The 288,358-nt window shown below is 42.7% G+C and overlaps 1 protein-coding gene across 1 annotated transcript; it reads right to left on the reverse strand.

Moving 5' to 3' along the window:
* Positions 1 to 4,080: 4,080 nt before the first annotated feature.
* On the reverse strand, positions 4,081 to 161,556 carry LOC126092835 (uncharacterized). The gene is made up of 8 exons (XM_049908565.1): positions 161,491 to 161,556; positions 160,497 to 160,632; positions 160,158 to 160,315; positions 159,912 to 160,070; positions 5,181 to 5,316; positions 4,842 to 4,999; positions 4,595 to 4,753; positions 4,081 to 4,233 (listed from the first exon to the last, which is right to left on the reverse strand). The coding sequence occupies exons 1-8, from the start codon at positions 161,554 to 161,556 to the stop codon at positions 4,081 to 4,083; spliced, it is 1,125 nt and encodes a 374-aa protein (XP_049764522.1).
* Positions 161,557 to 288,358: the final 126,802 nt, after the last annotated feature.

Raw genomic sequence — 288,358 nt, forward strand, 5'->3', positions numbered from 1 at the left:
ACTTACACAGAGAAATTATTATAATATAGAGGAAAATGTATGTTCGGCTGAGCGGCTAGTGCCCAGTTATTATTCAAATTTTAAATGTCTCTTCTTTATAAGTACCGTTTTCTAAGTCTTTTCGTAATATAGCACTGGGGACGCTATACGGCGTATGACCATGTGTTCAGGAATATTACTCATACTGCTGGTAAGGGCTACACTATGGTAACTGTTTGGGGCGCTATGGTCGTTTCCATGTTTCCAAAATGGAATTAATGCTGCGTCCTTCCAAGTCGTGGGGTAGTGTCCATCAAACCAGATCTCATTGATACAAGAGAGGAGCTGTCGTTTCGCTTCAGGGCACAGATGACAAAGCATGGCACAATGGATCTCATCAGGTCCTGGGGCAGTGTCTCTAGCCACAGACAGAGCTGATTCCATTTCCCATATTGAGAACGAAGGTTGTACTCATTATGTGATGAGAAATGGAGCTTCCTCATCTCGACAGTCCTATGGAACACCTGGAAACCAGCTACTTGTCTGGATGACGTAATGACAGTAAGAAAGCGTTCAGCTCAAAGCTGAGTCATGTCTTCTGGTGCGTCCACCAAGACCACATTACTTGAAAAGGTAGTAAGGAGATGTGTACGGCCCTTGCTTGAAATCAGCCTTATTAAATCCCAAATTTGTTCAGTGGATGTGGACCAGTGGATCAATTATTGGAAGTCATAAATTTCTTGCAGGAAGCCCTCTTCCGTTCTTTTATCACTCACCTCTCATGTGCTTTTGTAGATCGGAAGGCATAAAGGCTTTTTGTAGTTGTATGGTGTTTGAAGTTCTGTAAAACTGTTCGTCTGGCTCTGATTGCCAATCGACATTCGTCATTCCACCAATGTACAGGCCATAGTCTTGAATGGACTCTACAGCAGCCCATTGTATTTCGCAACTGATATGGGCCACCACCTCTTGTACACAACTCTTTTGCTCAAATGTAGACTGTTGACTATACTGCAACCAATTTACCATTTGTATCACCCATCTTGGTGGTATCCTGTCAGCCTCCATTCAAATCAGCAGACGGATCCACACAAGGAAGTGGTCATTAAAATATAAATCTGTAGTCACTTCCCACTGAACTAAGTCTGCAGTAGGGGCTGAACAAAACCAAGGTCAAGGGCTGAAACAGATCTTGTAGCTGTGGAAAAGTGTGTCATCTGACCCATGTTCAGAAGGCAGATATTCTCGGAATGGAAGAGTCGCTCAATCATCCGACCCCTGGAGCAAGTGATAGCCGAGCCCCACAACACATTGTTTGAACTGAAGGACCCCCCTCCCCCCCCCAATAAGGAGGAATGGGCGTGGGAGTGACCAGAAGAGTTCTGTCAGTGCGTCTGCATCAAGAGCTGGAAGATACAAAAGGACAGTGTGATGTTAAAAGGTGCTAGAACTTTCATGGCAGTTGCTTGTATGGTCATATTAACAGAGACAGGGGAGGAAAGGCATCTGTTATCAACGAAAATAGCCATTCCACCTTCAGCCCCGTCTCCAGTAGTATCGTCCTTCCTGTACGGGGTGGTAACCATGAAATTCAGGTGTGTCAGGGACTTAAAAACGATATTCTTGTAAACAGATGCATAGAGCCGCGCGTAGTGGCCGCATAGTTTGAGGCACCATGTCACGGACTGCACAGCCCTCCCGCCGGAGGTTCGATTCCTCCCTCGGGCCTGGGTGTGTGTGTTGTTCTTAGCGTAAGTTAGTTTAAGCAGTGTGTAAGTCTAGGGATCGATGACCTAAGCAGTTTGGTTCCTTAGGAATTCACACACATTCGAACACGTAGATTCAGAGCAGTTTCTACTTGACTAGGGGCTGTAGTTCTTCCAAATGTGATCGGTATCCATTTAAAATCCATCGCTACACAGAAGTCCATGTGGAAGTCATTGTTTAGCGAGGCTTGGTTGTTTCTATCTATCTCAGAGGCGGTGTTTTACTCGGGAGGACAGGGGGAACAGTAGTCGGTCCCCGGTTCTCCGTTCTCTCTGATTTAAGTCCATACCTTCAAGAGCATAGTCCAGGTCTGAGAGGGAGAGAGTCCTCCGATTCGAAGGATTAACTGCCAGTTTCTTTAACTTGGAACTACTTTTTGAAGGACGTTTTTCCTTACTTGTGGGAGGAGTTGGTTGCTTAAGTTGAGGGGATGGCTTAGTTGGCTTCTGATGGTCGGCAGTGGTGTGTTGTTTGATTTGTTTTAGGGCGCAAAAACTACTCGGGTCATACGCGCCTATGTCAAAACTGTAGAACACGAAGATAAATAGAGGAGTTAAATGCGACTACGTATTAATCCCAATAGACAAGAGAAGACAGTTTAAACAGGGACACGGAGAAAAGTCTATGAGATACCCCATAGAGAAACGAAGGTCCTCAAGTAAAAATTAAATGGCCTTCGTCATATTGCTGCGACAGATGGAAAGTAAAATGCGTTCGATAAAGCGACAGATAACTCAGGCGGCAACCACAAACGAAAGCGGTTAAAAAAAGGGCATTCCGTCAGGTAATGGCGGACAGCCAAAACTTGGGCACAATGTGCACAAATTATTAGGGGGGGGTGAGCACCACTTAACAGATGCCGATGGCTAAAGAGACAGTGTTCAACACTGTGGGAACAAGCTACCTGTTATTAGGCCTCTCCCAGCTGCTTGGACGGCCTTCTCTCGGCCCTCTCGCGGCAATCAGATCATCTTACTGAATTGCGTGTTGAACACTGTCTCTTTAGCCATCGGCATCTGTTACGTGGTTCCCCCCCCCCCCCCCCAATAATTTGTGCACATTGTGCCCAAGTTTTGACCGTCCGCCATTACCTGACGGAATGCCCAAAACGCTGTTACAAGAAGTTCCATTCTAGGTGGCCTTATATTCATATTCAGGTGCCAGAATTAAACATCACTTACTCACTCCCAGCATTACCACCTGTAGGCAAATTCCATATGCTTTCGCCAACAACTATCCCCGAAAATAATCCATCGCAGACCATTTCAAACGTATACTCCTCTTGTTTTTTAAGGGGGATCAAGCATAGTATGTCTTCTGCATTTGTGAATGTTCGCGGTCACGAGAACACCCAATTTTGTGAATTATGGTGTATAAACCTAAGAATATTGTCATAATTTGGCGCTCCACAACTTCAATACTTTTCACCAAAGATATAGTTATAGAATTACGTCATCAGCGGCTATAAAAAATTTGATTTACTACTACTTTCGGCCGGTACTTTTATGGCATTTCGCAGTTTCCTGACTTCTCATTAAGTTGTATAGAAAAGCTTCAGAGTAGTTATTACACGCCACTAAAACACATTTCCTATCTGGATACATAACTTTGAAAGTCTTTGACAGTAGCTGACGGCGAGTCTGCATTAATGTGTGTCACATAAACCCAATAAGTACAACACGCGTTAATAACGTAACATACTGGACTGTATGCTCCTCACTCCTTGACTTCTACAAGTACTGGAAATACTGAAAACGGTGAAGCAAGTACATTCTACTCTAGATAATATTTTTTCTTCTTTTTTTGCCTTTTATGTGAAGATGGAAACAGTATAAATTTCTTGTCAGAGTGCGTGTGTGCGTGTGAGTGTGTGTGTCTGTATGTGTGTGTTTGTTAGTGGGTGGGTGTATGTGTATGTGGGGTAGGGGGGTGGGGAGAGCGGCTGGATGCTAACTGTTTGGTCTTTATGTAACCATTGTTTTAAGAATGGAAGAAAATTGTGGGTACTATTCATGCTGGAAAAGAAGTAGTAAACTTGTCTCCGGAGTAAAATATACCTTGGAAAGCGTAAATTATTAACTGAATACGAGAATTACGTTTAACATCTTGTCAATTATAGATTGCGAACTGCTTCTATTTTCTACAATAAAACATTCCACTGTAGGTGCTTTAAATGGGTTTTATTGCCAAAATTTTTCAGAATAAACCATTTAGAGTTGTTCACTTGTACTTTAGTAAACTGGGCCCAACATGACAGGCTGTGATGTGGCGTTAACTCGGAAAATATCACTGCTACGAATTTCCAACTGAGCGTCCCAATGTGGTTTAGGACACCTACACCTCACTTGATGTCGCCAAAAAGTTGAAACATCCTTCAAACCAGCGATCTGCCGCAGAGCGCACTCGTGTTTCTGCGTCGCTTGAGAACTTCAGCATCAGTGAGAAGCAGCTTGATTTCAGGATATGTGAATTCACAGAGTTGTGAATCTATAAAAGAAGAAAATCAAGATTATAATAACCACATAATTTGATAAACGTATCATTTATGTGCTAACGAGATAAATTATTAGAACAAAATTGTAAAAATATTCTGCTGATCAGGTACATTGCCAATATGTCAGTTCATACAGAAACTACTCCAGATACGCAAGCATCCCTGCTCACAAATGGAAAGAAATACTCTTCCTTCTTTCAACTATCACAACTTAGCTGAGTGCACTTGAACTAAATTTGAATAGTTGTAACTTAACAATGCGGTTACGAGTGTCCCTTAGTAACGCTAAGAAGTATTGTATAGACTATAAGCACGTATCCAACACTAAGAGAAACAAATATTTAAGATACTTACATCATTAATGCTGTTGGCAATTAAGAACCGAACTTGCCAATATGAATCCTCTGCGTATTTATACAGAACTGGCAGAAGATGTCTGTATACATCATCAGATAGGTTCTTAGCTTTAAGCAAAGCGATTAAAGCCTGTGTCGCCTCCAAGTGAAGACCAATCTGTAAAAATAAACGAAAGTTGTAAAAACTGATTCGCTATGTGTACTAGTTAAAGAGCGCAAGTGGATAAGAAATTGTCTTAATGTACCTTATCTTCCAGGGCCTTCTCGAAAATGGGTACTACATGAGAAGCAAAAAACTGGACATCAGCTTCTTCAGCTATAGCAGGCAACATGGACAGTGCCATTCTTCGCACTAGCATATCTTCATCCTCACACAGACGATGAAACAGTTCACCTAGGTACTCTGCAATCAAACTAAATACGAAAATCAAATTCGTTTCAAAATGATAGTTGGCTACAGAGGTTTCTTTTCCAATAAGCTTCAAGTATACAGTTCATCAGATTTGGTTAATTACCTTTTACTGTGGGAGTAACTCGTCCATAAATAGCGCAAAGCTTTTTGCACGCCAATAGCCGAGACGTACTCCTTCCTTCTGCCACTAGCTTTTCTATATTCGCAACTGTGTCCCGATAGTTCGGATGTGTTACGTCAGCACCGTTACTGATGGTTGATTTGTGCTCGTATACTCCTCCAAGAGCACACTCATACCAAGTGGGAGCCTGAAAAAGAAACAGGACGTTAAGAAAAACGAACACTGAAAAGCAGAATGTTTGACAACATCTGTATATAATTTTGAAAATCCAGGTAACCTCATGCTCTAAAGCAAATGTTGACTGTCATTTACAATGAAAACCAAATTGGTCTTTAGAACACCAAATTCAGTACCCAGTTTAGTGATAATTTGTTCTAATTTTAGTTTTGGTCGCCCTTAACGTGTTCCGCAACGTGTTTATAGAACGTTTCCAAAAAACTCGGAAAGTTCATCTGCTAATAGCATGTTGGGCCTACTTCACTGTTGTTAATAGTTATGAGCTGTTTGTTACATATATGCACTATCATGATCCCAGATGCTGACTGAAATTATTTTAATTCCGCATATCTATTACTGTATTTATACAGTCAAGTTTCATTGTTACCCTTCGTAATGAATTGATGCATTATCTTATAAATTTCAAAGTATGTGATTCAGATTGCTCTGTAATTTCCATGAACTGTCTGATAAAATAACGATGTGAGAAAACCTGCCTGAAAGGAATCGTAGTGAAGAACTTTAATCATCGTGTATGACCTTTCTACGACAATTACCCCGGAAGATAGCCCTACCGTTTAACAGGTGCTCTAAAATGTGCGCCTATGTGGGGAGTGCACCATGGCCTACACTTTTGGAATATTCGAGTATGAGAGTGCAATGAGACTATCAAATATTTCCTTCGGAATTTAATTTTGATTTCTAATTTGAAAATATGAATAGGGGAGAGAATATACTGCGTCTTACAGCAAACGTGATCTTAATATAATGTGTAACTGGAGAAGGTAATCTCAGAATGACCGTTATTGTGCTAGTGGTGTGACATACCTCATCAGGTAGCGAGGCACCGCACCAATGCGACATGGCGATGTTCATGCCCGGGTCGCAGATCATCTCGTCATCGTCATCCTCATAGAAGGGCTGCCTACGCCTGAGGAACACCCAGAGGCAGCACCCTCCTTTCTTGCACAGCAAACTCCGGAACAAGCTCCGAAACATCTACGATATGCAAACGGCCGTATCAGTATCTGTTGAATGGCGCGTGACTCGTAGATATAAGTAAAAAAAAAAAATATTGCGATGCATCTTAGGAATTCGAATAATAATTGTAAATTTTCATATATTCAGAAAGGATCGTGATACGAGTCGGCGTTAATGTAGATAGTAACTCGTCTGAAGATGATAGCGAAACCAATAAACGTCTCCTTGAGTTTACCAAGAGGCGAAGAGTAAAACATATATGGCCCAAAGAATTTTTTTACCAGTATGCAGGGGTATATCGATTTCTAGGAAGGAAAATTTAGATTGTATCATCTAATTTGAAGACGTTATCATCTGCAGCAGACGTAATGTCCAGATTGATGTAATTAGGATCAAATCTGTACAATTTGTACAGAAACCAGATGGCAGTGATAAGAATCGAGGGGCATGAAAGGGAAGCAGTGGATGGGAACGAAGTGGGACAGGGTTGTAGCCTATCCCCGATGCTATTCAATCTGTATATTGAGCAAGCATTAAGGGAAACAAACGAAAAATTCGGAGTATGAATTAAAACCCATTGAGAAGAAAAAAAACTTTGGGGTTCGCCGCTGACATTGTAATTCTCTCAGAGACATCAAAGGACCTAGAAGAGTAGTTGAACGGAATGGACTGTGTCTTGAAAGGAGGATATAAGATGAATATCAACAATGAAAAATCGAGGATAATGGAATGTAGTCGAATTAGATCAGGTGATGCTGAGGGAATTAGATTAGGAAATGAGACACTTAAAGTAGAAAGGACTTTCGCTATTTGGGGAGCAAAATAACTGATGATGGTCGAAGTAGAGAGGATGTACAATGTAGACTGGCGATGGCAAGGAAAGCGTTTCTGAAGATGAGAAATTTGTTAACATGGGATATTGTTTTAAGTGTGTATAAGTCTTTTCTGAAAGAATTTTATGGAGTGTAGCAATGTATGGGAGTGAATCATGACGATAAATAATTTAGATGAGAAGAGAATAGAAGCTATCGAAATGTGATGCTACAGAAGAATCCTGGAGATTGGATGGGTAGATCACGTAACTAATATTGAGGTACTGAATAGAATTGGGAAGAAGAGAAATTTGTGGCACATATTATCTAGAAGAAGGGATCTGTTGGTAGGACACGTTCTGATGCATCAAGGGATCATCAGTTTAGTATTTGGAGGGAAGCAGGGAATGTAAAAATCGTAGAGAGAGACCAAGGCATGAATACACTAAACAAATTCAGAAGGATGTAGGTTGCAGTAGTTATTCGGAGATGAAGAAGCTTCCACAGGATAGAGTAGCTTGGAGAGGTGCATCAAACCAGTCTCTGGATTGAAGACCACAACAACAACAACTGTGACTGCGTGAGTTTTCATTTATGATCCGAGACACAGTCGTATTATTGTAGTATATCCGTAATCATACAAAATTTAAGTTTGTTCCTGGACGTGAGTTCGATTCATCAACAAAATAATTACTTCTTGAACACATCGTATCGACGTAATATACGGAAAGGCTTACAACATTTAAAAAATAAGCGCCTCACTTTGGACTGCAGTTTCGAGTGTTACTTTCTCTTTTTAACTTCCGCAAATGCCATTTTATTACAGTAGTGAGAGCTACGCATTTCATTAGTTTCCTTAAAATACTACAGCCTCCATTATACTACAGGAGTCAGAGTTAGATATATAAATTATTTTCTTTAGTTTACTTAAAATACTAGTACGCAACAGAGGAAATGCTCTGTAGCATTGTCTGCGATAACTTAGCGCACGGATACAGCTTTATGGTACTGAGTAACGTATATTGTTGTTCTACAACATAATTTTCATTTATTTTATTTAAGACTTATTGTAAGTTTACCATGCGATAAAATGCGAATTTTCACACTGAAGCAAACGTCTGATGAGAAAAAAAAAATTGTGCAGGAACGTGGGTAAATTGCTAAGACGTGGTGATGAAGAGAAACGAAATGACGTATCTAGATAACACGTAAAAATTAAGAAAATAAGGAGGGAGATGTAATACACTTGGACAAACTTTACAAAGCTGTATCTCATAGATTACATCATGACGGAAAGATAGCTTCTATCTACACCAGTAAGGCGTCTCTCGTGATCACGAAAACAGAGGAATCCTCCTACTTGCTGAGACCTGGTCTTTGGAACTGAAGATCATCTATCATTCTGCAATGTCCTTACAGTACCACGATGTACTTTAAACATGCACACTTAGAAAGGGAACCAAACACTACCTCAAAAACAGTCTTTGCTGCCACAAAGTACTACGACATTTTCACGTCGCGTTTCCGTACTCAACCTAGAATGCGACTGATACAGTTCAGTACTAGTTCGCACATTTTAAGATAGACGTGTTCGCATCTAAGTCAGAGAGGGTGTCGAGAGTGGCTATGTCTTGCACACCGCATCTCTTTACTCCATTGCTCAGTCCACAGATCAGATCACGTCAAGTGATGTCACTGAACCTAAAACGTATCGTAAGGCTTAACATATGGCGGGATATGTCACTGATAATTATTTTAAATAGTAGGTACACGATAGTAAAACTTTCGCTGATCCGTGTAAGCCTGCTTTGTATCTGTTTCCTCAGAATTATATCGTAAATTATCTAAATGCGATCTGAAGAAAAATATTCAGAACTGCGTTATCAATTTCGCCTGGTCGCCTGCTATCAAACCGTTCTATATTTCACATCTGACAATGAATACACTATCTACAGCTTAAACAGACAATGAAATACTGACGTTTACCTCGCACTAGAAGAGCCTTCACTGGCAGTTACCCTGTGTTCAGTGTGGGGTGGTGGAGGGATGAGTGGACTGCTGTAGCCTGTTGTGGGGTTGTGTACCACTGAGGCCACGGAGGGGACGAAGCCTCTACGTCGTTTCTAGGTCTCCAGTTCAATACAATACAATACAATATTGTGACTTATGTACTGACTAATTTCAGTTAAAGGCTTCTGGAGGTAGAGCACAACCTGATACATTTGCTCATGCAAATTAATACATCGTGTTTGGCTGATTGGCAACAATGGGGCCCTCAGAACGTTATAGCTTCTTCTCCTTCTGTTTGGGAACAATAAATTCAATAGCGCTGGTATCAGAAATTTTATCACTATAGTTAACAGTAATGTTCAAGGAATTAAGTATGTAGTCAGATTACAAGAAACACAGCGAAAACGCGAACACCAAAGAAAAGTAATGTACTGAGATGCGTTTTCAGTCATTGAAAAATTGAAATTAAAGTGTTTAAGATAAACACCATTGTGTATATTGGATGATTATCAAGCAGAAACAATATTCGGTGCTACGAATTCATATTAATGAGAGGTAGGTTCTGATGTCGGTCATAAGCCTTCCTCATGAATATGTTTTTTCCGTCGTAGATGTGCATTAAGTTTTACTGGTCTCATCGATAGGAATTTGGCGTTTCTGTCCTCTGCAAATTGTCATTTCTTATGTTAGATGAAAGTTGTCGGATCATCTCATCTGTTTGCATGCAATATATATGATCGCTCAGCTTCTTATAATCTGCAGTCTTGCTTTCATTTTGCAATTTTCTTATATTTTCTGACGATTTGTCGTAGCTGTACATAGTCCCATCATTTTCCAACAGGCATGGAGAAAGAAATTTTTAGAAGCATCATACTGCCATCTGTTAATTAGGAATTATTCGATTCACCCAAATATCACTATTGATATTTCATGGGCCGTCGTTCGATTCAGACGTACTTAGAATATATTCCTAAAGTGGAGATCTAGATCATCTATACGAACTCCGATATTTACAAGATTTAAATACTGTTATCTGACGGAGTAGACTTTGTTCACTGAAGCCAAAGTTGTCGACATCATCGAATTACATCCTACAGAAATGGAAGGAAATGTGTTAATGTGGCACTTATAGAGTCTAGGCCGTCTAGAAAATTTGTCTCCTTGGGTATTTGTATTGTTAGTTCTACATAAGAATATCGCTTTCTCGGAGACACAATATTTTGTATCCTACCTGTGAATAGGGTAATATTTCATTTCACTTCGGTTATTTCTTCCTTCAAACGAGTTCACTTCCAGGGCACAAAATTAGTTTTTGATATCAGACCGTTCTAAAATAAGAAAGTGCTTTCTGATTTTGAAAAACAGTTAGTTTACTTTTCAAAACTACATTCGGTATTACTTTCCTATTTAATATTCTGGAACTGACATAACAATGTAGCCGTGTGAGGTACATCCCTTCATTCCTCTTCATTAGCTTGCTCAAGATACTAGAACACTACAGAGGAAGAAACTTTAAGGAACTGCTCTTAAGAAGTAGCGCAAGTATAATATGACTCAACCACAGATACTACCTCACTGATATGATTGTCCTAAAATACAGTCTCATTTACTCCCTAAATTATTGTAATTTTATGATGTGGTGCAGTACAAATGTTTATAGTCACGCAGCTTGTCTGATGCAAAAATGGCGCAACTAGGTTTTGAAGTGGATAAAAACTTGTTATGAGATGATTAAAGTAAACGAAATAACTTACTTATATAACATATGGAAATACTAAGAAAACTAAGGCAGAAAATTTAATGTACTTGTGCGAAGTTATATAGCTATATCTCGGAGACCAGAGTCTAGTGGAAATACAGATTCTAAATGCGCCCATAAAGGAGGCTCTTGTCACGAACAGAACCCTGAAATCGCCCTCCTCCATGAGATCTGCTCGTAGCTTTTCAAGCTTATCTACCACACAGCAAAGTAGTAACAGCTCAAGATATTCGTTAAACATGTGCAATCGGAAAGGAAGCAATTACTCGGTCACCACCTGCCTCTGCTGCCGCAAAGCATGGCTGCATTTTTTCACAGCGTATCCGAAAAGAATCTACAATGCGACTAACGTAGTACGCTTAACGCTGCACGCAATCACAATGACGTGAGAGGGAATCTCGAGATTAGCTTCGTCTTAGCTGCCACATCTGTTTACTCCATTTCTTAGTCCGCAGTTAAATTAGTGCAAACTGGTGTCACTAATCACCCAATATGTTGCAATCCGTGACATGACGGACATGCGTGGTGTGCCCTATGAATATTATTCAACAATTAACTATAACATCGTACTAAATTGTATCCGAATAGTATTTTAAGAGGTGGGTAAGTAATAGTTATATTTTCACTGATCCATATACGCCTGCTTTGTAGCTGTGTCCTGGGAGTTGTATCGCAAATTAACTACATGCGATCTACAGAAGAATATAAAGTTCTGCGTATCGTGCTTCATCGAAGTCGGACTGATGTAACTTGTTATCAGACTGCGTTATACCTCAGATGCAACAGTGAAAATAGTTGTCGACAACTTAGGCAGACAATTAAACGAGAAGTATTTGATGCTTACCTTGCGCTACAAGAGTCTTCACCGGCGAGGCAAGAAGAAAACAGCTAAGAGCAAATCGCTTTCTTCGTTAGCAAGCCTCAGACTGTTTCTAGGCAACGTCACGGGTCACTTTCTGTCAATGCCTATTGTTGGCGCCTTTGCTAGTCTGATTGGGAACTGAGGGACCGTCTTTTTAATTCATACGTTATAGACGATTCATAGTCTTTGCTGTGTGTGACAGCAATGTAGACCGCAACAAGAAGTTAGATCATCAAAGACAATTTCCGCCACTTTCGTATTACCAAAACACTTTTGTAACTATTTGCACACATTACCGAGAAAGTAGTTCATGCGCCGCGTTAAGCTTCAATGTTTTCCCCATTGGTATGCAATACATTGGTTTCCAATATGAGGTTTAGCGTCCATTTCATCTATTTCGTTCGTATATTCATCTAATTACGTAGAATTTTGGTTCCTGAAACACAAGCGAATATGACCCAGAAAGTAATCGAACAAAATTTGTTAGAAAGCTGATAGTTGTATTTAACGAACGTCAGAATATGACATAACATAGTGCTCCGATATTTCAGTAACTGACGCTTGCAACAGATTTCACTCGGTGTTCTCAGCCTTGATAGACGCACATTTTACGTTGCTTTGCGGACAATGAATAAACAAAAATATGAACACTTTTAGCGGTAAGTAACTCTTACTTATCAGCTATCGCACAGATTCAACGACAATATACATTCGCACATGCGTATATTTTGTTTATGCGTTTCGCTGTACTATGTGAGCAACAGGGTAGAGGAAATGAATGTACAAACGAGCGTTTCCCACATATTAAAGCGTAATGTGTAGAAAGCAACTACAAATACACTTAAGGAATCTACGTGTCTGACCATGTGAACGAAGAAAATGAATCGGGGCAGGAGGACCCCTCGTGAAACACATATCCACGTAATGACTCTTTCTAAAGTTTAGGGAACTGAGCAGTAAGCTTAGTAACCAATGTGGATTTGATGCGGTGTGAGTGAGTGTAAGGTTCGCAGGAGAGCTTCTGTAAAGTTTGGAAGGTAGGAGACGAGATACTGGCAGAAGTAAAGCTGTTAGTACCGGGCGTGAGTCGTGCTTCGGTAGCTCAGATGGACAGCCGGCACGGTAGCTCAGCGTGTTCAGTCGGAGTGTTAACAGCCCTCTGTAATAAAAAAAACTGAGTTAATTGATCAACAACGAACTTAAACGGGTGTCTTACGACGTCCGCCCCGAGCAGATACAACGAACAAATGCGAATAAAATGAGATTAAAAAAAAAAAGATGGTAGAGCACTTGCCCGCGAAAGGCAAAGGTCCCGAGTTCGAGTCTCGGTCGGGCACACAGTTTTAATCTGGCAGGAAGTTTCATATCAGCGCACACTCTGCTGCAGAGTGAAAATGTCGTTCTGGAAACATCCCCCAGGCTGTGACTAAGCCATGTCTCCGCAGTATCCTTTCTTTCAGGAGTGCTAGTTCTGCAGGTTCGCAGGAGAGCTTCTGCAAAGTTTGGAAGGTAGGAGACGAGATACTGGCAGAGGTAAAGCTGTGAGTACCGGGCGTGAGTCGTGCTTCGGTAGCTCAGATAGTAGAGCACTTGCCCGCGAGAGGCAGAGGTCCAGAGTTCGAGTCTCGGTCGGGCACACAATTTTAATCTGGCAGGAAGTTTCATATCAGCGCACACTCCGCTGCAGAGTGAAAGTCTCATTCTGGAAATTTATAATTCCCCGTTATCGATTTTTCGAAAAGTGCTGCTGTGACATGAATAGCATTAAGCCTCAGTAAGATAAAAAATTATTTTCCTTTGCATAAAATGCTATCCACACTAAATACCACTGTTGATAACTTGATATAATTTCTTCCAAAACTGGGCAAAAAAATGACCGTAGCCCCAGCAGTCATCAACCTAAAAAAGCAAACTTTCCTTTAGTTAGCTACAGCAACTGTTTGTGAATGACAAATAGGGCACTATATCACAAACTATTTTCTCACAACTTCCGTGCACGCATCGAAGAACAAGAGGGTTCACTACCGCAAAGAGGCGATCATTATTAAGCTTGGTCACTCGATGTTGGGCAGCGCTGTTGACGATACGGAGGGAGCAAAAACAAATATCTAGCCAGGCCTTCTACGGGATGGACTCGGCAAATGGTCTCTGCACGTTCCACGATGGTCGCGGAAGAGAACTCACACCAGACGGCAGGCAGCTTTGTCTAGGAGGCTGTGGACATAGTTGGACTTCGAATGCATCGGAGACTACCCTATGCAAACTGCTGTCCTCACAATTCAGAATAAATAAAAAACAGTAATCCACATATTTTATTGATTTATTTATTCGGTAATGCTTTTCAAAGATCCAATAAATCAACTTCGATTTTGCTTCTTTATATTTAATTTTCGTTGCTCCCGGAGTTCCATTATCCTTTGAGAGCGTGGTTGCTTTTCTCCCTGGATCCACTTTCTTTCTTTTTCAGACCTCGTTCCATCCTGTAATCTTGCTTATGTGTTGCTTCTCCTAAAAATATTCTGTTATCTATTATTTCATTTCTAATTCATTCATATCTTTCTCAATTTCGGTGAACGATGTCGTTTTTGGATTTGTAGTTGTTTAGTAAGTTGAAAAACTGCTACGTTAATCTGTTACAATCCATTCTGTATACATAGTGGTCCATTGATCGTGACTGGGCCAAATATCTCACGAAAGAAGCGTCAAACGAAAAAAACTACAATGAACGATACCTGTCTAGCTTGAAGGGGGAAACCAGATGGCGCTATGGTTGGCCCACTAGATGGCACTGCCATAGGTCAAACGGATATCAACTGCGTTTTTTTTTAAATAGCAACCCATATTTTTATTACATATTCGTGTAGTACGTAAAGAAACATGAATGTTTTAGTTGGACCACTTCTTTCGCTTTGGGATAGATGGCGCTGTAATAGCCACAAACATATGGCTCACAATTTTAGACGAGCAGTTGGTAACAGGAAGGTTTTTTAAATCAAAATATGGAAAGTAGGTACGTTTGAACATTTTATTTCGGTTGTTCCATTGTGGTACATGTAACTTTGTGAACTTATCATTTCTGAGAACGCATGCTGTTACAGCGTGATTACCTGTAAATAACACATTAATGAAGTAAATGTTCAAAATGATGTCCGTCAACCTCAATGCATTTGGCAATAAGTGTAACGACATTCCTCTCAACAGCGAGTAGTTCGCCTTCCGTAATGTTCGCACATGCATTGACAAGGCGCTAGCGCATGTTGTCAGGCGTTGTCGGTGGATCACGATACCAAATATCCTTCAAGTTTACCCACAGAAAGAAATCCGGGGACGTCAGATCCGGTGAACGCGCGGGCCATGGTATGGTACATCGACGACCAATCGACCTGTCACGAAATATCCTACTCAATACCGCTTCAACCGCCCGCGAGCTATGTGCCGGACATCGATCATGTTGGAAGTACATCGCCATTCCGTCATGCAGTGAAACATCTTGTAGTAACATCGGTATAACATTACGTAGTAAACCAGCATACATTGCACCAATTAGATTGCCATCGATAAAATGGGGGCCAATTATCCTTCCTCCCATAATGCCGCACCATACATGAACCCGCCAAGGTCGCTGATGTTCCACTTGTCACAGCCATCGTGGATTTTCCGTTGCCCAATAGTGCATATTATGCCGGTTTACGTTAGCGCTGTTGGTGAATGACGCTTCGTCGCTAAATAGAACGCGTGCAAAAAATCTGTCATCGTCCCGTAATATCTCTTGTGCCCAGTGGCAGAACTGTACACGACGTTCAAAGTCCTCGCCATGCAATTCCTGGTGCATAGAAATATGTTGATGCAGCATTCTCAACACCGACGTTTTTGAGATTCCCGATTCTTGCGCAATTTGTCTGCTACTGATGTGCAGATTAGCCGCGACAGCAGCTAAAACACCTACTTGGGCATCATCATTTGTTGCAGGTCATGGCTGATGTTTCACATGAGGCTGAATACTTCCTGTTTCCTAAAATAACGTAACTATCCGGCGAACGGTCCGGACACTAGGACGATGTCGTCCAGGATACCGAGCAGCATTGCCCGTTGGAAATTTTGATCACAATAGCCATACATCAACACGATATCGACCATTTCCGCAATTGGTAAACGGTCCATTTTAACACGGTTAATGTATCACGAAGCAAATACCGCCCGCACTGGCGGAATGTTACGTGATACCACGTACTTATCCGTTTGTGAGTATTACAGCGCCATCTATCACAAAGCGAAAAAAGTGGTCCAACTAAAACATTCATATTTCTTTACGTACTACACGAATATGTAATAAAAATGGTGGTTTCTATTTACAAAAACGCAGTTGATATCCGTTTGACCTATGGCAGCACCAATTTTTCAAGTTCACCAAATCCTGTTAGTATAATCGTCTTGGCTACATACAGTGTTTGAAGCGTTACCATTGTTTGGCATTATCTTAGTTTTCCCTTCTTGGACGAAGTTCTTGTTTTGTTTTATGTATTTTATGAGCATTTGGAACGCCACTTCCATTTTATGTACTCGTTTTTCTATGGAAATTTTTTCCTTTGTGTTGCTTGTTATGTATTCACCTAGCTACTTAAAACAGTTTGTTTTAGATACTGAGCTGGTATAAATTTTAGGATTTTGGGGGGGGGGGGTTCATTGACATTTCTGAAGGAATGAGTTTTTTCAAATCATAATTTTTGTCCCATTTTGCCTCCTTGTTTCTGTAGTTGTGTGACATGTTCTTTGCCAGTATGCAGTGGTTCAGTAATTAGAGCTGTGACATTTCCAAAAAGTAGACAATCTGGGGAAATATTAATGGGGATTCTTCTTAGTAGGAACTCCCTTCGTAGTGATGGATTCCTCCTCTCTCAAACAACCTTCTCTAACGCTCATAAAAAATTAACAGTGCTTAACCATCTCCCTGTCTTAAACATGATTTTATTGCAAACGTATTTAAAAGTTCCTACATAGATTTTGCTTTTGATGTTTTTGTTTGTTATAGTTACTTTAATATTTTGTATTGTTTTACTGTTTAGTCGGAATTCCTTTATAACATTGACTATTGATTTTCTATCAATTCAGTCGTATGGAATTTTAAAATCTAAAAGAGTTATCACGTATGTCAAGTTTCTTATTTGCTTCATGTATATTAGATTCTGTAGATATAGTATTTGCTCTGCACTTCATCAACGATTTCTGTTAGGCATAAAGTAATGATGTCACTAGAGTATTTCCGTCGTTCAGCAACTATACTGTTTTCTCCGGATGTTTCATTATTTTTAACTTGTTTGTATTATTTCTCTGATTTCCTCTAATGTTCATAGCTTTGAGTCTGACTGTATTTGGATTACATTAGCAAAATCAAATTGTTCCTTGGTGGATCGCAGTAGTGTAGTTATTTGAAGTAGTCCACAATTATTCTGTAGTTCTTAATGTTATCACGTATGCAAATTTCTGTGTTTTTGGACCTACAAACTGTAAACTTGGTGGTGTGCACATTCTTAAATAATTTTTTAATGTTTTATAAAAGTTCGTTTTATTGTTTCGCGTAAAGTGTGTTTCAACTGGCTTTAGTTAATTTCTTGTACGTTATACCCTGATCTTTTCGGGACCCCATGATGGCTGTTTGCCTGCTTCTGTATAATTTTTCCGGATCTTATCTCTTCTATTTGCGTTCCAGACATTCTAAGCTCCGTGTCTGTTTATAATTAACTCAACACTATAATCACTTTATCACTCCACCATCATTACTCCACCATTTCTTTTAAAGAGGGGTAGTTTTTACTGCCGTCTCAGTAATGTCTTTTTGAAGTTGCTCCCAACATTTAGTTATCCTATTTTCCAAATGTATTTAGTAATAATCTTCTCTAGATAACGTGTGTATCCTCATATATAACATTCAAGTTCAAAACTTTAAAAACAATGCTATCAGTACTTAGACCTAACCTCAATGCTTCTTAGCCACTAAACGTGTAGATGGAATTCGTATTACCTCCGACAAGTTTACATTAAACATTGGAGTTAGGTGATAATACTCACTGAATTGCACTTCTTTCCGAGTACGTTTCAATCTGTGTCGTACCTGTACGGAATCGTAGAATCTGAGCACGCCCTAAAACCCTAGGCAAGAAGTTTACCATCATCACGTCGCTACCTCGTCTTACCGCGGCGGGATTGTTCACCCAATACCCTTTCCCTGCTTTCAGTGAGGATGGTCGGCTGCCAGCAATACAAAGCAGCTCCATCCTTTCATGAGCTACTTTTAAATTATTTCGGCTGCGCTTCTAGTGGGCACTGATCAGTGCAGAGTCCCTCTCACCCGCGAGCAGGCTGTTTAAAGACCATAAATTGGCTGGCGGGGGGGTTGCGTTTAAAGGTAAACACAAGACTACCGGGTATTGCCTTGTGGACCGCAGTATTAAGAGTAAAACCTAACCACAATAAGGGTTATCCCATTTAATATGGTCAGTATGACTGAACTCCCAAGCCCTGTTACCACGTTCCGCAAAGGAAGAATTCGGGTAATGTGGTGCAATAGTACTGTGGGCCACCGCAACTTAAAAACAGAAACTGCGAAAGGTTGCAGATGTAAACGTCGTTGCATTATGGGAAATGAAAGCTCGACAAGGCTGTAAGTCGCATCCCTTGTAAACACCTTATTCACCCTTGCGAGGTAATATTGCTAGTAGGCAACAACCAGCAGAAGCATGTACACGCGTATACGCACTCAAAAACGCACCAGTTACGCTCTCTAATGCGTGGGAATTGCTGCGCAGGCTCATTAAACGTATCAGACGACAGTCCCTCTGTAGTGTATGCAATGCAGGTTTGCTAATACGCAAATTCTAGACCGCAATGCCAGTGACTTAATTAGTTAATCTTTCCCCTTTCAAACGATTTCTCTCTAATCTTAATCCGCGTTTTGAACACGACCAGATGACTGACCACTGGTGTTTCATGATAGTACTTGAATACTAAGGAAACTAAATCAGCCGGCAGTTTGACCTCATACCCTTGTGTATCGCGGCCTGCACGACACAATGCGTTTCCCTTCAAACAACAGGCTTACTCCTTCCTTATCCTTTCCGCAATTGAACTTAGTTGAGGATCTACAGTCTGTTGCGCCGCCATATCTTAGAGAAGTGGAAAAACACTAAGAATAACACAGTTTCCATTACCTGGTGATTCTGGTGAGCTCCCTCTCAGCCGGCCGGGGTGGCCGAGCGGTTCTAGGCGCTACAGTCTGGAACCGCGTGACCGCTACAGTCGCAGGTTCGAGTCCTGCCTCGGGCATGGATGTGTGTGATGTCCTTAGGTTAGTTAGGTTTAAGTAGTTCTAAGTTCTAAGGGACTGATGACCTGAGAAGTTAAGTCCCATAGTGCTCAGAGCCATTTGGACCATTTTTGGAGCTACCTCTCAGAAAACTTTCACCAAGGTGTTCATCCGCATTTTCGTTAAACATGCGACTCAAGTCGTCGGCCGCGACATATTCAGTGTCACGGTTACTCGAAACGCTAAATGGGAGCTCTAACATTGCTTAGTCTCCACATGCAGATTCGCCCCCTACGCCACCAGTCCCCTGTCCCCGTAAGCTCTGAGCATACTTCAGCGACCACCGTGTGGCGCGGCGGTGGAATGTTGTGTGTCTCAGGGAATGGGGATCATGGCTTGACCGCCTGGGTCGCGAGGATGAAATAAACCTCTATAAACAACCCCTCAATCTCAAGGTGTGCTGCGTGCTGAAGAGATGCATGGCTGTAGAGGTGGAACAGTCGTTAGCGGGCAACCTCTGGGGAACCTGCCGCACCTCAGTTGTATAAGGCTTACCTAGGCACGCGGGGCTCTGTCTAGGTGGACTCCTAGTTCCCTAGCTGCTCGTGGGACCGAGATGGAATCCTCGAACTTCTCTTCTTCTCCTCCCAGCGGAAAGGGTGGGCCGCTGGTAGGTTCTAACACCCAATCTAACAAGAGGGCTCGTGTAGCCAGTTCTCCTGATTCAGGTAGTCGTAACAGAACGCATGCTGCTTCGCAGAACGTGTTTCTTATAATTAAAAGAAAAGATCGGAGTTTCGAAAAAGTTTCACCATTTTATATCCAGAAGGGCTTAGAAGGTATTGCTGGCACATTAAAATCTGTAAAGCGCTTGCGAAATGGCATCTTGTTGGTTGAAACATCTAGCTTCCAGCAAGTCCAGAACCTTCTGAAGGCACAATTTCTTGGGGAGGTTGCGATAGAGACTGAATTTCACAACGCCTTGAACTACAGCAAGGGTGTTGTGACTTACAGAGATCTCGTTGACATTCCCCAAGACGAACTGAAGGCTGAATGGTCCCGGGAAGGAACTGTCGACGTGCAACGCGTTATGAAACGGGTGGATGGTGCTCTCATGAAATCTGACTCGTTTATCCTTACGTTTAACAGCACCAAATTGCCAGAACATGTGAAGGCAGGTTTCCTACGTCTCAGTGTACTGCCTTATTACCCCAACCCCATGCGGCGTTTTAAATGCCAACACTTTGGACACACTACTCTCGGCTGTAAAGGGGAAGCCACTTGCGGGAAATGTGGTAAAGCCGCCCATGAGGGAGTTGGTTGCTCCACTCCTCTCAAGTGTGTCAACTGCTCTGGGGATCATCCCGTGTGGAGTAAGGAATGTAGAGGTTTTCTTGAGGAACGGAAGATCCAGGAACTTAAAACCACCAAACGCATCCCGTATGGTGAGGCAAAGAAAATTTACAAGTCCATGCAGCCGCCCACGTTCGCTGCTTCCTTTTCTTCCGTTCTGAAACAGTCAGTCTTGAAAACCGATGCCGCTACACAAACGGAGGTTGCTACTGTCAGCACTAGCACCTGCGTTTGTCCATGTACGCGTGCTGCTGCCGTTCCTATGAAGCCTGCTGCTCCCCCCCGGCCTTCTGACCAGACCGTGGTTGCTGACATAATGGAACTTCCTGCCCCTTCCCATGTCCAGTCTTGTGCACTGCCCAGCGCTGCTACAACCCATACTGCTTCTGAGGTTTTGGTTCCAATGCCACCTCAGGCCAGAAAATCGAAGCCAAAGCCAAAGACTCGCCCGCTAAAGGAGACTGAAGTTATACAGTCTGCTGATGTTGATGTCATTCTCTCTGACGTCTCTCTCGACTCCTCTTCAGAGGCGATGGAGTTTGATGTCAGACTGGAGCAATTATCTCACCCCAAAACTGAGCCTCCACCTGTTGTGGGCTCTCCTCCCCGACAGAAAGTGAGAATGAAGGTACTCCCACCCTGATAGATGGCTCCCATTATACAGTGGAACATGAATGGATTCTGGGCACATGTGGAGGAACTGAACCTACTAGCATGGCAACGCCCCCTGTGCTTGTGTTTACAGGAAACGAATTTAAAACCGTCTGATACTCCTGTACTAAGGGGCTATACGTTGTATCACAAAGATGACCTGACTGGAGAAAGGGCCAAAGACGGAGTCGCCGTGTTGTCAATAATGACCACCACTCCTCTGCTCTCCCCCTGGATACTGACCTGCAAGCAGTTGCAGTTGAAATTCATTCACGTCGGAGGCTTACCGTTTGCTCCCTTTATTTACCCCCTCTGGATGCAATGACCTTAGACGCTCTCACAGATCTTATCGACCAACTCCCCCGCCCATTTCTCCTCCTGGGAGACTTCAATGCCCATCATGTCCTGTGGGGCTCCACTTCTCTTTGCGCTCGAGGTCGAATTTTGGAGAGCCTCCTAACATCTCAAGTGTTGTGCATCATTAACACAGGTACTCCGACTCATTTCTCTACTGCTACAGGGTCATTCTCAGCCATTGACCTATCACTCTGCTCTCCAACCCTCAACGACTCTGTTCACTGGGAGGTCATTGACGACCTTCATTTCAGTGATCACTTCCCCAACCGCATTCATCTTCTGGATGGTGTATTGCTGGAGCAGAGGCCGCCATCGTGGATGATTGGCAGGGCTAACTGGCTACTGTTCACTCGGTTGGCTGTCTTTGAACGCCACAACAGCGTACAGGAATAGGTGGATCACGTCACACTTGTGATTCATCATGCTGCTGACCTGTCCATACCACACTCTTCTGACCCTCTTAAGCGGTGCCTTGTGCCTTGGTGGACAGGAGAGTGCCGTTCAGCGATCCGGGACAGGCGTGCGGCTCTTCGCCGATTTAAATTGCAACCCAACAGCGGTCAATCTTACAGCCTTTCGAATCGCGAGAGCCAGGGCACGCCGTGTCATTAAGGAGAGCAAGAAAAGGTCATGGCAGGAGTTCCTGGACTCCATCAACCGTTCCACTTGTTCCACAAAAGTATGGGAAGCCATCCGGAGGATTTCCGGTAAACGCTGACGTTTACCAATAGCTGCAGTCCTGAACCAGGGATGCCTCCAAACGACACCCAGAGCCACTGCTCAGACGCTGGCAGAGCATTTTCACGAAGTACTGCCACTGCAAATCAGGATCCAGCGATTCGTCACTACCGTGCAACTGTCGAGAGAGCAATCTTCGACTTTTGGTCAAACAGTTCTGAGGCCTACAACACCCCTTTCTCCCTGTGGGAACGTGAATCGGCACTTACTGAGACTTCTGATACTGCACCAGGTCACGACCGCATCCGGTACTCCATGCTTCGTCATCTGCCAGCGGCGTCGAAGGAAATCCTCCTCGAATGTTTTAATCTCGTATGGCAGACAGGAGTGTTCCCCACCTCGTGGAGGGAGGCAATCCTCATCCCTCTCCTCAAACCAGGAAAGGACCGCACATGTCCCAGTAGTTATCGTAGTATCGCCTTGACAAGTTGTATTGGAAAGACTCTGGAACGGATGGTTAACCAGCGTCTGTTCTGGCTGTTAGAGGCCAGACAGATCCTTAGCCGCTTTCAGTGTGGATTCCGAAAATTTCGGTCCACGGTCGACAACCTGACCCTCCTAGAGGCGGCTATTCAGCAGGCTTTCCTCCGTCAGCATCACTGTTTTGGTATCTTCTTTGATATCAGTAAGGCATATGATACTACTTGGAGACACTGTATTCTTGGACAACTGCATCAATGGGGCTTTCGTGGCCACCTCCCCATTTTCATTCGGTCTTTCCTGTCTCAGGGGTTTTTTCGGACCCGCGTTGGTAACACACTGTCTGATCGCTTTGAGCAAGAGAACGGTGTCCCCCAGGGCAGTGTTTTGAGCGTTACCCTCTTTGCCATAACCATCAACAGTATAACGTCTACAGTGAGGAGTCCAGTACAGTGCTCCTTATTTGTGGACGACTTTGCTGTTTTCTGTGCCTCCTCCAATGTTGCCACCGTGAGCCGTCAGTTGCAGCTCACAGTGCGGCGGTTAGAGGAGTGGGCTGCAAAGACGGGTTTTCGGTTTTCTGCCGATAAGTGTGTTTGTGTTCATTTTAATCGTTCTCGTCGTCTTTTTACTTTGCCTGCTTTGCATATGGGGGACACTGTCCTACATTTTAGAGACAAGGTGCGGTTTCTGGGCCTAATTTTTGTCTCCAGGTTGTCATGGCTGCCACACCTACGCGACTTGAAAGCCAGAACCCTGAAGGCACTGGGGAGCGGACTGGGCGCGTCTCTTTCAGTTTTATCGCGCTTTTGTGCGTTCACGGCTGGACTATGGGTGCACAGTGGATGGGTCAGCGAGGCCGTCTTATTTGCAGATCCTTGACGCTGCCCACCATGCTGGGATTCGACTGGCCACGGGCGCTTATCGGACCAGTCCCGTACCCGCAGCTCCCAGCTCGCCTGCTCATCATCTTGTTGCCCATCCACCTCTGGACCGTCTTGTTTCCCGCCGTCCCCGGGCTACGTTGCCGTTTGGGATCCGTGTGCAACGTGTGCTAGAGTCACTCAGTGTGGAGTCTGTACAACCCCAAATCCAGGGTTTTAACCGCCTGCCACCCTGGTTACTGAAGAGGCGCGGAGTGATTTTAGATTTATTGCAGTACAAGAGAGATTGCACTCCTGCCACCGTTTTTAATGCAGCATTTTCTGCCATTTTATCTGAGCACCACGACTATGTAGCTGTTTTTACGGATGGGTCGAAACAAGGGGATTCCGTTGGCTGCTCAGTTGTTTCTACGGATCGTGTCCTCAAGGTCCGACTGCCTCAGACTTTTACTGTCTTTGATGCAGAATTGTCTGCGATCTTGCGGGCACTGGAGCAGATGAGACTTCCTTCTTCTCCTAAATTTCTTGTCTGTTCTGATTCACTCAGTGCCCTTCACTCATTGCAACGTTTGTATCCGGCAGACAAAATAGTCCAGACCATCCAGGATGCCCTCCTCCGACTACAGCGACTGGGGAAGGTTGTAGCTTTCTGCTGGGTTCCGGGGCACGTCGGCATTGCTGGGAATGAAAGAGCAGATCTCGCAGCCAAGGAGGCGTGTCTCGATCCACAAGTATCTCAGTGTGCTATCCCCTAGCACGCACTCAACTCGCTGTGGAGCTCACGAGTCATGCTTCGGTGGGAGGATGAGTGGCTGGAAGTGACTGACAATAAGTTCCGTATAGTCAAGCCCACAACGCGTGTGTGGTGTACTTCCTTTCAGCCCCATCGACGGGACGGGGTTCTCCTCACTCGGCTTTGAATAGGCCACAGCCTTACGACGCATGTCTTCCCGCTCCTGCGAGATGACTCTCCAATGTGTAGTGGTTGCAGCGTCCAGGTCACTGTGCGCCACGTTTTATTGGATTGCGTTTTACACTCCTGGAAATGGAAAAAAGAACACATTGACACCGGTGTGTCAGACCCACCATACTTGCTCCGGACACTGCGAGAGGGCTGTACAAGCAATGATCACACGTACGGCACAGCGGACACACCAGGAACCGCGGTGTTGGCCGTCGAATGGCGCTAGCTGCGCAGCATTTGTGCACCGCCGCCGTCAGTGTCAGCCAGTTTGCCGTGGCATACGGAGCTCCATCGCAGTCTTTAACACTGGTAGCATGCCGCGACAGCGTGGACGTGAACCGTATGTGCAGTTGACGGACTTTGAGCGAGGGCGTATAGTGGGCATGCGGGAGGCCGGGTGGACGTACCGCCGAATTGCTCAACACGTGGGGCGTGAGGTCTCCACAGTACATCGATGTTGTCGCCAGTGGTCGGCGGAAGGTGCACGTGCCCGTCGACCTGGGACCGGACCGCAGCGACGCACGGATGCACGCCAAGACCGTAGGATCCTACGCAGTGCCGTAGGGGACCTCACCGCCACTTCCCAGCAAATTAGGGACACTGTTGCTCCTGGGGTATCGGCGAGGACCATTCGCAACCGTCTCCATGAAGCTGGGCTACGGTCCCTCACACCGTTAGGCCGTCTTCCGCTCACGCCCCAACATCGTGCAGCCCGCCTCCAGTGGTGTCGCGACAGGCGTGAATGGAGGGACGAATGGAGACGTGTCGTCTTCAGCGATGAGAGTCGCTTCTGCCTTGGTGCCAATGATGGTTGTATGCGTGTTTGGCGCCGTGCAGGTGAGCGCCACAATCAGGACTGTATACGACCGAGGCACACAGGGCCAACACCCGGCATCATGGTGTGGGGAGCGATCTCCCACACTGGCCGTACACCACTGGTGATCGTCGAGGGGACACTGAATATTGCACGGTACATCCAAACCGTCATCGAACCCATCGTTCTACCATTCCTAGACCGGCAAGGGAACTTGCTGTTCCAACAGGACAATGCACGTCCGCATGTATCCCGTGCCACCCAACGTGCTCTAGAAGGTGTAAGTCAACTACCCTGGCCAGCAAGATCTCCGGATGTGTCCCCCATTGAGCATGTTTGGGACTGGATGAAGCGTCGTCTCACGCGGTCTGCACGTCCAGCACGAACGCTGGTCCAACTGAGGCGCCAGGTGGAAATGGCATGGCAAGCCGTTCCACAGGACTACATCCAGCATCTCTACGATCGTCTCGATGGGAGAATAGCAGCCTGCATTGCTGCGAAAGGTGGATATACACTGTACTAGTGCCGACATTGTGCATGCTCTGTTGCCTGTGTCTATGTGCCTGTGGTTCTGTCAGTGTGATCATGTGATGTATCTGACCCCAGGAATGTGTCAATAAAGTTTCCCCTTCCTGGGACAATGAATTCACGGTGTTCTTATTTCAATTTCCAGGCTGACTTGCCGACTGACCTGCCATCTCCTTTAGGCAACACTCGGACGAATGTGGTTAAAGTTTTAAAGTTCTGTGCCATGTGAAATGATTTTACAAAGATTTTAGGGAGAGGATTTTAAGTTGCTCACTGTGTAACAAGCTCGCCCATATTTTATGTAAGTGGCCAGCGAATGACAATTTCCTGTGGCATTCTTGTTGCTATGTTTCCCTTTAATTAGGTTTTAATTTCTTATGTAGCATTTTCCTTCTTTTCCTGCTTTCTTTGAGTTTGTGCTTCAGTTTTATTAGGTCTGTCCACATTCGTTGCTTTTAATGTGTGTCAGGGCGCTGATGACCTCGATGTTGAGCGCCCATAAGCCCAACACACACACTCGCCCCCTACGCCTTGGCTTTGCCCATACCGAACTGCGTACCTGGTAGAGATGGTTGATGTTACAGATGTCGTTTAAACTACTTGAGAGCGAGCAAAATGCGGAATATTTTGCTTCAGGGGGAGAGATGCTACAGAAGACGTTCGAAAAATCACCAATTCTAATATTAAATTTCATATTTCATGATCTCCGCATTATCTCTCTGAATTGGCCAGCTTACAGAACTAAACTTTTGCTAACTTTCCGGGAATTTATACCGCTCACGACGAGCGGACTCCAAATCTTCATTCATCAATGTGCCAGAATTTCCGTTAACGAGGAAGGCTCTAACGTGCTCCCTATATGAAATCAAACTTGCTAATTGGATTCGGCCACTAGGAATAGCAGTAATCCAGCAGAATTCCCTTCGTGATACCTTCCTAATATACCTTCAGTTTTTCGCTAGAGCTTCCCTGTCTTTCACAGTTCCTTGCTATGTGTTTACTCACTTTACTCTTAAACACTTTATAATTGAAGCATGTGGCTGCCGGCTTGGGTTACTATCTGCAGATTTCTGCCAACGAGGAACATAACGTTCCCATTCTGGTCGGCATATTTTTGCAGCTTGCCCACAAACCACCAGATTTTCTAAGTGACGTAGGCTTTGTGGCTTGTCACAAAACAGCAATCCAAAGTGGTCACTAGGACACCCTCATTCAAACGTATTTGCTATTTTCCCCTTCGCTAGAACCCAAACACCTACTTCTAGCGCTATTTTTGCTTGTCTTAATATACTACTCTACCACTATGTCTGCATGGTCTCGCAGCAGTGTGATTTAATGAAATCCTCTTGGGCTTCCAGCTGTGTCAGGCAGTTAAAATGTTTTACCGTATTTGGACTGCAAGAGAACACATGTGACGCCACAGCCAATGGCGCAGCTATATAACTGCGAGGCCACAGCGACAGACAAGTCATTTGCAACTTGACAATGCCCGAAGAGAGCTACGACCAAAACTCGTAGGATTTTAGCGATTTTAGCTACGATGCTGGATGCCCCAGAAGAAAATATTAATGCTGTTCTATCTGTTCTCCATGTCGCTGCACCACAAAATAGCCTTTGTCGACTACCTTATTTCGAACATGTGGGTGTAGATTATTTCGTTGAATTAGCTCCCAAAATTTATTAAAAATACACTCCTGGAAATGGAAAAAAGAACACATTGACACCGGTGTGTCAGACCCACCATACTTGCTCCGGACACTGCGAGAGGGCTGTACAAGCAATGATCACACGCACGGCACAGCGGACACACCAGGAACCGCGGTGTTGGCCGTCGAATGGCGCTAGCTGCGCAGCATTTGTGCACCGCCGCCGTCAGTGTCAGCCAGTTTGCCGCGGCATACGGAGCTCCATCGCAGTCTTTAACACTGGTAGCATGCCGCGACAGCGTGGATGTGAACCGTATGTGCAGTTGACGGACTTTGAGCGAGGGCGTATAGTGGGCATGCGGGAGGCCGGGTGGACGTACCGCCGAATTGCTCAACACGTGGGGCGTGAGGTCTCCACAGTACATCGATGTTGTCGCCAGTGGTCGGCGGAAGGTACACGTGCCCGTCGACCTGGGACCGGACCGCAGCGACGCACGGATGCACGCCAAGACCGTAGGATCCTACGCAGTGCCGTAGGGGACCGCACCGCCACTTCACAGTAAATTAGGGACACTGTTGCTCCTGGGGTATCGGCGAGGACCATTCGCAACCGTCTCCATGAAGCTGGGCTACGGTCCCGCACACCGTTAGGCCGTCTTCCGCTCACGCCGCAACATCGTGCAGCCCGCCTCCAGTGGTGTCGCGACAGGCGTGAATGGAGGGACGAATGGAGACGTGTCGTCTTCAGCGATGAGAGTCGCTTCTGCCTTGGTGCCAATGATGGTCGTATGCGTGTTTGGCGCCGTGAAGGTGAGCGGCACAATCAGGACTGCATACGACCGAGGCACACAGGGCCAACACCCGGCATCATGGTGTGGGGAGCGATCTCCTACACTGGCCGTACACCACTGGTGATCGTCGAGGGGACACTGAATAGTGCACGGTACATCCAAACCGTCATCGAACCCATCGTTCTACCATTCCTAGACCGGCAAGGGAACTTGCTGTTCCAACAGGACAATGCACGTCCGCATGTATCCCGTGCCACCCAACGTGCTCTAGAAGGTGTAAGTCAACTACCCTGGCCAGCAAGATCTCCGGATCTGTCCCCCATTGAGCATGTTTGGGACTGGATGTAGCGTCGCCTCACGCGGTCTGCACGTCCAGCACGAACGCTGGTCCAACTGAGGCGCCAGGTGGAAATGGCATGGCAAGCCGTTCCACAGGACTACATCCAGCATCTCTACGATCGTCTCCATGGGAGAATAGCAGCCTGCATTGCTGCGAAAGGTGGATATACACTGTACTAGTGCCGACATTGTGCATGCTCTGTTGCCTGTGTCTATGTGCCTGTGGTTCTGTCAGTGTGATCATGTGATGTATCTGACCCCAGGAATGTGTCAATAAAGTTTCCCCTTCCTGGGACAATGAATTCACGGTGTTCTTATTTCAATTTCCAAGAGTGTAGTTTCCGCTGCATATCTACCTCTACAACCTCCGATCCTTTTAGGGACTCAGCAGCTGATAACAACGTTCAGTACTTGACTCAAATAATTATGCTACGTCCTGCAATTCCAAAATAATAATAATAATATTAATAATAGTAGACCCCGTGGAGGCCCGGGAAAAGAATAGACCTCCGGTGTGTTCTGCTAGTCGTAAAAGGCGACGAAAAGAACAAACCACTAATAGGGCTATCCCCCCTTTTAGTGTGATTAGTTGGTTCAGGATAGAACTAAAGAAGCCTCGGACAAGCACCGTCATGGTCGGGGACGACGCTTGAACCCTATGCCCGCCCAAAATGGTAACGACACAGCTAGCCGACTGGAAAATGATTTAAATCCAAATAGAGGTGTTTTGCAGGATATGCTTCCTGCAACCACGCTAGAAGGAAAACAAAGACAGAGGATGACATGGTCAGATGAAGTTAATCGACACCTCATGTTCTGTTATTACCAAGCAACAAACCTAGGAACCAACACAACTGGATACAGATCACAAGTATACACAACATTTATTAGCAGATACCCAGAAGTAAAATTTTTAATAGAACAACGACTAGCTGATCAGATCAGTGTAATAATCAAAAATAATAGGATACATAGTCAGAATTAGAAAACATCAAACAACATGTACAACAAATACTGGAACAAATTAAGGTGCAATCAGAAGAAGAAGAAAATACGGTAATGGACTCAAACATCCCAGGGCAAACAAACAAAGAACAACACGCATCAATTAAACAATCAGAGGAAAACGAAATCTTAATACAGCCACCAGAACAAGCACAAATAGAACACGAAGTGACACACATGTTAGATATAGAAGAAAAATTTCAGCTGACATATACAGAATACAAAGACACAAATAGAGACATTAGACCATTCTTGCATAGACCGCCAAATAACCCACAAGTCGAAACAACAATAAAAACTATCAACACAATCATACACAACAAAATAAATGAAAACACAACTATGGAAGAGTTACAAATACTGCTTTATATAGGAGCACTCACTACACTAAATATACACACTAGGCAGAGATCAGAACCAACCAACACACAGAAGAAACCCACAAAACCAGCATGGCAACACAGGCTACAGATCAGAATACAAAAACTGAGAAAAGACATCGGACAACTAACACGATTTATAAGAAATGAAATGCTAGAAAAAAAACGAAAAAGTTTGGGTAAAATCTCACAAGAAGAAGCGATAGAGGAATTAGATGAAAAGAAGCAGAAATTACAAGCATTGGCCAAACGACTTGGAAGATACAAAAAAGTGAAAATAGAAGGAAACAAAACCAAACATTCAACACAAACCAAAAGAAATTTTACCAGACAATAGATAACACACACATTAAAATAGACAATCCACCAAACATAACAGACATGGAACACTTCTGGAGCAACATATGGTCAAACCCGGTAAAACATAACAGGCATGCACGGTGGATACAAGCAGAAACAGACACATACAAGATGATACCACAAATACCTGAAGTGATAATTTTGCAACATGAAGTCACCCAAGCAATTAATTCTACTCACAATTCGAAAGCGCCTGGAAAAGATAAAATAGCAAATTTCTGGCTAAAGAAATTCACCTCAACACATTCACATCTAACTAAATTATTTAACAGTTACATTGCAGACCCATACATATTCTCTGATACACTTACGCATGGAATAACTTATCTGAAACCTAAAGATCAAGCAGACACAGCAAACCCAGCTAAATATCGCCCCATAACATGCCTACCAACAATATACTAAATATTATCTTCAGCTATTACACAGAAATTAATGACACATACAACACAGAACAAAATTATAACTGAAGAACAAAAAGGCTGTTGCAAAGGAGCACGAGGATGTAAAGAGCAACTGATAATAAATGCTGAGGTGACATATCAAGCTAAAACTAAACGAAGGTCGCTACACTACGCATACATTGATTACCAAAAAGCTTTTGATAATGTACCCCACTCATGGGTACTACAAATATTGTAAATATACAAAGTAGATCCTAAATTGATACAGTTCCTAAACATAGTAATGAAAAATTGGAAAACCACACTTAATATCCAAACAAATTCAATTAATATCACATTACAGCCAATACAGATTAAGTGTGGAATATACCAAGGAGACTGATTAAGTCCTTTCTGCTTCTGCCTTGCTCTGAACCCACTATCCAACATGCTAAATAATACAAATTATGGATACAATATTACTGGAACATACCCACACAAAATCACACACTTGCTATACATGGATGATCTAAAACTACTGGCAGCAACAAATCAACAACTCAACCAATTACTAAAGATAACAGAAGTATTCAGCAATGATATAAATATGGCTTTTTGAACAGACAAATGTAAGAAAAATAGCATAGTTAAGGGAAAACACACTAAACAAGAAGATTACATATTGGATAACCACAGCGACTGCATAGAAGCGATGGAAAAAACAGATGCCTATAAATATGTAGGATACAGACAGAAAATAGGAATAGATAATACAAATATTAAAGAATACCTAAAAGAAAAATATAGACAAAGACTAACAAAAATACTGAAAACAGAATTGACAGCAAGAAACAAAAGCTATAAATACTTATGCTATACCAATATTGACCTACTCATTTGGAGTAGTGAAATGGAGTAACACAGACCTAGAAGCACTCAATACACTTACACGATCACAATGCCACAAATATAGAATACATCACATACATTCAGGAACATAAATATTCACATTAAGCAGAAAGGAAGGAGAAAGGGGATTTATCGACATAAAAACGTACATTATCGACAGGTAGACAATTTAAAAAATTCTTTATAGAACGAGCAGAAACTAGCAAAATACACAAAGCAGTCACTCATATAAATACATCGGCTACACCACTGCAATTTCATAATCACTTCTACAAGTCTTCAGATCACATAACATCAACAGATACGAAGAAAGTAAATTGGAAAAAGAAAACACTACATGGCAAGCACCCGTATCATCTAACACAGCCACACATCGATCAAGACGCATCCAACACATGGCTAAGAAAAGGCAATATATACAGTGAGATGGAAGGATTCATGATTGCAATACAGGATCAAACAATAAACACCAGATATTACAGCAAACATATTATTAAAGATCCCAATACCACAATAGATAAATGCAGACTTTGCAAACAACAAATAGAAACAGTAGATCACATCACAAGTGAATGTACAATACTAGCAAATACAGAATACCCCAGAAGACATGACAATGTAGCAAAAATAGTACATCAACAGCTTGCCTTACAACACAAACTTATAAAACAACAAGTTCCCACATACTAGTTCGCACCACAAAATATACTGGAAAATGATGAATACAAATTATACTGGAACAGGACCATTATAACAGATAAAACCACACCACATAACAAACCTGACATCATACTCACCAATAAAAAGAAGAAATTAACACAACTAATCGAAATATCCTTAACCAATACAACAAATATACAAAAGAAAAAAGGAAAAAAATTGAAAAATACATTCAACTGGCTGAGGAAGTCAAGGACATGTGGCATCAGAATAAAGGTGACATTATACCAATTATACTATCAACTACAGGAGTCATACCACAAAATATCCACCAGTACTTCAATGCAATACAGCTACATCCAAACTTATGTATACAACTACAGAAATCCATAATTATTTATACATGTTGAATTACCCGAAAGTTCCTAAATGCAATATAACATATACCGTACTGTTAAACGGAAGTCACGCTTGATCAACGTCCGTGTCACTTTCCATTTTTACCAGACATAACGTCTCAGAAAAGAAAGAAAGAATAATAATAGTAATAATCCCACTTCCTCGGTAGCATCTTCTGCAATATGCCACCATCAAGTAACACGCCAACCACATCAGCTATATAAGTGGACACTCGACAAATTTGCTCTCGTATCTGTTGACTAGAGAGTGTGCTCAACATCACTTTGTGGACCTTCCCCACTTAGCTGACATACCCTGTGTACCTACTAGTGAATTACCCAGCCATGACAGAAATTTACACACACAACCAGACTGTCGGATAATGCACAAATCTGGAGCTATGATATCGTGACGAACAGTGCGGGCTCTAACAGCATTTACAGCGAGTAACGTAGAATCTATACCCTCCTCAAAGTTAGCGAACCAACTCTTCTACAGTCTTAGTGCCGGAGCTGGCAGCACTCACCTCTGATCCCTGCGAGTCTTGTAGGATCGTGGGAAGTAAAACAACATCGCAGAGACATCTGCAGTTTCAATCCCATGGCCCGACGTATCAGCATCATGGTTTATAACATCTAAACATGTCATGATACCCCGGTATCTCCCTGCCTGCGTGCTGAAACAGAGCAGTGGGAAGGAATTTACATTAAATTAAATACAAGACTAAATACATCAATGAGCAAAGTAACTATTACTTCCCCATGACGAGATATGTTTTTATATCTCACACACCTCGCCACACTGTAACCACGGTCTGATGGCATAATGTTATCAAATAAGTGAGTGGAAATGGTAAGCTGAGGTGGCGGTGATACTTTTCTTCAAAATCCGGCCGGAGTGGCCGAACGGTTCTAGGCGCTACAGTCTGGAACCGAGCGACCGCTACGGCGCAGGTTCGAATCCTGCCTCGGGCATGGATGTGTGTGATGTCCTTAGGTTAGTTAGGTTTAATTAGTTCTAAGTTCTAGGCTACTGATGACGTCAGAAGTTAAGTCGCATAGTGCTCAGAGCCATTTGAACCATTTTTTTCTTCAAAACACATTACACTTTTATTTCAAAAACTTCCATACTACAACTAAAGGAAAGCGACAATATTCAATTCCAAAACTTACTCAGCAACTACAAAATGCAGCTACAGTAATTTCTGAAAGTCACGATAATACGATAAATTTAAGAGAAAAATTTATTTTATGTGAATATCTAATTATACCTGCATCGAAAAAACATTTCAGTAACACGAATGACATTAAGCCTCAATAATACAAAAAATTCCCTTTCACATAAACAGCGATCCTAGTTTTTGAAAGCGGTATATAGAATGTTCTATAAATTTTTAAATGAAATTTCTGCCATTTGATTGTGTAGATAGCTTATGCTACTGTATAACCACGATTTTGGACTTTTCCATTTTCAAGTACCACAATGCTGCATATGATCAGACTTCTATAAATAAAAGTCATCTTCGAGATATTTTAAACTTTCTTGTATAGTCCAGGCGTCAAACTTAACAGGTCTAAAATACGTCGACAATGGCGTCGTCTATAGAAGTTCGATCATGCCCAATATTGTGGTACTTGAACATCGCCGAAGGCCGATATCATGACTGTACAGTAGCATAAACGATATATATAGTCAAATGGCGGAACTTTGATTTAGAATAACTGTGACCATATACCATGGCAATATTATAACATCCTGTCCCAAAACTGAGCAGCTATTAAATACAGCAACCAATATGACCGAAGACAGTGCGGTCATAATCTTAACACAGCAGACTCGCCATTGGCCAGCGACACAAACGGATTCCTGAGTCTCGCCCAGAGCTTTTCTGGATTCAAATAAGCCACCCAGTATTTCTCCAGATGCAACGAAGAACACCATGGCTCACAAGCCCATGCGGACGACCATTAGCACAATGGAACTCACAATGCAGGAGCTCCCCCTAATGACATTGAGCTAGCAAAACAATCATGTCCAGACAGGGATTCAGAGGGGTGGACTCTGCCGACGGTAGCTGCAAGTTCCTACCTGGTGATGGAAAGGAACTCTCGTTGTCAATCCACAGCAGACGGCAGACAGCTTCGATTAGTAGGCGCCTCAGTCGCACTGCCCACACCGACATTCAACATCGCCAGAGACAAGAGGCTGCGCAAGTGTTCTAATGCATTGGAAGATTGATGACTTCTGTGTCGACACAAAATTGACATTTAAAACACCAGGAAAGCATGCATTCACTGTTATTTGAGCGACAGTTTACGAAGTGCGTAGCACAAAATTGCAGTTGGCAAGTATGATAGGCCAACGCGATATGTTCGCATTCGGCTCTTGTCTATGGGTAAGACTTTCCAGTGTGACGTACTAATTAGAGTTTTGAGGTACATCATTTTCATACAAGTTATTAACCATTCCAATGAGGGCCACAATAGAGAGGGATTCTGCATTCAGGGTCTCACTGTAAAACCGTGGGGGCTTCCTGGTATTATGTTAGACTCTGTTTCTTGTTTCACCATTACAGTTGGTAACGTCACTTCTCGTTACTCTATACGAGGGCTTCTGTAAATAAACAAATACGTGATACAAGCAGAATATTTTCGTGATGGGTGCTGAATTCAAATGTAGTAACAGTTCACTCATATGCATTGGCAGATCTAAAGATGAAATGTGTTATGGAATCAAGTATTTTACTTTCATGGTTTCTTGATTGCTTGACATCTTCTTACGAAATCGGCCACTGAACCAAGTGTCGAAACGAGCAAAAAAGTGTGTACTACAGACACTGTTCTTATGTGAATGTCCGTCATCTTGGAAGACATCAGACGGTGACCCAATCAAACAATCGCAGATTCTACCGGAATGTTTGCTCACGCCGATACATCCGCAAGTATTGTGAATATTTGTCATTAAATTTAACGCACCTCTCCTCTGATTGCTTGCATCTATTGACAGTGAAAGATACTTAGATTTGTTATGTCAGATCCTTTTCTACCACTGCATATTATGAATATTGCACTGACCACTTTTTTTGGAAACGAAGGTGTATTATAAATGTGTCAGCAGCAGTTTACCATGTTATGTAATGATGCTTTACTAATATGTTTATTTGCTTCAGTTTTTGACGTACTTAAGTATTTTCAGGTTTCGTTGATGTGTTTGGGAGATATATCTTCTGTTTATTTTACGCTTTCAACAAACGGCAAATTTCTCCATTTTGAGACACGACATCGTTAACTGAATCTTTATGTTTCACTAATGTTTCTGACTCGTGAGAAGTGAAGGTCGGCAGAGCGCTGAGCTATATTGTAAGCAGGAATTAACTAATAAACAAGTATTGAGCTACATTCAATATAAACATTCAGTCCTTTCAGCTGTTAGAAACCACAAGACAACAGCTTCAATGTTTCGCTTTATGTGGAGGCAGTGTCAATGGACTATTTAACGACTCTTACTGCAGACAGCTCAAAGGATTCAAAGTCTACCGCCGTCTGGACTAAACTAATTATTGGTCGCACACCGAATCCGACTGACTACTAAATGACGGAATCTACATGTCATCTCTGTTGACACATAATAAACACATAAACTGATTTTCCATATCCCACAACTGGACAACTCCAAGGCCTCAACTCCGAATCGTAAGGGCTGTGAACATTGCGGCGCGATAATCAGCTCTGTTAAAGAGTAGTGCAAATTTGTATGGGCCATTGAAACAGCCGTAAAACATCCCTTGAATGGGGGTATCACTGATCCTGCAGAGGAATATTTAGAGTAATGTACTGAAAGTTTTCAATCAAATGATTAAAGTCACATGGTACAGCCTGATACTATTATTCTTGGACCGTAGTACACGATCTTTGTATACATGGACAATATCATGACCCTTAAAACGATACTGTTTCTACTCCGTCTATTTAGGAACAAATACTTCACACCACTGATATTCGATATGATATTAGGGTAGCTGAAAGAAGAGTTGAGAAAAATGTATGATGTAGTAAAACTGAGAAAAGTAAAAGAGAGAAATCTATTCTCGTCCTTCGTTAGATATGAGCCTGACAGCGTATTAGTCCGCTCCTATTTATTTATCAAGGCGTGTAAGCGTTTTCCTCGTTAAGGCACTGTGAGTTTGTCATTTGATAAGCCGACACGTAGTGTGCATTCCGGATACGTAGAAATCCACGCCTCGTTACTGGAAAATTTCGTGTTACTTCGAACCAAGTGCATATCGCATATTGTGACACAGATATATGTGTTATTTGCGAAATTCGTTGATTCCCTTCAACTTGACAAGTTCCTATTAAAGCATGGAATTTAGGTTCCCTTCTAGCATACAGATGGTTCGGTCAGTGTGGTGCTGCTTATGAATGCGAGCGTTGACTGTATCGGTGTTTGAATATTCTATCTTCTTCCGGAGGTGGAGGATATTTTCCTTAAGGAAGGTTTGACGCCATATGGTCACTTGGGAGACATTCGCCGTGAACTTCGGTCAAGTCAACACAAGCTATAATGTTTCAACGCCAAACTTTCTATGTAAATGCAAATTAAAACGTATATTCCGTGTCATCGGCAAATTTGTGGCTGTCATATTCATGTTTCGTAGAGCAGACAAGTGAGGAGATATTTTCTATGCAATGAACATGGCCACCTTCGATCCAACTGTCGGCGAAGAGTTTTTGTTTTACAGTCTTCTTTGTAACAGCACCCTAATTCGACGATTGCTGACGTTGTCTCCCTAGTAACGATCTTGGAGCTACATCTTCCGTCGTTTCTGGTGGTCATTCGACAGTTCCCACTATCCCTGGGGGTGACTTTCCGCCCTTATGAGCCAAGCCTGACCCCGCCGCTGCCACTGGTACAGGTTCTGCTATTGCTTCGATAGCGGCGCGAGCGATTCGTAATAGTAGTTGCTGCACTGAGGATGGTTATGAGTTAGTTGTGTCTTCCGCTGTCCCACCTTCTCCTGAGCCATATTTGTCTGTCACTCCTGCCAGTAGCGCTGTACGACATGTCCCTGGAGAGTTGGAGATAGGGGAGGCAGCCCCTGGCATTCCCACTGTTGTTGGGCTAGTTCCTGTGGGCCACCACAGAGCGAGTGTGTGCTCGAGTCGCCTCCTTCGTAGCTTCCAGCACAAGTACAATATGTAGTACCATAATGCCCTCCTGTTCCTCTGTCAGTTCTCTACAATGAGACTTGTGATTTTCCATCAGTTGCGAATCCCGTAGCGGAAATTTTTACCTCAGCGTTGGTTTCCGCTTTTTATCGGGTTCATTCTGAGCGCCTTCCATTAGAGAGACAGCACGCCTTGCAGACAGACCCTTCTGTGGTCCAGGCCTCTGTCCCTGGGAAATCACAGACTGGTAAGAAAATAGTAAAAGATCCGCCTACGCCACCGAATGCAGCAACTGTTATGCCTCGCAGTCTGATTAACAAAATATGCAACTGGAAGGTGCAGAGGCGGGAAAAACAACTAAGTGTAAAGTGTCAGTTGCAAACGGTACTGGCGCACCACTCTTGGATACGTTGTTAGTCTCCGTGATAGACTGTGTTTGGCAACTAGTGGAATAGTCATTCTGCTCTGTTGTTCTTTCTGTGTTTTCCTTCACCCTTGACTGATGGCTCAAGCATATACAGTGATCAGCCAGAACATTATGATCACTGACCTAATACTGATATAAACTCTTGCAGGCCATAGGAGCGTCATCTGGCGCGGAATGACTACTGGTCAGACAAAAGCAGAGGGCATGCAGTATCAGTGAGCGTGCTATCTGCGTGTAAAATGGGGAAGCGTGCGATCTGAATTTGACCGGTGGCAGATTCTGATGGCCCGGAAACTCGGCACCAGCATTTTGGAAACTGCGAGACCTGTCGAGTGTTCGAGGAGTACTTTGAGTGTCTTCAACAGGTGGTGAAACCACATCCAAACATCTTGAATTTGGGCGACCATCCCTCATTACAGATGTCGGACGTGGTAGTCTGGGCAGCTGGTACAACACAGGAGGCGAACTGTACAAACATCAAACTTTAATGCTGGGCAGAGTGCAAGTGTTCCTAGACGGGAAGTGCACCAATTACTCCAAACAATGGGCCTACGCAGACGACGACCCATGCATGTGCCAATCTTAACAACGCAACATCGGCAGCTACGACAGAAATGGGGACGTGACCATCGGCACTTGACGTTCGCGCATTGGCAGGGCGTTGAACGGGCCGACGGATCTCGATACCTTCTTCATCATGTCAATTGGAGGGCGCGAATAATCGCCTTCCCGTAGCACAGCTCCTGGAAAACCGATACCGCGGGACGGAGACAAGATGGTGGCGGCTCCATTGTGGTCTGTGGAACAATCACTTTGGCGTTGACGTTCGCTGCGTCATTTATTTAGGACTATTGTGTTCCTGGAAGAAGTTTTATTTACCACTTCCACTTTCCCCGGATTTCGAAACTTTTTTAGAGTTACAGCTGAACCTTAGACAGGAACTGTCTTAGAATATTCTTTGAAGGAAGCACTTCCATTGCTTAGGTAGTGGTTCATCAGGCTGATAGAGTGAGATGCTGTAGATTTCCTGAGCTTACCTTGGTTGTCCTATACGGTCTGTCTGGTGCTGGTCACACAGCCCCTAGTTGGTTCGCGTTTTCATAAACTGGAGACTATTTAGCTAAATGTCCAAGTCCTCGAAGTTTATTTTTGGGTGATGATTTTAGCTAAGTTCTGCGTCCTGTTAATCAGACTCCCCATTTTAATTATTTTCAGGATTTAAGAGTGTTGATACGCTCGAGGCGTTTGAAACGTGTGTAGGAGAACAAACACCAACGTTGGTCAAATTTACGAATTGTACTGCAACTTCTAGTAACAAGATTTACAGATCTTGCATGTCGGACAGGATGGGCTACCGCTTTCTCGCAGTCGACGTTAACCATGCTAGCTATTCTCAGCACTGTTCTTTGGCTGCCACTCTCCACCTACCTGAGGATGTTAAATGTCGCTCCATTGATAGAACCTTCTTTCGGTGATGTGACACACTATGTGTGGGAGCATAGTCTTCAACCCGATTGGAGGTACTCTGTAGCTCTGGAATGGCGGAATGCCGTGGCTAACCTGAAGATTCTCTAAACGCGGGTTTCTTATTGTGTTGACAGATCAATGAATTTTCGAGGAAGTCATGAACTTTATTATTCTCTCGTCTGCGACTTGTACAACGGTGCGAATCACGCCCCCCAGCGGATTACAGTTGAGCAATGTATTAAAACAAAGTTTTTTGGAGTTGGAGCGGCACGCGATAGAAGGGTTACGAGTGTGATTGAAACTTCGTTCACTAATGGCAGAGTCACTGACTTCGTTATACCATCTGCTTCGACATAAATTTCAGCGTCGCCGCTCTCGCGTTACTTGTCTAACAACAGCTTACTGACGTAGTTGATGCCTTACATCAGTACTAAGTGTCCCTTTACGAAGTGGATACACCTAGCACCTTTCCTTTCGACCCGGTTATTGGGACTATAGGTGGACCACTCAAGCGTGGACTGAACAATGAACCCTTTGCTGCCTCTCGAGGAGTTTACGTGTATGATTGCATTGTTACTTCTCTTTTTATGCCAGTTTTCGGCCGCTCGTAGCGTCACATTTACATTCGTGTTGAACGAGGTGATAATGGGACGAGTTGTTCCCGTGAGGAAAGTTGTGCTGATACGTAATATTCCTGGTCGCAATACCGTTGATAATTTTTGCCCTCCCACTTTACTGAATTCTGATTATGAGACAGTGGAGACGTCGGTAAACCGCAAAATGTCTGCCTTGCTGGCCACTGACGTCCGCGAGAGGCAGAGTTCCCTTCTTCGTCGCTTCTTTATTTCCCCTGTGGCCGAATACCACGATGGACTGTTGACTTACGGAGACACCTCTCTTGAAATGCGGTAATTGATGATTACCGCCGTGTTTCGAGAGAGTGACTTTCCTAGGGCAAAATTGAACTTCTTATTTTGGATTTTGGTGAAGCAGTAAACATGTGGGCGACTGCTGTGGATGGTCATACGTCACTCTGAGTTGTTATTGATCGTTGTCCGCGCCAAACCGCGACTTTCAATTGGAAATCGGTTACTGATAAGATACAGTACTGAAACATGAATGGCGCACCTTTACTTTATTCAGAAGTTGCGAATTATGGATACGTATGTGTAGTACAAGGCGTATTACTCAGTACAACTTTTTCCACTTAGAAACTGCAGCAGTTGTCCGGTCGTTATTTTGTGGAAGCGTCATATGTTAAGATGAATGTTGTAGGTGTGCGTCCGTAGATACGCTGCAGTTCCAGTTTAACAGGCGTGAACGCCTAGCGACCTGATCCTAGCTCAAGTAGCAACTGACTTTCCTCTCTCTCTGTTCAAGCTACGCATCCCATTGACATAATTCTGTGGCCGAAAACTTCTTTTTTTGAGACTTAAAAATCTCCATAACTACAAAGTGATCCGTACGCTTTGATGACAGTGACAAAGATGTCCAGCCGTAACTCCACTGGGGTGGACTCCAACTATGGTCACCGCAGGTCCCAAGCTGGTGACGGAAGACAACTCGTGTTTTCACTGTGGAGCAAATGGCAGGTAGCTACGTACTGGAGGCGCCATAGTCGCACTGACCGCCAAACAGTACTATCGAAGGAAGGGCACGTGACGGTTCGAATGCATTGGAACAGTGGCGGCTTTAATGACGGCACAAAAATGAGTTTAAACCCCAGAAAACATACATTCAAGTTTAGATGAGGGAATTTGTTACGACGTATTGCTTGTACTACATTCCAGACAGGATATTAAAGTAGTAGATAACCATTTATGAATTCAATACAAAATTTCCCAAAATGGTTTATCAGGTATTTTAAGAAAAAACTCGAAACAACACGAATGTCCTATGCGACTAGCTCCGACTAACACTTCGTGTTTGAAGGCTGTTATGTTCCGTCGTGCAGCCGGGATCACGTTGGAAATCTTTTCACGTGAATCATCTGAGTACAAACGACAGCTGTGCTAATGCACTGCACTTTTACAGGTTGCGTGCACGATACTAACGCCGTCTGTATATGTCCATATCGCTATCCCATGACATGCGCCATCTCATTGTATCTCTTTGCCGTGATGTTTAATGCACCTTGTCACTGACTAATTGTCTCTACTGACAGTGCCACATACGTAGAATTCCTAGGTCAAATTTTCTTCCAAAACTGCGTATTTTGTACACTGCAGTGACCACAGCAGTTAGAAAGTCTCGAGTGTTATGAATGTGTCAGTAACAGTTTACTGTAATATTTTATGATGTTTTATTTATGTGTTTTGTTGGATCAAACTACATCAATATTTTAAGGATTTGTAGATGTTTCTGAGATATACATCTTCTGTGTACCTTTCAGCAGCGAAAAAAAAACAAAGTTTATAATTCCGACACACGGCGTCGGCAACTGAATCTTTACCTTCTAGTAACGTTTGTGATTTGGAGTATTACACGAACTTAGCCAAATCCAATCCATACATTCAGTTCATACAGCTGTCAGATAAGGCAACAGTTCGAATGTTTTGTTTTATGGAGAAATAATACCGAGTGTCTGTTTAACGACTCATACTGCTGACAGCGTGAGTCTGCTGCCATTTGGTCAAAAAGGTACTACTAGTCTCACACAAGGTCCGAGTAACTACTAAATAGCAATATCTATGTGACGTCTCTGATGGTACGTAATCAGGACACAAACTGATTTTCCACATTCCAGAATTTAACATTTGTAAGAAATCAGGGCCGTTTGAGACAGCTGTGAACAATGCGGCGCGATAATTAGCATTGTTCACGAGTCATTCAAACTCGTTCAGGCAATCGATATCAGATGTAGAATGTGCGTGGTTGTTGAAGGCCTTTCCACTATTTCACTTCCCTGCAACGGCGGCATTCCGATCCTGGCGAAGGAATATTGTGAGTAACGTACTGAGCGTTTTCGGTAAATGGCTTCAGGTAGCGTAACCTGATACTTTTGTTCCTGCTTCGTAATAAATGACTGCCGGCCGGGGTGGCCAAGCGGTTAAAGGCGCTACAGTCTGGAACCGCAGGTTCGAATCCTACCTCGGGCATGGATGTGTGTGATGATGCCCTTAGGTTAGTTAGGTTTAAGTAGTTCTAAGTTCTAGGGGACTGATGACCTTAGAAGTTGAGTCCCATAGTGCTCAGAGCCATTTGAACCATTTTTGAATAAATGACTTTTCGCTAAATGTACAACGCAATGGCCCTTTAACTACCATACTGTTTCTACTCGGTGTGTTTAGGAACAAACATTTCACAGCACCGGAATCCGAAATTACGTTAGCGTAGTTAACAGAAGAGTTGACGAAAATACGTGATGTAGGTAGACTGTGAAAATAAAAAGCGAGAAACCAACATCTAACAAAACTTAACAAGTATTGTCTGTCACATAGATTATGAAAGAGATGAATTTGTTTACTTTATTGTAAACTTGATAAAATAAAACTCTGTTATGTATGTTGAAGGACCACCAATCAAAGAACTGTTCGTTGCATAATATTGATATCAATTCACGTCTGTATCCACATTCTGTAGAGCTGATGTGAGTTACCAAACTTGTCATTTGCCTTCATCATTGGTGAGTTTATGTTATCAACGCTCCACGTTAATTTCACTGGACCCATTCTTTGAAATAATTGACGTTTCTGCTTTCTGCAGATGGTCACCAAACATGCAGTTGTGTCGGTTCACTACATTTGATTACAAAAATTACTTTAGATTAGTGAACTTTTAGCCATTACATGACCTCCTGATCATCAGCAATCTTTCTGTCACTTTGAAAGAATTTTCTGTTTACTGACGACTTATCGCCCCCGTACACAATCACCTCATTTTTTGACAGTCTTAGGGAGCTAAAGTAATTAAACATCTTCTGTTAGGAATCATTCCATTTAGTAGAATACCAACACTAGTATTACCCTGATGAACCAAAACATTATGACCACCTGCTTAATAGCTTGTTTTTCCGTTTTTGGAACGAAATACATAACTGATTCTACATACAGCGATCCGACAGTTTATTGCTAGGTTTCTGGAGGCATGTGGCGTTTGATGTCTACAAACATATCATGTAATTCGCGTAAATAACAGTCCGCCGATCTGCGTACGCTGTGATGGTGGCCGATAGTGATCTAGATGGGTTCCAGGGGATTTAGATCAGGCGAATTTCGTCCCCAAGACATCAACGTGAGTTCACTGTAATGCTCCTCAAACCACTGCAGCCAGGTTCTGGATCAAAGACACGGACAATTATACTGTTGGATGATGTCGTCGCCGACGGGGAAGACTTCAAGAGTGATGAGAGCCAAGATCTTCGTAGCTCTCATCGTGTCTTCGACTACTACTACAAGTCCCAAGGAAGTGCAAGAGAAAGTCTCTCATGGCGTAATACTGTTCCCACCAGCGTGCGTCCGAGGTGCTCTTCACTTATCGAGCCGTTGTTTACCTTGATGACGGCGTTCGTGAAGACGCCCATCGACCTAGTGCAGCCAAAAGTGCGATTCACCCGAAGAGCCGACGGTCGAATCCCTACGGTCTCGTAACCACTGCAACATGTGAACAAGTAGGCGTGGTCTGCTGCGGAGCTGCATGTTCAACAATGTACGATACACGGTGTGCTCCGAAACGACTGTGCGTGCACCAGCACTACGTTCTTTCGGAAGATATGTCACAGATCACTGTCTGCCCTACTTTATAGAACGGACAAGCCTCCGAACGCCCACGTTCTGTGAAGAGTCGTGGACATCCGAACATTTAGCACCTAGTTGTAGTCTTGTCCCTTTCCGTAGATGCTCACGACACTAGCACACAAACATTTAACCAGCTTAGCCGTTTTCGAGACGCTCGTTCACAGGGCCTGCTTAAAACAAAATTAGAGATCGCAATAATATTTGTTTTTTATGGCCGTCTTTGGCTGATGTTAAAACCATCCTCAGACTTTTTGGGTCGCCTATGGTTGGTGCTGGCTGCTCCTCCATTTTTCACGTTGTAAGAGGTATGCGATGTATGCGCTGCCTGCAACATGCAAGACTTAGGAGAGTCTCTGACCAGAGAGCAGTATGTAGTTAGTTGTTGCTTGTCGCTAGTCGGCATCAGTCTGCACTAGTCTTGAGTAGTCTGCGTGAGTCGGCAGTAGTCGGCTGTAGTCTGCGCGTGTCTGCGTGTGTCGCCAGTCTGCTCTGGTGCCGAAAATTTTCTAGGTAAGAGCAGATATATTCGCAGTTTTTATTGAGGTAAGAATTTTTGCTTTTTTTTCATTCAGAATACAGGGCCGAGGCGCAGCGCTGCTGTCGTCATAAAATTTACCAGGTTACTGATTTTTTTTATTATTTTGGTGTTTAGGAATTTTTCTGTTTCGAACTTAACATTAAATAAGAAAAGAATTTTGTGCTTACATTGAGTGTGAAGGCATTTCTGCACGGAGACTATAAATGGGAACCAATTTTGTTCAGTGGTTACAATATTTAAAATTCATTTAATTCTTATTTCCGAGGGGAGGTTACACTTGGTTCAATTTTTTGATATTTTTGTAGGGACGTTACACAAGGTTCAAATTTTTTTAATATTTCTGTGGGGAGATTACAACGTGATACCACTGTCGTATGACGTGCTAAATCGTAAAGTTATCAGCGCCAGCCGTAGAGGCTCAAAAACTCTGAGGATGGCTTTAACATCAGTTTAAAGCGGTCATAATAAAGAAACGTTATTGTGATATCGACTGTTGTTTTAACCGAAAAATAGCACCAGATAGCTGCGTTTCAAGGACAATGCTGTCTGAATTTATCATCAGCGTAGTAATAATATGCCCTTTGTCAAAGCAGCGCACCTCCCACGGATTTCCCCGTTTACGGCCCATGTCTTCGCTAAAGTGATCCCCTGTCAGTGTCTGCTCCGCTTACATAGTTTTGTTACCGTGTCTCGTGCCCGCAACGCCACCTGGCGGCATCCAACGTCGGGGTGGGAACTGATCACAAGGTTTTGTTTTACCAGTGTACAATGTTCACTACTTCTCTTACTCTTCGTTGATTCCCGATTCCACTGAATATTGTTGCGAGAAATTGTATTTCGCCGTGCCGTGGTCTTCGTTCCCGCCATTCGGCTGTGGCAACTCGGCTCTGTGACTCTTAGTCTAGAGAGGGGTGCCGCTGGCAGCGTCTGGGCTGCAGGAACAGCGCTCCGAGTTTAGCTGGGGCGGCCCAAGGTGGTAGGAGTCAGTCGGCTGCCCTGAGAGGCTATGGCAGCATCGTCTGAAGGCCGTTGCCAACACTGCAGTCGAAGCGGCAGGCAAGCTTACAGCGTGTCGTCGGGGTCGAGGATTAGCATGGCTGGCGTGGTTTGGCATAATGCGGCTGCTACAACTTAAGCTACTGCCAGTGACTTTACGTATTCACGTATTGTACAATACGCTTACAGTGTCTTACTGTATGTCGCCTGTGGTACTCTTAGCATTTTTTTATGCTAATAGTGGGTGCCCTAACGTATTTACAGACTGTGAACACACAATACTGCAGTGTCGCTTCTCGACCGCTTGAACGTTTTCAACTATATTCGTTTTCTTGAAAGATGTGTAAGACACTGCTGTCTTATGAGGAATTAGAAAGCGTTCTTAAGCAAGTGATACTGAGTTCAAGGTATCTTTCTCTTAGTATGGAACTGAGGACACTTTGGTTCTTGGTAATTCTTTCCCCACGTGATGTCACTAGCGGGAATTTTTTTTCTTGTTGTGCATCATTGTCTTCCATAAGAAAGACCGACAGCATTAACGAGAATGAAGATGGCGTGCTTCCACTGAAGGGATCCCTGAGAGACTCCTCATGTAGTGCTGCAACGACACTTATGGTAGATACAATTGATGCACCCGACGAAATAACAGTCGTCGATACTGTGGTGGGGTCTTAATTTTACTTCCGGAGGAGGCCGAGTTGATGCTATAACACTGAGCCGAGACTTCCTGCGATGCTCTTGGCAGGATAGTTTCTCTGTCGAAGTTACTCATTTTGCGGCGTCCTAGTTGGCTAGCGCCCTCTATTTAGGACGGCCGCGGCTCGCGAGGTGAGAGACTCGGTCGGCGGCAGTGACAGAGGGAAGACAGCGCACGGAGCATCGCGAATAGTCAATCGGCGCTTGGTGTACTGCTAGGACGCACTGTGTTGACACTCCGGCGCGTCGGTCTGGCGGCGGGCGGAACTGCAGTGCGGAAACAGTCACCGGTCGACATGGGGTCTGTTTAAGAGTCGTGTCTATCTCGAATGCTCAGGAGAGCGCGGGTGTTTACGCTTGCGTGCATGTTAACAGAGTGCTCCTGGACTACCTTTAAATGGTGAGCCATTTTGTGTTGGAATTTTTGGATGTAACTGCTGCGTGTAGCCACTTTGGTTTTCGCTAGTCATTCCTTAAATCACTTGGACGTTGGTCCGGGACACTTCGTATTGCAAATCCATGTAACTGCGCTGTGCCCTGGTTCCATTGCATTTATCTCGTATTACAAGTATGGCCGATATTCGGCGATGAATTTTTTATTGTTATTGTTAATATTTTAAATGGTCAATATTCTGAATAAAAATTTATTCTCTGTATAAAAATTCAGCTACTAATTTAAATTGGAATTGCAAACTTCTTCCTTGTTGGCAACTATAATAGTAACAATTTTGCGCCGTCAAACGGTGCTTTGGTACCTACGGTTGTGTGCAGATTGTCCAGTCATTATCACGGTGAGCTAGTTGTCGTTTATAAATTTATCAAACGAAGTTTCACGTCAATGCATATTATTTGATGAAGTATTGCTTTAAAGGTAACTGCACTTGTTACACTACAATGTTTAACATCTCGTCCTGCATTTGGCGCTACCCAGTGCTTGGCTATTGGTTTTAGTGTCTTAATGAACTGTGTATTAATACTGGGTTTGTGTGTTCTATAAGTATTGGTGTGCGCAGGCCCTCCAGCCTGTTGTTGTCACTTGAGCTCTCGAACACGGAATTCAGACGCGCGGCCGAAGTAAACGCCAAACGTCGAGAATGTGGTGATTGCTGTGTAGATCTTTCAGAGCACCTTCATATCTGTAAGGTGTCAGGCAAATCCAACACCTTCCATGAAAACCCTGACATGATAAGCAAATCCAGTAGTATGTCACATAGCTCCGAATAAATCGTCACGTTAAATTAACCAAAGTAATACGAGTAACGAGTCAGCAAATGGAATACCACAGACTAACACAAGAATGCCTAAATGCATGTCATACCTTACCACAGTAAGACAGACGCAGTTCCGAGGGGAGAAACGAGAACAGAAGCCGAGAGCAGAACCGTGTTAAGCTAGAAGGCCCTACGATAAGGGACGGACTGGACACCCACGTCGCCAGCTAACCACTAGGACCATTCCAGCTGCAAGTTTTAGCGTGAGATTTTTTTGCGTCTCTGTTACGTTAGGACCACCCCCTAGCCCATGTTAAAAGATAGAGCCCTCCAGAAGAACAGTATAGATCTTACGATAACGCTAAAAGGACCACACCAGCTGCATGTTTTAGCGTGAGACTTTTTCGCGTCTCTGTTACGTTGCAAACTTTAAAAACATTGCGCCGCCACGAAAAGTATAACGTTTCTCATTGGATAGACAGAATTTTTGTAGGCAGAGCTTAAGATTAACATTGAAACCCTGATTGGTCAGATGAGAACACAGCCTGATAGTTTTTTTAAACCAACTTCGGTAAATTGTAGTAAGGAGAACTTAGGAGAGAGTTGCTTCCGAGACAGCGAGGTGAGCGGAGCGGTTCTGTCCGCCGCCCCCTGACGAACACCGACAAGGTAATGAACGGACGCGATGCCGCATAACAGCGCATAAAGCTTCACTCAGAACTGCAGAAGTCTCATCTGTTACACCCCCTTTTTGCGTAATACTAGTGTCGATCGTCAATTAAAGCTCATGGTGTTCACATTTGCCACTTGAAGTAAAAATCTGAAATGCGATGATTTTTCTGTTATATAGTTATTGAGAAGCCACATCAGCCACTGTAATTTACGACAAGTTAGATAAGTAATTAAAGACAATTGAGGGTCACTGTAGACCATTTTGATAGTTTTCTCTCTTGTGAAACTTAATTTAAACCTAGATTATAGATGTGATATGGCATAGATCATCCTTCGATCCATTGTAGAACTTGGAAACCCACTCAGGGAATATTCGTTCACAGTTTTGTTGAACGCAGTTGGTTTTTACCATCCTGTATTAAAACATTTCCTTTTATCAATAGTGCAATTTATAAACAATGTTTTGTGAGTAGAATAAAATTTCCAATGGTAAACTTAACTGCTTTTACGACGTTATTTTACCAGCTAACTAAAAATAGGAAAGCCTTGAACCCCTTCCTCTAAATTTAGTTAGTATTAAGATTCTTTTACAGGGAGTGCAGTGGAGCTGACGCTGAAATCATTAAGTATTTGGTTATATCTTCGCTAGCCTCACTGAACTCTTCTAAATTCTACATGTCATGTGTGGTCTGGCGTCTCCTTACCAGCAACAGGTCCCAGGTTCAAACTAGTCAATTCCCTAAAAAACACTCTCAGAGCGTCGTTGCGCGAAAGTGGTAGGGAGACACGATATATAACAAACAGACACCATGCAGAATGTTAGACATCATATTGCCGAATGTTTCCATAATAATTCACGTATTTATGAGATCTTACTGTTTGAGTATTTGTGAAACCTAATAGGTTTTACAAATTGCTATTTTTCTTAATCAGAAGGCCCGACGATTGACTTAATTTCAAAACTACTGAGCTCAGATCTGCAGTTATGTTAAAGTATATTTGAGTAACCTTTTATTAATTGAAACTTGGGGCTATAAGGCTGTTTTCCATTTAAGATTTTTGAATTATTCTCATTGCTTTTATACAATTGAGGAATCGGTGTAGATCACCCCAATTTGCAGACTCAAACTAATCATTGTGTTGTTACCAGTGCTCTGTGTTAATTAATGTTGTGGAAATAAATTTTTATATCCTGGAATGGGGTCAGCATTCCACTCCAGCAGCCCATGTGCCCTGCTTACCACGCCTATAATTTACCAAACACACAAAATATTAGATACATTGTTATAGAAATACTTATCTTTGTAATAATGCATGTCCACAGGAAATTCATTAGTATAATTTCTACTGTCGGTGGACATGAATATATGACTTGGTATAGAAAAGGTACTAGCCTTTTCTCACAGAGCACAACTATCGATAAACATTTATGTAGTATTCCGTCTAGTAGAACTACCAGTCTGCTGGCACTCTAGAAAGAAGATGCCAACGTCTTCGATTATGATTACCAACTGAAGCTGAGCGGCCGTGCGCTCAGACTTAAGTAAGCGAGCTAGTGCGGTGACTTACGGAAACCCCTTCTGGGCACCTCTACTCCGACTCCGCTCATTCGTCGCAGCGTCTGGCAACGACTGTGCTTTCTTGTGATTTAGGTGTTCGTTTTTCCCGCGCGCTGTTCGGCAGTGGAATGGTAGAGAGATAGTATGATTGTGGTTCGATGAACCCTCTGCCTAGCACTTAAATGTGAATTGCAGAGTAATCATGTAGATGTAGATGTCGTCGTGAGCTACCAGACTTCCTTTGGCACTTCGCTCTTCGGATGACACCAGAGAAATGAGTGGTAATTTCAGTTGATTTCAGCACAGTTTTTCAAATACAAAATATTAACTTTCATTTAACTGAAAATGTGCATGTGTTGAGAAGATGATAGGTTCCTCATACCAACTAAGGAGAAAATCATTTATTAAATTATTTGTTATATCTATTTCATGTAGTGGAATGTTGAGCTATTTATTAAGTATACTTTAAGAATTGTTTTAGTGTATCAGTGAGACCATGAACAGGTCACACCGCTCCTCTCCACAACAACAGCTCTTCAAAGAAGGCAAAAACACAAAAAGTAATATGGGTCTTTTGGTAAGACATTCGTGGTACCAGGTTCTACCTTCCGCTCCGGCATACAGTTTTATTTTATCAGGACGTCTCTAAACACCTATCTGCAAAGAGAAAGAGTCATCCTCAAGTATCTGCAGTGACGTAGTACATTATTCCACCCCCAAAGAGGTCGTGAGATGAAGCGAGTCTGTAGGACGATCAAAATGAAGGCGGTAAAAATATCAACAAGTAGCACAGAAACGGGAGCAATGCCTATTTTTACCAAGTTTGATCAATGGAAAGAATCAGCCGGTGTCACCACGTGACAGTCAGTCGAAGCCCTAGCTCACATAAATGACGGCTCACATAAATGACGTCACAGATGCCTCACCGGCGTCATCAGCGCACCCCTGGACCAACGGCAGTCTGGGCTACATTATTAGTGAGCCGCCAGCAAGAAAACTGGAAGTCGTGTCTACTGATGGGAGAAAGTAGTCAAGAATAGTTCAACAGCTAACTGGAATTTTTGGTGTTACAGGAAAAGTTTTATTTATTTTTCTACTTGAATCTTAGCCCCTTCAGAATAGTCTGCATTACATATTATACACTTTATCGCCTTTGTTCTGCGAGAATATTCTGCTCTTAATGTTTGAAATAGCACTTAGCTCACTGAGAGTCGCGTTTTTATACTGAACTTGCGAAACGACGGCCCTTTAATGTTTTGCTTTTGTTTTTCGAAACAGAAAGTTCACACTGGGTCGTGTCTAACGAATATGGAAGCTAGGGGGTCTTTAAAGTATTGCTTTTGGCACCAAAGTGACGAACAAAGAACGAAGTTTGAGCACATACATCCTCCTGATACAGAAGCCACGAATTCCTTCTCTATAAATACGAACGATTGTTTTCGGATTGCTTCACACATGGGACACTGAAGCTGTAAATTTTATTCTGTATCGAACGTTCGATCTTGTATCAAGAGTTCATGGTACACAATGCTGTTACAATCTACGAAAAGAGTGAGCCTAACCGTCACACTGCACCGCACCTGTCGAAGCCTTTTCAGTCACTGCGACCTGTGGTGCTTCCACTGGGATTTTTCAGCCAACGTTTCGACGTCGTATCGATGAACTCATATTTCCCCACCTGTTGTGACACATTTCAACAATTTTTCATCGTTATTGACGGCATCTAGTGACTCCCAAGCAGCATGAATTCATCGATGTCATTATACAAAGTTCAACACTTTTGGAACAGATTTCGCTCTCATACGTTTCACACCCAAAACGTCAAAAATATATTAATGTTATGAGCCGGTAATATGTTAAAATCTCCGGAAATTTCTCTCTCATTTCGCGATGGCTGAAGGTCACCTGCAAATCCCTGTTGTACTCAAGACAGATTCACCTAAAACAATTTTTAACATCCTTAAAACATTCCTAAACTTTATTCTGTTCTTGTAACAAAATTTAATTCGAATTATGTGAGGCATTTTTCTACAAAAATATCGCAGGTACCACTAAAACACATGTAACCATTTTCAGACTTGCCAGACTAAGTATCAGATATGGTTCAAAGTGAACAGATATTTTTCAGAGCAAATTTACTAACACCAAAATTACAGAATCATGTGAATCGGGCTAATACAACTTGCTAAATTCCTGAATCGCCGTCATTTTTCAATGCAAATCGTATATTATCATTTTTATAATATTAGTGGATATTTTTCTCATGGCAACTGTCTGTATAAAGGGTATTGCTGGAATGTTTTTCGAAAGCAGAGGACATCAGGACAAACATGTAAGTTATAATGCATTATTGAAGTTAAGAATGACTCTTTTATAGTAGCTATACGCCTGATATAAAAACATGTTCCATTTAACAGATTCGATCTTCCGTGCGAGTATCCAACCAGAGCTTCCTAACGAAAGCCAGCTCACACAAATTTTCTTGAAGAATTCAAGTGTTTCAAAACATCAAGGAATTTTGCGAAGGCAGTGTTCCGCTGTATCACGTCATGCTACGCCCAGCAGTGCAATGATTAGACGAAGACCTCATCATTTACCGATATTTCAAAATGCGCATGCAATGATGTGATTCATAATGCACCTGTACAATTAAATGATGTAGAATTGTTTCTCGGTACACCAGACCGACTACGAAAATAATCGTACAGTGTAAATTGTATAGTGTATCACAACACTGTTGTCTTTGAAGGTACAACCGGCACATTGGGACTATCACATTTTGTATCACATATGTAACTGTTTCTTGAAACCTCATCTGAATGAACTTCCATATAATTTACATCGCAGCGGTATTCGTTAACTTCGAATAGAAGCGTCACAGGGTTCACCATATTGCACTACACTGCACCCTTGAAAGACCATCGTTATCAGCCTGCGATCAGACAAGTACTAATTTTTGTCTTGCTTCCAAAAAAGCCGGAGTGTCCGAGCGGTTCTAGGCCCTAAAGTCTGGAACAGCACGACCGCTACGGTCGCAGGTTCGAATCCTGCCTCGGACTTGGATGTGTTTGATGTTCTTAGGTCAGTTATGTTTAAGTAGTTCTAAGTTATAGGGGACTGATGACCTTAGCAGTTAAGTCCCATAGTGCTCAGAGCCATTTGAACCAACACTTGTCGAAGGAAGTAATATTCACAACTTTGTTGTCAGTAAAAATTTGTCCTGATCATTCATCTTGCAAACGATAAAAAAAGTTTGATGTAACAGTGTGAAAGGTTACAGCTCGCATGGTAATATATTCTCCAGCTTGTCATGTCAAATAGTTTTATTAATAATTGTCTGCCGGTGCAGATTAAAATTTCTGTAAGTACTCACAATCTCGGTACTTTCTTGATTCAGCACTAAATAATGATTAATTGGAGTTTATTTAAGCCTTTATTTACTTTAATCTTGAATTAAGCCGCTTAACACAACAGGTAAAGCAAAGGGAGTGGATTACCAACTGGAGGTGATGATTGAATGCAAACGTCTGCACCACAGTCTGACATGACAATTATCCACAGAGGAATCTAATTTAATTAGTGAATCAATCAGTTTTATGTCAGGGGTAAATCTGTTCAGGATACAAGTGCGGTCAGGTAAATGAAACTAGTAGCGTGAACGAAGCGATGGTATTTATCGTTTAAAGATACAGTGTATTATTAAACTCTGCCCACATCTCAGAGGAAAAGAAAACATATGTAACGAATTGCATGTGCTGAGGGCACTTAATATTTACACTAAAGCGGTCTCGAAAATTGCTGACACACAAAATTTATGACACACGGTACATATAAATGAACAGTACATCCTAACTAATCTTCACATATTGATACGCTTAGTCTGCCCTGATATTCTTCACCGCTAAACATCATTGCTCAATGACTGTCCAGCCAGCACCATGCGTGTGATTGGAAGTCAACGGCCAAAGTTTGTAACTTACTCACCACTCTGAGTCATTCTAGGATTATTAGCAAACTTGCACAGAAATCACGCAGAAATACTAATCTTAATTAGTTTAGGATACGGATGGTCTCTTCTCCATGCAGTTATGCTCTCATGGGAGCACGGAGACATAAAACAACCAAAGTAAAAAAACAAACAGTTACAGTTGCTAGAATACTTAAATATTGCATACTGTTCACTCGATTACTAGTCTAAGCCTAAATCATGCATGAAATTGCCTCCTCTTCGTTACAACGGCAGTGGCAACATGGATACCTCTCAGACAATGATTAAGGACCATACCACAAAGAACAAACGTTAAAGAATGTGAAAAAAGTAAATGAAAACGAGTGGTACCTGATGATGGCGTAACAGCCGAAACCAGTTACTGTAACAAATAACAAATATTAACCAAGTCCTAACTATTCTGTTTCCGATATACCTCATACCCTGAATTTACCATTCACCCTGTCGGAGACGCACACACAGTCCATCCATCCTCTAAGCCAGTTGGAAATCGACTGCTGAAAATGGCGGGGAGCCGCCAAACGGTCACTCTCAGCTTTTCTTTGGGGTGGGGCGACTGCCTACACCACCCCCGAAGACTCCTCCACATCAGGTTCTAACAATACCACCACTTGCAAAGTAGGTTAGAAATCAGATTAATAATGTTGCCTACGCAGCATATGTTCGCTTTATCGGGCAACAACAAAGCTATTGACTGTGGATGGTATCGTCAGAATGGAAATAATGAAGTAACTGTAAAAATTCATTAATTTTGGCACTTATCTTGAATGGATTCCCACATAGATTTCGTCGACGTTGTTACGGCTCATCTTGTTGATTCTAGGGTGATTCCACTTTGAATGCTAGAAGATTCAGATCTGTATTTTAGAAATATTTGAAGACCTAAGAAATGCGTTTTTCAGGATATTCTTAATGATCAAACAATCCCAGATCAGAACAATGGTATGGTAGAAATAATTTTTGACTTGGTGTTCACGATCGACATTTTTATTAAACTGCTTGTAAATTCACATGTACTTCTTCTTAATTGTCATATCATCAAAGAACAGCTTTGTATCAATCTTCATATATTTAATATCCACTTTAACCAAACACAAGACATCACTGTACTTTTACAAAGCGAAATAACAACTTTACTTTGCAAAGTGAAACAAAGACTGCTCTGTGCGCATTCGCGCCAAAACGGTTACAAGTAAGTCAAAGATTATGACAGTCTCACAGAAATGAATACACACAAGAACCATATCACTGTAATATATCGATGCATCAGAGTACCTACATATTAATAGAACCAAATGTGAATATTGTCACAAAATATGTCTGTTACTTCGCAGAAAAACAGTACGATATTACTGGTATCGAGAACTGGGGTTGGGGTGCCGTAATGGTCACGTAAATAAAGAACCATTACAAGGTGGATCTTTGAACTTTCACCCTCGTATAAAGTCGGCAGCAAAGCTCAAATAGGACATACATCTCTACGTTACGGCTGGTCAATTATTGAAGCCGCCATGAAAAGACTCACTAATTTCATAATTGATAGCAACGTTTTAGAGATAGGAAAAATGGGTATGTACCATGGAACAAATAAACATATCAATGTCCATCCTTTCGCCAGAGGCTCTCGGTACCTGAGCAAAATATGTACATGACCAACGTATCACTGACACTAAAGTACACAGGGTACCTTGAGGACAAGTAATGGTACAATACTAATTACAAGCCTCAGACTGTTTCTACGTAAGAACAAATGTCGCTTCCTACCAATAGCAATTTTTGGCGTCTCTGTTTCTCGCCGATGATTTACAGTAGAGAGAAGCTCTTTTCAATTCAGACTTGGTTAGTCGATGTTGTTTGGGACAGTCAGGTAGATGGCAAAAACAAGTAGTCGAGGTGACAAATAGCTTTCATTTATATTAAATGGTAAGTAGCATTAGTCGTACCTAGACCATCATCAAAGCGGTAATTTCTCTGTTGGTGATGCGTGGAAATGATCCGCAAAGTCGTTGTAAGTGCAAGAAGCACCTGTCGACAACTGCATCATATAGTAGAGATATAAAAGTGCTAAAGAATTATGTTGGGAAACGTGAAATCGAATTTGTTTGGCAAGACAAGTTTCGGCTGCAAGAAGATTCCAGGTACCTTAGTCCGCACATGACGCCGCTAGAAAAGGAAGACAAGAGGCTGTGGCATATGGAATCGGCGTACACAGCGTCCAAGAGGAGCAGCAAGAATTAATAGTCTAAAATGACAGATGTTACTCGTAAACCAGCGAGATTCGTGGAATGAAAAACGGATTAACACTTTGACTGCCGGACCCGGATCACCCAGCGCTATGTACCAGCCCGAGGCCTTTTTCAGGTTGTATGATTGTTCTACACAAGGTTTGTGACGTTAATGTCTTCACTATCATGGAAGCTAGGTCACGTGTGTGGGAATTATGCACAATATTTAATAAAAAGCTAAACTCCTTTCCGCATTTCAGACGAATGACATTTCTTTCTTGGAAGACTAGAGAAAAACTACTAATATAAATACGGAATATTTAGCAACTTAACAGGTCGGTTTACAAATTCACAGAAAATGTGACAGCATATCTGAATTAATCAACAGGTTGTATGATGTACTTTACATGTGTGGATAATTAAAAAGCTGTCCAAGCGCATGACTTTTCATTCGGGGTACCTTACAGTTTGTGATGACTGGCTTTGATATACCTGGAGCACAAGGAACACCATGAACGACAAGTTTAGAACGATGGCTTGCAAGAAACTGGCATCAACAGAAAGACGTGCACATCATGGTCCCATGTTTCTGTTGATGCCAGTTTCTTGCAGACATGGTTCTAAACTTGTCGCTCATGGTGTTCCTTGTGCTCCAGGTATATCTTTCGGGTTTCTGATGTTTATCAGCGCAGGTGAAATTTTCTCTCGAAATTCAGTTACGTGCACATTTTCATCAATTACTTGCTGGTAGGCAGCATGAACAGTGACAGTTGCGGTATTTGTGAGGAGCACGATGCAGTCTTGCTGTACCACTTCACTCCTCTTCATAAAGTGGCCGCTTAAGATGCTGTTTCATCGGACATGCCGATGTATTTTGCGTAATGTATTTCATATTTGTGGATGGTTACTCCTTTCTGGAGGTGATTTCTACCATTTGTGAAAAGACTGTAGAGGTCAGAAACAAGACAAATCTCATGCTCTTCCTTTTTCCTATAACAACATTTGTTTTACTCCGCATACATAACATTTCACCTATCTTGATCCTTCCTTTCACTACTGTTGTTGGGTGGTACTTTCTGTTATTCCTCAATGTACCAACGAGGTGGATTGTTTGTGCAGCTTGTGGGCTTAGATGACTCTTACATAGTAACTGTCGACGTACTGAGTGCGTCCGGCGTTCAACAATGCACTCATCCGCCCCATCACCACATTGTAGAACATGTCATGGTCTGTGGGAACAAACTTCTTTCTAGCATACACTCTCATATGCCTCCAGTAAAACCCAATTTGAATCTCTTGAGACCTTATATATGACTTTCTCCGGAATATACTGGCGAAATCCCAGCCTTCCTCTAAACGGCATCATTGTTTCATCAATGCATAGTTTCTTACCAGGATAATACTCGTTGGTAACTTGTAGTTAGATTACATTTTGCTCAGTCTGTCGTTCTTTGTAACAAAATTGTCTGAAAAATGTAGGATTCTCAAAAGAGCCTCACACCTTTTGCGGGGTACATAGTCCTTGACCAGTATTTCAGGAGTTAGGTTTCTCATCCAGACCATTCCACAGAGCGAATCCAAAAAAATCAGGATTTCATCGTTATTTGTGTTTACCCACTGCTGTAGTCCGCTGCATTGTACACATTTTTGTTGACAATACTGTCAACAATTTGTTGCTCGGCGTAACGATTCGTCTCAGTGTGAATCATTTCCAAAATTTGTTCGTGAGGAAACAATCGGTAAAAATCCAGTTCCTCGCTTCTTCCAGTCATTTTTGAATTGAACTGAGCAGCAATTCCCTCATTATGGGTTGTCGAAAAATCATTCATATTTCCAGTTACGTCATGCCAAGTCACTTCGGGGACGTCTCTTTGAAGCACAGTTTTCTGTTCTCTAACAGTTATCCTTTTTCGCGGTCCAACTCTATCTGAAGGTTGGAATCACAATCGGAACTCTCAGGAGAGTATTCAGAATCATTGCCGTCAAATACGTCGTCAAACAAGTTCCCTCACGCTGAATGAATTCGCTTTCCTTGTCCCATCAACACGCAGTTGACTCCATGTCGGACACTGTCACAAACTCACAAGTAAATAATGTCAAACAGAAATAATCCCTAGCAACGTAGCCGGGCGAATTATCGCGAGTGTTACCAGATGTCGTACACGCATTGAAACAGTTGGCTGGAGGGCAAACTGCAAGAGATGATTGCCAAACTATCAGTCAACGGAATTCGGAACGCACGTGCACGGCCTCTCCAGGAGGCAACAATATATTCATCAGCTTTTTATACGATTTTTTAATAACGAACCAAAATTTTTGTATCAGTTTGACGCACATGGCCTGCCAGGAAACTCACCTTGTGTGTCAGCTTGTTACACAACGGAGCCAAAGTGTTAAGTAACACTTCATAAGAATGACATAAACACGGTGTTCAGATGCATTAAATAATGTTATTGTATTGTCTGTATAATTATTCAATTTTGTAAATAGTAAGCACTGAGGAGAACATTGCACGGAAAATATCTGTATCACTAACTCAAAGTAGTCTACAAGTTTCGCGTGGAAAACGTGCAAGTGGCGGCAGAATATTCGCATTCCGTATGGAATGTCGGAAAAGGCGAACACAAATCGATCTATCGTGGTTACCACTCCCTCTAGGTCTCCGATAAAATTCGGGAAGGTGAGAGTGATGCCACATTTTGGAAGCAGCCTGAAACAGGTGAAAGAAACTGAGACCCCCGTGAGGGTTCCTCTTCGTGGACTCAACGAGCAATCTGATACCAACTTGCGACAGTCCACAAAATATACACGAAATATATCGCAATGATAGTCCTACATAATCTATGGACTGTCTCACGTTGGTGTCAGATTTCTCGTTGCGTCCACCAAGAGGTACCACCACAACCAAATATAAGGAAGTGAATATCACTCAGCAAGAATATAGGTGGATGCGCATCTGGCATCCAGCGGCCTGTGTCAAAGAGAGCCATAGCACAGAATCCCTAATATGATTTAGTGAAAGGAACATATGGGGGTCTGATATCCAGATTTAGATGACAGTTTTCATTTATAATTACGTCTTTTGAGCGTTTACTACGATAACCAGTTCTTGTTACTAGAACTTATGTTACCTGAATTTGATATTTTTGCTTCCCTTTCGTCATTTGTATGATTCTAGTAGCAAAGTAAGGAGTGCTGCGTAGAGGATGAGTATATAGGAGAGATATACAAGGGAAATGAACTTGAAGACAAAATTATAAATGAGGATGCAGATGAAGATGAGATATGAGATTTCATTCTGCGAGAAAAATTTGACAGAGCAGTGAAAGAACTACGTCACAACAAGGACCCCGGAGTAGACAACATTTCCTGAGAGCTATTGATATCTTTGGGTGGAATAGATAGAAGTGTCCTATTCCACTTGGTACGCAAAATGTTTGAGACAGGCGAAGTAACGTCCCACTTCACAAATACAGTAATAAAGCATGTGGTGACAGGTGTGTATATTACCAAACTATCAGCTTTAATAAGTCATGGTTGGAAAATACTGACACGAATTACTTGCAGAAAAAGGGAAAAACTAGTAGAAAGCGACATCTAGGAAGATCACTTTGTATTAATGAAAAATGTAGGATTATCCAATGCAATACTGAACCTACGACTTCTCTTAGAAGATAAGTTAAGGAATGATTAACATACGTTAATAGCTTTTGTGGGTATGAAGAAATATTTTCACAATGTCGACTGTAATACTTTTTCTCAACATATGAAGCTACGTGCGGTAAACTACAGGGAAAGGAAGGTGACATTAAACTGTTAAATTAACAAGTCGGCAATAATAAGTCGAATGGCAACAAAGGGAGTCATTGGCTGAGAGTGGAGTGAGTCATGTCCGTAGCCTATCCCCAATGTTATTCAAACTGTACAGTGAGCAAGCTACAAAGCAAACCAAAGAAATATTTGGAGAAGGAATTAAATTTCAAGAAGGAGAGGTAAAAACTTTTAGATTTTCCGGTAACATTCTAGTTCTGTCAGACGCAGCAAACTATTTGGAAGAACAATTGAATGGACTGGACCGTTCCTTCAAAGGAAGATCTAAGATTAACATCAACAAAAGCAAAATAACTGTAATGGAACGTAGTCTAATTAAATCAGATGATGCTAAGGGAATCATATTAGGAAAATGGATACTAAATGTAGAAGATAAGTTTTGCTATTTGGACAGTTAAGTAACCGGTGATAGACGAGTAACAGAGGATATAAAATGCGAACTGGAGGTGGCAAGAAAAGCGTTACTGAACATGTGAAATTAAAGTTAGCATCGAATAAAGATTTAAGTGTTAGGTTATCTTGTATGAAGATATTGTTGTGGAGTGTAACCTTCTATGGAAGTGAAACGTGGGCCATATACAGTGCAGACAGGTATACAACAGATCCTTTGGACATGTAGTACAGCTAAATACTGCTGAAGCTTAGGTGACATAATCATATATCGATGAGGTACTGAAAGTAATTTGGGAGAAAATCATCTTGTGCGACAACTTGACTAAAGAACGAATCGATTGATAGGAGATATCAAGGGATGACCAGTTTAGTATTGGAGCGAAGTGTTGTGGATAGAAGATGTAGAGGGAGACGAAGAGATTCAGGTTCAAACTTATGCGGATTTCAGCATTTACTCAGTGATGGAGAGGCTTACACACAGTAGAGTAGCGTGGAGTGCTGCATCAAACCAGCCTTCGATATAAGGACAACAACGACATTGCTGCAGTTGCAAGCTTTGATTTTGCTTACAGGTAGCCAGACTGAGAGATGATAGCAGAGAGATAGGTATGTAAATATGTTATATCAAGTGAGTCATGGAGAAAATGAAAAATCTAATCAAGATAGCCTGACAAGGGATGTGAATCCCTTACTTATGAATACCATTTACTTTTGTGCCAACTGTGTTACTGCTAATCAACACTCAACCATAAATCTGTGTTTTATGGAGTATGGTACCAGAGTTTACTATAGAAAATAAATTTCTAGACATAGTGTAGAACTATTGAGTGTTTTGCCTTCTAGGGAATCAGTATCTTAAGTAGAGAGCAAGTCATTTACTTACATTTCTCTCTTATTTAACACTTTTAGTTTCGTAGAACGAAACTGAGGATCAATTCTCCAGGGATATGGAACTACTCAGTCCTTGAAAATTAACATCATAAAACTTAATTACAGAAAAGAGATTATTCAAATGCCTTGTGGACGACAGGCTGCTATATACTAGTATAATCCGGATGTCACACAGGAATTTATTTAATATTTTCCAGGAACTCTCCGACAAGGCAGAAGGAGTGAGCCATGAGTAGATACTACAGTTTAGACTTCCAAGCTGGCGGATTATTACTAATTTTTTTTTTTTTTAGTTGTAGTGCTAGCTTATCGAAAATGGATGCAGCAAAATAGCGCACGCCTTACTGCACAAGACTCGGTGAGGAGCGATCCAAATGCGGATAGATTTCTGCCTAATATGAACTAAGTGAAAGCTACTAATTCTTGGGAATAAGTTCATATTTTAAATGACATACTGTGAGATCAACGTCAGAATTCTCCGATTTCTGAGGATGCATCGACAGGAGGCTCGCGAACTTACACCGTATGTTGCTTTAACTCTCCGTTCCTGAGCCTGAGATACCTTTGTGGATGGGAAGAGTTATCCTAGAATATAATAACGTTTCTCATTATAGAGAGTAATAAAGTTGACTAATTTTCGTATTGGATTAGTACGTATTTTAGAAACTGCTCTAATGGTAAGTATAGCAGCTTTCAGTTTTTGAACAAGATTCTGGATAAGGGCTTTCCATGACAGGTTACCAGCTATCTGAACATCTAGGAATATGGTTGGTTCAGATTTGCTATTCGTATGCTCATTCAGTGTAATCAAAATGTCTATCTCAGATTAATTTTGTGGCAGGGAGTGGAAAAACAGAGTCTTACTGTGACATAGCATTAATTTATTTGTTAGACGCTACAATCTTTTGTCTTGAATTGCACTATGTGATACATTACTTACGCTGAACTCAACATACTTCATACAGAAATATTATAAAATCAGACAGTGGTCCCGTCAGCCACCACTGCAACAACTCCCTCCCCTCTGCTTACAGTTATCCCAGTGAGACTCCACGTCATAGCCGTTCTCATTAATGATGGAATGGTCTTACAGTGTTTGAGTAACTTTTTCTTGTAGGTAACGAGTGAGAACCTATAGATTGGGATGCAATGTTTGTGCTGCAAATGATAAAATGATGGACAAGGCTTAGTTCGAAACTGTGTGAGGTACGGGGAATTACCACAATACAAGGTGAGGGGAATTGTCAAAAACATTGTGTTGGATTTATTAATAACTGTCATTAGATAGCTGTTTTGTATTTGTACATGCCTTATCTATCAACTTTGAAGTCAAAATTATCTGTGAGCACAACCTTTCTGAGAAATATAGTGGTGTGTAATGTGCACTAACTAGTGCTGGTAATATCTATTTACCTGCTAAAACGAAAGCCGAAGAACTGTAGCTGAATCAAGCAAGAAGACGAGAAATTGTTACATTAAACAATACAGAAAAAAGCTTGCCTGAATCTAAATCAATCTCTGTAGAGTCAAATATGTACTCGTATGTGGGGAGCAATTTTTGGAGACACATCAGGCGTACTCACGGTTTGAGTGAGTAACAGCATACATTTTATTAGCATGTACCCAGATCTTTATTTTAGCCATTTCCTAACCTGGACATATCCATTATGGAGATAAGTTTTTCTAATGTGCAGCTTACCTCAACTCGATGTAGTGAGCAATGTACGATGCTTGTCATGGTGTGTCCGCAGCATGGGGTCCTGGGATGGATTCCCGGTGGGGTCAGGGATTGTCACCTACCTTGAGATGACTGGGTGTTTATGGTGTCCTCATCATTTCATCATCATTCATGAAAGTGGCGAGATTGGACTGTGTGAAGGGTGGGAATTTGTACGGGCGCTCATAACCGCGCAGTTGGGGACCCAACAGTCCAAACATTATCATCATCATTGTAATGGTGTACTTTTGTTTTCCTAGTGGTGTGATATGCCTCATCAAGTAGTGAGACACCACTTATCTGCCACCTCACGATGTTTACCTGCTGGTCGCAGAGCACCTAGTCGTTGCCATCCTCATAGAAGGGCTGCCTGCACTTGAGGAACAGCCAGAGGCAGCATCCTTCTTTCTTGGACAGTAATCTTCATAACAGGCTACGAAATGTCCTTGAAAGGCAAAAGCTATTGTTATGAGTTGTCTTATGGTACGCGAAACATAATTGCCCTAGCAGGCGCAAAGTAGTTTCCCTCGTGTCATCTCCAAACCATCAAATGAAATGGAACAACAGATAGGAGTGACTATATAATATTACTTCATTTTCTCTCGAGTTTTCGTAAAGGCCTTACACATACAGTAGCCACGTAAGCTGTGTCACACGGACGCTTTAAAAACGAAAATATTCAGTTTAAATAGAGCTTTCAAGTGAGGTGCCTTACATATAATGCAATAAGTGAGCTATTTTCGAGATGTAGACTCTGTCATCACTTTTGGAGGTGTCATGCCTCCTTCTTTTACCGTCTTTGGTCGTGTCATAAGTACACAGTGCTTATAAACATAGAATGTCGTTCTGCAGTTTAAGTGAAGAATTGTAATAAAATAACCTCTTTCTTCCTACAATTGAACCGCTCCTTCCTTTCTAAAATAACCACCATCTCCCTTCCTTCCTAATATGGTGTTTGTCTTTTGGCTAGGTTGTGTGTGTCACGTATTTTTATTATATGTTGGTGTTATTTAATAGGTGATTATAGTAAACACAAAGTATAAAGCTTTCAGGGAGTTTGGCACCAAAGGTCTGATCGCAAACTTCACTGGTATCCATTAATACATATAACCTCCAGTAGGTCTGTGTCATTTTTAATAACGTTTTTAATAACAGCAAAACTGTTAATACACTCCTGGAAATTGAAATAAGAACACCGTGAATTCATTGTCCCAGGAAGGGGAAACTTTATTGACACATTCCTGGGGTCAGATACATCACATGATCACACTGACAGAACCACAGGCACATAGACACAGGCAACAGAGCATGCACAATGTCGGCACTAGTACAGTGTATATCCACCTTTCGCAGCAATGCAGGCTGCTATTCTCCCATGGAGACGATCGTAGAGATGCTGGATGTAGTCCTGTGGAACGGCTTGCCATGCCATTTCCACCTGGCGCCTCAGTTGGACCAGCGTTCGTGCTGGACGTGCAGACCGCGTGAGACGACGCTTCATTCAGTCCCAAACATGCTCAATGGGGGACAGATCCGGAGATCTTGCTGGCCAGGGTAGTTGACTTACACCTTCTAGAGCACGTTGGGTGGCACGGGATACATGCGGACGTGCATTGTCCTGTTGGAACAGCAAGTTCCCTTGCCGGTCTAGGAATGGTAGAACGATGGGTTCGATGACGGTTTGGATGTACCGTGCACTATTCAGTGTCCCCTCGACGATCACCAGTGGTGTACGGCCAGTGTAGGAGATCGCTCCCCACACCATGATGCCGGGTGTTGGCCCTGTGTGCCTCGGTGGTATGCAGTCCTGATTGTGGCGCTCACCTGCACGGCGCCAAACACGCATACGACCATCATTGGCACCAAGGCAGAAGCGACTCTCATCGCTGAAGACGACACGTCTCCATTCGTCCCTCCATTCACGCCTGTCGCGACACCACTGGAGGCGGGCTGCACGATGTTGGGGCGTGAGCGGAAGACGGCCTAACGGTGTGCGGGACCGTAGCCCAGCTTCATGGAGACGGTTGCGAATGGTCCTCGCCGATACCCCAGGAGCAACAGTGCCCCTAATTTGCTGGGAAGTGGCGGTGCGGTCCCCTACGGCACTGCGTAGGATCCTACGGTCTTGGCGTGCATCCGTGCGTCGCTGCGGTCCGGTCCCAGGCCGACGGGCACGTGCACCTTCCGCCGACAACTGGCGACAACATCGATTTACTGTGGAGACCTCACGCCCCACGTGTTGAGCAATTCGGCGGTACGTCCACCCGGCCTCCCGCATGCCCACTATACGCCCTCGCTCAAAGTCCGTCAACTGCACATACGGTTCACGTCCACGCTGTCGCGGCATGCTACCAGTGTTAAAGACTGCGATGGAGCTCCGTAAGCCACGGCAAACGGGCTGACACTGACGGTGGCGGTGCACAAATGCTGCGCAGCTAGCGCCATTCGTCGGCCAACACCGCGGTTCCTGGTGTGTCCGCTGTGCCGTGCGTGTGATCATTGCTTGTACAGCCCTCTCGCAGTGTCCGGAGCAAGTATGGTGGGTCTGACACACCGGTGTCAATGTGTTCTTTTTTCCATTTCCAGGAGTGTATGTATTGTCAATTACAGCTTTCAATTGTGTTACAGGATGCATCATCTTTTCATGAAAGAGAATAATTTAACCTTGGAAATATTTAATTTGAGGGTGTACTGTGACTTGCATCAGGAGCAGACATATTTAATTACATTCAGACTGTGAATCGCTTTGCATGCTTGCCTGTTTAGCATAGTATTTTAGCAAATATGTATTTTCTGCATTTATAAGCCATATCAGGTTAGTTCTGTGGCACTGATTCCATAGGCCTAAAAACTAAATATGAGCTATTACTAGTCATGGAAACAGGACTGGTGAACTGAATTTAGTATTTTAGACACTAATTAGTCAAGTGTGTATGTATGTGGAAATTATCGCTATGATAATCGACATAAAAATTGCTCTTTCTTGCGCTGCAGACGTATTTTTGCAGGTATTTTATACTTTAAAATAACATTGTGACATTTGACGAGCATGACAGAAGTGGAAAGTAATTAATTTAAGGCACTACTGTGTCTTAAACCTTGCGTTTTACGTAAAACGAACATTTATCGTTTTCGTCACCACAGACACATGTTGCTGGTACGATGTAACTTGATAAAGAAAGATCGAACAAGGCATGTTGCCAACAGTGCAGGCATCCTTTGGCGACATTAAGTAGCTCGTGATACAAAGTACAAACAACTGCCGTTTTCAACAGTGCAACAATCTGTTGCCGTCAGTGAGCAACTGGGACATAAACTATACATTGATTTCATTTTACGTTTCACTGGGTTTTAGGAACGTTATTTGATGTAAAACCCTTGTTTGACGGCTACTTTATACTTCTAATTCATTAATTATATTATGCAAGCAAACACTGGTTTTGAATTATGTTTAGGGTGTATGTATATTACTCGATCTAATATTCCATAGTTAACTGCGTATAACTTCGAAAACATTCAACGATCTGGCTAGTGAGCTTGCCTCTAAACTATTTTTTGGAGGTTAGTAATGCAAATGCAGTTTGTCATTTCTTTTGGAAGTTTGATACATTATTAATATGTTTTGGGGAGAGGATCACCAACTATAGAAACAGGTGAACAACCCAAAGGCTTGATAGAATACAGCGGCCTTGCTATTAAATAATGACCTTCCCCATTTTTTAAAAAAAAATGTATTAGCGGCCGTCTGTGGATTGTTGGTGCTCTTTCTGTGGCTCACGCAGAAGCAAAGGTGAGTGATGCCGTCTCCAGCATTGAAACTGCCTTACCAGAAGTGGAAGCGCCAGCGACAGCGTAGGCAAGGTGCCACGCCTCCGAGGAATGAAGCCATTACTCCGGAGGTGCCGCAGGGTGCGAGAACAACTAAGGCCCAACCATACAATGCCACTGCTTTATGTGAGCCTGAGGCAGCGTGGTTCAACGACCACAATTATTTTAATCAGAAATGTACCACTCATTCTGAAGTATGACAGACTAATATTACGATTAGAGGTTTCAGCAGCTTCTCATGTAAGGTACAAACGCGAAATTTTAACGAGTAAATGAGCTGTTCTCTCCTCAGCTCTGTGACCTCGGGTACCTCCACGCCTACCATACTGAAAGAGAACAGTAACAAGTAATATATGCAAACGAAACGTAAGACGAAATATCTCAGTCAGTGATATAATTAAAAATTCCTCCAGACCAAAAAATGTTTAAATATCACACACACCTCACCACCCATGAACCGTGCTCAACTACCACATTGTCGCGACATAAGTGACTGGGAGATCTAGGTGATGTCAGTGCGATAATTTTCTTCAGAATCCACAACACTTTTATTTCAAAACCTACCATGAAAGGAAAAAACATTCAACTCAACAAATTTTCAGGAATTACAAACTACAACAACAATAATTTTAAAAGACCTGATAAAACAAGAAATTCAATAGAAGAAAATTATTAATCCTAAATTACGCGTGAATGGAAAAATACTGCTTTGACATGCGTAGCCATTCAAATTTATGAACACAATTAATAAAATTTACTATAACTCTTCAAATATAGTTTACGTCGTTTGATTACATTGATCGTTATTGTATTTTACAACCAAGTACGACAATATGGGTGTGATCAGACTTCTGTAAACGAAATTGTAGTCGCAATATATTAAACTGTTTTATATAAACAGGTGTCACAGTAACCAAGTTTAATATATTTCGGCGATGATGTCGTTGACAGAATTTTGATTGTGCCAACCACTGTGATACTTGAATATGGCAACATATAGTAGCATTAACGATTTATATATCCAAATGGCGGCACTTTCATTTAAAAAAGTATTACACGACTGTGGTCCCAAACAATGGTAAATAACGTGTTCCAAATCTGAGTTCCTATTAAGCACAACAAACAACATGACTGACTGGACATACGGCAGTTATAAGGTCAAGGGGGGGGGGGATGTGCTTATGCTCTCCCATGTCAAAATGATTGAATCTGATGAACATTTGCGGGAAAACTATCACTTTTATTAATTAGAAAATTTGTCACCATGTACAGTAGTTCAGTCTTGAAGTTAGGACGGAAAGATATTTTATTATCTTTTACGATTCCCTTTAATTTTTTATTATCAACTGTATTTTTTTTAAAAATGCTACATTTAACTAACTCTACTGAACATATTCTATGGCTGTATGAAAATGTACTTTTGGCCACAAACAGATGCATACATAAGTTTCGTCTGGCTATGTTGAATGGTTGTTGAGAAAATGCTCCTTAAATTCAAAAACATCTGATTTACAGGAATTGGCTCTCGAAGTTTCTCAGTACACTTCTGCAATATACGATGGATTGTCAGGGTCTTTTTCAAACTCCAAGCGCTTCCTTTCTATTCGTCTTTTCAGTCCTGTTGTTCCATCATATTTTATATCCCTTTCTCTTCTATCTGCTCCTCGCATACTTTTTCTGTGAATACTTCTTAGCACTCGCACAGTGTTCACTCCTAGTACCCTCGATACTTCGTACTTGACACTGTTCTCTTGGTCGTAGGTTGGTATTACATTGCAAATGCCAAAGTGGAGGGTTTCGATACCCAGAAATACTCTTTTAGAAGTCACTCACTAAATTAAATTGTTAATGGTCTTATAATGATTCTCGGTTTTCCCTGCTGATCTTTCTGTAACAGTTATGGCTGTGCAACATAACAAAAAATTGGTTTCATTGCGTCTATCACAGCTGTAGATAAAGAAACCTTGTCATCATTCTTATTTTTTGCTTTATATTTACCATAGAAATATTCAGGACGGTTCATGCTGAGGCATTCTTTGGAAGATGGAGTATGAAGAAAAGATACCCACATTGCATTTCTTATACCAAGAGCATTCGTAGTTCAAAAATGGTTGAAATGGCTCTGAGCACTACGCGACTTAACATCTATGCTCATCAGTCCCCTAGAACTTAGAATTACCTAAACCTAACTAACCTAAGGACATCACACAACACCCAGTCATCACGAGGCAGAGAAAATCCCTGACCCCGCCGGGAAACGAACCCGGGAACCCGGACGCGGGAAGCGGGAACGCTACCTCACGACCACGAGCTGCGGACAGCATTCGTAGTAACCTGTCTTATTGTGTACACGTAATATCTCTGTACACCTTCAATCGCCTCATCAGCAAGCCTGCCTCTCCCTAATGTTGACTTCCCGTCACTGAGCATACTTGAAACACAAGTTTGATTGATCCTTCGATGCCATGCTCCTATGCGCTTTCCAGGTGACCAATGCGTAACATTTCTTCAATTTTAATTTTTTTCCATATTATTTCAGGTCTTCTGTAGTCTAGAAGCTCTTGGAGTCACCACCGCCAAGACAGTATTTGTACCTAACATCGAATGTGAGCACTGGTCATTCCAAAAATTTAAAAAATCGTTTGACTTCCATTGCCCCACTTAATCCACAAAAATTTGCCTCCCAAGTATCGCTGTGGTTTATTCCTACAATGTTTTGAAACTATTGCAACGTCTATCACTTTCTCACTAGCACCACTAGTAGCAATTATAACCCAATTTAGATTCTTGTGGGCCCTCTTTTCCAAGAACCGTCTAATGCCACTACATTTCTACAGATACTTCCACTGCTACGTTCATGGTTTTCACAGCCATATCTCCAACAGAGTATTCTACCACTTCACAACAGTACCCAATTTTGCTTTTAGGTGATGGCAAGTTCACGATACCACAAGAGAGCAGCAGATCCTTTTAAAATGGATCGATGTCGATCATTCACATCTAACACTTAAGTTTGCCCTTCGTTACCACAAAGACAGCTGTGTGAATTATAGGAGGTCACTTCGTACTGACAAGTACAGATTAGCTTCATCTGCTAAACTGAAGTGCTTTGTAATTTCCATTTCCACTCTGACACTCGCATCCATATTCTGCAAAATAGTTTCCTTCAGCACAGAAGACTACAGTCCAACATTCGGTGCTTCGTTCACATTGTCATTGTCACTCAGATACTCACAAAATCTGTGCCTCCATCAATTAACTTCTTGCTAGACGATGTCTCTGGGCTATGATCATCCGTGTGTTGCGTAGGAGACGAACTTAGTGTTTCCATAATTATAGCATCACATCTTGCTATCAGTGTTTATTTTCTTTTCCCTATGTTCTTCCTCTTGTTGTACACATAGTTACTGAAATGGGCCATCGTAACCAAATGAACGCTTTACACTAGGTATATAATATTATCAAGAATAGATGAATCAATAAAGCACTTAAAATGTACAATAACAAACATAGAAAACTTAACTGTTTGGTGCCCTTAGCGCTTAATGTATTATAGGCAACAGTGTAGCCAACATTTTCACTTCCGATAGAAGGGTAACGTAAGAAAATATTCAACTTCAGGACGCAAAAATGCCAAATAATTCGTCAAGACCTCAAGAGAGTGAGTTAGTTACATTTACAGGGTCAGCCTACTTCCTGTGTAAGCACTTATGAACCGCAATAACCATACTTGAAGGGATAGTAAATGATAAATCGAAGTTTGCTTTCAACACGAATATTCAAATTAATTTTGACTAGAACAAAATATTTTTTTTTTTGACCACTTTCGGCTCCGCAGGACAACCAGATTCAGATGGCTCTGAGCACTATGGGACTTAACATCTGAGGTCATCAGTCCCATAGAACTTAGAACTAGTTAAACCTAAGGACATCACACACATCCATGCCCGAGGCAGGATTCGAACCTGCGACCGTAGCACTCGCGCGGTTCCGGACTGGATCGCCTACAACCGCTCGGCCACAACGACCGGCTACAACCAGATTGGCATTGGTCAGCCACACCAATGATTTCCTGAATCACGACCAGAGCCTTCGTGGAACACAAATCAGCCACCCAGTATTACTGCGCACACGACGAAGTACACCACGATTCACCACCCTAAGCGGGCCACCATTAACACGCTGAGTCACCCAATGGTAGACGCTGCCGTTAACGATAATGCGCCTGCAAAAGCAAACAAATCCAGCCACAGCTCCTGCAGGCTCGACTCCGCTGGTGATCGCCGCTCCTTCCAGGCTGGTGGCGGGAGAGAACTCACATCGTCACCCCGTAGCAGTTGGCAGAGAGCTTCGTTTAGGAGGCGCCACAGTCGCACTGCCCACATCCCCGTCCAACAACTATAGCGACAGATGCGTGGACAGGAGTCCGAATGCATCGGACCAGTGGAGAAAAAACTGACTTTGAAAACCTCATAGAAACATAATTTCACGTTTAGCTGAGCTACTTTATTGTGAGGTATCATTTGTACTAGCCTATAGTCAGGCTATTTAAGTAATAGATGGCAAAGTATAAAGTCAATGAAACATTTTCCGAAATGGTTTACCTAATTTTTAAGACACAGCACAAATTCAACTTGGAGTATGATGGGCCAAAGCGAAATATTCATATTTGGCACTTGCCTATTGTAATATATCTGGCTTTGCAGCCATCATATTCTGGTACAAGACTCTTTTTACAGCAGTTGAGAAGGCAGCAGTGGAAAGATGACGTAATAATGGCGTGAGGTACCAATGGCTGATGGTTTGTTCGGTTTGGGTATCGTGAGAAAAACAGCCTACATTGTAGTCCTCCGCGATTGGCTGCTGCATTCGGAAGTTGCGAGCCAAAATGGGAATCTTCTGTCATTAATATTAGAAAAACCAAATGGCATATTTACTTGCATTTCATATTAAAGTATTTGTTAATATGGTACTAACATTCCATAATTTCACAAGTATTAATAACAACCAGAATAATCAACAACTGCAGAACGAAAGTGGAGACGAAGCACTCAGAGATCTTCAGATGGCGCCTAACATGGACGGCGGGTGAAGTGGTTCCGCTTTTAGACAGAGCTGGTTCGGCGGCCTCGGAGGACGGGAATGTTGACTGCCGCGGTGTCAGTTCAGACTTAATTTGCAATGTCTAATTTGTGAATATGATAGCTGGTTCGACAGTGTCGGAGGACAGACATGTTGCCTGCCGCGGTCGGCATCAGGTAAAGACTTTATTAGCAGTGTATGATTATTTGCCATGTTCTTGAGAACAGTTTGGTAGTAACTACGAAAATACGCAGTTCATTATTTTGCACAAGAATGGAAACTGTTTGTGACTCTCAAGTGGAACGTAATTGTGCAGTTTCTCGTGTTATGCTAATAAAAGCCGGCAGGAGTGGCCGAGCGGTTCTAGGCGCTACAGTCTAGAACCGCGCGAACGCTACGGTCGCAGGTTCGAATCCTCCCTCGGGCATGGATGTGTGTGATTCCTTAGGTTAGTTAGGTGTAAGTAGTTCTAAGTTCTAGGGGACTGATGACCTAAGATGTTAAGTCCCATAGTGCTCAGAGCCATTGGAACCATTTTGCTAATAAAAAGCGAGTGGCATTCCATATAAACAAACTATTTGGAAGTTTCATTATTTCTAAAAAAAATCTGTGTTTGCTAAGAGTGTATTGCAGGCTTAAGATAACGAGTTCACTACGTACGTTCTCTTTCCTGTGCAGGGGCCAACAACTATAGAAGACTGCACGTTGGTGAACATTAATTAGACCTAGTGCATTCTACCCAGGGCGGTGAAAGCAAATAGTCACCTCGGGTGTCTTAGTACAAATGAAATCAGTGACACGTCATGTGTAGTAACACAGAGGAAGTATGAAGGAGAGAAGCTTTCGAGGGAAGGCGCTAATCACGTGCACGTATGTATTACTCTCTCTCGCTCTCTCTCTTTTTTAACTTGACGTACTAAGTGTTAAACTCCTCAGCATGAGGCATACACAGAGTTCAGAGGTATATCATTTTGATTTAGGTTACTGACCACTCCATTAAAGGCCAGAGTAGAGAAATAGTTTGTGATCACGGAAATATTGTAAATCTGTGATGCCTTCCACCTCTTATATTCGACTCTGTATCGCGTTCAGAATTTTTCGCCTTACTTCACCTTTATAGTTCGCAAAGTCACTCCTCGTTACTCTACTGGACGCCTTTATTAAATAAATTTTCATCTCATACAAGCGGCATACTTTCTTGACTGCCATTGTATTCAAATCTAGAAAGAAAAACATGACTCATTTCCCACATCTGCACTGACAGGTGAAATATGTTATCGAATCTAGTATTTTATTATTATATTCGCCCGATTTGCTTGGCAGCTTCTAACGACACCTCTATCTGCCACTGAAGGAAGTGTCACAACGTGCAAGAAACGGTGTACTACAAGTACTGTTTTTTAGGGCCACGTCCATCCTCTTGGAAGACATGAAATAGCGAACCAATAAGACGTTTGATGTAACTGCAGGAGTGTTTAAAAGCTGCTGCTATGTTCACAAGTCATGTGTCTGTTCAGCTTAAAGTTTAACGCACCTTGCGTCTGATTGGTTGTATGTAATTGACAGTGCCGGGCACGTAATGTTCTTACGTCAGATTCTCTTCCAGAATTGTCAATTGTGTATACTGCAGTAACGACGGTTGTTAAATGCCTGTCCAGCTAGCCGCACGGTCTAACGCGCTGCTTCCCGAGCGAGAAGGCGTGCCGGTCCCCGGCATGAATCCGCCCGGCGGATTAATGTCGAAATCCGGTGTGCCGGCCAGCCTGTGGATGGTTTTTAAGGCGGTTTTCCATCTACCTCGGCGAATGCTGGCTGGTTCCCCTTATTGCGCCTCAGTTACACTGTGTCGGCGATTGCTGCGCAAACAGTGTCACCACGTACGCGTACACCATAATTACTCTAAAACGCAAACATGGTGGTTACACTCTTCTGGTATGAGACGTTCCCGGCTGGGTCCACTGGGGCCGAACTGCACAATAACAGTGGGTTCGGTGTGGGGCGGCGGTGGGGTGGGTGGACTGCTGTGCCATGTTGTGCGGTTGTGAACCACTGAGGGCGACGTCGAGACGAAGCCTCGCCGTCGTTTCGAGGTACCCGATTTATACAATACGGTTGTTACAAACAGAGGTATGTTATAAATCAGTAAAAATTTACCATATTAAGTAACGATGTTTCACATGTGTGTTTAGTTGCTTTAGTTTTTAACTGACATTGGTATTTTTTACGGTTCGTAGATGTTTCTGGCAGATACATATGTTTTTTATTTTGCACCAGTGACGAAAGAGGAGAGTTCTTAATTCTGAGACGCGACGTCATCAGTTGAGTCTTTTTTGTTCCAATAATGTTTGTGACTCTATAAAAGAGGAGGTAACGAGAGCGCGTAAGTACATCGTATGAAGGCTGAAATGATCGAATCAGTACTGACGCCAAATCCAATCCATTCATACAATCATCCTAGCTGTTAGAACTCTCAGGGAAACAAATTGAATTGTTTCCTGTTTAACAATCCACACGGCAGAAAGTGTAATGATTCAAAATCTTCCGTCATCTGTATTAAATGATTTCTCAGGAGTCACTCAAAACCGATTGACTACTAAACGACAATATCTAATTAAAAGCCCTGATGGCACGTAATCAACAAGTAAATCGACTTTTTTTGTCACAGACATTGGCAATTCTAAGAACTCTGAGACTTCTGACAAGGGAACCTCCCCATCACAACCCCCCTCAGATTTAATTCTAAGTTGGCGCAGTCGATAGACCTTGAAAAACTGAACACAGATCAATCGAGAAAACAGGAAGAAGTTATGTGGAACTATGAAAAAATAAGCAAACTATACAAACTTAGTAATCCATGCGCATCATAAGCAAAATCAAGAAAAGTGTGAGCTCCGGAGCGCCGTGGTCCTGTGGTTAGCGCGAGCAAATGCGGTACGAGCGGTCCTTGGTTCAAGTCTTTCTTCCAGTGGAAATTTTAATTTTTTGTTTTCAGTTTATGTCACAAACTCTTATTTTTTCATCACTTTTTGGGAGTGATTATCACATCCACAAGAAAACCTAAATCGGGAAAGGTAGAAGAATCTTTTTACCCATTCGCCAAGTGTACAAGTTAGGTGGGTCCACAACATATTCCTGTCATGTGACGCACATGCCGTGACCAGTGTCGTATAAAATATATCAGACGTGTTTTCCTGTGGAGGAATCGGTTGACCTATGACCTTGCGATCAAATGTTTTCTGTTCCCATTGAAGAGGCACGTCCTTTCGTCGACTAATCGCACGGTTTGGCGGTGCGGACGCAAAACACAGACACTAAACTTACTTCAGTGAACAGAGACGTCAATGAACGAACGGACAGATCATAACTTTACGAAAACAAACATAGTAAACTTATCACTCGAGGGAAGACTTGAACCAAGGACCTCTCGCTCCGTAGTTGCTCACGCCAACCACGAGACCACAGAGCACCTATGCTTACATTATCATTGTGTTGCCTATCTTGCGCATGGACTACTCAGTTTGTATATTTTACGAATTTTTTTCATAGTTACACACAACTTCTTCCTGTTCACTCATTTGATCTGCGTTTAGTTATTCAAGGCCTATCCACTGTGCCAACTTATAACTAAATCTGAGGGGGGTGCGATGGGGAGGTTCCCTTGTGAGGCAGCTGTGAACATTTAAGCGCGATATTCGAAAATGTTCATGAGTTAAGCAAATTCGTTCATGTCACAGATGACAGATGTGAAAGGTGCATGCCCCTGTCTTGGACAAAGAGGGCGCAGCCAACCAGAGTGATGCTGAGTCGGAGCGGACTGGTTCTCCAATAAGGTAGCACACTGCCATGTCTTTTCCTCTATTCCTGCATCCATCCCCAGACTATACAATAGCGGTTTGACAATTGTTTGGTCCGGAGCACACAGGATTGTCTTGGATGTCACACTCGAAGTACTTCCTGCTGGAGGGACAGACGAACCATTATTCGAGTATGTCCATTTTCGTAATACATGAGGAGAACGTCAATCTGCACCGAGATGCCTCAGTGATACGACTAGGTGTAATATTACTTAAATAATAAGGGGCCATCTGCAGTGAACAAAATCTAACTCCACACGCGGAACCGTGATCGACGGTGTTTCCCGCAGCGCTCGGCGTGAGGTCACCGGAAAGTCTTTCAGCTGAAGAATTTCCTCAGAGTCTATGTAAAAACAGAAGTCCTCTGAACAACCAAACATGGTGTCAGAGCCGAGATATAGCAATGTCAGGAGGTCTGCATTCGACTGCTAGGCAGTAGGTCAATACGTCAGATTGTATTGATAATCGGAAAACAATAAGACCCACTGCTGTAAATTCTGTCCCGTCCGGAGTGTGACAGACTGACGGGAATTGAATAGCACTGTCAACGTCGTCTGTGCATGTACTGGTGGAAGTAAGTGTTCCTGTAAATGAGAGTAAATACCACTCTTACTAATTGGCCGTAGCTGCGTTTGCCCTTTTGAAAGTTTTGGATGCAAACATGTCGGCCTGTCAGTTGCGTTAACACGGCATGACAACATGACTCTGATGCCGCAGGGCGGTACATCCAATGCAAGAATGACAAGTTTCTTGCGGTCAAAGTGAAGCAGACAACGCTCACTCAGATGTCATTTTTAATAGCTGTAAGACGGTCTGGCACTCACAGGGCCACACGCAAGGAGTGCCATTGCGGTGAAATAATTCGAAGTAGTCGCGATCTCAGCTACGTTTCGTAGGAAACGAATGTATTCCGTCATCTTATCCACGAGAGCTTGCAGTTCTGACATACTTGTGGGGACAGGCAAGTCGCGAATGGAAGCTAAATGCGACTGTGATGGAGATAAGCTGTGCATAATTACGGTGGTGAAAAATAAACGCTTTGAATGGTTGCCTTTTAACAGTCGCTTAGAAATCTGTTCAAAGTCTCAACTCACCCGATGGCTTCGAAAAGACAACCAAGGGAATGCCCACTGGCTGGCAGACACTCTTTTAATTACTTCACAATCCTGCAACCGAGGTAGCTCTGTTGCCACCTGGTCCTGTAAGGTGGTTAACCCAACCATTCTAGAGTAGAAATGCCCCTGGCTCCGGGTCTCAGTCTAGCACTAACTTTCTCCATTGCATTGCCACAATGCCCTGTATGGCTGGAACTCATGAGTTTGCTATGCATCCTTTCCCTTTACTTCCCCTTTCTCTATTTCATAAAAATATCGATACCAGCTGTATCATCACAGGTAGTGTATGTTCTGTTAGACATATTCTGTAGAACAGACACGTGTTCTATGTATATACAATTACGTAATGCCAGCTGTGCATCAAAGTCAGTAATGATCTACGGAATAAAGGTGCAGAATGCAATGAAAACTTATGTATTGAAGACAGATAAGGTGCCTTACCAAGAAGATTTCGGATTAATCCTCTTTCAGGAGGTGACTGCCGACTAGGATAAGAGCAATCGGTCACTATGCTTACGAAATAACCTTCAAATGGTTTGGTGCCATATTAAAGATGACACAACTGCGCTTGTTGTAGTTCAGTGTCAGCAGCATCGGCATGTTCTTATCCTCAATACCATTCAAGGATCCCGCTAGTCTCATGCAGTTTCTCATCTCATATTTCGCTGACATCAGCATCAACTCTTCTTTATCTCTGAGGTCATCCCAGGTATTGCATCCAGATATGTCCGTCACGTACCCCTTGCCACACCCCTGCCTCCTACCATCGCAACTGTGCCTCGGCTTTGGAGCCAAATGCTTACAACGCAGTAGAAACACTGTTATCTGGTGACGTCAAATGACTGTCTTGAATACCTAGAATACCGAACATTTTTCGCCAATGTTTGTGTCCCTAACTTTCAAAACTTCGTTTAAGGGCGGGCTCGAAAGTCACCTTGGTAAAATTCATTTGAAGCTGTACACAGATCAGCCGAAATGTTATGATCACCTACGTATTAGCCGGTTCGTCCAACACTGACACAGGTAACTGCGGCGACGCGCCGTGGCATGGCAGCAGTGACGCCTAGGTACGTCTCTGGACTGAGTTGGTACCATATCAGTACACACAAGTCACCTAATTCCCGTAAATTTCGGGGAGAGGGGTATGAGCTTTGGCGCAACACTCAATCACATCATAGAATCAAAGATGCGTTCGATCGCGTTCAGATCTGGTAAGTTTGGGAGCCAGCACTTCAATCTGAACTCATCCATGTGTTTCTCAGACCATTCCATTACATTCCTGGCCTTGTGACGTGGGGCATTATATGATTGAAAAATGCCACTGCCGTCTAGAAACGAGATCGTCATACACGGGTATACGTGGTCTATATACAGTGTACGATATTCCTTGTCCATCTGGTGTCTTTCGCAGGCTCTACTGGACCCATGGAGGATCCTATGTTCCTGAGAGTATAACGGAGCTGTCGTCAGCTACCCTTCGTCCTGTAGTACAGTTGTCAAGGAGCTGTTTCCCTGGAAGATGACGGATTGGCGCACTCCCATCGGCATGATGAGGAAGATATCGAGCTCTATCAGTCCATGCAAAGGTCTGCAACTGCGCCAACGTCTAGTGCCGATGGTCACGTGCTAATTTCAGTCGTAGTCACCGATGTCATATAGTTAAATGTATATTCGTGGGTCGTCAGCTGCAGAGGCCCATAAGTGCACTGTACGTTCAGATACACTTGTACTCTGCCCAGCGTTAAAATGTGATGTCAGCTCCTCCGTAGTTCGCCACCTATCTTGTTTTATCATTCTGCCAAGCCTACGACCTCAGAAATCTATAATGAGAGTGGCCGCCCAGCCCCAAAACTTGTGGACGTGGTTTTACCTTGGTTTCGCCACGTGTTGAAGACACTCACCACAGAATTGCTCGAAAACCCAGTAAGTCGCGCAGTTTCCGAAACGCTCTTGCCGGACCACCGGGCCATCAAAATCTGCCCTCGGCAGAACTCGCATAATTCACGCACTTTCCGAATTCTACACGTGGACAGCATGAACCCTCATACTTTATGCAGCATGCGTATGTCTGACTAACAGTCATTCATCGCCAGGTGACGGTACTATTGCCTGGTCGGGTTTATGTTGATAGTAGGTCTGTGGTCATAATGTTCTGGCTCATCAGTGTATATAATTCGCTCTGATATATTGCATACTTCTCTTTAAATAGTTAAAAACAAACACTTTCGAGCTATTTTAGGCTTTTTTTATTCACTTATTTAACCTGATCTGGACCGTCAGGCTCACTTTTATATGTGACCAGGGTTTCACACATACAGTACCTTTCTTACACATAGTTTCCTAAGAAATAACACATTAAATAATACTATTAAACTGATCTGAGCATCTATAGCGGCAATGTGACTAAATAGTGCTGTCTATGAGCTAATGAAGTTAATACTGGCACTAACTGTACTACTGCTACTGCTGCCACCACTAATAGCGATAATACACTACTGGACAATAAAATTACTACACCAAGAAGAAATGCAGATTATAAACCGGTATTGATTGGACAAATATATTATACTATAACTGACATGTGATTACATTTTCACACAATTTGGGTGCATAGATCCTAAGAAATCAGTACCCAGAACAACCAGCTCTGGCCGTAATAACGGCCTTGATACGCCTGGGCATTGAGTCAAACAGAGCTGTACAGCTACAGCTGCCCATGCAGCTTCAACACGATACCACAGTTCATCAAGAGTAGTGACTGGCGTATTGTGACGAGCCCGTTGCTCAGCCACCATTGACGAGACGTTTTCAGTTGGTGAGAGATCTGGAGAAAGTGCTGGCCAGGGCAGCAGTCGAACATTTTTTGCATCCAGAAAGGCCCATACAGGACCTGCAACATGCCGTCGTGCATTATCCTGCTGAAATGTAGGGTTTCGCCGGGATCGAATGAAGGGTAGAGCCACGGGTCGTAACACATCTGAAATGTAACGTCCACTGTTCAAAGTTCCGTCAATGCGAACCTGAGGTGACCGAGACGAGTAACCAATGGCACCCCACACCATCCCGCCGGGTGATACGCCAGTATGGCGGTGACGAATACACGCTTCCAATGTGCGTTCATCGCGATGTCGCCAAACACGGATGTGACGATCATGATGCTGTAAACAGAACCTGGATTCATCCTAAAAATGACGTTTTACTATTCGTTTACCAGGTTCGTCGTTCAGTATACCATCGCAAGCGCTTCTGTCTGTGATGCAGCGTCATGGGTAGCCGCACCCATGGTCCCCGAGCTGATAGTCCATGCTGCTACAAACGTCGTTGAAATGTTCGTGCGGATGGTTGTTGTCTCGCAAACGTCCCCATCTATTGACTCAGGGATCGAGACGTTGCTGCACGATCCGTTACAGCCACGCATGTAAGATGCGTGTCATCTCGACTGCTAGTGATACGTGGCCGTTGGGATCCAGCACGGCCTTCCGTATTACCTTTTTGAACCCACCGATTCCATATTCTGCTAACAGTCATTGGATCTCGACCAATGCGAGCAGCAATGTCGCTCTAAGATAAACCGCAATCGCGATAGGCTACAATCCGACCTTTATCAAAGTCGGAAAGGTGATGGTACGCATTTCTCCCCCTTACACGAGGTATCACAACAACGTTTCACCAGGCAACGCCGGTCAACTGCTGCTTGTGTATGAGAAATCGATTGGAAACTTTCCTCATGTCAGCACGTTGTAGGTATCGCCACCGGCGCCAACCTTGTGTGAATGCTCTGAAAAGGTAATCATTTGCATATCACAGCATCTTCTTACTGTCGATTAAATTTCGAGTCTGTAGCATGTCATCATCGTGGTGTAGCAATTTTAATGGCAAGTAGTGTAGTAATAGTAATAATGAAAATAATGACGATAATAACAATAAGTCCAGTGACAGATATAAAAAGAATTTACAGATGTACAAAACAGATGTTTTCTGATATGGCTAGCTGTGGGAACTGCACCAACTAAGAATACTGGTGTATGAGGAAGATCAGGGTGAAAAGAGATATGTACAATGGTAACGAGTGTGTACTGGGACAATGGTAATAATTGCTTCAATAGTCGTGTCATTAGCTGAATCTCGTGACGTTATCGAGTTCGCTAATGTAATGAAGGAGGGTAATGCAGAATCATATTCCTGATACTAAGTAGGATTTAGAGGAAGTGGCTGAACGATGGACAGTGGTAGAATGGATTTTGCTGTGATTCAAATGGTTCAAATGGCTCTGAGCACTATGGGACTTAACATCTGAGGTCATCAGTCCCCTAGAACTTAGAACCACTTAAACTTAACTAACCCAAGGACATCACACACATCGATGCCCGTGGCAGGATTCGAACCTGCGACAATTGCGGTCACGCGGTTCCAGACTATAGCGCCTAGAACCGCTCGGCCACTCCTTTGCTCTGATGGGAAGGGGTTTCTTGCTATGTTGATCATACAAGAGCGTTAAGTTCGGGGATGGATATGAGTCTATCCCTACAAGCTGCAAACCATTTGAATCCAACAAATGTCATTTCCGTACACATGTTGACTCCAGCGTTCATTTATATAACCCACAGCAGTGTGTTACGATCGATTCACAAGTGCCACCTCCACATCTCACCTCCTCCACCGCACACATCTCTGCAACTGCAAGTCACGCCGCCGCACGAAGTAAACAGTGCAACGTACTGCCACTCAGGCATTGTCAGGGCGTACGGATCTCAACCGCCACTGGCTCTCAGCTCCACCTATGTAGAGAAACTTCAGTAGATTTGATGTGTGCTCAGCGTCAGGTCAATTCAGCTTGCATTATCCACATTTTTACTGCCAGAGTACTTGAATCACTGATCACCTAGTCAACTGTCTTTGCCAGCCACGCGCCACCCAGTGGAGTATTTAATCATCTGTTAGTTGTTTAGATAATTCAATCTACAAATTGTTTAGTGTAATTTATGTCTTGTTTAGCAAAATTAATGTTCATAGTATACTAAATTTAGCGGACATTCTCAATCAATTAAATAGTCCAAACAAGTTAGATTTCCCTGCTCTATTGCATTTAACTGATTACATGAATTATCTTCTATCATGTTACAAAAACTACTGCAATTTTCTACAATAAATCACAGCCCTGAAGGTGCTTAAAATCGATTTTATTGCCGAGAAGGTGCAGAATAAACTATGTACAATTATTTACTTGTACTTTAGTTAAGTCGGGACAGCACAAACTCTTTGGTTTGGCGCTATCTTGGCTATATGCCTGCTACGAACTTCCCACAGCATGTACCAATACGAAGTTTAGGACACCATCACCTCATGTGTTACGTCACCAAATAACTGAAATACCCTTGAAACTGGCGATCTACCGCCGATTTCACTCTTGTTTCTGTGTCTTTCAAGAAGTTCAGCATAAATTTGATGAAACTGGATTTCGAGCCTCGTGAACTCTGTGCTACGTGAACTTTCTGATTTGTGAACGTGTAGAAGAATAAAAACAAATTGTAATAATCATATACTTTGATCGAGATATCATTTAGATATTAATAAATTAACGGAAATTTTAAATGTTATCAACGGTGACAGATTGGTACTACTTAACATTAACGGCACAGATTTGTAACAGTGAAATCTATGATTATTTGGTTCTCAAAAGAGTCACTGTTGCATAAGACTATTAACGTTCTCCTGGCTTTTCTCTCAATTGGTGTGTACAGTAAGTTGTTCAAAGTGGCAAAATTCAGGAGTTAGTAATTTAATCATTTACTAACTAGATTGCACAGCATGCAAGGTAAAACTGGATATTAATGGTGACATTCCGGTTTCCAACGTTGACACGTCTTATTTAACCAGCCTGAGTAGCAGCGTCGTCTCTGTTCCCTGATCTCGTGTGGGAGCAGCCAAGACAAGATTATTAGCACAGCAGACGCTGTCTGTAAGTTGGCCGTAGTTATGACACTGTGGTGAATTAACTATCAAGGGTCTTCCCCGCCACCGTTTTCAGTAACGGAAATTTTTATATAAAGTTACAACTAGCTGTCGAAACCGTGTCACCGCGCCACATCTTGTGCCCATGACCACAACACAGGCGAAGATAAAGTTTAGGCGTTACAGTTATATTTACATTTCGTGAAAAGGATTCAACCAGTACTGTCCTTATTTTTGTCAAAGGGAAATTATTTCTGTTCGTGACCTATGTACTAATAATACAAGCTAAGCATCAGAATGTATTCGCTCATTGTACAACAACAGTGGCACAATGTCATAAGAGAGTTCGGGATTGCTAAAGAGTCAGTTCTGTTGCTGAACGGATGACAGGTGCAGGAATCACAGTGCGTCGTTCCAACTTGAACTGTGCTGCAAAGTTGAAATACACGAGGCAGTACGATAGTTTTGGGAAACATGTCTATATCGCACACAAATTCACCGTGATATTCCGACGGTTTATCGACCAGGTGCTATGTCACGAACGGACGCAATGAAATGTTGCCAGCAATTTGACCTAAGCCTCGCAGGAGTGTGTGATGTTGAAGCACATATTTGCTCAATCTGGATGACCATATGAGAGGACAGGAATGTTCCAACGTTGAGGACCATGAAACCTCAGTTCTCGAATTGCTCCGTGTCCAAACAGCGCAATTCTATCATCGAGGAACTGATTGATTGGTGTAATGCTCCTACAGCAGTTAACTGAAACTTGGGGACTATGTTGAGAAACAGTATCATGTGTTCGTGTCGCTTCGAAGTCTAGTGAAGCATTCAACATATGTTACTTGGCCTGTCTTGCCGGCGTATTATATTGCCGTAAATAACACAAAACAGGGAAATAACAAGAAGTCAGATATGGATTGAGAGACTAATGCGACAAAAACTGATGCCAGAGCGTCTTAGATCCCGTAGTAACTAACAGATTCACATTTTCAAATGTGGGGATTCATACACACATCAAAAAACAGTTTTGCATCACCCCTGTTCCCAGAACTCCTGACGATAGACGTTGACTGTGGATATTGCATCACAGAGATAGACCTTTTGACTGTTAAGAGATGTCACTGAACCCGCCAAAGATGTAAACAACCATGCATGAGCATCGCTTATTACACGGAGGGGGACCGACAGCCGATCGGTTAAAGTCATTCCACCAGGAACGAGGTACACGGCTCGTGTTGCCTGTAGTTCAAACATGCCTAGACGGTCAATACCGCGGTACGATCGCGTCCGCATTGTCACTTTCTGACAGGAAGGTCTCTTAACAAGGGAAGTATCCAGGCGTCTCGGAGTGAACCAAAAGCATAGAGGAGATACACAGAGACAAACTGTCGATGACATGCCTCGCATAGGCCGCCCAAGGGCTACTACTGCAGTGGATGACCGCTATCTACTGATTATGGCTCGGAGGAACACTGACAGCAACGCCACCATGTTGAATAATGTTTATCGTGGAGACACAGGACGTCGTGTTACGACTGAAACTGCGCGGAATAAGCTGCATGGTGCGCAACTTCACTCCCGACGTCCTTGGCGAGGTCCGTTTTTGCAACCACGACACCATACAGAGCGGTACAGATGGGCCCAACAACGTGCCGAATGAATGGACCGCTGAGGACTGGCGTCATGTTCTCTTCATCGATGAGTGTCGCATATGCCTTCAACCAGACAATCAGATACAATGTCCAGCGAGTGTAGCAAGGTGGAGGTTCCCTGATGTTTTGGGGTGGCATTATGTTAACCGACGTACTTCGCTCGTGGTTATGGAACGCGCCATAACGGCTGTACGATACGGGAATACAATCCTCCGAACGATAGTGCAACCATATAGGCAGCATATTGGCGAGGCATTCGTCTTCATGGACGACAATTCGTATCCCCATCACGCACAGCTTAAAGAATGACTTCCTTCAGGATAACGACATCGCTCGAATAGAGTGGCCAGCATGTTCTCCAGGCAAGAACCCAATCGAAGAAGCCTGGGATGGATTGAAGACGGCTGTTTATTTCTGACGTGACCCACCAACCACTCCGAGGAATCTACACCAAACGCCGTTGAGGAGTGGGAAAAACTGGACTAACAGCGCCTTGATGAACTTATGGATAGTATGCCACGACGAATACAGGCATGCATCAATGCAAGAGGACGTGCTGCTGGCCATTAAAGGTACCGTTGTGTACAGCAATCTGGACTACGACCTCTGAAGGTCTCGCTGTATGGTGGTTCAAATAGTTCAAATGGCTCTGAGCACTGAGGTAATTAGTCCCCTAGAACTTAGAACTACGTAAACCTAACTAATCCAAGGACATCACACACATCCATGCCCGAGGCAGGATTCGAACCTGCGACCGTAGCTGTTGCGCGGTTCCAGACTGGAGCGCCTAGAACCGCTCGGCCACAACGGCCTGCTCGCAGTATGGTGGTACAACAAGCAATGTGTGGTTTTCATGAGCAATAAAAAGGTCGGAAATGATGTTTATGTTGACCTGTATTCCAATTTTCTTTACAGGTTCCGGAACTGTCGGAACCGTGGTGATTCAAAACCTTTTTTGTTGTGTGTAGAAATGCATCAATCAACATAAAACTGTGAGAGCACGAAAGGCGACTTGTTACAAGGAATGTTAACGAGGATACAAAATTACCTGAGAAGTCAGCTTCAAATGTTCATTTATGAGAGTGAAGGCGTGTCAAAACAAAGGAAAAAAAAGACAGAGGGAGAGACAGAGAGAGAGAGAGAGAGAGAGAGTAAGAGTAAGAGTACTTAATATGCCGTAAGCAATACGCAATATGTGCAGAGCGTTGTGAGCGAAGAACCTGCATATTTCAAGTAATGAAAATAAAGCTACGATCCTCGACTTCAGCGAAGTCAAAGCTTAATTGGTAATTAGTACAATATGCAAAACATTCAGTGAATTCTATATCGAAATTTAGCCCAATTATTTGAATACAGATCATAACACGTCTCAGTATTGGGCAGAGTCAGTAAGTCGCTTATCTAATTTCTCAGAGACCCTACTGTCATGAAAACGGAAGATGGAAGTAAGAATGCCGGTACACTGTCTTCGGTCATCCGAAAATGTTTCAGATCCGAATATGGAAATAAAGTGTCTTTCTTCGACCATCACACCTTAATTCGTTGCACTATATTTCCATAAAGGCTTTCCCTGAAAATTTACAATTTAACAGTGTGGTAACTAGTATCTCTCAGTAATACTTCAAAAGCATTATATAGCCTTTAAGTAGTATCCAACAGTACGAGAAACAAGTGTTTGACATCCGTACATCATTAATGCTATTTGCAATGAAGAACCGATCTTGCCAATATGGATCCTCCGCGTACTTGTAGAGGAGTAAAAGAATATGTTTGCATATATAGATTTTCTTACATTTAAACAAGGCGATTAAAATCCATGTCGCCTCCAAGCGAAGCCCAGTCTGTAAACATGAACAGAAGTTGTAGAAAATAATTTAGTGTGCGTATTAGTTAAATACCACATTATGTACCTTAACTTCCAGTAACTTCTCCAAAATGGGTACAACATGAGAAGCATAAAATTTGACATCAGCTTCTTCAGCTATGGGAGTTAATTTGAGCTCAAATATTCCTCCAAGATCACTCGCATTCCAAATCGATTCCTGAAAAAGAAACGAGACATCGTGGAAAATAAAACATGTCTACTTTTATATGCTACTGACAAAAGCAGATAAATATGAAAATATCGAAAAATTGCAAACTATCATAGACAGTGCAAATCGCCTTGCTCATTAGCAACGAGTTTAGTGACAAGTGGTCATGTGTACAGTTTACACAGAACTTGGCCTAATTTCAGTTCTGGGAAGCCTTAACGTATAAAATAACGTGTCAACAGGACGTGTCCATAAAGCTTCGAAAGTTAATCTGCTGAAAGTTAATCTGCTGCTGTTATTAATACACTCATGGAAATTGAAATAAGAACACCGTGAATTCATTGTCCCAGGAAGGGGAAACTTTATTGACACATTCCTGGGGTCAGATACATCACATGATCAAACTGACAGAACCACAGGCACATAGACACAGGCAACAGAGCATGCACAATGTCGGCACTAGTACAGTGTATATCCACCTTTCGCAGCAATGCAGGCTGCTATTCTCCCATGGAGACGACCGTAGAGATGCTGGATGTAGTCCTGTGGAACGGCTTGCCATGCCATTTCCACCTGGCGCCTCAGTTGGACCAGCGTTCGTGCTGGACGTGCAGACCGCGTGAGACGACGCTTCATCCAGTCCCAAACATGCTCAATGGGGGACAGATCCGGAGATCTTGCTGGCCAGGGTAGTTGACTTACACCTTCTACAGCACGTTGGGTGGCACGGGATACATGCGGACGTGCATTGTCCTGTTGGAACAGCAAGTTCCCTTGCCGGTCTAAGAATGGTAGAACGATGGGTTCGATGACGGTTTGGATGTACCGTGCACTATTCAGTGTCCCCTCGACGATCACCAGTGGTGTACGGCCAGTGTAGGAGATCGCTCCCCACACCATGATGCCGGGTGTTGGCCCTGTGTGCCTCGGTCGTATGCAGTCCTGATTGTGGCGCTCACCTGCACGGCGCCAAACACGCATACGACCATCATTGGCACCAAGGCAGAAGCGACTCTCATCGCTGAAGACGACACGTCTCCATTCGTCCCTCCATTCACGCCTGTCGCGACACCACTGGAGGTGGGCTGCACGATGTTGGGGCGTGAGCGGAAGACGGCCTAACGGTGTGCGGGACCGTAGCACAGCTTCATGGAGACGGTTGCGAATGGTCCTCGCCGATACCCCAGGAGCAACAGTGTCCCTAATTTGCTGGGAAGTGGCGGTGCGGTCCCCTACGGCACTGCGTAGGATCCTACGGTCTTGGCGTGCATCCGTGCGTCGCTGCGGCCCGGTCCCAGGTCGACGGGCACATGCACCTTCCGCCGACCACTGGCGACAACATCGATGTCCTGTGGAGACCTCACGCCCCACGTGTTGAGCAATTCGGCGGTACGTCCACCCGGCCTCCCGCATGCCCACCATACGCCCTCGCTCAAAGTCCGTCAACTGCACATACGGTTCACGTCCACGCTGTCGCGGCATGCTACCAGTGTTAAAGACTGCGATGGAGCTGCGTATGCCACGGCAAACTGGCTGACACTGACGGTGGCGGTGCACAAATGCTGCGCAGCTAGCGCCATTCGACGGCCAACACCGCGGTTCCTGGTGTGTCCGCTGTGCCGTGCGTGTGATCATTGCTTGTACAGCCCTATCGCAGTGTCCGGAGCAAGTATGGTGGGTTTGACACACCGGTGTCAATGTGTTCTTGTTTCCATTTCCAGGAGTGAATTTGTAAGCTGTTTGGAACTGACATGTGTTATCGTGTATCTACTCTCAGAGGACAATTAAAGTTATTTTAACTATAATTCCCTATTACAGTATTCAGACAATCAAGATTCAGTATCATCTTTCGTAGCGTATTGCTGCATTATCTTATGAATTTCAAAATACATGAATCACTTGGCTCTGTAATTCTGATAGACTGTGTGTTAAAATAACCGAGAGAAATCAGCTTGTTTAGCCTTTTGAGACAGCCGAGTATGTCGATAGAAACCTTTAAACACCATGTAAGATATTTCTACGGCAGTTTTAGGAGAAGGTTGAGCTGCCATAAATTACGAGCTGTAGACATCACACTACGTGGAGAGTGCACGTGGTTTACATATTTGACGTTTTAAAGTATGAGAGTGCACCACGGGATTTGCATACTGCACTGAATGTAGTCATCAACGTGTGGCATTATCTACTCGTGGTGTTCATAGAAACGTGTCACATCCTTCTACCGGAGGTAATCAGAACTAGAAGAAATTCTTATAATAGTACCTATTCAAATATGTACTGATTTACTTGTGAGGAGGAATTTGTAGTATTTATATGTGAGGCATTTCCATAAGGTAAGACAAAGTAAGCCACTACGGTAGATGCACATACTCAACAATCATTGATGTGATGTATCAGGATAGCTTCAGCATCAATGAATGATTCGATATTTATTCACTGACCACTAGTTGTTAGACATCATCCGCATTAGCTACAGATGTATTACTTTTTAGTGAGATTTGAAAATGTGTGCCGGACTGGGACTCAAACCCGTATTTCCTACTTACTGGGTTTGCAGTAACCTTAAAAACTTGGGGTATACACGCCGACCCAGTCCTCTCTATGTGACGTTTCCACCTCATTATGCCATAGTTCACTATATTCATCGCCTAATGACCCCCAACTTGGGTTCCTGTGCCAAGGAAAATGAGACGCTCAGTAATTGAAACCCTGTTGTTATCGTTGTATGCCCTTCGAGGTTAGTAATACTTACTTGCATGTCTGGAAGTACAGACTCTATTGGTGATCCATATCTGTATTAAGTTCGTTCGCTGACTACGAATTCTCTGTCATCAGCAGTATTAGGTACGGATGTACAACTTATTAGTGACATATAGGCTTACGACGATACGAACATTGGGATCGATTCCTCATAGTCTCATTCTCCCAGGCGCGGGGATCCTATTACTAACGTTAGCGAACATTAGGTGGTGAATATGGTGGACTATGACATGAGGAAGTAGACAACGTGCCATGGTGAGGTTAGGGTCGGTCCGGAGAACGGGCACGGTTAATCAAAGTGGTTAACGCGACCGTTCGCGTTAAAAGGGATATTCGAATTCGAGTACTGTCACTTATAGGTAGTGAGCCTTGCTGTTCGTGGGTTTCTGTTGTAGACCAAAAGGTATGACTTCGTTGGCATGGTTGCGGTTGTTGGTCTCCTCGTGTTGACTGGCGCCACTCAGTTTCGCAAGCGTGGCCTGTCCGCTAGTGGCAGCAGCGGCGGTAATCGACATGTAGTAACTGTTGCCCTATCTTTGGGGCGACGTCTTTGTTTTCCGGGTCGTATGAGCGTGAGTTCGGTTGGGGACTCAGGAGGAGCCAGGCCCTTGTGGAGACACACCGGCACCGCTGCCGTGGCACATGGACTGCCGGATGAAAGGGCTGTGGTCACGTCGTAAACTAGACCTTGCAGGCCTTAAGGTAAGTGCATTTCAATCCAAGCAGAGGAACCTACACCATTGTGACATCTCGCGATTCTCCAGTGACTTGGGTTCGTGTTGCTGCTCATAGTGTCGCCGAGACGAAGAGCAGCGAGTGGAGTGCTTGAGGAAAGCGGATCTGATTAGCTTTCCTCGTCTTCTTATTACTATTTATTGCATTCAGCTTGTATCAATTTGTGAATTTCAACCAGCGGTATTTTTCCTGCCTGGTGGCCGCTAATACTCCAGTTACCTGGCCTGGGTGTTACTGTATGTAACGGCAGTGTACGTTTCCTCGCCTTACCACTGCTGTTCGGTAAGGCGTGTAGTTTTTGCAGCTTTCTTGATTGTAGGTCGTTTGTGATTCTTTTGCTCGTGTAGTAATGATTCCTTTCTCGTTCCGGGCACTCTAAGCACAATATTCTGGGAGCGTAGTGCAGTCCGCCTGGTCCTTGTGTTTTGTTATTGTATTATTTATTATCATACCTTGTAATGCCTACATTAAAGGTTATATATGTCTAGTTGATACTTCTGGTCGCCTTCTGGAATAAATCTAGCAGTGTAAGAGATGTGTTACAAGGTTACCATCATCTTATTTCACCCGTTTGGTCGTAACTTGCTTGTTTCTTTTAATTAACATATGCTTGTGTTTGCTGTTTACAGCAGGTTCCTTAATTCTTTATATAATTGCGTTCCTGACGTATAAGACGTTCAGCTGTGACTGTGGTCATTTGGTTTAAACAAATAATTCGATATCTGTATTTTAGCAGTAAGCCTTAAATCCTTATTTACTGTAATTCCTGTTGTCTGATACCTTTTGTTGTGTTTGTGGCCACTTACTTTACCTGTAAGATGCAATTGCTGCGAGTTCTTAAACATACTTAATTTATTGCCATTCTCGGCATGTAAGGCCTTCAGCTATGATCACAGTAGCTTGTTTTTTTTTTCCTTTTTAACTATGTCTGTATTTTATGGTGATTTGCTAAATTCTAATGCACTGAAAACACCATTATTTACACAGTTTTTTATTCCTTCATGAATAATATGTGGTATCTTTTTATTTACGGTAGAGTATGGAATTACTGTTTTCAAAATAAATGTGTGTAACTGTAAAAGGCAACCAATGGTAACTGATCACGGCCCCGTACCCAATCGTAACGGAATCCTGCCTTCCCTTGACTACCACCAGGTTTCAGGTAGCACATCTACAACTGATACAGCTGATGTAAGGGAATACGCAGTAAACGAAAAAATTTCGTATTTTTTCGTGCAGCTGTTAACAATCATAAAGTGTGTGTTTTGATACTTAGTTGTGTGTGCTTTGAAACACACAACTAAGTGTCAATGCATGGGGTGGAACTGTCGGTGGCAAACTAATAGGGCCATACACGTTACGAAACTTATTAGCAGGTACTGCGTATCACAATTACCAGTGTTGTTGGCGAACATTATCATTACAGGAAGACAACGACTGTGGTTTATGCAGCACGGAGTACTCTCTTACTTTCTATGCATCGTGCGATACTACATCATCCCAGTGTTTCGTGGGTAATAGTTGGATCGACGGGGTCTGTTAGAATGGCTTCCCTGTTGAATCCGTTTGAATTCTGGCTATGTGTACAATTGAGGGGGTAGACCAGAGCGATGCCGATATTCGTGATCTTTTTTCACTAAAATAACAAGAAAATACAAAACTGACTTGCGACTTTATTGAACACTCTTGAGATTGTATTATATATTTTTTATTTATAAGTAAAGAACTGGCACCCTGATGGAAGTAGATGACGTCGACGAAAGGCGTTCGCGGAGTGCGAGGGCGGTTGGTCGGAACTCTGATTGCCACAATTTTCAACCAAGAACAAAATTTCAAACCCTGCTTGAAAATTTTCTAACGTTGTACGTAGAAATATTTAAAAACAATGGTTTTGAACAAAATGGAGGCACTGTGCATTAAATTAAAAAAAAAAGTCTTATGAAAACGTGCAGAAAAATCGAAATAAAAATTTCCCCCAAAATGTCGACGTAATACAATATAAAAAATGCCGACTCACAAGTTACAATAAGGTGTAGTGTAACTGCATATATGTTTCATGAGTCATAGCTCCCGACGTAAAAAGTTGTTTTGAGAAAATGAGCGTTTTAAGTTTTTTGTGCGCCAATGTGGAAACACTCTGATTTTGACTAGTTTATATAAATTAACTGACGTAAGTTTACAAATCGAAGCGTTTTTTGCTCGTCTGGAATTACATTTCGAATATTTCTGTCCGTATAACTACAATGATTTTATCTTGGAACTCTTCCATTTGGTCCGTGTTTCCATAGAAAAACAGTAATATCAAATAATTGAGTCCGCCTTGATGAAAAACCCCTTGTTATTCATTTATTTCTTTATTCTCCCAAACTAGTTTCGGCGACAAATGTCACCATCATCAGTGGTTTTTTTTAATCTACCTCATTTATTGTATGTTACAGCATGTTTTAAACAATTATTGTCGCTCTCTGCGACATATTCTCTGTGCGATTTTTTCTGTTGCCGTTTTTTACTTAGTGAGCATCATGTCATCTGCAACCATGTGAGCGGCTGTTAGTAAACAAAATACTAAAAGGTGAACTTCGTACGTCAGCAATATATACTTAGGATTGTGGTAGCATTGTTAGTGAACAAAATACTAAAAGGTGAACTTCGTATGTCAGCAATATATGTTTGGGGTTGTGGTAGCGTTGTTAGTAAACAAAATACTAAAAGGTGAACTTCGTATGTCAGCAATATATACTAGGGGGTGTGGTAGCGTTGTTTACTAACAGCCGCTCACATGGTTGCACATGACATGATGTTCGTTAAGTAAAAAACGGCAACAGAAAAAAGTGCACAGAAAATATGTCAATATTTCAAAAAACGAATAGTAAAAATGTAATAATGGCCTTCTGTGTTTGTATAACCATGCTATTTTCTGCATGATTTAGATTAAAAAAAATCACTGATGATGGTGACACTTGTCGCCGAAACTAGTTTGGAAGAATAAGGAAATAAACGAATAACAAGGGGTTTTGCATCAAGGCGGACTCACTTTTCTGATATTACTGCCGTATAAATCAGTTTGTTTGTCATTTTCAAGCACTCACGTTTTACTTTGGATAAAAAACAAGCGACATTAAAAGTTAAGTAGACGTGAGACATGCGCGTTTTTCAGACATATTAAGAACATAAATGTTGTTGAGGATAGTATTTTAATTGATAGTAATGTCCTCTGTGATAGTATACGAAATCAACATGACCTCCATTCTTTAGGTAAGAGTTATCCTATTCCAATGGTTGCATTCAAGCACTCGGACGTGCCATGGAATAAATTTGCAGTTTGTACATATTTTAACGTTTATGGCTTACTTCACAGCAATTAATTTTAAAAATAGGCTGTTCAAGAAACATTTTAAGATTACAACAAAATTAGGCTCAGATATAAATTTCTACACTGGCCTACCCCCTTAGAGACATTCTGGTAAGTCCAACTTATAGATAATGTCCAGACGATACAGGAGTATGTTACCAATGTACTCGTATGTGACACAGTAGGAATGAAGCCTGGTGTATTCGACAGAATTGCATGATTGACAACTAAGGATGTGTCAGGATGCGTGGTAAATACATGCGGCATTGTCTATTGTACCTTTTCCTACGTAAAACAGATGGGAATGAGAAGACACATCGACCCATATGCAGACAACTGTTAGTTTACAGAAATATCGTTAGACGAACTTTTCTTTACTTTCGATCCATATTTTTTAAAAACCTGTATATGACACACCTGAAGGAATCAGTACACTCTCTTTTCCGCGCAAATGGAGGACGTTATCAAGTTTAACCTTTAACTACAAGGGGGGGTCTTAGCAGACCCCAAGCTACATTTTTGGTTTATAATTTCCATTGTTGGCGCACTACAGACTCGTCATTGTAGGTTTTCTCAGTGTGCAGCTGACGCTTGCAATAGGTGGACGTGCGCCGCGCTCTCGCAACTAAGTGCCTGTTTTTCATTGTTGGGGTACCTTGTAGACGCCACGCGTGCTTTTACGTAGTATTTATTTACAATATGCTAATACAGTAATTTCCTCTTATTTCAGTATATTTACAACAATTAGTCGCTTTCTTCGTGATGAGGATACTGCACGACTGTTGCAAGAAGGAACTGACACAGAAGATGAAGACACAGAACAAAATGACCCAGACGAAGATGTTGATGACATCAGTCATCATGATTCGATACACAGTGAACGCCTTCCTTGTTCAGAGATGTAGCTAAGTGATGGCTCTTCTTCTAGTGAAGAAGACGAAGAAAGCTCAGGGAACTATTTTTACGGTAAGAACAGATTCAAATGGAGTAAATCTGCCCCACATTCATCTCGTGTACGACAGCACAATATTGTACGAGAACGCGCGAGACTGAAAGGACACGCTACTTGTAAACATGAAATGTCGCCTGTAGATAGTTTGGAACTATTATTTACCGACGATGTGATTGAGACTACCGTGCACTGTACCAACAAAAAACATGAGGACAAATACTCACCTCCATTATTACAGCCGTATTATGCCAACAACATTGATTGCTGTGAGTTAGGAGCTTACCTCGGATAACTACCTTGGAATACTTATGTTTACGTCGATATTCATGTCAAATCATGAAAATATTAGATCACTATGGACGACTGATTTCACTGGTAGAGACATTTTTCTAGGTGTAATGGGGATCAACAGATTTTTATTCATTGATTTCAATGTAATCTTTGATGACATCAGCGCATGAGGAGAAAGAAAATCTGCAGATAAACTGGCTTTGATACTAGGAATTTTTGAGAAGTTTATCAGCAATTGTAGCGCCAACTATTCTTGTTCTGAATATTTATGTGTTGATGAAATGCTGGTAAAATTTCGAGTGGAGGTACTCATTCAGAATGTTTATCAAAAGTAAACCTGGAAAATATGGCCTGAAAATGCAGTGTATTTGCGATGCGAAAACTCATTACTTATGTAATGCGTTTATATACTCTGGAAAACAGCTTACCCACAGAATTATCCCTTTCGCAGTGCCAACACAGGATTTGCAGAGCAATTTTATGGAACTAATAGGATTATCACTGGAGACAGTTGGTTTACGTCTGTTGAGTTAGTAGAGAATTATTGTAACGAGAGCCGGCCGCGGTGGTCTAGTGGTTCTAGGCGCGCAGTCCGGAACCGCGGGACTGCTACGGCCACAGGTTCGAATCCTGCCTCGGGCATGATGTTTGTGATGTCCTTAGGTTAAGTAGTTCTAAGGTCTAGGGGACTGATGACCACAGAAGTTAAGTCCCATAGTGCTCAGAACCATTTTTTTTTTATTGAAACGAGAACTAACATACGTGGGTACTGTACGAAAAAACAAACGAGATATTCCTCGTCAGTTTTTACCTGATAAAAGAAGACCCACTGAATCATCATTATTTGGATTTGTTCGGGACAAGATCATGGTATCGTTCGTTCCAAAGAAGTATAAAAGTGTAGTTTTACTATCTTCCATGCATCACGAAGTGTATGTAAATCAACAATCGAAGAAACCTGCAATTGTAGACTTTTACAATGCGACTAAGGGAGGAGTTGATGCCTTGGATTTGAAATGCTCAAATTACTATTGCTCACGTAGAACAAGAAGATGGCCGAACGCAATCTTTGCTGCAATGCTGAATATTTCTCATGCTAACGGATATGTTCTTTGGGTCGGTTCTAATACAAATATAAAAGTCAGCAGAAGAGGATACATAAAGTCCACTGCAATGAGTCTTGTAAAGCCATACGTTCGCAGGAGATTAGAAAATAGCCCAAAGGTGGCAAAAGATGTACGGGAAATTACGTGCAAATTGGTTGGCAGAGGGCAAATGTTTTCAACGCCTAATGCGGATGAGCCAGGTCCTAGTGCTTCTAAACAGCGAAGGTGTTATATTTGCCCAAGGTCAAAAGACAAAAAGAGCTCTCTAACATGTAACACTTGCAAACAATGTACACTCCTGGAAATGGAAAAAAAGAACACATTGACACCGGTGTGTCACACCCACCATACTTGCTCCGGACACTGCGAGAGGGCTGTACAAGCAATGATCACACGCACGGCACAGCGGACACACCAGGAACCGCGGTGTTGGCCGTCGAATGCTGCGCAGCATTTGTGCACCGCCGCCGTCAGTGTCAGCCAGTTTGCCGTGGCATACGGAGCTCCATCGCAGTCTTTAACACTGGTAGCATGCCGCGACAGCGTGGACGTGAACCGTATGTGCAGTTGACGGACTTTGAGCGAGGGCGTATGGTGGGCATGCGGGAGGCCGGGTGGACGTACCGCCGAATTGCTCGACACGTGGGGCGTGAGGTCTCCACAGTACATCGATGTTGTCGCCAGTGGTCGGCGGAAGGTGCACGTGCCCGTCGACCTGGGACCGGACCGCAGCGACGCACGGATGCACGCCAAGACCGTAGGATCCTACGCAGTGCCGTAGGGGACCGCACCGCCACTTCCCAGCACATTAGGGACACTGTTGCTCCTGGGGTATCGGCGAGGACCATTCGCAACCGTCTCCATGAAGCTGTGCTACGGTCCCGCACACCGTTAGGCCGTCTTCCGCTCACGCCCCAACATCGTGCAGCCCACCTCCAGTGGTGTCGCGACAGGCGTGAATGGAGGGACGAATGGAGACGTGTCGTCTTCAGCGATGAGAGTCGCTTCTGCCTTGGTGCCAATGATGGTCGTATGCGTGTTTGGCGCCGTGCAGGTGAGCGCCACAATCAGGACTGCATACGACCGAGGCACACAGGGCCAACACCCGGCATCATGGTGTGGGGAGCGATCTCCTACACTGGCCGTACACCACTGGTGATCGTCGAGGGGACACTGAATAGTGCACGGTACATCCAAACCGTCATCGAACCCATCGTTCTACCATTCCTAGACCGCCAAGGGAACTTGCTGTTCCAACAGGACAATGCACGTCCGCATGTATCCCGTGCCACCCAACGTGCTGTAGAAGGTGTAAGTCAACTACCCTGGCCAGCAAGATCTCCGGATCTGTCCCCCACTGAGCATGTTTGGGACTGGATGAAGCGTCGTCTCACGCGGTCTGCACGTCCAGCACGAACGCTGGTCCAACTGAGGCGCCAGGTGGAAATGGCATGGCAAGCCGTTCCACAGGACTACATCCAGCATCTCTACGGTCGTCTCCATGGGAGAATAGCAGCCTGCATTGCTGCGAAAGGTGGATATACACTGTACTAGTGCCGACATTGTGCATGCTCTGTTGCCTGTGTCTATGTGCCTGTGGTTCTGTCAGTGTGATCATGTGATGTATCTGACCCCATGAATGTGTCAATGAAGTTTCCCCTTCCTGGGACAATGAATTCACGGTGTTCTTATTTCAATTTCCAGGAGTGTATTTGTAAGCCTCATTCAAAGGCAATCAATTTTGGTTTGTCCTGTGAAGCCAAAGTAAACGATTGGTTTTGTAGGCACATAATGTGGTTTCAATTTTGTCTTGTTAGTTTTTTCTGTTTTATAATTTTCATATGATTTTATGATCCAATTAAGCACAAATTAAAAAAAAAAGTTTGGTTAGAAGCTAGTATTTGTTGATTTTTATGTCATTTTAACTGAGCTATATAAACAGAAAACCAAAATGACATGTTTTTGTAAATGGCTTAATGTTTCTGATAGGCCTGATTAATATAAGCACAATAAACGACTGCAATAATAAATACGTTGTCTTCTATTATTTAAATATGAAAATATCCAAGTTATTTCCAGTAATTACTTGGAAGCACATCTAAACACTGTTGGTGTACTTCTAAACCCCACACGTGACTCTACGTTACCAGAAACAGCTCTTGTACTTAAAGGTTAAAGTCGGTGTTACACTGAATCAGCAAGATATTTTCTGAATTACCTGTCTTATCCAGTGTGCTTGTGTATGAACACTGCACGGCGGAAGACGGGAACCTTCGAAGGCTCGACATTAGCCGCTTTTGGTGTTGTCGTCATGCATCCATAGCGCGTGGAGACCTATAGGGACAGTATTTGGAAAGCTTCCAAGCACTACAGCCATAAAACGCGGACCCAGTCGTCCGGATACCCTGTAAGCTGCCAAAGCACCGCGCAGTCCGAGCCGCTTACTGCGGGGAATCTCGCTGTCTCTAATACCACACTAAACCACAAACACACATAGCGCAGAATTTTTAAACCAACTCCATCTGTAGAGGAGACAGGCTTTCAGCGCCACAAAGAAATATCAGTGATTTGCTTCCGAATAAAGATGCATTATGTTATTGATTTAAATTGTTAAGTTATTAGCTCATAATGGAGACGAATTCAACATTTAACGTAGACTTCTTGATTCGACATAATGGTATGAAAATATTTAGTACACGGATTTTCAGCATTTTTAGATTAATAAAAAGCTTTCAATAATGCAAACGGGAATCAGGCTTGCCTCTGAGCACTATGGGACTTAACATGTGGGGTCATCAGTCCCCTAGAACTTAGAACTACTTAAACCTAACTAACCTAAGGACATCACGCACATCCATGCCCGAGGCAGGATTTGAACCTGCGACTGCAGCGGTCACACGGTTCAAACTTTAGCGCCTAGAACCGCTCGGCCACCCCGGCCGGCTGGGAATCAGTTTTTTCGAATTTGGAAAACTAATAGGAATAAAATACTAGAAGCAAAAGTTTCTTTAAAACTTGTACAGAAATCAGTTTGCAGATAAAGGAGTAGGGCAAGTAAGGGGGAAAGCCTCTACGAGGGGCACCGCCTTGTAGAAGTACTGTTTGTACGGGTGGAGAGGCTTGCATTAGGAGCTGAGGATAAACTGGCGGTAGCACATGTACTGGCAGAATCTACGCACTGCATATGCCTCAGTGGATGAGAAAGAAGAAGATAATCCCACAAAGTCCAGTCTCTCCCCATTCACTCCCATAGTCCTTTCTCATTTTCTCAGACAATTAGCCAAAGGTGTGATGCGATACATGCCGAGGGGTGCATGGCATATGGGAAGACATGTCATAAAAGCAGCCTCAGGAATAACAGGCGATCTCCCTGTGTAACTAGTCCTAATGTTGAGAAGAGTTGGGATGTCCCTATTCTCTTGTGTGAAAACACATATCCTACACATAAGGACACAGTGTCAGTAAACATATTCCAGGAAATAAGGAGAATAATAAAATTCGATGGCAGGTGCCCTGTGGAGCTCAATCTGTAGACAAAAAACATGCAGCTGTTCGTTATGTATGGGAACTGTTTCTTGACAAATGCAGGAACACAATGATTCCTAATGTTTCGCTCACAATTGACCAGCAGTTACTTCCATTCCCTGGAAAATGAGGCTCTATCCAGTACATGCCTACTAAACCCGCTAAGTATGGCACAAAAAATCCTGATTATCGGATGCTGCGTCTGCTTTTTCTTTAGACGGAATCGTGTACTCAGGAAGGAAGGCACGTGAACCAATTCAAAAGAATTTGCATTGAATACGGTGGATATCTTCCTAAGAGCGTAGAAGAATCATACAGAAATATTACTGTTGACAGCTGCTTCACTAGTATCCAGCTGGTAGAAAGGTGTTTCAAAAGCAAATTTTCGTGGTGGGTACAATCAAACAAAATAAACCAGAAATTCCCAGTGAAATGAAGTCGTCCAGGGCAAGAGCAAGGTACTCCTCGTTATTTTTCTTCAGATATCAAATTACAGTGCTGAGTTATGTTCGCAAAAAGAAACAGAAGAAGAAAATAACAGAAACTGTGTTTTACATTAGCAAAATGCATCATAACAGAGACGTCGATCAAACTCATGCAAAGACAAACGCTATAAGAATGTGCTGTAACTCCATAAAGTCTCCATAGGTCAAGACAACATAAGATTCGATATTGTACCTGCAAGAAACAGACAAGTAGATTGCCATTCCCATTGTGAATGAATTCGGTGGACGTCGCAGCAATGAAAAGTGAAAATCTATTTTTTGTCCATCATTCGACATACAGTTTATTGCTAAGAGTTTTGGAGAGGAAACGCAACGTCACTAATGGTGCTCGAATTGGGATCCATAAACTCTCAAAGAAAACAGGTGATTCCATGTACAGATGTATGCAAGAAGGCGTCTTACCACTGAACCATTTAGTTGCATCAGGAAAGAGAAAAAGGTGCAGATATTGTTCACATAATGTAGAAAAATCAGCGTGATAGGTATGGAATGTGGAAATGAACTCTGTAATGAACATAATGGCATTCTTCGCGCTTCTCGTTTGAAAAATTTTGTGAACTAAGAGACATGCAGCTTCTACGATAAATGTATAATAATTATTTGTGAAAATATAGTTTATAATTCCCCCAAGAACACTGGAGCATGTCGTTGGTTGGGCGTCTTGCTTGCGTCAGGGATACCGATAGTCGTACGGTAGGTACAACAACAACGGAAGGGTGTCTCTTGAGAGGTTTCTTGAAGAGGCACCTTTCAGTAGTTGCAGGGGCAATAGCCTGGGTGATTGACAGATCTGTTCTTGTAACATCAACAAAAACGACCTTACTGTGCTGGTACTGCGAACGACTGGAAGCAAGGGCAAACTACAGCCATAATTTTTCCAGATGACACGCAGCTCTACAATATTGTTACCTGATGATGGTGTCCTCTTGGGTAAAATAGTCCCCAATTCGGAACTCTAGGCGGCGACTACTAAATAAGACTGGCATTCTATGGATCGGAGCACGTAGGTTAGAAAATTTATAAAGGGAAATGGATAGATTAAAGTTAGGTATAGAGGGAACAAGAGATGTTGAGCAGCAGGAGCTATAGGACTTCTGGTCAGGTGAAAACAGGTTTACAAATACAGGGTCAAATAGGGGCAATGCAGGAGTGGGTTTAATAATGAATAAGAAAACATGAATGCGGGTAAGCTACTATGAACAGCATAGTGAAACTTTATCATAGCCAATATAGACACAAAGGCCACGCTTACCACAGCAGTACAAGTTTACATGCCGACTAGCTCCGCAGGTGATGAAGAGATTGAAGAAATTTATGATGAGACAAAAGAAATTATTCAGATAGTTAAAGGGGACGAAAATTTAAATGTGATAGAGGACTGCAATTCGATACTAGGAAAACGAACAAAAGGAAAAGTAGGTGGTCAATATGGACTAGGGGAAAGGAATGAAAGGAGAAGCCGCCTGGTGGAATTTTGCACAGAGCATAATTTAATCATCGCTGATAGTTGGTTTAAGAAACATGAAAGAAGGATGTAAAAGTGGAAGAGACCTGGAGACATCAGGTTTCAGGTTGATTATGTAACAGTCATACAGAGATTTGGGAACCAGATTTTAAATTGTAAGACATTTCCAGGTGCATATGTGGACTCTCACCAAAATTTATTGGTCATGAACTTTACATTAAAACTGAAGAAATTGGAAAAACATAGAAAATTAAGGGGATGGGAGCTCTGCATAAGTAGAAGGAACCAAAAGTTCTTGAAAGTTTCAGAGGGAGCCTTAGGCAACGGTTAACTATAACAGCGGAAATTAATACCGGAGAAGACGAATGGGTAGCTTTAAGAGATAAAATAGTAAAGGAGGCAGAGAATAAAACAGTTTAAAACACAAGCCCTAGGAGAAATCCTTGGATAACACAACAGATATTGAATTTAACTGATGAATGGAGGAAATTTGCCGCGCCGGATTAGCCGAGCGGTCTTAGCCGCTGCAGTCATCGCCTGTGAGGCTGGTCCCGGGGCAGGTTCGAGTCCTCTCTCGGGCATGGGTGTGTGTGTTTCTCCTTAGGATAATTTAGGTTAAGTAGTGTGTAAGCTTAGGGACTGATTACCTTCGCGGTTAAGTCCCATAATATTTCACACACATTTTGAACATTTTTAGGAAATTTAAGAATGCTGTAAATGAAGCACACGAAAGGGAGTACAAACATTTAAAAACTGAGACTGATAGGACGTGCAGACTTGCTAAGCAGAAATGGTTAGGTGGACAAGATTTGGAAGCATATTTCACTTGGGGAAGGTAGAAAAAGCTACAGTAAAATTAAAGTGGACTTCGGCCAACGGAGATGCAGCTGAATGAACATCAAGAGCTCAGATTGTAAAGCAGTCCTTAGCAAATAAGGGAAGCTGAAAGGTGGAAGAAGTATAGAGAGTGCCTATATAAGGGAGAGAAACATGTACGCAATTTTATAGAAAGGCAAGTGGACATAGATGGAGATGAAATGGGAGATATGACACTGCAACAAGAATTTGACAGAGCTCTGACTGATCTAAGTCTTATCAAGGCCGAGGGGTTAGACGAGAGCCGGCCATGACAAAACTCTTCCATCTGGTGTGCAAGAAGTATGGGACACTACATGAATAATGCAGTAATTCAAATTCCAAAGAAATCGGTTGCTGACAGGCATGCAAATTACAGAACTATAAGTTTAATAAATCATGGTTGGAAAATACTAACACTAATTCATTACAGAAGAATGCATAAACTGTTAGAAGCTGACGTGGGGGAAGATCAGTTTGGATTCCGGACAAATGTAAGAACACGCGAGCCAATACTGACACTACAATTTATCTTCGAAGATAGGTTAAAGAAAGGTCAACTTACATTTATAGCACTTGTTGACTTAGAGAAAGCTTGTGACAGTGTAGACACGAATATACTCATTGAAATTGGGAAGGTAGCGGGGTTAAAACACAGGGAACGAAGAGCTATTCACAACTTATACAGAGACCAGTCGCAGTTATAAGGGTGGAGGCGCATGAAAAACAGGCAGTAGTTGAAAAAGAAAGTGAGGCAGGGGTGTAGCCTATCCCCGATGTTATTCGATATGTACATTGAACAAGCAGCTTAGGAAACCAAAGAAACATATGGAATAGTTCAGGGAAAAGAAATAAAAACGTTGAGGTTTGCCGATGATATTGTAATTCTGTCATAGGCAGCAAAGTATTTGGAAGATCAGTTGAACGGAATGGACAGTGTCTTGAATGAGTATATAAGATGAGCATCAACAAAAGCAAAGTACAAGAATAACGGAACGTTGTCGAACAGATGCTGGTTATGCTGAGGGAATCAGGTTAGGAAACGAGACACTGAAAGTAGTGTATGAGTTTTGCTATTTGGCCAGCAAAGTAACTGGTGATGCTCGAAGTAGAGAGGATATAAAATGTAGACTGGCATTAGCAAGAAAAGTCCTTCCGAAGAAGAGAAATTTGTTAACACCAAACATAAATTTAAGTGTTAGGAAGTCTGTCCTGAAGGTATCTGTCTGGAATGTAGTCAGTTGTGGAAGTGAAACATGGGCGATAAACAGTTTAGATAAAAAGATAAGAAGCTTTTGAAATATGGTGCTACAGAATAATTCTAGAGACCGGATGGGGCGATCATGTAACTAATGAGGAAGTACTGAACAGAATTGGTTAAACGAGAAATTTGTGACACACCTTGACCGAAAGCGGAATCTGTTGATAAGACACTTTCTGAGAATTCAAGAGATCATAAATTAAGTATTGGAGGAACGTGTGGGGCGCAAAAATCGTCGAGTGAGACCAGGACATGAGTACACTAAGTATATTCAGAAAGATGTGGGTTTGCAGATGAAGAGGCTCGCATAGGATGGTGTAGTATGGAGAGGAGCATCAACCAGTTTTTCGCACTGAAGACCACAACAACAGCAACAGCGGTTTATAATTCCTATTATTGATCAAATAAGGACGTTGTAGTGCAACGAATTGAACTTAATAACTATTATCGAATGAGGAACTTATTAGTTCATTAATATAATTATTTGTGTCAGTTGCATGTAAGTAGTTGCAACCGAAAGAATTAAATTCTCCGAACAATTTTAAAAAAAAATTAATGCAATGTTACTCGGGGTCACCAGATCCTCTTAATATTACATAGTAACATTTCAGTACGTAAATAAATTTGAAGCAAATAAATTCAAATCCGAAAAATGATTGTATGCAAAGACAACAATTTTAAATGAGGATATGGCCTCGCAGGCATCGCTTATAGATTCAGTTTGGGTTTCCTCACCATGCACCCTAGGGTCAAAGATGGGAAATAACTAGATTCCTTTAGGATGTTCAGAATCTCACATCAATAAAGTGAGTGTAGTAAATATGAGAATGGAAATACCGCCTGACCATACAATAACTCCCAGTTGCTTCATTAAACATGTAAATGTTGTGGTGTCACCGCCAGACACCACACTTGCTAGGTGGTAGCTTTTAAATCGGCCACGGTTCGCTAGTATACGACGGACCCGCGTGTCGCCACTGTCAGTGATGGCAGACCGAGCGCCGCCACACGGCAGGTCTAGAGACAGATCCTAGCATTCGCCCCAGTTGTACAGCCGACGTTGCTAGCCATTGTTCACTGAGAATTACGCTCTCATTTGCCGAGACGATAGTTAGCATAGCTTTCAGCTACAGGGTGTTTCAAAAATGACCGGTATATTTGAAATAGCAATAAAAACTAAACGAGCAGCGATAGAAATACACCGTTTGTTGCAATATGCTTGGGACAACAATACATTTTCAGGCAGACAAACTTTCGAAATTACAGTAGTTACAATTTTCAAGAACAGATGGCGCTGCGGTCTGGGAAACTCTATAGTACGATATTTTCCACATATCCACCATGCGTAGCAATAATATGGCGTAGTCTCTGAATGAAATTACCCGAAACCTTTGACAACGTGTCTGGCGGAATGGCTTCACATGCAGATGAGATGTACTGCTTCAGCTGTTCAATTGTTTCTGGATTCTGGCGGTACACCTGGTCTTTCAAGTGTCCCCACAGAAAGAAGTCACAGGGGTTCATATCTGGCGAATAGGGAGGCCAATCCACGCCGCCTCCTGTATGTTTCGGATAGTCCAAAGCAATCACATGATCATCGAAATATTCATTCAGGAAGTTAAAGACGTCGGCCATGCGATGTGGCCGTGCACCATCTTGCATAAACCACGAGGTGTTCGTAGTGTCGTCTAAGGCAGTTTGTACCGCCACAAATTCAATATGAATGTCCAGATAGCGTGATGCAGTAATCGTTTCGGATCTGAAAAATGGGCCAATGATTCCTTTGGAAGAAATGGCGGCCCAGACCAGTACTTTTTGAGGATGCAGGGACGATGGGACTGCAACATGGGGCTTTTCGGTTCCCCATATGCGCCAGTTCTGTTTATTGACGAAGCCGTCCAGGTAAAACTAAGCTTCGTCAGTAAACCAAATGCTGCCCACATGCATATCGCCGTCATCAATCCTGTGCACTATATCGTTAGCGAATGTCTCACGTGCAGCAATGGTAGCGGCGCTGAGGGGTTGCCGCGTTTGAATTTTGTATGGATAGAAGCGTAAACGCTGGCGCATGAGACGATACGTGGACGTTGGCGTCATTTGGACCGCAGCTGAAACACGGCGAATGGAAACCCGAGACCGCTGTTGGATCACCTGCTGCACTAGCTGCGCGTTGCCCTCTGTGGTTGCCGTACGCGGTCGCCCTACCTTTCCAGCACGTTCATCCGTCACGTTCCCAGTCCGTTGAAATTTTTCAAACAGATCCTTTATTGTATCGCTTTTCGGTCCTTTGGTTACATTAAACCTCCGTTGAAAACTTCATCTTGTTGCAACAACACTGTGTTCTAGGCGGTGGAATTCCAACACCAGAAAAATCCTCTGTTCTAAGGAATAAACCATGTTGTCTACAGCACACTTGCACGTTGTGAACAGCACACGCTTACAGCAGAAAGACGACGTACAGAATGGCGCACCCACAGACTGCGTTGTCTTCTATATCGTTCACATCACTTACAGCGCCATTTGTTGTTGAAAATTGTAACTACTGTAATTTCGAAAATTTGTCCGCCTGAAAATGTACTGTTGTCCCAAGCATATTGCAATAAACGGTGTATTTCTATCGCTGCTCGTTTAGTTTCTATTGCCGTTTCAAATATATCGGTCATTTTTGAAACACCCTGTACATTTGCTACAACCTAGCAAGGTGCCATTACCAGTATAGATATTGAGATTCTATTAATGTATCATCAAGAGCGATGTTCTACAAATGTGGATTAAAGTTAAGTATTCCGGAAGCTACGTACTTTTCTTTATAGCATTCAATACGTATCCTGTTTCAGACCTCACGCCAGCCTGCGTGAGTTTAAGCGCGTGCCTTTCGGCTCCCTCTCATTGTGTCTAGGCTGTCTTGTCTAGACACAACATATTTGGCGACGAGGATGGGATTCGAAACCACGCGTGCAGAGCACATTGGATTAGCAATATTTACAAACTGTTTGTGTGTCGGTCCCTACTGCAGCAAACTATCTGGACGATATTGTGATCTCCGGAAAGACGGAAGACGAACATTTAGACAATCTCCGAACATTATTTCAGGTCTTGCGACAAAATGGTCTTCGCTTGCGGAAGGACAAATGTGTGTTTTTTGCTCGTGATTTGCCATATCTGGGACATGTACTCAATGCCCAAGGCATACATCCCAGTCCAGAGCACCTTCGTGCTATACAAGACTTGCCTTCGCCGCAGAATTTGAAGCAGCTACAGAGTGTGCTGGGTAAAATAAATTATTACCATCGCTATATCCCCCATGCCTCTTCCATTTCAGCTCCGCTTCATCGCTCACGCCGTAAAGGTGTTCCGTTCGTCTGGTCGACGGAATGCGAACGCGCCTTTCGCCTGTTGATATCGGCGTTGCTTTCTAATACTTGCCTTACGCCATTCGATCCCCAGAAACCCCTTTTGTTGACGGTAGACGCATCGGATTTCGGGATCGGTGCTGTGCTTGCGCACAAAGATGGATGGCATGATCGCCCTATTGCCTTTGCGTCCAAATTGCTCTCGTCTGCGCAAAGAAATTATTCACAGATAGAGAAAGAAGCTTTGGCTCTCGTGTTTGGTGTTAAAAAGTTTCATGATTTCTTGTATGGTCGTCACTTTACCATCATCACAGACCACAAACCTTTGACATCGCTTTTTCATCCGAACAAGCCTGTACCTCCACGTACAGCGCAGAAATTCATTCGCTGGTCTATTTTCTTCTCGCAGTACCGCTACGGTATCTTGTATCGGTCCACTGCTAAGCAAGGAAACGCCGATGTGTTGTCCCGTTTGCCTGTTGCTGAGGATAGAGCATTCGATTCCTCCGAACTTGCTTGCATGTTCATTGATTCGGAAACCGATGACGTGGTCGAATCGTTTCCGATTGATTTTCGTCGTGTAGCTACAGCTCCAGCTGCTGACCCTGTCCTTGCTACCGTTTTGCGTTTTGTTACTACGCAATGGCCCATGTCAAAGTCACGGATCGTGGATCCGTTGGTTCGCCGATTTTTTCCTCACAAGGAGAGACTTTTTGTTCGACGTGGTGTTTTGCTGTTGCGTTCTGATAATGATCAGTCCAGGGTCGTGGTCCCAAGTTCATTACAGTCCTCTGCCTTCAAAGTTCTCCACCAAGGACATTGGGGTATAGTGAGAACGAAACGACTTGCTCGTCAGCACTGTACTTGGTTCGGAATCGATGCTGCGATTACGAATATGTGCTCTTCTTGCATGGCGTGTGCCGAACAACAATCCGCACCACCGCGGAAATTCTTTGCATGGCAGAAAGCCACTTCCCCTTGGCAACGCTTACACATCGATTTTGCTGGTCCATTCTGGAATGCTCGATGGTTGGTTGTGGTCGATTCCTTCAGTAATTTTCCTTTTGTTGTCAGGATGTCTTTCCACGAAGTCTTCTGCCACCACCCAAGCGTTGTCCGCTATCTTTTGCATTGAAGGTCTTCCGCAGACTATTGTTTCCGACAATGGCCCACAATTCATGTCCGCAGAATTTCAGTCATTCTGCAAGGCCAATGGTATTCAACATCTGACTTCCGCGCCGTTTTCACCTCAGTCCAACGGTGCTGCTAAACGATTGGTCCGGACTTTCAAGTCACAGATGTTGAAGTTGAAAGAGTCGCATTCTCGGGAGGACGCGTTGTTGCTCTTTTTGTCTTCGTATCGGTCTCAGCCCCGCGATGGTAGCTCTCCGGCTGAGTTGCTCCACGGTCGTCCTCATTGAACCTTGATGTCTTTGCTGCATCCGCCGCATCAGGTTCCTGTGCAGCGGCAGACTCCTGCTTTTGCTCCAGGCGACGTTGTATACTATCGCAACTATCGCGGTTCACGGCGTTGGCTCGCAGGGCGCATTCTTCGCTGCCTCGGCCGCGCTATGTATCTGGTTTTGGGGGCCTCTGGTGAGGTGCGTCGGCATCTCAATAAGCAGCGCCTCTGTCGTCGCACGGGTTCTGCCGCTCCCCGTCTGCTTTCAGCGACGGTGCCGTGCGGTCAGCGCCCTGGGGACCCATCTATTGGCTCGCCACATCCCCAGCTGTTACCGACGCTGCCTTCCATTTTGCCCCATGGCGACGCGCCGCCGCCGCCGCCGCCTGTTCTCCCGCCGGCGACGCCCGAAGTGGACGCGTCGCTGCAACCGCCGGGCGCCTCCCAGGGTCACGCGCCGCCGATCGCTTCCCGTGACCAGTTGTCCTCCGCCAGGGACTTCTTGCCCGCTCCGGACCTTCTTTCGTCTTCGCCAGTCGGGTGCTCCGACTCGATGGAGGTCGACCCTTCGGCCCCTCCTGTCTCTCTACGGGCGCATACACCGCATGTTGGCGTGCACCCTGGACTAGGTTTCCAGGCGTTTCCTAGCTCCCCTCGGACCGAATGGCCGGGTGCGGGTGGCACAGCCTCGCCTGTTGTTAGGCTCCCCACCTCATCGCATACGCCAACATGGGGTCCTCCCCACGGCAGGTGGAAGCCTTATAACACAACCGTTCGCCGATTTGCGGGGGAGGAATGTGGTGTCACCGCCAGACACCACACTTGCTAGGTGGTAGCATTTAAATCGGCCGCGGTCCTCTAGTATACGACGGACCCGCGTGTCGCCACTGTCAGTGATGGCAGACCGAGCGCCGCCACACGGCAGGTCTAGAGACAGATCCTAGCACTCGCCCCAGTTGTACAGCCGACGTTGCTAGCCATGGTTCACTGAGAATTACGCTCTCATTTGCCGAGACGATGGTTAGCATAGCCTTCAGCTACATTTGCTACGACCTAGCAAGGCGCCATTACCAGTATAGATATTGAGATTCTATTAATGTATCATCAAGAGCGATGTTCTACAAATGTGGATTAAAGTTAAGTATTCCAGAAGCTACGTACTTTTCTTTATAGCATTCATTACGTATCCTGTTTCAGACCTTACGCCAATCTGCGTGAGTTTTAGCGCGTGCCTTTCGGCTCCCTCTCATTGTGTCTAGGCTGCCTTGTCTAGACACAACAAATGTAACAATTGGAAGAAGGAAGCAGTGAAGAATGAACCGCTAGACAACAACAGGAGCCGTGGTCTGGTTTACCGACAGGCAGATAACATATACAGAGTGTTTCACTAAATGCGTTTGTCTCTGTAAGTTATGAAGCAATAGGCGACGGAAATATCCGTTGCGGTAGGTCACGATAAGAAACGTCACACTGTCTACGGAGCTATGAACATAGTTTATTGTGCTGTTATCCAAAGAGTTACAGCAAAATGGAACAATATTTGTTTCTATCATGCACTGGAATCAGTAACACCAGCTGTGTATACATCAGTTTAAATTACATTCCCATCAGTTTTAGTTTGGGAGCTACAGCCCTTCAGAGTTTCGGGGGCAGATACCACCTGCTGTATATAATAGATGGCTGGGTCGTGGGTGATGGATGTTCTGGCGGTGAGAAGTTGATTTAAATGAGATATTCCAAATGTGTGACCATGTTCCTGAATGCACAATGCAACGCGCCTTCTAAAGGATCTCCAGACGAGATGTAACATCGCCGGTGTTACGGAGCAACATGCGTCCTCGATGAGCCATTTGAGATCATCTGGGAATGTGGACTCACTGACATAAACACGATCCTTCAGATATCCCCACTCAAAGAAATCTAATGGTGTTAAATCGGGCGACCTCGCGGGCCATGAATGAGGACCGTGGCGCCCCAACCACCTTCCTGCAAACCTATTGTTTAGTACTTCCACAACAGCACGCGCAGAATGGGCTGAGTGACAATCGTGCTGCATCCGCATATGGACTCTCCTGTGTAGAGACACCTGTTCAAGGAGACCACGCAAAATGTCGACTATAAACGCGCGATATAACTCTCCTATCAGCGTACCTGGGAAGCAGTGTGGACTGATGATTTCTTCCCCAAGGATTCCACATCATAAATTAATAGACCACTTACGTTGACGGTCGACAGGTCCTACCCACCGAAGATTGTCTGCGGCCCTGTAGTGCACGTCATGGCGATTCACTGCACCATAATTTGTGAACGTGGACTCATAAGAGAACATAACACCTTGTAAAGGCTCCAGAGTGAAATTACGTTGGCCCATTCACAGAATGAAATCGTTTCCATGCTGCTCCTTGGTCAGTGACAGGTGGTACGGGTGAAACCTGTGGCCATGTACTATACGCCACACTCATGTGAAACTGACACCAGCGATTTCAGCAACGGCTCATAAGCTGACATGATCGTGGCGTACTGCAGCTAAATCAAACACATCCGTCTCCTCACTTCTTGCAGTTCTTCGTCTATTGCTGTTGCGCATTAGCAAACTGCCTGTTTCCCGAAGTCGTCATTCGGCACGTAAGAACGTAATGGCTGCCGGAGCTCTTCGCCTAGGATATCTCACGGCGTACGCCATGGCTGCTTCAGTGGCATCTTGTCGGCACTCACCAAGCATCGGCAACATGCCAACGTACTCGTTGTTCGAGTATGCCATCTTCATCCGATGTCAGTAATCGTAGTATATTGAGCCCCGTTTGTTTGTGCGGCTTGAACTGTCGGGTATACGGCCGTGTGCGGCGACAGTCGGCAGTCTAAAGAACAGCGCATCGAGGAAGCTTCTCGCTCCCTGACACCGGCGACGTTACAACTCCGCCGCACCACGTTTAGAAGGCGCATTGTGTTATGCGCAGCGTGTATGGTATCAGCCCCTGAACCTTTGAAGGGTTGTAGCTCCCAAACTAAAACTGATGGGAATGTAATTTAAACTGATGTACACACAGCTGGTATTACTGATACCAGTGCATGATAGAAACAACTATTCTTCCATTTAAAAAATTGTATCTTTTTACTGTAACTCTTTGGATAATAACACAATAAACTATGTTCAAATAAACTATGTTCATAGCTCCGCAGACAGTGTAACGTTTCTTATGGTGACCTACCGCAATAAATATTTCCGTCACCTATTACTTCATAACTTACAGAGGCAATCACATTTAGTGAAACACCCTGTATAATGGTGCTGGGGCTGGAGGGTATGAAGTACGTACTGGACTAGAGAGAGCAGTATCTCTAAGGAAGTTGGTCACAGTATTTTAGACGGAACTATGCGCTATCAGGGTGTGCGTGGAAATGAATTTGTGTAAATGCTGGAAGGGTTGTAGTACCTACATTTATTTTGACAGTGAAGCAGCTCGGAAATCTCTGTCAGCCCCTGCAGCGACATCAAAGGCTGTTACAGAATCCCAAAAGCCCTGGTTGGGGAAAACAAAAGGATAAACCTGCTGTGGGTTCCTGGTCACTCAGTGATTAGTGACAATGAACAAGCTGACAGATTGGGACAAGTGCGACGACTCTATTTGTTGGACTGGAACCTGTCTTAACTAAGGTGAATATAAAATCAAAAGTATGTAACACGATTTATAGGCAGCACATAAAATATGGGACTACTCTCCAAAAACGAAAACCATGGCAACCTAATGAAATTGAAGCCATGTTTCAAGAGAAGTTCTATAATCCTGAACTCGAACAGGAAACAGATTAAAACCATGGGAAGACTCGTTACTCGCCATGGTAACTTTCAGTAACAACTACAAACTATGGGTATATAGGAAGAAGACCATAAGCCTAGACAGTGTGGTGTGGAAGATGAAATTGCACCACATCTAATCTTCGAATGTGAAACTCCGAAGGGTGAAAGACAACCTGAATTAACTGTTTCTAATGAGGAACTAATAAAGGGTCTCCTTCTACTTACGAAGGGTACTGAATAGCTTTACTGGAATCACAGGGAGTGAAATTCTACAGTAAACTGAGCTTTGGTGCAGGCAAATAAGGGCAGTGAGCACGGTTGTTTATATATCTCTTCATAAATCAAGTCAAATCAAATCAAATCAAATCAATGGAGGAAGACTTGGGAAAGAAGTCAGACAGAGTTGTTTGTAGCCTGCCCTCCGCCTTACTCATTCTCTGCAGTAAGCAAGCGGTAAGGTAATTAAAAGAGAAATGCCGACTGGAAGTTCAAGTTCAGCAGTAATTAATGACACATTTAACTTTCTCCACTCACGTAATTTTTCCAGTGACATTAAAGAACTTGGAAGATCAATTTAATAATTGCATGAGCTATTTAAAAGAGGTTATCAGGTGAACATCAATAAAAATAAGAGAAGTGTAAAATAATTCATTAAAATTGGATATGGATTAAAAATAAGGGAACTGTAAACTAATTCATTAAAAATTGGATAAGGAAATGAATTGCTTACAGTAGTAGATGAGCTTTCACAAAATAAATGATGGTATCCTACAAGGTTCTGTTTTGGCCCAGCTTTTAGGGAAGCTGAAGCAACGCTAACATCTTGCCTGAAGAAGTTGGATGAATACTTCAAACATTACCCTCTCTATGCAAATCATCAAACGACCGTTGCATCAACTTTCCAACTAAGGAATAAACACACAAACTGCAAACGTACCATCATGTTTACAGATCAAACTCTCAAATGTTGTAAAGCTCCAAAATACCTACGTTTGACCATAGACAGATCTTCGACGTACAGAATCTATCTCCAGAGTATAGCAGCTAAAATCAAAACTCACAAAACCATGCTCCAGAAGTTAACAGGAACAACCTCGGGTGCCTCAGCAACAGTTCTCAGACCATTACCTCTAGTACCTCCACACTGTGTCGCAGAAAACTATTGTTCCTTTGGGCACAGTACTCACACTGAAATAAAAGACACACAGCTCAATCCCGCAGTGCACCTCATCACCATCAGAAGCACTCTTCGCTTTATAAAGTGAGTATCACTCTGTGAGGTGACAGTGATAGCAGCTTCTGATAACCGTGAAAGAGAACATCCAAACTAAGTCACACTTTGTTGTACGTTTATCCCCGGCTGAGAAAATAGATTCTTTAGGCAAATGGTAAAAGCTATTGTATTTGTTATTGAAACAATCTGTAACTTGAGATTCGCTCTACCAATATATTTGTCTGTAACCCAATATAATTTCATTAAGATTGGACAAGTGTTTTAAGACACATAGTTCTATAAGTGAGCAGTTCGTACCGAAGACGCCCGAGAATCGGACAAGCAATTCTTACTGTAACCATAAATAACTGTTATTGAACTTTAAATACAAATTGTCTCTTATAGTCTAACGCACAACCAAACAAGGAAAATTTTGGTAGAACTCAGCTTGCGGTAAACCTATTCGATACTTTTTTTTATTAAAGCCAAAATTCGATTCACTGACAAAAATTCGACAATAATATTGCACCTGCTTCCGGCTCGTTGTTTTCTGTTTCCGTTTGCCACGCTCGGCCCAATTTAGTATGTGGTTACCCATCGTCATTTTTGATGCAGGCTTTGGACTGCCTCTGAGTTAAAAATTTCCTATAAATTTTTTTCATTTTCTTTATTTTTTTTTTTACTTTTATTTTCTTGAAGCATACATACTTACTGAAACCACCTAATATTTCCTTAGTGTGTGATATTTTTTCAAAAAATGGCATAATTCAAAGGGCAACACTACACTTTTTGCGTCTTATGCTAGTTATTTTTCACTATGAATTAGCAGAATATACACAGCGTCTCCTGGGAATTTCCTTTCATTACTTTGGCTCAAGGATTCCTGAATAACGACCTTCTCTATTTTGCCCACGAAAAGGAGTTCCTAGCTTCGTTATCCGTGGTATCTCAGGTTTTTTTCGCGTTTGCCCACGAAATTGATCCAGCAACTGACGGATTTGTTCCAAATGGAATTTCGCCAGTGGTTTTTTCTCTTTCTTTTATATTTCTAATATTGTTATTGAATTCAGCAACGAAAGTCAGTCAGATGGAAGGATATTTTCTTGTACCACTTCATAGTCCTTCGAATGCACTGAACAGAACTTAACATCATGTCTGTCATATCAACAGCAGCCATTGACGTATTTAGCTCACTACACAAGACAGTTCCAGTTTATTTTGACCCGTTTCATGTTCCTTCTCCTCGGTTTCAACAAAATCTGGTCCATGTACCCTTTCAAACGTCCAGACTTCTTTGTTGTCCATCCATTTTAGAGCCAACAGTGTTATACAGGAGTTTTAATTTCCCCTTTTTTAAGTTTGTGAGGCAACTGTGGCAAATATTTACTGTTTTTCCCTACGGTTCCAATGGCACTGGTACATTTCTTATGGGGCTCGAATAGTCCTTGTATAAATAAATGGAGTCACCTTTGTTGAGGTATGGCAGTAAAGAAGTCACAACAACGTCCTCTGATTTTCCGTAGTCAGCATTTCCGCATTCGATTTCCGTGGCGGCACTAGTGCAGACATTGTAATGTGGAATGTAATTGTTTTGTACATCAAAAAGAACGAAACTTTTAATACCTAAAAGTCTACGCTTTTTTGATATATCCTGATTAAATCTAACGCTTCCTTTGAAAAAAAATCAGACTTTCATCTATTAGTAAATTTTTGAAAAGTGCTACTGCCTCAGAGAATTTTTTCTATGTGTACTCTACAGTGGCCAGAGGTCTTGCCGCCGTGGTAACAGCGGATCCAGTCAGACAACCGAAGTTAAGCGCTTTCGGACTTGGCCGGCACTTGATTGGGTCTCTGTCCCTGTCTGCCGAGTGCTGTTGGCAGGTGGAGAGCACTCAGCCCTGGCAGGGTCACCTGAGGAGCTACTTGACTGAGGCGTAGCGCCACCGGTCGCGAAAACTGAGAACTGCCGGGAGAGCGGTGTGCTGATCCCATGCCCCTCCACATCCGGCGACGCCCGAGGGCTGAGGATCACACGACGGCCGTTGGTACCATTGCGCCTTTAATATCAGTTCGGACGGTGCTTGTTTTGTGCTGTACAATGAGGCGTATTTCCACAAGAATATCCAGAGACACTGCCGAATCGTCACGAAAGTACTAATCAGGCAAAATTGGTTTGTACTGGACTCTCGACATTAAGTGTGAAAATGTTGGTGTTTGAAGCAAAGTATCTGACTGACGAATATTTATTCAGTTCTAACATTTTAGTTCTTGGCATAAGCGGGAAACATGCCATAAAGAAATAAAACTCTGCACGCTCTTTATTCTTCCATGGTGACAACCTGCTAGGTACTGTCGTCATTTTTTCGATAAGAAATGTGTACGAATTATTTATCGCCACACAAACGGCAGACACAAACTCAAACGACAGAAGTATAAAAACAGTCTAAATAATTCACTGAATCGCTGACTTGTATCGCTAAAGGTATTCACGAAATGATGGCGTTTCGTCACAGGATGATCATCCAACAAATCATACTTTTCTTTCGTCAGGAAGTTGGGTTTACCACTTCATCTCCGTTTTTGAATTTCAGAAGAAGAGTCTTCTGGCAAAGTTCCTCGTGATGCTGAAGAATCAGGAGTAAATTCTGACACTTCGCGATCTTCGTCCGAAGGAAAGTCCCAAGTAGCACTACCGTCATCGTCACTGCTATTCATGAAGATTTCCATGATTTATTTGTCCGGTAAATGACGCCCCGACATCGCAAAGGTAATATAGAGCCGGCCGCTGTGGCCGAGCGGTTCTAGGCGCTTCAGCCCGCAACCGCGCGACTGCTACAGTCGCAGGTCCGAATCCTGCCTCGGGCATGGATGTATGTGATGTCATTACGTTAGTTAGGTTTAAGTAGTTCTACGTTCTATGGGACTGATGACCTCAGATGTTAAGTCCCATAGTGCTCAGAGCCATTTGAACCAATTTTTGAGCAATATAGACAAACGCTGTCTCACCAACGTGAAAGAAGTGTGTCCTAGCTCACGTCTCATAAGCGGAAAGGATCGGGGACCAGGTAAAAACTGTAGCGGTACCTGACGTTACCAAGAAGAGAAGATAACGACAGCACTGATAGGAATGTTATATCCCGGCAAAAGCGAATCGCTGTGTTATTGTGCTTGTTTACCTGGCGTCCGAACAAGGACGTGTATCCGAACGTTGAGCGTTGAAAGTGTTTCTAACGTCATAGAGTGGAATAACACGTTGGCGAGTCTTTCCGAAATTGCAGAGCAATATCTAACACGTCAGATATTCTGAACGTGCGTTTGAGCGTTGACCAGTGAGTTGGCAGAACGCCACCTACATCAGATGCTTGCCATCTCTTATCTGTTGATATAACAGGTGCTAGGATGAGCCTATTGATCACCAGTGCTTCAGTACAAAAATAAAGCTGTACAGTTAACCTGTAAATTTAGTAAACAAGTTGGAAGTAACAATTCTAGTGTCAAATATAGACATTGTGTATACCGAGTGATTCAGGAAGTTAGGAAAGATTACAGCTTTCTGGCGGCCGTTCTGGCCGAACAGTTGTAGGCGCTTCAGTGTGGAACCGCGCTGTTGTTACGGTCGCAGGTTCGAATCCTGCCTCGGGCATGAATGTGTGTGCTGTCCTTAGTTTAATTAGGTTTAAGTAGTTCTAAGTCTAGGGGACTAATGACCTCAGATGTTAAGTCCCATAGTGCTTAGAGCCATTTGAAATTTTTTTATTGCGTACAAACTACAATAGATAGAAACACATGCGCATGTCACTGGAGTGAGGAAGGTTCAAAGTTTGGACACAGCTGCGCTCTTGTTTGTTTGTAGTAACATTTAAGCTACACCACAATACAAATTCTTTTGTGTCTGGAAATTATCGCGAAATCATTCCGTCGTTCAAGTGCAACGCTCATCGATTTCGTAAGAAGACAGCCCCGCACAAGCAGATATATGACTGGCATACAAAAGTCTTGGAAGCTGGTTGCATTTCCAGTGGTAAGAGCACTGATTGCCGATGCATGTTTTATGAAAACTTCGCAGGTAGCCGAGACGCGTCCGCACGGAGCATCGGAAGCCCACAAGACGGGCAAGAACTTCAACATCCTCAAACAATAGTGTGGTGTGTTCTGAAACGACGAAAGCATATGGAGCCACACAAGTTGCAGTTACTGCAGCAACTGCGCCCCGAGGGATATAATAGGAGGTACGAACTTTGCATTTCGTGTCTCCAGGATATGGGACAGAACACTTTTTCCGAACGACTTATCTCTTCGGACGAATAGACGTTTCATCTGTAGAGTCGCCACTGCGTCAGAATTTAGAGGTCATCAAATCCTGCTGTCATCAACGAATATGACAGACACACCAAATCTGTGTGCGTTTATGCCATCTCTGATCACAAAGTTTATGGACTTTTCTTTTTTAGGAGGGAGCTGTGATAGGAATGTCATGCGTGGGTACAGAGCACGAAGATTGCAATGACTTCATTTTTATCCATGACGGCACCCTCCCCCCTCCTCCTTCCCACCGCAAATCACTTTCACTTTTAAGTGCTGCGTTATCTTAGTAACACTATTCCACTGCGTTTGATTGGAAGAGGTGAAAAACAAAATCTAGTTAATCGTTTTTGTCTCCCAGGTCACTAAACCTTACACCTTCCAACTTTCTTCTGTGGGAGTACATAAAAGACAGAGTCTTTGTCCCACATGTAATAGCTACTCTTCAAGAGCTGAGAAATGGAATTGTTGAAGCTGTCGATTCAGTAAACTGGGACCTACTGATTCGTGTGTAGAATGGAACGGAACAGCGTTTCGTTGTTTCTCGAGAATTGTATGGTACTCGTGTTAAGCGTATGGTATAGTGTCTCTGTGAACATAGCACTTCGAACCCACCTCTATCTAGCGACATACACGCTGCGTTTAACTTTTTCTTATAGTTTGTAATAAACAACTGAATCTGTTTGTCTCTTTGTATTACCTTGTATTCGTGCAGCCATTCCAGATGGGAATTTCCACACTCTGTTGGAAATTAATAAGGCACGATTTACCTCCTATCTTTGGTCATGACTTATTTTCGTTGTCTTCTTGTCTGCAGTTGCTTAGCATGTAAACACCTTTGTACCAGCATTTAAAGAGTTGAATAATAATAAATGCAGTTTATACATTTCTCTACGATACAGTTTCAAAGCACTCTGCTAACCCTTCTCAGTAACGATAGCAAGACATATCTTTTTTCAGTGTCACTTAAGTTGAAAGGAGATCCATTTGGTAAGTGTCGATATGCCCGCCAACTACGCGCCACTTACGTGCAGATTTGCACACATTAGGAAAGTCGAATCTTTGCAGTGTAAATTTACTTTACCCATCCGATTTTTATTATTTCCCAATATTGAAAATTTTTGTTCCATCACGTTTAATACAAGTACAATCAAAAGATCTGAATTTTATCTGCTTGCCAAGAACTGTTTGTCACTTGATTACCAACACATCCCGTAAACGAGTCTCGCAAAGCCACTATCCGCAGTAGAAATTACAATGTATCAGCATTACTTGATTTAGCTCCGACTTATATACACTCCTGGAAATGGAAAAAAGAACACATTGACACCGGTGTGTCAGACCCACCATACTTGCTCCGGACACTGCGAGAGGGCTGTACAAGCAATGATCACACGCACGGCACAGCGGACACACCAGGAACCGCGGTGTTGGCCGTCGAATGGCGCTAGCTGCGCAGCATTTGTGCACCGCCGCCGTCAGTGTCAGCCAGTTTGCCGTGGCATACGGAGCTCCATCGCAGTCTTTAACACTGGTAGCATGCCGCGACAGCGTGGACGTGAACCGTATGTGCAGTTGACGGACTTTGAGCGAGGGCGTATAGTGGGCATGCGGGAGGCCGGGTGGACGTACCGCCGAATTGCTCATCACGTGGGGCGTGAGGTCTCCACAGTACATCGATGTTGTCGCCAGTGGTCTGATACTATCATAACACTAGCCTCCAACATTATCCGCCGAATTCTCGCTCCTAGTAACACTTGACACTTACCACTTTACTCATGAAAAATACTGTTTTGTGCATTTCCTTGTGTACTATTTAATCAATATTTACCTAGGAACCTTCGTAAGACTGTTAGGATTTTCCTGCTCCTATTCCCCAAGACGGATCACCCAATTCCCTATTCCGTTCTGCTAGTAACACAACCTCTCCTGTCGTCCCAGTTTTCTGGTAACACTTCGTTAAACTATTTTTTAAAAAGCTTTAGGATATAATTTTCCGTTTGCAGTGAAACCATTGAAAGCACATACCTTCAAGTAGTGGTCCTCATTGTGAAAATTTCTCCTATTTTTACTCACAATAATAGAATAATATTTTTTATTGCAATTCATTCTCTTGGCAAGGGCGTCAGTGCCTCTAGCAGTAACATCACTGACCTCCTGCTCAATAAGAGCTACTTTATCGGACTCAGGCACCTCTTTTATATTACTTCTTACAAAATTTTGAGCTGAACCCATACTGTTAGAAAAATTACTTCCATTTTCACATATTTTAGTTTAAATCTAGAGATTACGACATAGTGTCTCTCAATCTATTTACTAAAATTATTGTCTAAAGTTCTGATTCCGTCAGCGAGACTCTTCATACATTTGCTGTTTCCACTATTGTCACCTCATCAGCAGTGCTTCTACGATATAATTCTTTGGTTACTTTGTTCCATTCCTTCAGTTTCGCCTATTTTTCGTCTACGTCACTGAATTATTTGTTAGAATCTGTGATATGTGTTACTAATATATCATTTGTCTTTTTGTTATTTTGCTCAATGGTTTTCTTATTTCATCAAATTTTTTATTAATTTCGCTAAGAGATTTTTTGTTTGTTTCATTCATTCATTTTATTTTAGTTCATTAATCCTTAAAAGATTTCGTATTTACATCTCTCATTCCTCTCATATAATTCAGAAAATATTGCAAGAATGCCCTGGAAATCTATTTCCCATTTTATTTTTTTATTAATTTCTTTTCCTCTACTAACAATCTGAATGTTTCAATAGTATGTCTTGTAGCATCCACAATTTCTGTTAATTCGGATACATTCTCACTAATAATTTCCTGAGTAGCCCATTGCCCTCTGCTACATCATCCGGTAGGCTCACAGCCCAATGAGCCATTATCTGCTCCTTATTTACCGTTATATCATGAATTTTTATTTCCTATATTTACACTACATACCTTAGTGGAGTATAAGTCACTAATTCTTTCATCAGAGTCTTCATTTCCTTGACTGATACTCAGTTCCGCATGTTATACAGTGTTATTCATTCTGATTTCTTGCCTTATTCTTCCACTACTAGTTATTATACCCTCCTATACTACAAACTTATTCTATACACGCTCTTACAGCGGATGTGTAATTTGACTTACTTTAGATAACTTTCTGCATTCTGCACAAGTTTTAGCTGCTTGAATAAAGGGCATTTCTATACAAGAGAAGTCCTGTAGCATCAAATGTAGGCTTTAAAGTGAGGAATAAATTTCTGAGAATGTACGTTGGGGTCGCAGTATTCTATGTTAGTGATACAGGGACTGTGGGGAAAATTGAACAGAAGAGGACAGAAGCATTTGAGAAGTGATTCTACTGAAGAACTCTGAAAATTAAGTCGACTGTTAAGGTACGGAATGAAGAGGTTCTCCGCAGAATCGCCGAGGAAAGTAATATATATAAAACACTGACAAGTAGAATAAACAGGATGATATTACGTATGTAACATTTTCCATGCTATTTTGGGGATCTATATGGAGTAAAAATTCGAGGGATACACACACCAAGACGGAAAAAAAGTAGTCCCAGGATGCCAATAAAATGCCTTTTTGCCAACACTGTAACAATTCGGTGAAATGAAACAGTTTTTTTCTCGAAGTTAATAAGTTCCGAGAACATGGTAAAGTCTATTAATATAAATGAGCAGTATCTGAATACGTCCTATTGCCGAGTCTCACATACGGCTTGGTACGCAGATGAAGTCCCTTGCTTAAATCGTAACAGTTCGTAGCCCTTCGTACGTCTTACCAAGTTAACAATATTCATTTTGAAAGTCATTAAAAAGAGGATAGTTAAATTCCAGAAAATTTTACTGACGCTCGTATCATTCTTCCGAATCCTGTTTATATGGAAGTTCAGATGAGGCACAGGCTCCAGCTGTGGAATGAAGTACACTCCTGGAAATTGAAATAAGAACACCGTGAATTCACTGTCCCAGGAAGGGGAAACTTTATTGACACATTCCTGGGGTCAGATACATCACATGATCACACTGACAGAACCACAGGCACATAGACACAGGCAACAGAGCATGCACAATGTCGGCACTAGCACAGTGTATATCCACCTTTTGCAGCAATGCTGGCTGCTATTCTCCCATGGAGACGATCGTAGAGATGCTGGATGTAGTCCTGTGGAACGGCTTGCCATGCCATTTCCACCTGGCGCCTCAGTTGGACCAGCGTTCGTGCTGGACGTGCAGACCGCGTGAGACGACGCTTCATTCAGTCCCAAACATGCTCAATGGGGGACAGATCCGGAGATCTTGCTGGCCAGGGTAGTTGACTTACACCTTCTAGAGCACGTTGGGTGGCACGGGATACATGCGGACGTGCATTGTCCTGTTGGAACAGCAAGTTCCCTTGCCGGTCTAGGAATGGTAGAACGATGGGCTCGATGACGGTTTGGATGTACCGTGCACTATTCAGTGTCCCCTCGACGATCACCAGTGGTGTACGGCCAGTGTAGGAGATCGCTCCCCACACCATGATGCCGGGTGTTGGCCCTGTGTGCCTCGGTCGTATGCAGTCCTGATTGTGGCGCTCACCTGCACGGCGCCAAACACGCATACGACCATCATTGGCACCAAGGCAGAAGCTACTCTCATCGCTGAAGACGACACGTCTCCATTCGTCCATCCATTCACGCCTGTCGCGGCACCACTGGAGGCGAGCTGCACGATGTTGGGGCGTGAGCGGAAGACGGCCTAACGGTGTGCGGGACCGTAGCCCAGCTTCATGGAGACGGTTGCGAATGGTCCTCGCTGATACCCCAGGAGCAACAGTGTCCCTAATTTGCTGGGAAGTGGCGGTGCGGTCCCCTACGGCACTGCGTAGGATCCTACAGTCTTGGCGTGCATCCGTGCGTCGCTGCGGTCCGGTCCCAGGTCGACGGGCACGTGCACCTTCCGCCGACCACTGGCGACAACATCGATGTACTGTGGAGACCTCACGCCCCACGTGTTGAGCAATTCGGCGGTACGTCCACCCGGCCTCCCGCATGCCCACTATACGCCCTCGCTCAAAGTCCGTCAACTGCACATACGGTTCACGTCCACGCTGTCGCGGCATGCTACCAGTGTTAAAGACTGCGATGGAGCTCCGTATGCCACGGCAAACTGGCTGACACTGACGGCGGCGGTGCACAAATGCTGCGCAGCTAGCGCCATTCGACGGCCAACACCGCGGTTCCTGGTGTGTCCGCTGTGCCGTGCGTGTGATCAATGCTTGTACAGCCCTCTCGCAGTGTCCGGAGCAAGTATGGTGGGTCTGACACACCGGTGTCAATGTGTTCTTTTTTCCATTTCCAGGAGTGTAGTTCCCAACAAAATTACTGTGTGAGAGGAATTGAAAAACAAAACATGTTCGGTGTAGAAATGACAGATGACGAGTTCAGATGTAAAGTAGGTAACGTTGACGTAAAGGGTCAAGACAACAAAAGAGAGCCGGATAATCTGCTTACAAAGCGTAAAATAATGTTTTCTAGTAAACTTAGGTCAACGATTGTAGAAATTGAGACCGTATGTGACACCGTTAGCAAAAAGGAATGATCCAGAGAAACAATAAAAAAATGTTGATTTTCCAACTTCTAAAGAGGTCCATGAGTCAGTATTGTAAAGCTTTCGTGTTTATGAAGAAAAAGGACGGATCTATGATGGTGACGTTAGTTGCATCTGTATTAAGTAAATTAATTAAATCTTACAATGATAGGCTGAAAAAACTGGAAAACTACAACAAAAATTAGGAGGAGCTAGCAGACTGTCCACTCTGGATTTGACAGCTGGCAACTAGGACAGATTCAGTTGTCAGAAAAATACAGACAATACATGGGTTTGTGTACAAAGACAGATGTTACCAGTTCAGGGTTCTGTTGCTCGAACAGTATAATATTTCTGCAGCGTCATTTATATGAATGCTTACCACACAAGGGGAAGGACTATTGGCTAAAGTTACTATATATGTGGACTACGTAGTGATCACTGCCACTGATTGGCAAGAGCAAAAGATGATTTTCGCAGAGGAGAGGAAGCTGGCTCTAGACATTTTGACAGAGAAGCGAAGCTAGTGAATGCCTAGGTATGACTAGACAGGCATACCAAACTAATTAGGACCCAATGGAAATCATCGAAAACTCATCATGAGATGAAGAACTTGTGCGAAGTTTTTGAAAGTCGTTATATGGTAAACAGAGTACCCATCCAAATCCCATAGAAGTGTCACATCGCGACCCACAATTAGTAAACGGCGTATATAACGTGTCTGATATAAAAAAATACCGTAGTACCTAGGAAAAGCTGTTTGTCTGAGATCGGCATGAATACCAGTTAGTGGACGAAGAACCTCATTGTAAATAAATTGACGTTGTTAAAAGGACTTAAATGTTACATAAAAGTGTATGCGTGTAGTAAGCTAAGAATATTGTATTCGAAAAATGCCACTGTGCATAAAATATCTGATTAATATTCCTCAACATACACGTGTTGCGATAGGTTGAGCAGCAGATAGGGTGATGCACCGTGAGGGGTGTGACTCATAGCAAGTCAATTAAAGAGGTGCAGGCCAAGAGGTCAGCCTGAGGCTAATGACCTTTGGGGAGGCGGTGGCCGACTGGCATGTCTGTGGTACACGATTACGTCACAGAGACAGTAAGTTGGGGCACTTCGCCAGACCAATTGGCTTTAACACAAATATATGAAAATTGGCATTGTTAATGGATGTTGGTAAATATGTATTCTGCATATAATAGTTTGTTTGTAATGGTGTCTCCATTAATGTAAAATAATTAAATAGGAGACTGTTATTTCATAACTGGAGGAAGGGAATCATTATTTGCGAGAAATTACTATAATACAGACATGAAGGGAAATGTAAAATCTTATTATTATATTGTACCTAAACCATTTCTCCCTGTTACGTGTACCTACAATGAAATGTCTCATGCCTTGATGTGTGGGAAATATGGAGCCATAATAACGAAACGACCAAAGCGGGAAAGAAAAAATGAGTCCCAATCAATAAAGAAACGGACGCAGTAAGAAACTGCGTAAGAATGGCAGCCCGTAACGCAACACAACGAGGACATTGCACCAGGATCAGCAGATGTTGCTCTCGAGTGGACTATGATGTAAATAAAAAATGACGTCTCAGTGTTGTGGGCTATAAAAGAACACCCATCGAGTTGTAAATGATTGTTCAGAGTGTTGTGGTGGATGGCCGACTGGTTTTATGAATTCAACAGAGAATGAATGTCCTATGTGTGTTGTTGATGACCTTGAAAGTATCTATTTTTTTATTTATGTTCATGTTGTGATTAGATGCATAAAGGTGCTCCTATGGATTTCGACTGGGCGGTAAGCAAAATGCAGAAAGTGTGAATAAACTGTTTAGTTATATGTAAATTAATGTAATGGATTATTTGATGACGAAGCTCGAACAACTCTGTTTAAAGGGAATGCTTTCAGATCTGGTATCCCTTGTTCAGAATGTTGAAATTAAAGGATTTCCTTCATTGTATTGTTCGGTATGAATTGTTGAAGAATGTTCATTAAAAGTAAAGGATATAGACATTACGAGAGCAAAGCGAATATAATGAAAATCTTGTGTGGATATTCATAAACTGAAAGTATCCTCTTCATATTTCCTTGAAACTATAAATTCTATTTGTTTTCCGTATATCTCCCATAAGATCTTTGCAAGAGAATTTCCTTCAAATAGCTTATGACTATATTTTATACCTGTTTTGAAACTTGAAAGGAAAAACGGGAAAGCTTGCTGCATAGCAAAGAAGCAATGACCCATATGCACAGGATGCCAGTACCTCCCACAATATCATGGCTTCCCTATTTCCAGAATTGGAATTATGTTCAAAAAAACAATTTTGAAAACACCTAAGAAAATATCTGCGTTTTTGTTGTCCAATATTCTGAACCACAAGGTTATTGCGCAGCCGATAGAGAACTTCAAAAATTTTGCACGATATCATTGCGTGTAGTATTACTAACAATCCATGGAGTGTAAAAGTTATTTCTGGGAGTTCATTCGTTGTGCCTGCTTGTTAAAAATATACATAAATAAATAAAAAGGAAACGCCGAAGGGAATATGTGAGTGTCCCAGTTGCTTAAAAGTAATATATAAAAAAATAAAAACGAAACACCGAAGGCAATGTGCGAATTGACCCTTATTTTGAAGAGTTTTATTTTTCTAAATTTTACGTCTGTTGAAACTCTATACGTAGCTGAAGTCAGTTCACAGCATTAGGCAGTGTTACAGATCAAGCCACGAGTGAACAGAAACCCCTTTCCAAGGAGACAGAGGTAGGAAGCGGACCATACATCGCAATTATGGTTCAAATGGCTGTGAGCACTATGCGACATAACATTTGAGGTCATCACTCCCCTAGAACTTAGAACTACTTAAACGTAACTAACCTAATTATATCACACATATTCATGCCCGAGGCGGGAATCGAACCTGAGACCATAGCAGTCGCACGGTTCCAGACTGAAGCGCCTAGAATCGCTCGGCAACAACGGCCGGCGCGTGATGATGAATCACTAGGTTGGAGAAGGGAACCCGAGCCTTGTGAGAATCTCTTATTTGACAATAAAGGATTAGGGGGACCACTAGTGTGGACGTGAGTCATCGATTTTGCTTCATTAAATACTAATCATCTTCTGACATTAAGTGGTACTGGGAAGAGCATGCTGATCACCAGGGCTTCACTACAATGAAATGAAATGAGATATCGTGTGGCTAGGGCGTCCCACCTGGTAGACCGTCGCCTGGTGCAAATCTTTTGAGCTGACGCAACTTCGGCGACTTGCGTGTCGATCCACAACAATAATAACGCTATGCAGTAAATCCATAAATTCAATAAACAACGGAATACTGTTCAGCGAATTGTGTGTCGATCCACTACAATAATAACGCTAACAAGTAAATCCATAAATTCAATAAACAAAGGAATACTGCTCGCCGAATTATGTGTCGATCCACTACAATAATAATGCTATGCAGTAAACCCTTAAATTCAATAAACAAAGAAATACTGTGAACTTCCTGAAGGTGAACGAAGGGCTACAAAAAGTTGCGAAGCACGCAGGAGATTCCGGTTGCACTCCAAGCTCACCAGACGGCGATAGGAGGTACTCTAACCCTCTTCTTACGTGAGAGTCGGCGATTCGTTGTACATACGAGGTGCATTCAAGTTCTAAGGCCTCCGATTTTTTTTCTCCGGACTGGAAAGAGATAGAAACATGCGCATTGTTTTAAAATGAGGCCGCGTTCATTGTCAATACGTCCCAGAGATGGCAGCACCGTACGGCAGATGGAATTTTACCGCCAGTGGCGAGAATGAGAACTGTTTTAAATACTTAAAATGGCGACGTGTTCCTTACTTGAACAGCGTGGAATCATTCGCTTTCTGAATTTCCGTGGTGTGAAACAAATTGAAATTCATCGACAGTTGAAGGAGACGTGTGGTGATGGAGTTATGGATGTGTCGAAAGTGCGTTCGTGGTTGCGACAGTTTAATGAAGGCAGAACATCGTGTGACAACAAACCGAAACAACCTCGGGCTCGCACAAGCCGGTCTGACGACATGATCGAGAAAGTGGAGAGAATTGTTTTGGGGGATCGCCGAATGACTGTTGAACAGATCGCCTCCAGAGTTGGCATTTCTGTGGGATCTGTGCACACAATCCTGCATGACGACCTGAAAATGCGAAAAGTGTCATCCAGGTGGGTGCCACGACTGCTGACTGACGACCACATGGCTGCCCGTGTGGCATGTCGCCAAGCGTTTCGTCAGTTGTGACAATGGATGAGACGTGGATGCCATTTTTCAATCCAGAAACAAAGTGCCAGTCAGCTCAATGGAAGCACACAGATTCACTGCCACCAAAAAAATTTCGGGTAACCTCCAGTGCTGAAAAAATGATGGTGTCCATGTTCTGGGACAGCGGAGGCGTAATCCTTACCCATTGCGTTCCAAAGGACACTACGGTAACAGGTGCATCCTACGAAAATGTTTTGAAGAACAAATTCCTTCCTGCACTGCAACAAAAACGTCCGGGAAGGGCTGCGCGTGTTCTGTTTCACCAAGACAACGCAACCGCACATCGAGCTAACGTTACGCAACAGTTTCTTCGTGATAACAACTTTGAAGTGAAGCCTTCGCCGCTGCCATGGAATCATGGCGGCAGCGTTGTGAAAAATGTGTACGTCTGCAGGGCGATTACGTCGAGAAGTAACGCCAGTTTCATCGATTTCGGGTGAGTAGTTAATTAGAAAAAAATCGGAGGCCATAGAACTTGAATGCACTTCGTAGATAGCGTTCGTTTATATTATTCGACTTTATCTCTCGGAACTTACTAGCTTTGTGAGAGGAATCGTTTATGATCAAACTGTTAGTGTTTGACGGTGTTCTTAAAGTAAAGTAATGGCATCCCAGGACTTATTTCATAGAAACTAGATAGAAACTACTAATTAGAATCACAGATCATCTGCCTGCAACTTCTGAAGAATCGAATGCGCTACCAGATTTGCTTTTGGGAACATCATCTGTGGGAGCTGCAGCTGACCGTACACTTTAGTCACCTATATCACTTTCTACCGGATTGCGATTGAACTGAGATACTTCCACAGAGGTTCAAACACACGAGAGGAATTTACAAGGTGACTGCCTTTTTTCTCTGGCGTGCTTGATGGTATATTCATATTTCTGATAAAAAACACCTTGTTGATCACTTTTTAATGGCCACTGCGGCTGAAGTTCACTGATACTTATTAACTTTTTTCTGACTGGTTTGAAGCGTCCTACCACGAATTCCACTCCTGTGCCAACTTTTTCATCTCAGAGAAGGAGATGCTATTTACATCCTCAATTATACCAATCTCTGTCTTCTTCTACAGTTTTTACCGTCTACAGCTGCGGCTGGTGTCATGTAATTTATCCCCTGGTGTCTTAATAGATGGCCTATCGTCCTTTCCCTTTTCTTTGTTACCGTTTTTCGTGTATTCCTTTCCTCGCCGATTCTGCGGAGAACCTTCTTATCCCTTACATTATTAATCCACCTAATTTTCAAGATTCTCCTGTATTACCACATAATAAATAGTTCTATCCTGCCCAGCTCCGGTTTTCTCACAATCCCTGTCTCGTTTCCAAGCGATGTTGTGCCCCAAACGTATATTCTCACAGATTTATTCCTCCTATTAAGTCCTATGTTTGATACTAGTAGACTTCTCTGGTCCAGGAATGCCCCTTTTTCCAGTGCTATTGTGGTTTTGATTCTCTGTCCGCCATAGGTTATTTTGCTGCCAAGATAGCAGAATTCCGTAATTTCATTTACTTCCTAATCATCAGTTACGATGTTAATTTTGTCGCTGTCCCCATTTCTTTTACTTCTCATTACTTTCGTCTTTCTTCGTTGTACTCTCACACCGCATTCAGTACTCATTAGACTATTCATTCCATTCGACATATGCTGTAATTCTCTTTCATCTTCACTCAGGGGAGCAATGCTGTCAACGAGTCTTGACGTTGATATCGTCTCACGTTGAATTTTAATCCCACTCTCGAAACTCTTTTATTTACGTCATTTCTTCTTCGACGTATAGGTTCAACAACAGGGGTGAAAGACTATATCCCTGCCTTATAAGCTTTGTAATCCGTGCTCTTCGTTCTTGGTCTTCCTCTCTTGTTGTTCCCTCTTTAGTTCTCGTACATCTTGTAGATTGCCAATCTTTCCCTATAGGTTACCCCTATTTTCCTCGGGACTTCGAATATCTTGCGTCATTTTACATTGTCGAACGCTTTTTTCAAGTCAACAAATCCTATCAATGTGTCTTGATTTTTCTGCAGTCTTGCTCCCATTTTCAACTACAACGTCAGAACTGCGTTTCTGTTGCCTTTACCTTTGTTAAAACCAATCTGATAGTAATTTAACAGATCCGCAAATTTATTTTTCCTTCTTCTGTATATTTAGTTACTTACATGAGCTGTTAACATGATTGATTCTTGTACTTGTCGACTCTTGAAACCTTGGGAATCGTGTGGATGATGTTTTTGCGAAATTCTGATGTTATTTCGCTAGTCTCATACATTCTATACTAGAATATGATTAATCGTTTTCTTGCCACCTCCCCAAAGATTTTAGATATTCCAATGGAATATTATCTACCCCTTCTGCCCCTTCTGCCTTTTTTTGATTTTAAGTCTTCCAGAAATCTTCTAAACTCTGATTCTAATACTGAATTTCCTTTCTCTTCGTTGTCGACTACTGTTTCTTCTTCTTTCACGTCATCACCTGAGTCCTCCCCCTCATCTCAACTGCAAATTTATCAGCGCTCATTTAACTTTAGGACTCTGTATCTCAGAATGAACAAAAATTGACTTGTACCACTATTGAAATAAGCCCTTCATATATGCTTGACACCTATCCGCTCCCTCATCTGCATTTAACCTTTGGATTCCCTTTGCACTCTTAATGTTACCGCCCTTGCTTTTAACTTCACCGAAGTCTGTTTTGCCTTTTTTATATGCTGGATCAGTCCTTTGAACAATCATTTCTTTTTGGATTTCTTAACATTTTTCACGTAGCCATTTCGCCTTAACTTCCTTGCGCTTCATATTTATTTTATTCCTAAGTGTATTTCTGTATTTCTGAATTTCTCTAAACATTTCTCTAAGCACTTCCATTGTTACTATGACTTCGCAGTTAAATTCGTTTTACCAGAATTTTCTCTCCAAATTCTATGATTGCCCTTTTTAGAGATGTCCACTCCTCTTCAACTGAACTGCCCACTCAGCTGATCATAACCCTTGTATCTATAGCTTCACAGAACTTCATTCCTTGATATTTCCGTATCCCATTTCTATGTGCCTTAAATCTTCCTGACTAGGTTCTTAAACTCCAGTGTACTCTTCATCATTTCCAAATAGTGATATGAGTCAATATCTACCCCTACGTACGCCTCACAATCCAATATTGATTCCTGAATCTCTGCCTGATCATGATTTAATCTAACTAAAATCTTTTCCATGTATGGCTGCTCCTTTGTGATTCCTGAACAGAGTATTCCCAATTACCTTCTGAAATTTAATGAAGACCTCAATTAGTCATTCTCCTCTCTGTTTCGTACTAACAAGCCCATATTCTCCCGCAATCCTTTCTTCTACTCCTTTCTCTACAACCGCATTCCAGTCCCCCCCCCCCCCCGACTATTAGATTTTCGTCTCCGTTTACCTACTGAATTACGCGTTTAATATTCTCATATACCTGTCACTGAATGTGCACAGTAACTCACTCTCTGAACTGCCGTCTTGTTCACAACGAATCCTATTACTCTTATACCATTTTTGGTACCGGTGATATTACCTTATACGTATCTGACCAGAAATGTTTGTTCATTTTACATTTCATACAAATTAGTAGACACCCCCCCCCCGACCCACCCCCCCCCAAAAAAAAAAGGAAAAGATCTATTACTTCACTGAATAACACTGTGTAAGCTGTAAAACCAATGACAAAAATTATTAGCAACATTGGAGCGGTATATGAATCCACTGCTCTGTCAGTTTTAAGTACAACAAGGTAAAGCTTGTCCACCTTTGCATTAATTATACTATTATATATTTCCATTATTTTATTGAAAATCCATTTTTACCTTACCAATTATGTAGCATTTATGGCAACATTGCGATTGTGTTCATATCTGTATACAAAAACGTATCGCTACCAGTAGCCACTATGGCACTAGTCATTTGAAAATTTTTATTGATAGGTTGTTCTAAACAACCCTGACTTTCAAGAATTTAATGCTTTATACCTCCTTATTAGATCGACATATAGCGGACTTTTACAAAAAAAAGGTCTCGGTTACAGGATTTTTTCCATCGTCTGAAAAGTTTAATGACAGTATAGAATTTGCAAGCAAATCCAGTATTATTTACATACAGCACATATAGTTGCTTTCGTGTGCGAAAAAGCTCTTGCGCTGCTTGTATCAAACAGAGACAGTTAATTCTCAATTGTATTACGAGAAATATTTTATGCTCCTGAGACCAATCAAAGCCCGGACGAGAAACCTTTAACGGTTGATTTTGCTTTACACTCATTCCCACTGCTCTGATGCTACTATATTCACTGGGTTCCTTCCAGGAATTCGGTAAGCAGATGAGATCATCGGCTGTCTCCCGAGAAGACGAATCACCTAGTTGGAATATTTTGTAGGTTCCCGGGAGGACACACCAACCTACCACCTCCTTTATTAGTACTTTCCTTATACGTATTGATCGTAGTTATCAAAGAGTCCTAAGGCTTATTCATCTCTGTTAAGTTTTAACTTTTATGACGATTTATCTTTTCTGTCCCTTGCACCCCTGATCATTCGTGTAGGTCATACAGACTGGCCCAAGTGAAACGGTCAGTATTCAGTGATATGACAGAAGAGATCATTCGAAGCAAAAATGTCTAATATACAGGAACTCTAAAATGCATGCAATTAGGGCTGTGAGCTCCTCTTTATCTTCGACACTGCGAAACAAATTACGTGCGTATGGCGGGTCTTCAACTACATATTGTGGGTGGAGGCAGTATAGTTCGAAATAAGAAAGTTATCTAGTAAATATTGGCTCTAATATTCATACCTTAGAGGCTATGGGAACTTCTTCAGTAGAAGAGTTGTGCTGCACAGCAGCAAAGATGAACAAATGCTCAAAGCTGTTAGAGCACGCACTATAGAGATCATGTTCAACGTCTGGATCAAACATGGAAGCCTGTCGAGGTAGACTATTGGTTGACTAGAGGCAGGAAATGCAGGTTCGAGTGCAGGTCTGGAACAAGATTTTGATTACCACTACATGATCATTACATCGCAGGTGCAGCATGTCTGAACATTCTGCAATATATCATATAGAACCATGCCACTGCAGCTTCATTGATTTTATCCCTACCGATATATCTGTTCCATTTTAAGACATTTTATTCATTTTATACTTAATTACGACGGATAACGGCTTACTTTGCAGCTATTACATCTGCATTGTTATACAGCTAAGACAGTCACTAGGTGCATTAACAGGTTGCCTATGTGAATGTTTAGGCAGGTAGAAAACTTTTATTTTCCCATAGGTTACTCATTAAGGGGCATAATTTTACATTTAAGATTAACGCAGTAACACAAGTATTAAAGTTAGAAGATGTATATGTGGGGCTGAGGCATCGTAACTCAGAGCTCGCAATTTACCCAGACTGTAAAGGGCAGTGAAATGAAAAAGGAGCTGCGCAATAACACACAGTCCAGTGTAAGAGTGGGTATGTTGTGGATCCATCCGAGGCCAACTGTGTTCTTCAAAACAGAGAACGGCACGAACTCTTGTTGAACCAGGGCAAGAGTTACAAAACCTGTGTCTGTGAAAAAATGGAAACTCCCAATTACTGACTTTTTAAAGTTTTTGCAGAGGGAGGGAGATGTTTTTCTCTGAAGTCGTGTCACTTCCCACAGCAACAAGCTAACAGATACAATCTTAAAGATCTTTATCTAAATGCCAGCCATGAGGTGTAGTAAATATTCCATCCCTAAACGTTTTTCAGACGCCGGAGTTTCTTAGATAACTGAGGCATTCGATGGAATTGGGTCATAGGCCTATTTGCAGTATAGGTGAATGAGAAAACTTGTGAAATTTTACCACGTGTGGCTCCACACACAATACCAGGTTTATATCTCCTCTGTGTAGATGCGTCCCTTGAGTCTGTCGCTCTCAGCCCAGCCTTCGGCTGGCGCCAATGCAGGTATAGCAGCATTGTTCTGCTGGAGACATGTCTCGGCGAGGCGCTGCTCTGTGTGCCTGTAAAGCTGTGGGCCTGTCCGGCAAGATTTACTGGGGAATGGGCTCGCTGCCAATTGCTTTCAATTCCCAAATGCCGTTTCTATGAGCAAAAAACCATAAACATACCTCATGCTTTTATCGCCCTACCAGACTCCATCAACGTCTGCTCTGCCCGTTAACTTTCTAGAGTCTCGCTCAAGGTGCGTCAGGTTGTAATAAAATCTTTAATAATTTTCCATATACGAAAAATAGCTGAGAGAGTAACTTGTCCTTTCTCACTGCCCTCCACCTGCCATTGGTTTCTGCATGGGTAGTGTCTCACTTCAATATGGTTTAGTGTGACACGAACCAGAGGATATCATTGAAAATAACAGGAGAATCTCATTCTGGTAACAGATATGTACGTGAAAAAAGATAACTTTGCCAATCAGGATTGCCTATGGCTAAAACACATCCTAGCTTGACCTCATTCACTCCAGGGGTCCTTCACTCACATGAAGTTGCAAGCCAGCAAGAGTACATATGAAGGGCTAATTTCAGTATTGGTCCAAGTCCATTTTTGTTCATTCTGAGATACAGAATCCTAAAGTTAAATGAGCGCTGAATAATCTGCAGTTGAGATACCAGAAATATTCAAGCATATGGCTTCTTGCTAGAGATGAACCTTTCTTTCTGTTTGTTTCGACCATTAATTTCTGAAGCATTATAGACAGAAAAGTGGAGGTAATGGACTTGTACCACTACATCTACATCTACATGATTACTCTGCAATTCACATTTAAGAGCTTGGCAGAGGTTTCATCGAACGACAATCATACTATCATACTATTGAAATAAGCCCTTCATATAAGCTTTGCTGTGAGTGGCATGAATTATGTTAGATGCATGGGCCATTGCTACCTCACAGACTCCCGATAAACATTTGATAGGTGGTTAAAAGGCCTTGCAGCAAAGAAATACACCCATTCACAACATATCCTAAGGTCAGAGATGTCTAATGCCCCAATCATTTACAATGTCGTGGAGTATGAACTGTTTTCTGCTCATTGATTTACCCCTGCTCTATCACTCATTTGGTCTCATTCATCAAACACATAAATTCTCAAATTCTCAATGAACAAGGAAATCAAATGTATAATCTGTTTGTCTTATTACCTAAGTTGTGTAAATTTGTGTATTATTTTCTATGGCATGAAAACAAATACAGGCATGTAATCAGACCATTTATAAATGTGCAGCAAATATATATATATATTCCTCAAAACCAATACAACTCAATTGATACATTCAAAAACACAAAAGGATATTACATAATGATGTTACAGAAAGGTATCCTGTAGCTCCCTCCACAAGGGTCCCTGCGGAGACAGATTTTACAATTAAAAAATCACACAAATTGAGAACATCTTGTCTCCCAGTATGACAAATGTCTTAAGGTGTATGCTGATTGCTTTCAAATGGGAACATTTGGCGAATTATCGTCCAGTATTTTAAAATGAGAACAATTAGCGCCCTCAACAATCCCCATAAGTCATTTCAAATGTTTTTGAAGAATTTTTTCATTGATCCTTCACCCCTCCCCTCTTCCCCGCAAAAAGGCCCACAGTAATGAAACTAAGAAAGGTTATTGCTTATTACATGTAGCATTGAATGTTCACGCAAAATTACACCATTGTACGATACATAATTCAAAACATATGACGCCAGAAAAATTTACATGGGTGAAAATACTAGCGTTTCTTAAAGCGGAAGGCACATTTCCCTGAGTAGGTTCACTAGTGTTTTCATAATGAGTATTTGATAATGAGGACACTCAATAACTTTCAGCAATTCTTAAAGGTAATTTCAAAATTTTAATCCTGTTTCTTTTTTTCGCTTACAGCTCCGCAAAACGATGAAACGAAAACCTACTAAATATTTTTTGTTCATATGGCAAAATTACAGCATGAATTACGACGTTTACTCAACTACTTCATTACTATTCACTGTATTCGTAAGATATTTTGCAGACCTTATCCACATACCACGGTTTGACACTATATGCATTTTGTAATATTTGACAAGACAATCTTACAAGCACATATTAAAAAATCATCACTATTTGATCCTCTGAGTAGTAAAAGGGCCTAAATACCAAAACTATAATTTTACAGGAGAGACAAAAAATTGATTAGAAGCAACACTTTCGTATTGGGACTTTCTTTTCGGTTCAAATATTGTTTTCCGAAGGAACGTTTTTTTTAAAAACAATTTGGAACTATTTACACTAACGTAGGTAAGAAATAGAACGTTACTTTACATTTCAACTTCCGCCCTGTTATGAATAGTGGGATTTAGTAAAATATGCCTGCTAGAAAGACACATACACCACATTTCATTGATAAAACGTAATTAATTGCAAAGAAACTATTGCAGAATGAAAACTCAAGCAATAATTGTTAATGTAAGTTGTAGGTTCTCGTCTTCTTTTTCTTGAGAATATAGTCTTAACATATAATTTTATTAAGCCTTGCAAAATAAAACACACAGCGTCATCAGTATATATCATAGCAGTCTGAAAATGTGAGCTTTCATTTTCCTAATCTGAGAATGTTAAGTTATTATTCCTTGTTAAATATATTTGTATCTGTGTTCAATACATGGGAAAATTTTCTTCCTTTAATCACAGTTTTCTTTCTGGTACACCACTAAATCTGGGAGCTCAATCCAGATGTGAGAGTTGGGCCGAAGGTTGAATGTGTTTGCAGTTAACCCTATGATGAAGTTTCCTGTAAGAACTGTCCCTAGATCCATATTATCTTACGCTAAATCGTAAAATCTACTAATTCCAAAGTGTACTTTCATAGCTCGATCGTGATAATTTCAATTTTCAACTGATATACGACTTTTCCTTTAGTATTTCTGCCAACAGCTCTTGAAACTGTATATTACCAGATTGGTTTACCAATTTCGAACACTGTGAATTTAACACAGGCCCTGCGTTGAATTACCAGTTGAGTACTGTGTAAATTCGGTCTGTTTTCTGAGGCTAGTTCTGATATCTGCAAGATCTCGGTCACGGACGATAAAGCTGCAAACTCTAATTGGGAAGAGATCTCAATTATTTTGTTTCATAATATGCGCACACTACTGATAAATGTGCACTTGGCTATCACTTGTAAATAGTCATTTCTGCTTAAATCAGCTAATAATGAGTAACATGTAGTGTTTGGTATCATTTCTACAGAAAGAAAGATAAAACATATCCAGCTTCGTACTGATTATGTTAAAGTATGTTTACGTCATTTTTCTGACCACCCCCACTGTACTATAACCATTGTGTAGCGACTGTGGGGAAGCTTGGGGCATTTTTTGCACTCGTATACAATAACATCTTGCTAAGAGTAGCATCTTATGACGCTAGTCGATCGCAAATTATTAATACATTCCGTTAAGCAACTCCCAGTTACAAGAACTTGACACTTTATGCTTTCATATTATGTCAGCGTAGAGCGGGCCGTTCCACAACATGAGGTTCAGTCCAATCTTAGTTTTTGTTTTATGTCTACAAAAATTTAATGTCAGTACAGAATTTGGAAACAATAAAAATTTGCAATTACGGCTTCAGCAGGATTTACTTACGGGACGTAAAGTTGTTTTCGCTGCTCGACTTGCTTCCGCGTAAAGCAAAATGCACACTTAACTCTCAACGTGTAGCAGGTTCGCTTGTATTTTGAAAAAAAAAAAAGGTATGCCTCTAGTGATGAGAAGCATGTAACGATTTATTTCGCATTAAACTCTGTATCGCTGCTCTATCGCTACCGTATTCAATCGTTTCCTTCTGGGAAGTAGGTAATTAGATAATACCATTGGTTGTCTCGGGAGAAGATGGATCACCCGGTGGAAACGTTCTGTAGGACATGTGGACCCGGCAGTTCACACCACTCTACCACCTCTTGTATCAGCCGTCTTAACTTGAGTGAAAGGGTCATAAATGTTATTCATATCAGTTAGCCAGTCGTAACTGTAAATATTATGACGACTTACCTTTTCTGTCCCTTACATCCCTGTTCACAAGAGAAGCTCATAGGCACTTCACTGGAGATCACGTGACGTCACAGGCACAGCCAATGAAAAGCTAGTCATCCCAAGACACATGATGCTAATACCGAGTAACAACGCATCTATAATGTCCGAAATCTGGCGAGGGAGAGAATGCACATATCTCGTAAGTTGTAACATATCCAGATTATAAGGGACCCCACAAATTTCCCGTATAACGTATTAGCCAAATTTTTACGAAGCAGATAGCGTCAAATGTAACCAGTAAATATTTCATAAATTGGGCTCTGCTGGTCATTTAAGAAAATTATGTTATTTCTACCGTGATTAAATACTATGCACAATGAAACTTAATTTTGGAGTGTAAATGTTTTAGTGTCTTTTTTGGTGAAGCTTTAGTTCATAAGCCACATTACTTTTCTTATTATGCTCTTGTAATACTTCATTTACAATCGCAACCTTCTGTTAATGTGAAAGGTATTTATTACTAAAGAGGCATGTGCCTACTCTATAGATGTTAACAGATTCAGTGAACACATATCGTATAGTTTACGTAAACTCCATATGGACCATATGTCCCCATCTGAAAACGTAATGCCATTGGCATGCGGTTCTACTCATTTCAATTGTGTTGCATCATTCTTCTGTATATATTTGTAATTTAAAATATGTCTGTCGTTTAGTAATTATAAGTGGAAGGGGCCAATAGAATAATAATAAAAAAGGAAAATTTGAAGGTAACGTTTCCCTACACCAGTCAATCTGTTTGAGTTTTTAGAACCATAATTTTTCTGAAACAAACGACGGAATGTACACACTGTATTTTTGTGTTATGTAAAAAGTCGTGAAGAAAGGAATTTTTGACACACACTCACTTAACCCATCTGCGACCCCTAACTTTTATCGTGCTAGCCTTTGCTCATTTGCTCTGAAGCATGTAGTTTAAGATGGAAAACAATGATTCCAAAATTAGGTGCTATTTCCTCGAAAGCTTACAATCAGAGGGCAACGCCGTTCACGGTTTTAAACGGGCAACTAACTCCCGTAGCGAGGTGGACGTTTATCCAACTTCTCCAACCGAATAGTTATTGGCGAAGTAGCCTGGTGCACAGTATTTCTCGAAGTCCGATTTCAGAAATGCTTATCTGCAGTTACACCTCGACGCTGAGTCACGGTGGTTCGTCGTTATTAATACGCCATTTCGCTTCTATAATTTACCAGATTTCCCTTTCGTGTTGAGTCAGCCCCAAGGATCTTCCAGCTTTCCTTCTAGCACGGAAAAATTTGGAAATTTTTGGTAAGTTCTATGGTACCGAACTGCTGAGGTCCCTAGGCTTACACATTACTGAATCTAACCTAAGCTAGCTTACGCTAACGACAACACACATCCCATGCCCTATGGAGGAGTCGAACCTCCAACGGAGAGGGGTGGGGGGAGGGGGAAGGGGAGATGCACGAAACGCGGCAAGACGCCTAAGACCACGCGTCTATCCCGGTCATTCGAGCAGAGAGTTAGACACATACTGAAGTGTGCAAGTAAATGGGATGATTTAATTATCACAGGTACCACCTGGGAACGTCATCTGCAGAACTTAAAGACAGTGTTTCACGAGGTGAAGACCAGAGGTCTGTGCAGTAAGTTGGGAAACGGTAAGTTTTTTGCACGCAGTGTCTTAAGTATGCAGGGCGTTGAACCACTCAGTTACCACGTCGCAGCATTTGACAAGTCAACTGTCCATCAGATATTGAAGGATCTGCAGTCATTCTTCGCTAGGTGAACAATTATAACAAATTCATACCAAATGCGCCGGAATTCTCGCGTCTTGTCTACCAGCTTCGTAAGATTTGAAATATCTTTGGTCAGACGCTTGGCATTAAGCTTTTACGCGGATAACACAATGTTCCGCCCTGTCCCTTGCCTTGATACCTCTGATCCAAAGAAAAGCTTCATATGGGCTGCTGACTCATTGTTGTACGGGACTGGCAGCATACTGTTCCTCAGAAATCGAGGTGGATCAGAACAAGCAGCTGCCTTCGCATCTAAGACCGTCTCACCCTTGGCAAAAGAATTACTCCTGGACAGAGGAGATGCTGCTGCCATGTAATGTGTTAATTCTGATGCTATCCTGTGTGGCTCCAAAGCTCAGTTGGTCATTTATCACAAAGCGTTGGAGTCGTTGTTTAATCCTAAGACCGGACTCCCTGCGAAGACGCCACTGAGACTACAGCCTATTTCTTAGCAGTTACTCTTACGAAAACGATTTCCAGTCTACCACAAAACGTACTAATGAGGATGTGCTTTATAAGTTGCCCATTGGCCCCAATATGGAGTGTGACAGGGAGGACCAACCTTTACAAAAAACACTGCAAGACTTTCCCATCATCGACAAAGAAGTAGGAGAAGCCACAGTCACCATCAGATGTTGCGCAGCATTTTTGCGGTTTTCGGTTAGGAGGCCCACCCACCGTCTTAAGGTTGACCAGCCCCATTTAGACCTTATTTCTGTGTGATAGAGAGGCTCAGTACGTGTCAGTTAGTGTTGCTCCTTACAATAGAGGATGATGAGTGCCACGTTGTAGTTCTGCCTTCGCTCCATTCAAGCGTCCTCGAGCTGCTGTAATCTTCTCACTGGGGGATATCTCGCATGGAAGAGTTAGCTCGACAGCATTTAAGGTTATACTGGCCTGCGATAAGAACGCTTAGCGATCGTCCAGTGAGACAGTGTCACGCCTGATTGTATAACGAAGTGGGAATCTACCAGAAATTTACCCCGTCGCCAAAACCAGCCCAGCCGTGGCACAGAGTATACATGAATTTCGACGGCCCCCTTCTTGGGTAAAAGTGGTTGATCCTAGGTGACACCCAGTTAAGCTTCTCTTATCTGGCACAGACATCCACCAAAAGCGTGAGATCCACCATCAGGATGCTCACAACTGTTGCATGCTGGTCCCTGCTAGTGGCATGAGGTGTAGAGCCTCGGGGTTTCAGGCGTTCTGTCGGTACAGTGGTACCAAGTTCCTGACCACTCATGTCACCCCCCTCCCCCCCCCCTAATCCACTCCACATCCGACATTGACCTCAGATGGAAAGGTACAAAGTCGTAAATGAGGAAAGCAGTGCAAGGTATGGCAGTAGTTGACGCTCTTTCGCACTTCGTAGCCAGGTAACGCACCACCCCAGCAAATGAACGTAGTCCAGCGGAGCCTCTACACGGACAATGGCCCTGTACGTGCGTCGGATCTATTGCGCCCTGCTTCCTGGCCCCATCGTTCATGTTTTACGCCCCATTTCCGGAAGCCTATGTTGGTTTGGGCCTACACGTTTGGTCGTCGACCTGGGTGGACAGAAAGGGTGACAGTCCAACGACACGGTCGGCAACTTTTTGTGGTCAAGTTCAGAGAATGAAGGTGTGCGAGACGTATGAAACATTTACGAGCTCGACATGAACATAATACGCGCCCACCTATCTCCGATACCTGTAACCTGTCCGGACGACGTCTGTATTTCCCATCAACATGTAAGGTGATGACGCAATTGTCTCGCCATGATTATAACGTAAGATAAGGGTGGCGTTCTCGTTCCACAGGGTGGGGAGAACAACATCTACATCTACATCTACATTTATACTCCGCAAGGCACCCAACGGTGTGTGGCGGAGGGCACTTTACGTGCCACTGTCATTACCTCCCTTTCCTGTTCCAGTCGCGTATGGTTCGCGGGAAGAACGACTGTCTGAAAGCCTCCGTGCGCGCTCTGATCTCTCTAATTTTACATTCGTGATCTCCTGGGGAGGTATAAGTAGGGGGAAGCAATATATTCGATATCTCATCCAGAAACGCACTCTATCGAAACCTGGCGAGCAAGCTACACCGCGATGCAGAGCGCCTCTCTTGCAGAGTCTGCCACTTGAGTTTGTTAAACATCTCCGTAACGCTATCACGGTTACCAAATAACCCTGTGACGAAACGCGCCGCTCTTCTTTGGATCTTCTCTATCTCCTCCGTCAACCCGATCTGGTGCGGATCCCACACTGATGAGCAATACTCAAGTATAGGTCGAACGAGTGTTTTGTAAGCCACCTCCTTTGTTGATGGACTACATTTTCTAAGGACTCTCCCAATGAATCTCAACCTGGTACCCGCCTTACAAACAATTAATTTTATATGATCATTCCACTTCAAATCGTTCCGCACGCATACTCCCAGATATTTTACAGAAGTAACTGCTACCAGTGTTTGTTCCGCTATCATATAATCATACAATAAAGGATCCTTCTTTCTATGTATTCGCAGTACATTACATTTGTCTATGTTAAGGGTCAGTTGCCACTCCCTGCACCAAGTGCCTATCCGCTGCAGATCTTCCTGCATTTCGCTACAATTTTCTAATGCTGCAACTTCTCTGTATACTACAGGATCATCCGCGAAAAGCCGCATGGAACTTCCGACACTATCTACTAGGTCATTTATATATATTGTGAAAAGCAATGGCCCATAACAATCCCCTGTGGCACGTCAGAGGTTACTTTAACGTCTGTAGACGTCTCTCCATTGATAACAACATGCTGTGTTCTGTTTGCTAAAAACTCTTCAATCCAGCCACACAGCTGGTCTGATATTCCGTAGGCTCTTACTTTGTTGATCAGGCGACAGTGCGGAACTGTATCGAACGCCTTCCGGAAGTCAAGAAAAACAGCATCTACCTGGGAGCCTGTATCTAATATTTTCTGGGTCTCATGAACAAATAAAGCGAGTTGGGTCTCACACGATCGCTGTTTCCGGAATCCATGTTGATTCCTACATAGTAGATTCTGGGTTTCCAAAAACGACATGATACTCGAGCAAAAAACATGTTCTAAAATTCTACAACAGATCGACGTCAGAGATATAGGTCTATAGTTTTGCGCATCTGCTCGACGACCCTTCTTGAAGACTGGGACTACTTGTGCTCTTTTCCAATCATTTGGAACCTTCCGTTCCTCTAGAAACTTGCGGAACACGGCTGTTAGAAGGGGGGCAAGTTCTTTCGCGTACTCTGTGTAGAATCGAATTGGTATCCCGTCAGGTCCAGTGGACTTTCCTCTGTTGAGTGATTCCAGTTGCTTTTCTATTCCTTGGACACTTATTTCGATGTCAGCCATTTTTTCGTTTGTGCGAGAATTTAGAGAAGGAACTGCAGTGCGGTCTTCCTCTGTGAAACAGCTTTGGAAAAAGGTGTTTAGTATTTCAGCTGTACGCGTGTCATCCTCTGTTTCAATGCCTTAATCATCCCGGAGTGTCTGGATATGCTGTTTCGAGCCACTTACTGATTTAACGTAAGACCAGAACTTCCTAGGATTTTCTGTCAAGTCGGTACATAGAATTTTACTTTCGAATTCACTGAACGCTTCACGCATAGCCCTCCTTACGCTAACTTTGACATCGTTTAGCTTCTGTTTGTCTGAGAGGTTTTGGCTGCCTTTAAACTTGGAGTGAAGCTCTCTTTGCTTTCGCAGTAGTTTCCTAACTTTGTTGTTGTACCACGGTGGGTTTTTCCCGTCCCTCACAGTTTTACTCGGCACGTACCTGTCTAAAACGCATTTTACGATTGCCTTGAAATTTTTCCATAAACACTGAACATTGTCAGTGTCGGAACAGAAATTTTCGTTTTGATCTGTTAGGTAGTCTGAAATCTGCCTTCTATTATTCTTGCTAAACCGATAAACCTTCCTCCCTTTTTTTATATTCCTATTAACTTCCATATACAGGGATGCTGCAATGGCCTTATGATCACTGATTCCCTGTTCTGCACATACAGAGACGAAAAGTTCGGGTCTGTTTGTTATCAGTAGGTCCTAGATGTTATCTCCACGAGTCGGTTCTCTGTTTAATTGCTCGAGGTAATTTTCGGATAGTGCACTCTGTATAATGTCACTCGATGCTCTGTCCCTACCACCCGTCCTAAACATCTGAGTGTCCCAGTCTATATCTAGTAAATTGAAATCTCCACCTAAGACTATAACATGCTGAGAAAATTTATGTGAAATGTATTCCAAATGTTCTCTCAGTTGTTCTGCCACTAATGCTGTTGAGTCGGGAGGTCGGTAAAAGGAGCCAATTATTAATAACCTAGCTCGGTTGTTGAGTGTAACCTCCACCCATTAAAATCACAGGAACTATCCACTTCCACTTCACTACAGGATAAACTACTACTAACAGCGACGAACACTCCACGACCGGTTGCATGCAATCTATCCTTTCTAAACACCGTCTGTACCTTAGTAAAAATTACGGCAGAATTTATCTCTGGCTTCAGCCAGCTTTCTGTACCAATAACGATTTCAGCTTCGGTGCTTTCTATCAGCGCTTGAAGTTCCGGTACTTTACCAACGCAGCTTCGACAGTTTACAATTACAATACCGATTGCTGCTTGGTCCCCGCATGTTCTGACTTTGCCCCGCACCCGTTGAGGCTGTTGCCCTTTTTGTACTTGCCCGACGCCATCTAACCTAAAAAACCGCCCAGCCCACTCCACACAACCCCTGCTACCCGTATAGCCGCTTGTTGCGTGTAGTGAACTCCTGACCTATCCAGCGGAACCCGAAACCCCACCACCCTATGGCGCAAGTCGAGGAATCTGCAGCCCACACGGTCGCAGAACCGTCTCAGCCTCTGATTCAGACCCTCCACTCGGCTCTGTACCAAAGGTCCGCAGACAGTCCTGTCGACGATGCTCTGCTTTCATCCCGCTAGCGAGACTGGCAGTCTTCACCAAATCAGATAGCCGCCGGAAGCCAGAGAGGATTTCCTCCGATCCATAGAGACGTACATCATTGGTGCCGACATGAGCGACCACCTGCAGATGAGTGGACCCTGTACCCTTCATGGCATCCGGAGGGACCCTTTCCACATCTGGAATGACTCCCCCCGGTGTGCACACGGAGTGCACATTGGTTTAGTTCCCCTCTCTTGCTGCCATATCCCTAAGGGGCCCCATTACGCGCCTGACGTTGGAACTCCCAACTACCAGTAAGCCCACCCTCTGCGACCGCCCGGATCTTGCAGACTGAGGGGCAACCTCTGGAACAGGACAAGCAGCCAAGTCAGGCCGAAGATCAGTATCTGCCTGAGACAGAGCCTGAAACCGGTTCGTCAGACAAACTGGAGAGGCCTTCCGTTCAGCCCTCCGGAATGTCTTTCGCCCCCTGCCACACCTTGAGACGACCTCCCACTCTACCACAGGTGAGGGATCAGCCTCAATGCTGTCAGTATCCCGGGCAACTACAGTCGTAGTCCGATCGGGGGATGCGTGGGACGAGCTGGTCGTCCCCGACAAACCCCCATCCGGACCCCCACAGTGATGCCCATTGGCAACAGCCTCAAGCTGTGTGACCGAAGCCAACACTGCATGAAGCTGGGAGCGAAGGGATGCCAACTCAGCCTGCATCCGAACACAGCAGTTGCAGTCCCTATCCATGCTAAAAACTGTTGTGCAAGGAACGTCTGCCCGCATCTCGTGGTCGTGCGGTAGCGTTCTCGCTTCCCACGCCCGGGTTCCCGGGTTCGATTCCCGGCGTGGTCAGGGATTTTCTCTGCCTCGTGATGGCTGGGTCTTGTGTGCTGTCCTTAGGTTAGTTAGGTTTAAGTAGTTCTAAGTTCTAGGGGACTGATGACCATAGATGTTAAGTCCCTTAGTGCTCAGAGCCATTTGAACCAAAGAACGTCTGAACTAATCTACAGAGAGCGCAAACAAATCTACACAAAATTTAAACGGTTATTAAAATACCAGATTGCCTAGTTAATGCTGTAATGCTGCTACTTGGGCACTGCTGACACACTGCTCGGCGGTGGAAGGAGACTACGCGATTCTACACTATTCAGGTACTAAAACGCGATGCTACAACTCTCAAATACTACAATAAGCCCGAAATTTATGAATTAAACAATGCAAGTACCAAAAACACACAAAGAAATTAAGAATTAAACTATGTAACAAATGAGTGAGCTAGGAGTATACGACTTGCTGCTGCAGCTGCTTATCCAACGGCGGCAGGGAGCCAACTGACTGTGACCAACCGACACTAGCCGTTCAAAACAAAAACAGAAGACTAACTACTCCGCAAATTTACAGTATTCAGGTACTAAAACGCGATGCTACAACTCTCAAATACTGTAATACGCCCGAAATTTATGAATTAAACAATGCAAGTACCAAAAGCACGCAAAGAAATTAAGAATTAAACTATGTAACAAATGAGTGAGCTAGGATTATACGACTTGCTGCTGCAGCTGCTCATCCAACGGCGGCAGGGAGCACACTCACCAGTGGAGGTTGAGCAACTCCCTCAGACGCTACCTCGCCAGCCTGCTGAACGCCCTCCAGCAGCCACGCCTGACAATAACTGGCGTCCAGATGGAACCGCCAGCTGGGCCTCCAGCGTTTCTAGACCCTACCCGAGCACTTGAGCCATAAAATTTTGCACTTTCGTCCTTACCTGCCACTTGAAGGAGGGAAGGGTCCGTATCTGCAACAGCCGCTAATGTTATTGCAAGGAAGACGCGGAACCAACGATGCTGGCAGGCAGCAAAATGGTTGCGGCTGACGCCGACAGAGCGTACAGGCACCTTGGAGACAGCCTATGGTGTTCTGGGAGAGAAAGTTAGCTGGTCGCCGACTGAATTCACTTGTGCATTTGCTCATTTAGAAACCAGACTTGCTAATAATGTACTACACACAGACAATTGCTTCTTTACGGGTATATCTCCGTCTGCTCTCTTAAACACATTACGTGTGCTGTTCACGTTTCTGTTTTCTGTAGGGTTTCGATCGGTTTAGTTCTTTGGATTTCTGGGAACTTGGTATGGCCCCGGCAGATTTTCCCCTGCCGTTTGCGATTTTATAGTTTTAAACCAGTACGCTGGGAAAGAGTTGTAAAATGTATTTGTTGTATAACGTACCTTTGTGAGTAAGCGTGAGACCGACGCATGGTCGCCACAGTACGCATGCGCGTGTGCTCCCAGGATGCCATGTGCTCGGTTGGACGCCACTTGTAGCCGAGTCATCTCTCAGAGTGCCGACATGCACAACCGTGTCTTTTCGAAGGGAACAACCGGGACCTCCACATTAAAATTCAGACCTGGCGCCCAGTGATTTTCAGCTGCTTCCGTACATAAAGCAGTTCCTTGGTGGTTAACGGTTCAACAACGACGTAGTAGTGAAAATAGCAGACATGAAATGCGTTTCCTCACAGGCGGCAGATTTCCCTCGTGTCACAATTCAAGCACTTGTTGAGTGGGATGAAACATGTTTGATTATAATGGAAAATTTGTAGAAAGGCAGATAAAAGTATGTGGAACACGGACAAAAATGTGTTATACAGACTTTCTTTAAAAAAAAATCGTTTGCGTTAGTGGTATACCCTTGATCCAATGATATGAGAAAAGTCGCAGTCGGAAATACGTGAGGCAGAATCTCACCGTGATCCAGGTCGTGCTTCTTGTAGATCTTGTACGCAATCGCAACGTGTATATCTCCGGAAGATCTGAAGTCACCACAGTCACGTGACATGCTGAACTGACGGTAATTATGTTTACTGCAACGACAGGAGCACATTCAGAACGGCAGTTACCTTCAGCTTCCTAGCAGTGTTGTTATTCTCTCAATTTGTTAGCAGACGAGAAGATCAACAGGATATATAAAATCGCCAAGCATCTAAAAGTGTGGGTTTGTGTTCCCGCAAAGTATCCTGTGCAGTAATAAAGAGGCTGCGGTCTTTCCCGCTGTTACCTTCGCAACTACTAATCGATTTACGGCTATATGACATTTGAATAACGTCACTCGTCGATCACGGTATTATGGTGAACGTCTGCAGTGAAGCTCTACATGAGGTTAAAATACGGGGTGTTTGAAAAATACGCTGCTGAAAATAATTGAGGGAACATGACTTCGGGCGTCTGCCATATTTCACTTAGAAGTACTTGAGGACTGGTTACGTTACCAAATTATACATCTATTTTTCACAAACTATGTATGCAACAAAATTTCATTCCGTCCCCGATCGTTTGCATAAAAAGAACTGAAACGTCCGAAACGAGTCGAAAGCAAAGTGTAAACTATCATTCAGCTCGTCACTCGGTGTGTTTTTCATTCGACTTTGAGCTTCAATTACGTCTGGTCTCTCCGTGAGCATTCATCACTCCCTGACTCTTATGTGGCATGCTCCGTGTAAGTCTATGAAAGTTACCTTGTGGTATCTGTTCACATTCTTCAATAACAGCCCTTGAGAGTTGTTGGAGAGTTTGTTGGGGAACAGGATGAGAAGGAACATGTGTGTCAAGCATGTCCCATATGTGCACATTGGGTTGAGTTAGGGAATCACCGCCGGTCATTCCCACAGTTCAGTGTCAGGCTTCGCAAGACATGCCTTTTGGCACCTGTAATCCAGTCTCTGGCATTCGAATGAATTCAGGTCCACCACCTTATGCAGCAGTTACCATATGGTCGAACAGGACACGTTCCATGTACTGTCTCGCCAGTGAGGTGGCCATAGGAAAAGAGAAGATTCGTTTGCTTGTCCTCACAGACCCTTGGAAATACGTCGATTTACTGGACAACATTTAGCAGGTACCGCGGACGAGGGGCTTCCGTATACGAACACAGCCATCACCTGGTATCAGAGGATGTCTGGCCTCGTCTGTCAATAACACATTTCGCAAGTGACAAAGTTGCTGGTTGACATAGGTACAGTTTGTCCAACACGCCTCGTGTACTGACCTGTCTCCCAGAACCGCGCCCTCAACCTGTGGATGAGTCATGGAAGGTCATTGACATCTGCAACAAAACGACCGAAAGTCCATACTTTTTTGATCAAACTGACTGACCATAGAGCTTTGACTGCATTAATGTGTTGCACTGCTTGTGCTTGGTTGAACACAAGCCCTCAAATTGCAACTGCCAGCTGTATACCTCACCAGAAAACACTGGGGCACCGGTACTCGCATTCTTCTGAGTGGCCACTGGAATGCATAAAACAGCCAACGGATGCAGAATGGTTTATTTGTAGCCTACAACGAAAGCAAGGATCTCAAGATATGCAATAGGACAACAGAAACAGAGTTAACGTAACGGACGTTGATATATGTCAAATGTTACTATTCCAATCTTTGATCACAATATTAAGTCCTTCGATGATGATCGGTGTCAGTCAGTAATGACCATATTTAGATGTACAATATAAAAAATGTAGAACTAATGGGCAGTCTATCCTTCTTTTTTCTTTTTTCTTTATTGTTATTTTAACACCTTATGCAAAAAGTGGGTCGGCAACGGCAATGGCAATAGTACGCCGCTCTTTGGCCACAGATATTACAAATAGAAACAAGGAAGACACAGAAAAACAAAACATAGTGGTAGACAAAAAACAATACACACATGAGTAAAAAACACAGAGCCGTTCACAGGTGTAGTAAAATAAAAAACGTTCAGCACATTTTTTTCTTTTTTAAAAATCTCATTTTGTTCGCTTTAGTTCGTTGTATTTGCTCAGGGCGGACGTCGTCGTAAGACATCCAATTAATTTCTTTGATGTTCATTTAACTCAGTTTTTTGTTAATTACAGAGGGTATGTAACCCTCTGACCGAACACGCTGAGCTACCGAGCCGGCGTACTTGTACACGAACACTGATGAATGAAGTGACACATGTGAATGACTGAGCATGGGCGATGAAAACACTGAAGCACTAACACGACGGCACACACAAAGAACCGATGGCGATGATCCTCGGCGCGTAAATGTTCACTGCCAAAATTGGAAAAGGTGGGGGAGGAGGGGGAAGGGAGGGTGTAGATGCCAGTGGCAGAGGAGATGGGAGGGGGTGGAAAGAAGGTACGTGGGTAGGGGAAGCCCGGGGGAGGGAGGGAGAAAGGGAGGAGGGAGAGAACATATAGAGGCTGCCGTAAGGAAAAATAGGGTGTGGAAGGGGAGGATCAAAGTTGGTAGGAGGGATAGATGGAGGGGATGATGGCATCATCAGGGAAGGGGAGTTGGTGGAAGCCACCTTGGGCGATGGTATGGAGAGTGGAGAGATGGAGAGCGTGGGAATATAGTCGCGCCACTGGTCTGGCGTGGGAGAGGATGGGAGAGACAAGCAGGTGAAGGGGGTCAAGTTTACGGGAGGTGTAGGGGATCTGTATCAGTTCGAGGAAAAGGAGGACGAGCGGGAATGGAATAACGTCATATAGGATCCGCGTGGCGGAGAGGAGACGGATGCAATAGGCGAGGCGGAGCGCATTGCGTTCTAGGATTTGAAGGGATTTTAAAAGGCAGGAGGGGCGGTGATCCATGCTAGGTCGGTGTAGCAGAGGATAGGGTGGATGAGGGATTTATAGATGTGGAGGATGGCGGAGGGGTCCACACCCCACGTACAGCCAAAAATGAGCTTGAGGAGACAGAGGCGGGAGCCTGCCTTGGCTTAGATTGTCTGGCGATGGGGGTCCAGGAGAGGATCTATCCTTCAAAACAATACAGTATTTCCTGTCACGATATAGTCTGATACAAAATGGGAATGTACAGATAAAATAAAGAAAAACATACCCATTCTACACCATATCCTAATGTGATAAAGCCATAATGGCATCGTATAAACATAGAAATACACTCAGAAAAGCATCGTCACATAAACTAAGATATGATGTGAAATAGGCCATATCGTCCACACAGTCATTTTGCAAACTGATGTTACTGTACAAAACATACTGAAGTGCAGTAGCTACCAGAAATATGTTTGCCTATATGCTCCATAGATGTCGCTAGTGTGAGCCTACAGTTATTCTTCATTTACATAAGAACCAAAATATGATAAAAATACAGTAGATAAAATACATTTAGCAGACTTTTAAATTTTGATAATTACTGTAGAAATCAGTTGAGATAAAATAAAAGACTAATACAGCAATGTATAAAATTACTTCAAGGAAATGTGTAAAGGTAATAGGTTTTGAAAATTTTTGGTGAATTTAAGCTAAAAAATTAAATATACGTAACACACTGGCTATAGCAACTTATAAATTACCTATGAAAGATAAAATGCTTATATGATAAAATAACTGTATGGAAGAAAAGACAGATCAATGATCAGCACCTTCTGTTGGCTTGGCCGCCAGGATGTTATGTAGGCGCGTAGCTATCATAAGAACTTAACCGCTAGGAGGCTTTTCGTCTCCCACAGAAAAGGTTCATACAACATATTAACGGTGAATAAATAAGATTACATAGTCTGACCATACAATCCACGAATAGATAGGATGTAATCAGTTACAGGATTATAGCGTCGAATCTATGGCAATCACAACTGCTACATACGACCCTGTACACCGCAGAAGCATTAAATTTATCAGAATTATTACTCAAACAATGTTTTACATGGAGTTTCAGAGCGTTGTTAACTTGGAAACCACATCGAACCGTACAGTTCCTGAAACATTTTTCTCTTTGTTAGGACTTTATTCCGTAAAATTTCATTGGAATTGTTTTCGGTTTTCATTTACTACTTCTTTTTTCTGGGTACCTACTAATTTCTGTTTTTTTTATCCTACTGTACGGGCGCATAACATAATTGGCCGAAAAACCGTTGGATACTGCAGTTTATTTTAAGATATAAAGTTCTTGCCGTATTTCACTGTCGGCAAATGGTAATCGAAAGCGTCGGTGGAACATTGAGGTGAAAAAGGCCCTTTTATATCTTGCTGGGTGGCATGAACTGGCACCGATGACAGTATCTGTACATGTCGGCTTTCTGAAAAGCGAAAATTTATGTCTGTTATAAACTTTCTCAATAGTAAGGTCTAAATAGACAATGGAGCTCGCTTCTTCTAGTTCTGTAGTAAAAGCTATTTCTTGGTGCATGCTGCCTATAGCTTGAACCTCATTCTCGTCACCCTTTAACAGTAGCAAGATATCGTCAACATAAAGTTTATGATATATAGTCTTGTCTTTTAGTTGTGGAAAATTACCGAAGAACTTACATTCCAAATCGTTCATAAAAATGTCTGCTAACGTACCAGCGAAAATGTTACTCATCCAAAGACTATCTTTTTCTTGATATATTTTGCCTTTGAAGGTAAAAAAGTTATAAGTTAACGCAAATTCTAAAAGTTCTATTAATTCTTTGTATTCTGCAGTACTAATCTTGTTACCAGTTAGCAGATGACGTTTAATGATCTGTGTCGTTTCCTTTATTGGGACACTACTGCAGATGTTTTTTACATTTAGGGAAGCTAGTGTCGCATTATTTGAATGATGTATATCCTTAATCGCATTAGCAAGGTCAGATCTGTTTTTCGTTCCAAAATTGGTAAAGAACGTGTAAACTGCTTTAAGCTTGTTGTTAAGAAACTTATTTAGTTTACAGCATGGCGATGACAAATTGATAAGAATTGGTCAAAATGTCATCGGTCAATAGAGTTACACACTACTTCAACTAACTTATGCTAAGAACAATCTACGCACCCATGCCTTAGGGAGAATGCGAACGCCGGCCAGAGTGACGGCGCGGTTCTGGGAACATCAGTCTTGAGCCGCGCTACCGCTACGGTCGCAGGTTCGAATCCTGTCTCGGGCATGGATGTGTGTGATGTCCTTAAGTTAGTCAGGGTTAAGTAGTTCTAAGTTCTAGGGGACTGATGACCTCAGATGTTATGTCCCATAGTTCTCAGAGCAATTTGAACCATTTTTTTTTAGGATGCGAACCTCCGGCGGGAGGGGCCGAGCAATCAGTGCATGGCGCCTCTAACCGCGCGGCAATTCCGGACTGCTTAACAATTGGACCGACTTGATTTCCCTTCTTATGTATCTTAACCTGCAATCTCAGTTGTAGGAGTTTAGGATTCACGATTTTTAGCAATTTATTTTCATAATCGTTAAGCAGAAATTGGGAGCTGTCTATCTTTTTCCGTTGATCTATCTGGAACTTCCGCGTTTGGTCTTTGTGAACTTCTGTTATCTCATTTTCAGTAAAGAATTCCTCGGTTTTCCTAATGTAGTCTTCTTCATGAATAAGGACCGCTGTATTACCCTTATCTGCGCGGATGACCATTGCATTCTCTTTTCCTAACTTTGTATTAAGACTTTTAAGATACAACTCTCGTGATTGACGGTAGTAGAAGAGTTACATTGACTGGATAAAGCTTTATTAACTTTAACGGATGTGTCCGCAACTTCTAGTTTCGTCATCTTAGGATTCACAAGCCATTTTAGTTTCAAGTACGACTCTTGTAATGGTTCTGTTATCAGCATTTGGAGTGACATTATGTTGTAAAACTTTATTCAGCAAAGAATTTTTCATCCTCATTCAATTCAATATTTGTCAAGTTAGCTACCCTATCATGAAAGAGGTGTTGTCCAACGCCACCTTTACATTTTACAACATTAATCTTCTGAAGCTTTAATAGTGTGCCTAACTTTTCCTTATGCCACTTTTCTATTTTATCAACATTATTCCTTACTCTGTTAGAAATTTCCTGCCAAAAAAAATTGAAACTGAGTACTAGACAGATCGTTACATAATTGTAACTGTAAACTGAATGATTCTTTACTAACAGGTCTTTATGCTTACATGATCCACTTAATTGGGCCCTAATCCGGTTCATTTCTCTTTGGTCTTGCATTGACAAGGCGAGGGCTGACCGCAGATCAATTTTCACTTTCGCATAATTCGGTGTGACACCTGCTCCAAGACACTGCTTATTGAATTTAATATTCATTACCTGAGTACTGATTTTCTGCTTCAGTTTACAGAGACTTTTCACTTCTTTCGGGCCTCTCGCCGCAAAGCGATCATTTTACTATGTTGCGTGTTGGCCACTGTCTCTTTAGCCATCGGTATCTGTTAAGTGGTGCCCCCCCCCCCCAATTCTTTGTGCACATTGTGCCCAACTTTTGACTGCCCGCCATTTCCTGACGGAATGCCCCATTTTTAACCGCTTTCGTTCCCGTTTTAGATAACGACAGGCGGGCTTTCGACCGCGTTTTACTTTCTACCCGTCGCAGCAATATGACGAAGGCCATTTAATTTTTACTTCTGGACCTCCGTTTTTCTATGGCATATTTTGTAGACTTTTCTCCGGTCCCTGTTTTTAACTGTCTTCTCTTCCTTCTATTGAGATTAATGTGTGGTCGTGTTTAACTTCTCTCTTTGTCTTCGTGTTCTACAGTTCTGACATAGGCGCGTATGACCCGAGTTGTTTTAGCGCCCTAAAACAAAACATACAACACACCACTGCCGACCATCAGAAGCCTACTAAGCCATCCCCTCAACCTAAGCAACCAACTCATCCCACGAGTAAGGAAAAACGTCCTTCAAAAAATATTTCCAAGTTGAAGAAAGCGGCAGTTAATCCTTCGAATCAGAGATCTCTCTCCCTCTCAGACCTGACTATGCTCTTGAGGGTATGGACTTAAATCGGAGAGACCGGAGAACCGGGGACAGATTACTGTTCCCTCTGTCCTCCCAAGTAAAACACCGCCTCTGCGGGAGAAAGAAACTACTAAGCATCGCTAAACAGTGACTTCCGCATGGACATCTGCGTAGCGGTGGATTATAAATGGATACCGATCACATTTGGAAGAATTACAGATCTTAGTCCAGGAGAAACCGCTCTGCATCTATATGTTCAAATGTGTCTGAATTCCTAAGGGACCACACTGCTTAGGTCATCGGTCCCTAGACTTACACACTACTTAAATTAAATTATGCTAAGAACAACACACACGCTTATGCACTAGGGAGGACTCGAACCTCTGGCGGGAGGGCCGCACAGTCCGTGACATGACGCCTCAAACCGAGCGCCGCTCTGCATCTGCTTACAAGAAAATCATTTTAAAGTCGCCGACGCACCTGCATTGCAGGGAACCACCCCTACAGGAAGGACGATACTACTGGAGACGGGGATAAAGGTGGAATGGCTTTTTTCGTTCATGACAGAGGCCATTCCTGTCCTGTCTCTGTTACTAGCACCTTTTAACATCACGCTATCCCTTTGTATCTTCCACCTCTTGATGTCTATGGATGTAGAGGCACTGACAGAACTCTTCTGGGCACTCCAACGCCCATTCATCCTTATGGGGAGTCTTCAGAGCACACAAAGTGCTGTGGGGCTCGGCTACCACTTGCTCCAGTGGTCGGATAACTGAGCGACTCGTCCATTCCGAGAATATCTACCTTCTGAACACCGATCAGATGAGACACTTTTCCACAGCTACAAAGCCTGTTTCAGCCCTTGACCTTTGTTTTTGTTCCGCAGCTATTGCAGATTTAGTTCAGTGAGAAGTGGCTACAGATTTATATTCTAGTGACCACTTCCCTGTGTGGATCCGTCTGCTGACTTGAATGGAGACTGACATGACACCACGAAGATGCGTGATTCAAAGGGTAAGTTGGTGGCAGTACAATCGACAGGCGAATTTTGAGCAAAAGGATTGTATACAAGAGAAGGTGGCCCATATCAATTGTGAGATGCAATGGGCTGCTGCAGAGTCCATCCCAAGGGGCTAGTAACCATCTCAGACTACGGCCTGTACCTTGGTGGAATGACGAATGTCGATTGGAAATCAGAGCCAGACAAAAAGCTCTGCAGAACTTCAAACACCATCCAACTACAGAAAACCTTCATGCCTTCGGATCCACGAAAGCACATGGAGGTGAGTGATAAAAGAACGGAAGACGGCTTCCTGCAAGGAATTTATTGTGTTGGCAGAAGAACCAACACCGTGTTACGCGAGGAGGCCGAAATGCAAGCGTCTTAGCTCAGGCAGGCTGGCGTGAGGAGGGAAGAACTATACTGACGTGAGGTCTGGAACATGACAGGGAATGAGTATTCAGAAAGCGGACGTAATTAGTTTGATACTTAACTTTAATCCATAAATGATGAACGTCGCTCTTGACGGTACATGATTCACAATATTATCTGTTCAGAATACATTCTTCAAGATATGACTTCTAGTAACTGAATATGGCGCGTTGCTAGGTGGTAGCAAATGACGTAGCTGAAGGCTATGCTTAACTGTCATCTCTGCAAATGAGATCGTATGTAGACAGTGAACCATCGCCAGCAAAGTTGGCTGTACAACTGGGGCGAGTGCTAGGGAGTCTAGACTAGACATGCTGTGTGGCAGCGCTCGGTCTGCAATCACTGATAGTGGCGACACGCTGGTACGACGTACACTAACGTACCGCGGCCGATTTAAAGGCTACCACCTAACAAGTGTGGTGTGTGGCGGTGACACCACAGAATTCACAACTTCAAATAATTGATCCACTGGTCCACTTCCACTGCACAAATATGGGACTTAATAAGACTGATTTCAGGCAAGGGCTGTGCACATTCCTTACCACCTTTTCAAGTAATGTGGTCTTGGTGGACGCACCAGAAGACATGACTCAGGTTTTAGTTGAGAGCTTTCTTGCTGTCATTATGTCATCCAGACAAGTAGCTGCTTTCCAGGTGTTCCATAGAACTGTTGAGATGAGGAAGCTCCATTTCTAATCGCATAATGAGTACAACCTTCGTTCTCCATGAGGAAAATGGAATCAGCTCTGTCTGTGGCTAGAGACACTGCTCCAGGACCTGATGAGATCCATTATGCCATGCTTTGTCATCTGTGCCCTGAAGCGAAACGACATCTCCTCTCTTGTATCAATGAGATCTGGTTTGATGGACACTAACCCACGACTTGGAAGGAGGCAGCATTAATTCCATTTTGGAAATATGGCAACGGCCATAGCGCCCCTAACAGTTACCATAGTGTAGCCCTTACCAGCAGTATGAGTAAGATTCCTGAACACATGGTCAACCGTCGCCTTGTCTGGCTGCTCGAATCTTGAGGTCACCTGAGCCACTCCCAGTGCGGTTTCAGGCGCTACCGTTCCACCCCTTACAACTTAATTGTACTGAAGACGACGATATAGGAGTCCTTCTTACACCGAAACCATTTGGTTTGTGTGCTTTTTGACCTCGAAAAAGCATACGACACTACTTGGAGATACAATATCCTTAGCCAACCAACTCCATGAATGGGGACTACGTGGACGCCTGTCACTTCTTACCTAATCCTTTCTTGAGGCCCAGCGTTTTCAACATCGGTTCGGCGATGCTTTTTCTGACTGCTATGTTCAAGAGAATGGTGTCTTCCAAGGCAGTGAACTCAATGTCACACCGTTTGCCATTGCTGTCAATGGCATTTCTTCTGCCGCCAAGAGCCCTGTCAAATGCTCTTTGTTTATGGATGACTTTGCAATCTTCTACTCTTTCTCTAACGTTACAAAGACGACGATGACAGCCATTGAATATTTTGAAATGTCTTAGTGGAAAAACATGGGTAGTTGACAGTTCCACCCTCTGCAGTTTTACAGGTCATTTGTTCGATCACGTTTAGATTATTGCAGCGTGGTATATAATTCAGCCCGTATTTCCTACCTCAAGATGTTAGACGCTGTGCGCCTTGATAGTATTTGGATCTCGGCTGCAGCCTTTCGGACGATAGTAGTTCACAGTCTGTGGTAGAGGCTGGTGAACCACCATTCTGAATTCGGCGATGTATCCTTTTGGCTCGACGGGCACTGAAAATCTCAGAGTCACCTCGCTCAAAGGCGTTTAGTGTAGTGTTTTCGTCCATTTTAAGTATATACCACGGTTTTATCGTTGTTTGTGCTGGTTGGTTGCAGCAAGAGAATGTTCTCAGGCGTTCTGTTGTTTTACCTGATGGGGTTCTCAAAGTGCGTCTTCGGGAACAATTTACAAATTACGATTCTGACTGTCATGGCATTCTGATGGCACTGGAGAGGATTCACAGACATCACTACTCAAGGTTTGTTGTCTGTTCCGTCTCGCTTCGTAAAGTATCAGCACTTCACAAAATGTATCCAATAGTTCAGCTGATTCAGCTCATCCATGACTTCTTGCAGCAGATCCAGCAGCGTGGCAAGGGGATGATGTTTTGCTCTATACCTGGCCGCATCGAGATATAGAGTAACGACGTGGCCGACAAAGCAGCGAGGAAGTGTATCTCGATGATGCTGTCCGTCAATGTCCCATCCTGTTGCAAACCATCACATCATTTTGTAATCGACGCATCATGCATCAGTGGGAAACTGAATGGTCGCAGGTGACAGAAAACAAAATGCGGTCGCTCAAAAAGACCACTCAGGTGTATCGCTCCATTAGTAAAGGGAGACAATGCACTACTGCACTGGTGTACAGCAGTTGCCTACTACTGAAGAGCGTAATACGGCCTCTAACAACTGAAGATCGTAATACGGCATCCAACAACTGAAGAGCGTAATACGGCCTCCACCGGTATAAATAATCCTCTTAGGAGAAAATGATATTATGGAAAAATATTAGTCATGGACTGTGCGGCTGATCCCGGCGGAGATTCGACTCCTCCCTCGGGCATGGGTGTGTGTGTTTGTCCTTAGGATAATTTAGGTTCAGTAGTGTGTAAGCGTAGGGACTTATGACCTTAGCAGTTAAGTCCCATAAGATTTCACACGTATTTGAACATTTTTTGGAACATTATTTGTTTTGATGTCCCCTACAACCTCTCAGAGTTTGTCGGTTTAAATACTTTTCACCCCGTAGATTTAGCACTATCCAGAAAACGTTGTTACGAGAAGTTCCATTTTAGGTGGCCTAGTATTCATATTCAGGTGCCAGAATTAAACATCACTTACTCACTCCCAGCATTATCACCTGTAGGTAAATTCCGTATGCTTTTGCCAACAACTATTCCAGCAAATAATCCATCGCAGACCATTTCAAACGTATACTCCTCTTGTTTTGTAAGGAGGATCAAGCATAGTATGTCTTCTGCATTTGTGAATGTTTGCCGTCACGAGAAAACGCAATTTTGTGTATTATGGTGTATAAACCTAAGAATATTTTAATAATTTGTCGCTCCACAACTTCAATACGTTTCACCAAAGATATAGTTATAGAATTACGTCATCAGAGGCTATAAAAATTTGATTTACTACTACTTTCCGCCGGTACGTGAACAGTACCCTGCAACTGCATTTTATGGCATTTCGCAGTTTCCTGTCTTCTTATTAAGTTGCGTAGAAAAGCTTCAGTGTTGTTGTTATTACACGTCACTAAAACACATTTCCTATCTGCATACATAACTTTGAAAGTCTTTGACAGTAGCTGATGGCGAGTCTGCATTAATGTGTGTCACATAAACCCAATAAGTACAACACGCGTTAATAACATAACATACTGGAGTGTATCCTTCTCCCTCCTTGACTTCTACAAGTACTGGAAATGCTGAAAATGCTGGTGCAAGTACATTCTACTCTAGTTAATATTTTTTCTTCTTTTTTTGCCTTTTATGTGAAGATGGAAAAAGTATAAATTTCTTGTCAGAGTGCGTGTGTGTGTGTGTGTGTGTGTGTGTGTGTGCGTGTGTCTGTATGTGTGTGTTTGTTAGTGGGTGGGTGTATGTGTATGTGGGGAAGGGGGGGGGGGGGAGAGCGGCTGGATGCTATCTGTTTGGTCTTTATGTAACCGTTGTTTTAAGAATGGAAGAAAATTGTGGGTACAATTCATGCTGGAAAAGAAGTAGTAAACTTGTCTCCGGAGTAAAATATACCTTGGAAAGCGTAAATTATTAACTGAATACGAGAATTACGTTTAACATCTTGTGAATTATGGATTGCGAACTGCTGCTATTTTCTACAATAAAACATTCCATTCCACTGTAGGTGCTTTAAATGGGTTTTATTGCCAAAATTTTTCAGAATAAACCATTTAGAGTTATTCACTTGTACTTTAGTAAACAGGGCCCAACATGACAGGCTGTGATGTGGCGTTAACTCGGAAATATCACTGCTACGAATTTCCAACTGAGCGTCCCAATATGGTTTAGGACACCTGCACCTCACTTGCTGTCGCCAAAAAGTTGAAACATCCTTGAAACCAGCGATCTGCCGCAGAGCGCACTCGTGTTTCTGCGTCGCTTGAGAACTTCAGCATCAGTGAGAAGCAGCTTGATTTCAGGATATGTGAATTCACAGAGTTGTGAATCTATAAAAGAAGAAAAACAAGATTATAACGACCACATAATTTTATAAACGTATCATTTATGTGCTAACGAGATAAATTATTAGAACAAAATTGTAAAAATATTCTGCTGATCAGGTACATTGCCAATATGTCAGATCATATAGAAACTACTCCAGATACGCAGGTATCCCTGCTCACAAATGGAAAGAAATACACTTCCTTCTTTCAACTATCACAACTTAGCTGAGTGCAGTTGAACTGAATTTGAATAGTTGTAACTTAACAATGCGGTTACGAGTGTCCATTAGTAACACTAAGGAGTATTATATAGACTATAAGCACGTATCCAACACTATAAAAAACAAATATTTAACATACTTACATCATTAATGCTGTTGGCAATTAAGAACCGAACTTGCCAATATGAATCCTCTGCGTATTTATACAGAACTGGCAGAAGATGTCTGTGTACAACATCAGATAGTTTCTTAGCTTTAAGCAAAGCGATTAAAGCCTGTGTCGCCTCCAAGTGAAGACCAATCTGTAAAAATAAACGAAAGTTGTAAAAACTGATTCGCTATGTGTACTAGTTAAAGAGCGTAAGTGGATAAAAATTGTCTTTATGTACCTTATCTTCCAGGGCCTTCTCGAAAATGGGTACTACATGAGAAGCAAAAAACTGGACATCAGCGTCTTCAGCTATAGCAGGCAACATGGACAGTGCCATCCTTCGCACTAGCATATCTTCATCCTCACACAGACGATGAAACAGTTCACCTAGGTACTCTGCAATCAAACAAAATACGAAAATCAAATTCGTTTCAAAATGATAGTTGACTACAGAGGTTTGTTTTTCAATAAGCTTCAAGTATACAGTTCATCAGATTTGATTAATTACCTTTTACTGTGGGAGTAACTCGTCCATAAATGGCGCATAGCTTCTTGCAAGCCAATAGCCGAGACGTACTCCTTTCTTCTGCCGCTAGCTTTTCTATATTCGCAACTGTGTCCCGATAGTTCGGATGTGTTACGTCAGCACCGTAACTGATGGTTGATTTGTGCTCGTATACTTCTCCAAGAGCACACTCATACCAAGTGGGAGCCTGAAAAATAAACGGGACGTTAAGAAAAACGAACACTGAAAAACAGAATGTTTGACAACATCTGTATATAATTTTGAAAATCCAGGTAAACCCCATGCTCTAGAGCAAATGTTGACTGTCATTTACAATGAAAACCAAATTGGTCTTTAGAACACCAAATTCAGTACCCAGTTTAGTGATAATTTGTTCTAATTTTAGTTTTGGTCGCCCTTAACGTGTTCCGCAACGTGTTTATAGAATGTTTCCAAAAAACTCTGAAAGTTTATCTGCTAATTGCATGTTGGGCCTACTTCACTGTTGTTAATAGTTTTGGGCCGTTTGTTACGTATATGCACTATCATGATCCCAGATGCTGACTGAAATTATTTTAATTCCGCATTTCTATTACTGTATTTATACAGTCAAGATTCGTTGTTACCCTTCGTAATGAATTGATGCATTATCTTATAAATTTCAAAGTATGGCATTCAGGTAGCTCTGTAATTTGCATGAACTGACTGATAAAATAACGATGTGAGAACACCTGCCTGAAAGGAATCGTAGAGAAGAACTTTAATCATCGCGTATGACCTTTCTACGACAATTACCCCGGAAGGTAGCCCTACCGTTTAACAGGTGCTCTAAAATGTGCGCCTAAGCGGAGAGTGCACCATGGCCTACACTTTTGGAATAATCGAGTATGAGAGTTAAATGCGACTAGCAAATATTTTCTTCAGAATGTAAATATAGTTTCTAATTTAAAAATATGAATAGGGGAGAGAATATACTGCGTCTTACAGCAAACGTGATCTTAATATAAAGTGTAACTGGTGAAGGTAATCTCAGAACGACCGTTGTTGCGCTGGTGGTGTGACATACCTCATCAGGTAGCGAGGCACCGCACCAATGCGACATGGCGATGTTCATGCCCGGGTCGCAGATCATCTCGTCATCGTCATCCTCATAGAAGGGCTGCCTACGCCTGAGGAACACCCAGAGGCAGCATCCTCCTTTCTTGCACAGCAAACTCCGGAACAAGCTCCGAAACATCTACGAAATGCAAACGGCCGTATCAGTATCTGTTGAATGCCCCGCGACTCATAGATATCAGCAAAAAAAAAAAAAAAAAAAATAAAATAAAAAAAATAAAAAAAAATAAAAAAAATAAAAAAAAATTGCGATGCATCTTAGGAATTCGAATAATAATTGTAAATCTTCATATATTCAGAGAGGATCCTGATACGTGTCGGCGTTAATGTCGATAGTAAGTCGTCTGCAGATGATAGCGAAACCAATAAACTTCTCCTTGTGTTTAGGAAGAGGCGAAGAGTAAAAGATATATGGGCCAAAGAATTTTTGTACCAGTATGTAGGGATATATCGATTTCTAGGAAGGAAAATTTAGATTGTATCATCTAATTTGAAGACGTTATCATCCGTAGCAAGCGTAATGTCCAGATAGATGTAGGTAGGATCAAATCTGTACAGTTTGTACAGAAACCAGATGGCACTGATAAGAATCGAGGGGAATGAAAGGGAAGCAGTGGTTGGGAAGGGAGTGAGACGGGGTTGTAGCCTCTCACCGATGCTATTCAATCTGTATTTTGAGCAAGCAGTAAGGGAAACAAACGAAAAATTCGGAGTAGGAATTGAAACCTATGGAGAAGAAATAAAAGCTTTGGGGTTCGCCGCTGACATTGTAATTCTCTCACAGACATCAAAGGACCCAGAAGAGCAGTTGAACGGAATGGACAGTGTCTTGAAAGGAGGATATAAGATGAATATCAACAAAAGGAATAACGAGGATAATGGGACGTAGTGGAACTACATCAGGTGATGCTGAGGGAATTAGATTAGGAAATGAGACACTTACGGTGGTTGATGAGTTTTTCTGTTTAGGCAGCAAATAACTGATGATGGTCGAAGTAGAGAGGATGTACAATGTAGACTGGCGATGGCAAGGGAAGCGTTTCTGAAAATGAGAAATTTGTTAACATGGGATAGAGATTTAAGTGTGAACAAGTCTTTTCTGAAAGTATTTGTATGGAGTGTAGCAATGTATGGGAGTGAAACATGGACGATAAATAATTTAGACAAGAAGAGAATAGAAGCTATCGAAATGTGATACTACAGAAGAATTCTGGAGATTGCATGGGTAGATCACGTAACTAATGTTGAGGTACTGAATAGAATTAGGGAGAAGAGAAATTTGTGGCATATATTATGCAGAAGGAGGGATCCGTTTGTAGGACACGTTCTGATGCATCAAGGGATCATCAGTTTAGTATTTGGAGGGAAGCAGGGAGGGTAAAAATCGTAGAGAGAGACCAAGGCATGAATACACTAAACAAATTCAGAAAGATGTAGGTTGCAGTAGTTATTCGGAGATGAAGAAGCTTCCACAGGATAGAGTAGCTTGGAGAGGTGCATCAAACCAGTCTTTGGATTGAAGACCACAACAACAACAACTGTGACTGTGAAAGTTTTCATTTCTCATCGGAGATACAGTCGTATTATTGTAGTATATCCATAATCATACGAAATTAAAGTTTGTTCCTAGAAGTGAGTTCGATGCATCAAGAAAAGAATTACTTCTAGAAGACATCGTATCGGCGTAATATACGGAAATGCTTACAACATTTAAAAAATAAGCGCCTCACTTTGGACGGCAGTTTCGAGTGTTACTTTCTCTTTTTAACTTCCGCAGCTGCCATTTTATTTCAGTGGTGAGAGTTACGCATTTCATTAGTTTTCTTAAAATATTACAGCCTCCATAATACTACAGGAGTCAGAGTTAGATAAATAAATTATTTTCTGTAGTTCACTGAAAATACTAGTACACCCCACAGAACATGCTCTGAAGCATTGTCTGCGATAACTTAGCTCACGGATACTGCTTTATGGTACTGCGTGACGTATATTATTGTCCTACAACATAATTTTCATTTATTTTATTTATGACTTATTGTAAGTTTACCATGTGATAAGATGCGAATTTCCACACTGAAGCAAACATCTGATGAGAAAAAAAAATTGTGCAGGAACGTGGGTAACGTGGTGATTAAGAGAAACGAAATGACGTACCTACATAACACATAAAAATTAAGAAAATAAGGAGAGAGATGTAATACACTTGGACAAACTTTACAAAGCTGTATTTCATAGATTACGTCATGACGGGAAGATAGCTTCTATCTGCGCCAGTAATGGCGTCTCTCGTGATCACGAAAACAGAGGAATCCTCCTACTTGCTGAGACCTGGTCTTTGGAACTGAAGATTATCTATCATTCTGCAATGTCCTTACAGTACCACGATGTACTTTAAACATGCACACTTAGAAAGGGAACCATACACTACCTCAAAAACATTCTTTGCTGCCACAAAGTACTATGATATTTTCACGTCGCGTTCCCGCACTCAATCTAGAATGCTACTGATACCGTTCAGTACAATTTCGCACGTTTTAAGATAGACGAGCTTGCATCTTAAGTCAGAGAGGGTGTCGAGAGTGGCTTCGTCTTGCCTACCGCACTTCTTTACTCCATTGCTTAGTCCATACATCAGATCATGCTACTTATGACACTAAACCTAAAACGGAGCGTAAGGCTTAACATATGACGAGATTTGTCACTGATAATTATTTAAAATAGTAGGTATACAATAGTAAAATTTTTGCTGATACGTATAAGTTTGGTTTCTAACTGTTTCCTCACAATCATATCGTAAATTATCTAAATGCGATCTGAAGAAAAATGTTCAGAACTGCGTTATCAGTTTCGGACTATCGTCGCCTGGTCGCCTGCTATCAAATCGTTCTATACTTCATATCTGACAATGAGTACACTATCTACAGCTTAAACAGACAATGAAACGAAATATACTGACGTTTACCTCGCACTAGAAGAGCCTTCACTGGCAAGGCAAGAAGAAATTTGCTACGAGCAGACCACTTTCTTCTTTATCAAGCCTCAGACTGTTTCTAGGCAACGACACACGTCGCTTCCTACCAATTCCTATTGTTGGGGCAGTGGAGAGAGAACTGTTGCTTTCAATCAGATATAAAAATTTAGTCCAACTATTCGAACGAAAATTGTAACACGTTTCAGTATTACGAAGTCAGTAAGTCGACTGTTCATTTACTCACTAACAAGGTGCAAACAACGTAAGAAACCATAGTCTGCCCCCCATCTGCGCTTAATGTACAACTGGTCTCACTCAAAGACCGCTGACTGGAAAATAATAATTTCTGCATGAGGTCTCAGGTGACATATAATCAACATGCATTCTTATTTTGCGAAAGATGCTGAGAATTAGAAATACTCCGATCCGGACGGAGACAGCTCTGAACATTGGTTACCACTGTTCGGAAGTCAATCCGATCGACTGAGTCTCTTGAAGGGCAGATTTAATATGACTAGTTTTGATTGGAGGTCTTACTACCACGTGCTGATCTCTGGGATGGCGGTGGCGGTATTACCACCCTGGAGAAGTAATATTGTGACTGTCCGCTTCGTTAGCCGTGCGGTCAAACGTACCGCTTTCCGGGCAGGAAGGCGAGCCGATTCCCAGCACGAATCCTCCCGGCGAGTTAGTGTCGCGGTCCACTGTCTCCACATAAGCGTACACCAAAATTACTCTACCACGCAAGCATTGGGGTTACACTCGTCTGGTGTGAGACGTCCCAGGGGAGTCCACTCGGGGCCGAAACGCACAGTAACCCTGGGTTCGGTGTGGGGTGGCGGAGGGGAGAGTGGACTGCTGTAGCCTGTTGTGGGGTTGTGTACCACTGAGGGCTCTACGGAGGGGACGAAGCCTCTCCGTCGTTTCTAGGTCCCCAGTTCAATACAACACAATAAAATATTGTGACTTATGTCATTTTCATTTTCAAACGGACATGGAGACATTTTTAGAAGCATCATAGTGCCCTCTGTTAGTTAGGAATTCTTCGATTCACTCAAATATCACAATTGATATTGCGTGGGCTGTCGTTCGATTCAGATGTACTTAGAATATATTCCTATAGTGGAGATCTAGGTCATCAACACAAACTCCGATATTTACAAGATTTAAATACTGTTATCTGACAGAGTAGATTTTGTTCACTGAAGCCAAAGTCGTCGACATTTTACAATGACATCTTACAGAAATTGAAGAAAATGTGTTAATGTGGCACTTACAGAGACTAGGCCGTCTAGAAAATTTGTCTCCTTGTATTATTAATTCTACCGAAGAATTTCGCTTTCTCGGAGACCCAATATTTTTTATCCTTCTTGTGAATAGGGTAATATTTCATTTCACTCCGATGATTTCTTCCTTTAAGCGAGTTCACTTCCAGAGCACAAAATTAGTTTTTGATATCAGATCGGCATAAAATAAGAAAGCGCTTCTGACTTTGAAAAACAGTTCGTTTACTTTTCATAACTAGCTACTGAATATTCTTGAACTGACATAACAATGTAGCCGTGTAAGATACATTCCTTCATACCTATTCATTAGTTTGCACAAAATACTAGTACACTACACTGGAAGAAACATTGTGGAACTGCTCTCTAGAAGTAGTGCAAGTATAGTATGGCTCGACCACAGGTACTGCCTGACTTATATGATTGTCCTAAAATAGAATTTCATTATATTAATACATTATTGTAACTTTATGATGTGGTAGAGTACGAATGTTTATAGATATGCAGCTGGTCTGATACAAAAAGGGCAACTAGTGTTTGAAGTGGATAAAAGCGTGTTACGAGATGATTAAAGTAAACGAAATAACTTACTTACATAACATATGGAAGTACTAAGAAAACTAAGGTATCGAATTTAATGTTCTTGTGTAAAGTTATATAGCTACATTTCGAAGTCCAGAGCCTGGTGGAAATACAGCTTCTAAATGCGCCCATAAGGGAGGCTCTTGTCACTGAAATGTCCCGCCCCCCCCCCCTCTTCATGAGATCTGGTCGTAGCTGTTCAAGCTTATCTATCACACTTCATAGTAGTAACAGCTCAAGATATTCTTTTAAAAAGGTGCAATCGGAAAAGAACAAATCATTCCGTCACCACCTGCCTCTGCTGCCACAAAGCATGACTGCATTTTTTCACAGCATATCCGAAAAGAATCCAGAATGCGACTAACGCAGTACGCTTAACGATGCACGCGATCGCAATGACATGAGAGGGAATGTCGAGATTAGTTTCGTCTTTGCTGCCACATCTGTTAACTCTATTTATTAGTCTGCAGTTAAAGTCGTGCAAACTGATGTCACTAAACACCCAATATTACGTAAACTGTGACATGTGAAGGAAATGCGTGGTGTGTCCTAAGAATAAATAATTCGCGGAGGTATGTAATTTAGAGCAACTGAGGGAACGACAGAAAACAGATAAAAATGTCGGTCACAAACAACTGAGCACAACGCCCGTCACCAGAACTGCGATTATCGGTTTATGATCGCACGTTCGAAATGTTTCGTTTGGAACCCGCGACTTCGATAGGCAATCATTCTTGGAAATAACCGCACTTAACTGTAACATCATACTAAATTGTCATCGAATAGTATTTTAAGAGGTGGGTAAGAAATAGTTAAATTTTCACTGATCCATGTACGTCTGCTTTGTAGCTGTGTCCTGGGAATCGGATCGCAAATTAACTACATGCGATCTACAGAAGAGTATTCAGTTCTGCGTATCGTGCGTCATTGAATTCGGATAGATGTAACTTATTATCAGACTGCGTTATACCTCAGATGCAACAGTGAAAATAGCTATCTACAGGTTAGGCAGACAATGAAACGAGGAGTATTTGATGCTTACCTTGCGCTACAAGAGTCTTCACCGGCAAGGCTAGAAGAAAATTGCTAAGAGCAAATCGCTTTCTTCGTTAGCAAGCCTCAGACTGTTTCTAGGCAACGTCACGGGTGACTTTCTGCCAATGCCTATTGTTGGTGCCTTTGCTTGTCTTATTGGAAATTGAGGGGCCGTCTTTGTAATTCATATGTTACAGACGAGTCACAGGCTTTGCTGTGAGTGGCAGCAAAGTAGATCGCAACAAGAAGTTAGATAATCAAAGGCAATTTCCGCCACTTTCGCATTTCCGAACCAGTTTTGCACCTATTTACACACATTACGGCAAACGTACTTTATGCGATCATATTAACTGCCGCGTCACGATTCAATGTTTTCCCCATTGCCATACAATACATTGGTTTTAAATCTCAGGCTTCGCGTCCATTTCAGCTATTGTTTTCGTTCGTCTGTTCATCTAATCAATTCCAATTTCGGTTCCTGAAACACATGCGAATATGGCCCAGAAAGTAATTGAACTGAATTTGTTAGAAGGCTGATCTTTGCATTTCACGAACGTCAGTTAAATGACGTACCATAGTTCTACAATAGTTCATTAGATGACGTCGCAACAGAGTTTACTCGGTGCTTTCAGTCTTTATAGATGTACGTTTTATGTTCCTTTGCGGATCAATGTATAAAACAGAATATTAACAATTTTAGCGGTAAGTAACTCTTACTTATCAGCTATCGTACAGTCGCATCCCGAACTTGGAGCTTTCTCTTCTAATAAAACTTTATGCCATAAAGTTTAGCAGATGCGTTTATTTTGTTTATGTGCTTCGCTGTACTAAGTGAGCAACAGGGTAGTGGAAATGAATGTACAAACCAGTGTTTTCCGCATATTAAAGCGTAATGTATAGAAAGCAACTACGAATACCCTTGAGGAATCTACGTGTCTGACCATGTCAACGAAGAAAATGGATCGGGACAGATGGATCTAATACCCTTCCACTCCTCGCGAAACACAGACCCACGTAATGATTCTTTCCAAAATTTAGTGAATCGAACAGTAAGCCTAGCAATAATTGTAAATTTTATACGGTGTGAGTGAGTCGAAGGTACAGATTTGGATGGGTGTAATTCTTTTCTTTAAACCACATAACTCTTTTATTTCTGGGGAACAAAGGGGACTGTAGCCACCGCAGTCATCAACCTAAGACAGCCAGCTTCCCTTTGGCCAGCCACAGCAACGGTTTCTGAATGACAAATAGGACTCTAGATCACAAACTATCTTCTCAGAACTTAAGTGGACGCATCGACGTACATCAGGGTTCACAACCCCAAGCAGGCGACCATTAGCAGGCTGGGTCACTCGAAGGTGGGCATCGTTGTCGACGATACAGAGGAAGCAAAATCAAATATGTCTAGCCAGGCCTTCTATGGGGTTGGCTCCGCAGATGGGCGCTGCTCGTTCCAGGCTGGAGGTGGAAGGGAACTCGTGTTGTCACTCCACAGTAGACGGCAGGCGGCTTCGTCTAGGAGAATGAGGAATTAACTGGTGTCGAATGCATTGGATCAGCGGCGACTCCTGTGTCTGCATCCATTACACTTCATAAACTATAAGCAGTGATTTGGGGAGGTGGCGGGGGGCTGAGGAGGGAGTAGCCTATGCAAGCTGCCGTTCCCACAATTCAGAATAAATAAGAAAACTGTAATCTACGTATTCTATTTATTTATTTATTCGAATAATGCTTTTGGACGATACGGTAAATAAACTTCGGTCTTGATTCCCTGTGTTTAAATTTCGCTGCTCCCAGAATTCCATTAGTCTTCGCGAGTTCTGTTCCTTTCCTCCCTAGTTACTATTTGTTTCTTTTTCAGACCTTGTCTTTCCTGAAGTTCTACTTATGTGTCGCTTCTCGTAAAAGTGTTCTGTTACCTATTATGTCATTTCTGATCCCTTCATGCCTTTCTCAATTTCGGTGATCTATATGGATTTGGATCTGGAGTTGTTTACTAAGTTGAAAATCTGCTTGGTTAATCTGTTACTATACATTCTTTATATATGTACAGGAAAATGTAGGCTTGTTTTCCGCATTGTGTTAAATGCCTTTTCAATTTTGATATAGAGCTCTCTGTTCGATCTTAATTTTTGATCAATATTACTATTACTTCTGGGCCCCAGTACTTCCCATATAGTTCTTCTTTTAACTTTCTTCAATTTTTCACGGTCCCCAAATGCTATCAGTTTAAACGTATTTGCTGCATACAGTTTTTGGTATTGTCTTAGTGTCTGTTTCATGACGAAGTTTTTGGTTTGTTTCATATATGTTATGATCATCTGGAACGCCCTTTCCATTTTATGTACTCCTTTTTGGGCGGAAATTTTGTCCTTTGTATGGATTGTTATCCATTCACCTAGGTATTTAAAACTGTTAGTTTTAGATATTGTGCTGCTACATATTTTAAGATTTGGACAAGTTTAGTTGATATTTCTCATGAAATGAGTTTTTCCAAAGGATATTTTTTTCCATTTTGCTTCCTTGTTTTTGTAGTTGTGTGATATGTTCGTTGCCACTCTGCAGCGCCATGTCATCTGCAAAAACTAGACAATCTACGTTGATATTAATAGGGATTCTTCATAGTAGGAACACTTGTAGTAATGATGGATTCCTTCACTCTCAAACGACCTTCTCTAACGTTCATATAAAAATTAACGGTGGTTAACCATCTCTCTGCCTTACCCATTATTTTATTTCAAAAGTTTTTGTAAGTTCCCCCAAGCTTTTGATGTTTTTGTTTGTTAAAGTTACTTTAATTATTTTGTGTTGTTTTACTGTTGAGTCCGAATTCATTTATACCATTGATATTGCATTTCTATCAATTCAGTCGTATTGCTTTTTAAAATCAACAAGAATTATGGTGTATGTCAAGTTTCTCATTTGGGTCACTTCTATTATCTTCTCTAGACATAGTATTCGCTGTGCAAAAGGCATTTCCTTCCTAAATCGTGCTTGATACTCTCCTATTTCTGGGTCAGGAATTACTTCAGCTCCCTTTAAAAGTGCCATAGGCAAGATCATACATCATACTGGTAATTCGAATATTAAATTTAATATTTCATGTACTTGTCATTATCTCTGCTGAATTGGTCAGCTTTCCGTTATCGATAAAGGCACTAACGGGCTCCCCATTTGAAGTCAAGCATGCAAATTGGACTCTGCCACTAGGAATAGCAGTAATCCCGCAAAAATGCCCTTCGTGAGCCCCCCTTAATATCCCCTCAGCTACCACTAGGGCTTCGTTGGCTTTCACAGTTCCTTGCTGTGTGTTTACCCATTTTACACTTAAATACTTTATTATTGACGCATGTGGCTGCCGGCTTTGATTACTATCTGTAGCTTTCTGCCAACGAGGACCATAACCTTCCCATTCTGGTCAGCATACTATTACAGCTTGCCTACAAATCACTAAACCTTCTAAGTGACGTAAGCTTCGTGGCTAGTCACAAAACAGCACTACAAAGTGGTCACTAGGATACCAGCATTCAAGCATATTTTCAGCTATGTGCCCTTAGTTATAACCCAAACACGAACTTCTAACGCTATTTTTGGGTGTCTTAATATACTATTCTGAAAGCATGACTACATGGTCCCGCAGCAGTGTCAATTAATGAAATGCTTCCAGCTGCGTCCGGTAGTTAAAATGTCTTACCACATTTGGACTGCAAGAGAGCACAAGTGACGTCACAGCCAGCGGCGCAGCGATTTAACGGCGAGGCCACGGCGACACACCAGTCATTTACAACGTGACAATGGCCGAGGAGATCTTCGAAGAAAGCTCGTGGAATTTTAACGACCTGACGTTGGATGCCCAAGAAGAATTTATTAATGGCATTGTAACTGCTGTTCAGGTCGTTGCACCCCAAAATAGCCCTTGTTGATTAGCTTATGTCGAACATGTACGTGTACATTATTTCGAATAATTAGCTCCCTGAATTTTTATAGATAGTTTCCACTGCATGTCCTCAGATAAAGACTTCTACAATCTCATATACATTTAGCGACTCAACAACTGATAGTAACGTTCAGTGCTGCAATTCCAAATAATAATTATAATTCCACTTCCTGGGTAGCATCTTCTGCAGTATGCCACCATCATGCAACTCGCCGACCACATTAGCTATAGAAGTGGACACACGACGAATTTGATCTCGTATCTGTTGACTTAAGAGGTAGATCAGTTTCACTTTGAGGAACTTCACCACTTGAGCTAACATACCCTGTCTGACAATGCACAGGTCCGGAGCCCTGATGTCATAATGAACAATGCGGACACTAATAGCATTAACCTGCGAGTAACTTAGAATCTATATCGTCCTCAGAGTTGGTGAACCAACCTGCTAAAGCAGTCTTACTGGTGGAGATGGCATCATTCACCTCTGCTTCCTGGTAGTCTGGCAGGATCGTGAGAAGTGCAACAACATCCTAGAGAAACCTGCAGTCCCTGACACATGTCCCCACGTGTCAGCACCATGGTCTTTGACACGTAAATGAGCTTTTCTCTGCACAACCTCGCGTATCTCTCTGCCTGCCATGCTGAAACAGAGCAGTAGTAAGAAAATTACACTAAATTAAATACAAGACTAATTATATAAATCAGCAAATTAATTATTACTACCCCATGACAAAATAATTTTTTTTATATCTCACGCATCTCGCCACTCCCTAGCCGTGCTCTGCTAGCATAGTGTTACGAAATAAGCGAGTGGAAAAGCTAAGCTGAGGTGGAGGTGAAACTTTTCCTCAAAACACATCAAACTTTTATTTCAAAAACTTCCATTCTAGCACGAGAGGAAAACAACAATACACAATTCCAAAACTTACTCAGTAATTTCTGAAAGACAGGATAATACAATAAATTCAAGAGAAAAATTTGTGAATACCTAATTATATATGCATGGAAAAATATAGCTGTAACACGAGTTACATTAAGGCTCAATAAAACAAAAAATTCTCCTGTTGCAAAATCAGCGCTCCTAATATTTGAAAGCGTTTTAAACTGGTTCAAGTGGCTCCGAACACTATGGGACTTAACATCTGAGGTCATTAGTCCCCTAGAACTTAGAACTGCTTAAACCTAACTAACCTAAGGACATCACACACATCCATGCCCGAGGCACGATTCTAACATGCTACCTTAGCGGTTGCGCGGCTCCAGACTGAAGCGACTAGAACCGCTCGCCAACACCGGCCGGCAGCAGTTTAAAATTGTCCTATAACTTTTTAAATGAAATTTCTACCATTTGATTGTGTAGATAGTTTATGGTATTGTACAATCGCTATTTCGGACTTTGCCATTCTCATGTACCACACTGCTGCGTATGATCAGACTTCTATAAATGAAAGTCATTTGCGAGATATTTTCAACTTTGTAATATAGTGCAGGCGTCACAGTAAACAAGTTTAACATACTTAAACTAGGACGTCGTTTATAGAAGTTCGATCGTGCCCGATATCGTAGTACTTGAAAATGGCAAAAGGCCGAAATCATGACTGTACAGTAGCATAAACGATGTATACAGTCAAATGGCGAAATTTTGATTTAAAATGACTGTGACACTATACCATGGTAAGATTATTCCATCTTGTCCCAAAAGTGAGCTCCTGTTCAATACAGCAACCAGTACGACTGGAGACAGTTCAGTTATAAGCTTAACACAGTAGACTCGCCTTAGGCCAGGGACACCAACGGTTTGCTGAAACTCGACCAAAGCACCAGTGGATAACAAATAAAACAGCCAGCACTTCTGGACATGCAACGAATAAAACCAGGACTCACAACACGATGCAGACGACTATTAGCACATTGGAAAAAACAATGCAGGCGCTCTCCCTGACGACACCGAGCCAGCAAAAGCAAACACATTCAGCCAAAGATCCAGTGGGGTGGACTCCGCTGCACGTTCCCACCTGGTCGTAGAAGAGAACTCGGTTTGTCACTCTGCAATAGACGGCAGAAAGCTTCAATTACTAGGATCCACAGTCGCACTGCCCAAAGCGCCATCCGACATCGCTAGCCGCAAGAGGCTGCGCATGCATTGGAATGGTGGCGACTTATGCGTCGGCAACAAAAGTGAAATTTAAACCACCAGAAAAAAATGCATTCACCGTTAGTTGTTCGATAGTTTACCAAGTACGTAGCACAAAATTACAGCTGACAGGTATGATAGACCATAGCGAAATGTTAGCATTTGGCATTTACCTGTGGGTCAAACTTTCCCGTCTGACGTATTAGTTAGAGATTTTCATACAAGTTATTAACTATGCCAATGAGGGCCAGAATAGAGAGGCATTCTGAAGTCAAGATCGTATTTTAAATCTGTGATGTCTTCCTGGTATTATATTCGACTCTTTATCGCGTTCAGAATTTTACGTCTTTTTTCATCTTTACAGTTGGCAAAATCACTTTTCCCCACTCTATTCGAGGGCTGCTGTAAATAAATAAATATATGATACAAGTGGGATATTTTTGTGAACCGTCCTGAATTCAAATCTAGTAACAGTTCACTCAGTTCACATATCTGCATTGGTAGATAAAATGATGAAATGTGTTACGGAATCAAATATCTTACGGTCTCTTGATTGTCTAACAGCTTTTTACGACACCTGCATCGGACACTGAAACATGTGCCGAAACGAGCAAAAAAGCTTGTGCTACATAAATTGGTTTTACGGGAACGTCCATCGTCTCGGAAGACATGAGATGGTGAGCCAACCAAACAGTCGCTGATTCTACCGGAGTATTTGCACACGTCGTTACGTTCACAAGTCTTGTGTATGTTTGGCATGAACTTCAACGCACCTAGCCTCTGACTGGTGACATCTATTGACAGTCTCAGACACGTAGATTTATTGTCAGATCCTTTTCTACCAGTGCGTAATATGAACACTGCACTGACGACTTATACTGGAAACGAAGGTATGTTATTGATGTGTCAGTACCAGTTTACTGTACTATGTTACCATTCTTTACCAATGTGTTTCGTTGCTTCAGTTTTTGACGTACCGGTACTTCAGCATTTTCAGATTTCCTTGATGTTTGTTGATGATACATCTTCTGTTTATCTAGCACCAGTCTATGAACAGCAAAGTTCTTCATTCTGAAACACGACATCGTTAATTTAATCTTTATGTTTCACTAATGTTTGTGACACGTTAGAAGTGAAGCATGGCAGAGCGCTTGACTACACTGTATGCAGAAATAAACGAATGAATCAACATTGATTCTACATGCAATATATACATCCAATCATCCCAGCTGCTAGAAATCACAAGGCAAGACAATCAATCTGGAGGCAGTGTCGATGGACTATTTAACGACTTATACTGCAGACAGCTGAAAGGATTCAAATTCTACCGGTATCTGGACTAAACTAAGTATTGGTCCCACACAGAATCCGAATGACTGCTAAATGCCAGAATCTACATGCCGCCCCTGTTGGCATATAATTGACACAGAAACTGATTTTCCCTATCTCAGAACTGGACAACTGCAAAAACTCAGGGCCGATTCGTGACGGCTGTGAACATTGCGGCGCGATGTTCAGCACTGTTCAAGAGTAGGGCGAATTCGTATGGGCTATTGAAAGAAGATGTAATATGCATAAGGTTGTTGAAACCCTTACCACTATGCGCACTTCCCTTGGATTGTGGTAACCCTGATCCTGCAAAGGAACATTTTGTGTAATGTACTGAACATTTTCAATCAAATGATTCAGGTCATATGGTACAACCTGATACTACTATCCTTGCACCGTAATACATGCCCTTTGTCTAAATAGACAATACCATGGCGCTTAAAACGGTACTGCTTCTACTCCGTCTATTTAGGAACAAATACTTCACAGCACTGGAATTCGAAATAATGTTAGCGTAGCTGAAAAAGATTTAAGAAAAATGTGTGATGTAGTAAAACTAAGAAAAATAAAGAGAGAAATCTATTCTTGTCCTTCGTTGTGTGTGAGTCTGACAGCATCTTAGTCCACTCCTTCTTGTTTCTCATGACGTGTAAGAGTGTCCCTCGCAGAGGCACGGTGAGTTTTTCATTCGATAAGACGACACGTAATGTGCCTTCCGGATATGTAGAAATCAACGTCTGGTTACTGGAAGTTTTCGTGTTACCTCGAACCAAGTGCATATCGCATGTTTTTACACAGATATATGTGTTATTTGCTAAATTCATAGATCCTCAACAACCTGACAAGCTCCTATTAAAGCATGGAAACCAGGTTCCCTTCTAGCATGCAGATGGTTCGGTCAGTGTGGTGCCGCTCGTGAATGTGAGCGTTGAATATATCAATGTCTGAATATGCTTTCTTCCTCCGGAGGTGGAGGATATTTATCCTAAGGAAATTTTGGCACGATATGGTGACTTGGGAGACATTCACTGTGAACGGCGGTCAAGTCAACACAAACTAATTTGTTACAGCAGCATACGTTCGTTGCAAATGCAAATTAAAAAGTATATTCCACCTCATTTAAAAATTTTTGGCTGTCATATTCATGTTTCGTAGAGCGGAAAGGTGACGAAATGTTTTCTGTGCAATGAACATGGCCATCTTCGAATTAACTGTCCGCGAAGAGTTTTTGTTTTACGGTCTTCTTTGGGACAGCGCACTAAGTTGATGGTTGTTGACTTTATCCTCCCGGTAACGAACATAGAGCTACGTCTTCTCTCGTTTCTGGTGGTCATCCAACAGTTTCCACTATCAGTGCGGGTGATTCTCCGCCGTTGCAAGCCAAGCCAGACCCCACTACTGTCACTGGTACAACTACTGCTATTGCTTCGACAGCGGCACGGGCGATTCGTAATAGTAGCTCGGGATGGTTATGAGTTAGTTGTGGCTTCCGCTGTCTCACCTTCTCCTGAGCCATATTTATCTGTCACTCCTGTCAGTAGTATTGTACGACATATCCCTGGCGTGCTGGAGATCGGGCAGGCAGCCCCTGGTATTCCCGCTGTTGCTGGGGTGGTAGCCTAGAGGTCAAGTAGAATTGGTAGTTCCACAATGCCCTCCTCTTCCTCTATCTGTTCCCGACTATGGGACTCATGATTTGCCATGAACTGCGAATCCCGTGGCGGATTCAGTGTTGTTTCCTTGAGATTCACCCCTCCATTAGAGAGTCAGCATGCCTTGCAGACTGGCCCTTCTGTGGTCCAAGCCTAAGACCCTGGAAAATCACGGATTGACAAGGAACCTGTAAAAGATCCGCACACTCCACAGAATCCAGAGACTGTTACGCCTCACAATCGAACTTAAAAAAATGCAGACTCAAGGTGCAGCGGCGTGTAATGCGTCGGTTGCAACCGGTACTGGTCCCTGGCTCTCGGATTCGTTATTAGACTCCTCGATAGACTGTGGCGGGCAACTAGTGGAATAGTCATTCTGCTCTGTTGTTTCTTGTGTGCCTTTCTTCTCCTTTCTTTGATGTCTCAAGCATACACAGTGATCAGCCAGAACATTATGAACACCAACCTAATACTGTTATAAACTTGTCCAGGGAATATGAGCTTCACCTGCCGAGGAATGACTGCTAGTCAGACATAATCAGTGAGCCTGTTGTCTGCGTGTGGAATGGAGAAGGCGTGCGACCTGAATTTGAGGAGAGCTGAATCTGATGGACCGGAAACTCGGCACTAGCATTTTGGAAACTGCAAGACTTGTTGGGTGTTCGAGGAGTACTTTGGTGAGTTTCTTCAACATGTGGTAAAACCATGTCCAGATATCTTGAGGTTGGGCGGTCATCCCTCATCACAGATGTCGGACGTGGTAGACTGGACAGCTGGTAAAACACAGGCGGCGTCAGACTTTAATGCTGGGCTGAGTGCAAGTGTTTCTGAACGCGAAGTGCACCGATTACTCCAAACAATGGATCTACGCTGACGACGACCCGCTCATGTGCCAGTCTTAACAACGCGACATTGGCAACTACGACAGAAATGGGCACGTGACCATCGGCACTGGACGTTCGCGCAGTGTTAGAGCGTTGAATGGTCTGAAGAATCTCGATACCTTCTTCATCAAGCCGATGGGAGGGCGCGAATCCCTCTCCTTCCATTGCCACAGGTCCTTGAACACCTATACCGCTAGACAGAGACAAGCTGTTGGCGGCTCCATTGTGCTCTGTGGAACAATCACGTTGCTGTTGACTTTCGATGCGTCAGTTTATGTATGACTACTGTGCGGCTATTGTGTTTCTGCAACAAGTTTTATTTACCACTTGCCCCTTCCACGGATTTCGAACCGTTTGTAGTGTGCCTCATGAATTTTCGACGGAAACTGTCTTAGAACATTCTTTGGAGGAGGCATTCCCATAGCTGAGGTATAGGTTCTTCAGTCTGACAGAGTGAGACGCTGTAGGTTTCTTGACCACACCTTCGTTGTCCTATACTGCCCTCTGGTGCTAACCACACAGTGTAACGTTCGCTTTCGCGTTTTTTTTAAGCAGGAGATTATTTAGCTTTACGTCGAAGTCCTCGAGGTCTATTTTTGGGTGGCGATTTTAGCTAAGTGCTGCGTTCTATTGACCAGTCTCCCCATTTTAATTATTGTCAGGATTTAAGCAAGTTTATACGCTCTATGGACTTGAAGGGTGTGTGGGAGTATAAAAATCCGACGTTGTTTAAATTTACGAATTGTTCTGCAACTTCTAGTAACTAGATTTATTGATCTTGCTTGTCGGATTAGATGGGACATCGCCTTTTTGCAACCGATCTTAACCCTGCTAGATATTCTAAGCACCTTTGGCCGCCCCTCTCCAACTTCATCGTCAGCCAAAGAAACTGTTCCGTTCCCTGAGGATGTTACACGTCACTCCGCTGATAGAACATTCTTTCTATGTTGTGACACACTATGTGTGGGATCGTAGGCCTCGACCCGCTGGGAAGTACTCTGTGATTCTGGAATGGTGGAATGCCGTGGCTAATCTGAAGGTAATCTAATGTTAGGAATTTTCGGGGAACTCATGAAGTTTATTATTCTCTCTACCGCGACTTGTACGACTGCGAATCGCACCTCCCTGAGGATTGCAGATGTACAATGTATTAGAACAAAGGTTCAAATGGCTCTGAGCACTGTGGGACTGAACTACTGAGGTCATTAGTCCCCTAGAACTTAGAACTAGTTAAACCTAACTAACCTAAGAACATCACACACATCCATGCCCGAGGCAGGATTCGAACCAGCGACCGTAGCGGTCTCGGGGTTCCAGACTGCAGCGCCTAGAACCGCACGGCCACTTCGGCCGGCATTAGAACAAAGTTTTTATAGTTGAAGCAGCGCCCGATGGAAGGGTTGTGGGTGCGATCGAAATTAAGATCACTAGTAGTGGAGTCACTGACTTCGTTATACCATCTGCTTCGACATCAATTTCGGCTTTAAATTACTTCTCTTATAGCAGGTGATGGCCGGCAACTGACATCGCAAGCTGACGTAGTTGATGCCTTTACGAAGTAGATACATCTAGCGCCTTTCCTTTCGATTCGGATATTAGGACCGTAGGTGGATCACTCACGCGTGGGCTGAACACCGAAACCTTGGCCGCCTGTCGATGAGTTGATGTGTATGATTTCACTGTCACTTCTAGTTTTATGCCAGGCGCCACATTGGACGACCTGCACGCCGTATGGGGATGAAATGATGATGAATACAACACAACAGTCAGACCCTGAGCGGAGGAAATTTCCTACCCAGCCGGGAATCGAACCCTGGCCCGTAGGACGATAATCCGCCAAGCTGACCACTCAGCTATCGGGCCGGCAGGGAAGTTGTGTTGATAACTAATCAATCTGGTCGTACTGCTGTTGATAATGTTCATCCTCTCACTTTAATGAATTCTGATTATGAGAGAGTGGAGACGTGGGTCAACCGCCACATGTCTGCCTCGCCGTCCACTGTCGGCCGCGATAGACAGAGTTTCCTTCTTCGTTGGTCTTTTCTTACCCCTGCGGCCGAATACCGCGATGTACCGTTGACTTACGGAGACACCTCCGTTGAAATGCGATCATTGTTGATCAGTGACATGTCTTGGGAACGCGACTTAAGGCGGGCAAGAGTAATCTTCTCAATTTACTGGGTTTCAGTGGAGCAGTAATCATATCAGCGACTGGTGTGGATCGACAAACGTCCCTCGGAGCCGTTATTGATCCTTGTCCGCGCGAAACCGTGACTCTCAATTCGAAATCGTTTACTGATCAGGGGACAATACTGAAACATGAACGACACACCCTTACTTATTGAGAAAGTGCAAATTATGTATACGTAAGTATTTTGCAAGGCATATTACACAGCTCAACTTTTCCCGCTAAGGAACATCAGCAGTTGTGCGGTCTTCATTTTGTGGAAGCGTCATATATTCAAGTTGCGACAAGAGATTGTGACGAAGTTACTTTCTGTCGGTGGATTGGTCCTTTCTAACATTAAGAGGAAGGCGTCCGTCTTATATGTTCTGCACACCATTTTGACACTCAGGACTTGAAAAACAATTACGCCTAGGATGTTCATGTCAGGGCCCATTCACATCAATCACCCCAACATGCTATATAGTTATTCTTACCATCCAAAAGAGAAAAATTACGAACTACAGAAGCTCCACTAACTTCATTCGATAGAGAACTCAGTAAATTTTTTACCGCATCTCTCTCCTTCCATATATCGAAAACAGATACCGCATGCATCCCGACATCGAACACATGTGACGATCCTATTAAATAAATAGGTATTGATCAACTTCACAGACCAGTTTAAAGTTTCATCACCTGTACTGTGGGAGAATGATCGTACCCCAAGGACTATACTGCAAGTGGCAAGAGACGCTCCCTGTTACCCTGTCTCGTGCTTTGAACATTGTTCTTTTCTGCTGTAACACTCTTTGTGCATTGTCATACATTCATACATTTTGTTTTTTCCGCCACGACTTCCAGGTCTGTGCCAGGTTCTAAACTGCCATTAACACATTCTGATCCATGTCCTTTCGCAGAAAACTAGACGTCGCACAGTGTAAAATCATTTTGTTGCTGCTGCTACGATAACATACCACACACACACTGGATGACTTTAAATAAACGTCAGTTACAACGCAGGGAAACTTTGTGGAGAGTCTCCAAACTACCGTCTGAAGGTGATTGACGAGCTCTACATTTAGACTCATCTGTAACAGTGACGGACTAGCTTATGGTTCTGCATTCCATTTCGACTGATTCCTCATACTGCAGTCAAGTACGCGATCTCTGTTTCCCCCAGAAAGTGTTACCCCTCCACAAAACTCTTTGTTCAACTCAAACAAGCGTTTTCAGTCAATCATTATGTGGTAACCAACAGCATAAAAATCTCCCATTTCTTGTTCTTCTCAACTGATAATGTTAAATAATCCCTCGCAGAACGGCCGGTGAGTTCTCTACAATACTGTGGCTCTCGTCTGGTCCCTGCTGGAGCGTCCTACTTGGTGTTAAACAAAAGTGTTTTCCATGCCGGGATGAGACGTGTTGGTAACTTGTCTAGTACGTGACAGCGGCGCCTTCTAGAAGTTAGGGGCGGCAGCGCCACTATAGATGACCATTGTGATCCATTATAGCCCGTTCAGTACGAGTGCTGGTTTTTTCGCGACAATTTCGAAGAGTAATTATGACTTTGACGCACTTTTTCCATCAGCTGTGATAGAATGTATTGGCTTCAGTTATCTTGGCTGGAGAGTGATTTTAGTAGGTATGTGCAGTGAAGTCTGATGTCAAACAGCGGAAGATGCCATATGCTTTCAGGTAATACACTTTTTTAAAACTCTTCTTTGGCCAACACCAGCATCTAGTCAGCTGAACATATTTCCACAAAAAACAATAAAGATTGTACCTTACACCCCAGCCTTTTTCCCCCTAGCTTGTAGGGAAGGGGAGAGTTGAGTGTTTCTGTCACTGGTTTCGAGTGGTACTGCGAGATTGTTTACCCAGCAGGATAACACCAGCTCTATGGTATTGGCAGTATTGTCAGTATTGCAGTCCTTGTGAAGTGCTATGCATATAGTCTGTTGTGTAATTAGGACCAAGTTTTTTTCCACGAACAATACAAGACTTGAATAGAAGGGAGAATCGATAGAGGTACTCAAGGTACCCTCTGCCACACACCGTCAGGTGGCTTGCAGAGTATGGATGTAGATGTAGAAGCTTCCTTATTAGTTAATTAATTGGGGTCGATATTTGGGTCAGTTTCGAATGGCGCTGCAAAAATTTTTTCCAAGCACGGTTAAGTACAGTTAGTTTTTAACATTTTAAGCCGTTCTTGTACATCGATATGCATATAATTGTGTAATGAGGACAGATGTTTTTGAATAATTACGTAATTAGGATGGAAATTTGCGTCAGTTTCACGAGCAAAATAAATGAAATACCCTAACCCGTTCTTGTACATCGCTATGCATATAATTGTGTAATGAGGACAGATATTTCTGAATAATTACGTAATTAGGATGGAAATTTGCGTCAGTTTCCCGAGAAAAATAAATGAAATACCCTAACCTAACCATCCTCTCCCTCATCTAGGCAGTTTCCATGTGTTAGGGAATGCACTTAGGTTTTGCATCCAGTAGAATCAAGGTGATAAGTTGCGTTTTTTACGTGTACTGAGTGTTTGAGCACTGAAATATTTTCGGGTGTTTAAGTGTCGTGTGCGTGTTTGCATGCATTACTTCGGTGGTCTGCTAGTAGTCTGCACGTCTTTATGCTGTGTATTGGATTATTTTGGTAATTTACGAGTTATCTGTGTCTCTGTACATCAGTGTACTGAATTATTTACGAGTAGTTTTCAGGTCTGTAAACTGTATATCGCGACCGAAGCAAGTCAGGGTGAGTGTTTTGTATCAGCATAGTAAATAAACTAGGTGAAATCCCTCCCTAAATAAAGTGTTCAAAAAATAAACAAAGTACGCTCGTTCCTGTCTCCAGCAGTCCTGAACAGGCCGATTCCTTTGGCCACCAGTTTTCCCCTCCACTCCGCAGAGGGGGAGTTGGCTGGGCCAGACGTGCAGCTGTGAAAAACATGTGACATCATCATGATGCTGTGTCCCCGTGGAATGAACTGCACGATTATGTACCTATCGTGGTTCCCTCTAGCGGTGAACTCGCGAACTGCGTTAGTTCTCTGGTCTGGTGTATCGGAGGCAGCTGTCTCTTGTGTGGTGGGAGCTTATACGAAGGTCTTAGAAATGACAGAGAATCCCAGCAGTAACAGAGGTTTCCATGCATTGTGTAATGCATCTTTAATGCAAAAAGTTTATTTACAGGACCGTATTCTCCCTGTTCATATGTTCAAGCATTAATGATCCCTTACATTCTTCACACAGTGAGCTGTGGATGCACTCCGCGGATGCCTGCGGTTATGCCATGCAGCTATAAAAACTCTGCCCCTCTGGCACCATCATCTCGCTAATTGAACAGCTCAGCTCAACAAGCATCAATATCTTAGCCTCTTTTGGCGGTAACAACAAACTAAGCCGCTACTACTGTAGGTAGATACTAAATTTAAACAAATTTCAACAAATTTAAATAAATTTAAACAAAATTAAACAAATAATTAATAATTTAAACAAATTATATTCGAATTGAATGACATCATGTGCAGCCTGTAGTGGGGGTAACATCATACTAACTCTCCTCAGCTGCGGGAGTAAGCCCTTAGAGCAAAATTCCCTCCAAATTTCGAAATTCCTGCCCAGTTTACAAGAGAATGACGCACCATTATGCAAAAATTCATAACGGGGACCTGTAGAAGCACGTAAATCAATTTATGAAAATGTTCTTTCTCCCAACATCAAACTTTTTTCCATGTGGTAGAGGGGTGTAAGTTGTAGTTTGAAGGTTTCTATTTGGGAAATCATGGCCCATGAATATCACTTGGCTGTAATTCGATAGGCGGATGACTGCCACCGTCGTGGTTGCCATTGGCTTTAACAGATGGCGCCTAAGACGTTTGTGTACGCGAGCTGATCACAGGGTTTTAGTTTATGATGGATAATGTTGGTTATATTTATTTTGGTGGTATTCTTTTAGAGATTTCGGAGGCTGAAAGGTTTATTCATGAATGAACTCCCCCCCCCCCCCTTCTATTATTTATTTTATATTTTGCATATGGCTTGAGTTGTGCTTAGTGCCATTACTGACTATAGGTATAGTATGGCAACGTAAAAATTTTGGAGTTTTAAATTTTTTTTCTAAGCCCTTCAGTGTTAACGTGTGCAGAAGTACCATTCCGGTTGCTAGTCGTAATTACACCCTATTAGATGTTATATGCTGAGTATATTATTATTACATTACATGTGAACGCATGGAGCACATAACCCTGCAGCGCCACCTACCGAGGGCGCTCCGCTGCTAGTTGACTTGTTTAGCGTCAGTATACGCTCTGCTTCAAGACTGCATGTGTCGTAGATATAGTCATATGTTATTGGACACTCCCTTTGAGTTGTCAAAGCTGTATGCCCCGTAGGTTAGGAAGAAGTTGAAGTTTGTGGTATGTAACTCCTATGACCCGATCTCATTTTCTGTAACGTTGAGACGTGGTGAGTGTGCTGTTCACTTACGTTCTGTACTTTTTTGTAACACATGTCGGAATATGGGTGTAATCCCGAATTGGATAACATGTTCTAATAAAAGACTCAATTGAACATCTCATGATTTTATTGCGATTGTACAGCATTGGTTCCAATTATTAACATAAAAATAATCGCAGGCCACACACGGGATTTTATGTCCGGTATATCTCCCAAAGCATGTGCCAATAAGAAGTTTCGGACACCTTCGCCTCATTTTACGTCGCCAAATAACTCAAATACCCTTGAAACTGGCGATCTGCCGCTGATTTCACTCTACTTTCGATGTCCTTGATGAAGATCAACATAAATATGATGAAACTATATTTCAAGCCTCGTGAACTCTGTGCTTCGTGAACTCCGTGCTTCGTGAACTCTGTAATTTGTGAACGTGCAGAAGAATAAAAACAAAATTTTAATAATCACTTTGATCAAAGTAACATTCACGTACTAATAAATTAAATTGTTTGAATGTAATTGTAAAAATGTTCTATCGTGTGAGCTACATTGCTAGCTTGACAGTAAATGCAGAAACTAGGTCAACAACTATCCCGCAAGCAAACGGATATTTTAAATGTTATCTACAGTGAAAGATTGGTACTACTTGACATTAACGGTACAAATTTGTAACAGTGATATATATGATTATTTGTTACTCAAAAGATTCACTGTTGTGTAAGACATTTAACGTCCTCCTGGCTTGTCTCTCAATTGGTGGTTACAATAAGTTGTTCAAAGTGGCAGAATTCAAGAGTTAATAATTTATTAATTTACTAACTAGATTGCATCGCAGGAACTGTAAAACTGGGTATCAATGGTGACATTCCGATTTCCAACGTTGACACATCTTATTTAACCAACCTGGGTAGCAGCGTCGTCTCTGTTCCCTGATCTCGTGTGAGAGCAACCAAGACAAGAGCATTAGCACAGCATCTTTTGTCTGTAAGTTGTCCGTAGTCGTGACACTGTGGTGAAGTAACTATCAAGGGTCTTCCCAGCGACTGCTTTCGGTTACGGAATTTTTTATATAAAGTTACAACTATCTGTCGAAACCATGTTACCCCGCCACGCCATGTGCTAATGACCACAACACAGGCGATGATAAAGTTTACGCGTTACAGTTATATTTACATTTTGTGAAAAGGATTCAACCAATACTGTACTTATTTTTGTCAAAGGTAAATTATTTCTGTCGGTGCCCTTTGCACTAATAATACAAGCTAAGAAACAGATTATATTCGCTCATTGAACAACAACAGTGGCACAATGTCAGAAGGGAGAAAATAATTCGGGACAGCTAAAGAGTAAGTTCTGCTGCTGTACGGACAGCAGGTGCAGGAATCATAGTGCATCGTTCCAACTGGAACTGTGCTGTAATGCTGAAATACACGAGGCAGCACGTTAGTTGTGGGAAACATGTCTATATCGCACACAGATTCACCGTGATTTAACGACCGTTTATCGATCACGTGCTATGTCGCGAACGGACGCAATGAAATGGATCCAACAGTTTGACCTAAACCTCGCAGGAGTGTGTGTGTTGAAGCACATCTTTTGCTCAAGCTGGATGACCATATGAGAGGGCAGGAATGTCCCAATGCTGAGGACCATGAAACTTTCATTCTCGAACTGCTCCGTGTCCAAACAGCACAATTCTATCATCGAGGAACTGATTGACTGGTGTAATGATCCGACAGCAGTTAACAGAAACTTGGGGACTATGTTGAGAAATAGTACTATGTGTTTTTGTCACTTCGAAGTTTAGTGAAGCATTCAGTATATGTTACTTGGCATGTCTTAATAATGTGGAACCCTACATCGATCGTTTGAGAATAGGTTACAACTCATTGCTGCTAGCGTATTATATTGCCGTAAATAGCACAAAAGAGGGAAAACAACAAGTCAGGAACGGATTGAGAGAGTATTGTGACAAAACCTGATATCAGAGCGTTTTAGATCCGGTAGTAACTAACCGATTCAAATGTTCAAATGTGGCGATTTATACACACACACACAAAAGTTTTGCGTCACCCGTGTCCCAGAACTCCTGAAGATAGACGTTGACTGTGGCTATTGAATAACTGAGATAGTCTCTTTGACTCTTCAGAGATGTCGCTAAACCCGCCTAAAGATGTAAACAACCACGCATGAGCAGCGTCTATTAGACGGAGGGAGTCCGACAGCCGATCGGTTCCAGTCATTCCACCAGGAAGGAGATACACGGCTCGTGTTCCCTGTAGTTCAACCATGCCTAGACGGTCAATACAGCGGTTCGATCGCGTCCGCATTGTTACTTTGTGCCAAGAAGGGCTCTTAACAAGGTAAGTAACCAGGCATCTCGAAGTGAACCAAAGGCATTGTGGAGAAACGGAGAGATAGGAACTGTCGATGACATGCCTCGCTCAGGCCTCCCAAGGACTACTACTGCAGTGGATGACCGCTACCTATGGATTATGGCTCGGAGGAACCCTGACAGCAACGCCACCATGTTGAATAATGTTTTTCGTGCAGCCACAGGACGTCGTGTTACGACTCAAACTGTGCGCAGTAGGCTGCATGATGCGCAACTTCATTCCCGACATACATGGCAAGGGCCATCTTTGCAACCATTACACCGTACAGCGCGGTACAGATGCGCCCAACAACATGCCGAATGGACCGCTCAGGATTGGCGTCACATTCTCTTCATAGATTAGTGTCGCATATGCATTCAACTAGACAATCGTCGGAGACGCGTTTGGAGGCAACCCGGTCAGGCTGAACGCCTTAGACACAATGCCCAGCGAGTGCAGCAAGGTGGAGGTTCCCTGATATTTTGGGGTGGCATTACGTGGGGCCGACTTACGCCGCTGGTGGTCATGGAAGGCGCCTTAATGGCTGTAGTATAAGTGAATGACATTTTCCGACCGATACTGCAACCATATCGGCAGCATATTGGCGCCGCATTCGTCTTCATGGACGAGAATTCTGGCCCCCATCGTGCACATCTTGTGAATGACTTCCTTCGGGATAACAACATCGCTCGACTAGAGTAGCCAGCATGTTCTCCAGACATGAACCCTGTCGAAGATGCCTGGGATAGATTCAAAAGGGTTCTTTATCGCAATGTAACCCACCAACCACTCTCAGGGGTTTACGCCGAATCGCCGTTGAGGATTGGGACAATATGGACCAACAGTGCCTTGATGAACTTGTTGATAGTATGTCACGACGAATACAGGCATGCATCAATGCAAGAGAACATGCTGCTCGACATTAAAGGTACGGTAGTGTACAAATGATGCGCATGGCTGTAAGCACTGTGGTACTTGACACCTGAGGTCATCATTCCCCTAAACTTAGAACTACTTAAACGTAACTAACTTAAGTACATCATACACATCCATGCCCGAGGCAGGATTCGAACCTGCGACCGTAGCAGCAGCGTGGTTTCGGACTGAAGCTCCTAGAACCGCTCGGCCACAGCGGTCGGCCCGTGTGTACAGCATTCTGGACTACGACCTCGCTTTATGGTGGTACAACATGCAATGTGTGGTTTTCATCAGCAATATAAAGGGCGGAAATGATGTTTATGCTGATCTGTACTGTAAAATTTTTTTTGACGTGACTAGAAATGCATCAATCAACATAAACCTGTGAGAGTACTAAAAGCGACTTGTTACAAGGAATGTTACAATGGGTACAAAATTACCTGAGAAGTCAGCTTCAAATGTTCATTTATGAGCGTGCAGATGTGTAAAAAAAAGAGAGGGGAGAGAGAGAGAGAGAGAGTATTGATAAGCCACAAGCAATAAGCAATACGTGCAGCAGAGGGTTGTGAGCGAAGACCCTGCATCTTTCAAGTAACGAAAATAAAGCTACGGCCGTCGATTTGAGCAAAGTCACAGCTTAATTGTCAACGAAATGAGAGTAATTAGTGCAATATGAGAAATATTCAGTGAATTCTATACGAAATTTAGCCCAACCATTTCTGTACAGATCATAACACGTCTTAGTATTGCGCTGCGTCAGTAAGTCGCTTATCCAATTTCCCAGTGACCATACTGTCATGAAAATGGAAGATGGCAGTAAAAATGCCGGTACACTGTCTTCGGTCATCCGAAAATGTTTCACATCCAAATATCGAAATAAATTGCCTATTTTCTACCATAACACCTTAATTCGTTGCACTATATTTCTATGAAGGCTTTCCTTACTTGAGTTTGAAAATTTACAGTTTCATTATATACACTTTAAGTAGTATCCAACATTACGAGAAAAAAGAATTGACTTCCGTACATCATTTACATTGTTGGCAATGAAGAACCGAACTGGCCAATATGGATCCTCTACGCATTTGTAAAGGAGTAAAAGAATATGTCTGCATATATAGACTTTCTTACAATGAAACAAGGCGATTTAAACCAATGTCGCCTCCAAGCGAAGCCCAGTCTGTAAACATGAACGGAAGTTGTAGAAATTGTAATTGCGTGGGCTTCCGCGGCCAGTCAGTCGACATAAAAGTTTTCTGGGTTTGGTACCGTGTCATAATGTAAAACTATTGCTGGTATAGAAAAGCCAACGTTTCGGCCACGATTGCAGCGGCCTTCTTCTGTGTCTAATGGTGTGTTCTAGCTATGCAGTGTCCTTTATATTTTGTTGTTAGTGTTCACTGCTCATGCCATTACGTCTTAATTTTAAAAAGGTAGTCAGTTTATTGGTCACTTAAAGAAGAAGGAGAGGGAACTTTATTTTAATAGGTTCTGCGGTGGAGGGAGAACGTGACCTATGTTGTCCATTGGCTCTTTTGTTATGTGCCATGATTGGTGGCCACCGTCGAATGAGAAGTTTGCTGCTGTTTACCAACTGCTGGACGTCGGCCGCGCGGCGGCAGTTACTCGCCGGTAGTGCTCGTGCCTCGTGTTGACAGTGCAGTCTGTTGGGCTCTGATTGCTGGCAGCCAAGATGGGGCAAGACTGAGTCCATCCTCCCTGTTCTGTTGTTAGGGTGTTTAAGTATTTCGATGGCCTTTCTGATTGTGCGTTTCGTCATAATTGGCTGCTTGGCCAACACACAGGCTTCGATGAATTTTATTTCTTTTCCGCAGTCATGGTAATGTTCTGCCACTGCGGATTTGTTGTGTTGCCCTAGACGAATATGACGCTCGTGCTCCCGAATGCGCGTTGCTATTGGCCTACCAGTCTCGCCGATGTATGCCTCTCCACATTCGCATTCCACCTTGTAAACGCCTGCAGTGTGTAATGCATCCACCTTGTCCTTGGTGGAGCCTAGCACGTCCTGGATCCTACGACCACTATAGAAGACAGGCTGCACTCCAGCGCGGCGAAGGTGTTTGCCTATTCGGTCAGTGACGTTTTTCACATAGGGTAAGCGTACTGTTGGCTGCAGGTTGTCTATTTCCTGCTTATCTTTCTTGCTTGTGTTCGTCGACAAGGTTGTGTTTATCGACTTATGGCTGTAGCCATTGGCTGAAAACGTTGTGCGTAACCTTTTAAGCTCAGGTGTGATGTATTGAGCATCACTTAGGCGCTGAGCACGGATTGCCAAAGAGCAGATGACAGAGTTCTTCTGCGCTGGGTGGTTATAGGATTGGGCGTGCAGATACCTGTCAGTATGTGTAGGCTTACGATATACTCTGTGCCCCAGTGTGCCCTCCGTTCAACACGAGGCACGAGCACTACCGGTGAGTAACTGCCGCCGCGCGGCCGACGTCCAGCAGTTGGTAAACAGCAGCAAACTACTCATTCGACGGTGGCCACCAATCATTTCACATAACACAAGAGCCAATGGACAACAGAGGTCACGTTCTACCTCCACCGCAATGACCTATTAAAATAAAGTTCCCTCTCCTTCTTCCTTAAGTGACCAATAAACTAACTACCTTTTTAAAATTATGACGTAATGGGATGAGCAGTGAACACTAATAACAAAATATAAAGGACACTGCGTAGATAGAACGCACCATTTGACACAGAAGAAGGCCGCTGCAATCGTGGCCGAAACGTTGGCTTTTCTATAGCAGCAGTGGTTTTTACATTATAACGCGGTACCAAACTCAGAAAACTTTTATGTCGATTGTAGAAAATGATTTAGTGTCCGTATTAGTTAAAGACCACTTTATGCACCGTATCGTTCAGTAACTTCACCAAAATGTGTACAACATGAGAAGTCTTCAGCTATATCAGTCAACATAGTGCCATTCTTCGCACTAGCATATCCTCGTCTTTACACAGACGAGGAAATATTACCCTGGTGTTCTGCAATGATAAGAAGTGTGAAAATAAACTTCATTTTAATAAAATAGTTGGTTACAAAGGTTTATTTTTCGATGAGCTTCAGAAATTCAATTCGGCAGATTTGTTTGACTACCTTTAATTCTGCGAGTAACTCCTCCATAAATGGTGCATGGATTCTTGCGTGCCAATAGCCGTGACGTACTCATTTCTTCTGCCACTGACTTTCCCATATTTGCCACAGTGTCGTCATAGTCGTGACCGGTTACCTCACTGCCGCAACTGGGCGATAATTTGTGCTCAGATATTCCTCCAAGATCGCTCTCATTCCAAATGGATTCCTGAAAAGGAAACGAGACATCGAAAAAAACCAACACTCAAAAATAAAACATGACAACTTTTATATGCTACTGACAACAGCAGATAAACACTAAAATATCGAAACGTTGCAGACTATCATAGACAATGCGAACTAGCTTGGCCATTAGTACAGAGTTTAGTGACAAGTGTCTATGTGTACAGTTTACAAAGAACTTGATCTAATATCAGTTTCGGGAGGCCTTAACGTATCATATAAAGTGTCAATAGAACGTGTCCAAAAACCTTCGAAAGTTAATCTGCTGAATACATATGTTTGTATATACACTCCTGGGTGGCACGGGATACATGCGGACGTGCATGGTCCTGTTGGAACAGCAAGTTCCCTTGCCGGTCTAGAATGGTAGAACGATGGGTTCGATGACGGTTTGGATGTACCGTGCACTATTCAGTGTCCCCTCGACGATCACCAGTGGTGTACGGCCAGTGTAGGAGATCGCTCCCCACACCATGATGCCGGGTGTTGGCCCTGTGTGCCTCGGTCGTATGCAGTCCTGATTGTGGCGTTCATCCGCACGGCGCCAAACACGCATACGACCATCATTGGCACCAAGGCAGAAGCGACTCTCATCGCTGAAGACGACACGTCTCCATTCATCCCTCCATTCACGCCTGTCGCGACACCACTGGAGGCGGGCTGCACGATGTTGGGGCGTGAGCGGAAGACGGCCTAACGGTGTGCGGGACCGTAGCCCAGCTTCATGGAGACGGTTGCGAATGGTCCTCGCCGATACCCCAGGAGCAACAGTGTCCCTAATTTGCTGGGAAGTGGCGGTGCGGTCCCCTACGGCACTGCGTAGGATCCTACGGTCTTGGCGTGCATCACTGCGTCGCTGCGGTCCGGTCCCAGGTCGACGGGCACGTGCACCTTCCGCCGACCACTGGCGACAACATCGATGTACTGTGGAGACCTCACGCCCCACGTGTTGAGCAATTCGGCGGTACGTCCACCCGGCCTCCCGCATGCCCACCATACGCCCTCGCTCAAAGTCCGTCAACTGCACATACGGTTCACGTCCACACTGTCGCGGCATGCTACCAGTGTTAAAGACTGCGATGGAGCTCCGTATGCCACGGCAAGTATGGTGGGTCTGACACACCGGTGTCAATGTGTTCTTTTTTCCATTTCCAGGAGTGTATTTTGCTGTTGTTAATATTTATAAACTGTTGGGAACTTACACGTGTTATCGTGTATCTACTCTCAGAAGACAAATAAAGTTATTTTAACTATAATTTCCTATTACACTATTCAGACAGTCAAGATTCATTATCATCCTTCATAGTGCTGTATTATCTTATGAAATTCAATATACATTAATCACTTGGCTCTGTAATTCTCATACACTGTGTGGTAAAATAACTGAGAGATATCAGGTTGTTCAGCCTTTTTAGACAGACAGGTATGTCGATACAGACCCTTAAACACCATGTAAGATATTTCCATAGCAGGTTTATGAGAAGATTGAGCTGCCTCTGTTACGAGCTGTAGACATCATAGTGCGTGGAGAGTGCACGTGGGTTACATATTTGACGTATTGAAATATGAGAGTGCACCACGGGGTTTGCATACTTCACTGAATGTAGTCATCAACGTGAGGCGTTAGCTACTCGTGGTGTTCATAGTCACTTGCTTCTACCGGAGGTAATCAGAATTAGGAGAAATTCCTAGAATAGTACCTATTCAGCTATGGGCTGTTTTACTTGTGAGGAGGAATGTATAGTATTTACTTGTGAGACATTTCCATACGGTAAGACACAGTAAGCCACTACAGTAGGTGCACATCCTCGGACAGTCATTGACATGAGGTATCAGGATAGCAATGTATGATTCGAAATTTATTCACTACTGGTTGTTTGACATCATCTGTGTGTTGCCCTATATGTATTACCTTTTAGTGATATATGAAAATTCGTTCCAGACCGGGAGTCGAACCCAGATTTCCTACCCCCTCGGGGTGCAGTCACCTTAAAAACTTGGGCTTTACACGCGCGCTCCCCACACCGACCCAATTCTCGCTGTGTAACTTTTCCACCTCATTATGCCATAGTCCAGTACATTCATCGCCTAATGACCGCCAACTTGGATTCCTGTGCCAGGGAGAACGAGACAGTCAGGAATCGAGACCCTGTTGTTACCGTTGTATGCCATTCGAGGCTAGTAATACTTACTTGCATGTCTGAAAGAACATACTCTTATGGTGATCCACAGCTGTACTAAGTTCATTCGCTGACTACGAATTCTCTGTCATCAGCAGCATTAGGTACAGATGTACAACTTACTAGTGACCTACAGGCTTACGACGATAACAATATGGTCTCGATTCCTCATATTCTCATTCTCCCTAGCGCGGGAATCCAGTTACTAATGTTAGCGAGCGTTAGGTGGTGAATATGATGGGCTATGACATGAGAAAGTAGACAACATGCCATGGTGAGGTTAGGGTCGGTCCGGGGAACGTGCACGGTTAATCAAAGTGGTTAACGAGACCGCTCGCGATAAAAGGGATTTTCATATGTCACTAATAGGTAGCACAAAAAAATTTTCAAATGTGTGTGAAATCTTATGGGACTTAACTGCTAAGGTCATCAGTCCCTAAGCCAGGATGCGTGGTAACTACACGCAGCACTCTCTATTGAACCTACTCCTACGTCAGACAGAGGGGAATGAGAAGACAGATCGACCCATATGCTAACAGGTATTGGTTTATAGAAATATCTTTATACGAAATTTTCTTCACTTTTGATCCATATTTTTTAAAAACCTGTATATGACATACCTGAAGCAACCAGTACACTCTCTTTTCCCTGCAAATGGAGGACGTTATCAAGTTTAACCGTTAACTAGAAGGGTGGGGTCTCAGCAGTCCCCATTCTACATTTTGGGTTTATAATTTTCATTGTTGTCGCGCTACTGACTCGTCATTGTAGGTATTCTCAGTGTGCAGCTGACGCTTGCAATAGATGGGAGTGCGCCGCTCTCTCGCAACAGTAAGTGCCTGTTTTTCGTTGTTGGGGAACCATTAAACCCCACGCGTGCTTTTACGTAATATTTATTTACAATATGGTAATACAGTAATTTCCACTTATTTCAGTATATTTACAACAATTACTCGCTTTCTTCGTGATGAGGATACTGCACGACTGTTGCAAGAAGGCACTGACACAGAAAATGAAGACACAGAGCAAAATGGCACAGACGAAGATGTTGATGACATCAGTGATCATGATTCGATACACAGTGAACGCCTTCCTGGTTCAGAGATGGAGCTAAGTGATGGCTCTTCTTGTGGTGTCACCGCCAGACACCACTCATGCTAGGTGGTAGCTTTTAAATCGGCCGCGGTCCGCTAGTATACGACGGACCCGCGTGTCGCCACTGTCAGTAATTGCAGACCGAGCGCCACCACAAGGCAGGTCTAAAGAGACGTACTAGCACTCGCCCCAGTTGTACAGCCGACGTTGCTAGCCATGGTTCACTGAGAATATCTGGGACATGTAATTAATGCCCAAGGCATACATCCCAGTCCAGAGCACCTTCGTGCCATACAAGACTTGCCTTCGCCGCAGAATTTGAAGCAGCTACAGAGTGTACTGGGTAAAATAAATTATTATCATCGCCACATACCCCATGCCTCTTCCATTTCAGCTCCGCTTCATCGCTTACGCCGTAAAGGTGTTCCGTTCGTCTGGACGACGCACTGCGAACGCGCCTTTCGCCAGTTGAAATCGGCGTTGCTTTCCAATACTTCCCTTACGCCTTTCGAACCCCAGAAACCCCTTTTGTTGATGGTAGATGCCTCGGATTTCGGGATCGGTGCTGTGCTTGCGCACAAAGATGGTTCGCATGATCGCCCTATTGCCTTTGCGTCCAAATTGCTCTAGTCAGCGCAAAGAAATTATTCACAGATCGAGAAAGAAGCTTTGGCTCTCGTATTTGGTGTTACAAAGTTTCAAGATTTCTTGTATGGTCGTCACTTTACCATCATCACAGACCACAATCCTTTGACATCGCTTTTTCATCCGACCAAGCCTGTACCTCCACGTACAGCGCAGATATTCATTCGCTGGTCTATTTTTGCGTTTTGTTGCTACGCAATAGCCCTTGTCAAAGTCACGGATCGAGGATCCGTTGGTTCGCAGATTTTTTGCTCACAAGGAGAGACTTTTTGTTCGACGTGGTGTTTTGCTGTTGCGTTCTGATACTGATCAGTCCAGGGTCGTGGTCCCACGTCCGTTACAGTCCTCTGTCTTAAAGCTTCTTCACCAAGGTCATTGGGGTATATTGCGAACGAAACAACTTGCTCGTCAGCGCTGTACTTGGTTCGGAATCGATGCTGCGATTGCGCATATGTGCTCTTCTTGCATGGCGTGTGCCGAACAACAATCCGCGCCACCGTGGAAATTCTTTGCATGGCTGAAAGCCACTTCCCCTTGGCAACGCTTACACATCGATTTTGCTGGTCCATTCTGGAATGCTCGATGGTTGGTTGTGGTCGATTCCTTCAGTAACTTTCCTTTTGTTGTCCGGATGTCTTCCACGACATCTTCTGCCACCATCCAAGCGTTGTCCGCTATCTTTTGCATTGAAGGTCTTTCACAGACTATTGTTTCCGACAATGGCCCATAATTCATGTCCGCAGAATTTCAGTCATTCTGCAAGGCCAATGGTATTCAACATCTGACATCCGCGCCGTTTTCGCCTCACTCAAACGCTGCCGCTGAACGTTTGGTCCGGACTTTCAAGTCCCAGATGTTGAAGTTGAAAGAGTCGCATTCTCGGGAGGACGCGTTATTGCTCTTCTTGTCTTCGTATCGCTCTCAGCCCCGAGATGGTCGCTCGCCGTATGAGTTGTTGCACGGTCGTCCTCATCGAACCTTGATGTCTTTGCTGCATACACCGCATCAGGTTCCTGTGCAGCGGCAGACGCCTGCTTTTGCTCCTGGCGACGTTGTATATTATCGAAACTATCGCGGTACACGGCGTTGGCTCGCAGGGCGCATTCTTCGCTCCCTCAGCCGCGCGATGTATTTGGTTTTGGGGGCATCTGGTGAGGTGCGTCGGCATCTCAATCAGCTGCGCCTCTGTCGTCGCACGGGTTCTGCCGCTCCCCATCTGCTTTCAGCGACGGTGCCGTCCGGTCAGCGCCCTAGGGACCCGTCTACTGGCTAGCCTCATCCCCAGGTGTTACCGACGATGCCTTCCATTTTGCCCCATGGCGACGCGCCGCCGCCGCCGCCGCCGCCTGTTCTACCGCCGGTGCCGCCCGCAGTGGACGCTTCGCTGCAGCCGCCAAGCGCCTCCCTGGGTCACGCGCCGCGGATCGCTTCCCGTGACCAGCTGACCTCATCCGTGGACCTCTTGCCCGCTCCGGACCACATGGCGTCATCGCACGTCGGATACCCCGACGCAATGGAGGTCGACCCTTCGGCCCCTCCTGTCTCTTTACTGGCGCATACACCGCATGTTGACGTGCACCCTGGACTAGGTATTCAGGCGTTTCCTAGCTCCCCTCGGACCGAATGGCCGGGTGCGGGTGGCACAGCCTCGCCTGTTGTTAGGCTCCCCACCTCGTCGCATACGTCCACATGGGGTCCTCCTCACGGCGGGCGGAAGCCTTATAACACAACCGTTCGCCGATTTGCGGGGGAGGAATGTGGTGTCACCGCCAGACACCACACTTGCTAGGTGGTAGCTTTTAAATCGGCCGCGATTCGATAGTATACGACGGACCTGCGTGTCGCCACTGTCAGTAATTGCAGACCGAGCGCCACCACAAGGCAGGTCTAAAGAGACGTACTAGCGCTCGCCCCAGTTGTACAATCGACGTTGCTAGCCATGGTTCGCTGAGAATTACGCTCTCATTTGCCGAGACTATAGTTAGCATAGCTTTCAGCTACAATTGCTACGATCTAGCAAGGCGCCGTATTCCATTTATATTGCGAGTCTATTATTGTATCATCAAGAGAGATGTTCTACAAATGTGGATTAAAGTTAAGTATTCCAGAAGCTACGTTTTTCTTTATAGCATTCATTACATATCCTGATTCAGACCTCACGCCAGACTGCTTGAGTTTAACGCGTGCATTTCAGCCTTCTCTAGCTATACAACACTTCTTCTAGTGAAGAAGGCGAAGAAAGCTCAGGGAACAATTTTTACGGTAAGAACAGATTCAAATGGAGTAAATCTGGCCCACATTCATCTCGTGTACGACAGCACAATATTGTACGAGAACGCGTGGGACTGAAAGGATCTGCTGCTTGTAAACGTGGAATGTCGCCTGTAGAAAGTTGGGAACTATTATTTACCGATGATGTGATTGAGACTATCGTGCACTGTACCAACAAAAAACTCGAGGACAAATATTCACCTCCATTATTACCGCTGTATTACGCCAAGAACTTTGATTGCTGTGAGTTAGGAGCTTACCTTGGATTACTACCATTGATTACTTCTGTTTACGTCGATATTCATGTCAAATCATGAAAATGTTAGATCGCTATGGACGACTGATTTCGCTGGAAGAGACATTTTTCGAGGTGTGATTGGGATAAACAGATTTTTATTCATTGATTTCAATGTAATCTTTGATGACATCAGCACATGAGAAGAAAGAAAATCTGCAGATAAATTGGCTTTGATACTAGGAATTTTTGAGAAGTTTATTGGCAATTGTAGCGCCAACAATTCTTGTTCAGAATAATTATGTGTTGATGAAATGCTGGTAAAATTTCGAGGGAAGGTGCTCATTCAGAATGTTTATCAAAAGTAAACCTGGAAAATTTTGCCTGAAAATGCAGTGTATTTGCGATGCGAAATCTCATTACTTATGTAATGCGTTTATATACTCTGGAAAAGCGCTTACCCACAGAATTATCCCTTTCGCAGTGACAACACAGGATTTGCAGAGCGATTTTATGGAACTAATAGGAATATCACTGGAGACAGTTGGTTTACGTCTGTTGAGTTATTAGTCGAATTATTGAAACGAAGACTAAAATACGTGGGTACTGTACGAAAAAACAAACAAGAAGTTCCTCGTCAGTTTTTGCCTGATAAAAGAAGACCCACTGAATCATCATTATTTGGATTTGTTCGGGACAAGACCTTGGTATCATTCGTTCCAAAGAAGTATAAAAGTGTATTTTTACTATCTTCCATGCATGACGAAGTGTCTGTAAATCAACAATCGAAGAAACCTGCAATTATAGACGTTTACAATGCGACTAAGGGAGGAGTTGATGCCTTGGATTTGAAATGCTCAAATTACTCTTGCTCACGTAGAGCAAGAAGATGGCCAAACGCAATCTTTGCTTCAATTCGGAACATTTCTCTTGCTAACGGATATGTTCTTTGGGTCGGTTCTAATGCAAATAAAAAAGTCAGCAGAAGAGAATACATAAATTCCACTGCAATGAGTCTTGTAAAGCCATACGTTTGCGGGAGATTAGAAAATAACCCAAAGCTGGCCAAAGATGTACGGGAAATTATATGCAAATTGGTTGGCAGGGGACAAATGTTTTCAACACCTAATGCAGATCAGCCAGGTCCTAGTGCTTTTAAAAAGCGAAGGTGTTATATTTGCCCAAGGTCGAAAGACAAAAAGACCTCTCTAACTTGTAACACTTGCAAACAATGTATTTGTAAGCCTCATTCAAAGGCAATCAATTTTGGTTTGTCCTGTGAAGCCAAAGGAAACGAATGATTTTGCAGGCACGTAATGTGGTGTCATTTTTGTCTTGTCAGTTTTTTCTGTTTTATAATTTTCATTTGATTTTATGATTCAATTCTGTACAAAATAAAAAAAGTTTAGTTAGAAGTTAGTATTTGTTGATGTTTATGTCATTTTAACTGAGCTATATAAACAGAAAACCAAAATGACATGTTTTTGTAAATCGCTTAAAGTTTCTGATAAGACTGATTAATATAAGCACAATAAACAGCTGCAGTAATAAATACGTTGCCTTTTATTATTTAAATATGAAATTATCCAAGTTATTTCCAGTAATTACTTGGAAGCACACCTAAACACTGTTGGGATACTTCTAGACCCAACAAGTGACTGTACGTTACCAGAAACAGCGCGTGTTACACTGAATTACCTGCCCTCTCCAGTGTTCTTGTGTATGAACACTGCACGGCGGAAGACGGGAACCTTCGCAGGCTCGACATTAGCCGCTTTTGGTGTTGTCGTCATGCATCCATAGCGCGTGGAGACCTGTAGCGGCAGTATTTGGAAAGCTTCCCGGCACTACATCCACAAAATGCGGGACCAGTCGTCCGGATATCCCGGAATCTGCAGAAGAACCGCCAACTCCATCTGTAGAGGAGACAGGCTTTAAGCACCACAAAGAAATATCAGTGATTTGCTTCCGAATAAAGATGCATTACGTTATTGATTTAAATTGTTAACTTATTAGCTCATAATGGAGACGACTTCAACAATTAACGTAGACTTCTTGATTCGACATAATGGTATGAAAATAATTAGCACACGGATTTTCTGCATTTTTAGATTAATAAAAAGCTTTCAATAATGCAAACGGGAATCAGGCTTGGCTCTGAGCACTATGGGACTTAACATGTGGGGTCATCAGTCCCCTAGAACTTAGAACTACTTAAACCTAACTAACCTAAGGACATCACGCACATCCATGCCCGAGGCAGGATTTGAACCTGCGACTGCAGCGGTCGCGCGGTTCCAAACTGTAGCGCCTAGAACCGCTGGCCACCACGGCCGGCTGGGAATCAGGTTTTTCGCATTTGGAAAACTAATAGGAATAAAATACTAGAAGCAAAAGTTTGTTCAAAACTTGTACAGAAAGCAGTCTGCAAATAAAGGAGTAGGGCACGTAAGGGAGAAAGCCTCTACAGGCCTTGTAGAAGTACTGTTTGTATGGGTGGAGAGGCTTGCATTAGGAGCTGAGGATAAACTGGCGGTAGCACATGTACTGGCAGATTCTACGCACTACGTATGCCTCAGTAGATGAGAAAGAAGAAGATAATCCCACAAAGTCCACTCTCTCCCCATTCACTCCCATAGTCCTTTCTCATTTTCTCAGACACCAAGTCAAAGGTGTGATGTGATACATGCCGAGGGGGTGCATGGCATATGGGAACCTGTGTCATAAAAGGAGCCCCAGGAATAACAGGCGATCTCCCTGAGCAACTAGTCCTAATGTTGAGAAGAGTTGAGATGTCGCTATTCTGTTGGGTGTAAACACATATCCTACGTATAAGGACACAGTGTCGGTAAACAGATTCCAGGAAATAAGGAGAATAATAAAATTCGATGGCAGGTGCCCTGTGGAGCTCAATCTGTAGACAATAATCATGCAGCTGTTCGTTATGTATGGGAACTGTTTCTCGACAAATGCAGAAACAGAATGATTCCTAATGTTTCGCTCACAGTTGACGAACAGTTACTCGCATTCCCTGGAAAATGCTTACTAAACCCGCTAAGGATGCCACAAAAAATCGTGGTTATCGGATGCTACGTCTGCTTATTCTTCAGACGGAACTGTGTACACAGGAAGGAAGACACGTTCAAAAGATGCAAGAGAATTTGTTTTGAATATGGTGGAAGATCTTGCTAAGAGCGTAGAAGAATCACACAGAAATATTACTCTTGACAACTGATTCACTAGCATCCCGCTGGTAGTGAGGTGTTCCAGAAGCAAATTTTAGTGGTGGGTACAATTAAACAAAATAAACCAGAAATTCCCAATGAAATGAAGCCGTCGAGGTCAACAGCAAGGTATTCCTCGTTATTTTTCTTCGGGGATCAAATTACAGTGCTGACTTTGTTCCCAAAAAGAAACAAAAGAAAAAAAACAAAAAATGTATTTCTCATTAGCAAAATGCATCACGACAAAGACGTCGATCAAACTCACGCAAAAAGAAACGTTATAACAAAGCGCTGTAACTCCATAAAGGTTGAAGTAGATCAAGAGAACATAAGATTCGATATTGGACCTGCAAGACACAGACAAGGAGATTACCATTTCCATTATGCATGACTTCGATGGATGTCGCTGCAATGAAAAGTGAAAATTTATTTTTTGTCCAACATTCGACATACAGTTTATTGCTAAGAGCTTTGGAGAGGAAACTGTAAGATCACTAATGGAGCTCGGAATTGGGATCCATAAACTCTCAAAGAAAACAGCTGATTCCATGTATAGATGTGCGCAAAAAAGTGTCTTATCGCTGAACCATTTAGTTGCGTCAGGAAAGAGGAAAAGGTGCAGATATTGTCCATACAATATAGAAAAGTCAGCAAGCTAGGTATGGAACGTGAAAACAAACTCTGTAATGAACATAATGGCGTTCTTCGCGCTTCTCGATTGAAAAATTTTGTAAATTAAAAAATGCAACTTTTGCGATAAATGTATAATAATTATTTGTCAAAATATAGGTTATAATTCCCCCATGAACCGTGCAGCTGGTCGTCCTTTGGGCGTCTTGCTTGCGTCAGGGATACAGATAGTCGTTCTGTAGGTACAACCACAACGGAAGGGTCTCTCTTGAGAGATTTTTGAAGAGGGGCCTTTTCAGTAGTTACAGGGGCAATAGCCAGGGTGATGACAAATCTGTTCTTGTAACATCAACAAAAACGACCTTGCTGTGCTGGTACTGCGAACGACTGGAAGCAAGGGAAACTACAGCCATAATTTTTCCAGAGGACATGCAGCTATACCATATTGTTAACTGATAATGGCGTCCTCTTGGGTAAAATATCCTGAAGGTAAAATTGGCCCCAGTTTGGACCTCTGGGAGGGGAATACTCAGGAGGATGACGTCATCAGGAGAAATAAGACTCGCATTCTATCGACCGGAGCACGTAGGTTAGAAAAGTTATAATGGCAATTGGGTAGGTTAAAGTTACACATAGAGGGAACTAGTGATGTTAGCCAGCAGGAGGGAGTTTTGGTCAGGTGACTACAGGTTTACAAATACTGGGTCAAACAGAGGCAATGCAGAGGTGGGTTTAATAATGAATAAGAAAACAGGAATGCGGGTAAGCTACTACGAACAGTACAGTGAAACTTTATCATAGCTAATATAGACACAAAGGCCACGCTTACCACAGCAGTACAAGTTTACATGCCGACTAGCACCGCAGGTGATGATGAGATTGAAGAAACTGATGATGAGGTAAAAGGAATTATTCAGATAGTTAAAGGGAATGAAAAGTTAAATTTGATCGAAGACTGTAATTCGATACTAGGAAAACGAGCAAAAGGAAAAATAGGTGGTGAATATGGACTGGGGGAAAGGAATGGAAGAGGAAGCCGCCTGGTAGAATTTTGCACAGAGCATAATTTGTTCATCACTGACACTTGGTTTAAGAAACATAAAAGAGGGATGTATCAGTGGAGGAGACCTGGAGACATCAGAAGGTTTCAGATTGATTATGTAACAGTCAAACAGAGATTTGGGAACCAGATTTTAAATTGTAAGACATTTCCAGGTGCATTTGTTGACTCTGGGCAAAATTTATTGATCACGAACTTTACATTAAAACTGAAGAAATTGGGGAAACATAGAAAATTAATTATTAAAATTAAGGAGATGGAACATCTACATGAGTTGGAGGAACCAGAAGTTCTTGAAAGTTTGAGAGGGAGCCTTAGGTAACGGTTAACTAGAACAGCAGACATGAATACAGGAGAAGACGAATGGGTAGCTTTAAGAGATAAAATAGCAAAGGAGGCAGAGAATCAAATAGGTAAAAACACAATACCGAGAGTAGATCCCTGGATAAGACAACAGATATTGAATTTAAGTGATAAATGGAATAAATTCAAGAATGCTGCAAATGAAGCACACGAAAGGGAGTACAAACGTTTAAAAACTGAGACTGATAGGAAGTGCAGACTTCCTAAGTGGAAACGGCAAGGTGGACAAGTGAAGGGATTTAGAAGCATATTTCACTAGGGGAAGGTAGAGAAAGCCACAGAGAAATTAAAGTGGACTAAGGGCGAAAGGAGAAGCAGCTGTATGAACATCAGGAGCTCAGATGGTAAACCAGTCCTAAGTAAACAAGGGAAGCTGAAAAAAATGGTTCAAATGGCTCTGAGCACCATGGGACTTAAGATCTGAGGTCATCAGTCGCCTAGAACTTAGAACTACTTAAACCTAACTAACCTAACGACATCACACACATCCATGCCTGAGGCAGGATTCGAACCTGCGACAGTAGTGGTCACGCGGTTCCAGACTGAAGCGCCTAGAAACGCACGGCCACACCGGCTGGCGGAAGCTGAAAGGTGGGAGGAGTATACAGAGAGCCTACACAAGGGACGTAAACTTGAACGCAATTTTATAGAAAGGGAAGTGGACATAGATGTAGATGAAATGGGAGATGTGACACTGCGGCAAGAATTTGACAGAACTCTGACAGATCTAAGTCTAATCAACGCCTAGGGGTTAGACGAGATCCGGCCATGAGAAAACTCTTCCATCTGGTGTGCAAGAAGTATGGGACACTTCATGAGTAATGTAGTAATTCCAATTCCAATGAAATCGGTTGCTGGCAGGCTTGAAAATTACCGAACTATAGGTTTCATAAACCATGGTTGGTAAGATCAATTTGGATTCCGGACAAATGTAAGAACACGCGAGGCAATAGTGACCCAACGATTTTCTTCGAAGATACGTTAAGGAAAGAGCAACCTACATTTATAGCACTCGTAGACTTAGAGAAAGCTTGTGACAGTGTAGACTCGAGTATTATCTTTGAAAGTTTGAAGGTAGTAGGGGTAAAATACAGGGAGCGAAGAGATATTTACAACTTATTCAGAGACCAGATGCAGTTATAAAGCTGGAGGGGCATGAACGACAGGCAGTACATGAAACAGAGAGTCAGGCAGGGGTGTAACCTATCCCCGATGTTATTGGATATGTACACTGAACAAGCAGTTTAGGAAACGTAAGAAACATGTGGAATAGTTCAGTGAAAAGAAATAAAAACGTTGAGGTTTGCCGATGACATTGTAATTCTGTCATAGGCAGAAAAGCACTTGGGAGATCAGTTAAACGGAGTGGACGGTGTCTTGAAATGAAGATATAGGATGAACATCAACAAAAGCAAAATACAAGAATAATGGCATTTTGTCGAACTAAAGCAGGTTATGCTGAGGGAATCAGGTCAAGAAACGAGACAGTGAAAGTTTTACTATTCGGCCATCAAAATAACTGATGATGCTCGAAGTAGAGGATATGAAATGTAGACTGGCATTAGCAAGAAAAGTCTTTCCGAAGAAGAGAAATTTGTTAACATCAAATATAAATTTAAGTGTTAGGAAGTCTTTCTTGAAGGTATCTGTCTGTAGTCACGTATGGAACTGAAACATGGGGGATAAACAGTTTTAATAAAATGATGAGAAACTTTTGAAATGTGGTGTTACGGAATAACGCTAAACATACGATGAGGCGATCATGTAACTAATGAGGATTGCTGTACAGAATTGGTTAGACGACAAATCTGTGGCACAACTTGCCCAAAAGCAAGAGCGATTGATAGGACACTTTCTGAGACATCAAGAGATCATCATGGGGCGCCAAATCGTCGAGTGACACCGGGAGATGAGTACAGTAAGATGATTCAGGAAGATGTAGGTTCCGAGATGAAGAATCTCGCACAGGATAGAGTACTGTGGTGCATCAACCCATTTTTCCGACTGAAGACCACAACAACAGCAACAGCGGTTTATAATTCCTATTACTGTGCATAATAAGGACGTTGTAGTTACAGGAATTGAACTTAATAACTAATGTCACATGTAGAACTTATTAGTTCATTAATATAATTATTTGCGTCAGTTGCATGTAAGTAGTTGCAACTGAAAAAATTAAATTCTTAGAGGAATTTTAAAAAATTAATGCAATATTACTCGGAGTCACCAGATTCTCTTAGTATAACTCAGTAACATTTCAATACGCAAATAAATTTGAAGCAGATAAATTCAACTCCGAAAAATGAGTGTATGCAATGACAACAATTGAAAATGAGGATATGGCCTCGCAGGCACTGCTTATGGATTCAAGTGTGATTTCAACACCAGTCAAAGATGGTAAATAACTGGATTCCTTTAGGATGTTCAGAATTACATACCAATAAAGAGATTGTAGTAAATATAGGATGGAAATATCGCATCTCCATACAATAATTTCCAGTTTCTTCAATAAACATTTTAATGTAGCAATTGGAAAAAGGAAGCAGTGGAGAAAAACCGCTACACAACAATAGCAGACTTAGTCTGGGTACAAACGGGCCGTAAATATACGTAATTGTGCTGGGGCTGGAGGGTACGAGGTACATACTAGACTAGAGGGAGCAGTACCTCTACGGAAGGTGGTCACAGTATTCCAGACGAAATTATGCGCTATCATTGTGTGCGCGGAGAAGAATTTGTGTACATGCTAGAAGGGGTGTTGCACCTACATTTATTCTGACCGTCAAGCAGCTCGGAAATCTCCGTCCAGCCCCAGCAGCGACATGAAAGGTAGTTGCAGAATCCCACAAGCCTTGGTGGGCTGAAACAAACGGGTAAACCTGCTGTGGGTTCCTGGTCACTCAGTGATTAGTGACAATGAACTGGCTGACAGACTGGGACAGAACAGGTGCGACGACTCTACTTATTGGACCGAAACCTGTCTTAACTGTTACTAAGATGATCATAAAATCAGATTTATAGGCAGCACATAAAATATGAGGCTACTCTCCAAAAACGAAAACCATGGCAGATTAATAATATTGAGACCATGTTTCAAGAGAAGTTCTATAATCCTGAACTCAAACAGGAAAAAGATGGTAGACCTCATTACTGGCCATGGGAACTTTGAGAAACAACTACAGACGTTGGGTATATAGGACGAACACCATAAGTGTAGGCAATGTCATGAGGAGAATGAAATTGCGCCACATTTAATCTTCCAGTGTGAAACTCTGGAGGGTGAAATGCAACCAGAATTAACCGTATCTAATGAGGAACTAATTAAGGGTCTCCTGCCACTTATGAAGGGTACCGACTGGCTTTACTGGATTCACAGGGAGTGAAACTCTACAAGCTCTGGTAGATAGCACTGTTGTTTATGTCTCTCTTCATAAATCAAATCAAACAAAATAAAATCGATGGAGGAAGATTTGGGAAAGAAGTCAGACAGAGTTATTTGTAGTCTGCCCTTCACCTTACTCATTCTATACAGTAAGCGAGCAGTAAGGTTGTGGTGTCACCGCCAGACACCACACTTGCTAGTTGGTAGCCTTTAAATCGGCCGCGGTCCGTTAGTATACGTCGGACCCGCGTGTCGCCACTGTCAGTGTTGGCAGACCGAGCGCCGCCACACGGCAGGTCTAGAGACAGATCCTAGCACTCGCCCCAGTTGTACAGCAGACGTTGCTAGCGATGCTACACTGACAAATACGCTCTCATTTGCCGAGACGATAGTTAACATAGCCTTCAGCCACGTCAATTGCTACGACCTAGCAAGGCGCCATTTATCTTTTGCTGGGTATCATATAAAGCCTGTACCATCAGACCGATGTTCTCCAATTGTGGATTAAAGTTAAGTATTCCAAGAGCTTCGTACTTTATTTATTAGCCTCAACTTCCTTAACTGTTGCACACCTCACGCCAGCCTGCGTGAGTTTAACGCGTGCATTTCGGCTTCCTCCAAACCCCGTGAATTGGCTCCTGCCAATTCACTACATTGGCGCCGAGGATTTTGTGTTCGTATTGATAGACTGATTTACTTGTGTCATGGCTTCGCCACAATCTCCAGATGTACTGTGCGAATTTTATCGCTTGCAGAATCAGCAGACGCAGGCCTTATTGGATGCCCTTGGACAGCTTGTCCAGGGTCAACGTGCAATGCAACACGATGCGGCCGCCGCCGCTTCATCGCTACCGCAGCCACAACACGCAGTTGCACCACCTTTTCGTCCGTTCGATGCGGAATTGGAAAGCTGGACGGAGTGGTCACGCCAATTTGGATTCCATCTCGCCGCCTACAGAATTCAAGGTAACGAGCGGCAGCCTCATCTCCTTTCTTGTGTAGGTGTGTCCACCTACCGTGTGATAGTGAAATTGTTTCCCCGACGCGACGTAGCAACTCTGTCCTACGACGAAATTTTGTCTGCTTTAGATGCCTATTTCAAAGAATCAGTCAATGTAGTTGCAAAAAGGTATACGTTCTTTTGTACAAAACGTACGGCCAGTCAGACTGATAGGGAGTGGGTTGCAACTTTGCAAGGCCTTACTAGGGATTGTGATTTTGAGTGTGAGTGTGGACTCCCTTATTCAGATACTATGGTACGTGATTCAATTGCACAGAACGTTTCTGATGTTCGTAGACGGGAACAGATTTTGAAACTAGTCAATCCCTCCCTTCAACAAGTAATGGACATATTGGATAGGCAGGACACACTTGACTTTGCTCAGGAATCATTTGAAGCTTCGCCATCAGTGTGTCACATTAACCGGCCCACCGGGCGAGCTGCACGGAATGGTAAACAGCCCTCGTGCCCGTCAGCGCAGCCACGTGTCCCGCGCCAGCGTGCAACTGCACTAAAGTCATGCCCTCGGTGTGCTACTAGACATTCGCGTGTGAATTGCCCATCACGCTAGGCTATTTGCTTTTTCTGTAATAAAAAAGGTCATGATCAAAGTGTTTGCCAGAAAAAGCTTAGAACGGACATTCACAACCATTCCAGGCCATTTGCTTCGCGCCGGAATCGAACCCAGACCACTCGGGCTCGTGAACCTTCGCCCATGGAAATTCTTGTAGTTAATGCCGCTCCGCCCAGTGCTTCTCTCTCTAACGGTGACTGTGTTTGTCCCACTAAAAGTGTGCGTCGCAATCGACGGAAATCCCGTCAGTCGCCAGTGCTTCTGTCCCAGAAACAGTTCACGTTGTACGTGACAGTCGCTCTTGTCGTCAGCAGGACAATAAACTTTTTGTAGATTTGGTCATAAATGGCAACGTGATCCCATTCCAGCTCGATACCGGAGCTGCAGTTTCACTAATCAATCACGACACGTACAAACAGCTGGGCAAACCTCCGTTGCGTGCCGCAAATGTTAAGCTAACTACATATTCAGGACAACAGATCCCTGTGTTAGGACAGTGCAGCCTTCTTGCAACATACAAGGGACAAACAAAACTTGTGTCTTTTTACGTCCTTCGTTCTTCTTCTGCTGTGAACTTGTTTGGTTTCGATTTATTTCAGTTGTTTAACTTGTCTATCGCAAATCAGGTCCTATCAGTGAACCAGACTGTGGCTTCAGCCAGTGTTTCTCGTCTATGTGAAGAATTTGCAGACATTTTTGCACCGGGCCTCGGTTGCGCTAAGAACTATAAAGTACATTTGGAACTGAAAGTCAACGCGCCACCGAAATTTTTCAGGGCGCGCAATGTCCCCCACGCATTGCGTGATGAGGTCGCAAGAACATTAAACGATTTAGAATCACAAGGTGTAATTGAGCGTGTGCAGGCTTCTCTCTGGGCATCACCCTTAGTAATTTTGCAAAAACCTTCCGGAAAATTGAGACTTTGTGTGGACTTCAAGGAAACAGTGAATCCACAATTAGTGACTGCAACTTTTCCATTACCCCGCCCAGAAGATCTTTTTGACAAACTGTGCCCAGGTAAATATTTTTCGAAGTTTGACCTAGCAGATGCGTACTTGCAAATACCGGTGGACGAAGAATCCCAGCGTGTATTGGTGGTTAACACACATCTTGGCTTGTACCGATTCAACAGACTGCCATTCGGGTGTGCATCCGCCCCTTCATTGTTTCAGCACTATCTACAAACTGTTTGTGCGTCGGTCGCTACTGCAGCAAACTATCTGGACGATATTGTGATCTCCGGAAAGACGGAAGAAGAACATTTAGCCAATCTCAGAACATTATTTCAGGTCTTGCGACAAAATGGTCTTCGCTTGCGGAAGGACAAATGTGTGTTTTTTGCTCGTGATTTGCCATATCTGGGACATGTACTTAATGCCCAAGGCATACATCCCAGTCCCGAGCACCTCCGTGCCATACAAGACTTGACTTCGCCGCAGAATTTGAAGCAGCTACAGAGTGTGCTGGGAAAAATAAATTACTACCATAAATCTGTGCGCCACGCCTCTTCCATTTCAGCTCCGCTTCATCGCTTACGCCGTAAGGGTGTTCCGTTCGTCTGGACGACGGAATGCGAACACGCCTTTCGCCAGTTGAAATCGGCGTTGCTTTCCAATACTTGCCTTACACCATTCGATCCCTGGAAGCCCCCTTTGTTGATGGTAGATGCATCGGATTTCGGGATCGGTGCTGTGCTTGCGCACACAGATGGTTCGCATGATCGCCCTATTGCCTTTGCGTCCAAGTGCAAAGAAATTATTCACAGATCGAGAAAGAAGCTTTGGCTCTCGTATTTGGTGTTACAAAGTTTCATAATTTCTTGTATGGTCCTCACTTTACCATCATCACAGACCAAAAATCTTTGACATCGATTTTTCATCCGAACAAGCCTGTACCTCCACGTACAGCGCAGAAATTCATTCGCTGGTCTATTTTCCTCTCGTAGAACCGCTACGATATCTTGTATCGGTCCACTGCTAAGCACGGAAACGCCGATGCGTTGTCCGGTTTGCCTGTTGCTGAGGATAGAGCATTCGATTCCTCCGAACTTGCTTGCATGTTCATTGATTCGTAAACCGATGACGTGGTAGAATCGTTTCCAATTGATTTTCGTCGTGTAGCTGCAGCCACAGCTGCTGACCCTGTCCTTGCTACCGTTTTGCGTTTTGTTGCTACGCAATGGCCCTTGTCAAAGTCACGGATCGAGGATCCGTTGGTTCGCAGATTTTTTGCTCACAAAGAGAGACTTTTTGTTCGACGTGGTGTTTTGCTCTTGCGTTCAGATAATGATCAGACCAGGGTCGTAGTCCCACGTTCGTTACAGTCCTCTGTCCTACAGCTTCTCCACCAAGGACATTGGGGTATGGTGCGCACGAAACAACTTGCTCGTCAGCACTGTACTTGGTTCCGAATCGATGCTGCGATTACGAATATGTGCTCTTCTTGCATGGCGTGTGCCGAACAACAATCCGCACCACCGCGGAAATTCTTTGCATGGCCGAAAGCCACTTCCCCTTGGCAACGCTTACACATCGCTTTTGCTGGTCCATTCTGGAATGCTCGTTGGTTGGTTGTGGTCGATTCCTTCAGTAATTTTCCTTTTGTTGTCAGGATGTCTTCCACGACATCTTCTGCCACCATCCAAGCGTTGTCCGCTATCTTTTGCATTGAAGGTCTTTCACAGACTATTGTTTCCGACAATGGCCCATAATTCATGTCCGCAGAATTTCAGTCATTCTGCAAGGCCAATGGTATTCAACATCTGACATCCGCGCCGTTTTCGCCTCAGTCAAACGGTGCCGCTGAACGTTTGGTCCGGACTTTCAAGTCCCAGATGTTGAAGTTGAAAGAGTCGCATTCTCGGGAGGACGCGTTATTGTTCTTTTTGTCATCGTGTCGCTCTCAGCCTCGACATGATCGCTCGCTGGCTGAGTTGCTTCATGGTCGCCCTCATCGAACCTTGATGTCTTTGCTACATCCGCCGCATCAGGTTCCTGTGCAGCGGCAGACACCTTTTGCTCCAGGCGACGTTGTATACTATCGCAACTATCGCGGTTCACGACGTTGGCTCGCAGGGCTCATTCTTCGCTGCCTCGGCCGCGCTATGTATCTGGTTTTTGGGGCCTCTGGTGAGGTGCGTCGGCATCTCAATCAGCTGCGCCTCTGTCGTCGCCTGGGTTCTGCCGCTCCCCGTCTGCTTTCAGCGACGGTGCCGTCCAGTCAGCGCCCTGGGGACCCATCTACGCTGCCTTCCATTTTGCCCCATGGCGACGCGCCGCCACCGCCGCCTCCGCCTGTTCTCTCGCCGGCGCCGCCCGCAGTGGACGCGTCACTGCAACCGCCGGGCGCCTCCCTGGGTCACGCGCCGCCGCTCGCTACCCGTGACCAGTTGTCCTTCGCCATGGAACTCTTGCCCGCTCCGGACCATCTGTCGTCTTCGCCGGTCGGGTGCTCCGACTCGATGGAGGTCGACCCTTCGGTACTTCCTGACTATCTACGGGCGCATACACCGCATGTTGGCGTGCACCCTGGACTAGGTTTTCAGGCGTTTCCTAGCTCGCCTCGGACCGAATGCGGGTGCGGGTGGCACAGCCTCGCCTGTTGTTAGGCTCCCCACCTCGTCGCATACGTCAACATGGGTTCCTCCCCACGGCGGGCGGACGCCTTATAACACCACCGTTCACCGATTTGCGGGGGAGGAATGTGGTGTCACCGCCAGACACCACACTTGCTAGGTGGTTGCCTTTAAATCGTCGGCGGTCCGTTAGTATACGTCGGACCCGCGTGTCGCCACTGTCAGTGATGGCAGACCGAGCGCCGCCACACGGCAGGTCTAGAGACAGATGCTAGCACTCGCCCCAGTTGTACAGCCGACGTTGCTAGCGATGCTACCCTTACAAATACGCTCTCGTTTGTCGAGACGATAGTTAGCATAGCCTTCTGCTACGTCAATTGCTACGACCTAGCAAGGCGCCATTTATCTTTTGCTGGTTATCTTATAAAGCCTGTACCGTCAGACCGATGTTCTCTAATTGTGGATTAAAGTTAAGTATTCCAAGAGCTTCGTACTTTATTTATTAAACTCAACTTCCTTAACTGTTCCAGACCTCACGCCAGCCTGCGTGAGTTTAACGCGTGCATTTCGGCTTCCTCCAAACCCCGTGAATTGGTTCCTGCCAATTCACTACAAAGGTAATTAAAAGAGAAATGCCGAGCGGAAATTCAAGTTCAGCAGTAATGCATGACACATTTAACTTTCCCCACTGACTTAATTTTTCCGGTGACATTAAAGAACTTGGAAGATCAATTTAATAATTGCATGAGCTATGTAAAAGAGGTTGAGGTGAACATCAATAAAAATAAGGGAAGTGTGAACTAATTCATTAAAAATTGGTTAAGGAAATGAATTGCTTAAAGTAGTTGATGAGTTTTCACAAAAGAAATGATCGTATCCTACAAGGTTCTGTTTTGCCCCACTCCTCGTGTGCATACGACCTCTCAGAAACACAGCCCTGGAAATTTGAGAATGTTGCTGATATTGCTCTGCCCGCACAGAATCAAAGCTTTAGGGAAGCTGAAGCAATGCTAACATCAGACCTGAAGAGTTTGCATGAATTCGTCAAACAACCAAATCGTTAAACGGCCGTTGCATCAACTTTCCACGTACGGAATAAACACACAAACTGCAAACCTACCATCATGTTTACAGATCAAAGTCTCCAATGTTGAAACGCTTCAAAATACCTAGGTTTTACCATAGACAGATCTTCGACATACAGAATCTATCTCCTGAATATGGCAGATAAATCAAAAGTCACAAAACCATGCTCCAGAAGTTAATAGGAACAACCTGGGGTGCCACTGCAACAGTTCTCAGACCATTAGCTCTATTACCTCTATACTCTGTCGCAGAAAACTATTGTTCCAATGGGCACAGTACTCGCACTAAAATAATAGATACACAGCTCAATCACGCAGAGCACATCACCAGTAGAAGCACTCTTCGCTTTATAAAGTCAGTATCACACTGTAAGGTCATAGTGGTTGCTGCTTCCGATAACCGTGAAAGAGAAAATCCAAACTAACTCACACTTTGTTGTACATTTATCCCCAGCTGTGAAAGTATATTCTTTAGAAAAATGGTAAAATATTTCGTATTTGTTATTGAAACAATCTGTAACTTGAGATTCGCTCTACCAATATATTTGTCTATGACCCAACACAATTTCAGTGACATCGGACAAATGTGTTTTAAGACACATAGTTCTGTAAGTGAGCAGTTCATAACGAAGACACCCGACACTCGGACAAGCAGCTCTTACTGTAACCACAAATAATGGTTATCGAACATTAAAAACAAATTGTCTCTTATAGTCTGACGCAGAACCAAACAAGAAAAATTTTGGTAAAACTCAATTTGCGGTAAGCCTATTGGATAGTTTGTTATTAAAGCCAAAACTCGATTCTCTAACAAAAATTCGACAGTAAGGTTGTACCTGCTTTCGGCTCCTTGTTTTCTCTTTCCGTTTGCCATGTTCGGTTCGATTTAGTATTATGGTTTCCCATCCTCATTTTTGATGAAGGCTTTGGACTGCATCTGACTCAGTTAAAAACATGCCTCTTCGCTTATGGCGACACCTAAGTGCCGAGGATCACAAAAAATGGCTCTGAGCACTATGCGACTTAACTTCTGAGGTAATCAGTCGCCTAGAACTTAGAACTAATTAAACCTAACTATCCTAAGGACATGACACACATCCATGCCCGAGGCAGGATTCGAACCTGCGACCGTAGCAGTCCCGCGATTCCGGACTGAGCGCCTAGAACCGCTAGACCACTGCGGCCGGCCCGAGGATCACACAACAGCCGTCGGTACCGTTGGACCTTCAATATCAGTTCTGACGGTGTTCGTTTTGTGCTGTACAATGAGGCGTATTTCCACAAGAATATCATGATATACTGCCTAATTGTCACTGAAGTGCGATAAAGGCAAAATTGGTTTGTACTGGACCCTCGACGTTAAGTGTGAAAATATCGGTGTTTGAAGTAAAGAATCTGACTGACGAATATTTATTGAAAGGCGGCTACACTGAGTCACAGCGCCAGAGATTGCGCCAAAGATTATTATTCCGCCGCCTCCACTGGTGCAGTGGTAGTTCAGAGGTTGTCGAGGGCAGTAGTAGTTCAGAGGACGTCGAGTGCACTTGTTGTTCTGTTGAGCGAGAGAGTAGATGATGTTCGGTTGGTGTAATGTATAGATGGAAGATGTTGCAATGATCACAGTGTATTTTTCGTCAATATACACTCCTGGAAATTGAAATAAGAACACCGTGAATTCATTGTCCCAGGAAGGGGAAACTTCATTGACACATTCCTGGGGTCAGATACATCACATGATCACACTACAGAACCACAGGCACATAGACACAGGCAACAGAGCATGCACAATGTCGGCACTAGTACAGTGTATATCCACCTTTCGCAGCAATGCAGGCTGCTATTCTCCCATGGAGACGATCGTAGAGATGCTGGATGTAGTCCTGTGGAACGGCTTGCCATGCCATTTCCACCTGGCGCCTCAGTTGGACCAGCGTTCGTGCTGGACGTGCAGACCGCGTGAGACGACGCTTCATCCAGTCCCAAACATGCTCAATGGGGGACAGATCCGGAGATCTTGCTGGCCAGGGTAGTTGACTTACACCTTCTAGAGCACGTTGGGTGGCACGGGATACATGCGGACGTGCATTGTCCTGTTGGAACAGCAAGTTCCCTTGCCGGTCTAGGAATGGTAGAACGATGGGTTCGATGACGGTTTGGATGTACCGTGCACTATTCAGTGTCCCCTCGACGATCACCAGTGGTGTACGGCCAGTGTAGGAGGTCGCTCCCCACACCATGACGCCGGGTGTTGGCCCTGTGTGCCTCGGTCGTATGCAGTCCTGATTGTGGCGCTCACCTGCACGGCGCCAAACACGCATACGACCATCATTGGCACCAAGGCAGAAGCGACTCTCATCGCTGAAGACGACACGTCTCCATTCGTCCCTCCATTCACGCCTGTCGCGACACCACTGGAGGCGGGCTGCACGATGTTGGGGCGTGAGCGGAAGACGGCCTAACGGGGTGCGGGACCGTAGCCCTGCTTCATGGAGACGGTTGCGAATGGTCCTCGCCGATACCCCAGGAGCAACAGTGTCCCTAATTTGCTGGGAAGTGGCGGTGCGGTCCCCTAGGGCACTGCGTAGGATCCTACGGTCTTGGCGTGCATCCGTGCGTCGCTGCGGTCCGGTCCCAGGTCGACGGGCACGTGCACCTTCCGCCGACCACTGGCGACAACATCGATGTACTGTGGAGACTTCACGCCCCACGTGTTGAGCAATTCGGCGGTACGTCCACCCGGCTTCCCGCATGCTCACTATACGCCCTCGCTCAAAGTCCGTCAACTGCACATACGGTTCACGTCCACGCTGTCGCGGCATGCTACCAGTGTTAAAGACTGCGATGGAGCTCCGTATGCCACGGCAAACTGGCTGACACTGACGGCGGCGGAGCACAAATGCTGCGCAGCTAGCGCCATTCGACGGCCAACACCGCGGTTCCTGGTGTGTCCGCTGTGCCGTGCGTGTGATCATTGCTTCTACAGCCCTCTCGCAGTGTCCGGAGCAAGTATGGTGGGTCTGACACACCGGTGTCAATGTGTTCTTTTTTCCATTTCCAGGAGTGTATATTGAGGTAAAAAAAAAGTACGACAGATTTCTTTAATGACAATGCCTATTGGTCACAGGTACAGTCAACAAAGCATCTGGCTCGTGTTCATGTATTAGACTTGTAATTCTGGTTTCTATGTGCAATTATAGTATTTCTTGTTTTTCAATTACTTCATTGTAAATGGTGTTTAAAATATCTTGTCGTATTGAGGAAGAACCGAGTCAGATACATGTACTTTGAGTCACACTATCACACACAGAACAGTTACACTTGTGCTTTGCTGTTTCGTAGCTTTTATAGTTGCAGGGGACTTAATTAATCAATTGTATTAATGGAAGTTTCTTGTCATTCTTTTTTTTTATTTTATGCAGTCAGATTGTGTGCTAATACTAGTCAGGGCCAACCGGTTACGAGACTTCGTAGCCGGACACACAGCTACTAAAATTATTGCATCTTATTTTTTTAATTAAGCCCCCATGCATTATTCACTTCTAACATTTTAGTTCTTGGCATAAGCGGGAAACATGCCAAGAAGAAATAAAATTCTGCAGACTCTTTATTCTCCCATGGTGATAACCTGCTATGTACTGTCGTCATTTTTTCGATAAGAAATGTGTAAGTATTATTTATCGCCACACAAATGGCAGAAACAAATTCAAACGACAGCATTATAAAAAAGTCTAAATGATTTACTGAATCGCTGACTTGTATCGCTAAAGGTGTTCACGAAATGATGGCGTTTCGTCACAGGATGATTATTCAAAGAATCATACTTTTTTCTTTTTTTTTTTGGTGAGGAAGTTGTGTGTACCACTTCATCTTCGTTTTTCAATTTCAGAAGAAAAGTCTTCTGGCAAAGTTCCTCGTGATGTTGAAGAATCAGGAGTAGCTCCTGACACATCGGGATCTCCGTCCGAAACAAGGTCCCAATTAGCACTGCCGTCTTCGTCACTGTGTATTCATGAAGATTTCCATGATTTCGTTGCCCGGTAAATTACGCCCCGATATCGCAAAGGCAATATAGATAAACGTTGTCTCACCAACGCGGAAGAAGTGTGGCCTAGCTCACGACTCATAAGCGGAAGGGATCGGGGAACAGGTAAAAACTGTAGTTGTACCTGACGTTACCAAGAAGAGCAGGTAACGACAGCACTGGCAGGAATGTTATATCCCGACAACAGCGAATCGCCGTTCTATTGCGCTTGTCTAACTGGCGTACAGGAAGTCGTCGGAACAACGACGTGCATCCGAGAGTTGAGCGTTGAAACTGTTTCAGACGTGATAGCGTAGAATAGCACGTTGGCGATTCTTTCCGAAATTGCAGAGCAATATCGAGCATGTCAGATATTCTGAACGTGCGTTTGAGCGTTGACCAATGATATGGCAGAACGCGACCTACGTAATATGCACACCATCTCTTATCTGTTGGCATAACTGGTGCTAGTTTGAGCCTATTGGTCACCAGTGCTTCAGTAGAAAAATAACGCTGTACAGTAAACCTGTAAATTTAGTGAACAAATTGGAAGTAACAATTTCATTGTCAAATACAGACATTGTATATACCGAGTGATTCAGGAAGTAAGAACAAACAACAGTTTTTTTTAATTACAGACAAACTACAATAGATAGAGACACATGACCATGTCACTGGATTGAGGAAGGTTCACAGTTTTGACACAGCTGCGCTGTTGTTTGTTTGTAGCAACATACAAACCACACCACAACACAAATCCTTTTAGTGTCTTGAAATTACCGCGAAATCAATCCATCGTTCAAGTTCAACGCTCATTCTGCCGTCGATTTCGTAAGAAGACACCTCGTCACAAGCAGATATATGATTGGCATACAAAATTCTTGGAAGCTGGTTGAATGTGCAGCGATAAGAGCACTGGATGCCGACATGTGTTTTATGAAAACATCGCAGGTATCCGAGACGTGTCCACACGGAGCACTCGGAAGTCCACAAGACGGGCCGGCCAAGAACTTCAACATCCTCAAACAATGGTGTGGCGTGTTCTGGAACGACGCCTGCCTATAGAGCCATATAAGTTGCAGCTACTGCAGCGACTGCGCCTCGGAGGACATAGCAGGAGGTACGAATTTTGCATTTCATATCTCCAGGATATGGCAGAGAACCCTTTTTCCGAACGACTCATCTCTTCGGACGAATAGACGTTTCGTCTGTAGGATAAGGTGTAGAGGTCACCAAATCCTGCTGTCATCACCGAATATGACAGAGACTCGCCAAAACTGTGGGTGTTTATGCCGTTTCTGATCACAAAGTTTATGGACCTTTCTTTTTTCCGGAGGGAGCTGTAATAGGACTGTCATACTCGGGTATAGAGCAACACTGGTTGTTTCCTCAACATCACGAAGATTACAGTGGGTTCATTTTTATCCATGACGGCATCCCCCCCCCCCCCCCAAGATCACTTTCACTTTCCTGCGTTATCTTAATAACAATATCCACAATATCCCACAGCCTTAGGTTGGAAGAGGTGAACAACAAAATCTTGTTAATCGTTTTTGTCCTCCCAGGTCACCAAACCTCACATCTTGCAGCTTTCTTCTGAGGGAGTAAGTAAAAGAGAGAGTCTTTGTCCCACATGTAGCAGTCACTCTTCAAGAGCTGCGAAACGGAATTGTTGAAGCTGTCGATTCAGCAAACTGGGACCTACTGATTCGTGTGTAGAATGGAACGGAATACGGTTTCGGTGCTTCTCGAGAAACGTATGGTCCTCGTGTTAAATGGATGGAACAGTGTCTGTGCGAACATAGCACTTTCAACCTTCCTCTATCTAGCAACATGTGCAATGCCTTTCCATTTTTTATACTTTGTAATATACAACTGAATCTGTTCTTCCTCTTTGTATCACCTTGTATTTGTGCAGGTATTCCTGATGGGGATTATCACATTCTGTTGGAAATTAGTAAGGCACGATTCACCTCCTATCGTTGGTCATCATTTCTTTTCGTTGTGTTCTTGTTTGCAGTTGCTTAGCGTGTAAACACCCTTGTACCAGCATTTAAAGAGGTGAATAATAAATACAGTTCACACATTTCTCTACGATTCTGTTTCAAAGCACTCTGCTAACCCTTCTCAGTAACGATAGCAAGACATGTCTTTTTTCAGTGTCACCTAAGTTGAAAAGAGATCCGTTTGGTAAGTGTTGATTTGCCCACCAACTACGCATCATTTATGCGCAGATTTGCACACATTAGAAAAGTCGAACCTTTGCAATGTAAATTTACTTTACCCATTCTATTATTCCACAATACTGAAAATTATTGACTGCATTTCGTTTAATACAAGCACAATCCAAAGATCTGAAATTTATCTGCTTGCCAAGAACTGTTTGTCACTTGATTACCAACACACCCTATAAATGAGTCGCAAAATGACTATCTGCAGTAGAAATTATAATGTATCAGCCTTACTTGATTTAACTCCAACTTGTATATGTAATTCCAGTGGTGGAGACTGTGCTTCATCTCAACTTCCAGTTATGAGAGCATCAGTAAAATTTTCTCGAATTTAACTATCCTCTTTTTATTGAGTTACAAACTGAATATTGTTAACTTGCTAAGATGTACGAAGGGCTACGAAGTGCTACGATTTAAGCGAGAGATTTCGTCTGCGTAGCAAGCAGTATGTGAGAGTAGGCAATAGGACGAATTCAGATACTGTTCATTTGTAATATTGGGCTTTACCATGCTATCGGAACTTATTAACTTCGAGAAAGAAACAGTTTCATTTCACTGAATTGTTACTACCTGACAGTGTTGGCAGAAAAACGCATTTTATTGGCATCTTGGAACTCTCTTTTTCCGTCTTGCTGCGTGTATCCCTCGAGTTCTTACTCCATATAGATCCCCCAAATATCACGAAAAATGTCGTATCATACGTATTATCATTCTGTCTATTCTCCTTGTCAGTATTTTCTATATATTGCTTTCCTCTGCAATTCTGCGGAGAACCTCTTCATTTCGTACCTTATGAGTCCACTCAATATTTGACGTTCATCTGTAGCATCACTTCTCAAATGCTTCTGTCCTCTTCTGTTCAATTTTCCCCACAGTCCCTGTTTCATTAAGTAGAATACTGGGCCCCAAACGTACATTCTCAGAAATTTCTTCCTCACTTTAATGCCTATATTTGATGCTACTGGACTTCTCTTGTATAGGAATGCCCTTTATGCATGTGCTAGTCTGTTTTTATGTCCATCTCTCTGTGTCCATCATGGGTTATTTTGCCGCATAGCTAACGGAATTCCTTAACTTCCTCTACTTCATGTTTCTCAAGTCTGACAAGTTTCTCTACTTCTCAGTTCTGCTACTTCTTATTACTTTCGAATTTCTTCGATTTACTCACTGCCCATATTCTGTAGTGATTAGAATGTTCATTCGATTCAACAGATCCTGTAGGTCTTCTTCACAGAGGATAGAAATGTCATCGACGAATCTTATCATTTATATATTTTCACCCTGAACTCTAATCCCACTCTTGAAACTTGCATTTAATTACGTCTTGGCTTCTTCGCTGTATAGCTTGAACAAAAAAATGGCTCAAATGGTTCTGAGCATTATGGGACTTAAATTCTGAGGTCATCAGACCCCTAGAACTTCGAACTACTTAAACCGAACTAACCTAAGGACATCACACACACCCATGCCCGGGGCAGGATTCGAACCTGCGACCGTAGCGGTCGCGCGGTTCCAGACTCTAGCGCCTAGAACAGCTCGGCCACCCCGACGGGCACAGATTGAACAGTATTGACGAAAGACTGGTTTTAGTTTTCTCTTGGTTCTTGTACATATTGCATATTACCCGTTTGCCCCAATAGCTTACCCCTGTTTTTTTTCAGAATTTCGAACATCTTACACCAGTTGACATCGTTGAACGTTTTTTCCTCGTTGACAAATTACATGAAAATTATTTTTTTTTTCTATAGCCTTGCTTCCGTTATGAGCCGTAACGTCAGAATTGCCTCTCTAGTGCCTTTACCTGACTTTCATTTAACGATTTCTCAATTTCCCCTCCAGGTCTTCTGTATATTACCCTTGTCAGCAATTCGGGTGTATGAGCTGTTGACCTGATTGTGGGATGATTCTCGTACTTTTTGGTTTTGCAATTTTCGGAATTACGTGAATGATGTTTTTTTCCGAACGTCTGATGGAATATTGCCGGTCTTATGCAGTCTACATACGGACTTGAGTAGTAGTATTGTTGCACTTCCCTCAATGATTTCAGAAATTACGGTGGAATATTATCTATTCCTTCTGCCTTGCCGGCCGCGGTGGTCTAGCGGTTCCGGCGCTGCAGTCCGGAAGCGCGGGACTGCTACGGTCGGTCCGCAGCTCGTGGTCGTGCGGTTGCGTTCTCGCTTCCCACGCCCGGGTTCCCGGGTTCGATTCCCGGCGAGGTCAGGGATTTTCTCTGCCTCGTGATGGCTGGGTGTTGTGTGCTGTCCTTAGGTTAGTTAGGTTTAAGTAGTTCTAAGTTCTAGGGGACTGATGACCATAGCTGTTAACCATAGTGCTCAGAGCCATTTGAACCATTTTTGAGCTACGGTCGCAGGTTCGAATCCTGCCTCGGACATGGGTGTGTGTGATGTCCTTAGGTTAGTTAGGTTTAAGTAGTTCTAAGTTCTAGGGGACTTATGACCTAAGATGTTGAGTCCCATAGTGCTCAGAGCCATTTTGAACCTTCTGCCTTATTTGATAATAAGTCATCCAAAGCTCTTTTTAAATTCTGATATTGGATACCGTATCTCTTCCCTGTTGATTCCTATTTCTTCTTCGATAACGTCAGCAGACAATTCCTCCCACGCATAGAGGCCTTTAACCTGCTTGTCTCTCCTCTGCAGTTAAAGTGGAACTCCCATGGCACTCTTTATGTTACCGACTTTGCTGTCTTTCTTTATGCTGAGTCACTACTTCGAACAGCTATTTACGTTTCGATTTCCTCACATATTTGATGCGTCCATTTTTCCTCTGTTCCCTGCAGTTCCTTTTTATCTCGTTCCTAAGAACTTCCGTCTTTCCTCGATCAGATGAAGTATTTCTTCTGTTAGTCCTATGGTTTCCTAGCCATTACGTTCCTTGTATCTACGTTTTCTTTGCTCACTTCTATGACTTCACATTTTAGATTTGTCCGTTCCTCTTCCATTGAATTGCCTACTCAGCTATACATTATCGCAGTTTCTACAGCCTCAGAGGACTTCAGGTTCATCTCTTCATTTCTTAGTACTTCCGGTACTTCCACTTGTTTGCACATTGATTCTACTGACTAGTCTCTTACACTTCAGCCTACTCTCTACCATTATTAAATTGTGATCTGAGCCTGTATCTGCTCTTCTGTACACCTGTAGTCCAACAACTGATGTCGGAATCTGTGTATGACCATGAGGTAATATATCTGAAATCTTCCCGTATCTCACGGCCTTTTCAACGTATGCCTCCTCCTCTTGGGATTCTTGAACAGATATTCACTATTACTAGCCGAGTTCAAAGCAAAAAGTCAATTAGTCTTTCTCCTCTCTCATTCTTACTACCAAGCCCCTATCCACCTGAAACGCTTTCTTCCTCTTACTTCGTAGAAACTACTTACCTGCGCCATTAATTAGACTCACAGTTCGTCTTCTTGCATCTACTGAAGAAATCATTGCACTACCACATCTAATTTTGGGGACAGCATCTACGAGAGCTTCACATAGTACAGATTGATGGGAACCCTCTGTACGGGTTCGCCAAGATAATTCAAGAAAGGATCACCTTCACTGGCGCAGTCTCTCGTGAGAATGCCTGACCAGTAAACTGAACGTCATCCATATCATTTTCTACGGAATCGTGAATGAATCAAGAAGTTCGCATACGCCAGTGGAGTTTGCACATGGCAATCATGGTAGGGGAAAAGTTTTAAAACTCCGATATTATTGATAGCGTAGGCGATGCACATAGTGAAGTTTGCGCTGAGCATGACCTTGCGTTAGAAACTCTTGAGTTTAGTATAGTGGTGTAAATGGTGCATGCTGGACTATTTCGTCGAAAAAACTGCTGTGGAAACAAGACGCAAATCAAAACCAAGTGTGTCAAAAGAAAAAGCAGGAAGTGAACAGTGAACTAAAACTTACAGAAATTTTTAGTATTCTGGTAGCAGCGTCGAGTTAAAATTGGGCACGTAGTCGAGTGCGTAAAGGTTGCAGCGAAACTGAATAAATTCATATTAGTAAGAAGTTAAAGCGCGTTCATGGTTTACGAACATTTCACGAGTGAAGCATATCGAACAATTACAGCAGTAACAGATATAGTGAGGCTAGGAGATATCGCGTAGCGCAGGGAGCGCGCGAGAACCATGCCGTTTTGTCAACACGGCAGAGAGGGTTGCGTTGAAGGCGCACATCCAGAGATCCGCAGTTTGATGCCAGGACCCGGCGTCGACACATTCTTCAAGCAGCTACCACGTGTGGAGAATGCAGAAAGTTATCTAAATAAGTCAAATTTCACATTGGCTGTAAGAGCGTGTATAGAATACGTCTTTAGTATAAGTGGGTATAATACCTAGTAGTGGAAGAATAAGGCAAGAAATCTGAATGAGTAACTCTGTAGAACATGTGGAACTGGGTATCAGTCAAGGAAATGTTCACTCTGATGAAACTATTAGTGAGTTTTACTCCGCTGGGGTGTCTAGTGTAAATATAGGAAATTGAAATTCACGATACAATGGTAAATGAGGAGCAGTGGGCTGTGAGCCTGCCGCATGAAGTAGCAGAGGGCAATGGGCTACTCAGGAAGTTATTAGCGAGAATGTATCCAAATTAACAGAAATTGTGGATGCTACAGGACATACTATTGAACCAAGTACTTTTGTTAGTAAAGGAAAAGAAACTAATAAAAATAAAATGAGGAATAGATTTCCATGTCATTCTTGCAAGATTTACTGCAGTATATGAGAGGAGTAAGAGATGTAAAGGCCATATCTTTTACGGATTAATCTACTAAAATAAAATGAATGAGTGAAACAAATAAAAAATCTGTAAACCAAATTAATAAAAAATTTGATGAAATAAGGCAAACCATTCAGGAAACTAACAATCAGAAAAATGATATATTAGACACGCGTATTAAAGATGCTAACAAATAATAACGTAGATAAAAAATAGACTAAACTGAAGGAACGGAACAAAATAACCAAAGTATTATATCGTAGAAGAACTGCTGAAATAGGGGAAACAGCAAACGTATGAAGATTCTCGCTGACGGATTCAGAACTTTAGACAATAATTTTCGCAAATACATTGAGATGGTTCAAATGGTTCAAATGGCTCTGAGCACTATGGGACTTAACATCTGTGGTCATCAGCCCCCTAGAACTTAGAACTACTTAAACCTAACTAACCTAAGGACATCACACACATCCATGTCCGAGGCAGGATTCGAATCTGCGACCGTAGCAGTCGCGCGGTTCCGGACTGAGCGCCTTAACCGCGAGACCACCGCGGCCGGCCAAATACATTGAGAGACGCTATGTCGTAATCTCTGTATTTAACAATAAAATATGTGAAAATGGAAGTACACTTTCCAACACTATGAGTTCAGTTCAAAATTTTTGTAAGGAATGATATAAAGGAGGTGTCTGAGTCCGGTAAAGCAGCTCTTATTCATTCGGAGGTCAGTTATGTTACTGCTAGAGGCACTGACGCCCTTGCCCAGAGAATGACTTGCATTTAAATATATATTATTTTATTATTGTGAGTAAAAAAGGGAGAAATTTTCACAATGAGAATCACTACTTGAAGGTATGTGCTTTCCATGATTTCACTGCCAAGGGGAAATTATATACTAAAGCTTTTTAAAAAATTGTTTAACGAAGTGTTACCAGAATACTGGGACGACAGTGGTAAAAGTTGTGTTACTAGCACAAGGGAGTAGGGAATTGGATGCTCTATCTTTGGGAATAGGTGCAGGAGAATCCTACCAGGCTTACGAAGAATTCAATGGAAAGTTCCTAGATAAATATTGGTCAAATAGTACACAAGGAGACGTACAAAACCCTGTTTTTCATGAGTAAAGTAGTAAGTATCAATTGTTACTAGGAGTGAGAATTCGGCGGATAATGCTGGAGGCTAGTGTCATGATAGTATCAGATCACTGTATTGGCCGTATTACAGGAAGTGCGCTGTTTGTGGGTCCTACTGCTGTTGTAGGTTTCGTAAAATGCAGGATCACTATGATGGTAAAGGATACAAAAAAATGAGATTAGACTTGGTAAACGTGTTGGTCCTACTGAAAATGCGCAGAGGACGTGCCACCTGAAGATATTGTGTGTTTCCAATGGAAAGTAGTTCCCAACCAAAAGTACTGTGCGAGAGGAATGGAAAAACGAAACAAGTTTAGGTGTAGAGGTGCCAGATGTCGAGTTAAGATGTAAAGTACGTAATGTTGACGTTAAAGATCAAGACCATAAAAGAGAGCCGGATAATCTGCATACAAAGCGTAAAAGAATGTTTTCTAGTAAACTTAGGTTAATGAGGTGAGAAGCTGATACCCTATGTTACACCATTAAAATGTTGAGATTCCAACTTCTAGAGAGATCTGTGAGTCAATATTGTAAACCTTTCGTGTTAATGAAGAAAACGGACGGATCGACGTTGGTGGCATTAGATGCGTCTGTATTAAATAAATTAATTAAACCTACCAATGAATTGCTCGAAATACTTGAAAACTACTACAGAAATTTAGAGGAGCTGTCCACTCTAGATCTGACAGCTGACTACTAGCACAGATTCAGTTGTCAGAAAAGTACAGACAATACATGGCTTTTGTATACAGAGGCAGATATTACCAGTTCAGGGTTCTGTTGCTCGAACAAAATAATATATCTGCAGCGGCATTTATATGAATGCTTACCACACGAGCGGAAGACTACGTAGTGACCACTGACCAATGCCACTGATTGGCAGGAGCAGAAGATGAGTTTCACAGAGGAGAGAAAGCTGGCTCTAGAGTTTTTGACAGAGAAGCGAAGATAGTGAATGGCTAGGTATGACCTGAAAGGCATACCAAAATTATTAGGACCCAATGGAACTCATCGAAAACTCATCATCAGATGAAGAACTTGTGCGAAGTTTTTTAAAATCGTTATATATTAGAGTACCCATGCAAATCCCATAGAAGTGTCACATTCCGACCCACCGTTAGTAAACTGCGTATATAACGTGGATGATATCAAAAAATACCGTATTAATTAGGAAAAGCTGTTTGTCTGTTATCGGCATGAATACCATGTACTGAAGAAGAAATTCACTGTAAATAAATTGACGTTGTTTAAGAGACTTAAATGTCACAGAAAAGAGTATGAGTGTAGTGAGCTAAGAATATTTTATTCGATAAATGCCACTGAACATAAAATATCTGCTTAATATTCGTCAGCATACACGTGTTGCCATGGGTTGAACAGCAGATAGGGTGATGCATCGAGAGGGGTGTAATTCATAGCGAGTCATTTAAAGAGGTGCAGGCCAAGAGGTCAGCCTGAGGCTAATGACCTTTCGGGGAACGGTGGCCGACTAGCATGTCTGTGGTACACGATTACGTCACAGAGACAGTAAGTTGGGGCACTTCGCCAGACCAACTGGCTTTAACACAAAAATATGAAAATTGGCATTGTTAATGGATGTTGGTAAATATGTATTCTGCATATAATAGTTTGTTTGTAATGGTGTCTCCATTAATGTAAGAGATTTAAACAGGAGACCGTTATTTCATAACTGAAGGAAGGGAACAATTATTTGCGAGAAATTACTATTATACAGACATGAAGGGAAACGTAAAGTCTTATTGTTAAATTGTACGTAAGACATTTTTCCCTGTTCGTGTACCTACAATTAAATTCTTCATACCTGGATGTATGGCAAATATGGAGCCATAATAACGAAATGGCCTAAGCGGGAAACAAAAGCCGAGTCCCAGTCAATAAAGAAACGGACGCAGTAAGAAACTGCGTTAGAATGGCAGCCCATAACGCAACACAACGAGAACATCGCTCCAGGACCAGCAGATGTTGCTCTCGAGTGGAATATGACGTAAATAAAAAATTACATATCAGTGTTTTGGGCCATAAAAGAACGACCATGGAGTTGTAAATGATCGTTCAGAGTGTTATGGTGGATGGCCAAGTGGTGTTATGAATTAAACAGAGAAACAATGTCCCATGTGTATTGTTGTTGACTATCTTGAAAGTATCTATTTTTGTGTTTATGTTTAGATTATGTGATCAAAATGCTCATATGGATTTCGACTTGACGGTAACAAACATGCTGGGAGTGTGAATAAAGTGTTTAATTATATGTTAAATTAATGTAATGGATTATTCGATGACGATGCTCAAACAACTCTGTTTAAAGGGATTGCTTTCAAATCTTGTATCCCTTGTTTAGAATGTTGAAATTAAAGGATTTCCTTCGTTGTACTTCTCTGTACCAATCGTTTAAGAATGTTCATTAAAAGTAATGGGTATAGACTTTACGAGAGCATGGTGAATGTAATGAAAATCTGGTGTGGATATTCAGAAACTGAAAGTATCCTCTTTATACTTCCTTAAAACTGTAAAATGTTTTCCGTATACCTCCCACAAGATCTTTTTAAGAGAATTTGCTTCAAATGGCTTATGACTAGATTTTACACATGTCCTGAAACTTGAAAGGAAAAACGGGAAAGTTGGCTGTATAACAAAGGAGCAGTGACCCGTATGCACAGTATGTCAGTACCAGCCACAATATCATGGCTTCGCTATTTCCAGAACTGGAATTATGTTTAAAAAAACAAGTTTGAAAAGAAAACACGTAAGAGTATGTGTGCGGTTTTGTTGTCCAATATTTTGAACCACAATGTTATTGCGCAATCGAGAGAGAACTTCAACAATTTTGCACCTATCTTTACATGTAATATTACTGACAACCTAGGGAGCGTGTAAGTTATTTCTGAGATGTCATTCGTTGTGCCTGTTGTTTAAAAATATATATAAATAAATAAAACGACAACGCCGAGGGGAATATGTGAGTGTCCCAGTTGTTTAAAAGAAATATAGAAAAAAATAAAAACGAAACACCGAAGGCAATGTGTGAAGTTTCCCTTGTTTTGAAGAGTTTTATTTTTCTAAATTTTACGTCTCTTGAAACTCTATACGTAGCTGAAGTCAGTTCACAGCATTAGGCAGTGCTACAGATCAAGCCACCAGCGAACAGGAACCGCTTCCCACGTAGACAGAAGTAGGAACCGGATCATACGGCGTGATGATGGTTCAGATGGCTCTGAGCACTATGGAACTTAACATCTGAGGTCATCAGTCCCCTAGAACTTAGAACTACTTAAACCTAACTAACCTAATTATATCACACACGTCCATGCCCGAGGCGGGATTCGAACCTGAGACCGTAGCAGTCGCACGGTTCCAGACTGAAACGCCTAAAACCGCTCTGCAACAGCGGCCGGCGCGTGATGATGAATCACTTGGCTGGAGAAGGGAACCCGAGTCTTGAGAGTCTCTTATTTGACAATAAAGGTTTAGGGGGACCACTAGTGTTCTGGCGTGAGGCAGCGATTTTGCTTTATTAAATATTACTCATCGTCTGACATTAAGTGGTACTGGGAAGAGCATGCTGGTCACCAGGGCTCCACTACAGTGAAATGAAATGAAATGTCGTGTGGCTAGGGCGTCCCACCTGGTAGACCGTCGCCCGGTGCAAATCTTTTGAGTTGAAGCCGCTTCGGCGACTTGTGTGTCGATCCACTACAATAATAACGCCATGCAGTAAACCCATAAATTCAATAAACAAAGGAAAACTGTTCAGCGAATTGTGTGTCGATCCACTACAATAATAACGATACGCACTAAACCGACAGATTCAATAAACAAAGGAATACTGTTAACTTCCTGAAGGTGAACGAAGGGCTACAAAGAGTTGCGAAGCACGCAGGAGATTCCGGTTGCGCACCAAGCTCGCCAGTAGGCTATAGGAGGTCCTCTAACCCTGTTCATACGTGAGAGTCGACGATACGTTGTATTTAGATAACGTTGATTTATATTATTCTGCTTTATCTCTCGATACTTACTAGCTTTGTGAGAGGAATCGTTTGTGATAGCAAACTGTTACAGTTTGACGGTGTTCTTAAGTGTACGTATCGTAATGGTATCCCAGGACTTATTTCATAGAAACTAGTTACCAATACTACTAATTAGAATCACAGATCATATGCCTGCAACTCCTGAAGAATCGAATACCCTACCAGATTTGCTTTTGGGAACATCATCTGTGGGAGCTGCAGTTGACCGCTTACTTTAGCCACCTGTATCACTTTCTACCGGATTGCGATTGAACTGAGATACTTGTACAGAGGTTCAAACACACGAGAGGAGTTGGCAGGGTGGCTAGCTTTTTGTCTGTCGTGCTTGGTGGTACATTCATATTCCTGATACAAAAGCACTTTGTGGCCACCTGTTAATGGCCATTGCGGCTGAAGTCCGCTGATACTTAATAATTTTTTTCTCACTGGTTTGATGCGTCCTACCACGAATTCCACTCCTGGGCCAACCTTTTCATCTCAGAAAAGGAGTTGCCATCTACGTCCTCAATCATTCCAATCTCTGTCTTCCTCTTCAGCTTTTAACCTCTACAGCTCCGTCTGGTGTCATGGAATTTATTCCCTGGTGTCTTAATAGATGGCCTATGGTTCTTTCCTTTCTCTTTGTTACTGATTTCGTGTATTCCTTTCCCCGCCGATTCTGCAGAGAACCTTCTTATCCCTTACATTATCAGACTACCTAACTTTCAAGATTCTCCTGTAATACCACATATTAAATAATTCTATCCCGACCAGTTCCGGTTTTCTCACAATCCATGTCTCACTGCCACGCAATGCTGTGCTCCAAACGTATATTCTCACAGATTTATTCCTCCTATTAATTCCTATGTTTCATACCAGTAGACTTGTCTTGTGCAGGAATGCCCCTTTTTCCAATGCTAGTGCGCTTTTGATGGTCTCCTTGTTCTGTCCTACCACATGTTATTTTGCAGCCTAGATAGCAGAATCCCTTAAGTTCATTTACTTCCTGATCACCAATTTCGATGTTTATTTTGTCGCTGTCCACATTTCTGTTACTTCTCATTACTTACGTCTTTCTTCGTTGTACTCTCAGACCACATTCAGTACTCATTAGACTATTCATTCCATTCGACATATGCTGTAAGTCTCTTTCATCTTCACTCAGAGTAGCAAAGTTATCAAGGAGTCTTGACGTTGATATCGTTTCACGTTGAATTTTAATCCCATTCTCGAAACTCTTTTATTTCCGTCATTTCTTCTTCGACTTTTAGGTTCAACAGCAGGGGTGAAAGACTACGTCCCTGCCTTATAAGTTTTATAATCCGTTCTCTTCGTTCTTGGTCTTCCTCTCTTGTTGCCCCCTCTTTAGTTCTCGTACATCTTGTAGAATATCAGTCTTTCCCTATAGCTTACCCTTAATTCCCTCAATATTTCGAACATCTTGCGCCATTTTACATTGTCGAACGCTTTTTCCAAGCCGACAAATCCTTGATTTTTCCGCAGTCTTGCTTCCATTTTCAATCGCATCGTCAGAACTGCGTGTCTGTTGCCTTTACCTTGGTTAAAGCCAAACTGTTAGTCATGTAACAGATCCACAAATTTCTTTTTCCTTCTTCTGTATGAGCTCTTAAAATGACTGATTCTTGACTTGTAGACTCGAGAAACCTTGGAAATCGTGTGGATGATGTTTTTGAGAAAGCCTGATGGTATTTCGTCAGTCTCATTCATTCTATACTTCAATATGAATAATCGTTTTCTTGCCACTTCCCCCAGTGACTTTAGATATTCCAATGGAATATCATCTATCCCTTCTGCTTTTTTGATTTAGATCTTCCAGAGCTCTTCTAAATTCTGACTCTAATGCTGAATTTCTTTTCTCTTCCTTGTCGACTACTGTTTCTTCTTCTTTCACGTCATCAGCTAAGTCCTCCTCCTCATGGACGCCCTAAATATATGCTTGCCACCTATCCGCTCTCTCATCTACATTTAACATTTGAATTCCCTTTGCACTCTCAATGTTACCGCCCTTGCTTTTAACTTCACCGAAGACTGTTTTGTCTTTTTTATATGCTGAGTCAGTCCTTCCAACAATCATTTCTTTTGAGATTTCTTCATGATTTTCACGCAGCCATTTCCTCTTACCTTCCTTCTCTTCCCATTTATTTCCTTCCTAAGTGTATTTATGTATTCCTTAGTTTCTCTAAACATTTCTCTAAGCATTTCCACTGTTACCTATGATTTATTCGCAGTTAAATTCCTTTTACCTACATTTTTCTCTCCAAATTCTATGATTGCCATTTTTAGAGATGTCCATTCCTCTTCAACTGGACTGCCCACTCAGCTGTTCATCACCCTTGTATCAATAGCTTCACAGAACTTCATTCCTTGATACTTCCGTATCCCATTTCTTTGTGCAATAAATCTTAAGGACTAGGTTCTTAAACTTCCGTCCACTCCTCATCATTTACAAATAGTGATCTGAGTCAATATATACCCCTGCGTACGCCTTACAATCTGATATTAATTCCTGAATTCCTGCCTAATGTAACTAAAATCTTTCTGTATGTACATCCCGCCCTTTTCCAAGCATGTCTGCTTCCTTATGATTCTTGTACAGAGTATTCGCAGTTACCATCTGAAATTTATTGAAGAACTCAGTCAGTCTTTCTCCTCTCTGTTTCGTACTAACAAGCCCATATTCTCCAGCAACCCTTTCATCTACTCCTTCTTCTATAACCGCATTCCAGTCCACCACGACTATTAGATTTTCATCTCCCTTCACGTGTTGAATTACACGCTTAATATTCTCATATGCCTGTCACTCAACTGTGCACAGAAATTCACTCTCTGAACTGCTGTCCTGTTCACAACGAATCCTATTCCTGTATACCAATTTCTGCTGCTGTTGATATTACCTTATACGTATCTGTCCAGAAATGTTTGTCCTTTCTATATTTCGGGCAAATTAGTAGACCCTCCCCCAAAAACAAAGGAAAAAAATCGATCACTTCACTGAGTAAGATGTAAAATCAATGGAAAAAATTATTACCAACATTTGAGAGGTATATTAATTCACTGTACTGTCAATTGTTAATTACAACAAGGTAAAGCTTGTCCATCTTTGCGTTAATTATATTATCATATGTTTCCATTATTTTATTGAAATTCCATTTTTTACCTTACTCATTATGTAGCATTTATGGTAAGTTTGCCATTATGTTCATATCTGTACACAAAAACGTATCCCTTCTAGTAGCCACTATTGCACTACTCAGTCGTAAATTATTACTGATAGATTGTACTAAACATCCCTCACTTTCAAAAATTTAATGCTGTATACCTTCTCATTAGATCCACATAGAGCGGACTGTTCCAAAAGAAAGAGGTCTCGATTACAGGTTTTTTTCCATCGTCTAAAAAAAATTTAATGTCAGTATAGAATTTGCAAGCAAATCAGGTATTATTTACATACAGCACGTATAGTTTCTTTCGTGCGCGAAAAAGAATTTGCGTTGTCTTATCAAGTAGAGACAGTTAATTTTCAATTGTATTACGAGAAATATTTTATGCTCCTGAGACCAATCAAAACTCAAACGAGAAAACTTTAACGATTTATTTTGCTTTACACTCATTACCACCGCTCTGCTGCTACCATATTCAGTGTGTTCCTTCCAAAAATTCGGTAAGTAGATGAGATTATCGGCTGTCTTGCGAGAAGAGGAATCACCTAGCTGGAATATTTTGTACGTTCCCGGTAGGTCACACTAAGCTACCTCCTCCTTTGTCAGTAAATTCATATACGTATTGATCGTAGTCATCAAAGAGTCCTAAGGCTTATTTATCTCGTTTAAGTTGTAACTTTTATGACGATTTAACTTTTATGTCCCTTACGCCCCTGATCATTCGTGTAGGTAATAAAGACTGGTCCAAGTTAAATTGTCAGTATTCAGGGATACAACTGAAAAGATAATTCGAAGCAAAAAAGTGTAATATTCAGGAGCTATAAATGCATACGATTAGAGCTGTGAGTACCTCTTTATCTTCGATACTGCGAAACAGATCACTTATATATGTTGGGTCTTCACATCCATTTTATGGGATGAAGCAGTATAGTTCGAAACAAGGGAAGTTATCTAATAAACATGGGTTCTAAAATGCGTACCTCAAAGTCTATGGGAACTTTTTCATTGGAGAGTTGTGCTTCACAGCACCAAAGGTGAACAAGTGCTAAAAAGCTTTAGAGCACGCACTATTGAGATCATGTCCAATGTCTGGATCAAACATGGAACTCTGTCGAGGTAGCCTATTGGTTAAGGTGCTGCATCCTAGAAGGAGGAAATACAGATTCAAATGTGGGTCTGGAACAAGATTTTTATAACCACTACATGATCATTACACCGCAGGTGCAGCATATCACTACAGTCTGCAATATATCATATCGAACCATGCCACTGTAGCTTCATTGATTTTACCCCTACCGACATATCTGTTCCATTTTAAGAAATTTTATTCATTTGATACTTAATTACGACAGATAAGAGCTTACTTAACAGCTATTACATCTACGTCGTTATACAGCAAAGCCAGGCACTAACAGGTTGCCTATGTACAAAATTTGATTTTCGTGTAAAGTACTCATTATGGGGCATAATTTTACATTAAAGATTAACCCAATAACACAAGTATTAAAGTTAGAAGGTGTATATGTGTGGTTGAGGCACCGTAACTCACAGCTCGCAATTTACCCAGACTGTAAGGGGCAGTGAAATGAAAAAGAAGCTGCCGCAGTAACGCACAGTCCACGCGAAAGGTGGGCACACTGTTGTCATGTTCCGATGCTACCACCTCTGTGGTAGGGGAATGGCATAGCGCCGCATCACAGGTGCTGATAGTTGTTGGGTTATGACCTTCGCTGTTGGCTGACTCGCCTAGTGTATTTGTCCAGCTATCATGATATCAAACGGCTAGCGCCTGCCGGGCGACGACCCTTCACAGCTGTGTAGCAGACGTGGCCTGATTCCCTTCTCGCTAGCTACACGGACTCCGGCGATCATACAGGAACAAGTTACTCCGGTAAAGAAACACAGTCGAATGATGGCCACTCTTCTGTGATTTGGGTGGGAAACGTTAGAACATCCTCCGTACAGCCTCCATGTTTCACGGCGTGATTTACACATCTTTGACGACCTGAACGACGAAATGCGTGGACATCGGTTGCAGTCGCACGAGGAAGTGTAAGAGTGGGTGCGTTGTGGATCCAACAGAGGCCAACTGCGTTCTACGAAACAGAGAAGAGCATAAACTCATGTTGAACCAGAGCAAGAGTTACTAAACCTGCATCTCTGGAAAAGAAATGAAAGCGCCAATTACTGGCATTTTTAAGTTTTCACATAAGGGGGAGATGTTTTTCTCCGAAGTCGTGTCACTTCCCACAGCAACGAGCTAACAGATACAATCTTAAAGATCTTTATTTAAATCGCCCTTGCCTTGGAGCTTGTTAGTCCTATCTATGACGCGTAGTAAAGATTCCATCTCCAAACGTTTTTCAGATGCCTTAGTTTCTTAGATAACCGAGGCTGTCGATGGAAGTGGGTCACAGGCCTATTTGCAGTATCGCTGAATGCGAAAACGTGTGAAATTTTATCATGTGTGGCTCCACACACAATGCCAGGTTTATGTCTCCACTGTGTAGATGCGTCCCTTCAGTCTTTTGCCCCCAGCCCAGCCTTCGGCTGGCACCAATGCAGGTATAGCGGCATTGTTCTGCTGGAGAGCTGTCTCAGCGAGGCACTGCTTTATGTGCCCTGTATGGCTGTGGACCTGTCTGGCAAGATTTACTGAGGGATGGGCTCGCCGCCAATTGTTTTCAACTCCCAATGTGCCGTTTCTATGAGCTAAGAACCACAAAAATATCTCATGCTTTGATCGTCCTACAAGGCCCCATCAACGTCTGCTCAGGCCATTAACTTTCTGGAGTCTCGCTTAAGGTGCATCAGGCTGTAATAAAATGTTTAATAATTTTCCATATGCGAAAAATAAAGAGGAAATCATTGAAAATAGTAGGAAAATCTAATCCTGGTAACAGATATGTATGTGAAAAAAGATAACTTTGCCAGTCAGGATTACCCATAGCTAAAACACATCCCAGCTTGACCCCATGCATTCCAGGGATCATTCACTCACATGAAGTTGCAAGCCATCAGATATACATATAAGCTTTTCTGTGAGTAGTATGAATTATGTCAGATGCATGGGCCATTGCTACCTCACAGACTTCTGATAAACATTTGATAGGTGGTTAAAAGGCCTTGCAGCAAAGAAATACACCCATTCACACCATATCCTAAGGTCAGAGATGTCTAATACCCCTAATAATTTACAATGTGCTGGAGTATGAACTGTTCTCTGCTCATTGATTTACCCCTGCTCAATCACTCATTTGGTCTCAATCATCAAACACATAAATTCTCAAATTCTCAATGAACAAGGAAATCACATGTATAATCTGTTTGTCTTATTACCTAAGTTGTGTAAATTTGTGTATTATTTTCTATGGCATGAAAACAAATACAGGCATGTAATCAGACCATTTATAAATGTACATCAAAATGTATGTACCTCACAACCAAGACAGTTCAATTGATACACACAAAAACACAAATAGATATTACTTAATGATGTTACAGAAAGGTATTCTATCGCTCCCTCCACAAGGGTCCCTGCGGAGACAAATTTTACAATTGAAAAGTCACACAAATTGAGCACATCTTGTCTCCCAGTGAGATAAATGTCTTATGGTGTATGCTGATTGCCTTCAAATGGGAACATTTGGCGGATGTTCGTCCAGTATTTCAGAATGAGAACAATTAGCGACCTCCAACAATCCCCATAAGTCATTTCAAATGTTTCTTGAACAATTTTTTCGTTGATCCTTCACCCCTCCCCCTCTTCCCCGCAAAAAGGCAAACAGTAATGAAACTAAGAAAACTTATTGCTTATTACACATAGCATTGATGTTCACGCAAAATTACACCATTGTACGACACATAGTTCAAAATATACGACGCCAACAAAATTTACATGGGTGAAAATACTAGCGTTTGTTAAAACGGAAGGCACATTTCCCTGAGTAGACTCACTAGTGTTTGATAGTGCGTATTTGATAATGAGGACACTCAATAACTTTCAACAAATCTTAAACGTAATTTCAAAATTTGAATCCTGTTTTTTTTCGCTTACAGCTCCACAAAACGATGAAACGAAAACCTACTAATATTTTTTTTTGTTCATATAGTAAAATTTCAGCATTAATTATGACGTTTACTCCACTACTTCATTACTTTTAACTGTATTCGTAAGATATTTTGCAGACCTTATCTACATGCCACAGTTTGACACTATATGCACTTTGTAATACTGGACAAGACAATCTTACATTCACATATTTAAAAAAATCATCACTATTTGATCCTCTGAGTAGTAAAAGGGCGTAAATGCCAAATTTTTAATTTTACAGGAGAGACAAAAAATTGATTTGAAGCAATACTTTAAATATTGGGACTTTATTTTCGGTTCAAATTTTGTTTTCGGAAGGAACATTTTTTTTAAAAAACAATTTTTAAACTATACAGGGTGTATACGTGGACAAGGAAAAAAAAAGTCCCGGATTTTCCCCGGATTTCCCAGTTAAAAATACACTTTCTCCCGGGTGTAAATTCACTTTTTCCGTGTTAGTGACAGTATACTCTTCTCGGCACTGTAAAACTCATCAATTCTTTGAATGTTTATATTTTTATATACCGACGTTTTGAAAGACCTTTGATGTGCAGCAACATGTGCGCTGCATATTTCCGTATTACGAAGATATAAAGTTGAATTTCACCAAACACCGCATGTCTCTTTCCGAAGCATTTAACTCGAGATTGCGAGGCGCTTTTGCAAGCCAGTCATAGCTCATTGTCACGTGATCTCGCCAGCTGATGACAGCACAGACACGTGATGTAGTGGGCCAATAGCAGGATCACTCTTAAGTAGCGTGAACACACAAATAAGAAATGTTAATGGTTTAAAGTAATATACATGGCATTGACACATAATATTTGTCTCTAAGATTAATAAGCTGGAAGAGAAGCTAAGCTTCCACATATAATGTTGATCTTTTTGTGCGTGTTACATTTTAAGATACATCACATAAACGTGCCAGTAAAATTTTTAATAACGACGTAAATGTTTGATGTTGTGGGCTCGAAATCCTTCTAAATGGTCGTCCTCAAAGAGCTGATTTTTAAATGAGAGTCAAACGTTTTGTGATTTAAATAATTCATCGTACATTCTCGCACATAGTTCATCTTGCGTAAAAGGAAATTTGGTTTGAATGTAATGCTTTTCAGACAACCATTCGCAATATTTTCCTGCGACCTGTTAGAAATAGGTTCGTTTCCAGTTGGAAGAGAGCGCCAGATAATAGGTGTAACCCCGCTTACGCAGCTACGATGAAGCAGGAATCCCATATGTTCGTACGTGTAAAACATTAAAAGATCTTGCATTATGTCATACAAGAAACAAGACATCAGAGGATACTTCAAGAGCATAGGAATCTCGTGAACCATGCTAAAATGCATAATTCGGCCTAAAAAGCACATTCATGTGTCCATGTTCGTATGTAAATTTTCTTGGAGTACCAGTACTGTATTATCTCATGTTTGGTCCTTTATTATGGCATAATGCCATACGTGCAATTGGAATGCAGCGAACAGTTGAAACAAGCCAATAGCGCGAAATTAAACACTTCGTTTAAAATAAAACAGAAAAGATTAATGAAAGCTAAATCTCTTTAGCAAACGGACAAAAATAACTTCATCGTTCTGCAAGGCGATTAATGCTTGACTGTTAGGAAGGTGGAAATAAAATCTAAGACTAATAACATATATTAGCCTTCTGTAATTATGCGAAATTATTTTAATTCATTTGATAATTCCCGACGGCAAAAATACGTTTGTTATCATTTAACGTGAGAGCAATAAACTACGAGGAAACAACAATATCACTGAACGTAAACTCAGATCACGTGGAGTCGATCCACGTCCCTATCACAACTGAGACTGTTCTGGGCATCAGCGTCAGATGTACTATATTTCCGAACCGTGGCAATATTAAGTAGTGACGCCCAGCCATACTTCTGTAACCAGAAGCGAAAGAATGTACTACTCATACGCGACTCAACTGCGCATGAGCAAGAGCCCGCCCGCCACTGCTCAAACGGATCTATTTTAAATAGTTGTCACGTCACGGTCATCGGAGGCAGTTTGTTGTTAGGAAGCATTTCATAGTCTTCCTAAGCCTTTGACACACTTTGCTGTCGGCAGACGCTTCTATGAGCACTGTGTTTTGTTGTTCTATACGGCGCATTTCCTTTCCAAGTTAAGTTTTATTTTCGTTTGTTTTTTCTCTCGTTCATGTTTTGTTGTTGCAGTAAAATTCTCCAATAGCAGGATACAGTAATATCTTTGGTTAGAGTATTGGTTTTTACCAGTCAAAATCACAAAAATTTAGCTGAAAACTATAACAATGAAAATTTCCCGGAATTCTAAAAAAATTCCAGGGTTTTTCCCGGTTTTCTCCCGGATGAAAAAAATTCCCGGGTTTTTCCCGGATCTCCCGGTTGTCCCGGATCGTATACACTCTGATTACACTAATGTAGGTAAGAAATATAACATTACTTTACACTTCAACTTCCGCCCTTTTAATGAATAGTGGGATTTAGTAAAATTTGCCTGCTAGAAAGACACATACACCACATTTCTTTGATAAAACGTAATTAATTAAAAAAATATTGCAGAATGAAAACTCAAACAATAATTGTTAATGTAACTTCTATGTTCTCATTTTATTTTTCTTGAGAATATAGTCTTAACACATAATTTTATTAAGCTTCACAAAAGAAAACACACAGCGCCATCAGCATTAATATAGCTGTCTGAAAATGTAAGCTTTCATTTTGCCAATCTAAGAACGTTTAATTATTATTCCTTGTTAAATATAATTGTATCTGTGTTCAATATATCGGAAAATTTTCTTCCTTCAGTTACAGTTTTCTTTCTGGTACGCCACTAAATCTGGGAGTTGAATCCAGATGTAAGAGTTGATACGAAGTATGAATATGTTTGCAATTAACCCTATGATGAAGTTTCCTGTAAGAACTGTCCGTAGATCCATCTTATTTTACATTAAATCGTAAAAGTTACTAATTTGAAAGTGTACTTTCTTAGCTCGATAGTGATAATTTCAATTTTCAACTGATATACAACTTTTCCTTTAGAATTTCTGCCACCAATTCTTGAAAGTGTATGATATCAGATTGGTTTACCAATACCGAACACTGTGTATTTAACAGAGACCTTGTGTTGAATTACCAGTTCAGTAAATTGATAAACTGTGTAAATTCGGTCATGTTTTCTGAGGCTCGTTCTGATATTTGCAAGATCTCGGTCACAGACGATGAAGCTGTCACGTCTAGTTGGGATGAAATCTCAATTTTTTTGAATGGTTTTATACTTGTTAGACATAATAAAAGATTCTGGTATGGCATGATTTTTGTTCTGTCCAAGAAATTTGTCAGAGAATAAATTAATTTCATTATACTGAGCTGGGACCGAATTGAAATAGTCTAAAAGGAAAGAGCATGCCTCATTAGGGCCTCTGTTCGCCTGACCTTCATGAGAGATATATGTGACTACACTATTTGTACATTAACAACAAAACGTTAACTGTTAGCCGCCTCAAGTGAAAGGGTTTCTCTTCAGGGATTTTACGCATTGCTATACTTCGTATATAAAAAGACATAGTGGAGAGAACATTTCTGTTTTTTTCAGATTTTTCATCTTCTCCACCTTCTTCTAAAGCACTGCAAAACTTCTTACTTATTCTCATGTGAACAAACAGCTCACCAGCTGCAACACGTTTTGCAGCATCATACGTGAGTGGAAATTCTAACTTAAACTTTAGCTGTTTGCTGAGCAGCAGCAGTCTGCTTGTGGTCACCTAAATTTAAAATTAATCTTCAAAATCCAGAACGTGGGTGTAAACAGCAACTGTAAAGCGACAGCATTGGCAAGAATGAAGGACTCATCCAACCAGTTCCGTCATAAGGGTTTATTAGAAACATTCAGCAGTGTTTCGATAACTATAAAATTATCTTATTTAGAAGGAGAGTGTAACATTTGTTACATATTGTGTTGGAAAGGTACGTGATACACTGAGGTGACAGAAGTCATGGGAATAGCGATATGCACTTACACACGTGACGGTAATATCGCATAAGCAAGGTTTAAAAGGGCAGCGGATTGGCAGAGCTATCATTTCAAGTCAATTGATTCACGTGAAAAGGTGTCTGACGTGATTACTGGTGCACGACGGGAACTATTATAACTGACTTTGAATGCGGAATGGTAGTTGGAGGTAGACGTATCAGACATTCCATTTCAGAAATCGTTAGGGAATTCAAACATTCCCAGAACCAGAGTGTCAAGTGTGTGTTGAGAATACCAAATTTCAGGCATTACCTCTCACCATGGACAATGCAATGGCTGACGGCCTCTACTTAACGACAGAAAGCAGCTGTGTTTGTGTAGAGTTCTCGGCGTTAACAGACAAGCAACACTGCGTGAAATAACTGCAGAAATTTATGTAGGTCCTAGACGAAAGTATGCATTAAGACAGTGCAGTGAAATTTGGCGTTAATGGGTTATGGAAGCAGGCGATTTACCCGAGTGCCTTTGCTATAACAGCACGACATCGCCTACAGTGCTTCTCTTGAATTCGTGGCCACACCAGTTATACCGTAGACGACTGAAAAACCGTGTTCTGGTCAGATGAGTCCTAATTTCAATTGGTAAGAGCTGATGCTAGGTTTCAAGTGTGACCCTTCGAACCCATGGACCAAAGTTGATACCGTGCGGTTCTCGGCGCTACAGTCTGGAAACGCGTGACCGCTAAAGTCGCAGGTTCGAATCCTGCCTCGGGCATGGATGTGCGTGATGTCCTTAGGTTGGTTAGGTTTAAGTAGTTCTAAGTTCTAGGGGACTAATGACCTCAGAAGTTGAGTCCCATAGTGCTCAGAGCCATTTGAACCATTTTTTGAATCAAAGTTGATAACTTGTCACTGTGCAAGCTGCTGGTGGGCTACATTACATGGAACGTATTGGGATCTCTGGGTATGGTCAGCTACTTAGAGACCATTTGCAGGCGTTGATGGACTTCATGTTCCCAAACAACAACGAAATTTTTATGGATAACAATACGCCATGTCACTGGGCGCCAATTATTCACTATTGGCTTGAAGAACATTCTGGACAGTTCTGGGCCATGGCGCTCAGTGCGAGGGGACGCTTTCATTCGGCAAGAGCTGTTAGTGATAATTTTGAGAGGGTGAATAGGGAAACTATCCGAGAGAGATCGGAGCTGCAGAGGGAACGGAGTCACGCGCGCGAACGGCGTTCGCGAGACGTAGTTTGGAGCAGTGCGGTTTGTGGGGACCGGCCCATAGTCAGTCGGCTGCTACTCTCTTTGTTGGCTAAGACTGTCTTTCGATGAGGTGACCGGTGGAGCTGTGAACTGGTGGACATATGTACGCTGCCTGATGGGACCAAATGCGGCGATTGAAAACTGCGAGACTTGCTGCGCTTCGGACAACTCTGAGTGTAACGAATGTTACATGAATTGGACCTCAAGCCGAGTGTGCATGTTTCTCTCGAATCGAGCTGAATGCTCGGATGTCATAAGCATAGTAGCCTAAAGGATACATTTGCATGTGACGTTATGGTATAGCTGGTCGACTGAATTACATGGGATTGTCTATTAAGATTCGCAACTTAAACGCTTCCTTGTCGTGTCTTGTTGTAATTGCATATATTGAACCTTGTCAGTGCAGGCTGGCAGTGGCTTGGTACACCAAGTTTGATTCTTGTCAGATAAAGGAGTAACCTTGTGTCAATGCTCATACGCCACGCACCCCTTTAAGCAATATAACCTTTCGTTGTGACCAACTGTTGCTCCTTATTAATCCTATAAACATAGTCTGTTTTAGTGCACTTCTTCTCGGCTCCTGTAATTGGATGCCTTTCCATTCACAGCGTTGGGTAAGCACTGTGCATATACCTGATTTATCAGTAAAAGAAATATTTTTACTGCGAACTGACTTTATATCGTCGACATTTTGCTGCTGACCAGACACTTCCATCACAACTGACCATATGGTTTTAATTTTATCCTGTGAATTAGCCATTCTATTTGCGCACCACATTCTCTTTGCCTTACTAATAACATTTTTAAGTACCTTACAATACTGTTTGTAGTGGGCAACTGTAGCTTGATTGTGACTACTGCTAATGTTTTGATATAAATCCCGCTTTGTTCTACATGGTATCCTTATCCCTCTAGTCGGCCACCCAGGCTGCCTATTACTGCCAGTACGCCGTTTACAACGTTCTAATGGAAAGAAACTCTCAAACAACGTGAAAAATGTGTTAAGGAAGGCATTAATTTGTCATATGTGTGTTATCGGCACTATAAACATCCTGCTGCCGGCCGGAGTGGCCGTGCGGTTCTATGCGCTACAGTCTGCAACCGAGCGACCGCAACGGTAGCAGGTTCAAATCCTGCCTCGGGCATGGATGTGTGTGATGTCCTTAGGTTAGTTAGGTTTAATTATTTCTAAGTTCTAGGCGACTGATGGCCTCAGAAGTTAAGTCGTATCGTGCTCATAGCCATTTTTGACCCATAAACATCCTACTACTCTTGTTTCTTGACGACTTTTAAAAAAACTCTCTATTGTCGTTGGATTAACTTTAGTACATAGTAATTACATATGATATTTGTTTGAGTGCAAAGGCCTGCTTTTAGTGTTAAAATTTGTGCATCATGATCTGAAAGGCCATTCACACTTTTACTAACAAAATGCCTATCCAGTAATGAAGAATGAATAAAAATAGTGCCTTTGGAGGTGCTACTGTTCCCCTGCAAACTAGTTGGCAGAAACACAGTCTCCAACAGTTCATAGGAATTTAGGAGATCTACCAACATCCTATTTCTTGCAAAATCATATACAAAATTCATGTTGAAATCACCACATATAACTATTTTCTGGTATTTCTTATAAAGTGAATCAAGAACCCTCTCTAGTTTGAGCAGAAATGCCCTAAGTCAGAATTAGGGGTTTAGCTTCATTAAATTCTACTACCCCCGCACAACATTCAAATATCTGTTCAGTGAGGTACCGTGATACGTCTATGGAATCAAATGGAATACTGTTTTTTACGTACATGGCCACTCCGCCACGCCGCAAGGAACTCCTTGAAAAAAGCCAGCTAATCTGTATCCTGGTAAAGGAACCTCTGAATTGTCAAATTATTTAAGTAGTGCTCCGATATACCAATAATTTCAGAGTCAACGTCTGTAAGCAGTTCGCTAACTTTATCTCTAACACCTCTTAAATTCTAATGAAATATGCTAATTCCTTCTCTACTTGGAAACATGACGTCCTCTGAAGGTGATTCCGTAGTTAGAGGGACTTCCTTTAAGCAAGTATACTTGTCAGCTGACTACATTGTAAAAAAAAAAGGTGCAGCTCTATCACCAGCTACTACAGAAATTTTTCCATGAGCGATCCCACCACCCCACACTACACTGTCACCTATAAGCTTTTCCAACCTCCCCTTCCCATACCTACTGAGGTGCAGGCCACGCTTAGTGAAACGTCATCTACTGATAGACTCAACTGAAACCACCACAATGTGACACATGCCCTCTGCCCTCAGTGCCTTCTCCAGCCCCATGCTAACACGCCTGTCAACCGCATTAAGATGACGCCGATCATGACTCTGAAACAGTTGCACGAAATGCACATTAGTGCGAGAGGCATTCGGTTCTCTACGCATCTACTACGCTCGCTTTTGGTGCTTGCGTAAATATTGCGTTGGGGAAGAACGGTTTCAGTAGTTAATAAGTATGCCATGCCCACTCTTACAGAAAAACTGCTAGGTGGTAGCCGTTAAATCGGCCGCGGTCCTTTAGTATACGTCGGACCCGCGTGTCGCCACTATCAGTGATTGCAGACCGTGCGCCGCCACACGGCAGGTCTAGAGACACTTCCTAGCACTCGCCCTAGTTGTACAGCCGACTTTGCTAGCGATGGTCCACTGACAAAATACGCTCTCATTTGCCGAGACGATAGTTAGCATAGCCTTCAGCTGCGTCATTTACTACGACCTAGCAAGGCGCCATAACCAGTTGCTATTGATGCTATAAAACATGTACCGTCAAGAGCGATGTTCACCAATTACGGATTAAAGTTAAGTATTCAAGAAGCTACGTACCTTTTTTGCTAGTCTCAATTCCTTGTCCTGTTCCAGGCCTCACGCCAGCCTGCGTGAGTTTAAACGCGTGCCTTTCGGCTTCCTCATAGTGGATTGGCTGTCTTGCCAATCCACAACAAGAACATCTCAATAACTGTTACAATCGCACAAATATATTGACATCTTTCTTTGGATAAAAATGAACATGGTATTCCTGTTGATTTGATCACATCTGCTACTAATTCGTTATGCTTCTTTGGTGTATATCGGTAGAATAAGACATCGATTTGAAAATTTTCAAATCATCAGCTGTTCCGCAATAAACACTGTTGGAAATGACTTACAAATGACGTCTAATACTTGCAAAATCACTTTTGTTTGCTCTTGGAGACTTGCTGATTATGAATCGAATCAACCAATATATACTTCGGTATTAATAAAATTACCGTTATTCCGCTTAAACAGATTCTCACTGCCATGATGGAAATCCATATTCTGTTTATTCAGTACTCTTCTAAAAGTAATTAAGCACCGCTAGATTTTAAATCAAGAGTGTTCCTTTTTCTTTCCAGGTACCGTTTACCTGTAATCAACATCTTTCGCAATTCCTCTTGCACTTCAGAATATAAGTCATGAGTGAGACACTTTAATCATTTGTGCCGTTGCCACCGAGACAGGTATGTCTGCTTTCACTAGAAACCTAACAACCAAAAAAAAAATTATATATCAGTTGGCACAAAATAGAAAAGTTATTGCAGTTCCCCAATTCCTTACTATTTTGCAGAAAGGTTTGATGTTTCCATAAACTCAGAAGTGTTTCTATTGCATCCATAAATAACTGATAAGTTTTTGAGAATAATGCGCGGGGCAACCCAGTTTCCCGTAAACAATGCGTGGAAAATGTAGAAATATAGTTACACCATGACAGTTTCGTGTTTCGCGGCGATATTCTTTACGAAATACTTTGTAAAGCTCTTTTCGTGTAAGATTCATGAATCTCGGCTTACGATGACTTCCTCTGGCGTCATCATCGGGAGATTACGTTTCAGTAGGCCGTTAAGTACTTCAACCGTCCGAATTATTTGATGGAGGTATCACGGAGTCACGGAACTTCCACCAATGACATTGTCAAAAACTGAAAAAAACATTAGGAGCTGTGCTGATTTCGTTAGTTGGTGGGAGTCTTCTGATCGCTCTATTGTCTTCCAGCATCAAGCGTTCATTTACGTGCATCACTAAGAGTGTAGCCATGGTCTCGGTTGAGGCTGTTGAGGCATACTGATCTCAACGACTTCTTCGACAACAACGCTGTTGGTTATGGCATGGGACAATATTTCCGATTTACCAAGAATAATCGTATGTCTGTTCGTGAGGCTGTGTGCAGCAACAGCGGATTTGTCGAAATCACGATTTTAGTGTGCTGTCGGTGCTCTGCGCAGCCTTCCGAAGTTGTTATTACTGACTGATCAGTGTAAATCTTACCATTCTCACAAGCTATTTTGAAAATTCCAGGATCACTGAGACAAACGGTGTCTTTTATTGGGTAGAGCACCTCCTTCTATTGGGTGGTCACTAAGTAGATTGATTACCGTGTCTGCCCTAATTTTTCGTTGAAGTATAGTAGGAAGTAAGAAACGCTGTGGGTTGATAGCCTTCAGATATTAATCATCTCCTGTTTTTATTTCTTAGAGATTACCACATTAAATTCGTGATCGCTACAGATGTACTACCTCAGATCTGATCTCGGTACCCTGGTGTTCCTTGTCACAGACAATTTCAGCTCTACTTTTCACCGTGTATAAAACTTCTCTCTTATGGGCTGGAAGATGAAAGCTTTTTGTATTGAGATAACGGTCAATATACTCTTATGTTAGCTTCCGGCAAACAGACCTACCTGCCATCTGGTATTCGTTCAAGCAGATCGACTAAAGATGGTAATTTTGTCTCTGTTCATCTGAGCAGAAAAAGCTCGAGATCGAGAAATCTAATGCGATAAGAACTCTGTGAAGTATTTACTCATGTAATTACTCTGTTGCTCAGTCAGCACATTACAGAAATGCATCAATGTCATTATCATCTAGCGACAATTTATGGCTCGTCCTATTAAGCCATCTAAGCACACTTCCAGCCCCCCCCCCCCAATCAGTCTTCCATTCTTACTGACGTCTCCGTGTATGATTTTCCAACGCCACCATCTCAGGTTCTCTTTTCACGTAAGTGATAATAGCATGATTACATCGGTAGAAGACAGTTGCGTACCACGTCACAAGGCATGTACACAAAATCAACAGGTCAATGTACACTCATGCTCATAAATTAAGGATAATGCTGATACATGGTGAAACAGCGCTCTGTTGGGCAGTTTGGGAGTTCAAATCACCTCGGGGTATGACCACGCGGTGCAGCTGTGGTGCTGGCAGTAGTCCACATACGCAGAGGTGTGTTGGTGCATGTCAGATTACGGTGCAGCGAGTAAGTGTGCAGACGTTTTCAGTCGTGCTAATCGTGACAGTGTTGAAAATGGCTCAAAGAACACATATTGATGACGTTCTGAGGGGAAGAATACGAGGGCGACTGGAGGCTGGTCAAACACAGCAGGTCGTAGCATGGGCCCTCCGTGTGCTACAAAGTGTGATATCAAGATTATGGCAACGATTCCAGATTCCAGCAGAAGGGCTATAGTGCGGGACGTCCACAGTGTACAACACCACAGGAAGACCTATGTCTCACCATCAGTGCCAGCAGACGGCCACGGAGTATTGCAGATAGCCTTGCTCGGGACCTTACCGCAGCCACTGACAAAGTTGTCTCCAGACATACAGTGTACAGACTACTGAACAGACATGGTTTATTTGCCTGAAGACCTACAAGGTGCATTCCACTGACCTCTGGTCACAGGGGAGCCCGTAAGGCCTGGTGTCAAGAAAGAAGTACACGGTCACTGGAACAGTGGTCCCAGATTATGTTCACGGACGATTCCGGGTATAGTCTGTACAGTGATTCTGTTTTCACCTGGCATGAACCAGGAACCGGATTCCAACCCCATAATGCCCTTGGAAGGGACCTGTATGTAGGTCGTGGTTTGATGGTGTGGGGTGGGATTATGATTGGAGCACGTACACCTATGCATGTCTTTGACAGAGGAACTTTAGCAGGTCAGGTGTATCGGGATGCCATTTTGCACCAGTATGTCCGCCTTTTCAGGGGTACAGTGGGTCCACCTTCCTCCTGATGGATGATAACCACGGCCCCACTAAGCTGCCATCGTGGAGGAGTACCTTGAAACAGATGATGTCAGGCGAATGGAGTGGCCTGCCTGTTCTCCACACCTAAACCCCATCGAGCACGTCTGGAATGCTCTCGGTGGACGTATCGCTGCACGTATTCAAACCCCTAGGGCACTTCAGGAGCTCCGACGGGCACTGGAGCAAGAATGTGAGGCTATACCCCAGCAGCTGCTCGAACACCTGATCCAGAGTATGCCAACCCATTGTGCGGCTTGTGTACTTGTGCATGGTGATCACATCCCATATTGAAGTCGGGGTACATGCGCAGGAAGCATTGTCGTTTTGTAGCACATGATTTTCGGGACGGTTTTCTCAACTTATCACCAATACCGTGGACTTACAGATCTGTGTCGTGTGTGTTCCCATGCGCCTATGCTATTAGCGCCAGTTTTGTGTAGTGCCACGTTGTGTGGCACCACATTCTGCAATTATCCTTAATTTATGAGCATGAGTGTAGGTGAAATCAATAAATTTGCAATAAAACAAAATTATAAAAATTAGAAACGTTAGAATTCGCTGTACCTTCAGTTGCTAACTGGAGGCGATCTGTGAATGGAAATTTGCCGGATTATTATTTGCTTATGTGGTTGTCGGCTGCGATATTCAGAATCCGTATCTCAATAACGAGACGAAATCCGATTGAGGTTACCCTGCAGTTTTATCGGTTTGCGTCTCATTTTTATGACAGCTTTGTTCAGGCATTATGTTAGGTCAGTTAAACAGTGCAATCATATTGGAGAATTTGTCAAGGCAGCACACAATTTAACTGAATATCGTCCTTCGTAGGCTACGAAACGTTCTGTAACCGCACTGAAAGTATCATAAGGAGTCGCTGTTCATGGTTACAGGTAAATCATGTGAATTACGTTCTTTGTGTCGTAGTTAATACACGTGGTTATTGAGTAAGTTCAAAGCAACTTATCGAAATGTTTTCCAGACAGAGACCACTGTTAATTCAGTGCATATTGATTTTTTAAATGTATAACGACAACTACAGTAACTTCTCGCGTCACTTCCTGCCACCAAAATGTTAAGCGTGCATAATATTAATATTGTCGTAGGACCTTAACGATAATAGCACAGAATTTCGTGCTCGTGTTACTCATGTTTCATTTGAAGGAAAGGCGGGAAGAATGGGCCACTTAGGTCACAAGTGGTATAAAGTGTTAGATGTTGCTGTTTGAAATAGAATATAACTGCGCAAAATAGTCTTTACTTGAACATTTGTTTTCGTATAAAGGGTGAAAAAGATTTCTTTTCTACCCAAAACCTCACAGATTAAGCAAAAACATACAATCAAGATGTTAAGAAAAGTGTCTGGTAGTATGGGGCATACAACAATTGACAGTTTTTTTTAAGAAAAGTGTTTCCATGCTTGGCAGACAAATTAATCCGTTTGTGTAGCGAAATCTTTGTACTTGTGTTCGACTGAACCTGTCACAACTTTTGGGCTGAGGTTTCCTGTAGGACGGTTCAAGGTGCTTCATCATTGTGATAAAAATTATTACCTGCCAATTTCCTTTCTAGATTACATTATCTGCGAAATCACAAACTAACTTTTTGAATTCAGTCAACCTGGAAACTTAACCTCTACGAATTTCGAGCAATCTTCCGTAATTTCAAATGTCCATCTAAGGTGACGCTGTCTGCTGCTTACGTACAATGTTTGTGATCTCCTTTTCAGTGTAGTTGTTGAAATATTAAAAGGATCCAGTCAACATTTTCGGTCATTTCGTCTCCTTGAAAAAAGAAACCTTTCGCTTCACTGCAAACTGAGGACACTCTCCCGACCCTCAACGTATGATTCTCTTCAATTTTGGAGTCATAAAAACTAAAAGCAACATGTCACCCGACTTTCTTACGGTCTATACAGCCAGATTGACATTGTATACTATTACATCTTACCTTTAAAAATGCACTGAAGATTGAAAGGATGCCCTTGATCAAACAGGGTGCTTCCATACGTGTCACCTGTCAGAGTCGTATCTAGACGTATCAGAGGTCCCATATTACTCCAAATGCACACGCCCCATATCATTACAGAGCCTCCACCAGCTTTAACACTCCTCTGATGACATGCAGGAACTGTGGATTCAGGGGGTTGTCTCCACATCCGTACACGTTCATTCGCTCGATACAATTTGAAACGAGACTCGCCCGACCAGGAAACATGTTTCCAGTCGTCAAAAGTCCAATTTCGGCGTTGACGGGCCCACGTGAAGAGTAAAGCTTTGTGTCATGCAGTCATCAAGGGTACACGATTGGACCTTCGCCTCCGAAAGCCCATATCGATGACGTTTCGTTCAATGATTCGCAAGTTGGCAGTTGTTGATGGCTCATCGTTGAAATCTGCAGCAATTTTCTGAAGGGTTGCACTTCCGTCACCTCGTCGTTGGTCCCGTTCTTGCAGGATATATTTCCGGCCGCAGCGATGTAGGAGATTCCTGATATTCACGGTCCACTCGTGAAATGGTCGTACGGGAAAATCCCCACTTCATCGCTACCTCGGAGATCCTGTGTCCCATCGCTCGTGCGCCGACTATAACACCAAGTTCAAAATCACTTATATCTTGATATTCTGCCATAGTTGCAGCAGAAACCGATCTAACAACTGCGCCAGACACTTGTTATCTTATATAGGCATTGTCGACCGCACTGTCGAATTCTGGCTGTTTATCTCTATCTTTGAATCCGAATGCCTATACCAGTTGCTTTGGCGATCCAGTGCATAAACCAACGCTGAAAATTACACACGACTCCAGTTTCCACACTCACAAATGTAACTGGAATCAAATTTCATCAGTGGCTCATGGTTGGTGAAAGTAGTAGGTGTATGGTTGGGACCTGCACATTTTGCTGCTGGTGAAAGTCGACTTACAACCCGCCAGTATGATACAAGGTCTGTAACTTGGCCTCCGAGGACACCTAATCTCAATCATCAGAATTATTATTTTTTGTCTGTGGTCATCTCAAAAGTAACGTGTACGACAATCCCGTTGATATAGTAGAGAACCATGCAAGGAATTCTTGTCTTGCGCAAAATTTAAGAGGTGTAGGGAATTAGTAACTTACTGTAGAGGCAAGTGCAGTAATACATCGAAATGCAGGGACCATATGTGGAACACATTCTTTAACGGGTTCGAATCTAACATGTAGCGCACTTAAGCAGTTAGCCCACAGGTAGAATCAGAGCTCACATTTCAGATATAATTCTACTATCTGGGGAGACCATTGCAACCTTGCAACATTGCATTGTTCGTCCGTGCAAATGATGATGATGATGATGGGTTTGTGTGGCGCTCAACTGCGCGGTCATCAATGCACGTACGAAGTCCCAAGTTTTTGAGAGTGCAGTTTTGTACACATTCCAAACTATTCACTATCACGAATGATGATGATGATGATGATGATGAAATTTTGAGGGCAACACAAACACCCAGTCCGCGGGCAGAGAAAATCCCCAACGAGGCCGGGAACCGAACCCGGGACCCCGTGATCCACAGGCTGCAACGCTAGCCCCTAGACCACGAGCGGTTCGTGCAAAATGTGTACTTCAAGGACGACCCAGAGTCCAATATTAATTAGGAAAAGACCATATGTGTCCCAAAATGAGCGCACTTTTTAACCAAATTTCACCCTCGGAAAGTTATGGTCTACTACCATGCCTTTTTACATACCTTTACCATAAATTATACTCATTTTCAACAATACAACTGACGTCTGTAACCGAAATTGGCGGAAAGACATTTTATTGCGCAGCAAGACAATCTTCTACAGTTATTTTCTTGTCGTTATCATCGTGTAGGTCCACCAATATTGTTTACAAGCTTATAGTTCAGTTTCAGTAGAATACTAGTAAGAAAGCCTTATTTATTTCGACATGAAACAACGTTTCTATTGTAAATCATCATCAAGCCAAGGAACCTGGCGCAGGTATGATGCAAGCTTCAAACTTGCAATTGTGCGTTATGCCAAAAACACAACCAACACAGAGGCCGGAAAAGAGTAAGGGCTGGACGAGTGTAATGTGCGACGGTGTGTAGCTTCAGAAGCAGAAAGCGAGAAGGCAAATTTGACAAGGAACTTATTCAGGGGACTGAAATGTGGCAACTTGAAACTAGGATTCTTAACTATGCGCAAGATAGCGGGAGAAATGGGATGCGTATCTCACGAAAAATTGCACGACTGATGGCCTTTGAAACGCAAGAGTCTCAAATGTGTCACTAGGAGATTTCCGTGCGAGTCTTGGCTGGAGTCGTCGGGTTAAATGGACTTGCTCTCCGACGAAGTACTACTCTAGCTCAAATAATGCCAGCTGATTTCGAGGAAAAATTGGTTAACTTCCAACGGTATGTCATCCAGGTGCGAAAAGTGTCACTCATACACGGCTAATCGGATTGGGAATTCTGGCGAAACGCCAGTAATTTTTGACATGCCGAGAAATACGGCAGCAGACGTGAAAGGGGCAAAAGTATCGAATTAAGAGGAACCGGGAATGAAGAAATAGAATATCTATGGTATTAACTGTTGCAGATAGTAGGGGAAGTTAGCTCCTATGCACAAGGAAGTTTTTCATAAGGGCTTAGTGATTCGCTGCAAAGCAAAGGGCTAGTGAATAACAATGCATCTGGAAGTCGATTGGCTGTCTACTGTCTGAAGTTGCAGACCCGATACACTGCTTGCTAAAGAGAGTCATGTTAATTTTGGATGCTTTTTAAGGGATGCCTAACTGATGAAGTAATAGATTTGCCGCTCAAAAGACGAGCCATGTTGCAGTACCAGAAGTAATGACTTCAAAATTATAGATGCTAGATGTAGCCATAAATACGTCGATCAAAGACAACCTCCGAAATAAGTATTAATTTTGGCACCTGGAAAACGATCACGCCCTTACACCGTACTGTGTGATCAGGAAGCCATTAGTAACCCTCATGTGCGAGTGGATTCTTTCTTCATGGTCCTCCATATCACCAGAGTCCATCATAATGGGCCGCGCGGAGTAGCCGCGTGGTCTGGGCACCTTGCCACGGTTCGCGCTGCTCCCCCTGTCGGAGGTTCGAGTCCTCCCTCGGGCTTGGGTGTGTGTGTTGTTCTTAGCGTAAGTTAGTTTAAGTTAGACTAAGTAGTGCGTAAGCTTAGGCATCGATGACCTCAACAGTTTGGTCCCGTAAGACCTTACCACAAATTTCCAAATTTCCATCATAATAGATTTCGAGAAATGCTGCTTATCGAATGCTCTGGATGGCAGCGAGAGTGAGATACGTTGGGAAGAAAAAGAAGAAAATGATAGGTCTGTGAGTGATGAAGTTAATACCGGTATTGGTAGTAATGGGAGTGAATAACACAAAATTTGGTAGTAGTATGTTGTGTGCCATTGTGTTGTATTATATATTAGAACAATTTGTGTGTTGTATCATATGTTAAAACATGGTGTTGTATCATATGTTAGAACAAAGGCAAATATGTATTTACGTCGTACATGAAAGTACAATAAAGATTTGGTAATTTGTCTCCTCTGAACCTATGGGCCGATAATTTTTGTGCAAAATGCTTTTTTTTGCTCGAAATTTCGGGGTGTGGCTTATATACTATGGCAGCTAATTGTCGGGTCAATACGATGTTATCGGACATTTTCATTCGTGTCAGTTACCCTTGACTATTACATTTCATCTTGTAGTACTGCATTACAGTTGTTTAAATCGATTGGCAGTTCAGGGAAACATGCTGCTCTCTCTATTACCCTCCATCGTTGCCGGTGTTTTCCTTTTTTTATCTCTCAAGAAGCCTACAGGAAAAGGTTCCCATTTCAGAAGTGATTTCTATTGCTGTTTATGATTTACAGGCAGTAAAAGTCAGTGTGAACTCACACTAGTGCGGTCACTACGGGAAAAGCGAGAAGCTCCACTGCAGGGCCTTTGTGCGCATAACAGTATTGACAAACCGGCGGCGCAGTCGTGAATTTAGGATCCCGCATCCCGCGTATGGGCAATAAATCAGCTGACTCAGTATTGGAAGTCTACCATATGGCTAGCCCCAGCGTAATGCTTTCTGTCCGGACTGCACCATCTGGTTCATTCCACGTTGTTGAGAACCCTGGAACATCCTACTAGTTGCCCTGTGTCGCGTGTTTAACCTTTTGGAGCTTTGAATTATGAAACTCATACCACCTTTTCAACGTATTCTCAGGACGCTCCATAGTAGTCTCATGAAGGACCATTCGATTTTTTCTTTCTTCCAGGGGTCGAGTAATTTGGACACTGTCCTTTACTTATACTCTAAGAAGGAAAAAGCGACACAACACGATGGAATTATCCAGGTATAAGTAGATGTAATGTAATTGTACACACACACAGACTATTACAATATCAGTAAAATCGGATGGTTTGTTCAGGAGAAATCGCTTTACTAACGGAGCAAGTCATTAACGCGTTCTCCCACCTCTGGTGCTTGTGCTAGCAATTACTCGTCTACTTACTTTCTATCGAAATTCAGTTACGTGCACATTTTTGTCTATTCCTTGCCTGTAGGCAGCATGAGCAATGACAGTTGCCGTATTTGTGAGGAGCTCGATACAGTCTTTCTGTACCATCTCACACCCCTTCATAAAGTCGACGCACAAGATGGTACTTAATCTGACACGTCCACGAAGGATTTTGCATAACTGTATACCAAAATTATAGATGGTTTTGTAGTTACTCCTTCCTTGATGTGATTGCTACCGTTTCTGAAAAGTCTTTAGCGGTCAGAAACAAGGTAGCTCACATGCCCTAACTTTTCCCTACAATAACGTCTATGTTACTCAAAAAATGGTTCAAATGCTCTGCGCACTATGGGACATAACATCTGAGGTCATCAATCCCCTTGAAGTTAGAACTACTTAAATCTAACTAACCTAAGGACATCACACACATCCATGCCCGAGACAGGACTGGAACCTGCGACCGTAGCGGTCGCGCGGTTCCAGACTGAAGGGTCTAGAGCCGCTCGGCCACTTCTCACGATCTATTTTACTCCACGTGCATAGCATTTCATCCTTCTTGACCTTTCCCTTCACTGCTGTCGTTGGGTCGTGCTTTCTGTTATCCCTCAATGTATCAAAGAGGTGGACTGAATGTTTGTGCAGATTATGGGCTTAGGCGACACTCACACTATGTGATCAAATGTATCCGGACACCTAGCTGAAAATACTTACAAGTTAGTGGCGCCCTCCATCAGTAATGCTGGAATTCAATACGGTGATGAAACACCCTTAGCTCTGATGACGGCTTCCACTCTCGCAAGCATACGTTCAATAAGGTTCTGGAAGGTTTCTTGGAGAATGGCAGTCCATTCTTCACGGAGTGCTGCACTGGGGAGAGGTGTGGATGTCGGTCGGTGAGGCCTGGCACGAAGTCGGCGTTCCAAAACATCCCAAAGGTGTTCTATAGGATTCCAGTCAGACCTCTGCGCAGACCAGTCCTTTACAGGGATGTTATTTTCGTGTAACCTCTCTGCCACAGGCCGTGCATTATGAACAAGTGCTCGATCGTGTTAAAACAGGGCTTCACAACATACGTGCTCGCGGAGCAAGCTGTGAGCAGCAAGGCGCGAGCACAGAGCAGCGCGAGCACGCTACCCCCACTACCGGACCAGAGCGGAGAGTGGGGAAAGTCACGTGGGGCACATAACAGCTGCCGCCAGTCAATGTAAATCCGCGGCCACCTGCACGGATATCACTCACGAATTATTACTGCGACAAATGAAACAAATAAAGGAGAATGTACACATACCACATAATTTTATTAGCTTAGTGTATGCCTCTACATTCGCATTAATTTGTGAACTGTTACACAATAAAAGCTGTCACTGAAGTGTGGGATTCTCGGTTATCTTGTACTTTTTGCCCTTTACAATTGCGTCTATGTTAGGAGTAATTGTTCTTGTGCATTTTAGGCGCAGCGTGCAGTTTAAATTTCGATCAGACAATGCGTTTCTCAGGCGCGACTTGTTACATTTCATTGCAGAGAACAGTTGTTCACAAACATACGTGGAACCGAACATTGATATTATTGTAGCCGCCAGTTTGTGCAAACGAGGAAATCTATCCTGAGGGAAGTGTCTGTAGAATTCCAAAATGTTTCTCTTGTTCTGAAATTTGTCTCTGTATTCTGTGTCACACTGCAGGTCAATAATTTCTTGCTGCAGCTCAGGACGAATCTCTTAAATATTCGCTGAATATGGAGAGAACAGATCAAAATCACTGTCTAGTGCTGTCAGATCTTGAAAGCGCTGATCAACTAAACTATGTGAATGACGTTCACAGTCTTTGTGAACATCTTGCATGGATGATAATTTAGGAAAATGAGCTAGGTTTCCTGTTTCCAGCTGACTCACCCAAAGTGTCAATTTCATTTTAAATGCTCGTATTCGATCTATTAAATGAGTAATTAGCAGATCTTTACCTTGTAGTAAAATGTTCAGAGCATTCAGATGGCTAATTAAATCTGCTAAGAACGCGAGATCACATTCTAACGTGCGCGCGTTTCCCCTCCCTCCGCTCCCTCCCTACTCCGCGACCTTGCACCTGCTCGCGAGCAAGTGCCTGAGCAGACGCGAGTACTCGCGCTCAAAACCGGCCAGTTGTTAAGCCCTGTGTTAAAAGATGCAATCGCCGCCCCGGAATTGCTCTTCAGTAATGGGCATCAAGAAGGTGCTTAAAACATGATTGTAGGCTTGGACCCTGATAGTGTCATGCAAAACAACAAGGGGTGCAAGCCCATCCATGAAATACATGACCACTCCGTAATACCACCACCTCAGAATTTTGCTGTTGGCACTACACACGCTGGCAAATGACGTTCGACGGAAAATCGCCATACCCACACCCTGCAATCCGATTGCCACATTGTGTACCGTGATACTTCACTCCACACAACGTTTTCCCACTGTTCAATCGTCCATTGTTTACGCTCCCGTAATATATTTTCTTTCATTGTTCAATTAAAGTACAATGGTGTTTGAGCCGCGCGTGGCTCGTATTCCCACCATCAGGTATTTTACACCCTGTTTTTAACGTACTTCCACCTCACTACGTTAATTTAAATTACTGCTGTCACTGAGCTGCTGCTTTGCCTGATCGCGAGCGGCGTTAGCAGCGGGTATCGATATAACCCCTTTCCTAGTATCTTTACTCGACTGCTATTACTTCCTGGTGGTTGTCTGTCGTAAGGGTGTTGGTCGCAGTTCGGATCGCTAGTTGGTCGCAGTTTTGGTTGAGAGTTCGGGTCTGCCAGTCAGTTGGAAAGCGTCTGGTGCACCGTCCGGACCTGCCAGTCGAGGAGTTGCAATGCAGCACTAGTGCAGTCGGGTTGGAGCAGCAGTGAGGTCTGCGTCGAGATGGCTCGCCCGACCGTTGCCGCCTCGCATCACTTGAGCCGGGCCACGGTCTTGGTGGATCGTCGGTTGGTCGTCCTACTGGACGACGCGTTTTGGCTCGCTGGTCGTTTGTGAGTCGGCTGTGTGTGTGTATATCGACTCCCGATTTGTCTTAGTTACTGTTGAGTATTGTTCGGATCTTCGTGCAAGTGTTTGTCAGGTTGTGTGTGTGCTTGGCGTTATTTCAGCTGACGACGATTTTAGATGTTATCGACATTCTGCAGTGAGTTGGTCGGTTGTTGAGGACGAGGGAAGCTATCATCGCGCGGCGCAGTCGGCTGGGACCGCTGGCAATCCCTGCGAAGTGTCGGAGCGTGTGTGGAGCTGTCGGATCGGTACAAGCTTCGTGGTTCGCCGACTCAGGACGTCAAAGTTGAGTAGTGGTTTCAACTACCCAAGCCACGTCTATTCATGTTGTGGTGGTTCGCTTCGGTGGTTTGCTGTTTGGGAGGTTTTCGGGTGAGCAACACCGAGTGGCTCTACTGCTAAGATGTAGCCGCCATGCGGTGCAATTAACTATTATGGTCGTCTACGATTTTAGTGCACCAGTGGAATTTCGTGTCTTGTGGCCTTTAGTGTTCTTGTTACCTACCCTGGGCACTGACGTACATTCAGGCAGTGTTCTTTTGAGCGAGTTAACTATTACTGTGTTTCAAATTCTAGTGTACCAGCGGAATTTTATGCCTAGTGGCCGTTAGTGTTCCGGTTACGTGCCCTGGCCACTAACGTAATTTCAGGCAGCGTCCTTTCCTCACCTGTAGTCGCTGTCCAACATAGTGTGTAATTTTGACAGCTAATACGTACTCCATTGTGGATTATCACGTTTGTAACATTGCCGGTTGGGGTTCTCATGTACTGTTTGACGGGAAGCAAGTCGTTGTGTCGGTCGGTCCGTGGCTGCCGACTGGTTGGGTTCCGACGGATCAAGTATAGTTGGGCTCACCACCAGTCTCACATAAGTGAACGAGGGAAGACTGACCTCACTGGTGGCTTTCTGAGTGCCACCTGTGTTTATTATCTGTAGTCAGCTATTTTAAATTTTAGGCTTAAGGTTAATTTTTGTTTCTTAAAATTTTGTAAAATTAATTTTTAAATTTACTTTTCAAGCTTGAACACTGCGACCTTCGTCCTTTAAAGATTATGGTAATATATTTTGAAATTTTGAAGTTTGATTTTGCCCCTCAGCCACTGGTATTGCACCTTGCATATGTGGTTTCTTTTAATATTATTTTATTGTTATCTCAATTGGATTCAATTTCTTGTTGATTTTTAAGATTTCTTGTTGTTAAACATGCTGGCCTTCTGTCTTTAAAGGTCTATGGCAACATATTCTGAAGTTTTGAAATTTAATTTTGGCCCTCAGCAGTTTGTGTTGCACATTGAATATGTTGCCTTTGTGTTTTAAATTATTTTACTGCTATCGTAATTGAATTTTTTATTTTTTCAAGATTTCTTGTTAGGCTTCTGCCTTTAAAGGTCTATGGTTATATATTCTAGAATTTTGGAAATTAATTGTGGCGCTCAGCCATTTGTATTACACTTTGTGTATGTTTCTTTAAATTATTTTATTGCTATCTTAATTGGATTTTTATGTTGTGAAGATTTCTTGTTGCAGGCCTTCAGCCGTGAAAGAGTTGATAAATTACAATAAATGACAAGTAGAAGCAGAAACTGACCTCAACCCTTGGCCCTTTCCACACTCCTATTACCTGTTCTGCCCAGAAGGTTTAAGGGCGTTTCAGTGTTCAAAACATAAGTATTCGAGGAACTTCCCCATCATTTGCCACTGCGGAACTTGGTACATACACAGAATGGGCTGTTACAGTTTAGTACGGGAGGTAGCTGAAAGAGATACACGAGGAGACGAAGAGAAGAGGCTCTTTCGTTCAAGGCAATACTTACATTGCAGTAACTTCGGTATATGATGGTGCCCTGGACATTATGAAACACGTGATACGGCTTTTCAAGAGCGTGTGATCACCACGTACACCACTTCACGCTCAGCAATATGCTCACATCCTGGCCACAAGGTTCGTAAGGAGTTTTTGTGGCAGATCGTCCCATTCTTCCATCATCGCGGTTGAAAACTGCTGGATCGTCCTTGTTGCACGTGGATTTGCTGCAGGTCGTCTCCCCATCACATCCCACACGCGCTCATTCGGATTTAAGTCAGGGGAACGAGCAGGGCACTCCATTCGCTGAATATCTTCTCGTTCCAAGAGCTCCTTCACTTCCGCAATAATATGAGATCGCATATAGTTATTCAAAAACACCAGAAAGTAGGACTTGCGCTATGAGGTTTCCGTACAAACATAATTTTATGTGCACAAAAACCACCTGCAGATTAGATAGGTGAATTTGGTAGTATCAAATTATGTGACATATTTCGGTGTGTCTTTTAATTAGATTGTATTAGAAGCTTGCATTTTTAAATCGCCAAGGGAATGTAGACCTCAGATTTTGTCATCAGTTTCAATTTGACACCTCTACCTGTTCCTCAGAGAAAGAGGTCTTAAGCGACGGACAGGCAGACGCACAGTCAACAAATGGCAAAGAGAACATCTCTTATGTGGTAAAATTTCACATTAACGATTTTCGAATTTCATCCTTTGTTTGTACTGGAAGCCCTTGCTCCTGACCAAATTTTATGATTCTCGGTGAACTGGACGTGCTTTAAGAGGTTTGATGAGAGAGTTAGCGAGTAGCAGACTACGTGACATAATTGGCCATATCTTTTAATTCTTATTAAATTAGTAGCTTAAATTTTTCACATCGCCAAGGGACCGTCGCCGTCAGTATTTCACGTAAATTTAATTTTATATATTTAGAAAAAGCCTTTGACAATGTTGACTGGAATATTCTCTTTCAAATTCTTAAGGTAGCAGGGGTAAAATAAAGGGAGCGAAAGGCTATTTACAACTTTTACAGAAACCAGACAGCAATTATAAGAGTCGAGGGGCATGAAAGGGAGGCATTGGTTGAATATTGTGTCACACAGAATTGTAGCCTATCCCGAGTGTTGTGCAATATTGCTCTTTCAGATACAGCAAAGTACATGTAAACAGTTGAACGGAATGGACAGTGTCTTGAAAGGAGAATATAAATTGATCATCAACAAAAGCAGGAAAAGGATAATGGAATGTAGTCGAATTAAATTAGACGATACTAAGGGAATCAGATTAGCAAACAAAACACTTAAGGCAGTAGATGATTTTTGCGTTTTTGGCAGCGAAATAACTGATTATGGCCGAAGTAGAGAGGATTTAAAATGTAGACCGGCAATGGCAAGAAAAGTATTGCTGAAGAAGAGAAATTTGTTAACATCTACTTTAGATATTCGTATCAGGATGTCTTTTTTGGAATTGTATGTGTGGGGTGTAGCCTTGTATGTAAATGAAATATGGACGATAAACAGTTAAATAAACAGAAAATAGAAGCTTCTGAAATGTGATGCTACAGAAGAATGCAGAAGATCAGATAGGTCGAACACGTAACAATGAGGTAGTACTGAATAGAATAGGGGAGACAAGAAATTTATGGCACAACTTGACCAAAAGAAGGGATCGGTTGGTAGCACACATTTTGGGACATCAAAGTATCATCAGTTTATTATTGGAGAGAAGTGGGTGGAGGAAGGGTAGAAATTGTAGGGGGAGACCAAGAAATGAATACAGCAAGTCCATACAGAAAGATGGAGGTTGCAGTAGTTATTTAGAGACGAAGAGGCTAACACAGGGTAGAGTAGCATGAAAAGCTGCATCAGACAAGTCTTTCGACTGAAAACCACAAGAACAACAACAACAACGACGACGACGACGACGACCTCAGCCCTTTCCTGATAAAATGGGTCTTAAGAGTCGGACTGACAGATGGACGACAAAGTGTTCCTGTAACGGCTTGTTTTTACCGACTGAGGTATGGAGTCCTAGAAATGAAGTCATGACCGAATTCTTATCCCTGGAAAGACGCACGCGGGGAAGAGGTAGGGTGTCACAACAACTTTGATTGGTTAATGTGTCATGTTCAAGGGTATGGAGGCATCGGGGCCCATGCGGTATTACGCCTGCCCACACCGTAACTACTCTACTACCAGAACGATGAGGTTCGGCAATTACATTTTGGCCTCTCCCGCGCGCGACTGTTGAACACGACCGGTATGGTGGTCCAAGTGTTATGGTTTACGGAGGCATGATGTTGCACGGGCGTGCTGACCTGCATTGATTTGAAAACAGTACACTCACCGGCCAACATTGCGCTGACTGTTTCCTCCTTTCCTATGTGCGTCTTATCAGGGGTACACTGCGTTCTGACTTTATTTTTAGGATTCTGCACCTGAACTGGCAGTAACGGAATCCTTATTCGATAAGTTTGCTGCCCGTCTGTCTGTCCGTGTGTAAAGGCTCTTTTCGTCAGGAGGTAGAGATATTAAGTTGAAATCTAGGTCCAATACTATCGTCTACGGATCCTTGGCGTTACAAAACTTTTAAGCCTTTAAGTAAATGCAATCAAACGATACGGCCATTCTTATCACAAATTTTGATAGTCGCAAACTCACTCATTAAGTCGTATGGTATGCTTCCCGTTAATTTTGCAAGAACCGAGGTTTCACTGTACAAGCTGAAATGGTTGAAATGGTTCTGAGCACTATGGGAATTAACATCTGAGGTCATCAGTCCTCTACAACTCAGAACTACTTAAACCTAACTAACCTAAGGACATCACACACATCCATGCCCCAGGCAGGATTCGAGCCTGCGACCGTAGCGGACGCGCTTTTCCGGACTGAAGCGCCTAGAACCGCTCGGCCGCAACGGCCGGCTCATTGTACAAGTGAAGAAAATACCCTATATTGGTTAATTTGTGATTTTATAGTATAAATATTGTCTGTACATTTGTTGTCTGTCCGTCTGTTAAGACCACTTTTTATCGGGAATGGGCTGAGGTATCTAGTTGAGATTTATACAAACAATAAGTTCCACGGTCCCTTGGCTGCGTAAATAATTTGACATACGGCAGGAAAGCGTAGAGGTATCAGCCTGAAATTTATGTCCAATACTAAGATCTACAGTAGCCTGCCCGGTTAGCCGTGCGTTCCGGGCGGGAAGGCGTGCCGGTCCCCAGCACGTGTACTCCCGGAGGATTAGCGTCGAGGTGCGGTATGCCGGCTAGTCTGCGAACGGTCTTTAAGGCGGTTTTCCATCTGCCTCGGTGAATGCGGGCTGGTTCCTCTCATTCCGCCTGAGTTACACTATGTCGGTGATTGCTGCGCAAACTCTGTCACCACGTACGCGTACACCACAATTACTCTACCACGCAAGCATTGGGGCTATACTCGTCTGGTGTGAGACGTTCTGGGAGGGAGGGTACACTGAGGCCCGAACCGCACAAGAACCCTGGGTTCGGTGTGGGGCAGCAGTGGGGTGAGTGGACTGATGTAACCTGTTGTAGGGTTGTGAACCACTGAGGGCTACGGCGTGGACGAATCCTCTGCGTCATTTCTGGGTCTCCGGTTCAACACAATACAAGATCTACAGTCCGTTGCCAGTGTTAAAAGTTTAAGCTTTTAAGTCAATGGACGGCCGTGGTGGCGAGCGTTTATAGGCACTTCAGTCCAGATCCGCGTGACTGCTCCAGTCGCCCACTCGAATCCTGCCTCGGTCGTGGATGTGTGTGATGTCCTTAGATTACTTAGGTTTACGTAGTTCTGAGTTCTAGAGGACTGATGACCTCAGATGTTAAGTCCCATAGTGCTCAGAACCATTTGAACCATTTCAACTTGTACAGTGAAACCTCGGTTCTTGCAAAATTAACGGGAAGCATAGCATACGACTTAATGAGTGAGTTTGCGACTATCAAAATTTGTGACAAGAATGGCCATATAGTTTGATTGCATTTACTTAAAGGCTTAAAAGTTTTGTAACGCCAAGGATCCGTAGGCAATAGTATTGGACCTAGATTTCAACGTAATATCTCTACCTCCTGACGAAAAGAGCCTTTACACACGGACAGACAGACGGGCAGCAAACTTATCGAATAAGGATTCCGTTACTGCCAGTTCAGGTAAAGAATCCTAAAAATAAAGTCAGAACGCAGTGTACCCCTGATAAGACGCACATAGGAAAGGAGGACACAGTTATAGGGTACTGATAACCTCAGACGTTAAGTCCCATAGTGCTCAGAACCATTTGAACCATCTAAGACAATGAAACCAAAAGATACCGCTAAATGGCACAAATATTTATACTCGCAGTTTCACTCTTCAAATCTTGTAGATCGTCTATATGTATACGTAACTGATTTTGAACAGTACCCTCACAGCTGAGTCTTATTTTGAATTGGGGGAGTTTGTATTGATAACAGTGCGCGACGGCATCTAATTGACAAAGTGAGGAGCTCTTTGAAGGAGAGGATATTTGGCGGATGGTCAGGCTTGGCTTTTTTGCCAACTGAAATCCCGTGTAGCACGTTTGGGATGCGGTGCGGATACAAATGCAGCACGTTCACATGCACTAATGACCATACAGCAGTTATCGTTGTCGCTAGTGAGGCAATTGAACTCTGTGCCACAAGAACTGCATATCAACCTTGTGACCAGCAAGGGCGCACGTTGCAGAGCCTCCATTGCATTCCGTGGTAACTACACATACTGGAAGAAACATGTCCTGCCTTGTAATGGCCAGGGGACTATCATAAATCTCGGTAACTTCAGCGTAATATTGTTTTTTTAGCAAAAGACTTGTTATGGAGGTGTGGTCCACGTTTTATCGATCTGTGTTACGTGGCAGTGACATATCGCCAGATACTTACTTCCGCTTCACACACTGCTATAGTACTGCTGTCCTAAACTTGCGTACCCCAAAGTTGCAGTTACATATCGACATAAATTTGGTCTGAATTGCATTATGAGATGGTGCGGCATAATCAAAATATTTTTTAAAGTTACTATGTTAAACATGAAAATTAAATTGCTAATTAATAAATACTGGTTACTTCTTAAATGAATTACGAGTAGTTAAGAAAATTTGATTCACAACGAAAGTCATCTCGTCTGTTATTTGTTCTTGCGGTTAAGAGAGCGTCCTATCTGGATGGACACGCCAGTTTCTAGAACTCTCCTACGCTTTTCTTAAGTCAAGGGATGTTGTTTTGTGGGTCTGGTGCTTCCCTGTACTTGTCACTTGGAGTGTAACTAAATATACAGCAGAATGAATTTTCACTATGCAACGGAATGTGGACTGATATGGAACTTTCTGGAGGATTAAAACTGTGTGCAGCACCGAGACTAGAACATGCATTTCGGGAGAAAAGTGCTCTACCAACTGAGCTACCCAAGCATAGTCGTTCTCCACAGTATCAGCGAGGAAAGGAATATATGGGAATCGCTCTCAAGAATAAGGAACAGGATGGTAGGATATTTATTAAGATATCAGGGAATTACTTCAGTGGTACTAGATGGCGCTCTAGAGGGTGAATACTGTAGAGGAAGACAGAAATTAGAACACGTTCAGTATATAATTGGTAACGTACGTTGCAAGTGCGACTTGACATGGAGAGGTTAGCAGAGGAGAGGACTTCGAGCAGAATGAAAAGTGTGTGACGAAGAAGAAGGTGAAGCGTATTAGAATTATTTTCGAATGTGCGAATGTTTTCATATCACAAACCTGGCTTCCAAATGAAAGAAAGTGTTAGGCCTACGTTGCAACGTAGTAAACACTACATAAGAGTCTGTGTCGCCTTGCCTGCAGCTCAAGGAGTGCTCTATATTCACTGTCGTGTCCTAGATCACTCTACACAAGTAACAGTGTTTTGCGTCAAGTCGATTCGAAGCCCTGCATGTGCAGACAAAGCGATGAAAATGTGGGGCACTTAGCTCCACGAAAGGCTTCCATAAAGGCGTTTAAAGTCATATCGACAGCAAAATTGTTACAACGAGGCACTCCCTGATAAAAATATATTTTGCTATGTTTGGATTGGTATAGAAACAGCAAAATAAACTGAATTCACAGCATTTGCTGTTAGAGTACCACAGAAAGCGTAAAACAGAATTGAATAATCGTGTGTTTGAAACCTACTTCTTCTGACTAGGATTTCCCTTAGCCGCTGCACCACAACGCAGTAATATCAGCTTCTTTGTTGCTACATATTCATTATGTGAGCTGCTTTAGCAAGAATTCTCGTATTTAGGGCATCACAATAGGTGAGAATAAAGTGTCTCGTGCAGATGCGAGGAAGCCACTGATATTTTACTGCTGCATATTTATTTTCAGATAATAACTAATATTACTTAGACACACACACGCAGACAGACACACACACACACACACACACACACACACACACACACACACATAAACACACACACACACACACACACACACACACACACACACACACACACATGTTAATTTTTGTTTGAGACAACTGGAAGGGTTGATTCATAAATGAAACAGTTCCAACTCTTCGATTCTGTTCAATGTTGTCGTGAAATATCCTTAGGCTAGCAGGCAAAAACCTACATGCTTTCGCGAGTAGGGAACGAAGGGAAAAAAAATTGTGTGAGTCTTACGTGAGAAGTAATCTAAACTCCACGGCTTTTAAATTGATTGAACTTTCTTGGATGTTTATAAGGAGTGCGCTCAATTTTTAACGCTTGAGAAATAGGCAACGGGATCAAACTTCGACCATGCTACTCTCAAAGATGATACGCAAGAAAGACATGTCAGCATTAAAACCACAGATGAATGCACGAATAGCCGTTGTATTATGCTACTGGATTATCGACGAGTGTGGGTGTTTTGTGCACAATGTCTTTCCCATTTAATGAGTTTTGAGCAAATGTAAATGCGAGAAAAAAGTCCCAGAGTAATGTTACGACCATATCAGAGACGACATAGCTGACTTGGTCGTGCGTAAGACACCTATACAACAATTCACGGAATTAACAAGGAAACTGCGATCAGCATAGTGGATGAAATGTAGTGACCCTGCAGTAGGAAAACTGAAAATCGATTTAATCTACCAGAAAAATAATTGATTGTTTATTCTGGTTTATAAAACGAATTCATAGTGTCTTGAATGAACGGAGTAAGCGGAGTAAGGCAACTACTGGAAGTTTTATTTATGTTCTCGTTGATCGTGTGATTATTATTAAGGGCAGAAATAAAACTGAAATGAATGTGAAGTAACACTTTCGTCAACATGAATGTGATGCAATGAAGTTTTACAAACCTTCCTAATGGATGTACCTTATCACAAACACATTGATCATCGAAAATCATACTTGTAAAATAGTTAAGCCCAAATGAAATCAATATTACTGCTATCTGACCAAAATATACGAGAAATCGTCTGAAAATGCTGTACCTATCAAGGAAACCATCTGCATTCATTTACATTTCGTAAAGGTTAATACGGAGTAAGCTGCATTCAAACTCGACCGAAAGACTGTCACAAAAGTTAATCCATCTGTACATGTTCTTAGCGCTTTACGAAAACGAAAACTAACTACAGAAACACGTTCCGTGTTCATTTCAGCATGCTCTCGTAAGTCGACTCGCCAGCGAACACTGCAAAGGTAACACTCGCACCAGCGGCCAACAGCAAATATGAAGTGGAGTGGCATGCGTGCTCCATTTTACCGCCACATGTCACAAGCACTTCAGTTCTGCTCTCTGGTAACACGTGTCACAATGTCTTGAAATGATATCAGTTTCAGACTTCACTAACTTAATGAAAAACAGAGACATGCTTTTTCTTTGAGTCATTGTTCTTGCAACTGGTTTGATGCAGCCCGTCACGAATTCCTCTCTTGTGCCAAACCTTTCATCCGGTACTTGCGCCATACTTCGACATTCATTTGTTGGAAATATTCCAAAGTCTGACTTCCAGCGGAGCTCTCACTCTATTACTATCTTCACCCATTCCACAGAGAACCTCCTTACCTTATTAGTACACCAGTTTTCAACATCATCTTGAAGCATCACATCTGAAACGATTCGAGTCTTCATTTTCTGTTCCCAAACAGCCTATAATTCACTATGATGCAAGGACGGGCTGCAAACGAACTGATTACCATGTAACACATCATCATTTTCTTTTCCAGTTTTCTGTATACTATTATTGTCAACAACTTGGATTTATGGGGCGGTAAGATGATTGTGTGATAGTTCTCATACTTAACTGCGCTTGCTGTTTTCGGGACTGTGTGGACGATGTTTTTCCGAAAGACTAACGGTATGTCTCTAGACATATATTTTACACACCAACTTAAATAATCATTTGGTTGCGAAGGATTATTATATACCCCTTCTGTCTTATTTCAATGTAAGTTCTACAAAGGTCGATTAAACTGTGACTTGATAATGGATTCTGTATGTCTTCAATATCGACTCGCACTCCTTCGTCAGTCACGTTATCAGACAAGAGCAATCCTTGTGAAGGCCTTCTACCTATGCGCTCTCTCCTCTGCGCTTTAAAGTGGAATTGCTATTGCATTCTTAGTGGAGACAGCCTTAATTTCACCGAAGTAAGTTTTTACCTCTCTACTCGTTGAATCTGTCCCTTTCCTCGATTTATTCACATTTTTTCCTGCAAACATCTTGCCTTGACTTTCCTGCACTTTCTATTGATTTCGGTGCTAAGAGAGGTATATTTCTGTTTACCTGAATCTGCCAGAACATATTTGTAATTCCTTCTCTCGTCAACCGTTTGAAACATTTCTTCTCTTACCAAATATTTCATTGCAATTGCTTTGTTTGTACATATGTTTGTTTGCCCAACATCTGTGACTGCCCATTTTAGAGATTTCCAGTCCTTTTCAACTGAGCTGCGTACTGAGGAATTTATTGTCGCAGCATCTGTGACTTCACAAAACCTCATACGCATATTACTGTTCCCCAGAACCTCTTGACACATTGATTCTTCCAGACGAATCTGTTAGACTTTAGTTAACTCTTTATTATTACTAAATTGCGATTCTCTCCTGTTACCAATCCCATATTCTCCTGTAAATCTTCCTTTTGTTCCTTCGTGTACCGCCGCATTCCAGTCCTCCATAATTATGAGATAATCATGTCCTACTATACATACAATAACTCGCTCAGTAACCTCATATACGAGAATAATCCGAAATGTAAGGTCTCCTATTCTTTTATAAGTACATAGAGCTGTATATTTCTACAATGGTTTACATCAGTTTACAGCTTGAACATTTAGCTATCTTTCGACATGGTCACCATTTCTGTCGATGCATTTTTGTAGGCGCTGTGGCAGTTTTTGTATGCCCATGTTATACCAGCTCGCCGCCATGCTGTTTAGAAAGATATGAACATGTTCTTTCACGTCGTCGTCGGAGCTGAATCGCTGGGACCACAATTAACGCTGGCATGTACTGTGACACTCTGAAAAAACTCAAACGGGCAATTCAGAACCGGAGAAGAGGAATGTTTAGCAAGGGCGTACGCATTCTCAATGACAACGGTCACCCACACATCGCTCGGCAAACCGTTGCTCTCGTGCAACAGTTTCAGTGGAACCTAATCATCCACCCATCCTACAGTCCTGACTTGGCGCCCAACGACTATCATCTGTTCCCTAGGTTAAAAGAACATTGGCCGGAAAGCGATTCAGCTCCGACGACGAGGTGAAAGAAGAGGTTCATAACTTTCTGAACAGCATGGCGGCGAGTTGGTATGACATGGGCATACAAAAACTGCCACAGCGTCTACAAAAGTTCATCGACAGAAATGGTGATTCTGTCGAAAAACAGCTAAATGTTCAAGTTGTAAACTGAGGTAAACCATTGTAGAAATAAACAGGTGTATTTACTTATAAAAAAAATAGGAGACCTTAGTTTTGGGATTATCCTCGTACTTTATCTTTTCATATGCCGCTTGACATGTCGGCATATATGCATAAGCCATTGATGTTCCCATTGGTTTCCTGTCAGTACTGATAAGAAGAACCCTCTGATTGAAATGTACACAGGAACTCAATCTCCACCCTACTTACTTATTAGTAACGATTTGCATTATAGCATTGTATGCTGATTTTGATATTATACTGTTTTTATCTACCAAGAAAGTCTCACTTTCCATTATTCTACACGGAAGCCACAATATCTGCATGGCGCCCTTGTATTTCCGGTTTGAGATTTTCTGGCTTCCACGTTTAACCTTCTAACATTCCAGGCTCTGACTGTTAGAACGCTACCCTTTCGTTGGTTACAACCGACTTGACATTCCCCTTCCGGCAATAGGAGTACAGGAGGAATTAGGAATCTTTTGCCAACGGAGGAAACATCTTGACAATAATAATACACAAATAATTAATGAATTTTTTCATAGTAAAATGGAAGTTTCGTAATTTGATAGCCTATATTAAGTACACGGCATTGAAGGAAGGAACAGATTTTGAGCTTTGGTAGAGAAGGACCACGATTCGGGAACGATGAAGAAAGAAATCGGCCATTCTCATTGAAATGCGACCACCCCTCCTCACTTTTCCCCTTCCGACTGCACCTGGATTGCTTCTAGCGATAGAGTTTAAAGAAAAGAGAAACCTAAATCTGAATATTCGGCCGTGGTCGGAGGGTTTAGATATCGTCCTCCCGACTGCGAGTACAGAATCTTTGTCATTACGCTAGCAACAGTACAACAGCAGTTGATTTGCTGAGGTTTTCTGTAAATTCATTAAAGTAATTTGTTCTTACCAAATTACAGCTCAATTAGATAAATACAATCTGACGGCTTTGCAGTGGCATCTGAATTAAGTATCAGAACGGCGAAGGAGGAGGAAATTAGTGTTTAAACTCCCGTCGACAACGAGGGCATTAGAGACGGTGGGCAAGCTCAGATCGGGGAAGGGTGGGGAAGGAAATAGGCCCTGCACTTTCAAAAGAACCATCCCTGCATTTGCCTGAAGTGGTTTAGGAAAATTACAGAAAAACCTAAACCAGGATGGCCGGACGCGGGTTTGAACCGTCGACCTCCAGAATGCGAGACCAGTGTGCTAACCACTGCGCCACCTCGCTCTATGATTGTTGCACACGATATTCGAATCAGAAGTCAAGAGCTCTAGTATGCAGTTATCGAACCGCTTCTGTCAGTGTCTTCAGATTGCTTTACTGGTAATTAAGGCTTGCACCTCGGAACGTAAAATACAAACTACAGGATAAGAATTAAACGATCATTCCGTTGTCGAATGCATATGCATAAAAAATTTAGTCTCGTACATTAAATGAAAGTGATTCATAATAATAAGCTATCCGATCAAAAGTATCAGGACATAAATGTGGGGTGTGCCCACCCTTCGTCTTCATGATGGCTTGATTTGCGCAGAGTACACTTTCAACGAGGTATCCGAGTGTCTGGAGAAGAATGGCAGCCCATTCGTCCTCAAGAGCCGAAAGCAAGAAAGATATTAATGTTGGACGCTGATGTCTGCAGCGAAATTGACTTATTAACTCATTACGAAAACCTGTGTGGCTGTTCGTCTTGATCACTATTTCCATTTTAATTTTTTTTAGTATTCACCACAAAGCATTTCGGCCACAGCCATCATCAGTGTTTTCATATAAACAGAACAAAAGAGAAATAATACTTCCACCGGAAACACAATAATACACTGTAAGGAACGAAACGAAGACACACTACATTTAAAATGACGATATAATGTACCTTGTCATTTCACATCTGCGGTCTTGGTGGCGTTAAACGCAACTGGACTTTCCAACTTAAATCAAAATTTTATAAAAAGTAAGCAACAGAAGTATAAATGTAATGAATATGACTTTAAAATTAAACAAGGCATAGATAAGGTAACTTCATCTCATCTGTAATTTAGGGGGCATGGATGTGTGTGATGTCCTTAGGGTAGTTAGGTTTAAGTAGTTTTAAATTCTAGGGGACTGATGTTCTCAGATGTTAAGTCCCATAGTTCTAAGAGCCATTTGAATCTTTTTTTTTTTTTTTTTTAATTTAGATTAGGCTGTATTGCTACCTCTCTTTCTTTTACCAAAGATTTTCCAGTGAGTTCAGGTTGCGACTCCGGATGGGCCAGTCCATTTTAGGGAACCACTGCCTCAAAGACGCTGCTTTATGATAGGAAACATTGTGATGCTGATACAGTCATCGCCTGCGATTTTTTCCTGTGTTGTACGCAATACACAATGCTGTGAAATGTGTTCAGATCCTTCCGTGTTTAGCGTTTTTGAGCGCAATATGGGGACCACACGCTAATCTTAAAAACCACGTCAGTATTCCATTATTTGCTCTACACATTAAGGAACGTACCGATCACCAGAAATTCGCCAAACCCAAACGTATCATCGGACTCCCACAGATTATTTGCGACTGATCACTACAAACACTAGATTCCAGTCATCCAGTCGAGCAACGGTTAGCATTAACTACAGAAATGTGTGGCGGCTCGACCTTTGTATGACATTCTCTTTAACTCTCTACGAAGAGTCATTTTGCTAGATGGACTGTTGGTACCACTTTGCAACCCAAGAGTGATTCCTTTGCTGATTTCATGCGAATTTTTTTTTTTTTTTCAATTACCCTCCGCAGTGGTGAACGGTCTTGTGAGTATACGAAGTCCACGTGGTCACCGTTTACTGTGCATCACATCGTTTCTAATGGGTGTTCAAGAGCAGCTGTTAAAAGTCATATCAGAGTTGATCGTCCAGTTACATGTATCAGTATAAACCGTTAGAGCAGCTTGGCAACTCAGTATACTGTTAACCATTTACTTTAGTCGCATGTAGACCGACATCGATAGCGCATTTAATTATCGAAACGGTAACTTGCAAATAAGCGCGGAAGAGCTCTCTGGAAAGCCTCGGGCCAGTACGAAGGGAGCCAATTTTAGCCATTGCGCGGAGGGATATTATAGGGCAGTCCTGAGCAGGATTTGCGCTCCTGGAACGCGGTTGCACTGTGCGAGCGCAGCCGAGTCTGCTCAGCGCTTCCCCCCCCCCCCCCCCCAGTCACCACATCACCACTTCGCTATTCCGGGTAAATGTCTGAGTGAGACGACTGTTTGACGAAGGCTGTACATGCGAGAGACTTACGAAAACGTGTCTGTAACACACAACGACTACGTATCAAAGACGCGTATTGCAGTCTAGTGTTTGCTTTCACTTTTTTATTTTCCTACCTAGTCGGTAACTTTACTTCTTAATTTAATAAACACATTAGACAGTGAAGATAACACACAAAAAGTTTGGTGCATCGACATGTCAAAATGAAAACAATTATATACACCGTTATTCGCCACGTATATCATTTAAGACAGGTGTATGTGGCGGATAAAGGTTGTTACGTCCCTTCCCTCCTCCTGCTCTCGTTGTGAGGAGACGCGACTCGTAATGAAGTTCGCCCCCGTCGGTATGACGTGGAACAGCACTTGTAACTCTCGTAAAACACAGCTCCTCGCGTAGTTAAGAAATATTCTATTGTTCGTCCGTAATAGTCTTATCAGTCTGTGTTAACTGATCAATTGTTTATCTTTTATCTTATGCCCGGTTAGTTTCGCTGAGCAGTGTAATCTAGGTTCTTAATCCTATCATTACGGTCGTTTTTCACATCACCCTTAGCGAGGATTAATAATTGCTGCTCATAACTCCGTTGCTATGCCGTTGCTACGTCAAATTATTAACAACGGTCCAACGTAACTCCAGAGATCACTTATGTTGAAGTAACGTCCTTGTAACACGCCGTAATGCTGATTTTTATATTATTCACCATTCACTGTCTGGTATTCCTGTCTTCACACAGCACTTCAAATGTTTAAAAGACTCAATCACTAGCATTAACATACGTAATATTATCCCTTGAATCATGTAAGCAACACATCTGATTTACCTCTTGGCTAATAGTTTATTAATTTTCTTGTAATTAATTTTTTGTCCCTATCACGCACACACACCGATATGTCATTCGAGATTAACTTCTCATCAGTCCAGTAATCGTGACGTTGACAACAACTTTTGATTGAACGGCGTATTGGTTTTTCTTCATGACTTTGTATTATTGTGTCCTCCTCAAGACTACGAATAGTTTTCGTGTCACTGTCCCATTACTATCAAGTTCGCCACTGTTCTTCAGTCGGAAGGATAAGTCCAGTGAATCAGTATAACTCAATTAAAATCACCGTCGCGTTGATAACGGGAAAGATTACTTTATTCAGTCGAATGGCTGAGTATGGCTTTAATCTCTCTCTCACGAACTATCGAACTTTGTCAACTGAAACAATCTAATAGAGTTTGCTTCCAGAAGACTACTGAAATATTAATCTAGAGCGACTCAAGAGCAACTAACTAGACGTTTCCATATCCAAGTTGCATTGAATCTCCTTTTCCATGCGGCTACAACTCTCTTCCATGGTAAATGTTATCTTTGACCGAATTACCTACTTGGATTTAACCTTCGTTCATATGAATTTAAATTTATTCTATGGATGTTTAAAAGATAATGCATGACAACCCTTTCGTTCTATCTCCTCTTTTGTATGTTACCCTCAGTATTTAAGTGTTATAGTTGTTAATCAAAACATTACCAGTGTAATTAATTTTTTTTAAAATCACCAATAGTTGTTGTCACTGTCAAGATGACTCACTTCCCTACTTTAAGTTTTCACAAAGTTTGTTAATTGGGGTTTTCTGTCTTTGGGGCGTTACAAAGTGTATATAGAAGTTTTAATTTTGATATGTCGATGCATAAGTCTTCCAGCCACTTACTTACACGCCAGTTCAGGTGAAAGAGCACTTTTACTACTGTTTTAAAAAATATGCATTATCCTGCCTGTCGAGATATGAAGTAAGTAACAGTGATTACCGAAACCGGTTACCGAGAACGAAGGCTATTATCAGCAATGTTGGTAAAGAAATTTATCTTCTCTAATGTATTCCCACAGGTCTCCCTCGCTCTTCAAAATGAGTAAATTAAACCACCGAGTTACGCACATTAGTATCTGATAAATCCAAACTTTGATAGCACTTTATCAATTTCATAACAGATAAAACCTTTCGCATATGTACATTGAAGCTAACATTGAAATAACTTTACTGGGTTGTCTGTGGAGACGAGAATCTTACTATTGGAGTAATATTTTAGAAAAGCTTTGTAAATCCCTGGATTCGACGCACATGTCACTAAACTGGACGCTTTACTTATATCTATCATGTCAGGTTGAAGGTATTGAGGAAGTACACTTGATAGCAAATAAAACTGGGCCACTGTTCAATGCAACCAATATGACATAGCTGTGTCGCGGGCCCTCTAAACGGCGAAATCCTGTGTGATACAGTCGTTTGACTGTAGACAATGGGTACCACAAGAGGCCACTAGATAATACTGCTCATTATGACAGTCATTACAGATGTAGGCCAATACTGTGGTACAACAAATATTAGAAAACACGTTAGTAGAGACGAGACAGTACGTAACCCTTTTAAACTAAACTTCATTACAATAAGTGCCACTTCTGAAGTCTTAAAACACACATTAAATAAAATTATGAGTTTTCATTCGTTATCTGAATTTGAACCTACTGTTAATCAATAAAGCTTGTGTGTCTGATCGAGACTCCACAAAGGACAAAGAGAAGTAAAATTTCATAGTTATGACCAGTATTAGTTTACAAGGCCGAATGTCCGAAACTAGAAATAAATGACGATACGTTTGGTACTGCACCGGGAACCCTACGAAGCTTATATTGTCCGTGAGAAGTAACGACGAAAGATACGTAACAAAGTGCAATGTGGAAGTGTGAAACGCCATGAAGTAAAGTTGAGGTGATGTATGGGGAGTAGAACCCAGTAGTTATATGAATCGTTAACTAAACACAATCAGATGGCAGATGTCAAACATTTTCACCAAAAGAGCGGTATTGGAACCTGAAACTTCTATACGAATGATGTTTGTTGCTCGAGGATTCAAACACGGCACCTGTCTCTATTGTCTTATAGCTGCGAATAGACATGAAATATTCGTTGTTTCTTCACCTTCACCAGTAACAACACGTGCAAATGTTCCGATGGAAGTAAGGTAACAAGTAATTCTGTGTTGCATGAGATGCCAGCCCAGCGCATATCGTCATTGTTGCACACAAAGAGGTGTCAGCTACAAAATTCCCTTTCACTAATAGTTTTGGTCGCGCTATTCGTAGAGACCTAGAGGAGTTTGGCATCTTGAGGAAACAACTAAACGATGGGACGGTAATATCTCAACGGGTTCCGACCCAGAGAAAAATTGGAATCGGAGCTCGAATCCCAGTCCAGTGCCACTAGTTTCAAAATCTCAAAATAAGAAATGATGGTCCTATGACCTTACGCGACATTTGGTTCGTGCACAAAAATAGCACTACTAGTGGAAAGAAGCTTATTAAAGACAGAGTTTCTGCAAGCACCGAGCCGGCCGCGGTGGTCTCGTGGTTCTAGGCGCTCAGTCAGGAACCGCGCGACTGCTACGGTCGCAGGTTCGAATCCTGCCTGGGGCATGGATGTGTGTGACGTCCTTAGGTTAGTTAGGTTTAAGTAGTTCTAAGTTCTAGGGGGCTGATGACCACAGATGTTAAGTCCCATAGTGCTCAGAGCCATTTGAACCATTTTTTTGCAAGCACCGACTTCCGCCTCTGACAGCCAAAACTAATCTCTGTTCTATTCAATAGCGAATGGACATACTTAATATCAATTTTCAGCCACGACACAGTCCTGCGTTCTTTAGTTGGCGTTAATGAAGGTGAAGTGGGTGTGTTTGTTTTAAAAACTAGTACCCTAACTGGAATGGAAACTACACCTTATCCATTACAAGCTAGCATCAGCCTCACAAGCCACCAAATTTCACATATGTTAGCATCACGTTTTTTCTTGTAACGGGGTACACAGCACACGGTATGAGAAATGTTGAATACCACTTGAGCAGTTGTTGTCAATAACCTGTTCATGATCTATTAGTCCACGTCATGCAGTGCGAATGCAAAGCCGTGATATCAAACCAATCATTTTTCTTCCTTTATTAAACAGTATTCTGTGCCGGCTAAGAGCATCAGTCTGACAGATGGCCAGAGACAGTTACGTTCATTTTACAACCATACAATAACAGAAAATCTTGCAGAAATATGTTTGTGGAAGGGTTCGGGTATATCTGCCACGGTAAGACCGATGTCAACGCCACCAAGCGTCCGACCAAGTGATTGCGACGCATCGGGCATAGAGCCTGTGATCTCCTGCGGGATTTTCTGCGCTTGAATTATCAAGTATAACATTATGTAACGTTGTGAATAAAAGAATACTATATTTTAGCATGCTCTGTGGCGACTTTGCATGGCATGCTGCTACAAGCGTATTTAACTATGGTTTTATTTTGTTCAAGTTTTAGTACAGTTGTTGGCATGACAGCTTGTTTATTTCGCATTTTTTTACTTTATGATGAGCGTCGTTTATGCATAGCCGAGTCTGAAACGGAGTAAAGTATAACATTTGTTACACTGTGTACTGTTTATGTGTAATAAAAGGGTGAAAGCAGTGGATGCAATTCGAAACACCTGTGCCTTGTGCCCTGTATGGCGTGAGTGCTATCGAGGAGATCAAGTTGTATCGTTTCAAGTACGGTCGCTCTGAATTTATAATGAATATTGATTAACCACATTCTTGAAGACAAACGGGCTTTGGTGACGGACGTTTCTGCGATTTATTACTATGGTCAAGACATTGTATCCGACAACTGGCAAGTGAGAGACCAATTAAACGTCGTGTGACACTTGCCTTCAGTAGCCATAGCGAGGTTAAAAGAAAAGAAGGAGGATTACGATACAATGTCTCGTTGAAAATGAGATTAGACGCGAAGTAGAATCTCTGGGAAAGATGTGGAAGGAAGCCGTCTGTAGCCTTTTAAAGAATTGTTCCTGGCATTTGCCGTAATAGATTCAAGGAGACCACTGCAGCCATAAGCAAGTGCAGCCTCATGGCGATATGGTAACTTCGTAAACTGAAAATGGTGGGTAGACCATAACAAACATTATTTCAAACGATGTTCGGTATACGTCACCAATATGTATTGTTATTGATATACATCTGGTGCCACAAAGAAGGCATTTTGTGTTACGAACTGCTTCACATGGATGTGTCCTTCGCAGCTGACATTTGTTGCCAACAAATAACATGCCTTGCAGTTGCAGAATAGGAATGACGACCTGGAAGACTTCAGCAAGCAGCTTGGTTGGTAAACACGTCTACCGCACTACTTCCAATCTGTCGCATGCATTTATTTATTTTTCTTGCCTCTTACTGATCAACCACCAAGACAGTTTTTGTTGCCGGCCGTGGTGGCCAAGCGGTTAAAGGCGCTGCAGTCTGGAACCGCGTGACCGCTGCGGTCGCAGGTTCGAATCCTGCCTCGGGCATGGATGTGTGTGATGTCCTTAGGTTAGTTAGGTTTAAGTAATTCTAAGTTCTAGGGGACTGATGACCATAGAAGTTAAGTCCCATAGTGCTCAGAGCCATTTGAACCATTTTGAACAGTTTTTGTTTCCTTTTATTTTTATTTGATTGTTTTGTTTTGTCGAGAGCAGTTTACATGTGGCTTAACTCACAATCAGCAAGTCGCTACATGTACGGGATCGAAAAACTACCCGCGCATCATCAGACAGTTTTCAATAACGAGATGGAATATATTGTTGACAATTTCTCTGATGGCTCAAATGGCTCTGAGCACTATGCGACTTAACTTCTAAGGTCATCAGTCGCCTAGAACTTAGAACTAATTAAACCTAACTAACCTAAGGACATCAAACACATCCATGCCCTAGGCAGGATTCGAACCTGCGACCGTAGCGGTCGCGCGGTTCCAGACTGTAGCGCCTTTAACCGCTTGGCCACCACGGCCGGCATTTCTCTGATATTTGTGTCTGTTTTGTTCAGTAACCTAACGGAAAACACCTGTTATTACGCACTAAACTAATACAAGTGGTGTCTCGTCATAATACCGTACAACGAACAACTGTCTTAAACATGAAGTCTTTTGTCACACTCAAGTAGCTTTACTGAACTACAACGTAAATTCGAGAATATGGCTGTGACAGTAGTTGTGGAATGAAACACACTTAACAGAGTATTCACATTAACAGAATTGTATATTTTCAGTAGCAGTTCCACAGTCAGTATTTTATGTTTCTTTCCTGTATACCTACTAATTCTTGAACGTAGCGAGACTTTTATGATGATAAAATTTGTGAAGGTGTTATTGTGAGTTCCGTATAGCTGTTTGTACCTCTGTGACAGAGGAGGTAAAATGGTGCTCGCGCGCCAGTTTGGAACTGAGAGCTACTATTATTCTTCACAGTGCGTCGACATTTTCATGAAGCAAGCGACCAACTGCAGGGTTCATCGCCTCCTCTTTGCCCCTGTGTCGGTTGATACGGGTAATTTATTAATGGAAAATGGAAATGAGCGTTTGGCGTCATTGGCCGGGAGGCCCCTCGCGGGGCAGGTCCGGCCGCCTTGGCGCAGGTCTTATTACATTCGGCGCCACATTGGGCGACCCGCACGCCGGATGGGGATGAAATGATGATGAACACAACACAACACCCAGTCCCTGAGCGGAGAAAATCTCCGACCCAGCCGGGAATCGAACCCGGGCCCGGAGGACGGCAATCCGTCACACTGACCACTCAGCTACTGGGGCGGACAATTTATTAATGTAGACAATGAAATTAGTTGTAGTGGTTGCGTGAAAGTAATATCTCCTGCCTGTAAAAATATATTTGTTAAGTTGATGATACACGAAAGTGCAGTTAATTCAGAATCTCTGATTTGGCAGACTACAAATATAGCAAGATAATCTAGTGTCATTCCAGGGGGTAACGCAAGTATCACAGCGACACCAGGCATGTTCCTCTATATTGTCATGACCCATTCATAGTTGTTGCAAGACGATTATGTTTCTAAAGGCAATGTCTTTGTTGAGTGAGCTAACAATTTAGGAGTGCATCATGTGCTTCAATGATACAGCCGTTTAATTAGATTTCCTACGCCGACATGAGGAATATTTATGGTGAATGAGAAGAATGGAAACTTGCACACACCGCTGCAGTACATACGAAATAAAATAAACGGGTCCACTGAGTTACAGATCCATTTCATTGACATCGATATGAACAAATACATTTTCCAACTTTCGGTTCTTTTTTGTATGGAAAGCACACTAAGGTTTACACAAACGATCATGCGCTTCAGTTTCTGATGTCACCTAATTTAACACAGATCGTTTGAATCGTTGGGCTCTGGACCTACAAGAATTTCACTTGAATTTTGTTTACATTCTGGTTCACAGAAAGTTGTTGCCAACACTTTGTCTCATGCTCCAGTTGGTTTCGTTAGAAACAGTAGAGAATATAGTAAAAAAATTAATTTGTTGTACACTCAAAAAGAAGCTTTTGAGGATTTCACCTCCTCTTCTTTCTGTGATGTTGCTAAAGAACAAGACAAAGCAAACGCTAAGTTAAGACAATATTATCTGGTCTATAATAATATTATTTTCAAACTATGTTCTATGAAAAACTCATCTACTATTTTCATCTTAGCTGTGCTCACTTTTGTTCAAGGAAATGTTTTCATGTGATTTGTTAATTCAAAAATATGGGAAAAGAAATGTAATTTTTTGAACAGATGTAAACTTTGTCAAGAATCTCAACCACCATTCATCTCACACCTTGCCCCATTGTTCCCATTATCCCTGCTAACGTAAAACAGTTATCTGCTTTAGTTTTGGTAGTACCATTCGTTATATCAAGTACCATTTTCATCTATCTTGCAGTTGCAGTTGAACTGATGTCTGAATTTATTTCACTCACTCTTTTGCAGACACCCATCATATACACATTGTCTGCTGCTTTTGTCAAAAATTTTCTTAAACAAGCTGGAGATAGATAAAGTGATTTCGGACAATGATTCCCAGTTTCGTTCTTTCACTAGGTTACATAATTCGCGTCGTCACAATATTAAACCTGTCTACACTTATCTTTATTGGCTAGCATCCAATTCGCTAGACTGCGTCATGAAAGAACATAAGGAGCGACGTAGTCTGTACAGGCATTTACAACACCAGACATGGGAGAAGCGTATGAAAAGTTTTTTAAAATGTTCTCAAAAAGCTACCAAGTGATTCTGTTTTGTTACATCCGATACTTTTACTGAAAAACGAAAAACTACCAGATAATATTAGGGAACATATATGTTTTCCGACATCGCACTGATTACATCGTAAGAAAAAGCTGATCTAGCATTTAGTAATGTTAGGAAACTTGCTGAAAGATGAATGACATTACAACCTGCAAAAGTTTAAAGAAATTATGTGTGGGACACAAGATGTTAATGAAATCCCGTCATTTGTCATATTAAAGTAAGAACTTGAGATATAATTTTTTCCTTGTTTATAATGGACCTCTGTGTATATGCAGAATACCATACAACAATCCTGTGGAAGTTGAAACTTTACATATGTACAAGGGTAGAAGAATTCACCGTGTCACATGAGTGAAAGTATTTATCGAATGAAGCTTAACCTAATTTGCTGTGAATAATTGATGAACACTTTCATTTTGTATATTTGTACATATCTACATTCTTTCTTGCTGTTTTTTGCTTTTGATTATTGAAAGTGCACTGTTGTAGTTTTGCTGTTATATATTCAGTCACTAATATTATATTGTGATATAGAAAATATGGTATGTCTTTTGGTGTGTATTTATACAGCTTCTGATATTCTGGAGGGGTATGTAACTGCAAATAAAGTGAAAGTAAAAGATGCATCTTAAAGAATGTTACAAAGTAGGAACTGTCATTTAAATACTAGAAACTAACTGATGAAAGATCCATCAAAGTGGAAATCAGAAAAGTTATTTCGTAAAATAATTTGGATTCACCGAGTTTTGCCTCTGTTCCCAGGGATCTAGAGAGTTATGCTTCTGTAGATATCGATGTGCATATATTAACATTACATCAAAATAAATAGACACCTTAATATTGTTACAAAATATTTAGTGACTAAAACTGAATGTGATTCGAAGTATGTGACATTGAACAATAGTTTGAAAGTAGTTAATACATCACATGCTTTCGAGTCCAGTCGCTTCCCCTCTAAATTATACTGGCAACTCATTGCCCTCTGGATGAATTTCAAAGTCTGAATCTTCATCTGCATTGTTCCTAGCTGTCAGAAAATGGATTACATTCTTGTAGAAAGCAAGATTTGCGTTTTCTTCCCCAATGTGCCTGAAATGCTTTTTAAGCAGGAAATCAATTTCCCTCACTTTAGCTTCCATTAAGGCTCTTCCAATTCTGATAATGTTTGGCTTCATGGACTAGTGGGCTTTGCCTCGTTTGCATATCCCTCTTCCTTCACTAGCGTCCATTTTATAAGCCACTTCACGTCTTACTAGTGTATTTCTTTGTTTACTTCTGGTGATCACAACCCGTTTTACAGGGGCAAATCTGGAGTTCCATTCACTATATGGCTTAATGACATCAGCAACTGCATCCTTCCAACACAGATTCTTGACGTCTACTCCTAATTGCAAAACTACTCTGTTAACCTCAAACACATCATTCCACTCACTTGGTGGAATAATTACGACTTTAGACCTGAGAACTTTTACTATTCGGCCAAAATTCTGCTGGGAGGTAGAAACGAATGTCCAACCATTGGATAGAAAATCTTCACTCGTTTTATGTGGACAGGAGCTTCTTGTGTTACCCAGTAGCACAGCATTCCCAACATCATCTGGTTCTTGTTTTACCATCCACAACAGTCTGACATCAGTTTGATCGTATGGATGTCAGTTAGGTCTGTAGATGTTAACCTGTGCTGTACACAAGACACAGTTTCATTGGATCTGATCTAGAGTCCAACTGACCTAGTACACAGTACTGCTACCAGAGGGTGCTGTCATCCCAAGAACGCTGTCTGCAGGGGAGAATTACTCAATCTATGCTGGGCTGTTGGAGAGATTAAAGAAAGAGTGTACTTTATTTATTTTGGAAAAACTTATTTAGAGACCGATTTGAGATAGTATATTTATCACACTGACACAAAACACTCGCCCTGATGTGCTTGGGCTCAAACCACACAACATGCAGACCTGTAAACTACTCCAAAATAACACACTACAGTCAAACAAACAACTCCTAAATTACTCAAATAATTTCAGTGCAGACATGCAAACTCCTCCTAAATAATGAAGTACACTCATATGCAGTCATAAAATCAACTCGTAAAGTGTCCAAATAAAGCATAGCACAGCCCACAGACCTGCTAGCAAAATAAAGCAACAGGCATGCAATCAACATATGCAAGCACAGCCTGCTGCCCCCTGCCCACTGCACCACACAGGAGACTACCAACTGCCCCTGTGAAGTGATGTGGCCAACAACTGCCAAGCCACGCACAGTTGCCTGATGTGGTGGCATCCCTTTCATATTTGAACCGTGAGAAATTCCTCTTGATATATTTAATCACCTAGGTAATGTTGCTGATGCTACCAGATGGGGGTGAAGACCTGTTTGTAGAGCGCAGGGGCTCCAAAGGCGCGTGCATGTCAAGGCCACCTCCGGACACATGCCAGTGCAAGCCATCACTCTCACACTGCTGCTGCCTACAGCAACGGGGTGAAGGTTGGGTCTATTTTCGGGTATACAAATAGATATTTTTGAGAGTTATATGGATGTCACAGAACTCCAAGGCGCGGTCACACTCGCTGCATATGCGAGGCGCCTATGGTCAGCACGTGTGTTTACCATTGATGACTTGATACCTGTGGATTCTGACATCACAGGATAGCACAGGATGCATTGTTCCTAACAGGGCTTGCGAGCTATGTCTAGGCAGTGTGGCTGACAATTCCCACGAAATGTTCGTCCTGCTATCTAAATTCGTCTCAGAAATGTTAAACATTCCCTCTTCTAAAAGCCTACGCAAGCTTGCAAAAACACTGTCATTCATAAAAGCATTCTAGTTGTTTGGAAAGAGAGCACTGTTTAAGCTAAGATGGGGGAAAATAAGAACAATTACACAAACAGAATTCAGTCACTGTCTTACAGAAGAGAAAAAATGGCCAGAATTATCGACATGCTACAGCTACAGGTCTCAAGATGTCCTAATGCCACAGTGGCAGATGAGTGACAGCATCCCTGCTAGAGGTGGATGGTCTGCTTCAACTTGTCTTTGAACACTTGCTTTCTTAGACCTTTCTTTATATACCTTGCCTCCGTCTTGTTCAAATCTGTTTATAGACATTCGTACGTCCTGGCACAAAGGATGTCTTGTGAATGAAGAGAGCATTATGACTGTATTTCGTACAGATCACCATATTGTAACAACAATTAAAGCCTACAACATACCCTACAGACCGTCAAATATGGAAAGACTCTTACTCAGTTACACTGCTCTCCTGCTAAGTACAGGAGCTTGAATATTAGAGCATGAAACCGATCTGCAACCCAGCAGTATATCACTGAGTACTGTGTCGATGTAGTAAACATACAATTCGTATCTTGCACCATACAAAATCAGCCTTTTAACATCATTTGTACATACACCACAAAGGGAGACAGCATTGTATATACCCCTTGCAGCACTAGATATTTCCCTGCAAGGTCGGCAGTCATCCACTCCCGACAGGTGACCAGAGCGCCCTTAGTGGACCGAAGTCACTCTCAGAACTGTTCTACAAATTTGGGCTCGTTCCCCCTCGGCACAGATGCATTACTGTTTCTGATCTGGACCTGCTTGCTTGCTTGCCTGCTTTTCTTCACCCATCTCCAGACTCTGAGATTACAAGAACACATTTATTTTCGTATTGTTTGCCATAATATTATACCATATTCGTGGTACTTCTTGATATGAAGCAACATAGCAATATTACTTGCATAGCAGTATCGCTGGCTTGACATAATTCCAAAGATATGGACTTGAAATTATTTCTCTAAAAACCCAATTCTTTAGCGAAGTGGAGCATGAGTAACTAGAAACTTACCCTGTCTGCAAAGACCTCTACTTGAAAAAACTTGACAAAAAAGGTGAAAACTGATATTTTCCACTCACAAATACCGATGTTGGTGATTTGGCAGTTTCCAAAACATCCCTATAATTTACAAGGTCAGCTAAGGTGTTTCTCATGTCTAGAGAACCAGAAACATGTCTTCCACCTGCTAGATACACGCACTACAATCGACATTACCTCAACAAAATAAAGGAGTCAAATGTGCAGAAGCAGTCAACCGAACCATTTACATCATAGGGAATAATGGCGCAGTGCAAACACACCTCCATATTCAATCTTAGCAAATTTCCATACGATCATGGAAGCTATCCAACACATATTAAGTATTAGTTCGCTATTCAGCTGTCTCCATTTGGTTGGCCTCTGCCATTAGTTGGACAGGGTACTTGCATATGTTGGTAGTATGCCTGTTGTATTATTTTGTTAGCTGGTCTGCAGGCTGTGCTATGCATTATTTGGACAGTTTACAGGTTGATTGCGTGTCTGCACATCAGTGTACTGCATTATTTAGGAGGAGTTTGCATGTCAGTACTGAAATTATTTCGGTAAATTTGGAGTTGCTTGCATGTCTGTAGTGCATTATTTAGGAGTAGTTAATAGGTCTGTAGGCTTTTTGTGTGAGCCCAAGCACATCAGGGTGAATGTTTTGTATCACTGTGATAAATATACTATCTCAAATCGACCCCTCACTAAATTCTTCCAAAATAAATAAAGTACACATCTTCCTTACTGTCTCCAGCATCCCAGTGCATTCTGTCATTTTCCCCTTAGGTTACATCACAGGAGGGATGACAGCACCCTCTGGTGGCAGTACTCTGTACTAGTTCAGCTGGACTCTACGTCTCATGATGGAGACACTGCCTGTAAAATAACGTCAAGGCCGCCATCTTGTATGACGTAATTGCCGCCATGTTGGATAACGGTACTTTGGGGTTACGTCTCCATTGGGGTAGCATTCCCCTTGTCCCTAACTTTTACATACTTCTGGCGTTCTGTGGCCTATCGTCTTTCGCCTCAAGAGATATCGAAGTTTTGCTGGAGCCCTGAAGACCTAATACATTTTGTGCCTCTTTAGGAACCAACTTATCCTTTCTCTTATTGAGCCACAGAACGGCAAGGGCGCAAAGTTCTTCGAGTCCTCCTTGGAGTCTTTCTGCTTACGTGTTTTCGGAAAGATAGCTTGCGAAAACAGGCATTTGTTGTAGCCGCTTTCCTTGAATACTTTCCTGTAAGTCGATCAGTTCCTTCAGCAAGTTTTCAGAATCTTAGACGGTTTCGGCTCGTTGCACTAAGGTCCTGAGAACAAAGCTTTTCAGCGACATATGGTGATAGCTGTTAGAATGCAGATACCGGTCTGTATGAGTGGGTTTCCGGTAAACGCTGTGGCTGAGACACCCAGTTGCTTTGTGGCGGACGAGGATACCAAGGAACGGAAAGGCACCATCTGTCTCTATCTCCATTTTGTCATGTATGTTGTTGATGTGGTCCAAGAATACTCCCAGCTTTTCACGTCCATGAGACCAGACAACGAACGTGTTGTCGACGTAACGATAAACGCAACTAGGCTTTTCAGGAGCCGTGTCCAGGGTGATGTTTTCAAAGTACTCCATGAACAGATTGTCTACAACTGGAGCTAATGGGTCTCCCATCGCAACACCATCCGTCTGGTTGAAATATTCTCCATCATACAAGAAATACGATGACGTCAGAGTACGCTTGAACAAATCCACAACACTGTCGTCAAATAACTGGGAGAGCAGATCTAAACAATCTTCAATGGGAACGCACGTGAACGATGACACTACATCAAAGCTGAGTATAAACCCTTCGCCAAGACGCCGTCATTAAATTCGACTGATGAAGTCGGCTGTATTCTTGATGTGGTTGAAACTTAGGAAGGCCATGCAATGTAGGTGGTGTAGGTGCCCGAGGGAGGAGATTTTTGATAACATTCTCTTCCAGCGGAGACCTCTTGAGAAGCTCCGACGTCTTCCTCATTATTCTTGAAGTTGTGTCCTATGACATCTTTTGAAATGTCTCCTCCTCCGGCATCAACCGAATCTTCGCGTTATAGTCAGCCCGTTCAAGAATGACGGCTGCATTGCCCTGGTCAGCTGGCAGGACTACGAGATATGGATCGTTGCGGAGTTCACGAAGACCGTTACGCTCAGCTCTTGTCATGTTCGATGTTGGCCACTTGGATTTAGAAAGAATACGACTCGTTTCTCGGCGAATGTCTTATGCAGTTTCACTGGGCATCTTGTGAACTGCTTGTTCCACGTCACTCATTATGTCAGCAAAAGGAATACTCTGCTGCGATGGCGCACAATTAAGTCGCCATGGCACGCGCGTCGATGGTTCTTGTCGTCATGTTGATAACGGCGCTTTCTGTAGTTGTCCGTTTTTACCAACGTTTTCTCTCTGACACCCCTCACAAAACAGTGAAAAGATGAAAAGTTTGTCACTTATTTCAATTTCGCTATTAATGTAGGAAAACTCCAGCATCAGGCGAGACGATAACATTGACTACATGTTTATATACTAAGATGGTATCTGTTCCTTCGGACATGTCTAAAGAACAGATACCATCTTAGTATATATATAGTTAAGGCTCACCGGCCACTTGACCATCTTCTTCTTCTGTGCGAATGCACAAACAGTGCCCGAACTCTTACGGGAGTCGGCAACGCGCCGCGAGTAATGAGTATAATGGGCGGGGGCACTACGAATGTGGTGCGAGACAATACGTTGGGAATGTGGGTCTCACAGGAGCCGTGCCAGAGATAAATCCCTGCAGTCGCGCTATCCTCTGTGTCCTCGCTGGCTCAGATGGATAGAGCGCCTGCCATGTAAGCAGGAGATCCCGGGTTCGAGTCCCAGTCAGGGCACACATTTTCATCTGTCCTCGTTGACCTATTTCAACGCCTGTATGTAGCTAAGGGTGGTCATTTCATTGTAATTTGATTACATGTTTACGGGAAACTCTGTTTGCAATACGCTGTTTCAGACAGTACTCACATATGACATAGAATGAACCTGGAAAATTACATCGTTCGAGGGTACATAGTTCTGGAGTTTCGACCTCATAAGTACTTATATGTGTTCGATTCTTAGAAGAACTGAGGTGCTATGGTGCTTGTATCTTCGTAATACGCTCTTATAACGTAGCTAATAATAAAAAATGTAGTGTGACTAGGGGGTCCCGTCGGGTAGACCATTCGCCTGGTGCAAGTCTTTCGATTTGACGCCACTTCAACTACCTGCGCGTCGTTGGGGATGAAATGATGATGATTAGAACAACACAACACCCAGTCCCTGAGCGGAGAAAATCTCCGACCCAGCCAAGGTTCGAATCCAGGCTCTTGGGATTGACATTCTGTCGCGCTGACCATTCAGCCACCGGTGGCGGATGTAACGTAGGTAAACGCCTTATTGTTAAATGAGTTAAAACATAGCCTTTTAGAACTAACGAAAGCTAGAGGTGTGCTATCCCAAGTGCTTTTTTTTTGGGGGGGGGGCTATGTACATGAAGATGGAATTTTAATTTAAATATGGGACATAAAACGACGTATCCCTAGATTGCACTGGCTTAGAAGCTTGGCTTTCTTACGTCGCCAACGGACCATATACCTTAATACGTAACATAAATTTCAGTTTGATACGTCTCCCTCTTCCTGAGAAAAAGAGTTTTGAACAGTCGAATAGACAGATATACAGGCAATATACCGATTGAAGTTCGCAACTCTAAAAATGATTAATCAAATGTGCGGGTACATCTCACGTTAGACAGTCACGTACTCCACCACGAACACTGCGTATAAGGCATATCGTAGGAGCAGCCGCTATTTATCTCTTTCTCCCCATGCGCTACCACCTTAACGTGGTGAGGATGACAGAGAGAAGACCCCCCTGATCTTTGCTGGCGGGAGCAATGTCACTAGTAAGGTCACCCGTGCTAGACTCTTCACTGGTGCAGAACATAATCTCGGTAGCCCTTGGTTAATATTGCCCTTCTTCCCACTACAAATTCACTTTACAGTATACGTACATGACACTTTATGTGCAACAGTATCTGATGTATCTTCTGGTAAACCGTCCGGGATGTAACGTCGTGGTCCATGAAACTCTTCAGCTCCTAACGTTTCGTCCAGAGCTGCGCTGGACATCTTCAGAGGGGTGTTTCTCCTCCGGTGAGTCTTGCCGACTCTGAAGATGTCCAGCGCAGCTCTGGACGAAACGTTAGGAGCTGAAGAGTTTCATGGACCAGGACCTTACATCCCGGAAGGTTTACCAGAAGATATGTCATCCGGTCGTGAAAGCCTTCATACTAGTATCTGATGTATTTGTATGGACGTATTAAAGATGACTTAACAGACTACCTGTAGGTTAATTCCAATTTATAGGCCGACTAATAATTAAACAATACGTATATAAGTAGACAACCCATTCGCTGTGTAAGTACAGTATAATCTATATCAATAACAATACGACAATTCCGCAGTGACTATTTAATAGCCGTGCGGTGTAGCCGCGCTGTCTTAGGAGCCTCGTCACAGTTCATGCGGCTGCCCCGTCGGAGGTTCGAGTCCTCCGTCGGGCATGGATGTGTGTGTTGCTGCCATAGGTCAAACGGATATCAACTGAGTTTTTTTTAAGTATGAACCCCCATTTTTATTACATATTCGTGAAGTACATAAAGAAATATGAATGTTTTAGTTCGACCACTTTTTTCCCTTTGTGATAGATGGTCCTGTAATAGTCACAAACATATGGCTCACAATTTTAGACGGTTGGTAACAGGTAGGTTTTATAAATTAAATTACAGAACGTAGGTACGTTTGAACATTTTATTTCGGTTGTTCCAATGTGATACATGTACCTTTGTGAACTAAACATTTCTGAGAACGAATGCTGTTACAGCGTTGTTACGTGTAAATACCACATTAATGCAATAATGCAAAATGATGTCCGTCAACCTCAATGCATTTGGCAATACGTGTAACGACATTCCTCTCAACAGCAAGTAGTTCGCCTTCCGTAATGTCCGAACATGCATTGACAATGCGTGGACGCATGTTGTCAGGCCTTGTCGGTGGATCAAGATAGCAAATATCCTTTAACTTTCCCCACAGAAAGAACGTGCGGGTCATGGTATGGTGCT

This window comes from Schistocerca cancellata, chromosome 7, assembly GCF_023864275.1.
Source record: "Schistocerca cancellata isolate TAMUIC-IGC-003103 chromosome 7, iqSchCanc2.1, whole genome shotgun sequence".
NCBI lineage: Eukaryota > Metazoa > Arthropoda > Insecta > Orthoptera > Acrididae > Schistocerca > Schistocerca cancellata.

Coding starts and splice junctions, on each gene's coding strand:
- LOC126092835 (XM_049908565.1), bottom strand. CDS start 161,556: ATGATCTGCGACCCGGGCATGAACATCGCCATGTCGCATTGGTGCGGT. Junction 160,316..160,496: donor GCTAGCGGCAGAAGAAAGGA/GTACGTCTCGGC, acceptor GTTTGATTGCAG/AGTACCTAGGTGAACTGTTT. Junction 4,754..4,841: donor AGAAGGCCCTGGAAGATAAG/GTACATTAAGAC, acceptor TTATTTTTACAG/ATTGGTCTTCACTTGGAGGC.